This window comes from Cricetulus griseus, chromosome 2 (assembly GCF_003668045.3).
Source record: "Cricetulus griseus strain 17A/GY chromosome 2, alternate assembly CriGri-PICRH-1.0, whole genome shotgun sequence".
Taxonomy (NCBI): Eukaryota; Metazoa; Chordata; class Mammalia; order Rodentia; family Cricetidae; genus Cricetulus; species Cricetulus griseus.
The window spans coordinates 244,465,997-244,754,354 of NC_048595.1; the positions used below are offsets into that span (position 1 = coordinate 244,465,997).

The window sequence follows — 288,358 nt, forward strand, 5'->3', positions numbered from 1 at the left end:
AGGCGTGTGCCACCAACGCCCGGCAACATTCCCATGTTTAATTTACTACTTAGGCATGTGCTCATATCGTAGTTCACCCACCCCATTCCTTTCTTCACTGGCAAGGCTGGTATCTCCAGCGCCGTGTGACCGTGGTGCTCATCTCAGACCTCTAGTATGGTTCTCCCACTGTGTCATTGGCTGTTGCTTTATCCAACCTTTATGACTCATCTTGAATTTCAACTTGGCATCAGAAAAGCACCAGCAAGTTTGGTTTTTAACTTCTGGGTTTCATTTCTTTTTCCTGGTAGTGAATAGCTCTAATTCTGCCCGTTCCCAAGGTAACCGCACAAGAGAAAGGCTGTTTACCTGGCTAGATTTTCCTCTTAGTCTCAAAGCCTGGATTTTTTTTCCACCCATTTCTATCCTTATTTGGACTCTATCTTGCGAGTTTCTTTTTATTTTTCATTCTTTGATTATCTCAATTCATTTTTTTAAAAGAAGAAAAAAAATGTCTCAAGTGAAACTTCCAAAGAGGACCAGTTTCTGGCTATGGGCTTATCTGATGTCTCATCCCCAGGCCTATCACCATGTCTGAGGGTTTTCAGCCTCTCTTCGCTCCCTGAAGATGGTGTAGTCATTTTTGCTTTGTGGATTTCCATGGCAGATAGCCACAAGAAAGCACTGCTTCCTTTCCTGCCCCTAGGATCCTTGCCACATATATTATAAGTACAGCGAGCAACTATCCTGGTGTGCCTTGGACCACTGAGTAGCTGTAATTACATGGCTGTGCCACAGACCTCTGACTAAGCTTTTTGCTAGAGATGTCAGTTTCAGTGTTTTTTACTTGCTTGCTTGCTTGCTTGAAACAGGGTCTCCAGTGTCCCAGACTGGTTTTGGATGCCCTAAATAGTCAAGGATAACCTTGAACTGACTTTCCTGCCTCTTCTTCCTAAAAGCTAGGATTACAGGTGTGTTCCACCACATGCAAGTTTAGTGATGGTAGGGATTGAACCAAAGGCCTTGGGCATGGTAGGCAATCACTCTACCAACTGAGCTACATCTCCAACCCTGAAGTATCAATTTTCTTAATGGAAATAGGTAGTGAATTTATGTTAGGGTAAAGGAGACACTGAAGGAGGGCTCTTTCCAATATGGAAGTAATAGGTGTACATACAGCTATTGAAACAATTTGTGTGTTTAGGAACACCCATGGTTTTAGATTTAGGAAATGGGTCTATAGAACTAAAATGACAATATGAATGTTGTCTATGTATACTTTGATTGTCTGGAAAGTTACTTTTTTTCCTTACTTTGTATATTTCTATTTTTTAGGTGAAAGTGAGAAAGCCATGGTAAGAATTTGTATCAAGAATATTGACTCTTGGTTGTGCAAGATGGCATTTTCTTTTTTTTTTCTTGAATGTTTTCTTTTATTTAAATTCTTTAGTTACTACTCATATTTACATATGCATCCCCCCCATCCCCTCCCCTCCCATCCTCCCATGTTCCCCACCAACCCCCCAAGCCATCCCCCAGCTCCTCCCCAGGGATAGTGAGGCCCTCCATCAGGGACCTTCAAAGTCTGCCATATCGTTTGGGGGAGGGCCTAGGCCCTCCTTGCTGTATCTGGACTGCAATAGTATCCCTAAGATGGCATGCTCTTATGCTAGTAGTTTTTGCTACTCAGAAGATAATGACATGTTATATTACTTTTAAAGCAATATAACTATTTTTATTTTATGTATTTTTATTATATATTGTTATTATATAAATACTGTATTTTTATTCACTTATATATTTATTTATATTTCCATGCATGCATTCACTCATTTATTTCTGTGGTACAAGAAATTGAACCCCAGGCTGTGTACATGCTAGGCAAATGTTCTACCCATCAACTATACCTCTCTTTTTACTTTTTATTTTGAGACAGAATCTCACTAAACTGCCTCAGACTCACTATGTAGCCCAGGCTAGTCTTCAACTCTCATCATCATCCAGGTCCAGCCTCCCAAAAAACAGAGGGCAAGAGGCCTCCATGATGAGACCTGGTTTGCAATCTTTATTTTTGTTCTCCAGAGTAGTTCATTTTCTTGACCACATTCAGAACAAATGCCAGGTTTGAAGATTAGGCTTAGCAGCTCTAATTAGGTTTCTTGTGTGTGCTTAATGCTGGGGATTAGTTCCTCATTTAACAGTTCATCTTACAAGATTGCTTAGCCCGATGTTATGTTTTGTGGCTATTTTAGTGTTATGAACATCATTAACTTACTTTCCAATAGATAATTTTTCTTTTATGATTTTTTTTAAATTATTGTTTGCTAAGATTTTTTGTTGCTAATGCTTTTATTTTCAGCCAATGGACCTGCTTGTACATTGGCTGAAACAGCTTTATTCATCAACCAATAAGAGAAACATATATTCACAGCATATAGAAGGACGTCCCAATCAAAAAAGAACAGTTTTAGAAGCTGAACCAACTATGTGTGTGTGTGTGTATCACTGGGCTTATATACTGTGTAGTTTTCATCAAATATGCCAGAAAGTGATGCAATTTGTGTTTAAACCTCTCGTTGCCCATTTTTTTTTTTCCAAGACAGGGTTTCTCTGTGTAGCTTTGGAGCCTGTCCTGGCGCTCACTCTGGAGACCAGGCTGGCCTCAAACTCACAGAAATCTGCCTGCCTCTGCCTCCCGAGTGCTGGGATTCTTTAATCCACCAACGCTCGGCTCGTTGCCCATTTTCAAAGGGCATGATAGTTCCTTATTCAAGGAGATGTTAACGGGCTAGTATAAGGTTAGTGTCTGTGCTAACACACTTTGTTTCTTTATACAGCTCGTCATCTCACTGTACATTTGGCAAAAGTATTCCTTGTTTTTTATTTGCATGACCAATAGCTAAAGCAAAGGTGGTGTAGGATTGGCAAGATGAATCTCCTTTGCATTCTCTGAAGAGAATTGACAATTCTCTTCAGAATTGACAATTATACTATTGACAATTATACTATGAAATTTTCTTTGAATATTGTAAGAATTAGAAGGTACTAGAAATGAGAAAGAGAGGGGAAGTTTAAGAGTAGAAGATTTGGATAGAATGACAGAGGGAGGACACTCGAGTCTATTTTCTCTTAACTAGAAAATGGCTTCCTTTGAGATCATGGGCTGTTTTGGAGACCTTGAGTATTTTACAATTATTTTACCTTTATTTTTCCTGAGTATGACAAGGTTTCAAATCAAAGAATAGCTTTCTTTCATTGTCTTTTAATCCAGTTGTGTAATAAGCACCAAAGTAACTATAAACAAACTAAAGCAGTCCCTTCAGGAAACATATTTACCCAAGATCCTCTGATCTCTTTCAATCTTTATCACATCCTAGCAGATTGTATAGGTATCACTTGAATATATATAATACAGAATAGTATTTACATCAGTTTTATTGAGTAGTTTTCAAGTAGCTGTTTCAATTGTTTTGTTTTGTTTTTGTTTTTTTACCTGCAGTGTTATTTATACTAAATTATAATGATTTTGTTTGTCACTTTCTGTTTCTCTTCTTCTTCTACTTCTCCTCCTCCTCCTTTTTCTCCTCCTCCTCCTCCTCCTTCTGTAAAACTCATAGCCTTCAGCATGCCAGGAAAGCATTCTGCCACTGACTCAGGTCCCCAAATTATGTTTTGTCACCATCATTTGTTTAACCAGTCCCCAAATCATTAAGATTTGGGGATGACTAGTTTTCTGGTAGAATACTTTGCAAATCTGGATAGTCCCTCCTTTCTTTGTATCACTTTCTTGAAACATGATTCAAAAGTAAGGTTCATAAAGCTAAGAGAAAGTTCCATTCTTATATCTTTTTTAGGATGGAAAAAATTACTATAAGTAGGGCATCTAGTAAGCTCCTGTAACCCCAGCACTTGGAAGGCTGAGGCAGGAGGATTGCTGCAAGTTTGAGGTCAATCTGGGCTACATGATAAGCTTCAGGTTAGTCTAAGCCAAAATGGAAGACTTTGTCTCATCCTGTTTTGAAAGAGAGAGAGAGAGAGAGAGAGAGAGAGAGAGAGAGAGAGAGACAGGGAGAAAGAAAAAAGAAAGGAAGGAAGGAAGGAAGGAAGGAAGGAAGGAAGGAAGGAAGGAAGAGGGAGGGGAGCTAGTTTTCCAAAACCTTTTACTACCTTAGGTTTATTACTCTAACCTCATAATTCTTTACCTCATAATTCTTTCATAATTTTTTGAGTCAGAGTCTGGCCTTGAACTCTTGAACTTCCTGTCTCTGCCTCTTAATACTAGGATTGTAGATGTGCTCTTCCATATCTGCCTCAATCAAACTTAAGTCACCAGCAATGCTCAGTTTTGTTTTTGTTTTTTTTGTTTGTTTGTTTGTTTTCTGTTAGTCAAAAGTTTAGCGAGTACTCAACCAAGTGTCTCTAGTTTAGTGATGTAGTAAGTAGACACCACTGACTATTGGCAACACAGTGAATCTGATAGCTCATCGCTCAAGAGCTGGATTCTGTGAAAAGGTGATATGGGCTTCCAGCACAACTAGTTTGCTATGAAATCAGGAATTCTTTAGCTCTGTCTTGGAAACAGTTCTTCTCTACAAACCTTATCTTGTCACTATCATTCTCCAAAACCTTCAGCATGCCAAAGAAATTAATTATTTTCTATTCTTTAAGTGCCATTGAAGACATCCAACAACTATTTGTCCAGCGGATGCTGTTCACCTGCAAGGTCCTCCTTATTTGAAGAACCTCCAGTGCTTCCTTTATGCTCATTTCTTCAGCTGTCTTCATCTGATCTTTTCAATCAAAGGGGAATATTCCCTACTTTGAAATCCCTATGTCTATTTTCACCTGCTTTGAGATAGCCAAAGTCCCATTACAGCAAATTTTGTCATTGCAAATTTAGGACGGTAAGGAACCCTAACAGTCTGTTTAACACATCACATTTCACTTCATTTCATTTCATTTATTTTTGAGATGAGGTTTTACTATGTAGCCCTTACTGACCTGTTGATTTTTTTTTCAAAGAAACAATACATTTATTTACTAAGGCCTCATCAAACCTATGTTACAATTTTCCAAAGTAAAGGAAATTTCTAGATAAATGAAAACATCTTAAAGTTAATATTTTAGCAATTTCCTGACCAAAATCCGAATGGCTACATTTTTGTTGTTGTTGTTTTGTTTTGTTTTGTTTGTTTGTTTTTGGTCAATTTTTGCCTTCTTTTATTTTCTTTTTTGTTTCTGTCTTGAGACAGTGAATTTTGTAGTCTATGCTAACCTTGAAGTCACTAAGTAGCTAAGGACAACCTTGAACCTTCTGATTCCCCTTCCTCCAGTTCCCAAGTACTGGGAAAATTTCTTAGAACAAAGCCATTCTAAGGCTGCCATTAGCATCACCGGTTTGTCTCCTGACTCAGGCCAAAGGAATCCCTAGCCAGGTGTGTTTTAATAGGAGTTTGTGGAGCCACACCTGTGACTCCTCCCTGTAGGATTAGCTCTGGATTAGTTTTATTGCAGCTTGAAGAAAGGCTGGCTTTCAATTTAAGGAAGACTGGTTTGCAAAGTGGGGTTAGAGTCCCCTAGAAATTTGGCCTTTGTGGGACACTCCTTTCTCCTCCCTCCCAATCCCATTGTCAGTTTTAGCTTGTGTTCCTTCTAGGCTCCCTCAGCACTGCCCACCTTCAGCAACAGTAGCTGTACTGTGAACTAGACCATCGTTTAAAGCTTTAAGGATTTGGAGAACTGGCTATTAACACTGATTACTACTAAAAAAATCAAATTATATAAATGTACAATTGGTTCTAATGAAACCACCAGTGCCTATAAAACCTTCAGAAAATAAGCCCAAGAATCAGTCTTTATTACTTGTGGAACTGGGTGTGGTAGTTCAGGCCTGTCATCCCAGCACTCAGGATGCTGAGGTAGGAGAAGCCAGTGAGTTAGAAGCCAGTCCTCTATACACAGAGAGATTCTGTCCCCAAACACAAAGTTAAATAAATAAAATAAATTGTACTTTGTCTCAGCAATGACTTAAATACAACAACTATGTTGTACAATAATAGTAATATATCATCTCTGTGAGTTTGAGATCAGCCTGGTCTACAGAGGGAGTTCCAGGACAGCCTCCAAAGCCACAGAGAAACCCTGTCTGGAAAATCCAAAATAAAAAAAAAATAGTAATATATCTATTGTAGTACTAATACTAAACCTAAGCAAATGGATACATTATATAAGCCTAAGTAAACTCCCAAAACAAAAAGTAAATAAATAGTTGCCTAGGTCTGGGAGAAGGATGTGCCTGCTTATGGCTGTAGGTTCTTTTTGAAACGACAAAAATGTTCTGTAATTTGATTTTTACAGCAGCCACACAACCATATAGATATATGGAAAAACAGTAGAATTGTATATGATCTTCATGGGTGAATTCATGGCATACGAATTATATCTCAATAAGCTAATAATTTCCAAAAAAGATCATGAATATGTAAAATGTCATCATATGATTACTTCACAGCATTTTATCTTTATATGTTCTCTTGAGTTACATAGTAAGAACATAGGATCAAATTTTGTAAATTATTAAAACCATAGGGATTGTTTGCTACAACTAATATCTTGTTTATATCTTCATGCCAGACAGCCAGATGGCAGGGAGTGATAATGCGATGCCCTAATCCTTTAGGAAGACTAGTTTTCTTACACGTATTATCTGGACTGTTATAAGGAATGCCATATGTATCAAATGTTATATGATAAATGTAATTTTAAAAGAGAAAGAAAAAATATAAACAATAAAGTAGAAACACCATGATTCAAAGAAGAGCTTCATCTAAATAAAATTATTATAATATGCTATACAAAAATATTAGTTACTCATCCTATTGAATTCTGCTCATAAATACCTGCTAGGTACTATAGGAAATGAAAACTTGGATTAGATTTTCCTGCACCTAGTTTCATCTCAGCCAAGGAAATGGAGATCCAATTAGCATTTAGAGATAAGAGCATTTAAAGTTTCTTGAGGCAGGTTCTCACTACGTAGCCCAGTCAGGACTGAAACTTATTGTAGCTCAGGCTGGCTTCAAATTTGATTTTTCTGCTTCTATTTCTTGAGTGCTGGGATCACAAAAACATGAAGCCATGCCCAGAAGGGCACTTAACTTATAGAGAATACAGGACTTAAAATTTTTGCAGTGTCATAGAGCAGTGGTGGCATGTGCTTTTATTCCCAGCACTCAGGAGGCAGAGGCAGGTGGATATCTGTGAGTTCAAGGTCAGCCTGGTCTACAGATCGAGTTTCTAGGACAGCCAAGTCTGCTACACGGAAAAACCCTGTCTTGAAAAACAAAACAGAAAAACAAAAACAAAAATCTTTTTGGAGTATCTTAAGGGAATGAAGTCATAGAAGCTGCATCCAGCTTTCATATGTATTACAGTGCAAAGAATTTGAACCAAATTAATAACAACCTCAAAGCCCTGGGGTCCTTCCTTCCTGCCTGCCTTCCTTTCTTTCTTTTCCTCCTTTCTCATGCCTCATCCCACCCTTCCTGCCTCCCTCATTTCTTTCAAAATTCTCTTTCTATATTTTCCTTCCTTCCTTCCTTCCTTCCTTCCTTCCTTCCTTCCTTCCTTCCTTCCTTTCTGTGTAAGTATTTGTGGTGTACTTGACTGTGTGGACAGGTTTACATTCACATGTATGCACAGGCATGTGGAGCCTAGAAGTTGATGTCAAGTGTCTTTCTCCATTGGGCTCCACCATACACATTAAGGCAGGGTCTTTCACTTAAACTCAGAGCTTGGCAATATGATTAATCTAGCCAGCTAGTTTGTCCTGGGGTTTCCATCTCCACTTCTCTAGGGCTGGGATTGCAGACGGGCTGCCGAATCTGCCCAGAATTTTTATGGGTTGTGGGAATCTGAACTCTGGTCCTCACACTTATACATAAAGCACTTTACCCACAGAGCCATGTCCTCAGTGTGCCTTCTCTTTTAACAGGGTTTTGCTGAGTAACTCATGATGGCCTTGAACTCAAGATTCTCCTTACTCAGCCTTCCTCTGTGCTAGAGTTACAGGAATACCATCATAAGCAACTAGAAGTTCCCCTCTTAAGTTCACAAATATACCACTATGGATAGAAAAAGAGGAACAGCTTCTGCCCCTCCTCTGCCTTCACATTCAAGCATGTGACACTTAGGGGGCAGAATCTAAGCTATATTTAGAACCCTGCTGGTAAGGGACTATGGCGAATATACTTCTCATTTATCAGCCCCTGGCAAGAAGGGAAGAATATTGGGTGGGGGGACCAGAAATGATGCTGTCAACAAATGTCGTATTACTCATTATCATAAATCAGATTATTTTCTGATTTACTGAAATACAGGTAATTTTGAGACTATACAAGGTCCAATTTGGGTTTGTCCCTCGACTGTAGGGGATACAAGCTTCAGAAACGAAGCTTTTCCCTCAGCTACCATCTTGGCACGGCTTGACTCATAGACATTTCATCATGATGCCAGGCCCTGAAGTTTATTGGAATATTATTTTCCACTGTCTATGACATGTCTTTAGAAACATGAAGACTATTTCCATATTCCTGTCACTTGCTCTAATCACCATGATGTCACCAGTGCAGTGGGACACTATGAAATTCTATGGAATGGAACGACGATCAAATTACAATGACAGAAAGCTGAGGAATTAGCCAGCCCTGACCAGGGAGTGATGTGCAAGATTTATTCTTTTGAAGGAACTAAGGAGCTTCTTGTGGGTTTTACTTATTAGTAGAAGACAACAGTCAGAAAACTCAGTCCTGCAGACTGACAGTTTGCGTTGTAAGTAAATAAAAGACCTGGAGCACAGCCATGCCCGTCCATTGCATGTGATTTGCCTGTGTGGCACAGGAGCAGATGGGGTGGGCAGCTCAGCAGGTAAGAAGGCTTGCTGCTCAAGCATAAAAACAACTGGAGCTCAAATCCCCAAGACCCACATAAAAAGTCAGGTGTGGCCATGCTCATCACTATCACCCCAGTGCTGGGGAGGATCAGTGCAGCTTGCTGGTTGCCAGCAGGTCTCCAGGTTCAGTGAGAGACCCCATCTCAAAGGAATAAGACAGAAAGTGACAGAGCAGGGTGCCTGACAACCTTTTCTAGCTCCCATATGCGCCCCCCAAACTTATAAAGGATTAAACCAAAGAGCAGGGGGACATTTGAAGAGTTTAGCTGTGATGTTCAGAGTTTAGCTGTGATGTTCCAAGTCAGCTAACCACAGGAAATTGTAAGGTGTCTCTGGATAATTGTTGCTATTAAATAATAAACTTACCTTTTGGTTATGGCTCAAGGGTAATTCTGCTTCATATGAGGCTTCCCTTCTGAGTGTATTGTTCATTACGATATGGTCTCTGCAAAAGGGGGCCCTTCCCCTCCCCATTGCATAAACTCCTCATGAGAAAGTGTGTCATCTCAGACACAGGCACACTTCTTCAAATGTGTCACTAAGCTCTTTCGTGAAGCAAGAATGAATGTGTTCTTTCTTGGCTACTGACGGAGGTCACACACTACCCAACCTACCAGAGTCAGTCATTTACCTGATAAACACGTATTATTTACATACCATGATGTACTAGACTTGTGATAAAATAAAATAATTTACTAAAATCATTTCCTATCACAGATCTTGAGTGGCCTAGTGAAAAAACAATTCTAGTAAGACATGTAAATTCTTTTTTTTTTTCTTTTAGGTTTTCAAGACAAGATTTCTCTTCTATTCTGGAACTAGCTCTGTAGACCAGGATGACCTCAAACTCACAGAGATCTATCTGCCTCTGCCTCTGCCTCTGCCTCCCAAGTGCTGGGATTAAAGGTGTGCACTACCACTCAGTACTGGGAACATGCAAATTCTTATTGCTACTGTTTTTGAGCTAGAATCTCACCAGGCTGGCCTTAAACTCCTTACTTAGTGAGGATGACCTTGGGTTCTGGATCTTCCTGTGTTCACTTCCCCGGGGTTGAGATTACAGGCATCTACCATTACCTCAAGTTTATATGGTACTGATAATTGGACCTGGGCCTTCCACATGCTAAGCAAACACTCTACTAAATGAGCTACAGCCCCAACACACACATAGAAATTATTATCTTCATTACAAAGTAGTTTAAAATTTCTGGGTACCTAAAGCTAGATAATATATGATTATCCTGCTGTCAGCTAGTCCAGGGTCAGGAAAGAAAACAGTTCTGCACAGGGCCACATGTAACTGTTTTAGTATCTGAAGGGCCAGGAGTCTTTATGGCATTTTAAAAATAACTAAATAGTTTTAGAGTCAGGGTCTCATACAGTCCATGCTGACTTGGGATTCACTACATAATTATAGATGACTTTGAATTTCTGATCCTCCTATCTCCCTTCAAGACTGCTGGGATTACATACATGTGCCACTGTGTCCAGATTTAGGTAGTGCTGGGGGGTCAAACCCACGGCTTAATGCATGGTAAGCAGGCACTCATCCAACAGAGTCACATCCTCAATGCTTTACCACAGTTTTAACTCTTCCTTCCTGAACAAAAGCAGCCAGTGACAATATGCAAATGAATGTGTGTGACTGCGTCCTAATAAGACTTTATATATGAACATAAATTAGAATTGCATGTGATTTTCAGGCAATGAAAACATTACTCTTTTTATTCCATAGAAACCACTTACAATGTAAAAACTATTCTTATCTTGAAAGCCATGCAGAAATAGGCAATAGGGTTAAGGGTATAACTTGCCCATTGAGTGCCTGCCTATCCTATAACATGCAAAGCTGTAGTTCAAAGCAGGAAGGAAGGGAGGCAGGCAGACAGCAGAGTACAAATTGCTAATCCCTGGTCTAAGAGATGTATCATCTATATGAAGGAGAAAACAGTGGTCGATGGATATGAACAACATATAGGTAACATAGTAAAATGTCGAAGTAAAGAAATATCAAGTATGTAATATATTTGCATGATAAAATTCTGAAAAATGGTAATGTGTTTTTTGTGGTCCATTTCTGGATTAAACCAACCTAGCACTCCTTGGATGAGCAATTTCAGCTACTGATAGAGAAGGGTACAAAATATCTGCAGGCAAAAAGATGGAAAAATAAACAAAGCCGGGCACAGTGGAGCATGCCTGTAATCCTGGCACTCAAGAGGTGGAGACAGCAGGACCAGTAATTCAATGCCAGCGCTGCTTCATGACAAATTTGAGGCCAGTCTGGACTGCATGAAACCCTGCCATAGGGCAAAACAATAAAATGATAATTAAAGTAAGTAAATAAAAGCTAACATTTAAAATTGTCATGCTGATTGGAAGTTGAATTGTTTTCCACACAACTTTCTGTACTTGGCTATATATTTTTTTTCTATTCTGTTTCTAAAATAACTGACCTTGTTTTTCTAAAACAATGTATCCCTTGCAGACAGCATAAGAGATAAGAGGTGAATGACTTATTATAAGTTATCTGTCAGCTCTTTTAATACAGCCAACTCTAGCCATCAAAGACTTGAAATGGAGGGAGGATCTTAGAGTGGGGGCTGCCACTGGTGCTAGGATTGGGGACTGGAATTCTTTTTTTTTTTTTTTTTTTTTTTTTTGGTTTTCGAAACAGGGTTTCACTATGTATGTAGCTTTGGAGCCTCTCCTGGCATTCACTTTGTAGACCAGGCTTGCCTTGAAATCATAGAGATCTGCCTGCCTCTGCCTCCCAAGTGCTGGGATTACAGGCCTGTGCCACTACCACCTGGCTAGCGATTGGAATTCATAGGCCTGACGAGTCTCCACAAACCTCCTGCACTCAACATTTCTGATGCCTTGTCTCACACCCCCTTAGCATCTTTTACTGCAGTCATCGTAGTCAACAGCTCATGCAATTGCCACCTCATAGCCCTTTGCCTCAGGTACATTGTTTTGGTCTCTCTTTTAAATCATAGGCTTCTCTGACTGAACAGGTAGGAACTCTTCAGGGTCCTGTTCAACATTCAAATAAAGGCACACTAGATGCTTCAGCAAGTGTAAAGGGATTGAGACCCCATGGTGTATCTGTGGTTGCCTGAAAAAAGAGCCAGTGTGGCAAAAGCTCTCCTCTGCCTTTTTTCCTGCGTGTGTGTGTGTGTGTGTGTGTGTGTGTGTGTGTGTGTGTGTGTGTGTGTGTCTGTAGTTGTGTTTTAACTAGTCTGTTTTTGGGGTGGGGGTTGTTTGTTTTTATTTTTGATACAGGGTTTCACATAGCCCAAGTTTACTTCCAACTCCCTAGGTGTCAAAGGATAACCTTGAATTCTGATCCTCTAGCCAACACATCCCATCCCCAGATTCTGTCTTTTGGAATGGATATCCTGAGGCTCCTTGGAAGGTGCTGGCAAGAAGGCATCCCTTTATCTACTTTCTCTCCTTCAGACTTTTCTTGGGCTTTGCTTGCAGGTTAAATATAATATTCTGAATAGCTTTTACTCACATTAGTTTTAATACCAAAAGGAGACTGGGGTTATCCATACTACCAAGAAGTTCTCCAAATCCCTTGACCCAAACTTGGTATTCTATAATTCAGTTCAATTCCCACACTATGTCAGTGTCATATTCTGTGGGGTTAAAGCACTCACTCTCAAAAGACAGTCCTCATCTCACAGGGCGGTTGATGTGTATTAGGTTACTGGCTATATAACAACCAGTTGACTATCAGGCAAGGTTCCCAACTTCCTTCCTCAGCTTCACTCACTTGCTAGAAAGTGTCCCAGAACCCAGAAAACCACTTTACTCCCTTCGCTAGTTGGTCTACTATAGGAGCTATGTATCTAGAACTTCTAGATCTAGAAGTTTCCCATGCACAGGAGTTTCTGTTTCTGTCAAGTTGGATGCACCAGTCTCCTGGCATGAGGGACGTTCACCCAGTACTGTTATTTAGGGCTTTGTATAGAAGCTCATATGTAGGCATCGTTTTATTTTTTAACATTGCAGGGGTTGTTTTTAAGGTTTATTTATGTTTTTTATGTATCTGAATGTTTTGCCTGCATGCATGTATGTTCACAACATACCTACCTGTTGGAGCTCTTGGAACTGGGGTTATGGATCCCCAGGCTGGCCTTGAACTCTGGCAATCCTCCTGTCCCAGCCAACCCAGTGCTGAGATTACAGACATGAGTCACAATACCCAGTTTATATAGGCATGATTGAGTTAAATCATTTGGCCCCTTCTCTTTCCCAGAGCTCCAGAACGGGTCAAACAGTTCTAACCCTCTGATCATATGGTTCATTCCTCTGGCAATCAGCCCCATCCTGGGGCTTACTAGATGTCACCAATTGGCAAGAGACTTTGAGGATTAGAGAAGCTCTGTGGGGGACACCGATCCTTCCTTCCTTCCTTTCTTCCTCCCTCCCGTCCTTCTTTTCTTGGGTGTCCTGTCTCTCAGTCTGACTTCCAATTCAGTCTGTAGCTAAGAAGGGCCCTGATCTCTTGTTTGGAGCTCCAGGTGCGCATTCCCTTGCATGGTTTATTCTGTGTTGGAGATGAATCAGGGTGCTATGCATGCTATGCGCACTCTACCAATTGAGCTATGTCCCCAGTCTCCCAAATATGTACTGGGCTGGTTAGTTTGTTTGGTGTGTGTGTGTGTGTGTGTGTGTGACTGACAAAAGCTTGAATTGTCTGAGAAGAGGGAATCTCAATTGAGAAAACAGTTACATCAGGTTGGTCTGTAGGCAACTCTTTGGAGGCATTTTCTTGATTACTGACTGATGATTGGATGTGGGATGACCCAGTGCACTGTGGGTATTGCCACCCCTGGGCAGATGGTCCTGAATTACATAAAAAGGCAACATGAGAAAGTCACAAGGAACAAGGTAGTGAGAGTGAGCAGTATTCCTCCCTGGCTTCTGTTTTAGCACCTGCCTCCAGGTTCCTGCCTTGAATTCCCGCCCTGACTTCCCTTTGTAATGGACTACAGCTGTAGTCTCTCTGTAGACTGAGCTCCAACTGCCTGCCTCTGTCTCCCGAGTGCTGGGATTAAAGGAGTGCAACATCACAGGCTGGCTTCATTCTTTATTTTATTGGTGATTATTTTCTCTTGTTTCTGTTATTTGATTTTTTTTAAACTACAGGATACAATTTAAGATTTGTTTATTTTCTATTTATGTATATGAGTGCGCTGGCTTTGTATGTCTGAGCCATATGCATGCAGTTCCCTCAGAGACCAGAAGAGGGAGTCCACTGGCACTGGAGTTACAGGTGGTAGGAATTATACCTGGGTCCTCTGCAAAATCACCTAATGTTCTTAACCACTAAGCCATCTCTCCAGCTGCTGTGGTCTTGAACTCCTGATTCTCCTGCCACCACCTGTCACATGCTGGGCTTGAAGGTGTGCACCACTGCAGGTAGCTCACTCACTGCCTTTGATTGGCACAACTATCCTAGCCTCAGGGACCACTATGCATGTTTTAGTGCACTGATCCATACCTGACGTTCCATAATTCATGGAATTAGTTCCTCTATGACAGTTTCAGGAGATCTAAGTTATCCGTAGATTTGCCACAATAATAGCATAGGTGTAATGGAACCTGGAAAACACCCCTCACCCCCATTTGGTTCTCCGAGGGCTCCAGTAGGAGTTAAGTTACTTGCACTTGTGATGATACCAGATTCCCTTGAATCAGGGATTCTCAATCCAGCCTACATAATATAATCAGCCAGGGAGGTTTTGGAAAAGAAATACCCATGTCTGGGCCCATGTCCAAAGGCTGATTGAGTTGTTGTGTTTTTTCTGTTTTTTTTTTTTTTTTTTTCTGTGCCAGGGATGGAACCCTGGGACCCATGCATGCTAAGCACTGAGCTTCTGATTGAGTTGTTTTATGATTGAGTTGTTTTATTTACTTTATAATGGGCGGTCCCAGAGGCTCAGGCTTCTTCTTCATGTAAGCCTCTTTGTAACTGCCCGCTGCCCAGTCTGAGTTTCCTACTTGATAAGCAGAAACTTTTTAGAACTAATTAACAAATACTTTTAACTATGGGTTTTTTTTAAAGATTTTATTTATTTATTATGTATACAACATTCTGCTTCCATGTATATCTGCACACCAATAGAAGGCACCAAATCTCATAACGGATGGTTATGAGCCACCATGTGGTTGCTGGGAATTGAACTCAGGACCTCTGGAAGAGCAGTCAGTGCTCTTAACCTCTGAGCCATCTCTCCAGCCCCCTGTTTTTTGTTTTTTTAAAGAGATCTATTTTTATGTGTGTGATCCCTCAGAGACTAGAAGAGGGTATCAGATCCTCTGAAGCTAGAGTTACAGGTAATTATGAGCTGCTTGACCTGTGTGCTTGGAATCAAACTTGGGTCCTCTGGAAGAGCAACAAGCACTTAACCACTGAGCAATCTTTCCAGTTTTTACCCGTGGTTTGAAATAAACTTACTAAGAGGCCACATGACTGATAATTTGAAAAGATCTGAGCCATTGGAATAGCTCAGTGGGTGAAGCACTTGCTGCCAAACCTGCTGACCTGAGTTCAATCCCTGAAACCCAAATGGTGAAAAAGAAAGATGAATCTTGCAAGTTTTCATCTGACCTCTATATAGGAGACACAAGTGAGCAACACACACATGCACAAATGCACAAATGCACAAATGCACATACACACACACACAAACACACACCATAATAAAAGGTCATTGAACCACTACTTAAGAAGTAAACACTATTTTATTTGTGATGGTTTGAATGAGAAATGTCCCTCATAGGCCCATGTACTTGAACCCTTGATAACCAGCTGGTGGTGCTCTTTGGGGAGCTAATGGGGCCTTTAGGAGGTACACCCTGCTTGGAGGAAGTATGCCACTTCCGGCAAGCTTTGAGGGTTTACACCCTTGCCCCACTACCTGGTCTCTCTGCTTTCTCTGTGTGTAAATGTGATCAACTCCTGATCCTGCCTCTATGCCATGCCTTTCCTGCCATGAGGATGCTATCCCTCTGGAATAGTAAGACAAAAATAAAGACTTTGTTCCTTAAGTCACTTCTGGTCATGGTATTTTACCACAGCAACAGATAAATAACAAATACATTATCTAAAAACACAATATTCCCTGAAAACATACTTGAGAGTAATATTATACCAACTGAACAGGTTCTATTTATATATTTAGAGTGTGTGTGTGTGTGTGTGTGTGTGTGTGTGTGTGTGTGCGTGCGTGCGTGCCTGCGTGCGTGCGTGCGTGCGTGCGTGCGTGCGTGCGTGTGTGTGTGTGTGTGTGTGTGTGTGTGTGTGTGTGTGTGATAATTAAAAAGAGGCCATGGAGTTGAGAGAGAGCAAGGGAGGGCACATGAAAGGGGTTGGAGGAAGAAAAGGGAAAGAGGAAACTATTAAAAAATAAAATTTTTACACCAGTATTCACCAGTATTCACTCTCAGGTCTTAGTGCTTTCCTATGAGCAAATTTCCTTCTAATCCCATTCCACATAAACGCAGCTCACCTCAAAACAAAGAGGCTTTTTTTTTTCAGATTTTTTAATTTGAATTAGAAAGAAGATTGTTTTACATGACAATCCCAGTTCCCTTCTCCCTCCCTCCCTACCCCCCCCACTAAAACCCTACCTATCACATATCCTTTCTTCTAATCTTCCCCTGACTCAACCTTTCTGCTCCCTCATGACCTCTGCATCCTTCCTCTTCTTCCCTTCTCATTCTCGAAGCTCCCTCCCCCCTCTTCCCATGCTTTCAATTTGCTCAGGGGATGGTGACCCTTTCCCCTTCTCCAGAGGACCAAATATGTCTCTCTAAGGGTCGGTCCTCCTTGTTTACTAGCTTCCAAAGAGTCTTTTTAAAGGACATCTTCCCTTCATCTTCATCCCTAAACAAACTGGCTCAACTGATGCCAAGATTCTCCTCTTCCTCGCTTTATGCCACCGTGTGTGTGTGTGTGTGTGTGTGTGTGTGTGAGTGTGTGAGTGTGTGTGTGTGTGTGCGCGTGTGTGAGTGTGTGTGTGCGTGCGTGTGCGCGTGCGTGTGAGTGTGTGTGTGTGTGCGTGTGTGTGTGTGTGTGTGTGTGAGTGTGAGTGTGTGTGTGTGAGTGTGTGTGTGTGAGTGTGGTGTGTGCGTGTGTGAGTGTGTGTGTGGTGTGTGCGTGTGTGTGTGTGTGTGTGTGTGGTGAGTGTGTGTGAGTGTGTGTGTGTGTGTGTGAGTGTGTGTGCGTGCGTGTGCGTGTGTGTGTGTGTGTGTGGTGTGTGTGCGTGTGTGTGGTGCGTGTGTGCGGTGTGCGCGTGTGTGCGAGTGTGCACGTGCGTGCGTGCGGGTGCGTGTGCGTGTGCGTGTGTGTGGGTGTGGTGTGCGTGTGTGTGTGTGTGTGTGTGTGTGTGGTGTGTGTGCGTGTGAGTGTGTGTGCGTGTGTGCGTGTGTGCGTGTGCGCGTGTGTGCGAGTGTGCGAGTGTGCACGTGCGTGCATGCGTGCGTGTGTGTGTGTGTGTGTGTGTGTGTGTGTGTGTGTGTGTGTGTGTGTGTGTTGTGGTTAGGCTGGGGGCTTGGTGCCCGCTTTTACCCCATTCCTCTAATTTGAATGAGGACTTCTAAGAGCTTCTCTTTCTTTTTCTTCTTCCTTGGGTCTTGGAGAATCATTATCCCTAACAGCCAAGCCTACATTTCAGAGTTTTCTTATTGGCCACAGTTGACCACCAGGATGAGTTTTCACAAAGAAGAAACATCATCTAAGATGATGTATCTTACAGATTTAGGATATCACCATGGATACACATACTACTGAGCAACTTTATGGTTTCCTCAACACTCTTCTTTTGCTTGCACAGTCATTTATTTATTTATGCTAGACAGACAAATTGAAGGGTTACCAATTCAGTTACGACTATATTGTGCCATATACTTTATTATAGGCTAGGTATAAAACAAACTAGAATCTCTGCTGTTAAAGAGCCTGTACTAATGGGGACAGTTTAAACAATCAAGAATGAGAATATATAGGATGTTCGGTGGCAATAAAAGCAAAGAAAAATAGTAAAGGAGAGAATGGGTTAAGGAGAGAGGGAGAAAGGGAGGGAATGCACATAGAGAGGGGTGGGGGAGAGAGAGAGTTGCAGAGTCTTAGAAGTTCTTCTAAGGACATGTTTTAATAAAGACCTGAAGGAGGAGAGAAGCTGAAGGAACCAGCTTCCCTTTTGGCAGCCATAACAGCCAAACACATGCTTGCCACAAACCTGCCTTGGTCACTTAGAGGTCAGATGCCTGTCTCGTGACAAGGAACCAATCAGAAGTTAGCTGGTGGCGCTATGCTTTACGACCCTGGGTGTGCTTTATGGTCAAGTGCACAGCAATGACATAGAGAGCATAGCAACCACCCTGGGAGGGCCTATGGGCCATAACAACCAGTTGACCAATCAACACAGGGCAAGCCCTCCAAGGCTGGAGGCACACCAATCGTAAGCCTGTGTGTACCCTTAGACACTCCCCTTACACTGTCCTATAAGATCCTTGGGAGGCCCTAGGAGCCTTCTTTTTCTGGCCATCCGCCATGGCGGGTGGGTGAAAGACCCGAGTTAAAATGGGGTTAGCTCGTTAAATTACAATAAAGCCTCGTGCAGTTTGCAGCAAGCTCTCGAATCCGCCTGGTGATTGGGGTGACTAAGAACCTGGCCTGGGACCCCGGATACTTGAGTTTTCGGGGGTCTAACAAAGCTAGGCCTTAGACATGTTTGAGAGAAAAGAATGTTCTAGGCAGCAGCAGGTTCTTTCTACCCATGGAAAGGTCCAGTCAAGTTAATTGTGCATGTGCTCTAGGAGGAAGAGCAGTGTGGGTGGAATACAGAGGGCGGGAGAACATCGGCACGTGAGGACAGGAAGTGCAGGTGGGCCACATCCCTTTAATGTGATTTGATGTTCCTTTGATAGCTTGTGCTGGTTTACAGTACTGATGAAATTGTGATCGTTTCAAAACTGCTGGAACTGCTTGGGAGGATATTGCAATAATCCAGGTAAGAGATGATGGTGGTTTAGGCTGTGACCAAAGCACAGCTGAGGTGATGAAAGGAAATATACCTTGAAATACTGGATAAGTATAATCAGTCAGCCAATGCCTAATGAGGTGTTGAGGTGATCTGGCTTGACTGTAATAATGTTCAACAACACTGCTGTCTCAACTATTCAGTCTGTCCAGTTAGAATAGATGTTAGCCGTAATGCCTACATTTTCAGAAGAGGAAATCTAAGCTCAGACAAGCTGGGTAATTTGCTTAAATTCACATTGTGTATATATAGAAGTAAGGAGCAAGGTTTATTTCTAAACACAGCTAGTCAGAATCAAACAGAATCAAAACTTGAATTATCATTAATTAATAACAAACTTTCAAGACAAATGCAAAAAATAGTTTTAACTTTGTTTTTAAAAAGACTTAAAAAAAAAAACCACCAGAAGTTATTGTAAAGGTATATCCAAGTAAGAGAGAAGGCTACATCCACAGGATAATAAAATCTGTCCCTTCAGTCAAGGGTGGTACATGCCTATAGTCTGAGCAGTCTGGAGGCTGAGGCAGGAGGATTGACACAAGTTCAAGACCAGTGTAGCATACACAATGAGTGCCAGGCCAATAACAGCTAAAGCATGAAACCTTAAAGAAAAGAAAAGAAAAGAAAAGAACAGAAAAGAAAAGAAAAGAAAGAAGAAAAAGGAAACTATTCCTTTGGCGTCTTCCCCATCACTGGCTAAAATAATGTGCTATCCCAAGTGGGAATGGCAGACAGCTACACCTCCTGAGAGCAGGACAACTCCTTGCAGAAAATAAGCATGCTGGGGCTGACAATGACCTCGAGGGAGCCTGCTTTCTGGGCTATTTTGTACAGCCAGACTAATGGTTTTTAGGGAGCTGCCCACATCTGGGAGGTTTGTTATATTCTTAGGGTGTAACTCATGAGTCACCTGGTTTTATTCATTCTGGATGCTATTCGTTGATATATTTTCAGCCTCCTTTCAATGCACCCTCCATTTACAGCTCAGCGTAAGCTCACCCAGTTTGCCTTGTGTTTTTGTACGCTTTGGCCTCAGGCCTTGCTCTGCTTCTCAGCTATTGTGTTCATCTCTTTTCCACAGTTCAGGGGATCTGGGAACAGTTTCTCAGGCAACACTGCTGTTGATCTATTTATATGCCTAGGTCCTTCCCTTTCACTTTTTGTTTTTAAATAGCCACCACCACCACCCGAATCTGTCCTGGATTTCTGGATCCATTTTGGGCTCAATAGTTTAAAACTCTGACATGCACTTTCCCACTATCACAGCTGTGTACATGACAGAAGCCAGTGACAGAATTTTCCCTAAGCAGTAAGGATAGAAATGAGTGAATATTATAAATCTGATGCTGACTCAGAGCTGGGCTTAAGACAGAAGCGTTTTCTTCCTTTGTCTCTGAATAGCAGGTGAACAAAATGTATTGACAACTTTTCTCCTGCATCCTGTCCCAGAAATGCACACATAGCCTTCTTGAGGATGTTGAGCATTTCACACTATTTGCAAGGATAGGGAATATACAGGAAGTTATCACAGACTTTCATGTGACATCCCTTAGGCCCTAAAGTGAAAGGCCAGGGTAACATTATTGTTTTGTTTAAAAAGAAGGAAAGAGAAATGCTGAGACAGACATATTGACTATAAGTTTATTATAAGGCCCAGCAGAATGGGGAGACTAAGAAGAGGAACAGGGTAAATGGCTGACCGCCACAGCCGGTGGCCATAGAGAGACAGAGCAAGAGCATATGTGGGAGACAGAGTAGAGCAGGGGAACAGAGCACACAGAGAGTGGGAACAGAGAGCGTAAATGGGCAGGGACCTGTCTTTTAAAGGGGTCCTCTGCACCTGCGTGCAGACTTAGTTCCCATGGAACCTTGGGCTGACCAGGGTATTGCCTGTTCCACCAGGTAACAGGGGCAGGCCAGCATAATGCCTAAACCTTTCAAACATGTTTGACACCAGTGTTAAAAGGCAGGAGGATATCCTCCTGCCTCAGCCACCGCAAGTCACTTCATGGCATTAAGCTTTCTCCCCTCTAATCTGAAAAATCACTCATAATCCCAGCTACTCAGGTGGCCGAGGCAGGAGAATATCACAATGCTTGTCTGGGCAGCTTCTTCTCCTTCTCCTCCTCCTTATCTTTCTCTTCCTCCTCTTTCTCCTCCTCCTCCTTCTTCTTTGGTTTTTTGAGACAGAATTTCTCTGTAGCTTTGGAACCCCTGTCCTGGAACTAGCTCTTGTAGACCAGGCTGGTCTCAAACTCACAGAGATCTGCCTGCCTCTGCCTCCCGTGAGCTGGGATTAAAGGCATGTACCACTCCCACCAGGCTGTCTGAGCTTCTTAGAGAGATCTTGTCTCAAAATAAAACAAAAGAGGTCTAGAGTCATAGGTTAATGTAGAGCACATGCCTAGCATGTGAAAGGCCCCTGGATTAATCTTTAACATCAAAAATAAATGAGTAAGTAAATAAATTAAGTTCTGAAATCCAAAAGGTATTTTGTACCAACACAATGGGAAGTGTAGAAAATTCCACATGTAATCTTGTGTGATGAAGACACAATAAGAATACCATATAAAGTAAGCTGGGCATTGGTGGCACACACCTTTAATCCCAGCCCTCGGGAGGCAGAGGCAGGTGGATCTCTGTGAGTTCAAGACCAGCCTGGTCTACAAGAGCTAGTTCCAGGACAGCCTCCAAAGCCACAGAGAAACCCTGTCTCGAAAAACCAAAAAAAAAAAAAAAAAAAAAAAAAAAAAAAAAAAGAATATCATATAAAGTTACTTTCAGGGGCGGTGAGATGGTCCACTTGGTAAAGGAACTTGCTGCCAAGTCTGAGGACCCAAATTCAAATCCCAGAACCTGCATGGTAGAAAAAGTGTATGGGCTCCCATAAGTTGCCTTCTGACCTCCATATGAGCATGGTAAAATCAACACAAAGAAAATCAACAAATGAAAAATATTGAATTACCTTTCATGTATAGAAGGAATATGTGCAATATAGAAGAATTTCATGTTAGGACTCAGATCCCATCCCAAAGCTACTCAACATGCATAAGATCCAACCTCTGGGCATTACAACATAATGTTGTCATGTACACATGTGTAGAGATGTCCCAGGAAATATTTGGCCAATGGCCACAGGGTGGATACACTTAATACATGCAAATATCCGCACATTTTTAAAACTCCCAAATCTGGAACACCTTTTGGTCACAAGCATGTGACCTGGTCACAAGCCTACTCTTACTTTTCCCATGTTGCATTGTAAAGGTATCTCTGTTCTACGAAAAGAACACCAACGTTCTGAACTGATGACTCTTCTCAGTCGAATGCCTTCTGCAAAGTGGGACTGGAAGCTCTGACTGACTTGGAAGCCAATCATATTTTAATATATCTAATGCAAATAGAAATGTAGTTAAGTGATATACCAGTCAGCAACTATACATGCAATATCTCATAATCCTAAGTGTCCAGATAGGCACTCAGCCATGGTTCTACCCCAAAGTAGTCTTAAATTTTGATCACAATATGTCTAATTAGTGAGAGAAACATGAGTAAAAGGGTAATGGCAATTTAGTTTTACTTTCCAGAGATCTGCTTTGAAGGACTTTATAATAAAAATGCCTTTCCAAGCATAACTGTAGTGTCACCTCCTTAGTTCTTTAATAGATTCCAGATGTTAAGATAATTTTGTTTTGAGAGTTTGAAAACTATTGGAGTTCTTTGCTGATTAAACAGGACTTATGATAAAATAAGTCTTCTCTCCATGTTAGACCTCGAAATGTTGAAAACTTTTTGAAGTCATAACTTCAAAGTAGTTTGCATGTTTATAGTCTCATAATAAATATGGGATTATAGACATTTGTGTAAGATTATAAAAGAAATGAAAAGGAAATAATGACAAAATTACTTCCCATGTTCATATCTCTTCATTTCAGTGTTTACCAACTGACTCGTAAACTTGGTAGGCTGAAAAGATTGAATGACATCAAAGGATGTTTACTCTAGTAAAGAGGTCAAGGGCAGTGCCTTAGCTGTCAATTCACAGAGCATTGCTAACAGAGTTAAACAATTTGCTAGGACTTGAGATGTCAAAGTGAACAACATCTGCCTAGGGGAGGAGAAAGCTTTGTGTAACCCTCTCTCTCTCTCTCTCTCTCTCTCTCTCTCTCTCTCTCTCTCTCTCTCTCTCTCTCTCTCTCTCTCTCTCTCTCTCTCCCCTCAATTTCCATGTTATAGCAGTTGCATGGATTCCACAGCTTTTATTTTTGTGTTCTTTATTTATCCATTTTTACATCCATGTGTGTGAATGTGGGGGGCGGGGCATGTCCGTGGGTGTTGTGCACAAGCACACTAGTCTACCTCATGTGGAAGCTAGAGGATGCCCTCCACTGTTGTTCCTCAGGTGCCAACCCCCTTGTTTTTGAGACAGGGTTTCTCAGTGGCCTGAGTATTCCCAAGTAGGCTAGGCAAGCTGGCCAGAGAGTTCTTAGTGTCCTGTGTTTGCTCCCTAACCCTGAGACTTCATGTGCCACTATCCCAACTGAACTCCTTGTTCTTGCAAAGAAAGCATTTTTCCCACTGAGCCATCTTCTCTGGCCAAAGATCCACTTCTCAGTCTCCAAAACATGTGGGCTGGACAGATGGCTCAACAGTTAAGAGCACTGGTTGCTCTTCCAGAAGCCCCGAGTTCAGTTGCAGCACACATGGAGTCTGTAACTCCAGGCCCCTGGGATATGATGGCTTCTTCTGCACTCTGTAGATACTGCATATCCTTGCTGCACAGACATACATGCAAGTAAAACACTCAAACACATAAAATAAAATTTAAAAATGAGATAAAATTTCAAGAGAAATGAGTGGCCTAATTCCCAAGCACCCTTTCTCCAAGGTAGGTTCACAGCTAAATTTACTTTTATAAGTTTAAGCAAAAATCAGATATTGAGAAAAAGTTCTATATGATCTGTAAGTGGTGCTCTTTGCTTCTATAAGGCCTTCCTATCAGAAAGAATTACAATCTGATTTTCTATGTTTCAGATTATGTCAAAATATTACTACCCATTTAAAGATGGCACAAATGTGGCTTTTAATATTTGTTTTTGTCTAATTGACTTAGATCCTACCCTGCGGCCTGTTAATAGCTGCTGTCTAAGTTACAAACTCTTACTGTCATTTCTAAAAATTTTGCATGTTTTTGTTTTGATTCATATGTAGCTCAGGGTTACCTAGAACTCTCTTGTAGCCCAGGCTGGCCTTGACCCCAGTCTTCCTTCTTCATCCTCCCAAGTGCTGGAATTACAGGCAAGTTGTCACAACAACTTGAAAGAAGTTTCTTTTTTTAAAGAAAGCTTAGTTGCAATAATTAAATATTGTAGAGATTTTTAATTGCTTACATGAGCAACTGTATTTAATATTTGTCAACAACTCTTACTTTATGTTTAGGAATAACTGCTGACTTTAAAATGAACCTGTAGGAAATGTCCACCTTTCTCTGACTTCCTTTGCACTGTACATTTTCTTTATTTTTGAACAGCATAACCATGTGAATTGGATGGGATGATTTTTTTTCTTTTGGTAATAGGATTATTCTTATAAGTAGCTGAGGAATAAGAACAATGTCACAATTACGTTTGTGGATATGTGTTTGTGTAAAGGAAAATACAAATTTATCACCCAAAGAAGCAAACATTTTTAAGAACTCACTCAGGGTATAGGAGATGTAGCCTGTGGGAAAACTTCCTAGAGGGAGGCAAAAATAATAGGCCTAGGAAAGTAAACAGGTTAATTTTTTTTCCAGTTTGGTGACACAAACCTTTCATTGGATCACGGAACAATTCTAATAAGGAGACTTTCCCAGAGGACAGGTTGAAAAACAAGACCCTGGAAACAATGCAATAAAAGCAACTGAAAACCACTTCTAAATAAGTATTTAACCAATTGTTTGGACTATAATGGGGTTAAGTCTAACTAAGCAGGTGGAATTTTCTACTCCAGTAATATTTACAATGCATGCACCGTTTAAATTTCCTTACGCTAAATCATAAAAAGCCAACTTGCTGCAAGAGAGCTGAAGTTTCTTCCTTGCCACTCATCTTACTAGTGAAGTGCTTTTATCTGCGTTGGGTAAAAGGAATGTGGGCAGCCAGGTGTTAAGATGCAGACTGAGCTTCTTGATACAGTGAGATGGAGGCAGCAATGTTACTTGAGATGTATCTCTCCTAAAATGTGCTAATCCCGGTGTTGGTCATCACAAATGGCTTCTTTTTAACTTTTTATTTTATGTTTTATATGTATGGGGTTTTGCCTGCATGTATGTCTGGTGTCCTTGGAGGCCAGGAAAGGGCATTGAATCTCCTGGGATTGGAGTTACTGATGGCTAGAAATTGCCATATGGGTGCTGAGAATCAAACCTAGGTCCTCTGAAGAGCAGTGAGTGCTGAGCCATCTATCCAGACCCTTTATTGTATTTATTTGACTTTTTTTGTTTGTTTGTTTTTCAAGACAGGGTTTCTCTGTGGCTTTGGAGGCTGTCCTGGAACTAGCTCTTGTAGACCAGGCTGGTCTTGAACTCACAGAGATCCACCTGCCTCTGCCTCCCGAGTGCTGGGATTAAAGGCGTGCGCCACCACCGCCTGGCACCTTATTTGACAATTTCATGCATACATACATACATACGTACATACACACATACACGATTCCTTGATCTTATCCATGCCCAATGCTTCTCCACTCCCCCTGAACCCAACACATGCCCTTCCACCTGGATGCCCTTTCCTAGGTATAACAGGCAGGTCTTGAACTTGCAGTGAACCTCCTACCTCTGCACCTGGAGCACCGGGTTTGCAGGCATGCATTACTATACCTGGACTTCTCTGTATTTTGGCTGGAGAATCCATGCTAGGAATTAACGTAGCATCTTTCCATAGGGAAGACTTCCTCCTAACGCTACTCATAAAGGTGTTGTTTTTCATAACCAAACTGTCTTCTACCAGTGTGGCTTATGGAAAACAAAGTCTAAAACTGTCAGAAGTATGCAGATGACTGGAGGCCAAAGTCCTCTCCATGGTTTTGATAGCACAATAATAGGAGTGATACCCATTAAGATTGCTGTATTTCAAAAGGGTGCATTTTTCTCTGAGCTGCTTCAAGCTCTGAGGAACTGTGTGTTGGTACAATTTATTTCACTTCAACTGGGTGCTTCCTGGCAGTGCACAGCTGTGTCCATGTGTGAGGCTCGAGCCAGCTTTAACATTTGTTCATCTTTGGAGACTTGTCCTTCTTCTGGAGACTGGCCACTTAACAATTACCTTTTCTGTCAGGCTCAGTTATGTATTTATGATATGTTTCCAAATATTAAATCTGGGAGCTAGGAGGAGCACAGTCAAGTGCTACGAAAGCTTGAGGACCAGGATTCTATTTTTAGAACCCACACAAAATTTGGTAGTGTGTACCTGCAATCTCAGTTCTGGGGAGGCAGAGACTGAAGGGTCCCAGGGAATGATGGCAATTTGGTCTAATTGAATTGGCAAGTTTCAGATTCAGCAAGAATCCCGGACTCAAAAGGTAAAGTGGAGAGTGATTGAGGAAGACAAGTGACATTGACTGGTGACCTTGACACACACCTTCTCACATGTGAAATATCCATCATTTTTAGATCATTCAACATTTCTTTTTGAATACCTCATCTGTCAAACTAGGAAATAGAAGTTTCTTCATCTGTTTTTAGTTATGGATATTCTTTTATTCTTTGGACAAATATTTAATGAAGATGGTGTGTTTGAACCATTGTACTTAGAACTAAAATGCCCTGGTATACAAGGCAGAAGAAATCGCTGCTGTTATAGAGCCTATAGTAGTATGGCCTTTTATCATTTTCTGGGTGTGGTTTTCTTCACAGCAATCTCACTTTCCAGGAAAATTTTCCTCTGGAGAGGGTTGAGTCACAGGCAGTAATAGCATCTTATAACCTTAAAATCCATTGTAAGTCTTTCTCAAGGAGCAGAGCACATTTCCGTGCTGTGAGGACCCACACGGAACACAAAGGAAGGATGGATGTTGGCTAATACCGACCTTCTTTCTACCCCACATCTGTTATGAATAAGCAGAGGATCACTCCCTAGGAGAATGCATTTTCCAAGTGGAAGTATTTGTTTGCTTAGAAATGGCTACATTCCAATTTCCTTGGCTCTGTCACTACTGTTTCTATAGGCTGTTGGGAAGAAACTAGCTCATCAGGACTGGGCTACACACTATCCAAAGCCAACTCTATACATTTCAGGGGATAGCTCTTTAAATTTTTTTCTCTTGAGTCAAAAGTCTCATTGCTGCTCTCATTACCACTGCTGCCAGGCTTTATATCACCAGGTGCCATTCACAAATTATACTCCACAGGCAAGATTCCTCATAGTATGTTCAAAAATTTTGGCTTTCACTGCCATGCTCATCAGAAGTTGTCCGTGGTAGGCTCTGTACATGTCACCCTGAATGCACCCAATCTCCAAAGCTAAGCAGGGTCAGGTCTGATTGGTACTTGTGAGAAAACTTGTCCATGGTATTGTGGGGTGGTTCTTGTGATAAGTGAAGTTCGATGCCAAGGCTTGCTGATCATTTAGCCTCCCAACTGCCATATTCAATTAAATGGCTATTAAAAGCACATTGTTTCCCTATAAGCTATTCAAACCCTCTTCTCAGGACTGGCTGGAAAAGAGCTCAGAATGGCAGAGGTGGGCTGGCAGTCAAGGAGAGTGGGGAGGTACAATCAGAGGATATGCTGATCTTAAAATACAGGGTTCTGTCTCAGCCTTCCCCATAGCAAGACATCTATCTGTGTAATCATAGCAAAACTGCTACCCATGTTCATAAGGCACCTTCTATAGACTCCTTGCCTTGGGGTCTTTAGGTCTTTGAATGAGTCTAAAATATTTTCCTTTGACATCTCTGAACTCCTTTCTTGAGCTATTTAGACCCATCTTAATGCCCTATAGCCCTTGTTTACTCATCAGTCTAAACCAATGTACAGTGTAACTGTTGCTGATCTTACCCTGGGGTTATTTTCGGAGTTGAATAGGCACCAAATGGAAAGCAATGAAGTTTGTCATTCACATAAAGTATCATTTTGCCTTCATGGTTTACATGTACTTTAGATGTTAATGATGAAATGCAGTCCCTCTTAGGGAGTGAAGGACACCTGCAGGGCCAGAGATAGGAATTAGATTTCCTAAATCCCTATTTTTCCCCAGATTTATTGTCTATCAGGCTCTGGACTTGACAGTAGGCACAATGTTTCACTTGCTTTTAAATGATGTTCAGATTATCAAGCTGAAATTATACCTTTGCTGTATCCTTCTCAAATGTAGCTTTTCTAGTAACCTTTTTCAGGGTTGGGATTTGAACCCAGGGCCTCTTGTAAATGCTCTACCACTGAACTACATCCTCCAAGTATCCTATTTCCACTTTGAGTTCTTAGGAGCAATTGACCATGAGAACCCATGTGCAACCCTGGAGTTCTCTGGCTTAGAGGAAGCAGCATGCTGATGCCTCTTCCTCTTGAGAGTCAAGTCAAGTGCGGCACATTAGTGGAAAAACTCCAGCTACAGTGGAGGGAATACTACCCTTTGGTAGACTCAAGACGACTATAGCTGTCGTTAGCCACAGTGGCTTTTCAAAAGAAGATAGCATCATTTACTATAACTTCTATGAAAAGGGGGCTTTGTGATGGAAATCATGTGGAGAATGTCACTGCAGATAAAAAAGAAATGGGCTGTTTGAGGGAGGAGTCTGCTATTGTATTGGAAAAGTATGGCAAAGGCAGGTGGGTCTCTGTGAGTTCAAGGCTAGCCTGCTCTACATAGAGAGTTCTAGGACAGTCATAACTACATAGTGAGACCCTATTTATTTTCTTCATCCTTTTTAAAATTTGTTTTACATATCAACCGCAGTTTCCCCTCCCTTCTCTCTTCTCCTCCCCACATCCACTCCTTCTCAGTCTCCACTTAGACGGTGTAACCCCTCCCAAGGGAATCAACAAAGCATGGCTCATTAAGCTGAGGCAGGACCAAGCTCCTCCCCCCTGTATCCAGGCTGAACAAGGCATCCCACTACAGGGAATAGGTTCCAAAGAGCCAGCTCATGCATCAGGAATAGGTCCTGGTCCCATTGCTAGGGCCCCACAAAAGACCAAGCTATATAATTGTCACCCAGATGCAAAGGGCCTAGGTTGGTCTCATTCTGGCTTCCTAGCTGTCCGCCCAGAGTTGTGAGCTCCCACAAGCTCAGATCACCTGGTGAGACCCTACTTAAGAAGGAAGAAAGGAAGGAAGGAAGGAAGGAAGGAAAAAAGGAAGGAATGAAGGAAAAGTGTGGTATTTGTGACTTGTTTACCAATATAACTCGAGATAACTGTCAACAACTTTTCTTTTCTCTATTAGACCTACTCCTCTTACCAAGAGGTGAAGTCAGTGAACCCTCTTTTTAAATTGGGGCTGTCTTCTGTATTTCTTTGATAAGACAACAGGATGTGATACTTTATTACAGCCAGACTCAGATTTTGTTTGTATTTTCATGGAAACCAGGTGCCATTTAAGAAATGTTGGTTTTCCTACTAGAGAGGCCACATAGGATGAAGGGGGGTGGTTACAGGAGTGAAAGAGAGAGAAAGAAATAGGGGGGAATAACATGCAGTGAAGATCCATGTGGAAGAGAAACTAGGTGTCCCGACTAACAGGCAGGACAAACTGGCAGATGTTAGTGGAGCTATCTTAGATCTTCACCTACAGTTAAGCTTACCAGCTGATACAACATGGAGTGGAAATGAGAAATTCTTTTGAGTCTTGCCTTAATTTCTGCCCCAAAGACTCATGGGTAATAAATGGTTGTTTTTCAGTTTTGAAGATGAACAAAACCATACCAGCGATTGGTCACAACTGTATCTTCTTTTTTTTATATTTAATATCCGATTTATTTGATTAGATAAAAATAATATATTAATTGCATTTTTATTTCCATGAAAATGACTAAAATCTTTAAATAAATAAGACTTATTTTCCTGATTTACTGCTGTGAGCATTTCTTTCTTTCTTTCTTTTTATTTATTTTTTTGAATTACAAACAAGATTGAATTACATGACAATCCCAGTTCCCTTTTCCCTCTCTTCCGCCCCTACAACCTCCCCAACTAAATCCTACCTATCACATATCCTTTTTTTCTAATCTACACCAGACTCAATCTTTCTGCTCCCTCATGGCCTCTGCATTCTTCCTCTTCTTCCCTTCTCACTCTCCTAGCTCCCTCCCCCCCTCTTCCCATGATCTCCATTTGCTCAGGGGATGGTGACCCTTTCACCTTCTCCAGGGGACAAAGTTTGTCTCTTTTAGGGTCCTCCTTGTTTACTAGTTTCTCTGGCAGTGTGGGTTGTAGGCTGGTAATCCTTTACTCTATGTCTAAAATCCACATATGAGTGAGTACATACCATGTTTGTCATTTTGTGATTGGGTTACCTCCCTCAGAATGGTTTCTTCAAGTTCCATCCATTTTCCTGCAAATTTCAAGATTCCATTGTTTTTTGCTGCTGAGTAGTACTCCATTGTGTAAATGTACCACATTTTTTCTATCCATTCTTCAGTTGAGGGGCATCCAGGCTGCTTCCAGTTTCTGGCTATTACAAATAGTGCTGCTATGAACATCGTTGAACAGATGTCCTTGTTGTATGAATGTGCTTCTTTTGGGTATATGTCTAGGAGTGGAATTGCTGGATCTTGTGGTAGACTGATTCCCATTTTCTTGAGGAGTCACCATACTGATTTCCAAAGTGGCTGTACAAGTTGGCACTCCCACCAGCAGTGGAGGAGTGTTCCTCTTTCTCCACATCCTCTCCAGCATAAACTGTCATTGGTGTTTTTGATTTTGGCCATTCTGACAGGAGTAAGATGGTATCTCAGAGTTGTTTTGATTTGCATTTCCCTGATGGCTAAGGATGTTGAACACTTTCTTATGTGTCTTTCAGCCATTTTAGATTCCTCTATTGAGAATTGGCTATTTAGTTCTGTACCCCACTTTTTAATTGGATTGTTTGGTGTTTTGGAGACTAGCTTCTTGAGTTCTTTGTATATTTTGGAAATAAGCTCTCTGTCAGATGTGGGGTTGGTGAAGATCTTATCCCAGTCTGTGGGCTGCCATTTTATCTTGCCAACTGTGTCCTTTGTTTTACAGAAGCTACTCAGTTTCAGGAGGTTCCATTTATTAATTGTTGATCTCAGTGTCTGTGCTACTGGTGCTATGTTCAGGAAGCAGTCTCCTGTACCAATTAATTCAAGGGTATTTCCCACTTTATCTTCTAATAGGTTCAGTGTGGCTGGGTTTATGTTGAGGTCTTTGATCCATTTGACAGCACCATTTGTTGAAGATATTCTCTTTGTTCCAGCATATATATTTGGATTGTTTGTCAAAAATCAGGTGTTCAAAGGTGTGTAGGTTAATATCAGGGTTTTCAAATCTATTCCATTGATCAACCTGTCTATTTCTGTCAATACCAAGCTGTTTTCAGGACTATAGCTCTGTAATAGAGCTTGAAGTCAGGGATGGTAATGCCTCCAGAAGTTCCTCTATCATACAAGGTTGTTTCGGCTATCCTGGGTCTTTTGTTTCTCCATATAAAGTTGAGAATTGTTCTTTCAAGGTCAGTGAAGAATTGTGTTGGGATTTTGATGGGGATTGCATTGAATCTGTAGATTGCTTTTGGCAAGATTGCCATTTTTACTATGTTGATCCTGCCTATCCAAGAGCATGGGAGATCTTTCCATTTTCTGGTATCTTCTTTAATTTCTTTCTTTAGAGACTCAAAATTCTTATGGTACAGGTCTTTCACTTTTTTGGTTAGTGTTACCCAAGGTATTTTATGTTGTTTGTGGCAATTGTAAAGGGTGATGTTTCTCTGATTTCTTTCTCCACCAATGTGTCATCCGTATATAGTAGGGCTACAGATTTTTTTGAGTTAATCTTGTATCCTGCCACTTTGCTGAAGGTGTTTATCAGCTGTAGGAGTTCCCTGGTAGAGTTTTTTGGTCACTTATGTAGACTATCATATCATCTGCAAATAGTGAGAGTTTGACTTCTTCCTTTCCGATTTGTATTCCCTTGATCTCCTTTTGTTGTCTTATTGCTCTAGCTAGGACTTCAAGGACAATATTGAAGAGGTATGGAGAGAGTGGACAGCCTTGTCTTGTTCCTGATTTTAGAGGTATTGCATTGAGTTTCTCACCATTTAATTTGATGTTGGCTGTCAGCTTGCTGTATATTGCTTTTATTATGTTGAGGTATGTTCCTATTATCCCTGATTTTTCTAAGACCTTTATCATGAAGGGGTGTTGGATTTTGTCAAAGGCTTTTTCGGCATCTAGTGAGATGATCATGTGTTTTTATTCTCAGTCTGTTTATATGGTGGATTACATTGATAGATTTTCATATGTTGAACCATCCTTGCATCCATGGGATAAAGCCTACTTGATCGTGATGGATGATTTTTCTGATGTGTTCTTGGATTCAATTTGACAGTATTTTATTGAGAATTTTTGCATCAATGTTTATGAGGGATATTGGTTTGTAGTTCTCTTTCTTAGTTGTGTCTTTATGTGGCTTGGGTATCAAGGTTATTGAAGCCTCATAAAAAATGTTTGCTAATGACCCTTCTGTTTCTTTTGTGTAGAATACTTTGAGTATACTTTGAATTTCTGGTAGAATTCTGCACTGAGCCATCTGGCCCTGGGCTTTTTTTGGTTGGGAGACTTCTGATGACTGCTTCAATTTCATTAGGTGTTATAAGTCTATTTAAGTTGCTTATCTGTTCTTGATTTAATTTTGGTAAGTGAAATCTGTCCAGAAAATTGTCCATTTCTTTTAGATTTTCAAATTTTGAGAAATATTAGGTTTTCAAAGTATGACATGATGATTCCCTGGATTTCCTCTGTGTCTGTTGTTATGTCCCCCTTTTCATTCCTGATTTTATTAATTTGCATGTTCACTCTTTGTTGTTTGGTAAGTTTGGATAAAGGTTTGTCTATCTTCTTGATTTTCTTGAAGAACCAACTTTTTGTTATATTGATTCTTGGTATTGTTCTCCTAGTTTCCAATTTATTGATTTCAGCCCTCAATTTGATTATTTCCTGGCGTCTGCTCCTCCGGGGTGTGTTGGCTTCTTTGTTTTCTAAAGCTTTCAGTTGTGCTATTAATTCTCTAGTGTGATTATTCTCCTGTTTCTTCATGTGGGCATTTAGCGCTATGAACTTTCCTCTTAACATTGCTTTCAAAGTATCCCATAGGTTGTGTCCGCATTCTCATTGAATTCTAGGAAATCTTTAATTTCTTTTTTTATTTCTTCCCGGACCCATGAATTGTGCAATTGGGTGTTACTTAATTTCCATGAGTTTGTGGGTTTTCTGTAGTTCGTGTTGTTGTTGAATTCTAATTTTAAAGCATGGTGGTCTGATGAGACACAGGGGGTTGTTTCAATTTTTTTGTACCAGTTGAAGTTTGCTATGTTGCCAAGTATGTGGTGGATTTTAGAGAAGGTTCCATGTGGCGCTGAGAAAAGGTAAATTGTTTTGTATTTGGGTGTAATGTTCTATAGATATCTGTTAAGTCCAATTGTGCCATAACTTCTATTAGTTCTTTTGTTTCTTTGTTAAGTTTCTGTCTGGTGTTCCTGTTCAGTGGTGAGAGTGGGGTGTTGAAATCTCCCACTATAAGTGTGTGCGGTTTTATGTGTGATTTGAGTTTTAGTAATGTTTCTTTTACAAACGTGGATGCCTTTATATTTGGGGCATAAATGTTAAGAATTGAGATTTCATCCTGATGGATTTCTCCTGTGATGAGTAGGAAATGACCTTCTCCATCTCTTTTGACTGATTTTAGTTTAAAGTCCAATTTGTTGGATATTAGGATTGCTATCCCTGCTTGTTTCTTGGGTCCATTTGATTGGAAGATCTTTCCCCAACCTTTAATTCTTAGGTACCATCTGTCTTTGAGGTTGAGGTGAGTTTCTTGTATGCAGAAGAAGGAAGGATTCTGTCTTCTTATCCATTCTGCTAATCTGTATCTTTTTATAGGGGAGTTAAGACCATTAATATTGATGGATATTAATGACCATTGATTGTTTATTCTTGTTTGTTTTTGATTTGGTGATGATGGTGAGATTATGTGTGGGATTCTATCTCCTTTTCCTTTTGGCTGTTGGTAAAGTGGGATTATCTATTGCCTATATTTTTCTGGTTGTAGTTAACTTCCTTGGGTTGCAGTTTTCCTTCCAGAACTTTCTGTAGGGCTGGATTGGTGGATATGTATTGTTTGAATCTGGTTTTGTCATGGAATATCTTGTTTTCTCCATCTATAATGATTGAAAGCTTTGCTGGGTTTAGTAGTCTGGGCTGGCATCCATAGTCTCTTAGTGTAGGTAGAATATCTATCCAGGACCTTCTGGCTTTCAGAGTTTCCATGGAAAAGTCAGGTGTGATTCTGATAGGTTTGCCTTTATAGGTTACTTGACCTTTTTCCTTTGCTGCTCTTAATATTTTCTCTTTGTTCTGTATGTTTGGTGTTTTGATTATTATGTGGCGAGGAGACCTTTTTTTGGTTCAGTCTTTTGGTGTTCTATAGGCTTCTTGTATTTTCATTGGCATGTCTTTCTTTAGGTTGGGAAAGTTTTCTTCTATGATTTAGTTGAATATGTTTTCTGTGCCTTTTAGTTGGATTTCTTCACCTTCTTCTATACCTTTTATTCTTAGGTTTGGTCTTTTCATGGTATCCCATATTTCCTGGATATTTTGTATTAGGGATTTGTTGGAGTTAAGATTTTCTTTGGTTGATGAGTCTATTTCTGCTAGTGTGTCTTCAACTCCTGCGGTTCTCTCTTCCATCTATTGTATTCTGTTGGTTATGCTTGTGTCTGTAGTTCCTGATCATTTACCCAGCTTTTCTATTTCCAGCATTCCCTCAGATTGTGCTTTCTTCATTGTCTCTATTTCAGTTTTTAGGTCTTGAACTGTTTCCTTGAGAGATTTGTCAATATCTTGTATTTTTTGGTTTGTTTTTTCTTCCATTTCTTTAAGGGATTTTCTCATGTCTCTTTGAGGTCCTGTATCATTTTCCTGAAGGTGTTTTTAAGGCCATTCTCTTCTGGTTCATCTGCATCATGATGTTCAGGTCTTGCTGGTGTATGGTTCCTAGTCTCTGGTGGTGTCATATTATGGTTTTCTGTTGTTGGATGTGCTTTTACCTTGTCCTCTTCTCATCCTTTCTTCTGGTGGGTGTAGCAGGAGTTTCTTGCTCTCCTGTTGGGTATGGGACCAAGGTTCTCTTCTGGTAGATGCAAACAGATCAAATATTCTGATGTCTGTCCTCTTCTCGTGGATGGAGGTGACATGTTACCTGGGCGTTGGCAGTGTTCCGGTGTGCCCGGTCCTGCCCGCCGGCAGATGTAGGCAGAACCACCACCAGGCCTCCTTGTGGTCGCATCCCACCACCGAATTTGGTCTGGCGCGCAGATCGCTGTTGTCAGATGTCTCTGAGCAGAGATGACAAATGGGAACTGGAAATAGCCCCCGGCCTACCTGGACCAGTGGATGGAGGCAGGATTTCCTCTGGGTGTTCGGTGTGTCGGGTCCTGCTGCAGAACTCGGTCTGGCGCGCAGATCAGATTGCAACTGTATCTCCTACTGTAATATTTGAATGATGTCTTGGTTGCTTGTGGTGGTGGAATTGGAACTCACGGTGAGGCTTGAGAACATGAGTCAGTCATAAAAGAAGACTGTATTGTCAGGCCTTCCTGTCTCTGTACTGTGTATAGGAAGGGCTGATTTTCAACCCAGAGCTGTTGTAACGTATCTCTCTGGTTTGAGCCAGGCACACAGAGGCACACGTATAGATCACTACTATAGTAAGAGCAGCTTTCTCCACAACCTGTGGAGTTAGTAAGGGCATTAGGGAGACCACGTGCATGTTTCCTGTCCACACTGCTCATTGAGTTTGCCTCTCACAAGTAACACTGCACAACCTATGCCTCGACCCCAGTTCCTAGCACCTGAGGACAGTGCAGAACCATGCAATTCCCACAGGCAGGACTGTTCCCTTCTCTTCCTCCCCCCCACCCTGAGCTGCTGTTGCTTGAGGATCGCACAGGCCCATGCACACTTTTCACAGATTTCAGAACATCTGCAAAGAGAAACTGAAGAAGACACCAGAAGATGGGGAGACCTCCCATGATTATAGATTGGTGGTCTTAATATTTCGGAAATGTTAATCTTCTGAAAAGCAGGCTACAGATCTGAGGCAATCTTCATTAAAATTTCCACACAGCTCTTCACAAAAATTGAAAAAAAAGTTCAAATTCATCTCATTTTGGGTTTCTATTGCTCTGATGAAACACTATGACTAAAGAGCAAGTTGAGGAGGAAAGGGTTTATTAGGCTTTCACTTCAGCATTGCTGGTCATTACTGAAGGAATTCTGGACAAGAACTCAAAACAGGACAGGATCCTGGAAGCAGGAGCAGATGCAGAGACCATGGAGGGATGTTACTTACTGACTTGCTTCCCCTGACTTGACCAGCTCACTTTCTTTCTTTTTTTTTTATTATTTTTTTTATTTGAATTACAAACAAGATTGAATTACATGACAATCCCAGTTCCCTTCTCCCCCCAGCTCACCTTCTTATAGAACCCAGGACCACCGGCCCAGGCCTGGCACCACCCACCATGGGCTGAGCCTTTCCCTATTGATCACTAATTGAGAAATTGCCTTACAGCTGGATCTCATGGAGGCATTTGCTCAGCCGAGGCTCCTTCCTCTGATGACTTTGGCTTGTGTCAGGTTGACACACAAAACCAGCCAGTACACATGGAAATACAAAGGACCCAGGATAGTTAAAAAAAAAAAATCCTGAACAACAAAAATGCTGCTCAAAGCATCACTGCTCCTGATATTATCATACTACAGAGGTATAGTAACAAAACAACATGGTTCTAGCATTATAAAACCATGACACATAAAACAAAAAAAAATATTTAAAAATCAATGGAATAAACTGAAAACCCAGATATAAGACCATGGTCCCACAGCCCCCTGAATTTTGAGAGAGAGAGAGAAGAAAAGCAAAAAAATACACATTAGAGAAAAAGACACCACCTTCAACAATAGGAACTGGACAAACTGGATGTCTACGTATAGAAGAACAAAACTAGGGACTTATCTCTCACCGTATACAAATTCCAAATGGTTTAAGGATCTTAGTAGTATAAGACTTGATACCTTGTTACAGGAGGAAAGTAGGGAACATGCTTCAACTTACATGAACATACAAGTGGGGTCTCATGAAACTAAAAAAAAAAAATCTGTACAGCAAAAGACACTATGAATTAAGTGATAAGGCAGCCTATAGAATAGGGGGAAAGTTTTCAGCAATACATCTCATAAAGAGTTAAGATTTAGAGCATACAAAGAACTAAAAACAACTTTACCAAGACAACAAATAATCCAATTAAAAATAATTGGGCATGGAACATAACAGAGAATTTTTTTTTAAAAAGAAAGCACAAATGACTAAGAAATATTTACAAAAATTTTCAACATTGTTAGCCACAAGGGAAATACAAATTAAAACTACTTTGAGATTTTGTCTTACCCTAGTCAGAATGGCTAAGATCAAAACAAATAAAACAAAACACATTGAATTCTGGCATGGGTTGGGGAAATGGAACACCTATTCACTATTGGTAGGAGTACAAAGTGTTAGAGTTACTGTGGGAATCAATGTAGAATTTATTTAAAAAATGTAGCTCTACCATGTGACCAAGCTAACCAATCCTGGGCACACAGGACTCTATATTCTACTACAGAGACACTTGTTCATCCATGCTCATTGCTGTTCTATTCACAATAGCCAGGAAATGAAAATAGCCTAGATGTTAGTAAACTGTTGAGTAAATAGTGAAAATGTGGTCCATTTACCTAATGGAATATTACTCATCTGTTAAGAAAAATAAAATGAAATTTTCAGGCAAATGGATGAAAGCTGAAAATGACTATTCTCAATGAGGTAACACAGACCTTCAAAGACAAATGCCATGTTTTCTTTTGAGTAAGTGGGTGTTAGCTTTGAGCCTTTAGAGATCTGTGTTTAAATTGGAGCACTCACAGAAGTCAGGAAGCTAGTCAGGGCCAAATTGGAGGGGGGGTGCTTCAACAAGGGGGAGAGAACACAGGTGGCATGAAGGATGCATGAGGTTGGTGTAGGAGGGCAGGATAGAGGAGAGAATACAGGGCGGAGTAACTAACATTAAAGACCTTTGAGACAGTCATATGAAAACCTACCACGATTGAAAGAGTTCTAAAATATATACGTACACAAATACCAAAAAAAGCGTTTAAGTATAGTTACCCTACAATAGGGGACAACACCTCTCCCAGACATCATAGGCTGTTAAATAAAACAGTGCTGCCTATTATCTGGATCACCTCTTTTTGAGTTATTTGTCAGTGTAGTCCCATAGACCCTCAAACACTCCACAGAGCTAAGAGAGCCTTAGCTCTCTGTTGCCGTTTTAGTTTGCTTTTCTGTTGCTGTAATAAACACTTATGACAGAAAATAATGATAGAAGAAAGGGTTTATCTCAAATTATACTTCCACTTAATGGTTCAACACTGAGAGAAGTCAGGACAGGAGCTCAAGTTAGGAACTTGAAAGCAGGGACTGAAGCAGAGGCCTCGGAGGAATGCTGCTTACTGGCTAGCTCTCAGATTCATGATCAACTAGCTCAGGGTCACTTGGCTAAGGCTGTAGTCTCCCACAGTGGGCTAAGCTCTCCCACATCTGGCACGAGTCAAGACAATCTCTCACAGATGTCGTCATAGGACAATGTGATCTGGTCAGTTCCTCAAATGAGGTTCCCTTTTCTCAGGTTCCTGGGTTATGTCAAGTTCATAATAGAATCTATCCAGGGCAGTCCCCCTTCAGAATTTGATGATGAGACCATATTGCTGAAGTCACCATATACTTGATTCATAGGATACGAAGGAATCAAACTGGATCCAGCCTAAAAGCTTCATTCCCATTGACTAGTAGATGTGCCCATGCACATACACTGGCGGGACCAAATGCACTCAGTGGCTTTAAGATTAAAAAAAAAGAAAGCTCATGAGACTAGAGAGATAGATGGCTGGGTGCTTAAAAGTATCAGCTACTCTTGCAGAGGACCTGAGTTTAATACCCAGCACCTACACCAGCTTACAACCACTTGTAACTCCAGTCTCAGGGGACTCAATGCCTTTTCTGACCTCTGTGGGCATTGCAGGCACATGGTACACAGGCATCCTTGCAGGCAAAGCAGCCATACACATAACATTGAAAGTAGGAAACTTTTTTTTTGGAAAGCAGCCATGACACTGGAGAGAAAGTGGTGGCAGGAGATTAGTGGAGGAGTTTGAGGGACGGAATGGGTGTGCTTTTAATGAAATGATTTTATATGCATGTATGAAAGTCCTCCTAAGTAAAGGATAGAAATAATGCTGGGGTGGGCGGATCATTTTCTACCAGGTAGAGGCCAGCCTGGTGCACTCTTTCCCCTATCTCCCTTCCTTTCTCTTTCTCTCGCACATACATATCATTACTTATTTGGTAATAACTTTTTTTTTTTTTGGTTTTTCGAGACAGGGTTTCTCTGTGTAGCTTTGTAGCCTATCCTGGCACTCGCTCTGGAGACCAGGCTGGCCTCGAACTCACAGAGATCTGCCTGCCTCTGCCTCCTGAGTGCTGGGATTAAAGGCGTGCACCACCAACGCCTGGCGGTAATAACTTTTTAATATCCTTAAATCATTTCTTTAAGTTAAGTCCATTTATATATATAATTATTTTATTAATATTCTTTAAACATGGCATAGTGCTGGGTACGTTGCCACTTGCCTATACTTCCAACTTGTGGAAAAATGCAGGCAGCCTTTGCTACATAGCAAACTCAAGGCCAGCATGGGCTACTGTCTTAGTTAGCATTTTATTGCTGTGATTAAAAACACACCAAGACCAAAGGTAACTCAGGAAATAACTTATTCAATTTACTTTCCCATCACAGTCTATCACTGAAGAAAGTCAAGGCAAGAACCCGGAAGCAGGAACTGAAGTAGAACTGTGGAGGATGCTTCTTTCTGGCTTGGTCCTCATGGCTTGTTCAGCCTGCTTTCTTACAGCACCCAGGACCATCTGCTGAGGGGTGGCACTGCTCACAGTGAGCTGGGCCCTCCTATATCAGCCATCAATCAACAAAATGCATCATAGGCTTGCACACAGGCTAATCTGACGGGCGCATTTTCTCAATTGAGTTGTCTTCTTCTAAAAAAAATGACTCTAGCTCTTGTCATGTTGACATAAAACTATGCAGAATAGCTACCTAAGAGCTATGATACCTTGTCTCAACTTCTCTCCCTGTTTGTGTGGGGAACACATAGAAATGATTCATTCAGTGCAGTAGAGAATGTCATAGTAGTGTCTTTTTTATAATAACAATATTAATATTTTATTATTTATATGTATGTTCACTTTACTATTTAGCTTTGGTGTTTGAAAAATTATTCACCTGCAGTTGACACTTCTATCATCTTCAGTCTTATTCTTTGACACAGGGTTTCTGTCTGAACTTGGTCCTTTTGTGTTTTGGCCTAGGCTGGTAGTCTGCAAGGCTCTGTGATCCCTCAGTGTCTGTCTCCACAGTGCTAGGGCTCTAAGCATCTGTGATCCTATGCCTGCCTGGTTACCTGGATGTTAGGATGGAATTCAGGTTCCTGTGGTTACCCAGCAGTACTCTTCACTATGAAGCCACCTCTACAGCTGTGTGCATCAAGCTCTGTGGGCCCCCAAACTTCCAAGATTAAGTTCAGTGCTATGTATGAACCTGTAGTCTTAGCTACATGTGGGAGGAAGATCACTCAAACCCAGGAACTCTAGGCCAGCTTTGTCAACACATGTGTCGCCACAAACAAAAATGACTTTATCTTAACATGGAATCAAAATGTTTGCAAATGTTTAGTTCCAAGGTCTGTGAAAATAACGGGAGTCCTGAAGCTTGTTTTTAGCAATTTTATGTTAGCTGCCTCAAGGTGCATAAATGCATGCAATTCATGACCGAGGTCTTAAATGTTCCCCTGAAGCTAGTGTGCTGAAAGGTGTGGTCCCCAGGTCATGGTGTTGTGGGGAGGTGGAAACTTTTGCATGTGGGCCCTACCTGGCGGAAGTTGGGGGGCACATCAGTGGAGGGTATATTAAGGCCTCAGTCTCTCAATAATTTTGACTTCTCAGATTCCATGACGGAGGTTAGAAGCTTTGCTCCATATGCTCCCTATCTGGATGGCTCGACATCCACCCACAGCAAACCTACGGCACCAAAAGCCAAAATAACTCTTCTAGGTTATTTATCTCAGGTCTTTCCTCAAAGCATCAGAAAGTGAACACAAACATCCAGCGCTTCTTCATTAGAAATGCATGTAATCAGGATTCCAGCGTGTGTTACACATCTTATCAAACTTACTTGGCGTGTACTCAGTGTCTGGGACTGCAATCAAGGAAATCAACTCAGGTTTCTGACAGCACAACACATGCTAGTCATTACTGCAACAATTTTATTATTTATTAGGAATGATTTTAGTAAGCAACTTTATTTCCCCCCTACTCTTTTCTTTTTGATTTAGTAAAGATAATACCCTCTCTGGCTTTTTTATAGTTATTGTGAGGACCAACTGATAAAATACATGAATGCGTGTAAAATACCATGCACATGCTCCCGAGGGTTAATTTGATATTGCTAATTTTACGACGTTTAGGAAAGAAAAGGTGACTTTGGCAAAGGTGAATCACTCAATATTTTATTAGAGGTGGGAGGAAGCAAATGACTAGAGGAACATGGTTGGGGGCGGAAGCTGGAGGCAGAGAGTTGACACTGACAGCTTGACATGCAATGCTAAGATGAAATAAGGAGACTAAGAGATCGAGGTCTAATTGTACAAAAGACCCGGGGGACATTCTATGAATGTGTGTGTGTGTGTGTGTGTGTGTGTGTGTGTGTGTGTGTGAAACTTTCCACGATTTGACCCGTTAGATTTTTTTTTTTAAAGACACTGCCTCATGCGCGTTATACTTAGCAACCTAGGCTCCCAAGCCTCTGCCTGGAGAAATCCTGACTCTTAAGGCTGAGCATCAAAGCTCGTCTCCTCCACCGGGTTTGCCCACTCTCTCCTGCCTCTCCCACAGGAAGGATAAATGGTTTCTTTTCAAGCCTTTCCTGTGAAAGCGCTTCTTTCACTGGAGACTGAGTGGGACCCGGCTCTCCTTATTCGGTTTCCTGGACTTGCTCTCCTGTCTACCACGAAACAGGCACCCGGCGAAGGTTTAGTCAGGGAAAGCACTTTGGAGAAAGAACTTTCAGAAGTGGAGAGGGCATTTAAGGCCAGGATTCTCAGAAAGAACGCCTCGCACACACGCCTTGGCAATCATCATCTCCAGGGTCGCTCTGAGGGCGCCAGCGGCCCCTGCGGCGGGGCACTGGGCCTGGGAGCCGCGAGAATCCCTCGGGAAGGGCCCCCCTCCCACGCCAGCCGGCGCCGGGGGCGTGGCCCGCCCGCGGGGGCGTGCCCGTCCGCCCGCCGCGCGCCCGCGGGGGTTTCCGTGCCGGGGCGGGCCGGGCGGGGGGTGCGGGGCGGGGCTTCCCGCCAGGAGGGGGCGGGGCCTGCGTGTTGAGTTCTCTGACGGCCCCAGCCAGGGAATTTCAATTTGAAACCCGGCGGAGGGTGGAGGCGGCGGACGCGGAGGGCCGGCGGCCGGGGCTGAAGCGGGACGTGTCCCGGGGCGAGCAAGCTCGAGAGGAGCGGTGTCCGGGTAAGGAGGCCAGCGGGCTCCGGGGTGGCGGGCGGCGTCCCCTCGAGCTGCAGGCGGGAAGCCGACCCCGGCAGGAAGCCCGCGGGGCACGGCTGGTCCCAGGCGGGGGAGGGGGCGGCGGTGGGCCCCTCTCCCTCCCCGCCGGACGCGGCGCCGTCCCTGGGGTCACGCCCGGGGCCCCGCCGAGCGCAGCCGAGGCGTGCGACTCGGTCGTGGCGCGGGGCTCGGCGCGCGCCGGCGCCCTCCCGAGCGTGGCTCGGGGGGCCGCGGACGGACGGGCCCGTGGGGGGCGCGTGGGCTCTGCGGGAGTCGGGGAGGCGCTGCGCCAGCCCCACGCGCGCCGCAGGTGGGGCCCACGCGGGGCGCCCCTCAGCCCCCCCGCCGCCGCCCGCGCCGCCGCCCCGCCGCCCCCGCCGCCTGCGCGGTCTGGGAGCTGCGGGCTAGCTAGCACGGCGCGTTTTCTGCGGCGAGCCAGCCTTGGAGCTCCGACCCCAGGCCCTCCAGCCACTGATGGCTTCCTTTTCCCCTGCGCCCTGGCAGCCGAGGGATGGGAGCAGTTTAGGTGCGCTGCAGGGGAAGGACGAGGTGCACGACATAACGAAGCCCGGTGGTGTGGAAGTTGGCGTCCGGGGACCCCCATCCTCGATCCCAGACGTCTGCGGGGGACGTCAGTCATTAAGTGTCCCCAGAGGCTAGCCTCTGGCGGGGCCAAGTTGTTTCTCTTTTCTTCTGATTTTTAAAAATTTTTATTTTGGTTTTGGTGAAGTTAGAAGAGCTCTCGCCCGCGGTGTTATTTTGGGGAGTGGTCTCAGAATGGAGCCTGCGGTACAAACCGAGGAAGCCCCTCACTAAATCTCTTCCTTTCAGTCAATCCCTGTCACCTTAACAGCTGTCCCTGTTTTTTAAGGTCCCTGGGTGGGCGGTAGGGAAAGTAGAACCTGGGAGACTTGTGCATGTATTTTCTCCATTCCGAATCAAGGTTTTCTCTGTTACTTGAACTTTCTAGCATGTGAAATGTCGGGCGTGCAGGGCAGTATGTTCTTATTACTGTGATTAGCTAAAAACAACAAACTACTGTCACAGGTTTCTCCATCTTTCTTCAGTTTTCCCTGTTTTGTAGTTATTTTGTGGGGGTGTGTTATCTCCTTATAACACTGCATTGATAGCATTTTAGCCTACCCTGTCAGACATCCCCGTGGATTTGAGGGAAACTCGATCGTTTCTTGGCTGTGGAAGATGGGTTGAGAATTCTCAATATTTATACAGGTTTTCCTGGGGAGCATGAGTAGCGTGTAGTACGTTAGTTTGCAGGCTCCTACTGTGAGGAATCTCTGATTTGCTCTCGCAGCCACTGATAGGGGCTGCATTGCAGTGTAATCCTAGCTATTGGTAAGGGCCAGCAACTCTCTCAATTAGGCTGCTAGTTTGACATAAACGTTAAAGAGAGAAGCTGTGTTACCTGTCAGGGATAGCATGATCATTTCTACAATTCAGTTTTGGGAGCCACCGTTGCATGTCACATGTTGCTCTTCGGAGGCTATTAGAGAACTGGAGGAGGAGCAGCGGCTTAGAGCAACGGTGTGAATTTTTGCTCATTTAATCCTATTATGTCTTCCTCACTTCTCAGGCAGAATTCCCACTGAAGTCAGTAGTGGTCTTGCGTGCAAACTGACTGCTGAGAACAAGAAAGAGGTTGCTCATTAATAGGAGAGGACAGTTTCTTTCCTTTTAAAACACCCCTCCCCCTTTAAGAAAGACCTAGTCATAACAGTTCTTTAATCGTTTACCTCTAGTAGGACACTGTGTGCAAGGAAAAAAAAATGTGGACAGATTGAGCTACCAACCCTCAAAGCTCTTGAAGTCTAAATTAGATGGGGATTGTTTAAAAGAATCAAAAGCAATGCCATTATTTAACATAATTCATCTTCATAGTTTTTTTTCAGCGACATGTTTGGTATTTCTGTAAAAAAATGTAAATTGCTGTGGTCTCCCAGCACAGAATATTGATTATGGGTATTAGAAGCCTTCGTTTTTAGATCCAATTTGAAAGAAGCCCATTTGGAGCCTTAGGGGAAGAATTTGAATGAATGCCCACCACCCACCCAAAAAATAACTACAGATAGAAAAGTAAGGAAACTCCAGCCAGGTGGTGGTGCTACAGGCGATCTCTTGAGTTCGAGACCAGCCTGGTCTACAGAGGGAGTTCCAGGACAGGTTCCAAAGCTATAAAGAAACCCTGTCTCAAAGCAAAACAAAACAAAACAAAACAAAAACCAACTAAACACAAAAAAGAAAGTGAGGAAGTCTTGCTATACCTTGAGGAATGGCTTTAGGACATTTTGTTAATGTGTGTTTCTTGTTAATTGAGTCTAGGCCAGGGAGGCCCATCTTTAGATTTGTGAGAATGCTGAGCCTTCTGGCTTGGCTCTGCTGACCTGAGTTGGTGAGCTCGATGTCTTCTGCTTTTTAATGTAATGTTCTGTGGTTTACCCTTTCCAAATTACCAGTTCTAAAGATTTGAGCTTAGAAACCTAACCAGTGACCAGAATGTAAAAAATAGATATTTAAAAATCAGAATCATGTCCACGTGGGCTACCAGAACACATGCTTTCAACTAAAAATACTTACGAAGATGACAAAGCAGTCCTCAGCCAAAATATTTATTGGTAAATTTTCTCTGTAACTAGTAATTCTGTATAGTTATGCTTAACATTTAGTCTGCTCTGAATCACTGCCTCATGTTGCTGTGGCTAGTAACCTACAAAGGTTGTATCTTTGCCATTTTATTTAGGAATGTAGGGTTCATATTTTATGTAGTGGAGGTCTGATTTTTGTTTCTGTTTCCCCAGTAAAGCCTGGGCTTTTTCTTTATTTGAATGGAGGTAGCTGTGGGTAGACATTTTTGAAGATATAAATTGCTAGTTTTTTTTTTTTTTTTTTAAAGGCAGCAAAAGTTTTTTTAGAGATCAATACCACCAACTGGCTTGTTGCCTTTCTGAAGTCTGGATTGTTGATCAGAGAAAACAAAGGAAATGTGCCTATCTCCTCCACCCCACCTTTATTTAGAAACAGTTCCAGTGGACTTTTTGTTTTTTTCTTCCAGACTGGAGTTGCTGTACCTAACCACTGGGTAGTCTTACAGATTTAAATTCCTCAAGTAAATGTTTATTCTGGCTTCCATAGTCAGCAAATACTAGCCAAACACCAACTTACTGCTCTTTTAGAGAAGCTTGGGATCAATCTCAGGGCTGAACTTTTAGCAGTCAGCAAATGTGCTCTTAGCCCTGTCCCTTCCACCCTCCACACACAGACCTTTCTAGCGTCTTTGGAAGGCACCAGTAAATAGGAGATTTGTATGTGATTCCTTCACAGATTGCAGACAGAGCATCCTTTGGGGAGGCCATGTTTTGGCATGAATCAGTAACTTGATATTTATAAGATTTTTATCATTTGTCTGTCTGGGCAGTGTCCCAAACTAAAATCTAAGATGGAATGACTGCTTTGTGTTATTAACTGTAGGGTTATGGCCACCACAGTACCTATTAATAGTGCAGTTGCTTAGAAGTCATAAGGAAGCCAGAAAGGAAATTAAAAAAACCCATCTCTAATATATCTAGAAACAATTGACAGTTACAACTTTTTAAGGGTAGTTTTTCTATAAAGTATGTGTATTTGTATATTTTGTATGAGGTAGAAGGGAATATACACATACACAATGCACATACATTTTACATATGTTTGATAGATGGGGAACCTTTATATTATACTCACTAGTGGAAAAATTAATTCACTGGACCTTTTTGCTTATTTTTTAAAGGTTTATTTTATTTCATGTATGTGATTATTTTGCCTGCGTCTATGTGTGTGCACCATGTGGGTGCCTGATGCTCACACAGGCCAAAAGAGGGTCTAGTTCCATTGGAACTGGAGTTAACAGGTGGTTGTAATCCCCAGGGAGCTGGAAATCAGCCTGGGTCCTTGGCAAGAGCAGCAGCAAGGGCTCCTAACTGCTGAGCATCCTCGACAGCCTTCTTGAGTGTATTTAAAAACAAACAAAAAAACAACAAAAAACAGGATCTCCACTAGTGTGGTGATACATGCCTTCAATCCCAGCATTTGGGAGGCAGATACAGGCAGATTTCTGTATGTTCAAGGCCAGCCTGGGCTACATTGTGAATTCCAGGACAGCCAGGGCTTTGTACAAAGGCTCTACCTCAAAAAACAAAACAAAAAGAGATTAAACAACAACTCTCATACAATTCAGCATGATATTGAATCTACTATGTGACTAAGGTTGGCTTTGAACTCCTGATCCTCTTGTCTTTGTCTCTTAAGTATTGGCATTTCAGTTGGATACCTTGAAAGCTTTCGTTAACTTTATAGAAATTGGTCATAGCTTATGAAGAAACATCATATAAATAATAAAGTGGACTTGATTTTAAAAAATCTCTGGATATAGTTTCTCTTTGTTCTTTTGATTGGTTTGGGATCTGTCTAGGTTTTTTAGATGGGTGTTTTCTATGTCTAGAATGGTAAATCATCTATGTCTGATTTCCCTGGTTTGAGAAATAACATTTATTTTAATAAGAATTTTTCTGGACATCTAGAGATTTTCTGCATTTTCCTTTTTTAAGTAAACTCAGATACCAAATCAGACCTTTATAGTCTACCAGGACATTCATTTTCTTGTTTTTTTTCCCCCTCAAGATGGAAATTCAGTTAACTTAATATTTTCCATACTGTTAAGTATGTTTCATTCAGATAACTGATTTATTTTTTATTTTAGCACCGTTAGGTGGCTTAAAACATGACCTATAAGAAGAGGCAGAGTAAGAGAAAAAAGGCATATAGCATATAGGTCCAATTATCAACTGTCTAGTTATCTTTTTCAAACCCTAAATTCAGGTTTCCAGGTCTGGATCTCTGGATGAACTTTGAGGCTGACCCCATCAGAATTGTAACAACAGTGCTGAGTTTAACTCTTATTATTACTATTTTTTTCTTTTTAGAATCCACAGTCTTCAACCACTATACATCTTAGTAATTTGAACACATTCAAATGCAGTTTTGTTTTTTTGCCACTGTTCTTTGTTTTTTCACCTCTTTTACCCAAAGAGGCTACTTAAGAACACACGAATTCGCGCGCGCGCGCGCGCGCGCACACACACACACACACACACACACACACACACACATACACACACACACACACACACACACGAACGACCCACCCTAAACTTGGTCAGAAGGAAGCTTAGATATAATTTAATTCATACTCTTGCCCTGAGGAAGGTTAGTGAGAATGTATTGTTTGGGGTATGCCTCAGAAGGGCGTAGCAGGTCAAGAAGTTAGGTTGTGTTTGGGTGAATGAGTACATGAAAGAGGTTACCATGAAAGTCAAGGGGGACGAGGAGAAAGATACAATATGGATATGAGGTTATTTGGGGATCAGAAAAGTTTTCAAATTGCTGATCTGCTTCAGTTCTTATTTTCTAAGTAATTATTATTGTATGAGACAAAGTTTCTTGTAGGCAAGGCGGCCCTTGCTCCTGGTACGGATCTGTGGAGGACTTTGAGCGGCCATCTATGAGATGCCGGGGATTGAACCCATGGCATGCACAGTAGCATCGGAGCTACATCCCCAGACCTAGTTCTTAAATGTGCTAGATTAGGAAACTAAAGTCTTCAGAGACATCTTGTTCTGTCTCAGCTACGATACCGTACTTTTGTCTCCTCCCCTGCTTGATTGCGCCTATTTCCTTTCCATTGAATTCTTTAGGTGATCTCTTTTGTGCTGTTGTCAAGGTGAAACTGAATTCGGATAGACAATCTTAGCTGCTTACCTTTCTTACCTGTGAGCTTACAGACTGCTGTGTTTCCTTACAATCTTTCTGTGGTAGAACGGTTGATTAGAGAGGGGCACTAACCAGTTTGTGCTATTTGGTGTTGGTTAGGGTGCCACTCTACCAGGGGATTTGAGCAAAGTATTTCACAAAGCCATTTCTTTAATTGTGTGTGTGTGTGTAAAAATCACACTTATAGAGTGATATGAGATTAGATGAGCCAGTTTTTATAAAATGCCTCACATAGTGCCTGGCATCTGTGAGAATTGTTAGGTTATGAAAAGACCCAGTGGGTTGCTTGTGACTATGTGGTAAGCACATTTTTTTGCAGTAGTCAGGAACCAGTTATCTGTGTGGAAATGCAGTCTGATAAGAGGCTAGAATTTCTTATGGCTAAAATGCCTTTAGATATTTTGAACTTTTTACAAAACTGTTGACTTAATCTTGTCCATCTTTTAAAATAATGCACAAAGTAGTGTGTATGTGGTAAAGCTCTTGGGATCTGGTTTCAACAATGCAGGGAGAATGTTGTCTTTTTGTAGTGTTGCCAGAGGCAACGGATCCTGAGTATAAAATGTTTGCATATGCTGTGTTACAGCTCCTTTTCTCTGTAGTTGGAGTAAACTTGTATTAAGACTCATAGTAAGTAGATGTCTTACAGATTGTTTAAACTCTGGCAAACAGCACACTAAAATGTAACCTTTATAAATTCAGTACATTGTTTTATGTGTGAAATACAATTGCAGTTATATATTCCCCTATATAGTGTTTAATTTTCATCTAACATGAATACTTTTATTTTGGGTAGGAAACTTGGAGGATGGTGGCAGCACTGGGGTTCATACTGCTCTACTGGAGGGACGGTCTACCTACAGAGGTTGCACTATTTTTTATGCTAATTCTTTCTTCTCTCAGTTCCCCCCATTTCTTTTTCATTACCTTTAAATCAGTGGTTCTCAACCTTCCTAATGCTGTGACCTTTTGATAGAGTTCCTCATGTTGTGATTCCCAACCATAAAATTATTTCCTTGCTATTTCATAACAGTAAATTTGCTAGTTATTAATTGTAAGTATCTCACATACATGATATGGGGGGTGCAGGACCCACAGGTTGGGAACCCCTATTCTAGACCATTTCATTCACTTGCACTGGTTGAACTGACTACTAAATTTATATCCATTTATTAAATAGCAGTTGAGTGTAAACCACCTGGGTCAGTGTGAACTTAAAGTGGCTGTTGCTTGCAGTAGGGCTTTCCTCCTCCTCAGGCCAGCAGTCATTCTTGCCTTTCCCTTTGTGACCATTACTTTTGGGTCACCATCAGGGTCATAATGGGCATGTTCCCCCTTTGGTGTGGTGGGATATTATTTTAAGGCGTGTTATTTTTGTTTATGCTGTATTTGTTAAACTATTTGAGGCTGTGGTTCTTTACCTGTCTAAAACACCTGATGGTCTAATAAAGAGCTGAACAACCAATACCGAAGCAGGAGAAGGGATAGATGGGGCTGGCAGGCAGAGAATATAAATAGAAGGAGAAACTAGGAAGAGGATGATGTCAGGGGCCAGCCACTTAGCCACCCAGCCAGCCACGGAGTAAGAAGGAAAGTAAGATATACAGAAATAAGAATGATAAAAGCCCAGAGGGAGAAGGTAGATGGGATAATTCAAGATAAGAAAAGCTGGCTAGCAACAAGCCAAGCCGGGTATTCATAAATAATATTAAGAGTATGTGTGTGATTTATTTGGGAGCTTGGGTGGTAGCCCCCTCCCCCCACAAAAGTAAAAGAGTAAAACATCACACAATACTCTCGTTTGGTTCTAGACTTCCTTATTTACTCTTAAGTAATCTGCTTCATTGTCTAAAGCCTAGTTTCAGATTCGCATAGCCCACAGCTGTGCCTGATTTCTCTATTATTTGGCTTTTGAAGGTGCTGTTTTTTCAACTCATCCTTTCTGTTTGCTTATGCACCATCCTATCAGTTCAGACTCAGAAGCTGTAAAGCAGTTGTAGTTGAGGTCTTAGGAATTGCAGTGTTTTGAAGAAAGGAAAGGAGAGTGGAAGTTTTGTGGGCTAGCAGTACTGATAAGCCTTTTAAATGTTAAGAACAGGCTTCATGACTTAGAGGGTAGAGAAGTGTGTATACCACGTAGAAATGTCCACAGAACAAGTCTGACCACCTCTGTGTCTCCAGGCACAGTGAGCTAATCCTGGTTGTTTGGTCATTTTGATCATTACCAGATGTTATAGTCAGAGAATGGAGAAACCACAGTTCTCATTTTGAGGCAGCAGCTTGATATTCGAGTCAAGTCCTATTTTCTGTATCTTCTACATTTTGAAAACTTTTTTTTTTTTTTTTTTTGAGACAAAGTGCTCATGTATCCCAGGCTCACTATGTAAGTTCAACTAAGATGAAGTTGAACTTCTGATTCTCCTGTCTTTACCTTACAAGCGTTGAGAACACAAGGATTTATTAGCCACACATCTGATTTATGCATGTGATACTGGGGGTGGACTCCACCTGTTGAGCTTCACTTCCAGCCCTTGAAAAACTTCAATGTTGTTTTAGTTGTATGTTTTCCTTTCATTTTCAATTTTAGGTGGTAAACACTATTCTATAACCTTAACTGGATGCTGTCATCATGCTATACATTTTTCAAAGTCACGGAGTATTGTCCATTTGTCAACATTAAGGTCTTAGTTCCCATTTTTTTCTTCTTTAAATTTATTTTTATTTATGTTCATGCTTGATGTGTACCAGTCTGAATGTTAGCATGTGTACAGTGCTTGTGGTTGTCTTTGGAGGTCAGAAGAGGTTATCAGAGTCCCCTGGAGCTGGAGTTCCAGGCAGGTTTGAGCTGTTTCATGTAGGCACTTGTGATCCAAACTGAGGTGCTGTGCAAGAGCAGTACGTTTTCTTAACTGCTGAGTCCTTTCAATTGTTTGTTGAAGAAACCCAATTGATTGTCCTGTGTGTTAACCACAGCTTGAATTTTGCTGTTTTCACTGTAGTGTAGTTAACCCATTCCTGTGCCTCATATTTCCTTTTGATTTGAAATTAGATCTAGAAAAACAATCTAATTCCCTCTCTCTTTCCCATTTCTGCAAGATTATTCCTTAGGTGTAGGCTTTTATTAGATACCTGTTGCTTAAAATTTGTTTTTACATGTATTTATTTTGTGTGTTGGTTTATGTCTGTGTATGTAGGCTTGGCACGTACCATGGCGCACCTGTGGAGTTTAGAGGACACCTTATGAGACTTCATTCTCTGTGGGTATCAGGTGTTGACTTCAGGTCTTCAGACTTGGTTGCAAGCACCTTTACCCCCTAAGCCATCTTCCTGGTCTACAGCCTACAAGCTTCTGGTGCTGTCACAGCATAGACAGGCTTGTTTAGTCTTATGGGCTCTTTTCTTTTCTTTTCTTTTCTTTTCTTTTCTTTTCTTTTCTTTTCTTTTCTTTTCTTTTCTTTGGTCTGTTGTAAGTAACTAAGGGCAGAATCATCCATAATCAATTGCATGTTAGAAAAGAAAGAAGGAAGTTTCAGAAAACCAAGTCAGAAAATAAGAAGGCTGTTTTGGACTATATTTATACATGTTTGTAATCCTAATCCTTTGGAATAGCTGGTATGCAGTTCATTTCACAGAGGTCTGGCTTGAGAATTGAATGAGTTACTCACTGCACTCTGTACGTGTTGGCTGAATGTTAGCTTTGTACAACAGGACCAGTAAGTTATTTGATGCTGTTCTTAAAAACTGGACTTGAGCCGGGTGGTGGCTGCGCACGCCTTTAATCCCAGCAGAGGAGGCAGAGGCAGAGGCAGGCGGTTCTCTGTTGAATTCAAGACCAGCCTGGTCTATGAAAGCTAGTTTCCAGGACAGCCTCCATAGCCACAGAGAAACCCTGTCTCGACCCCCCCTCCCCCCCCCCAAAAAAGAACTGGAGTCTATCTTGGAGTTTGTTGGCATCTTCAGCATCTGGCTTTTGGAGGAGGTAGGCTTGCTTTCATGGCTGGTTTTGTGCCCCTCATTTCTTCTCTAAGGTGTCACCTTAGAGAGTAACAAGCATAGCATGACTGAGCACTACTTTAGGTTGTGTAATTTTTTTTCTTTTTCCTTTTTTACTTCTGTTGTGAGTGAACCCAGGGCAGCATGCTTGCCAGTCACACCACAGAGCTACACCTCTGTACTCAAGTAGGAAATGACCTTCATCTTGCCTTCCATTTAATGCTCCTCATCTGTTTCTCCAGCAGTAGCAAAATGTGCCAGAGTTTAAAACTTAAAATAAAGTGTGGCTTTCTCCCCTTCTCAACCAGTTCTTTCTTTCATGTGGTTTTATACTTTTTGCTATTTAATTTACAGTGGAAATGGCACTCTCTAGAGTACTTTCACATGATTTAGAAAGTCAGGCATGCTTCGGGAACACAAGGGAAACAGGCGGACCAGGGCCCTAACTCTTCCTGACAGCTTTCAGGTCCCCAGAGGCCACTACTTTCAGTACTTCTTATTTTGTTTTCTGGTGTGTTTGGTCTCCAAGTAACACAATTTTCTTGTTTTTTGAGTTTTGAAAAACTGATGAAATACTTTTCATTTTATTATTTGTTAAATTCTTGTGTATTTTTTAAGGAACAGGACATGCTGGAAGTCAAGAATTTGGTTTTCCAGGCATGTAATAGCCACTGTCTGGTTTCCTCAGCTCAGATAGAGGAATTTCCCTGCATGAATAGTTGTTTCATTGCGGGAACAACACTTGAGAAGCCTCTGCAATCTTGCTGGTGTCTCTCCACTTCCGTTTCTTGTACATATAAATGATATACCTATTGTTTACATCTTGTTTAGTTTGTTTTAATCTCTTTTCATACAGACCCACACTCTTCTTCAGCTTAGAAAGATGAGCCATGTAAAGTGCTTTGGTCATACACTAAAAACACTTTTTAAAACAGTTTTTTATGTTTTATCCTATAGATTGTTTTTGCCTCATTTGCTTAGTTTTCTTGATATCAGTCCTTACTCAATTCAGCTATGTTGGAAGCTATAAAATTACTTAAGTTGGGCCTGGAGAGATGGCTCATCGGTTAAGAGGACTGACTGCTCTTCCAGAGGTCCTGAGTTCAATTCCCAGCAACCACATGGTGGGTCACAGCCTTCTATAATGAGATCTGGTACCCTCCTCTGGCCTGCAGGCAGAACACTTTACATAATAAATAAATCTGAAAAAAAAAGTTAAACAATTTTTCAGTTCCATTTTAGATCTCTCTCTCTCTCTCTCTCTCTCTCTCTCTCTCTCTCTCTCTCTCTCTACATATGTGTATGTGGAAGCTAGAGGTCAGCCTCAGGTGGTGTTCCTTGGAAGTTGTCTGCTCTGTGGATGGGGTCTCTCTCTTGGCCGTGAGCTCCAGGGACCCACCTGTCTCCCAGTGCTGGGATTATAAGGAGGTGTCACCAAGCTGGGTTTTTGTGTGGGTGCTCGGGATTGAATTTACATCCTCAGGCTTGTACAGCAAGCACTTTACTGGTGATCTCCTTAGTCCCTCCACCCACCATTCTTTCTGGTCACTCTGTCATCCCAGACTTTTTATTTCTGGAACTTCTGTATAGCTAACTATACTTTGGGAATTTCTAAGCATCTTTCTTCCTGGGTTCTGTGTCTCCTGTGCTCTGTGTCTGTTTTCTGATTTCACAGGAATTTAACTAGCAGTTGTTGAAGAAGGTGTAAGCAGGAGGGAGGTCTTAAAGCCTGGGTGTGTCATAAAATACCCCTCCATTTTCAATTGACAGCTTTTACAGTTTGGCTTGGAAAGGTTTCTAGGTTAGTGATTACTTTCCCACAGTGTGAAGACATCTTTTGCTCCCTTAGAAATCTGTATTAAGTGTGTTAGACTTCAGGCCCTCAGAGGTACCTAGTATTCTCAGAACTTCGGCCCCCAGTTCCTTTTGGGTCCCACCAAAACAGTAATTCAGGGTGCAAGTTCTGCTGCTAATTACATCTGCTTTCCATTTTCTATAATTCTGCTTGCATGTCTCTTCTGGCCTGCTCCCACCCCCCCCCCCAATTGTTTTATTTTTGAGACCACAGGCTGGCCTTGAACTCTCAGTGGTTCTCCTGCTCCAGGCTCCTGACTAAAGGTGTGTATTGCCCAACCCCTAGGTTCCCTTCTTGTTTTAACATTAGTTTTATTTTCTGAGGAAGTAGAAATTAACCTACCTTCACTTGTCTGGATTTAGGGTTTGTGTTGATTTAAAATAAAATTCAGAGAATTATTGTGGTACATAGTGCAAATTTATTGCAGCCACAATAAAACTATTTTTTTCTATCCATTCGCTGACTTCAGTTATGTGTAAAAGCACATAGAAAAAGGTAAATGAGCCATGTTTAGAGTGAAGGATTGATGATTGAACAGAACAACACTTCCTTGGAAGAAGCCAGGAAACTCATTGTTTGCATTACACAGATACGTTTGTTTCCTGTGGTAGTTCAAGGGTTAGTTTGGTATTAAATATTATATATCTGAGGTAAATTTAGCAAAACAGGGGCAACAGATTTGGTAAATATGTACCTTTCAGAAATGAGAGTCTTATTTTAGAACAGTAAATTCTCCATTTGCCTGCCTTTAAATGGACACATAGTGCCATATATAAATCTGAATATTTTCTGGACATTAGAACAGGTGTACTGTAAAGTGAAAATCTTCATTGCTAGGTAAGGTGTAAGTAGGAGGAAGTTTTACAGTAATAGGAATGTGGATGTTGAGGATGTTTATGAATGGATTTTGGAGATATTGAGATGCAAAAGGGATTTTGAGTAAAGTTGTAGAGTAGGAGTGACTGCATGGCCCACGGTCTAGAAAGAGCTGATGGCTGTAAGTGTGTGGTTCGTATTAAGTTGCCCATTGGTTTTCAGAGGTTTATAAATTTAGAGCCTGTATTCTGTATGGGAGAAGATACTGTAGGGGCCTCCGTGAAGTGTACGGGCATGGTAAATGAGGTGTTACACAGAAGACTCTTTTTTAACCTTTGATTGTATATGCAGATGTGCACCAGAAAAATGTACAACTCTCTTGCAGCTCCTTTTTCATTACTATTACTTAAGCTTAATGAGGAAGTGGATGCACATTTTAAAGTGACTTAAAGACAAACATTAATTGTTAATACAGGATTTGGGAAAATTATGAAAAGTATACAAATTACTGAAGTTAGAAATATATTACAGGGCTGGTAATATAGCCCAGTGGTAGAGCACTTGCCTAGTGAAGCCCTTGGTTCTGTTGTGCAAAAGGAAAAAGTAAAAAAATAAAAAGACGGGTCATGGTGGTGCACACCTATAATTCCTCACTCAGGAATGAGAAGAAGGAGGTAGAGTTCTAGTTCAGCTTTTGCTTCTTAGTGTGTTCTAGGTTAGCTTTGGCTATTTGAGACCCTGCTTCAAGTAAAAACAGACCCCTTCAAAAAAGTCACACTGGGTAGGTTCCAAGAAAGATTTATTTGGTCAGGCTTCCATACAGTCCCTTTTTCTCTTGGTAGCAGTGTATAGTTACATGCTGACTGTGACAGACTTCTAAGTGTTTCCCTTTCCTCCTGCCCACAGGGTCTCCCTATGCAGCCCAAATCTCTGGCTTGGTCTTCTTAGTGCTGGATTGCTTCTCTTATTCTTTCATTTGGTGTCTATTAATTTTAAAGTTATTTTTCCAACAGAAGTCTTTAGAACATTTTGTCATTTCACTTTTAAGATTTTTTTTTTTTTAAAGTTTTGTTTAGTAGATCTGACAGGTGAGAAAAGCAAGCCAGGAAGAGGTTAAATGGAAGTCACTCAGCAGTTCAGAAATGGACTGGCAGGCATGGCCAGTCTTCCTGTGTTTAGAGTTGTCCCTTCTTCATTGTACTCTTGCTGCTCATAAAGTAGCTAATTGGAATTTTCTTGGAGACCCAGGAAGCCTGCCAAGTCTTGTAGCTAAAGGGATGTCCTGTAGCTTTTATATATTTGCATCATGAGCCCTGAAGGTAGACAGTCCGAGGTCTTCCAAAAATAGCTCAATAAATGTGTCAGGGTTTTGAAATACTACTGAAAAAACAAGGAAGTCTAGTGCTCTGGGGTTATTGGAAAATGATGCCCAATGCTTTCAGAAGTGTTTGAAAAGCAAACGTTGCCCTGGATGTATCTAGACAGTGTCCTTTGTCAGCTGAGGCTTTGGGAACCTGCATTTATCCTGATACTCCGAGCTTCTTCCTGGTCCTCTCTGCTTAATCACTTCCTCAGTAGAAAGAAAAGCCGCTTAGTGACCGTCTTCCTGGGAAAGTCTCCTTTAATTCACTTCCCTTAATGAAGAAAAGGAAAAATTTGCTCCCCTCCATAAAGTGGATGCAAATTATGTGAAAAGTTAAGAGTGTCAAGTAATGACTTGAGCCTTATGTCTAAAGAAGAAATCAAGGTTTCCCTATGCACTGTTTTTGGATCATGGCCATTAAAATCAACCCCAGTCAAGCTCATGTCTTTATTTTCCTAATGCCAAGCATGTCTGTTTTAAATTAGGCACACACGGGAATGTGAAAACACTGGCTTCTCCCTAAGTGCCCCCACCTTGAAACAGGAAGCAAAATGAGGTCTATGGAGGGCATCTGTAACTACTGCAGCCCTGAAAAGAGACGTTGATCTGGTGCATGTGCAGTGCAGATGTGGCTTCTGCCTGCATGATGCCAGGTCACTTTCATTCCTGGCGCTGTGGGCTTGAGTTAATTCTAGGCCATTCCATGCATCTGTGACCTGTGTGTTACTTGCTCTGTGCAGCACGCAGGACAGCAGTGGAAGATGGATCTTTTAAAGGATCCATCCATCTTTTTCTTTGTGTGTGTAATGTAATTTTTGAAGCCTTTGTGTGTGTGTGTGTGTGTGTGTGTCTGTCTGTCTGTCTGTCTGTCTGTCTGTCTGTCGGACTTTATTTTGTAAGTAGTACTCGCCATAGAATTACCAGTTTTGGAAAAGTGAGGCTTTTTTTCTGAGACGTTCTCATGTTGGCTGATCTCTGGCTGAGGCTGGCTTTGATCCCTTGTTCTCCTGTATCCACTTCTCCAGTGCTGGGATTTTAGACATTGCTGACATGCCCTTCTCTGCTTCCTTTTTGCATTGTGTTTAAAAAGTTTACAGTATGTTCATGAGCAGAGAGAGCCCCTGTGCCCTCATGACTTTAGTTAGCAGTGCTAGCCTGGAAGTGTTTCATGTGTATTTCCTCTCTACTCCCTGACTCTTACCACTGCACACCCATAATATTTTGAGACAAATCCTAAACATATATAATTTCTTATGTAAATAATATAGGGGCCCTGTTAGTACTACATGGTGTATAAGGCTTGTGTTCATAACTGATTCTTTTTTGAGTATCTAAGTAGTTCATTTATAACATATTTAGTAGTCACTGTGTTTGAAATACCTTAGTATTGTCCTTGTCACTGAAAGCAGATTTGTCTGACTATAGCATTGTGTATGCTTTAGCCAGTACTGGCAATGGAACAGACTACAGTATATAAGTAAACTGTGACAGAGAAATTCTGAATGATCTCAAAGACAGAACAGAAGAGATCTAATTGTAATGTATTTTTATCTTTGAGACAGGGTCTTGATGTAACTCTGACTGCCCTGAAACAGTAGACCAGGCTAGCCTCAAGCTCACAGATCCTCTTGTTTCTGTCTCTCAAGCGCTGGGATCAAAAGTGTATACCACCATACCTGTATTCTTTATTTTGTTTTAATTATTCGCACATGTATTGCATCCTGACCAAAAGGGCCCCTTCCGAGATAGTGCATTCTTAAGGTTATGTTTATGTATATACATACTCTCCTTGGCTCCAACTTGTGTTTATTTTAGAGTTTTCCTCCTTTTTCTTCCTTTCTTCCCTTCTAATTTGATGTTCTGTGGTTTGGGTGAGAACTAAAAGAGGTAAAATACTTTTCTTTCTGTTGGCAGAGTTGTTATGCTTGTTTGACTAGCCCTTTGGGGAGCAGTACACAAATGAAAACACTGGCCATGTTCTGGGCTTAGAGAACAGGCAGTCATTGGCGGCGTAGCTACAGCTGATAGCCTTTGACACTGCATTGCTTTCCTTACCTAGTAAGTGGGCTTTTCATGTTGGAAGCCCCTTACTTTATATTAGCGTGCACTTTAAGTTACACGTAATCTCAGTCTTTTAGTAAAGGCATTGGATCACAAGCACTGATAACAGATGGCCTTCCTTGATCCTTTCTGTGTGCCTGGCATGGTGCTTTGATTTGTGTTTGCTATTGAGTACTATAGTAGCACAGTTGGATAGAAATTGATTATTGTTGGAGGAATCCTGTGAGAAAACTGAGGCCCTCCAAATCTCAGGAACTTAACAGAATTAAGAATGTTTGGGGTCGTTCTGTTAACTAAAGACAGAGCAGGCCTTTGAACCTAGGCTGTTTAGTTTGAGAGCCTCTGTTCTACGTACTGTCCTGTATTTTCCTGAAGACTATGTAAGTTCCTTCAGACTGTTTGTATGTGTACCCGCCCACCCTCAGCCAGTCCTGCTCTGTTGCAGTAGGGAATCATTTGATCCCTGGAGGAGAGTTTCATTCAGCAGCTTGAGAACAGTCGATGAGATCCCCCCTCATAGTAGGTGACTGGTTTGAATTATGCCTGGGAACGGGAACTACGGAAGCATGGGGAGAGCTGTTGGAGACCAGTAGTGTCTACTGTTGCTTCTATCCTTCTGAGACAGGTCTCAGTGTGTAGTTTATGCTGGTCTTGCACTCATAATTCTCCTGCCTCAGCCTCATGAATGCTGCGATTACATGCACCCAACTTCTACCTTTAAAATAGAATTTTTTTTTTTAGTTTACATACAAGGTAATAGATTTCATTGTGACCTTTCATACGAGTGTATTATCCTACTTTGTTCTTTGTCCCACTCCCCTTCATCTTCACCATAGAAAATAATTTCTGTATTCATTGTACAGTGTCTTGGGTTTTGTAGACATTTTTTATTCAAGCACCTTGACCATATATGGTCTTCATTCAATAATATATCATGTACTTGGACTTCCCACTACCTTCTGTGTCCCTTCCTCACTCCAACCTGGACCATTCTCTTTCTCAGATATTCTCTTTCTACCTTTATGGTGTGTGTGTGTGTGTGTGTGTGTGTGTGTGTGTGTGTGTGTGTGTGTGTGTGTAATCATAACTGTTTACATATAGTTTCAAATACTTTTCAAATGAAAATTCTGATTCCAAGAGAAAAAATGTTATACTTCTTTGTCCCTCCCCCCCCCCCCTTTGCTCTCTCTGGTCCCCAGCCCTGCCTCCAAAATGGAATGTGGAGTCCACCTGGAATGTTGACAAGTCACAAAGATCCTAAAGGCAGTAGTCCAACGTACCAGAAGATGGTGAGATTTTGTCTCCAGTTGAGCACCTTGGAGCCGCCAAGTGTGTTATGGGAACATTGGCTATGGTTGGCCAGTGCTGCACACTCGGGCAGGAGTTTGTCCTGAGTCTTAGAATTTTCACAGAGCAGGTAATTGGACAATGTCTCCTATGAAAGTAGAAGTGACTGCAGCCCCACGTTCCTGTCTCAGTGTATGATTACTGAGGACAGTGCTGGGTTAGGGCATTGCTTCTAGTGTCTGGTTGGTCATCAGTGGCTCAGATGAGGTGAGAATAGCCCTAATTCATGACCTTCCTTATAAAAACAGGTGAAAGATTTTGGTAAAAATACTTGATAAAGTTTTCATGGTATCATTCTAGCAACTTTGGAAAAATAGTTTAGCAGAAAGCAATTTGGTGGTATTAACTGGAATCTTAACATTGACTATCTCTTTTTCACTACAAAGGTTTTTCTTCTTTTGGTTTTTCCGGATAGGGTTTCGCCGGTGAGCCCTGGCTACATAGGAACTCACTCTGTAGACCAGGCAGGCCTCAAACTCAGAGACATTTGTCTTCCTCTGTTTCCCTAGTACTGGGATTAAAGGTGTGCACCCCCCAACTCCTACTGAAGTTTCTATTTTAAAATTTATTATTATAATCACTTTTGAAATTAAACTCTCACCATGTACAATGAAACTTGCCATGTAGACCATGCTGGGCTTGAACTGACAGATCCTCTTGTGTCTTCTTCCCTCAGTGCTGAGATTAAAAGTATGTACCACCATGCCTAGCATTAAAGTTTATTAATTTTTAAGATTTATTTTATGTATATGAGGGCTCTGTGTGCATGTGCATGCCTTTATGCAAGGAAGAGGGCTTCCCACTGTGGATGGTTGTGAGCCACCATATGGGTGCTGGGAATTGAACTTAGGACCTCTGGAAGAGCAGCCAATGCTCTTTAACTGCTGAGCCATCTTTCCAACCCTAAAGTTTATTTCTAAATGGACACATAAAAACAAAAACTGGTCTGTGTATGTAGCTCTGTTGATGGTGTTTGCCTAGTGTGTATGTTCTGGGGTCAGTCCTCAGCTATGCATAAAACAAGTGTGCTGTACATCTGCCATCCCACTACTCAGGTGGAGGCAGGAGGATCATGAATTCTAGGCATGAGATTCTGTCTCAAAACAAAGCCAATCTCAGAAAGCTCTATAACAACTGTACATGTTTGTGAGTTTCATGTGCTATTTTGATACATGTGTACATTGTAGTAATATTTGAGTTGTGTTCACTATGTCTGTCTCAGACAATTTATTTTGAAACATTTAAATTCTATTCTTTAAGCTTTTGAAAACAATACAACATATTATCATTACCTTAGTGTTTCTTGGTTGCCGTGAATAGTGATTTTGTTTTCTGTATGTGTGTGTGCGCTACAGCATGCATGTGAAGGTCAGTTTCCCCCTTTTACCACTGGCGTTACAGGGATTGAATTCAGTTTGTTAGGCTTGGCAGCAGGTGCCTTTGCCTGCTGAGCCATCTTCCTACTGGTCCACCGATGTCAACTTGAAATACTGATTTAATCTCCTTTGGGTATGTAGATTTTGTACAAGTCTATAGGTAAACCTCATAAATTGTGTACATTGCCATGCTTCAAAGTAGATGAACAAGACAAATGGTTAGAAATGAGTTGTTGAATTTCTCCAATTATAAATTCCTTGAAAACACTAGTATAAAGTGTACACTAGCCTGGAAAGACTTCCACAGAAGTTTGTAAGTCTGTACCTTATTTCCCCCCTCCCCATTTCTCTTCTGGTTTAAAAATTATTATTGCCATTGTTATTATTGTGTGTGTGTGTGTGAGAGAGAGAGAGAGAGAGAGAGAGAGAGAGAGAGAGAGAGAGAGAGAGAGAGAGAGAAAGACTCTCATGTGTCACAACATGCATTTGAAGAAGATCTGAGGACAACTTTCAGGAGTCCTCTCCTTCCACCCTTGGGTTCTGAGGCTTGAGTGAGGATTGTCAGGGTTATATGGAAAGGGCTTTTACCCGGGTCCCCTCCCCCTCCCCTCCCCTCCCCTCCCCTCCCCTCTCCCCTCCTCTCCCCTCCCCTCCCTGTAACACATCCATGGTTGGTGCCTGTGGGGGCCAGCAGAGCGTGTCAGGTGCTGTGGACTGTAGTCACAGCAGGCTGTGAGCTGCCATGCTCGCGCCGGGGCTGGGACCCAGGTCCTCCGGAAGAGCAGTCTCTTACCTGTTGAGCTCTCTCTCCAGCCCCAGTTTTTTCTTCTCTTGTTTTTTTAACCCTCATTTTTTTATTTTATGCGTATGGGTTTTTTGGCTGCATGTATGTCTGTAATGTCTGTGGGAGCAAAAAGATGGCGTAGAAACCCCCAGGACTGAAGCTAAAGACAGTTGTGAGCTGCTTTGTGGGTGTGGTGACTCCAATCTCGGTCCTCTGGAAGAGCAGCCAGCCCTCTAAATTGTGAGCCTTCTCTCCAGCCCTCTGTTTATGTTATTTCTTAATATCACTTGGAGTTTACTACAATCAATTGTAAGGATGCTGAGATTTTCTGAAGTCAGCCTAACTGAAACTTCCCTTAACGACAGATGGAACCACTTACAGATTTGAGAAGGTAATCTCCTGAAAGACCACATCCAAACACAAATTACATAAGAGTTTCTAGCTTCGATTTCAGGAAACAAAGGGAGAAAACACAGCTGTCTTAATAGTCCTGTGGACCACATGCCTGGCTTGCAGTTGCTCTGAGATGCTTTACAGTCACAGCAGTCAGTGACAGAAGCAGTTCAGTTTGGTTGCCTAAATTTCCCATCCACTAAGGAGGTATCCTTAATTACTTTTTCCCTCTTTTCTTGGCAGTTGGAAGTAAAAGGATTAAAGTGGGAAGATGACAAGTTAGAGAGCAACCATGATGTGTTAGGAAATCAAAGAAATGTCCTTGGCAGTGAGCCTCTGAAGGGCAGTGTAAGCTCCCTCTTTCCCTCCTCTTTCTTTTATCAATGCTGATATTGCTGGTATTTTTTGCTACTTCTGTTATGTATTTTGGTTGTCTCATTTTAGGTAGCAGGTGAAGGGAATTATATGATAGCTGAAGATTATGTAATTATGCTTTCTTTCTGTGTGCCTTTTTTATATATAATTTATTTAAATTGATTATTTATTGTGTATTGATGTGAAGGTGTCAGGTCCCCTGGAGCTGGAGTTATACATAGCTGTGAGCTGCCATGTGGGTGCTGGGAATTGAACCCTGGTCCTCCGGAAGAGCAGCCAGTGCTCTTAACTGCTAAGCCATCTCTCTAGCCCCTGCATTTCTTTTTAAAACAAGTACTTTTTCTTTTTTATAATGGAAGCATATACAAGCATAGAAGAATGAATCTCACATACCATTTTCCATCTGATTATCAACATACAACTAATCTAGTTTCTTTTGTGTAGCATCTAAACCATGTGTCTTCCCCTAATTCTGTACCAGATTATTTTAAGCAGGCGCGCGCGCGCACGCACGCACGCACGCACGCACGCACGCACGCACGCACGCACGCACCAAAACAAAAAATGAAAAAATCCAATATTTTCATTTACTTATGTGTTTATGCTATATGTGTATGGATATTTTCAGATAGTAGGAGGTGTCTTCTGGAGTTAGAGGCAATTATGAGCTACCTGATGTGGGTGCTGGGAATCAAACTCTAATCCTCTGAAGGAGCAGCAAGGGGTTTTAACTTTGGAGTCATTTCTGCAGCCTGTGCTGGATTACCTTAAAGCAAATACCAGACATGATTTTTTTTTTTTTCCTGTGATGGATAAGCACCTAAAGAATCAAAGCCACAATTCCTCAATTACATCTAAAAAGCTCAGCATTAATCCCAACACTTAGGGGGAGGGCAGAGGCAGGCCGATGTCTGTGGGTGTTAGGCAAGTGTGTTCCAATGTAGCAGAGCTACAAAGAGATGAGAGCCTGGCTCAGAAAGCAAAGCAAACCAAAACAGCAACAGCAACACAGAACCCCAGACCACTCAAACTCAAATAACAATAATCCCCCGATGCAAAGAGCTGCTTTTAATGTCATCAGATATTCAGGGTCCATATTTGTCCAGTTGTTTTCTTAAGTCTTCTTTGTTGCTAATCATATTGGTTTCTGAGTAATATTGATATTAACTTGATTGCTGTGGCCCTTTAATTTTTTCCCTTTGTGTTTTTGAGATAGGGTTTCTCTGTGTATTCCTGGCTGTCCTGGAACTCACTATGTAGACTAGGCTGGCCTCAAACCCAGAGTTCCACCTGCTTTTGTTTCCCAAGTGCTTGATTTAAAGGCATAAGTCACCACTGCCTGGCTAGCTCTTGAATATTTTAATACGTAGTTTATTTCTTTTTTCTTTAGTTTGTTAGTTAGAACTTCTTTGTTCTATGGGAATTTCTGTGTCTTCTATTTTCTTGATTGCATCAGTGTTTGTGGTAATGTTAAATATGTTTGTGTCTTTTGCTTTCCTGTAAGAGACTTAGTAAGATTCAAGGTTAGTTTGTGGGGAGAGGTATGTGTGTGTGTGTGTGTGTGTGTGTATGTATATATGTATGTATGTATGTATGTATGTATGTATGTATGTATGTATGTATGTTAAGAGGCTTTCTGTCTTGCATTTATTTTTATTGCATCTCATCAGGAGATACTGTAGTAGGGCTAGTGAAATGGTTTGTCCCCAAGGCTGATGACCTGGATTCAATCCCTGGAATCTATTTGGCAGGAGATAAGTGGCTCCTGAGTTGTCCTCTGACCCTCACACCTTCACTGTGGTATATATAGCCATAACTGCACACGTACTCAAAGCATTGTAAAAACAAAAGATATTCTTGTGACTGACTGTCTTTGGGATGAAGATGGATGGGGATTCAGCTGGTATATAAGGATTTCCACCAGGCTTTTACCTAATAGTTTTTAGCAGCCATTGATAGATAACTAATTGCCTGGCTACATTATGTGATTACATTACTTCCATATGTATTTTTCACTCACTCAAGTAATTTAAATTACGGAACTGAGAACCTTTCATGTCCACATCTTTATTATGTATTTGTGAAAAGGGCAATTTCACATTTCATCAGAGCACTGCTATTTTTATAACAGTTAATTGGCAGAAATTCTCTAATGTTACCAAATTTGTGGTATATTTAAATATCTCCAGTCAGTCCCAGTGATATCTTTTGTGGTGTTCTTATTAAACCAGGATTTTGCAAAGGAGCACTTGTCTCATTTAGTCATGCCTTTGCTGTTTAGTATCTTTTAGTTTGAAATAGTTCTGAATATCTTCTGATTTCATTACCTTCTCATGATGGGAGCTTATTAGAAAGTTGTGATGTCATCCAATCTCTCCTAAAACTTTCTTTTTCTGAATTGGTTTTATTGTTTCTATGTTGTATTTAGCTGCTGCTGCTGCTTCTTCTTCTTCTTCTTCTTCTTCTTCTTCTTCTTCTTCTTCTTCTTCTTCTTCTTCTTCTTCTTTTTTTTTTTGGTTTTTCGAGACAGGGTTTCTCTGTGGCTTTGGAGGCTGTCCTGGAACTAGCTCTTGTAGACCAGGCCGGTCTTGAACTCACAGAGATCCACCTACCTCTGCCTTCCGAGTGCTGGGATTAAAGGCGTGCGCCACCAACACCCGGCTGGTCATTCTTCTATATCCTATATTTTTGTCAAGTCTATCTGAAGAATTGATTGAATTCAGAATAAACATTTTAGTAGAGTGTTTAACAACCAGACACAATGCATCATATCAGGAGCCTGCGAATCTTTATTAATACAGCTAAGATTGATTAAGGTGATGATAGATTCTTCCATTGTGAAATCGTGTTTTTCCCTGTGATATCAGTGTGCCATCTGGGAAGAGTGAAATTTGGGCAATACATACGGGTCTAGTTCTTTATCCAACTTCTAACTAATATAGTATCCGTTGGTAGTTTTATTTTTCCAGAATCATTCATCTTACTTATTTTACTAGAATTAGCAAAAGGTTATAAAACAGAATTTTTTAAGGAATCTAAGTCAAAATACACAAGCTTACTAGTTTGATCATTTTTAAGTATATAGTTCAGTAGTAAATTTTTTGTGATCTTCACAGCACTGAAACTGTGTATCCTGAAATGGTATTTAAGTGCTTTTAAACAAAGATTTATGTGTGAGTATTTTGCCTGTATGTATGTATGTGCACTCACCATGTATATGTAGTGAGTGGAGGTCAGAAGAAGGTGTCAGATCCCCTGGAACTTGAGTTACAGGTGGTTGTGAGCTGCTATTTTGGCACTGGGAACTGAACCTCAGTCCTGTGCAAGAGCCCCAAATGCTATTCAGCTGGGCCAACTCTAGAATTTTTAATTCATTTAATCTTATTTGCTTGCTCTTTGTAAGTAGCTTTCCTTTATCAATGTGGGTTCTTTGGTTATCATAAAATAGTTTTAAAATTTGAAATGCAGGGTAAATGTTTGCTTTACGATAGTTCAGAAGGAAACTTAATAGTTATGCCTTTTTCTTTCTTTTTCTCTTTTCCTTTGTTAACAGGAAAAAGCTTTGGTTCTTAAATGTTCCCAACTGCCCATGTATAAAGATTTGGTCTACAGCTCGTGGAATGTGGGGAGGAGAGTGAGTGGTCAGGATATGGGACCTGGGGGAAGTGAGTTAGGTCATGGGAGGGCTTGCACTTGTAGGTATTTTGGGAGGTAGCCGACTCTCTGCTTCCTGGCTGCCAGGAGGCCAGCAGCTCTGCTCTCCTTTGTTCTTCCTCCAGTGGTGTGTTATACTGCCATGGGCCTCAGAATGATGGAACCAACTCATGTGGACTGAAATTTTTGAGACGGTGAGCTGAAATAAACCTTTATAAGTAGATTTGCCTCAGGTTATTTGTCACAGTAGTGGAAGGCTAACAGAACCAGTTCGTTTGCCTTTTTAGTATCTTCATTGATTTAAGAATTTTTGTATTTTTGGTGGATTTCAAGCAGTTACACTCGGACTATATATTTATTTTAAACATGAACTAGGGGCTTGCTACTTGATGGATCATAGGTTGCACCGCCATGCTTGGCCAGTCATTCTTTGTGTTTGATGTTCTCATTTCTTCAGTCCTTTCAAACTGGCTCTGTCTTTTTGACTTAATCCTATCAAGTTTTGAAAACAAGGAATATATTAAGTTCTTTATTTTTTTGAGACTAGCATCAACTTCCCGTTAGCTATAACATGTACTGATCTATAATGTAAAGTGCTAGGAAGCAGAATGAGAGCTGAATACCATGGTACTCATTCATCAGCATCTAAGAACTAGAGTGACATAGATGTTGTCATAATTTGTTCACTGCCCTGTTAGCTTTCCCGGCCACAGATTCAGTTTGGAGACTCGAGAGTTGCAGCATACTCCAGAGTTAAAAACTCTGTCCTCAGAGGAAACGAGGAGAGTTTGCATGCTAACCTTTGCCTTCCATTTCATTTTAAAGCATAGCTAAGCATTCCGCCTGGCGCTAGCCTCGTCATGCTGGATTAATAGACTGCTAAGAGTTTCCTGTAGACAGCTGCTTCCTCCGATTTGAGTAAACAGGTCACATTAGGAGTTGAAATGTATAAGTGAGTTTGTGAAGGACTGATCAGTGATTGAATAAAGTCTTCATGAGTGCATCATGTTTCTAACCCTCTGGGAAAACAGGATCTGACATTTTAAAACACACGTTTGCTTGTAAATTTCCTTTTCTTTTCCTACAATAGAGTTTAATGCACATTGCATTCATTGTGTAAGCGATAGTTCTTTTTAGTTTTGTAAGCTTTCTTTTCCAGAGTAAATGTCATATAGTTTGTTCTTGTTCTCATCATAATTGCCATCATGGCTCTCTTATTAAGTAATAAATAGGAGCCTCCAGCTTCTAAATACTTTGAACACATACTGTATACTGGGCAGCAGTACAAATAATACAGCTGCATACCATACTAATACAAACCAAATGCTGTGTTTTGAAAAGCCATTTTTCTCCAAGAATAGAAAGTAGTATAGTGGAATCCTGTGTTTATTCTCCAGTGAGTTTAGTTTTAGTACAAATTAAAAATCCCATACTATATTCTAACTTTTAGTTAGAAATATTCCTCTTTATGCCTTTAAGTCATGGCAGCTTTGTAAAGTATAACATTAGTTTTGTAACTATAAGAAATTTGCTTTGTAAAGAGCCAGCACTTAAAAGGCAATCTAAATTTGCACAAACTGCAGAAACTGAATACTGTCATTTCTAGCAGATAAAGCTCTTCTATGACTATTCCAGATGTGACAGTAACCAGAATAATCTGAATACTTGGATATTTCTTTCACATTAATAATAATAATGAATTGTGAATAAGTGCAATTCAAATTTGTGCATGATTGCCTTTATAAGAATACTTTCTTACATGAAAATACAAGTGTTTGTAATTTGAATGGCAGTTATTTTGTATATTACCATACAGTTGATTTATGCCATCTTACAGGGAATATTTATGATAAAATTCTTTGGTAAAAAAAACCCAATTTCAGTCAGGTAAGTTAAGAGAAAGTATTGAAATGAAGATCTACATATAGCTATAAGATGACCCAAAATGTATCTACAAGATACATTTTGTAGATATTCTGCTTATATGTGTATTTATTTTGTTATTTTTACATAAAAATACTTTTTCAGAATATCTGACTATTCTTTTTTGGTTTTTCGAGACAGGCTTTCTCTGTGGCTTTGGAGGCTGTCCTGGAACTAGACCAGGCTGGTCTTGAACTCAGAGATCCACCTGCCTCTGCCTCCGGAGTGCTGGGATTAAAGGTGTGCACCACCACCACCCGGCTCTGATTGTTCTTGATGTAACCAATGTTCTTTGGAAATGTTTGGTAAAAGTTATTAAAGACATCTTTCCTCTTAAACCCTAGTTTTCTTATGTGTATAGGTGTGCATGTGTGTATACAGGTATGTGTACGTGCGTATGCATGTGTCTTTGGAGGCCTTGGGTGTTGTTTAAGTATTGTCTACTTTTTTATTTTTTTGAAATGAGACATGCTCTCTTACTGTCCTGGAAATTAGACTGGCTGACCAGCAAGTTTCAGAAATCAAGTGTTTTCACCTCCTCAGTGCTGAGAGTATAAGTGAACACTATAGCTGACCTTTTCCCTTTTAAGATGTAGGCTCTGGGGCTTGAACTCAGTTCATTCCTTATGCTTTCAGTGCAAGTATTTTGCTAATGAGCTTCCCAATCCTTTGAAGTTTTTTTTTTTTTTTTTTTGGTTTTTTTGGTTTTTTCAAGACAGGGTTTCTCTGTGTAGCTTTGGAGCCTATCCTGGCACTCACTCTGGAGACCAGGCTGGCCTCGAACTCACAGAGATCCACCTGCCTCTGCCTCCCAAGTGCTGGGATTAAAGGCGTGCACCACCAATGCCCATCAAGTTTTTTAAGTATAAGGACAATTAACATTTTGTAAAAAGGAAATTATTATTATTAAGGCTGAAGGCTCGTTAGTCTTGGCACTCAGGATACTAAGGCCTGAGGCTTGCTGCAAGTTTGAAGCCTGCCTGAACTATAGTGTGAGACCTGTATTAAAAAAAGATTAGTGGTTGAGACTCCTAAATTCTGTTTCTTTAATCATTGTATGCTTACAGCCAATTCTTTCCCAATTCGGTTCCAGTGAAATTAAATTCCAATTCCCACAAGTAGGTTTAATACTGCTGTCACTTTTATCACTCCTGGATTTTAACAGCATCTATCAGGCTTGATTTTAAAATGCCAAGTGTGTGCAGGTTTTCCCAGTTATTGGCTTTCCCAGAGCAGTAACTATACTTTGCATGTTTCCAGTGATTGGCATGTGTTGACGCACTCTCTAGGTCTTTATGGAAAGACTGAAAACTAGTAAACGAAACAAGTTTTAATGAAGTTCAGATTATGTTATGGCTCGAATGTAAAATTTCCCTACACATTTATGAGCTGAGTACTTGGCCTGCAGCTGGAGGTGCTGCTTTGAGAGGCCGTGGAAACTTAGGAGTGGGGCCTAGTTGGAGGAGTAGGTCACCGTGGCTATGCTTTTGAAGCCTATTCCCCAGTCCCATTCCTTCTCTGCTTCCTGGCTACCATGATGTGAGCTCCTTGCCGTGTGTGCTTTCCTGACCGTAGTGAGTCAGACTCTGAAGCTGAGATAGAGTATGTTTTGTTAGTATGTGGTGTTTTTTCACAATGATGGGAAGTCCAACCTGTACTGTTTATTTTGTTTCCTGGCTAGGAATAAGTGAACATATGAAGTTACTTGGATGCTCCATTTACCGTGTAGAAACTTGAATGCATGCTGGTGGCAGTGTGGATTGCCATGTCATTGACTGGGAGATAGGTTGGAGAGTGGGGAAGTGGAGCTGAGTAGGTACTTCTTGACTTAGCCATACCTACCTCTTTCCTGTCCCTCCCCATGAATTCTGTAGCTCATCTCAGTGGCACTCTGGAGTCCCAGCTTATCATTCTGGCCTAATCATTGCATTTATTTGGTGTTTCCTGTCTGCTTTGTGTAGGCAGTGGTCCTCAGTCCTGGCGATGTCAGATTCGCCTGGGGATTTTAAAGGGAAAAGGTATCAGAATCTAGAATTATAGGTTAGTAGAATGGCAAGAGAGGAAAGCTGTATGAAGAAAATGAGATCTGGAGGCTTTCCCAAGACAATGAATCTATTTCCTCTAAAAGCTTGGGGCAAGCACTTGGATAATTAGAAATCTTCTCCATTCGACTCTTCCCATTCCACATTCTGTACGATTGAGTCCCATGTCTTAGTCCTTTGTTAACCCCACTCCTTAATTTCCATTTTCTAGTTTATTCTGGCCTCTTTGATGTTCTCTTATAGTCTCATGTTTGTTGAGATGCTCTTCCTGTTTGATTATGTCACTTTCCTACTGCAGAGCTGTTCAGAGCTCCCTTTGAAATATGAGAGAATTCAAAGCAACACTTGTCCTCTCTCCTTACTCACTGGATGCCCTGCTCTAGCCATAGGACTTCCCGAGGCCTCTGGACAGCTATGTTTTTTAGTTTTGAACACATTCTACAAGCTGTATCTTTATTTTACTTTTGTTTTTGTTTTTGTTTTTTTTGAGACAGGGTTTCTCTTTGTAACCACCCTGGCTGTTCTGGAACTCTCTCTCTCTCTCTCTGTAGACCATGCTGGCCTCAAACTCTCAGAGATCCGCCTGCCTCTGCTCTAAAGTATTGGGATTAAAGGCGTGTGCTACAACCACCCAGATTTTTAATTTTATTTTTAAAGAGTTTTTTTTTTTAATTTTTAATTACTTGTACATGTGTGGGTGGTATGTTTTGTGTGGGTATGTGTTCTGTGTGGGTAGATGCATATACCTCAGAATCCAGATGAGGTTATTAGATCCCCTGGAGCTGGAGTTGCAGGTGACTGTGAGCTACCTGATTGGGAGCTGGGAATTAAACTTGGGTTCTCTGGAAGATCAGCAAATGCTCTTAGCTGCTGAGCTATTTGTCCAGCCTCATCTGTATTCTGTTTCTCAATTTCTCTCTCTTTTTTTTATAGTTCTCACACCAATTACAGAATTTTCGAGCTGTAGAAAATTATGGGAGCCTAGTTGAAGAGAGGGAGGATCGATAAAATGAGCAAAGGGGTCAAGACCGTGATGGGGAAACCCACAGAAACAGCTGACCTGAACTAGTGAGAGCTCAGTGACTCCAGACGGACAGCTGGGGAACCTACGTAGGATCCAACTAGGCCCCCTGAATGCAGGTGATGGTGGGAGTCTTGGGCAGTTTGTGGGGCAACTGACAGTGGGACCAGGAGCTATCTCTAATGAATGAACTGGCTTTTTGGAGCCTCTTTCCTATGGAGAGATGCATTGCTCAGCCTAGACACAGTGTGGGAGAGGGCCCTGGTTCTGCCTCAGTGTGGTGATGGGACAGAATTTGTGACTCCCCATGGGAGGCTTTGCCCTCTCTGAGGAGCAGATGGGAGGTGGGGGGGAGGGAGGGGGGAGATGGCGGGAGTGGGAAGAGGAGAGGGAGGGGGAATTGGAATTAGTATGTTAAAAAAAGCTTACTTTGTGGCTGATCACCTCATTGATCCCTCTAGCCACACTGTAGGGCACAGTTACCCCCATTTAGAAATAAGGAAACAAAGATATGAATGAAGGTCTATAGAGATAAAGTCTTAAAATAACCAGGTTTAGGTTTGAATGCAGATCTCCAGAGGCAGGTGCATTTAGCATTTATAACTGCTTACATGTTAGGTGTCTTGGCTTTTGATAACTGTACCCAGATTACTGATGTGTTTCTTTCAGTATCTTTCATTGAAGAGCTCAGTACATGTTTTCTTCCTTAATTGGAAGGATGTCTGACTTGATCACATTCTGAATGTCAAAAGCCTTGGTATAGTGTTGGAGGAAGCAGGGTGAAAGATGGAGTACTAGCCTAGGACCACATTAGATACGACATTGTTGGGTCCAGCTGATAAGTTTGAATGTACCTGAAGGGGGGGAGTGAAGATTGAGAAAAAGAGACACGAGACAAAAATTAGAGTCAGTAGGGCATTCAATGAATACTGTAGTAGGCAGACACCCCAAGTTTATTACTCAATGCCCTTATATACCCCAAGCAAAAGGGGAGGGCAAAAGACTACCATGATACAAAGAACAAACAAATGTGATTACTTTCCCAATAGCCAAAACATTTGGTCACCACGCCCTAAGTCAAACATCCTGTAATTTGGTCTTGAGGGTCAAGACATCCAGTAGCCACACCTTAGGCCAAATATCCTGTTGATTAACCTTGAGGAGCAAGAATAGGTTTGAACTCTGACCTCAAGTCAAAATGGAACAGAGCTAATAACAATGGGCCCCAACACTACGTCTAGGAGACATAACATTTCACTGCATGAGATGAGCAGCAAGGTTCTTGTTCTTGAAACAAGTTAGAGTTACCTGGAGAGTTTGTGCTAGCATTCTAGATGCACATTGCCATGTCTGACGTTGTTCATTGTTGCATATGATGTTGCCTTAGTTAAGTGGTGCTACACTAATGAGTAGCTTCCATGGAAGGAAGGATGCTTTCTTCAGACAGGGTCTTCATCTTGTCTCCGAGACTGAGGGGCTTCCGACTTGAAGCAGTGCTTAAGCGGGCAGGTGCCTTCTGCAGACAGTGTGTGTGTGTTGTAGACATGCAGTTAGGTGTGAAGATTCTTTTGCCTCTTTTGCTTGTTGGAAGGTGAAACTGAAGCCCTTAATCTGTTTAAGCATATTGTTTTTCTGATTTTTTTTCTTTTAAGGATTTGTGTTTAGTATTCTTTGTTCTGAAATAACTCATAGAATATTGTCCAGTCTAAGCCTTTAATGATTAGAAGTATGAGAATGCACCTAGTAGATTCAAGAGCACACTTGGAGGGTGGACTTTGAAGTATAGTTTTCAAGATATTTGAGTAGCCATTTTGAAATAAATGCTGCGTATAGCTTAAGAGTGAGGGTAAATGATATGTTCCGGCTAAATGAAGTATATGGAGAACAGAGACTTGGGTTATTCTTGCCTTTTACTTCATCGTTAACTAGTTGATGGCTTTGGAAAAATGAGGTGAACTCTCTTTATTCTCAACTTTTAATGAGTTGTATTTTGTTATTCTTGCTTACCTTCCAGTGTGGTTACTGGTATTTGATACCACAGTCACAATTCATTTGTGATGGAAACAAAACTATTTCCTGCTGTTGGGAAGACAGGTCTCTATTTTGTAAAGGTATACCATGCATTGTTCCTGGAAGTTTATTAGGGGTTTCTCCCCCAACCCCCACAGGGTTTCTCTGTAGCTGTTCTTGATTGTACTGGAACTTGCTCTTTTGACCAGGCTGGCCTTGGACTCACCGAGATCCACCTGCCTCTGCCTCCTGAGTGCTGGGATTAAAGGCGTGTGTCACCACCAGGCGTGTTAAAACATTAAGGAATGCTTTAAACATATTAACACTTTCTTTGCTGTCTTCAGAAAGACAGCTGTTGGTTTTAGACCTTAAATTATATTATCTTTATTTTGATAAAATATATGAAAGATACATTAAAACTAAATAAAAATATACATAGGATTTCCCATTTTGACTGAGCACGGTATAATTCCAGCTCTGAAGAGGATGAAGTATGAGGAGGACTGCAAATTGAGGTCAGCTTGGGGTATATGGCCAGCCTGGATTACTTAGTGAGATTCTGCCATAAAACACAGTGTGTTACCATTTTAACCGTTATTCACTCATATTAAATATGTTACCAGTGTTGTGCAGCTGTACCACTATTTCCAGAACTTAAAAAAATTATTTTTTCTGGTTATGTGTTTCTCTGTGTGTATTTGCATGTGTGTATCCATGGATTTATGTGGATGCATATAAGAGTGTGCATGTGTGTATGGAGGCCAGAGGTCATTCATTAGTCAGGTGACCTCTTTTATCCATGCTTCTTAGTTTTTGAAGTAGGGTCTCTCACTGAATCTGAAATGAACTGATTGGCTAGAGTGGCTTAGGCAGCATATTCCAGAGATTCTGTCATCTCCTTCCCTAGCTCTAGACTATAGTTCTTTTACATGGGTCCTGGGAATAGAGCTCATGTCTTTGTGTTTCTAACGTGAGCACTTTACCAACTGAGGCATCTCCCTGCATTCTCAATATAGACTCTCAATATATAACCAGTAGATAGCCATTCCTTCTGACTTACTCTCCATTAGTCCTGAGTAATCTTACTTTCCTTTGCACCTATGAATTTGCCTCTTCTCCATATGTCATACAGGTAGAATTATATGCTTGTTCTTCATCTGACTAACTGAACTTAACCAATGATTGTTTTCCAGGTTCATCTGCATTGAAGCATGTGTCCGAATTTCCTCCTTATTTGAGACAAAATATTTTGTTGTATTAATTTCATTGTATTTTGTTTACCCATGCACCTGTTGGGCATTGTATTGTGTCTGTGCTTCTTGTATTGTGGATAATGCTGGGTGAAGGGTGAAAGTAGGTGAACAAGTTTTACAGTCTTTGTTTTTAGCCTTGGGCAGAAGCTAGAAGTGTAATTGCTGATTCACAATAACTCTTAGGTTTGTGAGGAACCACTAGACTACAGACCATACCACATTATACTGTGTTTCTATGTACATTTTACCAGGAATCCATTTCTTTGACATCAGTGTCTACACTTGTTTTATTCACCACGCACGCCTCAAGTAATAGTCATCCTATTGGGTAGGAAGTAGTATCTTAACTGCGGCTTTGACTTACATTTCCCTAATAATTTGATGATGTTGACCAGCTTTAAAATTTTTTTTAGATTTATTATTTTATGTGTATAAGTGTTTTGTCTGCATGCATGTGTATGTACCACGTTTATGCCTGGTACCTGCAAAGATCAGGAGTGAGGGTCCCCTGGAACGGTCTGTGAACCACTGTGTAGGTGCTGGAAATGGAACTCGGAACTCAGGTTCTCTGCAGGCATGACAATTACCCTTAACCACCGAGCCACCTCTCCACATGTCAACTTTTCTTTTGAGACAGGGTCTTACTGTGTAGTTCTGGCTCACCTTGATCACTTAAATAGATTCTATTATTGTTTAAAAAGAATCATTGTATATTTTCTCATTCTTACCTCTTCTTTTCTACTCATTATCCAAATGAACATTTAGGGACTTAAGGATGCTAGCTTGCTTGCTTCCTTTTTTTTTTTTTTTTTTTTTTTGCAAAGAGTTCCGCCATTATGCCTTTTTGAAGGGTACCTACTGCAGTTTCTTTTTATCCATTCATTTTTTGTAGTACTGAGGGTTGAATGTAGGGCCTTGTACAGGGTAGGTAAGTGTTTTCAGTACTGAACTACATGTCCAGCCCTGTTTTTCTTTTTCATTTTGAAACTGTCATCTCAGTAATTGTCTAAGCTGGCCTTGAACTCACTCTGTAGCTCAGGCTGGTCTTGAACTTGAAACCTTTATGCCTCAATTGTCAAAAGAGTATTTGGAGTATAGGCTTCTGCCTCTGGTGCCAACCTGAACTGTATTTTAATATTCTTTACTATGTTCTATAAATTTTATTTTTAATTTATTTTTTGAGACAGGCCTCCTGCTTCAGCTTTGTATGTGCCTGGAAATTTTTTGTATGCGTTTATAAGTTAGAGCCTTTCGAATCCCTGGGCAGAGAATCTCAGTTTATTGATAATTAGAATACTGTGCAGTTTTGTTTGAGTACAAGTAGATTTTTTTATATAGTGACATTGGTGGGGTTGTTAAATGATTGAGTTAAGTGCTGGAGAAATTGCCTATTTAGAAATGGAATGTGTGAACCCGGCGTTGGTGGCACACACCTTTAACCCCAGCACTCAGGAAGCAGAGACAGGTGGATCTCTGTGAGTTCGAGGCCAGCCTGGTCTCCAGAGCGAGTGCCAGGATAGGCTCCAAAGCTACACAGAGAAACCCTGTCTCGGGGAAAAAAAAAAAAAAGAAATGGAGTGTGTGCTGGCAACTTTCTATCACTTGCACACAAACTAGAGTTACTTGGGAAGAGGGAACGGCCTCTAAGGAATTTCCTCCATCAAGCTGGCCCATAGGCATACCTGTGGGCATTTTCTTGATTAATGCTTGGTGTGGGAGGGTCCAGCCCACTGTGAGTGATGGCACCCCTGTGTTTATGACAAAGCAAGCTGAGCAAACTGTGAAGACCAAGCCAGTAAGCAGCATTCCTCCATAGTCTGCTTCAGTTCCTGACTCCAGGTTCCTGTCTTGAGTTCCTATCTTAGCTTTCTTTGATGATGGCCTATAAAATGTAAGATGAAATGAACTCTTTCCTCCTCAGGTTAGTATTGGTCATGGTGTTTATCACAACAGAAAGGAGACTAAGACAGTGTATATTAAAGATATACATTTTGAGGATTTGAAATATGTAAGGAAGGCTGCACAACTAAGGAAAGCGTATGTAAACGTGGTTATCACTAACTTACTGCTTCCTGAAGATGTAGTGGACTATTAGCCGTGTCCTAGCCATTTAGTCACTTGAGAAGTAGCTTTCAGAAGCCTGTTGAAAAATTGAGGTAGTTTATGGAGTGCCCGAATAAGCTATTCCTCTAAATTATTTTAGAGTTGAAGGGTAGAGAGGTTGTTGTGAGAACAGGAGGTAGACTCCTGGGAGGGCCACAGCACACATGGCTGGGGGACTGTACTGCCGTCTGGTTTATTGGGGTGGTGGGTGGGGTGGAGGAGTCGGGTGAGGGAGGGGGCAGGCCCTGCAGGTTGTATGCAGGTTGTATAGCTGTTGTTTCTTGCCTTGCTTTTGAGTTGGACTCCACTTCATTGGACCTCTGGTTTCCCGTAATGGCTGTAAGCATAAGAGACCTGAAGTCTTGGAAGGAAGCAGCTAGTATAATAGGTCACTCTTACTTAGCAAAGCCCTGATTTTTTTCATTAATGTAGTCAACAGGAAGCAAGAAGGGCTCCGAACGGTTTATAACTGTGAGTGTGTGCATCTTTGTGGGTGATTGCAGTGCTCTTGACATCTTCATCACAGCATGGACTGTGTGTTTTTTGAAAAACACAGCAGCCCTTAAAACCCAGAGTCCAACCTTTGGATTTTATTGATGGATAAATCATTCAGTACAATCAGATCTTGGCTCAGACTTTTGAGATGTTGTGGCACCGATGACTGTCATTTTTCTGCTGTTTGGTAGCAGTTAACTGTCACTGGAATGTTTAGGCAGTTGCTTTAATTTGCAGGCATCTCTAAATTTCCAAAGTAAATGAAGAGTCTAAGACATTCTGTGGCATTTGAATGCTGTTTAGTGGACTTTAGTTTCTATAGTTAACTTGGCAGTTTTTAAAAAGTGGAGCAGTAAGAGCTCAATCGTTTATACATGTTTTAAAGACTCACTTCCATAGGATGGCATTACAAAATGTACATGTAACCTTTGATAGACCGTGACTGATGTATTATTTGCCCATATGATTAATCAGCATTTGGCCAGCAGGAGTTACTGTAGGTGATTGTTCATAATGCTCAAGCCAAATTTTTATGTGTAGACTTAAGCTGAATAAAGTCTTATTTTGTTAGATGATGAAGGAGGAAATTAATGAAAATGTCTTGTGTTTCCAGAAGTTTGGAAACAAGGAAGAGGTATGAGGGAGGAAAATACTGTGTGAGGATGTAAAATTTTTTTTTTTTGGTTTTTTTCAAGTTCCATGCTTTAATAAAGCATTGGATCTCTATTGGGATCATCAATGTGTTAGACTGATTGGGAGATGAGAGGTTGAAATGTTTGCTAGCCAAGCCCTAAATCCAGACATTACATACTGAAAAACATTGCTTTAAGTAGTTATTTGTAGCATTTGAGTCATAAGTATAATTGGAGGAGGTCAGTGATGAAAAAAATATATAATGTATAGTTATTTATAGTAACTGGTGTGCCCTAAGTGGAATTCCATAGAACTGCTGGTATATATTAGCATACATGTTAGTAATTTGTTATATGTAATTTGGTGTCTGATTTAAAGATCTGGGAGATTTTCTTATAAATGTGAGATGAAGATTTGTGAGGGCTGTATGTCTGAGCATTATAGCATGTTACTGCGTAAAGTCTGAGCTAGTTTAATGGTTTGATTATTTGTATCAGCATTTTCCTCTTTAAAATATTGAGCCAGTTAGCATCAGCTTTTCATGAAGTGTGCTATGTCGTGAGCATGCTGATACCTTCTTCTGTATGTCAGATCTTTTGAAATGATCTTGCAACTGTCAAACAAGTATACTGTATGTTTGTTAAGTGAATTTTGAGTAGGCACTTACATTGAAGTTATGAAGAAAAAAGTTCACTTTGTTTTTCTTAGAAGTGTTTTTATTTAATTTTGGTTTTTCGAGCAGGGTTTTTCTGTGGCTTTGGAGGCTGTCCTGGAACTCACTCAGTAGACCAGGCTGGCCTTGAACTCGTAGAGATCTGCCTGCCTCTGCCTCCTGAGTGATGGGATTAAAGGCGTACTCCACCACCGCCCGACAATAAGTGTTTTTATTCAAGGAACTAGTTATCAGAAAAAAGTTAATTGATTTTGGAATATTGTAAGAAAGACTCTTGACAACTTGAGTCAGTTTTAAATGATTTATAAACTTTTTGGAGAGGTTAAATTCATAGAAACTTTTAATGTTTAGAATAAGAGGTCAATGCACTTTTTTTGAATGAACAAATCATTTCTTTCTATTGGTAAATTTTTTCCAATTTTGGAATTATCTTAAGGGATTACTAGTTTTTAGCATACTTATCTAAGGAATTGCATATTATATAGTGTTTGTAAACTGCTATAATAGTATAGTCATAATTGATTTTGAATGTTTTTCTGATGTGACATGGGAAGGTTTGGTCACTGTTGGGCCTTTGAGTAAAGATGATGCTCCTTTTGACTATACTTCATTTATTCCAGAGAGGTAGGTAGGCTGCTATCCTTAAATATTAGACTGTAGTAATGTCCACATAACTCTTTAAAGTTGATGCTAGTCCTGTTGCTGTTTGGCTCATGGAGTCTTTAGTAATCATTGGCTATATTCAATATTGGCCTTGCATCTTTTTGGCAAACAATTGAATCACTTGCAGGCTTGTGAAGTAATGGGTAGTTGTTTGGCTTCCTAGGCAACGAGCCTGCTGAGACCCAGTGAGCTGTGTTCCAGGGGGAACTGAACAGGTATATAGGGACATAGCCCTGTGGATAGAAAGCTTGTGGCCTTACCATTTGTCTTTTGTTGTATTAAAATACATGCTTTCATATGAGTGATGAACCTTGAATGTGAGACTAAATTATAGCCTTACTATCATGACTAAGTATATTTCAGATTGAAGTCAATGATTATATCTAATGTTTCTGACCTGCAGGTACTGAAGCAACTGGAAATTGAACCTTGAAATAGAAAACTGTATTACTGAGTTTTTACCTGCCTAGCCCCTTATGTAGTATGTGGTTGTCACAACGGATATAGAAGAATTCTTATAACTAAGCTATTTATAGAGTACCAAGTATAACATTAAAATATGATAGTAACTTTATGGCCTGTGATGGGCATTATTGAGGTTCTAAAGGAATACAAGGGAAGAAGACAGGGAAGAGTCAGTGAGGAGAGTTGAAAAGGGTAGGAAAGAAGGGGGTGAAATGAGTATATTGGGTGGGGTGGGTGCTGAGGATCAGCTATATTTGGAGGGCTGACTGGCTGGAAAGGAACTTGTGCACCAACCAGAACAGTTAACATTTTATCAGAATAGGGATCCCGTGTAGCTGCCGAGTGTAGGAAGGTGAACACATTTGGGCCAGACACACAAAAGGTAGAACTGGAAAGCCAAGGGTTAGAGCTCATGGAGCGTTCTAGTCAGTGGAAAATGCAGATTAAACCAGCAACTTACGAATAACCATCATGCATCTAAACATACCAAATGGGTTACTGCAGGAGACCTAGAAAAATGGTTACAGCCATACGCCAATGCTGAGAAGATAAGTTGGCACAACCATACAGCCCTGTTGGAGAGCAGTCTGGGACTATGAAGTTAAGCCAGCCTTGCCATTCTAGAAGCATGCTTTTGATGTAGTCCTGGGTATTAGGGAGACATTGAAGAAATGGTCACTGAGCCATTTATAGTAGCAAAGTGATAAGAACAACCCATCTTTCAATGAAACAGAAAGGATGCTGTATTTATGATGGAGTACTTACTAGGTAGGAGTTAAAAAAAAAGGACATGGACCTGATTAAAGCTACATACATGAACATAGAAAACCCCAATATTGAACTAAGATCAAGGACTGTGAATATCGTGGTAATTAAGAAAAAAAAAACTATGAAAGCAAGTTGACCTATGAAAAATACTATCTCTAGTTGCACTGCTGAGACATGTGCTAACTCAGGAGATAGATCTCTTCTGCTCAGTGACTTTTTCCTAGAGCCTAACACCGAGTTAGAACACAGCCAGCTTGACTTAGTGCCTGTTTTATGCCCAGCTTGGCTTTGTCTGCTTATTAAAACAGCTCAGCTATTCCAGGTCCACATTAAAGTTATATAGCATTTTGTAAAACATGTTTTCATCTGTGATGAGTCCTCATTTGTGTGAATTAAGCAGTCCCGTTCTGATTCTCAGTTTATTTCTTTTTATAGTAACTTGTTTTTCCTCACAAACAGTAGTAAGATATACTTTGTTTATGTGGCAGATTTATTCCTTAACACACAATGTGAGTTTTAGAAGCAGTGGTATGCTAGGTGTCACTGCAGTGGATTTGTATTGAGACGACCCAGGAATGAGTCTTCTTACCAGTGACAGCTTCCTGGTACAGTGCCACTTCACTCCTGACTCAGTGTGCTTTTGCAAACCATGGGCTGAGTCTTTCCTCCTGTGTTTTTTTTTTTTTTTTTCTGTGACTTGATGTGTGTCTTTAATAGTTTTGTTTCCCCTTCTGCTTTCTTCAGACAGTTTAGTTTCACTCTGTAGCCCAGAGTGACTTGACTAAATAGACCAAATAGGCATTGTTATTCTCATGAGTGAATAACCTGGTGTGGTGTGCATATTTATACTTGGTTTCAGTTTTTTTCTTCTCTCTCTAGCCAAGTGCTTTCTTTAATAGCATTCTCAGGATGAGTTTAGGAAGAACTTGTCAGAAGTCTGGGAGTATACCCAGATGACTTGGCTGTACCCTGTATTAATTGTTGTGGACAACACTAGACAGAATCAAATGCTCAGAATCAGCTTCCAGTGATTCATTATCATCAGTCCTTTGGAGTCATTTCTAAACATAATTATAAAACTACATGGAGTTTACAGGAAAATTATAACAGAAAAGATGAGTAAATGAATAGGAGGAGAAGAAAAAGAAGAGAGGAGGAGAAGAAAGACAACGATGACACCCACATTCTGTACCAGCTACAGCAGAGCAAATTGGGAACTGCAGTTTTCTTCTCAGGGAACTTCTTCAGCACAGGCTACTACAAATTGTTCAGCCATTGGCAGCAACACAGAAAACTGCCCCCTTTATTCTTTCCATTATACAAATGTAGACATTCATATGGAAACCCATCTTCAAGAAAGTGCTGTCTCTGTGGAAGCCACATGTTCACAGTTTGCTTTCTAGGTACATAACGGGTGCTCAGTGCTTTTGCTGTAAATAAAGTAAACAGGACAGAGGTTCTGAATAAAACAGAAAGAAACATGCACAGTACCTTCAACTTAGGTGTGTAAATCTGTGTAAATACAATGCGTTTGGAACTAAAATATATTTCTGTGTTTCACTGTATTGCTTGTCAGTGTTAGCTGTGGACTTTTTAATGTAACTACAAGAAATGTTAACTGAATTTAGGGTCAAAGTAGGATGAGATTTTACCAAAAAGTGACTTACTGTACTGTTCAGAAAACATCTTTAATGTCAGAAATTTAAAATGTAGCAGTGGAAAAGAGTTTCTAATTGTCCATTTAGTTCAAATCTGAAGTACATTTTTCCCAGGCTGAAGCTTTCCAACATGGGCCAGAAAACACATGTGTTTTTGAAAATTGAACTTAGTGCTCTGTTTTCTTCTGCCAGACCTCTGCCTGACTTGGGGCAGTTGCTCTTTAGTTGAAAAGTAGATGTGGAAGAATATGGACAGTCAGGTGAATTGTGGTATTTTTGGCTTTCTTTTAGTGGTTTTCTTGAATTGTGTTGGTGTTGAACAGCACACAAAACGATTTAGAGTCAGTAGGGTAACTCTCCAGTGCAGAGTAATTCTTTTCCACACAGACTTCTCATAAATACCAACAACATAGAAGGTGATCGATAGGATAGTAAACAGTATTGTAAAATCATCTGCTGGGCATGGAGAGGATAGTCTGATTTAGTAACAGTCGGCAAGTAGTGAATTAACATAGAATCATCCTTTGTTCCACTGTCAAGTGTATCTATTATAATTAGAAAAATTACCTATCACACCAGGTAACTCTCTTCACTTGCTTGCTGTCTATTTTCCTTGGAGTTTCTAGTTGGAATTTTAGGATATACTTTCAAGATCTTTTCCTTATGTCATCTAAAGTGCTTGTTTGTTTCCCTATGCCATCTTTAGTACTTGTTTATTTTCTTTCTTTTTTGTTTTGAAAGTTCCTTTGACAAGGAGTTTTGAATGGCAGCCTAACTTAAATTCACACACCTATATTGAACTCTGACTGAAAGTATTCTTCTGATTATCCTTTATTAGACCAAGAGGGCTATGTGTTGGGCTAGGGATGTAGCTCAGTTAGCAGAGTCTCTGCCTAGTATACTTGAAAACCTGGCTGCTCTATCCAGCATTGCTTAAAACTAGGCATGGCAGTGCTTGTCTTGTAAGCCCACTGCCTATAAGGTGGAGGCAGGAGGAGGATCTTGTATAACCAAATCAGTTATTTATCTCGTGTGTGTGTGTGTGTGAGTGTGTGTGTGTGTGTGTGTGTGTGTGTGTGTGTGCGCGCGAGCACTTTTGGAGAAGCTGCCTTTGTGTTGTTGTTGGAACTGGTTTGCAGTTCTCAGTCATCTTTGGGCACAGAAGACATTGCTTGGAAGATACTGGCCAGATACTTGTTTTTCTTTAAGAGTCATTAATTTTGTTCATAGATTGGATTATGGGCCTTGATTCAGTCCTATTGAACTTTATTTTTTTAGCTATTTTGGCTTTTTTCTTTTTGATAAATGATCAGTCTGTGAAATGGTAAGGCAATTGGGGAACAAAGGAATTCCTGGTTTCCAAAGGGGGTGTCTTTCACTTTCTATTAAAGCGGCAACACTGGCTTTATTTTTGGAAATAAATATTTTATAGCTATTGAGTAATTGACCACTTCCTGCTTTCACCTCTCTTTAAAGGAATGGCGGGATCTGTGGCTGTTTGTGCCCTTGGATAAAAAGCTGACAAGGACCTTGAGTTTCATGTTGTGATGTGTCCAAATGCCTTTATGTGATATTGTAGCAAAACTTGAGATCAAAACAGAAGATACAGTGTGTGGGTTGCTTAACTTAAAAAAAAAAAAAAAAACTGTCTACTCCACTTATTTTGCTAATATAAAACATGACAGATTGAGACTAGTGGGGCTCTCAGGATAATTAAGTGCAGGAAGTGGCTTCACATACTGCCTATCACATCCTTGATTATTTGTAGAAAATAGAAACAGCTGTGCTTCCAAATTCCCCATAAATCTCAAATGTTGGCATAGCACACTTTATGAGCTGATTCAATAAAGAACTTTGCCCATATGTCTTTCAATTTTCTTCACAAAAATGCAAACTATTTGGGGCACTCATTGCCAAATGAAAAGTTGTGTACATTTGGCTTCACAATGCATAGTAGCCCTGGGAGAAGGGTTCTCTTGGAAATTGACTGCATGTTTGTGGGAGAATGGATGGAAAGGGCAGTTTGTTGTGTTGCTGCCAAAGGGTCTGAACAATTTGTAGAAGCTTGTGGATAGAAAACAACTGTGAGGCAAACCAGCAACTCCAAACTGCCTTTGGGTATGTGAGAAATGCTTTCCTGACACCATTATTAGACCTTTTACAAGATTTATAAAGTGAATTTTTAATCTCAATGGCTAGAAATAATGCCTTGGCTGATTGAGACAGAAATCTGGAGAAATATTTGTTTTAGCCAAAGTGAAAAGTGATGCAGTATTAAAAGTGACATTTCTGTTTTGCTTTTACTCCTATGTAAAGACAAATTTTCCTTTGCCTTGGATATATGAAGGTAAATCTTGGCATGCATTTTACAGGAATAGGTTTTGTTCCCCCACTCCCTGTTAACTAATTAGAACTACCTGTTCCACAAATTCGCTTATTAGGTGTGTTTCATGCTGCATTAGAATCATGTATCAAACATGTATATAACTACTGGGACTTGCAGCCGAGTACAGTGCTGATGTCTTTATGGTGGTTATGTCGCCTGAATGGCTCCTGATGAGGGAAGCAGATTAAAGAGGGTGTCCTGTAGTTAACAGTGGTTGGAGCTGGGATGTGGAACCCATCTAGTGGTTCTAATTATTTGAGGAAGTAACTATTACAGATACTCATCTTTTAGAATAAAAATCTTGTAAGGATTATTCTTGCAGGATGTGCATGGACATGTGGAGTGGTAGTCTTGGGTTGGTTAGTGTTTCACCAAACTTTGACTTAGGTTAGCTCTCACCATACCTGTGCATTGAGTCATTTTGTAAATTGTTCTGGTCTGAAGGCGCAGGCACATCGGTCACAGTGATACTTAAAAGCTCTGGATGTTGCTATACTTTCTTGACCTTACTTTCAGTATTATTCTTTGTTGAGGGCATCTGCCTAGGCTTTTAACTAAAGTACAGAAGCAGTTGGTTAAGGCAAAATCTTTTTCTTAATGTTTTGTGATACTCTACAGTATTGTTTTTCATAATTGTATTTCTGCTTCTTTTGCTCCTAATCTAGTGGTTTTCAATCCCATTGGAGGGCAATCTATTATTCGTCTGCAGGGCAGAGAGGCTGTATCCTATAACATGCAGGGCTGCTCCTCATAGCAAAATGTTAAAATGGTAGCAGTTGAGCAACCTAGCTGTAGCAAGCAGAGGCCCCAGGCCACATCGGATTCTTCAGAAACCCTGACTTTATGACGTTTTCTCGTAACAAAATGGTCCAGTTCTGGGCTCATTTTTTTTCTTATTTTGGAGATGGAGGAAGAGGCTATCTATCCATTTTCTCACCCAGCTTTAAGCTAAATGACACAGGTTGACTTTGCATTGGATTCTCTAATGACACAGGTTGACTTGCATTGGATTCTCTTATCTGTTTCCTACTTTCACTCAATACCTATCATACATCTATTCTGTTAATAAAAATTGATCTTTTTTGTGTGTTTTATTATCACTTATGGATTTGCAGCACAGCATTCATGATTTTTGTCATGTTTAAAAAGATGAAAGGGATAGTCTATAGTTGATTGTGAAAATTTCTTTTATTTTTGAGATTTTAATATGATTATAACCTTTCCCTTTCCCCCACCCCTTCTATATAACCCTTCTTGTTCTTTTTGAGATTGATCATCTTTTTTCATTAATTGTTGTTAAATGCATGTATTACAGGTATATGCCTGCATATTCCTAAGTATAACCTGCTCTCATATATATATGTGTGTGTGTGCGCGTGCGCGCGTGCGAGAGAAGAGAAAGAGAGAGAGAGAGAGAGAGAGAGAGAGAGAGAGAGAGAGAGAGAGTATATTGCCTTGGAGAGGCAGTTTCTGCCACCTCACTCAGCATTCCTTCCTTGTCTTAGTTCTTTGTGTAGGGTCAAGGCCTCCTGGGCTTTCCCTTGTCCATTTTGGCTTGTTTGTTGTTGTCCTTGTTCAGCTCATGTTTAGGCAGCCATGTTGGTGAGACTTCATGGATATAGCTTCTGACGTTACCAGGAGACACAATCTCACTGCAAACTCCCTGATCCTCTGGCTCTTACAGTTTTTCTGATCCTCATCTGCAGGGTTTCCTGAACCTTAGGTGTGGAAGTTGTATTGTAGATATATCCATGAAGATGGAAGTTTCTGTTTCTCCTGGTCCTGCATCTGTTTGTTCCCAAGTAAACACACAGAGGCTGATATTATAAACTGTTTGGCTGATGACTCAGGCTTCTTACTGGCTAGCTCTCTCTTAATTATTAACCCATTTCTATTAATCTTGGATTACTGGAGAATACCTGGCATCCTGTATTCCCTGTAGCTACATGGCATTGTCCTCTGGCTCTCTCTCTCTGTTCTCCTCTTCCCAGAATTCTCCTAGTCTGATAGCCCCGCCTATACTTCCTGCCTGTCTACTGGCCAATCAGCGTTTTACTAAACCAATAAGAGAAACATGTATTCACAGCAAACAGAAGGACCTCCCCCATTATATCCATCATGACTGGGCTCCATAATGCTGCATTTTGATTGGTTGTGGCTTTTGAAACGTTCTCTGTTGCAGTGTGAACTTTCTGTGATGACTACTTTTTCTTCTGGTTTTCCTTGCTCCCTTCCTGCTGCAGTCACAGCCTGTTTTGTCCTGCTCTTGTTTCTACTCTAGCTCTTTTGTTGCTTTTCATGTTTCTTTTTTTAGTAGATACTTTTCAAAATGAGTTGAAATCCTGAGCCCCTCCCTCTCCCCTCCTCTCCCCCTCCCCTCCCCTCCCTTCCATCTTTGTCTTTACCTCTGTCAGGAGGAACTGGATCTCACCGTGACAGAAATAGCCCTTGAGGTCCTGTAGAGATTCACCCATGGAGCTCGTGTAGCCTTTAATTCTGAGCTGGTTGGTTTCTTGTCAATTTGGGCAGCTATACTTCCCTTAGCCTTCACTTGTATTGTCTTGAATTTCGGAGAGACAACCTCATGTTTCTTCAGGGTTTAGTCTCTTATGTGTTAGAGTTTACATGTTAGAGTATATAGTATGTAAGCCTGTATGTTCTTTTGATTGTGTTTTGAATTCTATGAAAGCATTTATTAGACATTTGATTCCAATGAGAGATAATTATGGGAAAGTTGTTCTTTCATTGAAAGGCCCACTAGTAGGGCATTGTCCTTATCACTGTGGCCATGCTTATTGGTCTTGACTTTTACAAATCGACCATGCCTGATTGCACAAGTGTTTGCATGGTTAGATAAATTGTATTTGGACAATAAGCTGTTATGCCTGGGAGTGATTGGAGAAGCAAGGCATGGTTGTACATGGGCTACTTTGGAAGAGAATTATAATAAATATTAAAAATGTTTTTACTGTAGGGGAGAAAATAGAACCACTTTTGCTGGTAAAAGATTCCCTTTATGCTAAGCAGCATAAAGCAGCACCTTGAACTTGATGATAGTAGAATTTAGCCTTCCACTGATGGGCAAGTTTTCCTTTTCCCCTTACTTTCTAACTCCCTTCCTTTCCTCAAGTGTCTGGCTTTGTTTTGGGTAATAGAATTTGATAAATAGAATATTAGATTTTCTACATTGAAGGGCAACTGCAGTTTGATTTATGGCTGAGAACAGAAGAACATCTAGTTTTCAGTTCCAAATTGTATGTATTTGGAGGGCCTAATGTTTTTTTCTTTTTTCTTTTAATTTTTTTCTTTTTATTTTTTAGCTTATATATATATGTATATATGTATATGTATATATATTTATATAAAAAGAGCAACAATGGCAGTATGTTTTGCATCAATAGCAGCAACAGCTTTTCCAGGTTCTGCAGTCATTTGAACAAAATTGTAGAGACATCCAGCACACTCCATTTTAAAAAAGCAAAAAACAAAAAAAACAAAAACAAAAAAACAAACAACAAAAAAGTAAAAAACAAAATCCCAGAAAACAGCACAGTTCTGTTACTCTTGTGGTACTTGGCACCATTTTTTTTAAATTAGCTTCTCAGTCATCATCTGGGAGGAAACCATTCTGAGCAACATCATTAAAAACAGCTCTGATAAAGCATGGTCACTACTATGTATCATAAAGCAGGTCCACATATGAGTGAGTTCATATCATGTTTGTCTTTTTGTGATTGGGTTACCTTGCTCAGAATGGTTTCTTCGAGTTCCATCCATTTTCCTGCAAATTTCAAGATTCCATTGTTTTTTTTTTTCTGCTGAGCAGTACTCCATTGTGTAAATGAACCACAATTTCTCTATCCATTCTTCAGTTGAGGGGCATCTAGGCTGCTTCCAGTTTCTGGCTATTACAAATAGTGCTGCTATGAACATGGTTGAACAGATGTCCTTGTTTTGGGTATGTGCCTAGGAGTGGAATTGCTGGATCTTGTGGTAGACTGATTCCCATTTTCTTGAGGAGTCATCATACTGATTTCCACAGTGGCTGTACAAGGTGGCACTCCCACCAGCAGTGGAGGAGTGTTCCTCTTTCTCCACATCCTCTCCAGCATAAACTCTCATTGGTATTTTTGATTTTAGCCATTCTGACAGGAGTAAGATGGTATCTCAGAGTTGTTTTGATTTGCATTTCCCTGATGACTAAGGATGTTGAACACTTTCTTATGTGTATTTCAGCTATTTTAGATGCCTCTATTGAGAATTGTCTATTTAGTTCTGTACCCCCACTTTTTAATTGGGTTGTTTGGTGTTTGGGGGACTAGCTTCTTGAGTTCTTTGTGTATTTGGAGATCAGCCCTCTGTCAGATTTTTTTTCGTTTATGCATGTACAGATGGAAAACTGGTGTCTATGATTGTGGAAATATGTATTGGCTAAAAACTTGGTAGGATTTTTGGGATCATAAAGATCCTCTTAAGGTTCGTAACTGTTGGATAGTTTATTTTTATTTATCTTTGAGAGAGGGTTTGAACTTGTAACAGTCCAGTTTCAGCCTCCTAAGTGCTGAGACTAATGTATGAATTATCATGCCTGAAAACTGAGTTTGAGAAATGTTACCATGATAGTTTTAAAAAATGAGTTAAATAACACAGTTTTCATTATTTGAGAATTTCATACATGAATTCAAGTGGGTTTTGTTAGAGCAGTTGGGTGTGAGCATCCCTAAAGTAGAATTCTGGAAGAGTAGGCAAAGGAGCTAAGGTGTTAATGCTGGTGACTTAGGGATCCAAGCTGCTTCAGGTAGGAACATAGGCTCTTGATGGTCAAGTTAACTGTTGGAATTGGTGTTTAAGAGGTTTTGAGTTTGAAAAGATAGATGATAATTAGAAGTTGAGGTTATGGTAAGGTTGTGTCAGACTGGGCTTCCAAGAGAGTTTTGTAGAGGGTCATGACAAGCATTCAAGAGTGAAACAATAAATAACTAGGTCAACCTCACATTGTGTGTAAGAATTTCCATGAATGAGGGAGAGGAGGGAAAGGGAGGCCTTTGTGGCAGAGTTTGTTAGATGGCAGTGAAATTTGTTGAATGGCAAGTTGGGGGCTGGACTTGCTAGACTGTCTAGGTTTAGGCTTTGGGCTTGATCAGAGTTACACAAGGTCATTCATTTGAAATCATAGTTTCCATTAAAACTGGGGTTGTCTGCTATGTTTTTGTAAGTTGTTTAGGCAGTCAATACTCCTGAGTCACAGTTGGAAAAACTTGGAAGGTGGAGTGTGACTATGGGAATGGAAAATGGAGATGGTAAGAACATGCTCTCTGGAGGCTTGATTTCTAAGTAGGAACACATGGCTGTCCTGAGCTCTAGAGAAAGCACAAGGTGTGGGTAGTGAATAAAGGGTGTTTGCATTTAGAATGCCTTATGCATGGTGAGGTTTGGGGTTCAGTTCAGCCTCTCTGGAAACACCCTCACAGACATACCCAGAGGTGTCTTGGGTAATTCTAAATCCAGTTGAATTGGTGGCTTAGCTAAACCATTAGAGATAGACTGATATGTATTTCCTTAGTCCATTTGTACAGATTGAGGTTCATATCCTATGCGTGTGTTCCCATGATGCTACCTAACAACCCCTTATTGTCTGGTTTTGGTGAGACGAGGATCAAGGATATGCATATATATTTTTTTTAACCTCAAAGGTCCCCAAATTAGTTTTTAATGTCAGGAACTGCCTGTAGACAGGAATGCAAAAACTAGTCCCCCTCTCAATAAAAAGATCTGTGAATGGTTGGTTCTCCAAAGATTTATCTTGACAGGAGTTGATGCCATGTTCTACAAAAAAATTAAAACTGAAAAGTTGAAGCACAGGGCTTCCCCACAGAGAGACCAGTAACCACGAGGTCCTATGGCTTGGATAGGAGCCCACTTACCTTGTAGGCAGCATTGGGTGGGCCAAGATTCAAGCAGCAGCTGGACTTAGGAGATGGTTCAGAGCCATGGCGGATAGTGACATCATCTCCATAGGTGCCAAATCCGTTCTCTACCTTTTGTGGTCTGTCTTTGTTTCAAAGAAGAAGAAAGAGAGCAGTGTGTTTAAGAACTACTGTGAGATGTTATGTGGAATCCAGTTCGGGGTGTGTGCAGGGTAGTGAAATGACAATACAAGTGGTCTTTGGAAACTGCAAAGTGCCAGAGACTCCAATTTTAGGTACTTGCAAGAGAGTTTTGGAGGAGAGGTGGATGACTTCTAGGTATTTCAGACTCTTAAGAAAAGAAACTGGAAAAACAAAAGTTGAAGGTCCCCCCCCCCCCAACACACCTGATGACTGGATTTTCAGTTTTTTTCCTGAGAGCTTTTGATTTCCAGCCTGTTGAAGAATTTCGTTAAATGTCAAGCTTGGATTAAAGAGATTGGATCTGTTTAATAGAGAATCCACATGTGTACAGACAGACTTTGTAATGCAAGAATTGTAAATAAGAGGCTACTCTTATTCTTACCTTTTTTTTTTTTTAGATGTAATTGCTATTAATATTATGTTGTGCTCTACAGTCATAGCTTATGGAGTAAATACTCTGTAGTACAGATTTGTGTTCATTTAATGAAGTGGGCCACAAACTGTATGCTTGGTTTTGATGTCTTTGTTTACTCTCTCTTACTTTCTGTATAGCTTGCCATGCCAGATTCTTCAAAAACTATATGCTTTTGGAATTAAGGCATACTTTAGGTCATGAGTAACTCTCTTCCCTCTATAGATTAAGAAAGTCGACTAAAGTTAAATAACTTACTGATGACCAGAGCTGGGCTTAGAATAGTCAGAATGCTTTTTATGACATACTGCATTCTGTTTTGCTTCATTGTACATGAGAATTTGTGGAGTATTTGTGTGTTCTAGAATAAATTAGAGATCATTGACCTCAGAGAGTTAACTCCATCTGACTAGAAATTTGAGTATGAGAAACTGAAAAATTGAGACCACCCAAACACAACTATTCAGGAATTTGGCCCAAGTGATTGGGGCAAGTTTGTGAAACATTGTGATATGCTTGGTTTGTTGCTCTTTTGAGTTATTTGATACGGGCTTGAATGGGATGGAGATAAAATGTGGATCACCTTTAGCAGTGAGTATTGGAAGTTTTTCTCTTTAACCCTCTTAAAAACCTTAAGTCCCTTGAAAGCCCTGTGTGCAGCTGGGATTACAGGCGAGAGTTCTACACTGCGTATTTCCCTCCCTGTTACTTTCCCTCCCTCCTGCCATTCCTCCTCTTTCCTCTTCTCCTCCCTTCCTTCTTCCTCCTCTCTCCACCCCCATGGTACTGAGGATCAAACTCAGGCCCTGGCACATCAAGCACTTTACTGACAGCCATCTCCCCAGCATACTTCAGAGCTTTTAAAATATTTGATGACATAATTTACATCTCACTTACGTTTTACTATGGAATATATTTGCCCTTATTTTGCTGAATTCCTGAAAGAATTTGTAGCTTTTTAATTCCTTTGGCAGTTGTTCACACATAGTTTTATGACATTTGTTCTGTTCTTTCCCTTGAAATTTGACTTATAACTGTTACCCACACAAAGGTTTTGTTCTCAAGAAAAGGATGTTCTCTTGTTCCCTTTTCTGTTTATTCCTCTTTCTTCTTCCTAGCAGAGGCCCTCACAGGCCCACAGTTGCCTTTCCATGGTATTTAAAGATGTTCTGAGCGCTTTGGGAGCACATGAGGAAACACGGTCTCTTGGGTTACAGTCATGGCGGCCTTGCTGATCTGAGGAGTATCTGTGGAATAAACACGTCTGGCATGTTTGGCACACCTTATGGTTGTAAACGCTCTGATGTCTCTGAACTCAGTGTAAATCTGAAGGAACTGAGTATATGAGCTGAGTGACCTAGTGAGATGTGGAGGAATGTCTGAAGACAGATGGGGAAGCATACAGTTTCTTGCTTTGTTTCGGAGCCAGTGTCACTGTGGCCTGGAACTCATGTGGTGCAGGCTAGCTTGCACCCGGGCAGTCAGCGTGCCTCAGCCTCCCTGAGTAACTGGTTCTGTATGAAGGAGCCATCAAATCAAGCATGGCTGACATTCTCTGAGAGCTATTGAAGAGAGGTGGGAAGGCTGGAGGTACTCCATTTTGAAACTCTGCAGCAGTAAGGAGTGAGGAAGGGAACTTGCTGCAGCCATTTGTAGGTAGGCAGAGAAAGGAAGAGTGGGAAGAAACAGAAAAATAGTAAGACATCCAGCTATCTGGGTGGAGTCTAAGTCCAAATGTCAATTGGCAAAGTTGAGATTTTTTTCCACAAGATTTAAAAAGTGATTGGGATGGGTGGTGAAGCTCCACTAGAGATGACAGCTTATGTACTAGAGAAATATAACAGAAATTGGCCAAGTGGTGAGATATGATAGGAGAAAAACAGCTAAAAAGAATTATTTTTCCCCTCTTTGGCAGCACTCTGTGCTTCTTATAATGTACTTCTCTTGTTTCACTTGAGAAATGAGTTTTTGCTTATTAATTATTTTTAGGTGATAATCTATGTATGTGTCCTCTAAGCCAACAGTTTTTAGTTTTTTTCCAGTGTAATATAAAAGAATCTTCCTTTTGATTGACTGTGACACCCCCACATTGCTTCTTGTTAGAGTCGATATTGGAGCCGTCCATACCCCACTTGTTCACCATGAGGTGTCAGGATGTGTAGAAGTTGTGACAGGTACCATAAGCAGACCTGTCACTTCATAGACTTCATGGCTAGGGACATGTATGATATGTATCTATATCTATATATCTGTCTATCTCTCTCTCTATAAACATACATGTATGTTCTCTTCCTTTAAAAAGGAAAGGATAGTTATGTTTTGTGTGTGTGTGTGTGTGCGCAAAATGCTTATTCTGTTGCTAGGGTGATCTCCTGTCTTGACTAGCTCTTGCTTATTAGTTTGTTACATTTATTATTTTATATGCATTGGTATTTTGCCTGCATGCATATCTGTATGAGGATGTTGGATTTCCTGCAACTGGAGTTAGAAACAACTGTGAGTTGCCATGTGGGTGCTGGGAATTGGACCCTGGACCTCTGGAAGAGCAGTCAGTACTCTTAACCACAGAGCAATCTCTCTCCAGCCACCAATTCATTATATTTAGTAGTTGTGCATACACTCTAAGACATTTGGGATTATTTTCTGACTGGCTGGATAAAAAGGTAAGGTAATCCAGGAGTTAATTTTATGACTGGGAAGAAACACTGCCTCTTAGAGATGTTTGCATTTACCTTTGGGTTCTAGTGTCAGTAGCATTATTTCCTGACCTGGAGCTGTGCCACCTCTGACTTAAGCGCTAGGACTGAATTGTGTCAGCACCACTACTTAAGGGGTTTATCCTAATCCAGGTGTCCTTGGCTTTTGCAGTACTAGTGAGCAAGGTGGTAGCAGTGAATGCAGACCTGGCCTGCAGGTGTGGGTCCCGAGAGCTCCTCGTACTCCATTACTGATAACTGTGAGTTGTGTTTTTCCTGGGGTGCTGTGTTTTGATGGCTTGGTGGGCAGTAGCATTTGTTTCTGATGCTATTCTTCTAGAACAGAATGCATATCTGAATTTGGTCTCAAAGGGTTCTATTGTGTTGCAGCATCAATGAAGGTGTCTAACTAGTGAAGAGCCAGCTGCACAGCTGGTTGAGGCACAGTGCCAGTTTGGTTTTCTGGTTGTTAGACTGACTGGGTTTCCCAGAAGACTAGTGGTATTTTATTTAGCATTATCCTAAGGGGTGTATGCTGCCATTGCACATTATATTTGAGGGGTTCCAGAAGAATCACATGATGGCTCAGTTGTCACAGCTGTAACAAGTACCCCAGCCTTCCTAGGTACTTTATGACCTTTGATAAGACTTCATTATCAGGGAAATTGTGAGTCCCTTCTGTGGGCTCTTAGTCATGTTAATCAAGTAGTTTAAGAACCGAGTGTCCAGTTTGAGGACAACTTTAATAGGGTTTAAAAGAAAAACCCCAGGGCAGCAAATTTTAAACATTGGCAGCTTCTGGGAGGAGAAGATGGAGAAGAGGAAGCTGAGCCGTGCTGTTTGAGTTTGACTGGCATGGAGGTCAATCACATGGCAGACAAAGAGCCACACTGGGGAGGGGAGCCTAGAGAAGGACTGAAGGCCAGTGTTAGGGAAGCATGCTTAGAAAAGAGATCTAGAAGAACAGTGAAAGGTTGGCTTTTCTGAGGAAGCTTATGGCTATGGCTGTGTAACACCCTGGGAGTGCTGGGGTGGGGGTGGGGTGGGGGAAGTGCTTCCTCTTAGAGAAAGGCTGATTGTTCCTCCATCTCTTTAACATGGCTTAAGGTGAACCTGCTTTCCTTGAAGTTGTCCCATGTCTAGGTGATTGGTGGGCCCAAAATGATCCACTTTTATATTTGGGGTAGTTTACAATGTTTGGTCTCCACTAGCCAGAAGGACAGCTGGGAAGTACTTGCGCACAGTCCCATCAGGGCCCTGTAGCAGTCAAGTACTAAACTGAATCTGCAAGGAATCGGCCTCCCTTTCCTTCTCCCATAAATGATGCTACATGTTGGTGAGAGATTGTCATCATTCCTGTAGTTTTGCAAAGCACCCACTACCCTATATTTATTTATTTAATAAAAAACAGCCATACTATGTAGCTCCTGTTGGCCAGTCATGCCCCCAGTTTTCTGAGTGACCAGACACTGCCCCACATTTTCATTTTTGTTGACTTTTCTAAGAAATTGGAAGCTCAGCAATGAAGTGTACTACAGAAGTAGGCTGGCTGTGAGCTTCATTTGAGGTGAGAGAGTGAGGGTGAGGGGTAAGTTTATTCAGAAACACAGTTTAGTATCACCATTTAACATGGTTCATGCAAAGGAGAGATTCTGGTAGATATCAGTTGGCTGGGCTGGGCTGGGGTGGAGGGAGATGCTGCCTTTCTCAGAACATTTGAAAAAGTTGACCTCTCATGTATTCAGGTTAGTTTAAAGTTTCTCAGATTCTTTAATAGTTACAAAGTACAGGTTAAGGTATTTGGTTTGTCACTGAGAAGGCTTCTGTACTCCTGGTCTATTCTAGGGTTCATTTCATATCCCACCTTTTCTCTGCTTCTCTTAGAGAGTACCCTTCCCCACTGCTGTTTCTTCATGAAAGGGTCTCACCATAGCCCAGGCTGGTCTTGAACTTTGCTGTATAACTGAGGCTGACTTTGAACTCTCCTTCCTCCATCTCTATAGTGCCTGGATTACAGATGCAAGTTGGCATACCTGCCATTCCTCATATCTTCTAATGTGCATTGTAAAACATGACCAAAATCTCTCATTAAAATGTGCCAAAATAGATGTTTCATTGGAGTGTTGCTTAATTTAGTATTATAGCCATGGGATCATTATATGACTGTCTTAGATAATAGAAAAACAAGATCGATTCCCAGGATTGCTTGAAAATGTAGGGATACTGAATTTCCTCCTTTTGCCCCCTCTTCTTTTTATTCAACTTAAACTAAATATAACTTTGTTCAAAAGAAATTCTGAGAAAAGTAGAGAGGGCAGTGGGACCCAGAGGAAGGGAGGGAAGGATGGGTGACAATGCAGTCTTCAGATCATGAAGTCTAGGAGCCCAGCCGTGAGGTGATGACTGGCACTCTGCTGGCTGCTTTTGAGTAAGGCCTAGGGTATGACCTGGAGGCTAAGTGGCTTTCCCCTGCAACACTGTAGCTTTAAGCCTGGGAGAGATGAGATCAGAAGGCATTCTGGGTGGAAGAACTTAAGCTGCTGTCTGCAACATTGGAGTCACTGAGGTTTTCTAGACTCATAAATGATTCCATCAGAACTGGAATTGAGGAAGATTGGTAGAGAAGCAGTGTTCTGGAAAGATTGGAAGTAAGGCTAATCAGTAAATTATGAGAAACAGTTGGAGAACAGACTACTTGTTGGTAACTAATTTACTTACATCAGCCTATTTATAGTTATGAAAGTACTTTTTAGGACAGTGTCTCCCGAAGATCTCTTAGCACATACAGGTGTACATGGAGTATTCACACATCTCGACACTGGTGTCTTCATACAGTACAGGTAAAGCGTGGAGTAATCACACATCTCATCACTGGTCTCCTCTGTGCAGTGTGCACAGATGTTTTGTTCCCTGGTTCCTGTCCTGGCACTCGTACTTTTTCCAGTGCATTTCTTATTTTGCTTTTCTTTGTGTTGGGGAGGGAACCAAGGCTTTATGCTTGGTGTGTCAGGCAAATGCTTTCCATGGAGGCTCTCTCCAGCCCTCTTGGTTCATTTCTAAAGCCATTCTTTTAGTAGGGTTTTGAAAACCCGATACTTGGTTCGCTGAGTTGAGGATGTCCTGATTTCTTTTTCACCCCCAAAGTCATTAATCTAGCTCCATTTTTATGTGCCGTGTTAGGAAAGCTTTTGTGCCAGTTTTGAAAATGGATTGTGTTTAATCCATGTGATGATTACTTGTCATTCATAGTCTTGGAAAGTCAGTGTCCTGACTGTAAGAGAAGGATTTTGGAATTAAAGCCTGGTCTTTTTGCTGGCTGACTTGTTTGGTATCTCTGAGCCTCAGTTTCCTTATCTGTAAAAAGGCTTTGTTGGAGCTCTGCTCAAGTGGGCACTAGGAAGTAATATTCATTCAGGGGGTCTAGCGGAGTAGCTGCCGGAGCAAGCTTCCATAGCTAACTTCCTCAGCAGTGAGACTCTTCACACACTGCTCATCAGTAAAACAATTTCCACTGATAACTTTTTTTTTTTTTTTTTTTTTTTGTTTTTTGAGACAGGGTTTCTCTGTGTAGCTTTGGAGCCTATTCTGGCACTCAGTCTGGAGACCAGGCTGGCCTCACTTCGATCTGCCTGCCTCTGCCTCCTGAGTGCGGGATTAAAGGCGTGCGCCATCAATGCCCAGCCACGGATAACTTTTGTTTTGAAGGTTTTGATAATAGTTTTTCTTTTTAGTTTCATATTTTCAGTTACTGTTTTTTTTTTTAAATTTTCTTAGTTACTGTTATTTAAAATTAAACTCTGTTCCATGTTGTAATGAGGGAAATTTGTGCTCTAGTAGTTTTAATTTTTCTCTATAGACGGTTGTGCATTTTTAGTTCTGCTTTGTAAATTTTTACTGTTTCTCCCTCCTAAAAGAAACAGCCCTGTTGTATGTTAGTGGAAACATTGTTCTCTGTTGGGATAAAGGAATGCCTTTGTGACTCCTTCGAGACATTCTACAGATGCCATTTTGTAGTTCTTAAGGGCAAGTGGTCCGTCTGTGTGTGTTAAATTGTGCATGTACTGTGGTTGGTATTGCAATAAAGTTATAGAGAAAAGTAGATAATAACACTTGTCATAGGCTAACAAAGCAAAGAACGGCTCTCTTGATCTTAGGGAGATGTCTGTTTCGTGTTCCTGTGTGGTCCCAAAGCAGAAGATCCCTCCTGCACTTAAAGTGACCACAGATGATGGCTGATGTTTTGCGGCCAGCTTCATAGTTAAGATGACTTCTGAGGAGGACTCTAAGCCTCATGGTGATATGTGGTGCTCTTTAAACATCTCTGCCTTATGTGATCTTTACAGAATTTTAGTGGGAAATACACTCTAATTTGCTAAGTGGCCCTAACTCTGGTATTCAAAAGAATTGGAAGCAGAAATCTGTTGGGAAATTTCCTTGATAAAATGCAGGAAATTCCTTTCATTCTTTTGAATCCAGTTGAAATCAGACTTTGAAAGTCCCCTGTTGTAGCAGAGTCTGAAATCCCTGGGTCTTCAGAGTCCTACAGATTACTTGCCTGCCAGCTCACGCAGCACACTGTGAATACAGCTCTGTGTTCAGGTAACTGCACACAGTGCAGTGCCAGTTTAATATAACTTGCTGGGACTTTAATCTTTACTTTTACTGCCCCTAAAACTCTTAGGATGAGGATAATAAAGGGAGAAAACCCCATATATCTGTAAGGACTTTATATTTTTATTACATTTATTTATTTTTGTATGTGTCTGTAAGTCAGAGGACAGTTTGTGGGAGTTGGATCTCTTCCACCACGTTGGAACTGGGTATTGAACTTGGGTCATCAGATTTAGTGACAGGCACTCTTACCTGTGGATCCATCTTGATGGCCCTACATTTTTTGTTATTTCAGTAACAACACATACTATGTACAGAAAACTTGAATAGAAAATTACAAATAAAATACGATTCCCTGGTACCCATATTTCTGGAATTCTCAGCATTTTGATTAAGCATTTCTTTCTTTTGTTTGTAGGCATGCATATGTGGATAAACATAACAGCATTTTATTTTTAAGCTTATTTTCTTCAACAGAACAGGGCAATTAAAAAAAAAACAATCTGTGTGTTACAGATTGTTACAGTGGTAGAACTTGTATTTAGAAATGTTAACCTCACTTGAAAGCTTGTATTTAGTAGCCAGTATGTTAATTGATTGCAAATGTGGCCAGAAAGGGATAGACTCTCATTCTGGATGTTTTCTGAGATCATAGAAGTATATAGCAAGAGCCTTTGTAATAGAGATCATCACGCAGCTTTAATTTAGCATGGAATACTGATTTGCTGATTTCCAAGGGCTGATTGTATTGTGACCTGATTCTCTCTATCAGGGCAGAGGTACTTGGGGGTTAACAGTGTTTGTGTCTGTCTGGGCAGCAACTATGCAGGTTTGATGTCATTTCAAGCCCTGTGTCTTGATGTTCCATCTGTTTCTGTTAAGGTAAATATATAGTTGATATGGGCAGATCCTGTTAGAGTCAACTCCATGACAAAACCAAGTTTTCTTTGGATAGGTCTTTTTCTATAGTCTAAGTGAAAGTCAGTCAGTCACTTAAGGAAACTTACAGATTCTGGGGCCAGTGGTCCATGGGAGAGAAAAAGTGACCTGGACTTCCTTATTTACCTTAGGCTACAGCAAAAATACTTGCTTTAGATAGAAACAGAACTGAAAACACATGTTTCCTTTTCCAGTTAAAACTGTGTGATTTAGTATATTCTAGTATGGTTAAATTGAAATTACCAAGGAGAATAGAAGGAAATAGAAAGGGATTGGTTAGAGAGAGATGAGATGGTTCCGAATTATTACTGTATCCATACTACTGGAATATGTAATCATCAGATTAGGGTTGATCATAGAGGGAGGAAAGGGTTAGGCAAGTAGTACAAAGGGGAAGTTAGGTGAAGTTGCTAAGTTTATTATTGTGAGTGCTCCCCACCGTGTGCGTGCGTGTGTGTGTGTGTGTGTGTGTGTGTGTGTGTGTGTGTGGTGTGTGTGTGTGTGTACATACACCTGTGTACACACGGACCAGCTCTTGTTTCTCTGGTCAATTCTTGCAGCTCCATGTATCTGGAAGGAATTTCTTGCCTCACAGAACACAGGCCTGTGTGTTTTTTCTTGTTCTTTCGCCTTCTTTCCCAGGGCAGTGGAGAGCACCGTTGTTAGGTCTGCCAGTCTGCCCTGCCCCTCTGCATGGCCCATCACATTATGTAGGTCATTGGTTGTGGGATTCAGGGGATGGATGGCGAGACAAATGAGAGCAGTGCTTGCCTTGGGTGATTCCTGACTATCTGCTTCCATCTGAGGCTTTGCTTCAAGTGCCATGCTATATCTCAGGGTCCCTGTGGAAATGAGTCATGATATACTTAGCCCATTTTAGATCACATTCTGACATCCTGATTTTATTGTGTTATTGGCTGATTTGGATGGTGTGCCTTGTCATTTAGATCTCTTTTTTCATGGCTTTTGTTATTTGTCTATGTACCATAAACACACAATTAACTGTTAGGTTCCCCTCAGGCCCATGTGTCATTGTGGGTATTCTGTGACTTAAAAATCAATAATATAAGTATTGCTGGATTTAGCCATAATACTGCCTGTTTTGAAAATTAGACCTGGAAGGTCATGTTGGATTTATGTTGGTAGTTTGCTTTTAAGTATAGATATGGGAAGTGGACAGTTTAGGTCTAAAATGAAGGTCTGCATTAATAAGCATGGAAGCATGAAGAGCATTTCGTGTTGAAGGAGTTGGTATGACTGGAGTGGGGGGTTGTGAGGGCTGCAAAGAGGAAGACAACAGGGAGGGAGTATTAATTGCTTCATTCCTTGGCAGCTTGCAAAGCTAAATTAACTTTTTAGTGCCATGGTAGCCAGACTTCCGGAAGGAGGCTTTTAGGTCAGATCTAGTTTGAATCACCCTTGTCTTGTGGCCTAACTGTGTGGTGTTTTCAGCAATAGGGCCTACCCTCAGTCCCTGGGAGGCAACCAAGGGCTACACCTACAGTCTCTGTGCTGTGGGTGTCACCTGGACTACCCTGCCAACCTCTGAAAGTTGGTTTCTCATGCTGGGGTTTTTATTAGGTTCTGGTTCTTATGGGGTGCATTATCAGTTCTAGTGACTTAATTTCCTCTAAGACACATGTGCACATGTAGTCAGCCACATGCATGCCAGTACGTAAATGCCTTTTGTGTAATTTTAGGTAAATATAAAAATAATATTCCTTGAAGTTTATTTTATCAAGTAGCCTTGGTGTTGTTTGAATTTTCATTTATTCATTCATTATTTTTAATGTTGCTTACTTTAAAGATGACAATAGTGAAACCCTCGTAGTAAATTCCTACGGAGAAGTGATAGGAAGTTTGGGAATGCTAAACTGGGGAGCTGACTTTGGTACTTGTTGCTCGTTGTTATGAAACACATTTGTGTCCAGTTTTACCATGTGCCAGACTGAGACACTTACAATCAAGGAAGAAGACTGAGCTGCTTGGTTAGAATGTAGATAGTTTAGAAGTCAGGGGAAGGAAATAATGTGCTGTTAGAATTAAGGTTTATAAAGGCAGGCAAAAGATTCACAGGTGCTCGGTAAGACGTGCCTCCTACTGTGTGAAACACGAACTAGGCATATTTAAAGGCTTTACCTTAAATCATTGAATTAGAATATAATTATGAAAGCCGAGACCTTGTGACTGTCCATTTCATAACCAATCTAGGTAACCGTAGCCCTCCCCATGACTCCCATTACATTTTGTGTCTATGTTGAAGATAGCTGTGATAGAACCATGTTGCTAATGTAGTAGATGAGGGAGGTGGAAATAAGGGTGGAAAAGGCACAATATAGTCACGGCTGTCCTGTTCATATACTGGCCCCTCTGTACGTCCTTTTCATCCTTCCAACCGCTCCCATGTACCTCCTATTTTAAATTCCTAACTTCTTTTTCCTGAATTACTGATGTATTATATACATGCATATATTTACAAATATATAAGTACAACCTACTTAGTTCATAAAATGTTATTTGTATGCATGTTTTCAGGGCTGACCATTTGGTATTGGATAATTAGTTGGCGTGCTCTTCTCTGGAGAAGGCAATTTATTTTTTCTACTTTCAGTATTCCTTAGTTGGCAGTAGTTATTAGTCAAGGGTTGAGGCCTCCTAGGCTTTTCTATTTCATCAGCATGTCTCTTGGTGTTGTCCCTGTTTGGGTCATGTTTAGCAGCCATATTGGTGAAACTTCATGAGTGTAGCATCTCTGACACAGTCTAACAGCAAACTTCCTGTTCCCTTGACTTTTACAATCTTTCCTCTTCTCTTCTTCAGTGATCCCTGAGCCTTAGGTGCAGGAGTTATGCTGTCGATGTATCACTTGGGACTGGACTCCCCAATTCTGTTTTTCTGTAATGTTCTCAATCTCTTGTCTATTACAAAGACAATTTTCTTGATTAAGGGTGCAGATTACACATATCTTCAGATTTCATTTTCTTTATAGGTAAATAGATCTCCATAACCCAATACTACTCCATAACCATATCCCCATCTTTAATCATTTTCCAGTTGAAGGACAGTGAGGTTATTTCCATTTTCTAGCTATTGTGAATAGAGCTGTATTGAACATAGGTGAACAAGTATCTGTGGAGTAATAGTGTTAGGAGCTGTGCAGCCTAGTCTCAGATCAGCATATGACTGTCTTACCGGTTTCCTTGGGGCAAGGCACTTGTGGAAACAGATTCTCACTTGGCAAGGACCAGTACACCATGGGACAGTGTAGGAATTTGCAAAATTCATGCAGCTTGCATGCTCTTTCTCTCTCTCATTATATTGATTCTTTGGGTGGTTTTTAGTTTTATTTTGTCGTCATACATGCAACAGCTGTAATTTCCCTGGGAAATTCTGTTCTTTCTCAAATATTTTCCCCTAAGAAAATAAGGGGGCTAATGTTTCTCAAATCTCTTAAGTGAATTACTAACTACAACTCCTAATCCTGGGAACTTTTCTGACCCAATAGAGACAATTAGGTACATACTCATTCTGGATATTAACTCCCTGTTAGATGAGTAGCTGGCAAAGATTCCCATTCTGTGGGTTTCGTCATTGTTTCTTTAGTTGTTCAGAAATGAAGTCCCACTTATCAGTTGTTGGCCTTAATACTTGGGCAAATGGACTCTTCCTTCCCACACCTACATCATGGAAGATACGGTCTTATTTTTTTCTAGCACTTCCAATGTTTCACATTTAGGTCTTTGATCCCTTTGGATTAGTTTTTGTAAAAGCAAGGTGATAGGTGGGGGTCTAATTTCACTGTTATACATTTGGACATCCTTTTTATCCAGAGCCATTTGTTAAGATGCTTTGTTTTCTTTAACATGTTTTTTGGCATCTTTGTCAAATAGTAATGGCTGTAGTTACATGTACTGATGTTAGGGTCTTCAGTTTTGTTCCATTGGTCTATGTGTCTGTTTTTGTTCTGCTGCCATGTTGTTTTTCATTATTATGTTCCTGTAATATATCTTGAAATCTGGAATGGTAAGCCTTCCAGCATTGTTCTTTTTGTTTAGGATTATTTGGCTATCTAGGGTCTTTTGTGATTCCATAGGGATTTTAGTGTGTTTTTTCTCTTCTGTCGAGTGTTTTTACATACCATTCAGGGATATTCTAATAGTGAAACCCTGTCCACTCTCTGCCCCACATAATCCCAACTCACCACTTTCGAAGCTCTGACATCTTTCTGGATTGTCCCCTGGTCCTGGTCTAAGGTCTGGGTCCCCAGGGTCTGTTAGTCATTCCTGGCATCTCACGGTTCTCTGATAAACCCAGGAGTGCTCCTCCTATGTACTTTAACCAGCTTCCCTTTTCTCTTCTAGGTCATCCTATTCCATAAGCAACTTTCAAACTTGAAATTACAAAGGCACAATTCTCTTTGAGGGTGAGGGAAGATAAGTTGTAGCTACTCGTGTTAATATTTTTTAAAAATTGTAAACACACAGTTTTGCAGAGTTGGAACTCCATGGAGGGAATGCATGGCAGAGTCAGTTGAAGAGAGTAAGTGGTAGTTCAGAAGAGAGAGAGAGTCAATCTTAGCTTCATGCAAGTTACTACATCTGGGTTCACAGTTTTCCAAAGTGAACTGAGCTCACAGTCAGTATTTGGTGAATAAATAAATGCTTAATGGATGCTCTGATATTGGACCTCCAACTTGTCATTTTTTGTTCTTAACCTGTTGTGTTGTTTGTAGTCAGTATTCTTTGTTGTATTAACTCTGCTTTGAGATTTCTTTTGATATTTTCTCATTAGACACCTGTAGCTAACTCTGTGACTGCTTGAGAAAGTAGACTCTATGTGTGATGTTTAGTTCTTAGAGCACTCTGAACTCTATAACTCTATTGTTATGTGCACTCAGATCTTTTTGGCTTCACCCCTACTCAAGGAACATCCTCCCAAAGCCTGCTTGAAAGATGTATTTTTGAATAGTCATCTGCTTGGGTATCAGGTAGAAAGTTAATAATAAGCACAGATATAAGAAATAGTTTTTACATTCGAGGCGATAAAATTGCCATTTATATCCTTGGTTATCCATTTATATCCTCTTCACTAGAAGAAACCTTATACATTTTAAACCACCATTCCACTCTTCCTAATGCCCCTGAGCTTGTCTTACAGTTTGACATTTCCATCAGCAGAGAATTCAGACTCAAATTTCTCCATGTCCTTGTGAACACTTTATGTGTGTGTTCTCGTTTGCACACATGCATGCCACATACTTTGCTTTTCAGATACAGTTTTACTATATACTCCAGGCTGGGTACTTCAACTCCTGGCCCAGCCTTTCAACTTCTGTGGGATTCCACGCATGTGTGATCATACTTATACACTATTTTTCATTCTTATTTTTTTCTTAAAATAGTCATCCCAACCGGGCGTTGATGGCGCACACCTTTAATCCCAGCACTTGGGAGGCAGAGGCAGGCAGATCTCTGTGAGTTTGAGGCCAGCCTGGTCTACAGAGAGAGCTCCAGAACAGGCTCCAAAGCAATACAGAAAAACCCTATCTCAAAAAACAAAAAAACAAAACAAACAAACAAACAAAAGTCATCCCAGTGGGTGTGAAGAACTATCCCAATATGATTTGTGTTCTTATTTTTTTAATTTATTTTTATTTTATGTGCATTGGTGTTTTGCCTGTCTGTGAGGGTTTCAGATCTTGGAGCTATAAATAGTTGTAAGCTGCCATGTGGATGCTAGAAATTGAACCCAGGTTCTCTGGGAGAGCAGCCAGTACTCTCAACCACTGAACCATCTCTGCAGCCCCTGTGATTTTGGTTTTATAATGAGTAATGTTAAACCTTTTTTCACGTCATGATTGGTCATTTGTAAATGTTTTCAGAAATGTCTGATTAAGCCTTGCCCAGCTTTTGAGTTTATTTTCAAATTGTTTTATATGTTCTCTGTAGAAATCCTTTATCATATACATGGCTTGCAAATATTTCTGATTATTGAGTCTTTTAGTTTATTTCATTCCTAGTGGTTTCCCTTAGTTACAGTTACTGATATATTTTGATGAGGTCCAATTCATCTGTTTGCTTTTCCTTTTCCCTTATATGTTGCCTTTGGAAAAGGCAAGGTTTCATATTTAAGCCAGAAAATAATGAAAGTTTACACTTGTATCCTTCTAAAAAGCTTTATAGATTTCACTCCTACATTTAATCGTTTATATATTTTGGATTTAATTTTGTTCGTAGTATAAGAGTTCAAATTTTTTTTCCATGTAGATACTCCGTTCCCATTATCATGTGTTTAAAGAATTTGTTCCTCATTAACAGACTTGGCATTCTTGCTTCTGAATTATCAGTTCTCTTCCGTTGTTCTTTATGCCTTTTTTATTTCAGTGCTATAATTAATATTTTGATTAACATAGTGTTATAATTTTAAAATAGGACTCACTTTTATCTTCTGTTTCAGTATTAATTTAGTTATTTGTGTTCTTTTACAATTCTACACAAATTTTAGATTACCTTTTTGATGCATTACTGTCTCTGTAGATCAGTGTGGAGGGTGCCAGCGGCCATTTCAGCACCATTGAGCCTTTCAATCCATCCACTACCAGGTCTTCTTTCAATGTATTCTAGTTTTTATTGTTTGAACCTTTGCTTCCTCAGTTAAGGTTATTCCTCTACATTTTATTCTTTTTGAAGCTGAGTGGAAACATTTTCATTTTTGGTCATTAATTGTGTAGAAATACACCTGATACTACTGATATTGTATATTAGTCATTGCTGAACAAGCTGGTTCATTATCTTAAAAATGTTCTTTAGAGTTTTTCTAAAGTATAAGATTGTATCATCTGTCAATAGAGATAATTTACTTCTTTCCTATTCTTTTTAATTTTTAATTAAGTGATTTTATTTTTCTTAAAAGCATAGAGCCCTTCTTTTTTTTCCCTTGCCTAATTACTCTGGCTTGATCTTTGGATACAATGTTGAGTAGAAGTGCAAAGGCACCCCCCCCACACACACACAAAGGAAGGCTTTCCATCCGTTTTTCCATTGAGTACATGTGGAAGTTAGACGCAGGTAGCTGCTCCTCACTGTGCTGAGGTGTCTCAATGTGCCTGTTTTGTTCTCTGTTTATGATGGAAAGACCCACCCTCTCCTCCCCTCCCCTCCTCCCGTCTTTCTTTTCCTCTTCTTCATCTTCCTCCTCCCCTCTTTCTATTTTCTTTTTTTCAGCCAGGGTCTGTCTGTCTATTGTCCTGGCCGTCCTTTTCCTGGTACTCACTCTGTAGACCAGGTTGCCCTCAGACTCACAGAGATCTTCTGCCTGCCTCTGCCTCCCGAGTGCTGGAATTAAAGACATGGTCCACTATGCCTGGCTCAAGGTGTTGGGCTTTTCAAGTGTATGTCGTTTCCTGTTTTGAAATGATCCTACATGTTTCCCCCTTCATTTCTATTAATATTATTCATATGTCAGTTGTTCTTTATTGAACCAGCCTTGTGTACAGTGTTACTGCTAACTTATCTTTGCATGTAGCTCAGATCTAGTGACTGTTCACGTCACTGTTCTCCACTCCCCAACTCTCCCAGAACGTCTTGTGCATCTTGATTTTCACTTTTCAAGGCTGTTCCCATAGTTCTTGGATGCTGCTGTGACAATCCAACCTTTGTTTCTTCCATTCACAACTCTAATCTGCAATACCTTTTCTCCTCAAACTCTTAAAATCTGGTGATTATATCCATTGGAAAATGTGATCTGGACTGTGAGTTCTCCCCAGGAGACAGTAGATAGAACAGTGGAACTCAGAATTGTTGGTGTCTGTAGACAAACCTTGTTTGTTCTTCCTAAGCAGAGGATTTCAGTGTCTTTCCTTTGGGGCAGGTGAGGTCATCTTTTATAATGCCCCACTTTTGTATAGAAGAATATGTTCCAATCTTGTGCTGGCCTAGGATACAAAAAGACATGAAGTTGGGGGCTTAAATTCACTTGGCTGAGCATGGGGGAAAAGGTGGTGTGGGTGATGGGAAGGGTGTGTGGGCTTGTGTTCTTGTTGACAAAGGTAGTTTGTCCTGGGTGGACACTGCAGTTCAAGCCCTGGGGCTGGGGAGCAGCTCGTGTGCTTCCCACCGATTGCCTATTTCACCATCTTGCTGCTTTAGAACCACAGCTGGGTCTTCTGGCTCTTTCCACTATCTATAATGGATGATGTAAGCACTGAAGTCTTCCTCATTCCATCACCCCCACCCCAGGTTGTCTCAGTTGAGTCAGTGTGTGCTATCGTGGCTGTAGAGATGTGGACTACTGTGTATCCTTCCCAGATGATGGCCATAACAGGTCTAGAGCTCATACAGTCCATAAAGCTGAGTAGAAAGGCTTTCTTTGTAGGTCCCAGTAGTGCTTAGTAAGAATGTTCTATAGTGTCTGCAGTATCTTCCTCCCCACCTATTTCAGAGCCATACCTTGCAAAACACTGGATCCAGGATCCACTCCTGGGGCTAGGAGGGTTCTCTCAGACTGTGGTGCAGGATCAGGCATGGACCAGCATAGCCCAAACAGCAGTACCTGCAGTTCCTGAAGAGGCCATCTGTGGCTCAGGCGGTCAAGCATGGAAAGCAGCTATCACAAGGGTAGTTATATACAGACTCACTGTATATAACAAACTATCTCACCAGTATCATGGGTTATACTTTATCCCCATACCCCACCCCACCCCACCCCACCTCCCTTAGACAATGTCTAACTGTATAGCCCTGGCTGGCCTGGAATGTGTTATGTACACCAGACTGGCCTGAAAATCACAGAGATCTGTGTGCTTCTGTGACCCCAGTGTTGGGATTCAAAATGCATGCTACCATGCCTGGTATGTGAACATACATTCTTTAAACGGCTTTATAGTTTTTGTACAGGTGTACAGGGAAAGCCTTTTGTTTAACTTTTGGTATTACCAAGTCATTGTCATGCTTTAACATGAAATGCCTGCAGTGTGCATTATGTATGTGTGTATCTGGAAGATAGAAAGATCTAGGCAGTGGGTTTTTTTCTCAGTATTTTACCATTTATTGTATATATTTAAAATGTTTTTTATAAAATTTATTGGATTAGAAATAATTCAGCCAGTCCTGTGTGTGGACATGTCCGTTTGCAAATGTGAATGGTAGGGATGTGGGCTGTGTGTGATTAGGCTGTTGGAGTTGAAGGTCTGCTGGGTTATGCAGGGGTCACAGTGCAGCGTTAAAGTGCCTTAGTGAAGTAGACTAAGATTCGGCTTCTCATACTGTTGTCAGGATGCTGAACTAGAAGCCAGAAGCCGAGATGTGGAAATCCAGGACTGACGAGGGATTTGTGTTCTGTGCTGTTAAGGGGAATTACTTAATTTCTCTGAGCCTCATTTTATTGTAATATAAATTGAATTTTATAATACTTTGCAGAGATTTTTGAAGTAGAAATGAGGATGCCTGTAATTTGGAGGCATTTGCTTCCAAAGTTGACAGGGATACTACAATGAGAAAAAATGTTTTATTTACTTTAAAACAATAGTACCAGCACAGATTTGCAAGTGCTTCTGAAACTGAGGCTAAGATTCACTTATCTTTTGGCTTTAGAACCAGATTTTTTTTTTTTTTGTGTGTGTGTGTGTGTGTGTGTGTGTGTGTGTGTGTGTGTGTGTGTGTGTGTGTTTTGGCACGGGCTTTAGTTCAGTGTTTTGATAGTTGTAGGTAACGTAACATTCCCAGCTCGTTTGTTGATAATTGCTTATTTCCTTCTATTGTGGTTTTTGTTGTTGTTCAGGATGACTATTGTCAGAGAAGTTAGACAGTTTTGTGTTCTCTGTCTCTAACTTCCTGAAGCAGAAGACTCTCACACCTGGTGTGTTATCAAATCGTAGGTTTTGAAGTTTGTGCATTGAAATTTGGAAAGATTGATTTCTTTGTATTTTTGTTTTTATTTATTGTTGGCTGTTGAGAAATGGGTGTTCGCTTTCATTCCAGTAGGAGAAAAGCTGTTGGTGTGTGTGTGCGTGTGTATGTGTTTAGGCATCCACTGGGCTGTTTGAGCTCTCTCTCCAGCATTGGGGTTACTACAGTGACTTGAAGATGCCTTTTCTTGCCGGGTGTTGGTGTTGCACACCTTTAATCCTAGCACTCGGGAGGCAGAGGCAGACGGATCTCTGAGTTCCAGGCTAGCCTGGTCTACAGAGTGAGTTCCAGGACAGGCTACAAAGCAATACAGAGAAACCCTGTCTCAACCGCCCCCCCCCCCAGCACCTTTTTCTTATTCTGTCTGTCAAGAAGTAGCCACATACCATAAATATGAAGTTAAAATAAATATTCTTAATATGAATATAAATTATCTAGTTATTTATTATTACTACTTAGAAGTTTGAAAAAGTTCTGTCACTGTAGATCCAAATTTCCCGTTTGTCATGGTGGTAGCGTAGTGGTGGTTTCGTCTTTGGTGGTGGTGGACTGTAATCTGCAAAGGTATTTTTATGTATTTAAGCTTAGCCTTGTTTCATATGGGAAATTTTTTCCTCAAGTTTTCACATTTTTCCATTATAGGTTAAAATAAATGTACAGTGTATGTCCTTTTATTCAGTAAAGTTTGGATGAGGAGAGCACAGTTCCACTAAACAGTTTGGAGGGGAAAATAGCTCTGCTTCTGGCTTTTATAGACTCTGTTCTAAAAGGCAGAGCTGCAATTGAGTCGTTACAACAGTAGTGGAAGATGTCTTGCAGCTGTGCTGTTTGGTTCCGTTCCAGAGATAGTATTTGTGAGCACTGTCAGAATGTCTTCAAGCCCACCCTGGACAGGCTTCAGCTCTATAAAAGGAGTGTTGTTTTATAATCTCACATGTTCTTAAGGGGTGCTGGTGGTGCTGGTGGTCTTCATTGGTTTGTCTTTTGAACTGTTCTTTTATTAGACATAGGTCTCACAGTTTCTGAATAGGAATTACAATTGTAGTTTTTCTGTCTAGTAAAAAAAATAAATATATAGTCAGGCCTTTGGCACATACTTAGGATGAAAACAAGTCTCCCTTCCTCAAACTTTACAGTTTCAGTTCAAGTCCTCTGTCTTTATGCAGATAAGCACATTGACACTCATTCAGTTGTATTCTTCTTTGTAGTTTTGTAAGTACTGATTTACAAATCAAGTTCTGAATCAGAAGATAGATGATTACACAGGAAATTCCAAACATTAAAAATTTCAAAAACAGAACAAACAGTGCCTTCTCATTGGAAATTGTTTAACTTAGGTGGTTTGGAGCCTCCTCCTTATTTAAATACATTCTGAGAGAATTGTCATTAATTAGAAGACATTGACAATATTTTCCCTCAAATTCCTCCTTTTCTAAAACTTGAAACTTTCCTTTTCTTTAAGTACTTTATAGTTACTGGAGTGGCGTATGCCATCATTGTCCCCAGCAATGAAGTATTCAGTAGCTGCTCTTTCCCTGTCTTTTCTTCATTGCTAGCCTTTAGAGATTCCATGGCCAGCTTACTTCTCTCTCCCAACCACAGTCTCCTAGCACTTGTTAAGCCTGTGGGTCCCTGTGTGTGTTTAGACCTTTCACCTCAGCCATTTGGACCTTTCACCTCAGCCGTTTGGACCTTTCACCTCAGCCAGACGCTTCCCTCTTGCCATCACTCTCATGCCGTTTCCTTGAGGTTCCTTGTTGCTGCCTGGAAATTTATTATGAGTGTTTTCCTGGCCTCCTTTTTCCCAGGGTCTCCATCCATCTACATCAGCTGACCTGGCGATTCCAGATCTTCATATGGAAACCCAGCCTCCACCATTCCGTCACCAACCAGTCTTCATTTTCTGGTTTGGTATCATGTAGACACTTCAGTCCAAATGCCATCCAAGTGGCTTTTGAGTTCTTCGTTCTTATTTCCTGGTTTTCATGGAAGTCTCCCCAGGACAGTGGTGCTCTTGTTTGGCTTTTGATTTCCAGCAACCTAGGACTCTTTTCCTTGCTCCTACAGTCTGGCTAACTGTTAAGTCCTGTGCATTTTGCTCTCTAAACAGTTAGGGACTTCGCCTCTTTGTACTTTTGTTGCCCTGTCTTAGTCTCTTAGGTCATTGGAGAGTCATTTATCCAGCTTCCTTTCATTGTATCACTTGTTCTCAAATGGCTGCCAAAGTAGTCTTCCAGAAATATGAAGTTAATATTATTTTCCATTGCCTACAGGGTTGAGTGAAAACATCTGAGTTCTATACTGATCGTGCATTGTTTGGCTGTTGCTTCCGTTTTTCCATCTCTACTCCCCACCCTGTATTCCTGGCAGATGAGGTACTCAGCATTCTACAGCACATTTATCTCTAATGGTCCTGTGCCCTTCCCTCCTGTTCCCACAGTCTAGGATGTACTTATGCCCATTTATCATCTGCCCAGGAAGCTCCTTCTTATCCTCCGAGGTCACTTTGGGAATCATTCTTCCCTTACAAGTCAGTTATTGTTAAAATGCTTATGCCCCCATTATAGCTCTTATTCTCTCCGTAGTGCAGGTACATATTCAAGCCCCTCCTCTCACTCTGCTGGCAGCCATTTTCCTACAGGTCTGTAGCCTCAGAAGCTTTCAGCAGACAGAACAGTTCCTCCTGGAATGAACAGATGCTAGTCAGCCTCCATATACAAAACTAAAGTCAAGATCTCCTAGGAAGTAATGAACTGTGTGCAGGCGTGACAGTGCATAGGTGTTGTGTTGTGTTGGACAGGAAGGCATTTGGGTTTAGTGCTTTAGGACTCGTGGTTGGGATTATCTTCCTCAATTTAAGTTTGGGTGCTGAAGTTACAGAAGCACATGACCAGACTGCATTCCCCAGTGAGGATGCTAGGAAAGCCATGATTGGGAACAGGCCAAGTTTGCAGAGCAGATGCCAACAGAAGTACCAGGGAGGGAGACTGAGCCCCATAGGCTTGTACTCCCCAGGCTGTGCTGGACTGAAGGCTGGGTGCTGCACCTTCCTAGTTACTCAACCGAAGCAGTCAATGCTCGGCGGTTTTTCTTTTTTAACTGTTATTGATTCTTTGTGGATTTTACATCACGTGTTCTGATTCCACTTATATCTGTCTCGTTTGTTGCATCTGCCCTCTGTCCTTGCAACCTCCCACCCCCAATTCAAATCCTAATTTAAAAGAATAACTTGCTTTTTATTTTATAACTTGGTATGGTGTGTGTCTGTCTGTGTGTGTGTGTGTGTGTGTGTGTGTGTGTGTTTGTTTGTGAATTTGAAGGTCAGAGGACAACTTTTGGGAGCTAGTTTTCTCCCCCTCCCCCAAGTGAGTCCCAGGCATTGAATTTAGGCTGTCAGGCTTGGGAGCAAGCACCCATTGAGCCACATGGCTCCTTTATTAGCTATTTTTGTTGTTTTATGTGTAAGGAATAATTTTTGTGCTTTGTGTGTATGGGTGTCTGCATGTGTATGCCTGTTGAGGCTAAGGTTGGCATTGAGTGTCTTTCTCAGTAGCTCTCTACCTGGTTTTCCAAGACAGGGACTCTCTGAACCTGGAGCTCATTGATTGGGTAGGCTGGTTTGTCAGTGAGCTCCAGGGAGCTTCCCATCTTCCCTTTGCCCCTTCCCCACACTGCAGGCTTACAGATGTACTTCACTGCTGCACATTCAAACTCAGGTCCTCCTGCTTGCAAGGCAGGCACTTTACTGACTTCATCATCTCCCTAGCCTCCAGTAATGACTAATTTTAAAAGGTGGGTGAGAAAAGATTGCAGAGAGATTTCAAGATGGTTGTTAGGTTGTAGAAATAGTTTTCATTTTGCATATTGAGAAAAGTAGATAAATCAGATTAGTAGGGAGATTATTGTATTTTAGTATCCTTTCTTTAAAAATGAAGCTAATGTAGGATTCATTTAACCATTTTAGAGAAAAAAAAAAAAGGCTAGCCAAAGATTCTGATCATTGAAATTTTTTAATAGTATTCATCATTCCTTTAGTATTTGTACTTTACTGGCAGCTATCGTGATTCTCTGTTAATCTCAACCCCAATCCTGTTAAATATTTTAGTGACTGTTACTTTCATTTTATAGTTAGGTAAATGACAGCATGAAGATATTAAACTGCTTGAGTGTAAGTTTAACGTTCTTTCAGGTTGAAAGAGTAGATAATTAAAAATACATTTTTTTATCTTATGGTTTGCCTGCATGTATGTCAGTGCACCAGAGAAGGTTGCTGGGTCCTGGGAATAGAAACCCAGTTTTCTGCAAGAGTGGTGGTGCTCTTAACCATTCAGCCCTCTCTCCAGCCTGAGTGGAGAATGTTTTAGCAGTGGGATGTCCTTGGGAAGGTATTGGCTTAGGTACAGAAGTTGGGGCAGATCGGAAGTGCTTTAGCTTTGTACTTCTCATATTGGAGCTGATTTTGTTTCGTTTTTGGCACTAGGATCCAGTAAAGAGACCCATTTCCATATTCTTTCCTTAGTTGTAGCTTCCTTTTCTTCCTCAGCCAGGCAGGACATTAGGAGTAGGGCAAGGAATTAGGAGTCTAAATCAGAATCTAACCTAGCTTGGTTAGATCTGCTGTTAATTGACTGTTTAATCCAGACAATTGCTCTAGTGTGAGGACTTTAGCTTTCCATCTATTAAAGGCCATGTAACGTGAAAAAACGTAAACCCGGAGACTGGTATTGGGGTTCAAGCTTCAAGCTGAAGATCAGAAAAGCAGAGCAGTCATCCACTAGCTCTTACCTCTACCTCAGACTGAAATGGCTGTCCTTTCCTCAGTGTGGCAGGAGACTAATTCTCCCAAGGCCTTTTTGCTTTCACTTTGATTCTATAAAAATCCCATTTTGCTGCCAAGTATCATACAGTAGTTAGGAGGGTTTTTGTTTTTGCTCTTTGTGGTAATCTTAATGATAGGTAGTTTAATTTTATTTCGTCAGTTCTTCTTTAGTTCAACATTGGTATTATTACTGCCCCACAGTAACACCTGTTTGCCACAGTGTGAAAAATGCACTTTGACTTGACATTGTAAGCTTAGAACTCCTTTCTTGACTTCCCAAGTAAGTTGGCCACTCCTGCTTATCACTTCTAGCCTAATGATTTGTTTATGTGTCTGTCTTCCCTGCTGTACTCTGAATTCCCTGTGTAAGACTGTTGTCTGACAGCCAGGAGGAATGCAGCAAGTGTTCCTTAGGCACAGTTGGTTTGGAGAACTTACCACTGGACTGCCACAGACCCCAGAGCAAAGCCAGTGAGCTTTACTAGGTGCTGTGTAATCAAATTGAATTCTCAGAAGGGCCAGACTTCAAAGCCAAAGCAAACAGAAAGCCACAATCCCCCAGGAGATTTACAGTATAACTAATAGGTTAACCTGAGGCAGCCCTTCTGCTTTATCCAGCTTTGAGAGCATTGGTTGCTGTGCTTTTAGTTTCTGCTTTCACCATTCTCCTCTCTCAGCTCATCATCACCTCCATTCTGTAGATGAGGTGTTCTATTCTAGATTCTTCTCACATTGCCCTCAACAAAGCAGATTAAGATCATTGACGGTTGTTCTTTTGGTTCTGATAATCACACAATAGAATGGGAACAGACACCTTTCCTGCATTACTGCATCAGTCCAATTGCATACTTCATTTATACTCCAGTTTTTTACAGGTTTTTTTTTTTTTTTTTTTCTGAGACAGGGTTTTTCTATGTAACAACTCTGGATGTCCTGGAGCTCACTTTGTGGTACAGGCTGTCCTGGAACTCACAGAGTGCCTCCTGAGTGCTGGGATTAAAGGTGTGCACTGCCACAACCACCCGACTACAGCTAATTTTTAAGTGTTAAGAGCTTTATCAGAATACTTTTTCATGTTTTAAAAATAGTAACTTCTTAATTAGAAATTTTGAACCACCATCATTTTATTGTGTGTGTGTGTGTGTGTGTGTGTGTGTGTGTGTGTGTGTGTGTGTGTGTGTCTGTCTGTCTGTCTGTCTGTCTGTCTAGTCAGTGCTTGGGAATTGAATGTAGCTCCCTATACAGGTTAAGAAAGCTTTCTTCCACAGAATTATATCTCCAGCCCCTTTATTGTTTTCTTCTTTCCCTGTGCTCATTCTCCCTGTGCTTGCTTTCACTTCATCTCCATATTCCTTGTGTCTCAGGGTTTCTGTTGCTGTGAAGAGACTCCATGACCATGGCAGCTCTTATAAAGGAAAACATTTAATTGGGGTGGCTTACAGTTTCAGAGGTTTATTTAGTTCATTGTCATCATGGTGGGATATGACAGCATGTAGGCAGACATGGTGCTGGAGAAGGAGTTGAAAGTTTTCCATTTTCATCTACTGGCAGCAGAAGGACTCTGTGTCCACACTGAGCATAACCTGAGATAGGAGCCCTCAAAGTCTGCTTGCCTCCAGCAAGGCCACATGCACTCCAACAAGGTGTCCACACCTCCTAAGGACCACTCCCTATGAGCTTATGTAGGCCAATTACATCCAAACTACCACACCTTGTAAAAAAGATGTTAGTCATGCTGTGTATTTTCCAGAGTCCTACAAATCTGTAAAATGCTACATTTTAAGATTTGAGCATGTGAGTATAATATTACCAAGATGTCTGGTTAAGGGAGAAATTTTGCAGACGACTCATCTACAGATTATTCTGCATTTAGAGCCTGAAAGAAATTAAATGATGGTGTGTGGTCCAAAGACAACTTGTATATTGGAGCCCAGGTCTCATGAAACAGCAGTCCTCTCCCTTCGCTGTGTCTAACTTCTGTTGACCCCAGATGTATGTACCAGTAGCAAATACTCTAAGGCACAAAGGGTTTTGGAAAAAGAACATCTATTTCAAGAGTCAGGAGGCTTCTCCACGGTGGTGGTGATGGGGTGCAGTCCTGTATGATGATTGGTGGATGTCGGACACCACTTAGGTCAATTATATTAGAAAAGAGAAAGAGCCTTATTTCTGAGAACTTTCCATGTGGCTTTCGGGCTCTGCTAGGAAATTGTGTCCTGGTTTGGCAGGTTATGATCACTTCGTAGAGGTGAGACACTGTGACACTGAGAACTGTTCTTACACAGAGTTTGTGCTCTTCATGGTTTGGAGCCATGAGCTGATTGTCATTGTCAGGTTCTTGTGTCCTCTCTCTGCCCCTGCCCCCCCCCCCTTTTTTTTTCCTTTTGGAGACAGTCTTGCTACAGCCCTGGGTAGTCTCAGATGCACAGCAGTCTTATGCACCCTATCAACTGCTGGAATTGTAGGCATCACCACAGTGCTTGACCTCTGTATCTACATCTTACTTGATTTCTTTTCCTTTTCCCCTTCCTTCCTTCCTTCCTTCCTTCCTTCCTTCCTTCCTTCCTTCCTTTCTTCCTTCTTTCCCCTCTCTCTCTCTCTCTCTTCTTTTTTTGGTGGGAGACACAAAAGTAAGTTACCCTGGGTTTAAGATTAAAATCTACTTAAATTCTTGTACACAAATAAGTGAAAATGTTTTCCACTCTAACTCTCCTGACTATACAGACCACATTTCAAGGATAAACTTTTCCTATTTTCAGTTTTATGATAATGATGGTACAACATAAAAATAGAGTTTAAAAATACTTTCCCCAAGATGCACGTAACATATACAAGTCCCTGTTAACAAAATACAAGCCATGTTTCAGCTTAGCTGCTTTGAATTGTTTAAAATCTTTTTGGAGATGAGAAATTTAAATGCAGCTGGACACATCTGTAGACTTCTCTGCCGATAACCTGTTGGGTCAGCTTCTAGGGCTTCACTTCTGGATTTGATTTACTAATACCCAAAGCAATGGTGTTAAAGTGGAGGTACAGAAATAGAAAATTGACTGCTTTGAAGCAGACTGAAGTGTAAATTTTGACCTTAGTGCCCTACTTCATGTTTGAGTTTAGGAACAAATTTAATATTTTGGGGTAGAATCTCCAAATCATAATGCCACAACAATTGCTGTGCTACTATGTTCTCTGTCCTTCCAAACAATGAGATTCATGTGGCTGATAGGTGTGGTCTTTAGTTTTGAAGCCAGCAAGAGCTGAGTAGTGGCACTGAGGCCCATGGCTATGAGGAGTCAGGCTGCCATGAGCAGCATAGCCTGGGTGGCTGAAACAACAGAAATTTATTTTTCTCACAGTTCTGGAGGTTAGAAGTCTAAACTGGAATTGCCACAATCGTTTCCGGTAAGGCCTCCTCTTGGATTTAGTTAGATGGCTGTGGTATAAGTTATCTGGTGTTTTTTTTTTTTTTTTCCCTCCTCAGAGGGGCATTTATTTTTATCATCAGGACCTCCCCTCCCCAGCCTCATTCTAAATTTGTTGTCTCCTAAACCCTCCACCCCTACCTCCACAGTGCAGATTTTAGGGGGACACATTTCTATCCCTACAGGTAGGATATGGGTGAAGAATAGAAAGACACATGCTTGGTAGGAGATGTCTGAGCTAGAGCTTGGAGACCTGCCTGATAAAGCTGATTAGTCCTGTGGGTCAGTGGCTGCTGGATTTCTGCATCTGAAACCAATACATATATGATAAATTTGTAACCGTAACACCATTATTTAGTAAAAATAGGTTTTAAGGGCATGTGAGAGGCTCACTGGGTAAGGTGCATTTTGGCAGGTCTGACGACCTGAGTTCTGTATGCAGAATTCATACAGTGGAGAGAGAGAATTAACTTGTGTAAGTTGTTTCTGATCTTCACGTAGTCACCATGGTGTGCACATGGTGCATGCTTCTCATTTACAAAATAAATGTGAAAATGTTTAAGACAGGTTTATAATTAAAAATGGCACAGTGTGAATAAAGGATGATAAGTAAAGTGAAAAATCTCACCAAATTACTCTCTTTCCAACCTCTTGAGACCTTGCTATATCCAGCCTAAGTCTTCTGGGCCCTGTGACTGAAGTGTATGGCATCTTAATTAATATAGATTTACCTTCCACTTTTGGGGGTCAACCAACGCTAATAGCAGTAACCTATAATGTTTTGGGAATTTTGTGGATAGCCCTAATTAACAGCTCAAAAGAGAGCTTCTCATGCCTGTTGTTAGAGTCTTTAATCTTGAGGGGAACAAAAGTTATTGCCATGAGAACTGATAGGACCTATGAGATGACTAAGTGTGTAAAGATGCCTGTTGTCAAGCCTGATGACCTGAGTTTGATCTCCAGAAGATGTTCTCTGTGGCAGAGAGAAAACACACACACACACACACACACACACACACACACACACACACACACACACACACACACACACACGAGAGAGAGAGAGAGAGAGAGAGAGAGAGAGAGAGAGAGAGAGAGAGAGAGAGAGAGAGAGAGAGAGAGAGAGAGGAGAGAGAGAGAGAATAAATCACCAAACTAAATGAGAAAGGCATTCTTAATAATGGTTGAATCATAGAAATTGCAGGTACGGATTTGGAGCTTTGTCACCCAAAAGTTCCTTATGTAGTTACTGCATTGAATAGATAGCAGGAAGCTCTTCTTTGATCATATGAATTTTCTAGCTGAGGAGTGAAGTGAGTTGGAAGCAAGCTGGACTTTTCTACTGAGCATGCCCTTCTCCAGCAGGGTACAGATTGGGTGGGGCCCAGTGTGCTCATTAAGCTTTTGGAGCTGGATTTCCATCAGCTTTCCACAGTCTCCCAATGACAGGAAACAGGAGACAGCTGGCTGGATGTGCCTAGATGCTGGCTGTGCACTTACGTCCAGGAGGGAGCTGTCGCAGCAGTTGGCTTTTGTGGTACATGCTTGCTTGTTGCTGCTTGTGAAAGAAGTTTGTTGTTAAGAGTGTGAGTAAGATTCAAGGGGCTGAAAATGTGGAATATACTAGTGTACTGAGTAGATGGAATCTGGGTATGTATACTCCTCAGGAAAGGAATGTTGTGTTGTATTTACTGTAAGTCCTATTTCAAAATGTGTGAATAGGTATATGTATATGTGTGTGACTGCACGCATATGTGTGTGCATTTTAGTGGCCAGAGTTTTGTTTTAGACTAGTTATTTGCATTTTTCTAGGCAGATGTTGAATTTGTATGGGCTAACTTTAACACAAATAGCCTTTTCATATATGGCCTGTAAGAGCAATGGAGCTAATTTATTTTATACACTTGTCCTGCCTCACAATTGACTTTTACACTTTCCAGTTTGAAAAAAAACATATGAGTGTAAATAATTTTCTTTTTTAAAACTTAATTTATTCACTTTTGTTTCATTATTTACTTTCATGTTTTGCCTGCATGTATGTCTGCGAAGTTGTCCGATCACTAGAAACTGCCATGTGGTTGCTGGGAATTGAACCCAGGTACTCTGGAAGAGTAGCCAGTGCTTTCAACCACTGAGCTATCTCTCCAGCCCATGTAAATTATTTTCTAATGCATTGCAAAGACAATGTCTTTTGTGTAGTTTCTTTTTAGCACATTAAAGGGTGAAAATCTCAATGTAGTTATTAATAGCCTTTCCCCCCCCCATAATATATCTGATTAATAGGAGTTGTTCTATAGCTCTATTACATAGAGATGCAAATTCCCACTGTTTTAGCATCTACAGAGTCCTAGGTATACAGTTGTCAAGAACTGTGTGTGTTTTTATTTCTAAATATCTAATCTTGTCATACTGAGGAAATGGGAAAATTCTGTTGCTTATATTTTGTCATTCATATGGGATTTAAGAATCCCATGGTTTTTCTTTATACAATTTACTATTCTAGTAATCTTCCTTTAAAAACGAAGGAGAAAAACCAAAACTGGTTTTATTGCTACTTAAAATAAAAAGTAGTACCACTGACTTTGATGATTTCTGTGACTCCAGTTAACACGACAGGACTACCTTGCTGTGATGAGGGTATTTGGGGGCAGAGCGCATGTGTGTTTACGCTGCAGCATTCCCTAGCTTACAGAGAAGAGGATTTGAAAGCAGGCCCCAGCTTGGTGGACTTGTCATAGTCTGAGGCATTGATTGACTTTGACAAGCTTTTGTCTTACGACCCATTAAAATGCAGCGTCTGCAGCCTGTGTGTTTATCCCATGCAGTTAACCTTGATGGATTTGTCTTTAGCTTATTATTTGGGAAGAGCCTCTGGAAATACTGTTGTCATTTTGTAGCCACAGGATTTAGAGTTTGTTTGCACAGAAATAGGTAACTGGTTGTTGATTCCCACTCATATCATGTAGGTATGCCTGTTAGGGTTGGGTGAGCATCCCCTAAGTAGAGAGTAGCTGGGATGAGCTCAGAAAAAGTACATTTCATGATAGCTGTTAGGATCAATCGAGGTTATGGTTTTGGTCTGTTCTGCTTGAGCCTGCTTTTGATGTCACTCTGAGAAACTGTTGGTATATTTTTCTTTTCTCTAGAGTATTACGTGATGATCTAATAAATGCTCCTTAGATACCAGGAACAACATAAAAGTATTATTGACAAGCAACCCGGATATATGACATTGCACTGGGAACATGAGGTTTTACTCATCTTACAAAAATGTCCCTCTTTATGGGAGCATAGTAGCAGATATGGGCCAGGGAGGAGGAGTGGACAGGAAGCGCATGACATCTCATGCTAGTTTGTTGCTGCTTTTCCCTGCAAATGAAGCGGAAGCTGCGGAAAGCGATTGGAGTATTATATGTGGCCATCTTACACACTTATCTTCCCTTTCACTTTATCTTCCCTTTCAAAAATGTTGTCAACTTTCAGAGAACTGCTAAGTGCTACATTTTCCTTTCTTCAGTAGATAATAGCAGCAATCTTGTGTTGCTTCCCTGCCTGGAACCAGTGTACTGTTTAAAGGATGTTCAGCTCTGCACTGAGGTGGGGAGGGCAAAGGAACACGCAGCTCTTTCTGAGGAGCTCCAGCTTTCATTTTTATTGCATTGTGTGTGTGTGTGTGTGTGTGTGTGTGTGTGTGTGTGTGTGTGTGTGTGTGTGTGTGTGTGTGTGTGTGTATTTGCGTGCGTGTGGGCTAAATTGACTTCTGTGCTGCCTGTACCAGATACTCTCCAGTAACAGCTGTATGGGAATGCTTCTTTATCAATAACCTTGATTGATGATCGTGTGGTTAACATGCGGTGTCTCCATTCGAAATTTGTAGTTGTATTTCCCTTTTATTTTTGAATACTGTAGCCTAGATGAAAGTTGAACTGACCTCCTGCCTTAGCTTCCTGACTGCTGAGGTCACACACACCTGTCTGGCCTTTGGGTGCATTAAAAAAAAAAAAAAAAAAAGCTAGGAATGCAAATGACTTCCCTTTTCATTTCAGCTCTATGATCATCATTTAGCCATGCCACCTTTTCCTGTTATGTTAGCTTGATTTAAATTAGCCTAGCCAATTTAGAAATGTAATTTGGATTTTTGATGTTGAGTCCGTTGTTTTATTGGGCTTATTACTCAAAACTATTTCATTTCAACTAAGTAGCAAAGATTATGCCTTTATTCATATATCCCACTGCAACATCTAAGAGGAATATCATACAGTTGTTTGTTTCCTTCTTATTTAGAGTTGTTCAACAACTAGTGTGGCATATTTCACCTCTATTAGACTAAAACAATCAAACACAGAAAAAGCCCTAGCATTTTACCACTTGGCTCTAAAAGTCATCAAACTCACTGGATGATCATCACCTTCATCACCACCACCACCATTATCATCATCATCATTGAAGTCTATATGTGTTCTCAGTTTCTTTTCTTTATTGTATTTTTGAGACGTTCTTATGTAGTCCAGGCTTGAGCTCACTGTGAGCCAAAGATGAACACCTTCCCAATCCTCCTGTCTCCATCTCCCAAACTGGCCTTTTTCTGTTTATTAAGGCTTTTTCCTTTGTTTTCTTTAGACTTCAGAAGCTATTTGAATGCCCTTGGCAATCATTTCAGCCTTGGGTGAGCATGCTATTTTATATCACAGAAAATGGGACGACTTGGTCTGGTCTGATCAGGGGATGGTCCTCTTTCCTATAACATGTGCCAGTGCTCTGTATCCTGTGTCAAGTAGTCTTTAAGCTTTGTGCTTCAGTGGATTCAGAATGATTATAACCGTTCTATAGTGTCCAGAGGCAGGAAAGGCAAGTACCCTTGTAGAGGTAAATCTTGTTCTGGAAACTCATCAGCTGGTAAATTCATGTCTTCTTGATGAGGAAAGGGAAACCTCAAGATTGCTCTAAACCAACAGAACCTACATTGGGACCCATCCTGGAGGTATTCTCTCTGCATACTAGAGTAAGGGGGAGAAAAACTGGGTTTTATTTACAAAGAGAAAGAACAGAGCAAATACATGCTCTGAATGAAATGTGATCTTGCCTATCCTGGAACTAGCAAAGGGCTGCTTTGTAGTTCACATCTTTTGATGTGTGGGCTTAATTTCAAGCAGATGTTAGTTTAAATCTTTATAGAAATAGTATGTCATGTGTTTTGAAATTGCCCTTTAAAAATAAACAAGCAAGGTCTGATGTGCCACAGGTAGGGTAGGCAGCACTGATTATTTAAAAAAATCACTTGATTGTCTTCACCGAATACATGCCATACACTGACCAATTCGTTCTTTGAAATGTATTTGCACTTAGTGAACAGAGAACATAGCATTTCTAGACCATCTCATCTTTAAGAGGAACAAACCTACTTTCTCTCCTCCCCCCTTGCATGCTCTCTGCGCTGAACTATATATACATCAGTTCTTGCAGTCCATTTTGTTGGCTTGTTTTTATTACTCCTTCTTCAGGCTCTTTATCTTTCCCTTCCCTGTCCCTCCCATCTATTTTCCTCTTTAATTTTTTTTTTTTTGTATACTTGAGAATCATGGCCCTGTAGTTCCCTAGTATAATTAGGTAGCTGCTGACTCATTCCTGTATTTGGTTTTCCATATTTGATGCTTTAATGGAGGATAGTGGGTATTCAAAGAATCTTCGCTTTGGCTGTGGACTGTTTGGGGAGATGAAGAAAGTGAGCAGTTGTGGGTATCAACAAGATCCTCTGCTTACATCTCTTACCCTCTTCTTGTGAACATGGCAAATGAACACTAATTTTGTTACATCTAGAAAGCAGCTGAATTAGAACTGTCCACACATTATCAATGTATTTTTATGTTCATGGTTATTTATAGGACAGTTTTGTTTCTGTGTTTTACATAATTGGAACAAAAATCTCTTATCCTTCTACCACCAGTTTTGAAGTTTAAAATGTATATATTTTCCCCCTTTGTTAATCTTGGCTCCTTAAATAATTCTCATGTTCTGCTAGGAGAAATCGGAGCATGATTGCTTGCAATCTCAGCACAGGAAGGGATCCACTCAGCTGGCAGTTCCCATCTAGTTTCTTGCTTAAGGGTTGCATGAACCAGATGGGCTACTGCCCAGACCCTTAAGATTGTAAGGAAACACCTGGATCTACCATTAGCACAGACCCTTTACTTGAAGTTCTTAAAGAGTGTGTAAAGTTATGTGACACTCTCTCTCTCTCTCTCTCTCTCTCTCTCTCTCTCTCTCTCTCTCTCTCTCTGTGTGTGTGTGTGTGTGTGTGTGTGTGTGTGTGTGTGTGTGTGTAGTGTTTAAGCAGCAGAATGTATGGTAGGTGGTTTAAGCCACTGTAGTGACAGCACCTTGGCATTTACCTCCTTTTTTTTTTTTTCCTCCTTTAAACACAAGGACATAAAGAGTGGTTTTCTTTAATATTATATTCTGCTAAACATTACTGGTCCTCTTGATAGTTAGTTTTGATAGTCCTCTTGATAGTCCTCTTGATTGATAGTTTTCTGCTTGATTGCTTGTTCAATGATGCATGCTTTTTCTCCTGGAGCTGTCATAATAACAAACACTTTCATCAGTCCCAATTGGAGAATGCCAACATGATAATTGTGTCAGAATCACATGCTTATCTAATAGGCTGGTTGTTAACAGCATTGTTTTGTTTTTTTTTTTGATAAGCAGAAAAAAATCTTTACTTAGTATATTATATAACTATGCTACTAATGATGGAATTGGGTAATTCTAATTAAAGATTAATGAGCACTGCTATAGTTTGAGAAACATTAGTTTTGGTTTTGGCTTTGCCCATTTAAGTTTGTTACTTTAGGCAAATCTAGCTTGCTGAATCTTTTCCCTTGCTGATACAGTAAGTATGTTAGAGTAGATAATTTAACAATATCCAGAAAATAGTATTTATTGAATAGTGTTTACCACCTATTTAAGACAAGTCTAGATGCTGCTGCTATAAATGAAAGAAAGATCCATGCCTCCGTGGATTTTTGTTTTAGTGGGAAATGCAACCCTGAATTTTTGGAACTACACCCCACACAGCACTGAGTTTCCATTTTTCCCGGTGGTTCAGTAAAGGCCTACCCACATCTGAGATCCTGAGAATTACATGCATGGTAATTGTGTGTGTGTGTTGCAATCATGTTCTCTTGATGGCAGTGATTTAAGAAATCATCTTACAAATAAAGGAGGTAGTGTTAGGTTTGAGCTCTTGGAGTTATTTCAAGAATATAGTTATTTACATAGAGTTACGCCTACCTTTATTGTTGACTATTCACAGCTGAATAAGCTATTTCCATTGTTTTCTGTCATGTAACATCGGTTTGAATAGTCACACTTGTCAGCTCCAGGGTTGTAAATACAGTGGTCACTGATACAGTTTGTGAGGCTCACCCTATGCTTGGTTCATCTGTGCTCTTTATTTCCCTATTAGCAGTTTGTCTCCAACTTCTGTTTTAGGTTGTGATCACATGGTTAAATAATGACTTTCAAATACTATATGATAATATGTTTGGGTAGGGGAAAGCTACTTATGGTGAATTCCAGAATAGTTTGTAATATATTCTGTAATTGTTTTCACAAACTGACTGAATCTTTTCTAGTAGTGGACAAAGAGTTTTGTGATTCATCAGGTAATTCATGGATGTTTTGTAGAACAGAAATTGCATGCCACGTAACACATACCATCTGACACAGTGGTGTCTCCTATGATTAAAATATGAACAGCTATTAATTTGTTGAACCTGACAGTGGAAACTTCAGTTTTATGTTTCATTGCTTTCTGAATATTTTGGCCAAAAATCAGCTTCAGTTGATTGTCCCCCTGTTTCTCACAGCCAGAGTAATTAGAGAGCTGCCAGTTTATTTTGGTTGGCTTATATAAATGTGGGACATTTTTCTTTTAACTTTTCCTAGGTAGTTATTCAGCTCTCAGGATGTAATTACAAAGTATATGCTAGAAACCAACTTTGGATTTTACATGACTAATGTATACAATATTCTTCCTCTTTTTTGGGGGGGAGGGTTTCCAGACAGGGTTTCTCTGTGGCTTTGGAGGCTATCCTAGAACTAGCTCTTCTAGACCAGGCTGTTCTCAAACTCACAGAGATCCGCCTGCCTCTGCCTCCTGAGTTCTGGGATTAAAGGCATGCACCACCACCACCACCGCCTGACTTGTACATAATATTCTTAAATGGGTTTGTGGAAAAAGACATGGGAAAGAAAAAACATGTTTCTGTGCAGTATAGATCCAGCTGTGTTCTTGTTGATAAGCATTTTGAATTGTAAATACCTAAGAATAGGAAGTCATGTGTGGGTCTGATAGTTAACTATTCCCTTTTTCGTAGTACTGGTTTCAAACATATTACTGTCCTTTGATCTTGCCATATGTGTTTCTTCTGGCTGACATGCCTTTTCCTGTCTCTTCCTTGTATGAGGTGGTAGTAAGGATTCTTTGCAGAATCCTCTAATACTGAACAAAACTGCTTTCCAAGGTAATACTGTTATCACTCTTGCTTGCAGCTATCTGTCCATGTGACCACAGCTCACAGATAGCATCTCTAGAGCACATCTAGTCTCTTTTAAAGCCTGTTTTCTCTATTGGCCAGCTAGATACCTCCACAAACCTGTCAATCACAGCAAATTTAAAACCAAGTTATGTGTTTTGGCTAGGCCCATCTTTCCTGAATACCCTATTTCCATGGATAACCTTCCCCAGTATCCCATGAAGTCCCGAGATTGTTTTCTCTTTCCATGTTCAGGATGGCCTCTGCCTTTCTCACAAGATTCAGTTCTTACACGCTCCCTTGATTGCTTTGGCCTTAGTAAAGAATTATGCCTGGATTACTGCAGCCATCCCCCAGATAGCTTCCTGCTGCTGGCTTTCATTTTATACATTATAGTCAGGTTGGGCTGTTGAAACAATTATCTTATCAGAATATTAGTTAAAGTTCTTGACCTCAAGAACCCCCCAATTTCAGGCTTTCTTCTTAAGACTAAACAGCAGCATTCTACTGTATTGACATAGTGTGCTTTAAAAGCGCCACTTATATTGTAGTTTTTCTTTTAAAACTATGTTAATGTTTGTACCATTTAAAAGTTAGCTGTGACATTACCCATTGGCTAGGGTGCCAGCATTGGGAACATACTCTGGGAGAGCTGTGCTGGGAAAGGGAGGGAGCAGAGGAGCATGAGCTGGTCCCATCCCTACCCGAGTCTTTGTGGACTAGGTTTGCTGTACTTGAGAAGTTCCTCTTTGCTTGTATAAAATTTAGACTCGTAGTTATCTTTAGATTTAATTTAAATTTTCTTTCATTAGTTGTGATAGAATAAATCGTTAGGTGTTATTTTCTGTTCTATAATATATTTAGTTCTGATTAGGACCTTTATTTTAGACACACACACACACACACACACACACAGCGTTTGAGATTGGGTAGGGTGGAGACTTGGAGTCTTGTTTTTGGCTTTAAGCATTTTCTGAGAAGCTTAGCTTTTAGAATAGTGCTGGTGAATCACAGGATTATCACTGGACAGCCAAGCAACAATACAATTCTGTTTCAGTATGCTGTTTATTGTTGCTGAGCATCCAGCATTTAAAATTGGATCTTATACTATCTTAACATTTCTACAGATTTTGGTTTCAATGTGTGAAATTGTAGTGCAGTGTGTCTCAATACTTGCTAATACTGCTGACATTTTCTTAATACAGACTAAAAGCTGAGAGTAAAAAGAATCCTTAAACATTAATCTTTGTGTTAGCTGTTGCATAACTAGTTCAAGTAGAAGTACTCACTATGGCTTGAGCCTGGGGGATTTTGAGTTCCGACTGTACAGTTACTCCATTGTGATGTGTGATTTGAGAGTTCTAACAGAGCAACCTTCAGTTTGTCTTCTGCTTCTGAGCTTTCCTCCTTAACACCGCCTTCTTCCTCTTCTCTGTCATTGCACTTCCCACCCTGTCTCACTCCTTTTGTCTCTTTGCCACTACATTGAAAGTGTGAAAGTTTCTAAGATACTATTTTTTGTGGTTTTTATTTTGTTGCAGTATAAGCTGTAACCATGACTACTGAAGTCGGCTCTGCATCTGAAGTGAAGAAGGGCTCTGACCAGGCAGGAGCAGATACACCTAAGGAGAAAGCTAAAGAAGTAACAGAAAATGAGCAGAATCAGTTATCTGAGCCTGAGGAGGGAAAAGGTTCCCAGCCGGGTCCTGCAGTTGAAAGCCAAAGTAGTCCCCGCCGTCGGAAAAGAGTGAAGGACCCGTCTGAGAGTAGGGGCATCTCTCGGTTCATACCCCCATGGCTTAAGAAGCAGAAGTCTTACACCTTAGTAGTAGCCAAAGATGGAGGAGATAAAAAAGAGCCTACCCAAGCCGATGTGGAAGAACAGATCTTGGATAAAGAGGATTCCATTCCTGAAGAAGAGAGTCGGGCCAAGGGCGATGCAGAAGAAATGGCTCAGAGGAAACACCTTGAGGTTAAGGTGGAGGTCAGGGAAGAACAGCCTTCCTTGAAAACTACTGCTGATACCCAGGTGCGTTTGAGAAGACTGGGAATGGGAACAGAGCCAGCCACCCAGGGAAAGGGGTTGACTTCTTTTAAATCCCTTCCCGATTCTGTGTCCAGATACTGCCTCAACCTAATGTATCTGGAATATAGAACTTGGACTGTTGTACATTAGTCTTCCCTTTGATTCTTTTTAAAATTATTCCCCAAACAACAAAGCAAAAGAACACCACCACAGCAACAGAACACACACACACTCTTAAGTTCCCATGTTTCTGATGAGGTTGAGCAGTCTGCCAGACCCTCCCACCTTTCTGTTAAATTCTTACACTTTTATTTATCTTTGCTTTTATTATGTATTGAGTTGAAAGTAGTGGATTGTGTATGTTTTGTTTGCCTGTGGAAACCTAGGTTTTGCTGTGGTTTAAGGTTTTAGAGATTTTGTTATCTGAATGCTATTTTTAGTATAGTCTCTTTTATTCATTTATTGCTCAGATCACGAACCTGGCAAAATGAAGGATAGAAAATACCTTTTCTTTCATAATTTTTGAGTCTTAAAAGGCTTAAATTTGGGGCTGGAGAGATGGCTCAGAGGTTAAGAGCAGTGGCTATTCTTCCAGAGGTCCTGAGTTCAATTCCCAGCAACCACATGGTGGCTAACAACCATCTGTTAAGAAATCTGGTGACCTCTTCTGGTGTGCAGATATACATGGAAGCAGAATGTTGTATGCATAATAAATAAACAAAATCTTTTTTTAAAAAGGCTTAAATTTAAAGTCCATCATAATTCTCATTAAAGATTCTCTTTGAGGCTGAGGATGTGGCTGCAGAGCTTGCCTACCACATTTAGAACCCTGGAAGACAGGGTTTCTCTGGGGCTTTGGAGCCTGTCCTAGAACTCACTCTGTAGGCCAGGCTGGCCTTGAACTTACAGATCTGCCTGCATCTGCCTCCTGAGTGCTGGGATTAAAGGCATGCGCTACCGCCTCCTGGCCTGATTTCTTTTTTCTATGTTGTCTTCTACAAGTCAGTTACCTTTAATGTGAGCTTAAGTTTTTCCTTGGTAGCCTGCTGAAGGAGTGAGGAAGGACAGAGAGGAGGAAAAGATAAAGGAAGTACAGGAAGACAAACTGGAAGGAGAGACGGCCAAGAGGGAGACCAAGGAAGTGCAGACCAGTGAGCTGAAAGCAGAGGTGGCCTCTCAGAAAGCTACCAAGAAGACCAAGACTGTCCTGGCCAAAGTGACCCTCCTGGATGGCACTGAATATAGCTGTGACCTTGAGGTGAGTTGGGGCTGAGCAGAGAGTGCTCTCAATGGGTGGAAAGTGATCTGTTGGTGTGTGGCACATGGGACATGTTTCTTATTACACCAAGTTCCTATTGGCCGGCTTATTTACTTGGTTTTAAACACAGTGGCAACCATGTAGAAGAGTCGTCATTTCCATTTGGAACAGCATTTGTTCATCAGTGTTGGGCAGGGATGATGGTGTGCTGTGTCACTCACTGCTGTGTGGTATGCGTCTGTTGTGAACAGTCTGTTCTGACTGCCACCTCTGTAGGACGTCTTACTTGAGAAATGGTAGTTGTAAGGTGATTTTTAGAATAATAAAATTGTAGCAGTGCACATCCTGAGAAAGGATGATACAAACCTAGATCATCCATTTTGTTTCATTTACCTATGATTTGTAAAATAGGTAACTTATTGGCACTAGCTCCTTAGGGTTTCTGTTTGCCTATTTCTTTTCACAGTGACATTTGCTCACATGCCACTCACTAATAGTTAATGTCCACTGAACTGTGTTTCATGTAAGACTCCATTCTCAACATTACAGTGGAAATATAAAGGCTTAGACTCAGTAGCTGCCAGGCGGTGGAGGTGCCAGCTTGCAGCTTTAGTTAGTACCTTAGTGCTAGAATTTGTGAACTTAAAATGTGGACTAAGCTTTCCTTTAGTTTTCTGTTAAAACTGTTAAAAGAATTACACCAAATTCCTGGCATTCATATTTTAGCAGCTTGACAAAAGCGTGTTGCTATCTACTTGAACAACAGATTTATTGTATTTGAATAGATTATATTGCCAGGCGAGGACACCGGTAAGCATTTATAGTTCTTTATCTTTGTATATACTGTCTTGATCTTCTACTCACTGTGTGTGTAATTGTTTCAGTACTTGAGGCATTTCAAAAATAGAGTAGTAAAGAATTAAAAGTCCTTGTCTTAATTGGTTCTTGGTGTTATAACAAAATACTTTAGGAAAGGTAATTTTTAAAGAATAGATTCCAGTGGTTCTCAACTTGGCGGTTGTGACCCCTTTGAGGGTCACATACCAGATATCCTGCATATCAGATATTTATGGTATGATTCATAACAGTAAAAAAAATTACAGTTATGAAGTAGCAGTGAGATAATTTTATGGTTGGGGATCAGCACAACTTGAGGGACTGTATTACAGGGTCACAGCATTAGGAAGGTTGAGAACCACTGGCTTAGCCTGAGAAATATATGGTCACGGTGTCAGTAGATCAGCATCTGAGGAGGAGCTGCCTTCTTTTTCCAAGATGGCACCTTTCTGCAATGAGTGAAGCTGCTCCTGCATGGTCGAAGGATCCCAGTATCTCCTTCACCTTTTGTATGAAGGCACTAAGGTCATTCATGAAGGTGGAACCCTCATGACTTAATAGGCTCCACCTCTTTGACATGTTTAGAGACAGACTCAGGCTGCCAACATCAACTTAAACAGAGAGAAAATGAGAGCATATCCGCTAAAACCAGGAATAAGACAGGGATGTCTACTCTCTCCTTCCTCTTTAGTCTCATGCTTTAAGTTTTAGCTAGAGCAATATGGCAACTGAAGGAGATCAAGGTGCAAATAGGAAAGGAAGAAGTTAAAGTATCTTTGTTTTTATAGATGATAAGTTTTTATACATAAACGACCCTAAAACCTCCACCAGGATACTTCTGTAGCAGACAAGCACCTTCAGCAAAGTGTTAGGATACAGAACCAACACAAAGAATGTTCTTTTTTTATTTTTTCTTGATTATATTTTTGTTGTAAATTGACTGCTTTAATTTTTTTCTCCAAACCAACAGCCAAGTTTTATTTATTGTTTCTTTTATTTCTTTTCTGTTTTGTAGCATTTTACTTCCCTTTGGAATTTTTCATAGGTATGATTTAAAATTTTAAATGTGTGCATGAGTATACACATGGATGTGTTGTGGGAAGAGAATTTTTTCAGATTCCCAGTTTTTTGTTACATTGTGCTTAGAATGTGGTCTACAGTAGAGGTTCTCTTGTAGTTAGGACTTTCTTGGAAGCGAGTCAGCAAAGCTCTCTGAGTTTGGTAAGCATGGCATTCTTTTCTTTATATAACGTTTTGGATCTGTCCTTGATCAGATTAAGTCTGTTCTGTACTGTTTAACTGCTTTGACTCTGTAAATGGTCACTTTGATAATTTGCCTTAGTATTCCTGTAGATTTTTATTTTCTAAAATCTTAGGCTACATTATTAGGCTGTAAAGAATATAAAGAATATATTCTTTGCATAGTTTTTCTTATTGCTGTGTTGTACTTTAAATTCATTTTATTTGATACTAGTATTACTATAGTGGCTTTATTTTGGTTAGGAATTGCCTTCTCCACCTTCTGCTATTTTTTTAAAGACTGAAATGACTTGTTCTAAAATTATAGTCTGTCTTTTAACTGGTGAATTTGCACACATTATTTTCATAGTGCCAATGCATGTGACTGTATTCTACCTCCTAAGTTTGGGTTATCTGTTTGTTTACTTGCTACTCTTTCTTTGCTCCTCTTTTGGAATTGTCTGTATTACAGGCACACTGATTTGAAGTTTGCTCCTATGTGCTTACCTCCTGCACACCACTATCTTAATTTTTAGTGTATATTTATTAGCTCTGTGGTCTCATTTTACAATTTACAAAGTAAAAGTGTAACTGGTAGTCTTCTATGGTTGATTCTGTTGCTGACAGGGAATCAGTTTGTTGTGTTGCCCAAAACAGAGCTGAGGTAGTTACCCAGGCTTAAAAGCGGAATCATAGTCCTTTAGTTTACCAAGAATGAAATTTCTTGGGTAACCATTAAGAGTCTTGTAATTCTATGAGAGTATTAGTTTGTGTTCTTCTTTAATAAGGGATTGTTTAATGTGCTATTTCAAGGACAACTTTTGAGGACAGTGAATCATAAATCGGCATTCTAGCAGTGGAGTAGAGCTCCTGATGGTACTTTGCAGTAGATGTTCTGTACCAATGGCTCACTGGGTGTAATTCATAACATCCTAGTAGATGGTGAGCAGTGGAAGTTAGGAGTAGGATTTCTTCATAATGACTGTCTCTTTCATCTACATTTTCTTGTTGTTGTGGTTCTCTGGTTGCTTGGTAACATTAATTTGAGTCTACTTCTCTTCAGACCTGCTCTATTTCCTCTTCAGGAGTGGAGTCCAGAGGTTGGTGAGCCAGTCGGGTGTTCTCATGCTTTCCTGTCTAGTGTTGGCCTAGACACTTGAATGATGTGCTGATGGTGCTTATCTCTTTCTGGAGATCCACACCGGAAACTAGTGTCTGACTGCTCTTTCAGGAAGTATGTGTGGGAAACTGTAGCTATTAATGAATTTTTGAGCATTTGAGAAACACACATGCTTGTTTTTGGTTCCTTCCTTCCTTCCTTCCTTCCTTCCTTCCTTCCTTTCTTCCTTCCTTCCTTCCTTCCTTCCTTCTTCCCTCCCTCCCTTCCCCCTCCCTCCCTCTTTCTCTCTCTCTCTCTTTCTCTCTTTCTTTCTTTCTTTCTTTCTTTCTTTCTTTCTTTCTTTCTTTCTTTCTTTCTTTTTCTTTCCTTCCCCCCCCCCCTCTCTCTTTGCCTTGGGAGAACAGTCAGTGAAAGTTGTATTTCTCTTATGGCTTTCTAGATGAATGTAGTTACTCTTTTATCCTGTATGTACTTGTGTTAATTTCAGTCACCCTTAGGTTATATGACATGCCCAAATAAAGAGGACCTAATGATTTTTTTACTCAGGGCAGCCATAATGGTAGAGGGGAGTCATTAGAAAACTGACCACTAGCCAGGTGTGAGGGGGTGCACCATTTAATACCAGCACTCTGGAAGTCAGAGGCAGGTGGATCTCTGAGTTTGAGGCCAGCCTGGCTTACAGAGTGATTCCAAGGCAACCAGGACTGCACAGAGAAACTCTGTCTCAAAAAAACAGAACAAAACAAAACAAAAATAAATAAGAAAACTGGGCACTGAGTCATGAGGAGATGGAATATCTGGATTCACAGGTTCGTTGTGGAATAGAGTGAAATTTTGGAAGACCTCAAATACCATTATAAGTTTAAAACTGACCCCTAGAGCAAAGGCCAAGATGCTGTTTAAGATTTAGAACACGTTAGCTATGGTGTTGCAGTAGCAGTGTGTTGGGGTGTTAAAAATCCCCTGCATTGCTTAGCATATGGAATGTAGGTGACAGTGTTTAAAACATAGTCTGTTTGGCAAGTTCCTGTTTGTAATACCTATCAATGCTTTTGTCAGCAAAGATCCCCCTTTAGCTATGTGATGTGAGTGTTGCTATATAATATCAAATGTGTAAGTGTTGCTGTATGATATCGAATGTTTTTTAATGCTAGGAAACATAATTCTTCAAGATATTTTTTGTCTGATCTAAGTGTCATTTCTGCTACTAAGATCACTCTATATATACATAGAATTAACATGTAGGATATATGTATAGTGTGTTCATCTCTATTATGTATTTTTTTACTGGTTTGTGAATATATATAATATGTATATTTCTATATACCATCAATATCCCACCCTTCTCCTGCATGTACACATAGACATTTTTTTTTTTTTTTTTTTTTTTTTTGTGGGCTTAGCTTACTAAGGATGGCCTCAAACTCCTCCCTCAGCCTTTCAGAGTAGCTGGAACTATAGACATACATGTGACTTCCCTTTATTTTTTGGCTTTCTGTTTCAAAATTCTTTTTTTTTTTTTTTTTTTCCCCCCTCAGGGATGCCCTAAACCCATTTCTTCTCCTGAGCCTTAGGAACTAGACAAAGACAACTGCCAAGTAAACTTGTTTTCAAAACCTTTTTGTCGTTGCTGAAGTTGGTGTTCTTCTGAGGAAGGAGAGTGCAGGCTAAGGTTAAGAGGAGAGAAGATTGTCTCAGACATTTGCCAGCTGCCCAGAGGTGGAGGTGGCAAGTAGATTGGGTAGCAGTACATTCTTAGAGACTGGTTGTAGTTAAGCTAAAAAATTCCTATGGAAATGGCTTGATTTTTGTGTGCTCTCTGGCTTATGAAGCAATAATTTATTGCCATGTCTTGCATTTTCTTTTCTTCAAAGCCTAGTATATTTTCATAATTTTGTTTCAGGTTGAGTACTTTTTCATTACTGTCCATGAAAGTTGCTATTTATGTTTTATTTTAATTAATTATCTGTTGATAAAATTGAGTCTCATAAACACATTTTATATCTTACTTTTGAGGATTAATATTATTTCTATTATTTTTGAGAGTCTGAAAATGTGTGTAGACCTGGTTGGCCTTGAACTCTCTATGAGAACCATGGTACAGTGCCTTTGCCTCCTGAGTGTTGAGGTTAAAGGTGTGTACCATCATATCCAATGAGGATTATTATATTTTATAATTAAGGTTATATCAACTTTTATCTCATTAAGTTATTTAAATGATGTATATAATACCCTGGTTTGGTACCAGAGCTTAAGTTGTGAGGAATTTTAGTGCCCTCTGGATTCTGCATGCTGGCTCCAGACCCTTGGATGTAGGACTCTGTGTGATGCTGCTGTAGAAGTCATTTACACATTTGGTGTGCTAAAGCAGCAGGGCTCTTTCCTCTAAGGAAAAGTACAGTGAGTTTATTTCAAGTCATGGGTCTAGCCAGGAGATTTGTGTTTACTTTTCTGGTGACTGTATGTCTTGGACAAGTGGTTTCCTGCCTTTTTCTTCTATTCTCAGATTGCAAAGTAACAATGAAAACATTTGCTTCCTTTATTTCTAGGATTGAAGTGGGTTTTCTAGAGTTTGCAAATCTGTATATATTTTTTAAAGTGGCAAAGCAAGTGTGGAAGTTGAGACTTTAGAAGCGTGCATACATGTGCATTCTGAGTAAAGGCTCATACTTTCCTCTGGCATCTGCGAGTTTTTCCCACATGTCAATTTTATCTGAGAATTGAAGGCATTGTTGTAGCCCACACAGGAATGTCACAACCATTTTTCCTTAGTAATGAATAAGGCAACCAGAATGCAAGTTCTCATTGGTGTTCTGGCGACAGAAGTATTCATCAGAAAGCAGAGGATGTGTCATGGTCCCCAGGCCTTCTTTGTACTGCTTTTGAGTCGCAGAAACCCTATTTGGTATCCTTGCTTTCTGCAGTGCCATGTGTTAGTGTCTACTTTTGTCTCCCTGGGTTTGTTTTCAGACTACAGTCATGACCTTTATAGGTGAAACAGTTAAATAATTTTGCCTATATACTTTTGCAGGATCTAGAAGTTGTGATACTCCATAAAATCCCATATAGGGACTGGGTGATGGTAGCACAGGCCTTTAATCCTAGCACTCCGGAGCAGAGGCAGGCGGTTCTCTGTGAGCTTGAGGCCAGCCTGGTCTTCAGAATGAGTTTCAGGACAGGCTCCAAAGCTACAGAGAAACCCTGTCTTGAAAACAAAAGAAAAGAAAAGAAAAAAGAAAAAAAAAATCCACATATAAAGTGGGGAGAGGTAGAGAGAATGTATGTATGTATTTGGAACTGGGAATAATTGTCATGTCTCTGACTGACTCTCCATTCCTTTAGGTTAACCAAAGGGGTTAAGATGATAATTCTGTCCAAGGACTTGGTTTTTAAAGTCCCACTTAAAAAAGACAAAGAATTTAGAGTTGTGGCATCTGTCCTGGCCTCTTAAGTGAGCCACTTTGTAGCTGGTCACTCAGAGCTGTTAGGTGTGACCCAGGGTATCTGTTCCTTCCCTGGCCATACGAGATGATCTCATCTTACACTACCTGCATTGTCTGTTCGGTAAAGCTTCTGGTCATATAATCTGTTTCTTTTCTTTTCTTTTCTTTTCTTTTCTTTTCTTTTCTTTTCTTTCTTTTCTGTGTGTGTGTGTGTGTGTGTGTGTGTGTGTGTGTGTGTGTGTGTGTGTGTGTGTGTATGTGTGTGTGTTCCTCATCTACACAATTCCTTTGTGGCTTACAATGTCTAATTCAGATCCAGAATGTTTTGTCTTCCTGTGGATCTGTTTATGCTGTTAGTTTGTTCTAATCCAGCGCTGTCCTGTGAAAGATTCTCCTTTGCTGTTGAAAAACTGCTAAGCTCTTGTTGGGTTCTTAAATGCTTTTATTGCTTCGTTTTCCCCCTTTAGAAGGTTAATGTAAGCCTTTGCCTAAGTCACACTTCTCCTAGAAAGCAATTCCTTCTATTTACTTTCTTGTACATTTATATATTGAAAAAAATTTTGTGACATGGTTTCTCTGTCTTAGAACTTGCTCTGGCTCTGTGGCCCAGGCTGGCCGAGAACTCCGAGGTCTGCTTTCCTCTGCCTCTAGAGTGCTGGATTAAAGGTGTTTGTCACCCCGTCTGGTTACATCTGCAGTTTTTATCTTTCTTACCTAAGGTATCTTGATAGCATTTGCTTATTTGTGTTCAGGCCTTAATGAATAAAAAGAGTTCATTATATTTCTGAAAAAGGATGGCCAAGTCCAGGAGTAAGAGCATGCTACAGAGATGAGCCCCCAGGAGTTGGCAGCTTGGACAGAAATGTAGACTCCAGTAGCTGGCTGTTCTTTACTTTTCTTGAAGTAGTAAATTGCTGACTGGATTGTGCTTGAAAAGATGAACATCAATAATACCTTATTCTGACTTCCTTTCTTATTTTTCTTCAGAACCAGCCCAAGGCCTTGCACTTGCTAGTCAACCATTCTACCGCTGAGCTAAATCCCCAACCCCATGGCATTCTTTCTTTGATAATGTTTCCTCTTGAAAGGATGGTTTTGAATTTTGAGTAGTCATGAAGTTCTTTATTTTTTTCCACCTTTGCTTTCAAAATACCAGGATTTTTTTTTTTCCCCTCTCAATCAGTGATATTTTGAAAGAAAAGCCATTTGAAAGTAACTTGTAGCTGTAACCATTTTCATCCCTTCTCTTACGGATCTTTTCTCCCGACCTTGGTAGTAGCTTTTGACTGTATCCACCTGTAGTGAATGAAAAAAAGGAATAAAAAAGGAGGACTTGACTGCTTCCAGGTATGGTGGAGGAGAAGGTTCCTTGTAGATAAGAGGGAGAGCGTAGCCAGAGGCAAGGACATCTGGAAGAGTCCAGAGTGAACATGACCCTGAGCCTGGCCTTGTGAGGAGACAGGGGAGGGGATAGAGGCAAGCCAGGAGAGTAAAGGGTAGACAAAAGGACCGAGTAACCAAAATGTCTGGATTATATAGGGAAGAGGCACGGGGGTGGGGGTGGGGCGGTTAGGATATGACAGCCATACCCTGTTAAGGACTGAGAGATTCTGGGAGAACCTGAGTGTTGGCCAGGTCCACTTTGATATGTTAAGTAGGCACCTCAGTTAGTCTTTTGTTTGAGGCCTAACAGGCTGCAGAACAGGAACTAGTCTTTGAGTTGTTTTCTCTTTAGAAAATGAACAATTATTTAAGTTACAGTGGGCAAGCTGAGGTTCACAATACAGTTGGTAATGTCTGCATTGGGCTTGTTTTTCTCATCTCTAATACAGAGGAATTTAAAAAAAAAATGGTTGAGGCCTTCTTTCAGTTCCAGCACCATAAACAAACAAACCGAACACAGCTTAAACCCCCAGCTTTTTATTCATGTTTTTCAGATGAAGTGGTGTGATACAAACTTCCATGAAACAACAAAATGTGTTAGGGAAGATATGCTTCCTTTATTTATATAAAGAGAAGGTAATATTAAGATCTCTAGTATAAGGCTGTACTAAAAGACAACCAGTACCATGCATACACTGTCAGCATCTGTCTGCTGGCTTTATGGGGCCAGTGTTACCAGTTTTGAGCTACGCTTGCTTCTCTTGGCTAGCCTTAACTAGGGCTAGTTCTATCGTTCAAAGTCAATGAATATATTACTACTGAATAAGTGTATCATTAATTAGCTTATTTCTCCACTATGCTAATTTTACTGAAAGGTGCATTACTATCTATCTATGAGAGAGGTTGCAAAGAGAGAGAGAGAAGTGCAGATCCCCACCTCCTACCCTTTGAGTCTCTTTTCTGAAGTTTTGCTGGTGTGAATACTATTCTCCTGGCCAGTTTAGTGGTTGTGGCAGCCCTGGTGGTGGTCGGGTAAGAGGATGTGTGTGTACATTTGCACACATTCATAGCTACACATACTATATATAATAGTTTCTATAGGGATCAGAGCTAAATGTGTATTTTCAGTTCCAAGTCTTAGTTTATGTAACAGACTTTCTATAATGAGTATGTTTTATCATAGGATTAAAATAAACTTGTGGATCCTTACCTTGAATGTAACACATACTAAAGTTAGTATAATAGATATCTTTTAAGACCTTTAATTAGTTCTGTCAGCTTTGTGATTTCTATTTTGACACTGTTGATAGTATTCTTAAAGATGCTTTTATAAGAGATGATGCTTTTTCATTATTCTTGAAGGGTGTCTGGATAATAATTTTATTTTGCATGTATGTTTGAATAGAATGGAGGCTTGTCATAGGAGATAAAAGGATGGAAATGCTATTCTGTTTAAAATAAATGTTTTTGTTTTTGTTTTTCTTGCAAACCTGGTTGTTCTTGGGCATCGAATGGGGGGTGTGTGTGGCTCCTGGAACTTTCACAGATCTACAGAGCCACACAACATATCAAATCTTTTCTGTAAAATGGCTAGCATTTATATGCAGCTTGTGTATATCCTCCTGTATACTTTAACTCACTTCCAGATTACTTAGAATTATAGTACAGTGAAGATACTGTCTAAATAGTTGTTGCATTGTGTTGCTTTGAAATTGATGACAAGGGAAAAAGTATGTGTATAGTCAGTCAGTTGTAATTTTTTTCTCCAATTAGGACATTACTGGAGGCATCTCAACTTGGAGGAGTATTTTGAGTACTTAGAATAACCTTTTCAAACTTAGTTTTTATCAATGGTCAGGGAAACATAAATGACTCATTTACTTGTAAAATTAAGTTCTGATCATATACAAAGAAGTCGTTGGCTCCAGTTTCTTTTTTTTCAGAACTTGAATGAACTTTGGAAACAGATTTGCAGGCAGGTGACTCAGATTGGTAGGAAAAGAATTCTGACAAACATGCCCTTAGGTTGACATGCTTTTTCCTCCTGCATATGGCTTTAGTGATGTTCTCTGCCCCACAGTGTCTGTGTTCTGTTTGCTCTGTGCATACCTTTGTTCCTTGGCGTTTGATATTTGCACAGTGTAGTTTAGAGTGAGTGCAAAATGCATAGCTCTGGGCCAGTAATGTATGGATTGCATTGTGTACTTCCCATCACTGGCTTCTTGGCACACAATGAGGGCACTGTGGAGGGGCCTACAAGGAGACAGTGATGGTGTTTTATAAAACGCCAGTGGTGTGTGGTATCCTCTGCAATCTGCAGGGTAAGCAATTGCACAAATTCCTCCACATTGAGAGACCTCCAGAAATGTCATATTTTGGCTTCAGTAATGAATGCCACAAATAACAGCACAGACACAGGAGACTTTGCTCAATGTCTCAGATTTCAGTCTGCTTTTCTTTAGCTTGGGTCTGCTAGTTTTTTTTTTTTTTTTTCTTCTTCTTTTTAAGAGAAACTTCCCATAAGCTAGTCTGCTGGATTTTAGGTAAAATATTTTTGAAGACAAATCTGAATTATCTTGCTTATTCCATTTCCTTTGCTTGTCTCTGATATGCTATGTAGCATCTTCCAAAACAAACAAAACCAAAAAAAGACACGGGCTGGTGAGATGGCTCAGCTAGTATAGTCCAAGGCTGAGGACCTGGAGTTGAAGCATTCACTTATACAGCCTTGTGTCTCAGGTAGCACATTTGACTCTTGGTCCTGGGGAAGCAGAGACAGGATCCCTTGGACTTACTGGCCAACAGTGTAGCTGAACCAGTGAGCTTCAGATTCAGTCAGAGACTCACCTCAAAAAACACGGTGGATAATGATGAAGACACCCAGAGTTGACCTCTGACACATACATGCATGTCTACCCCTCCCACCAAGATACATTCTGTTGCCATGTGCATACACACATGAACTTAAGCAGATACATAAAGTGTCTGATTAACACCTGGAAAGTAGACCAGTTCTCCCCAACTGCACGGTTCCTTTCCCTGGTTCTGTATTGCTTAGGTATAAGTTGGGTTAATGAGAGGCATATGGGGGAAATAGATTGTTAAGCTTGTTGGAATCTGATATAAAAACTAAAATTTCCTTTTCAAAATGTGCCTAATAGGTTTTACAAACCTTTTTTGTGACAGTACTTAAAATTGAACCAAGGACCTCATAGGTGCTTGACAAGGTTCTACTACTGAGGTAGTGCCCCATCCCTAATTATGTGGTTTTATTGATTGGTAGACTTGTATTAATACAAGTTTTAACCTATGTACGGTTATAAAGCAAAGAAATGCTTCAGCTGGCAATATGAAACAGTGACGAAGCTTATGTCTTAGTGAAGAATGAGGAAAGCCTGGAAAACCCAATTGACTTGTCTGTATAAATGGGGCATAGCCTGCTCTTAGGACAGATGTGGAGTGGTTCTCTGTTTGTGTAGTTCTCCAAAGGTATCTGAAAATGCTTTTGTTTACTAAGGTTTGTGGCTGGTCTCCCAAATTCTTACTGGCAGTGTGTGTTTGCTTGTAGGCCGATGGTCATGAATGAGGACCCAGGAGATTGTGTATGACTGCCAGCCAGAAAGCCTGAATTCTAGACTCAACTCTGTCAGACTTTGGCCTGCATTAATGATGTGAGCCATTCTGTCCAGTATTGTCCTACTGGGTTGTAATTAGTGAAGTGCTGCCAATAGGACGAATTTATGCTAGATACACTTTTTCTTAAAGAACCCAGTCACTGAAATTTGTAAGTGTGGAAGGGAATAGAAGAGTGAGTGCCAGAGGTATGAAATAAAATTCTTGTCTATAGAGTTAGTCAGGGACACCTGGAGAAATACTGTCTTCTTCTTCTTCTTCTTCTTTTTTTTTTTTTTTTTATTTAAGTTCTTAAGAAAGTTGAAATATTGGGAGTCTGGTATAGATTTTATAGGAGATGAAAATTTAGAGATTTGCTTAGAAGCAGAGGCAGAGTTTTGACATTTGAAACTAAGTTAAAAAGGCTGGTGAAATGGCTCAGTGGGTTAGGGAACCTGCTGCCAACCCTTACCTCATTGCAGCCTGCAGAACCCACTCGTGCAAATCGTTCTCTGGCCCTTGTGTGCCACAGGGGACATGTAAAAACCTTTTTCTCTTGTTTTTTAACATGAAGATAAAGGATTTGAGGGTCTTCCTTATGTGAGATAATACCCCCAAACTAATTTTAGCTCATGAACCAACTATAGTTTTTTTTTTTTTAATTTTGAAAAAAAAAAAACTTTAAAATGCAGCTACATCATTTTCTCATTTCCATTTCCTTCCTGCAATGCTTCTCATGTTCTTTCTCCAACCTTTCACCCTAACCCATAGTCCCTTTTAAATTCGGGGCCTCTTTTTCTTTGATTATTACTAATTTATGTGTGGAGGGAATAATTAGTCTTCTTAAGGATGGGCCCCTCATTGGTTACCCAGTACCAAGTGGTCAGCCATGAAAAATCATGTATGTGCAAGAAACTCAGAAACATGTATCTATATGTGTGTGCTCTCTCTCTCTCTCTCTCTCTCTCTCTCTCTCTCTCTCTCTCTCTCTCTCTCTCTCTCTCTCTCCTATTTGGGATAGTTGTAAAGGAAAATGTCTTTTATTTTGCTTGGTTGGCAGATGGCCGGGCATAGTTTTGCATGACTATAATCCAGCACTCAGGAAGCTGAGGCAAGAGGATTTCAAAAAAATTGAGGCCAGCCTGGACTACATTCTAATAAAAGAACATAAGTTGCCTCCCTAGACAGAAGTGTAAGTGTTAAACTTTACAGATACCATTAATTCTAAGCAGACAGGAAAACTGGATCATTTCAACTTCTGTAACTTCAAAGGAGATTGAATTAAATAACTGAAGCTTTTCAATCATATTTAATACCAGCTTTTTAAAAAATAACAGTTCACAAAGCCCTATACAGGCCTTCTGTGAATCCATGAAATACCTCAAACATTTTCTTAAATGTGTGACAAACCTAATTTAATTTTCTCATTACCATCTTCAAATACTGATCAATAAGGCAGTATTTTTTTCTCCTAGTTATTTTCTGTCCTTGAAAGTTGAATAAAATTTCTTGAGATCATATTTAATTTATTCATCGTTGTTTCTCCACTGTCTATAGGAGTTGACATCTAGTATTGCCGGATTAGTATATGTTAGCTTTCTAGCTTGGCAGTCATTTGTCAGTGGGGCAGTACCTAGCATTCATAGTGAACAGCCTGTTCATTGTGAGATGGTTTTCCTTTTTCATCTTACTGTATCCTGCAGTATCTTTGAGCAGAAATTCATTCCGTCACACTTTAATAAACACCCGAAGTGAAGAATAATACCCCTTAAATATCTGTATTCTCTGCTTCTAAAAGTCATTCCCTCCTTTTAAGATTCACTTGAGATGTCATAGTCTTGATAAAGCTGTGTGTTTTCTTAGGTATGGTTATTGGTTCATAGTGTTTGCAAAACACTTGGAGAGGAGAGATTCTGAATGGGATTTTGAATTACAAATGGGCACAGTCAACCAGCCTCTTAGCCGCTGCTAAAATATGTGCATCTTAGGGCTGGAAGTCTAATAGTAGGAACAGTCTGCACATCAGACAGTATTTTGATAATTGTGAGGTGTGGGCTAAGTCAAAGAGCAGCTGGAAGTAGAATTTATCTGTGGTTGATCCAGGCAATTTGGTGTATCCTGTCTCATTAACTTGATTCTTGGAGAGCTGTTAGGAAGTTACTATCTCCATGTTACAGATAGGAGACTCCATGGTTTTCCCATTGTCACACTGTCTAGTAACAGAAAAGATGTTCACTGGGTCTGACTCCAGTACCCGCCCGCGTACTAACTCCAGACTGTGGAGTACTCCACAGTTAGTACTCCATCCGGCTTTGTGGATGTGCTCCTCTTAGTCTTTTAGGATAATACTGTAGAGTAGTGCACATCTCTGAGATAGAAACTAGTGAAAGGCTGGGTGGTGGTGATGCACGCCTTTAATCCCAGCACCAGGGAGACAGAGGCAGGCTGTGTTCTGAGAGTTTGAGACTGGCCTGGTCTACAAGAGCTAGTTCCAGGACAGCCTCCAAAAGCCACAGAGAAACGCTGTCTCGAAAAATCAAAAAAAAAAAAAAAAGAGTTTATAAAAAATAACTTTAAGCCCATCTTGGAGTGTGTTTTCTCTGTGATGTATGTATTTGTAGACATTGTCTTAGATATCCCTTTCAAATATTCCTAGTTTCAAGAACATAACCAGTAACTACACATTTTAATTTATTTCATGCTTACCAAATAGCTTGTGCTGTGTTCTATTATCCATACTCACAACTGTGAAAACTGGTGTTGTCATATATCTTGTTAGAAGTAGTGATGTATTTAGACATCAGTGTTTCTATATACTATTAATATGTAAATAATAGAAGCACATGTCTTGCTTAGTAAAATTAAATATCAACTACTGATTGTGAATCCACAATGATGGATATTTCACATTGCCTATGGTAATGATGGATATTTCACATTGCCTATGGTAATATAGTTTGTGTGAATTTGTCCTTCATTAACTACTGACATAACAACTATATTTTAGAAATGTTAATGAAATATTTAGGAGTAGAAGTATTTAGTAGTAGAAATAACCCGATTCTACTCTCCAAGATTGGTTTGTCTCTGTCTGTCTCTCTGTGAATGCGTTTGTGTGTGTGTAATTTCCATGTACTGCATGAATGGAAAGGTGCATATTTTGATATTGGGGTGTTCACTGTTCCCTTTACTTTTATTGGCCCTGTTGTAATTTCACTGGCCATCTAGTTGTGGCATGTGTACTTGCCCATGGGGAGGAGATACATGTCTGACTGAACTCTTAGTTGGGGCATTCCAAGGTTAAGTGTATAAATTGAAAATGGGTATGCCCTGTACTGATAAAATGACCATCACTTTTTCCATGGCTTCCAGGGCTTTTAAATTTCTAAAGAATTAATATTCTCTAAAAGATTAGAAATAAAAGTGTAATTTAAGTGGAAAATACTGGTGTTTTACAAATACCTTGGGAAAACAGTAACAGCAATAAATACATAAAATAAATAAAACCTCAGTGCTGATAGGATATGTTGTGTGAAGTTACATCAGACAGTTTTCATAGGACAGTATTCTTTTAGGACTTGTCATGAGTCATCAGGTTTTGAGGGAAGCACTTTGAACGTACATATGTCTTTTCTGTTGTTCATATGAGTAGATGAGTAGTCAGTATTAATCTTTCTAGTAATTAATGAGACTAGCAATAAAGCAGAATACATTTATATGCCTTCATTTTAAAATAATATTTTGCATTGTTAGAACATTTAAAAATACTTTTTATCAATTTGTAAGAAGAGTGGTGTATTTAAAATAATCTTTTAATATTTATTAGTGTACAAAATAGATTATATTATGGCATTTTTCATGCAGAATTTAATTTTGTTGTCTTCTCTTGAATGCTTCTAACCCCAATATCTTCCTTTCTTTTTTCATGTCACATAGGTCCTTTGCCCCTCTCCTAGTCAAATCTCTTGTTTCCCTTTTGTGATCTCCTTTAAAGTGAATATTTGCTTTGTTTTTCTGCAGAAACGCTCTAAGGGACAAGTGTTATTTGACAAAGTGTGTGAACACCTCAATCTCCTGGAGAAGGATTACTTTGGGCTTCTGTTTCAGGAAAATGCTGAGCAGAAAGTAAGTGACTTCACCTTAGTGCTTTAGAAAGTACTCTAATTTTCTAATCAGTTAATTTCAGAATAAATTTAACTAATTTACATGCTTATTAGATTTTGGCAAATATTTAAAAATGATTGTGTGAAAAATTCTTGCTTTTTGGCATTTGGGGTATATAATGATTTCTCGTATTATAAGCAGATGGAATGGAATGTTTTCCTATCTTAATTGAGATTGAAAAACCTGGGTGTAAAATTATATGAAAGCTTCAGCTCTTCAGTTCACAGTAGAATCAACTTGTGCAATGAGTTGTTGAGGAGAAAGCACTTCAAATTAAAAGATTCAATAGTGGGAAAATTGATCTAACATGAGGACTATCTTTTAAATAATATTATTTAAGTCATGTCCCAGTTTTGCTTCATAGTGCTAAATACAGAGGCCAGCCATGTCGGCTCATTGCAATCACCTATGTAGTAGCTACCGAATAAGCCTGAGTAGTAGGGAAGTGGGTGCACAGAACTGTCGGGAGTAAGACTACCCATGAGTGCTTGTTTAGATACTTGGGAGGAAGTGTTTGTCTTGCTTAGTGGGCCTTAGTGACTTTGTGTGGCAAAGGTAGTCCTGTCTCTGTTGTTGGGCTGTTGGGGACAAACAGGTGGTTGGGCCAGCTCTCTCAGGTGGTATGTTTGACCAACCTGTGCTGGATTGACCCTGGATTTAACCTGATGTCAGAGTTTGCTCGGAACATGTCTAAGAGTTTTTCCAAGACATTAAGCAAGAGCATAGGGTGGTCTGTGATCTAAAGCTCATGCTAATTTTATTGCACTTAAGAGATTGTCAGTTTCACAAGTAAATTATGGATGGAAATATTAACCCTTCTTGACAGGACTAGGGCCACCATGTAGCTGTCAGCATTACTAGGAAAGGGCTTTCCTCTTCTGCTTCACTTTGTGAGTGTCTAGAATTGGTGTGGGTGAGAAGATGCTGACGGGAGGAGTGAAGAATGTAAGTTTGTCTCGAGTTGTACCCTACAGAGGAAGCCTGTTTAGTCTGTTGGGTTGTTGCTGTGGAGCATTCTGCATTAGGATGTATAGAGCACTCAGTTGCAGTGAAAGAGGTTTCTGTCTAACGTCAGGCATTCATATCTCAGTCAATAGAACACAGCAGTCATTAGAGGAAGCATAGTGTGCATCTTGTTATTTGCCTGCACAGTATCATTGTTTGTATTTACATATCCCAGTAATGAAATAAAAGGGTTTTAGTTTTAAGCATGATAATTATATGCAAATTAAATTTTCTCAACTTGCTCAGCTTTAAATCCCTGATATGTAATTTGTGGTTTAATTCTACCTTTAGACTAAAGACAAATTGCATGCTTGATTGTTGAATAGTATATATTTTTATTAGAATTGTTTAGGATACTCTCCTCAGAAGTAATAACACACTTCACTAAATAAATGCAGTGCCTTATAAGGCAGTAAATTACAAGTTGGTCGTGGTAATGGTTCCAGTCATGTGCTTGTCTGTTGCTCTTCAAAGCTCCAAAAGAGGAAGTGCTGGGAACTTGGCAATTGTATCTTTTTCTGAGATTGTCTATTAGTAGATTCATAAGAATGTTTAATTTTTGTAAAATATAAAGACAAGTTAGTAAGTTGTGAATGCTTTGTTTAGTAAAGCAAGATAAACAGTTTAGAAAATTATTTCTGAACCATTCCTTTTGAATAAGATAGTATTTAGATAGTAGGATTTACTATTTTTTTAATTTAAACTTTTAATACACATGTCTAGTTCATATCTTTCACCTGAACCTTTGATCTGTTACTCGGTTGTCTATACTCCTGATCTAGAAGCAAACTTTATCTTTCCCTTAAGTGGCACCTATCCCTGAAGGTAGTTCTCGACTCTTGTTTCTCCTTGCCTCTGTGAACAGCCAGGTGTCTGAGATTTCCCTTAGTTAGAAACATGAATGTTTACAGTTTAATTCCTTGCAGTTGGCTTGAGCTTTACTTCTCAGTACTGTCTCACAGCAGCTGATTTCAGTGCATGCCAGAATCTGCTTCCCAAGTGAGCCTTGTGTCTGTCTATCTTCCCATGCAAGTTATATCTGTCTGCTCATACATACTATGCTGAGTTGATTGGCAGTTTCTTTCTCATACTTGCCCTTTCTAAAGAGCTACCTAAATATCCTACTGAGAGAGTTCCCCCTGCCCCCCCTGCAGGGTGGGGGGAATGCCTTCTACCATTTTCTCCACAGCTCAAGGGCAGTGAGGTAACACTTTCCTCTTATCAACATATGTGGCACGAACCTTATTTGTGCGCCGTTTTTTTTCTATTTATTACTCTGTATCTGAAAGAATGATGATGAAGTCTAGTGAGATATGGAGAGTTTTGTGATGACAGGATCCAACATTTGGCTGTGGAAGGGGATGGCCAATGTCTGGGAGGGTAACATAGTTACTGCAGATAATAAGATAAGAAGGGGATGGGAATATACCTCAGAGGTCGACAGTTGGGCCTCTTCCCTCTAAGAATATGTAAGGCTAGAATCTGATGGGGCTTATGTAGCATTCTCATTGAGAGAAAGATGACAGTGCTGAAGGAGTCCAACATTCCTCGTTTAGCTTTGTGGTTAGTGTTTTCCAATGAAATGTCAGATGAAAATGTTTGTAAAATTAGACGAACACTTTTTAAATACGAAAGCTTTAAGAGTGTATACATTTTCAGGAAGTGAATGCTCAAATACAGTTGAGTATATTAAATTACTTATATGACTAGAGTTCATATTGCATAGCCTTTTAGATATCTTTTTATATATAATAAATATCTATAGGCAAAATCCAGTCCTCAAATTAATTTAGGTGAAAGAACTTTCCTTCTTCCCAGGATAAATGTGTGTAGTTTCTCTCTTATTTTTCTGCAGAAATTATTATTGTCATACCAATTTAGCTTCAGCGGTCCTACTTTGAAGTTCTTGAGGTTTCCATTGTAAGAGCTATGGGGTGTCTTTCTTTGTTGTATGTGCCAGCCAAGCCCATGCTCAGCCACCTTGCTGCACTCCCAGCTCTTTTTGTTTCTCTTTATAAGTCTTACATGTTTTTAAAGAAACTTCAGGTACTTACTTCAGTCTTTTGTGAAGTGGCAGTTGGACAGAGCTATAAATATTTTATATAACAATTTGTCATGAGAGGAATCTAAACTGTCTGTGGTTTTAGTCTAATATTGTATCTCTCAGTTGTGACACTGAGTGAGAAGCCTTTCAGTACATTTTGATTAAGAAAATGTGACATGGTTAGTGTTCAGACTTTTCAGTCTCTGTTGAAAAGTCTTGTAAACTTTGCTATAGAAAATGTTAAAAGTATACAGAATCAAGTAGCTTGTTATTCTTTTATACAAAATTACAAGTCTGTGTAGTTTTGGTATTCATGTCTAAGTGAATTCATCATTAAGGATACTGAAGTTTCTTTAAAGAGAAAAATGGTCTTGAATTTTTGTTGTTAATAGAGTTTGGCATTTGGCCCAGGCATTATAGAAGTCATTTTATTGCTAGAAGTGTTTGTTAGAAGTATAGCTGATATCCAAGATTACTTTTTTCAGATTAAAGCAGTTGTCTAATAGCCAGAGCACATCTCCCCAGAAAGCAGAACTAAAAGCTCATAGTAAACTCTTTGCACATACAAACTAAGCAAGAGTCTATGTTCATTTCAACTTTATAATCCTCATTCTCCAGATGTGTAGTAAGTTGCACTGTGACTCGGAAAGCCTATAACTTTCCTCTTTACACCAGCATTTCTGTAGACTTATGTTGGACCCAATATGGTTAAATGTATATAGTACAGGGGATTTCCTTCAGCACTGTATATTCTTAGAGAAGAATGGAGATTTACTCTCATCTTTTCAGCATTTGCTGTACAGGGTGGATTTCTTTGAAATTGTTAAATTCTCATACCTGGCCAACCTTAGGCTTCCTGAAAATAAATGAAGACACAGGCAAATTTGGTTGGGAGTGAGGAACTCAAATTCTGAAACCTTAATATCCAGCCTGGAGAGTAATGTGAGACTGTAAACATCAGGTAGATGTTGTGATTTCTATTTGTTGTTGAGGAAATTGAGGCTTCATGGGGACAAGAAATGTTTTTAAGACACAGAATTGGTGGTAAATGGAAGTTTGACTCCACATATTTCTAAGCTCAGTCTGTATTTGTGGTTACCTGTGCCAATTCTTTCACATAGGAAGCATTGATCCTAATGCATGTTTATACTTATGTACATTAGTGTCTACTTGCCACCATCTTTCATCTTACCATCTCTTTTATTTGCTGAGGCTATTTTTCATTTTTTGGTATGTCTTATGTGTCACTCAACCTTTCCTTAACTGTCAACCCAGAGAAGTTGATTTTTGTTATTTTTCTTTTTTGTTTGCTAAGTATGGTGGTACACATGTAATTTTCCAGCACTTGGGAAAGTGAAGTAGGAGGGGTTGGGAGCTGAATGATCAACCTGGACTATATAGTGAAACCCCATCTTCAGAGTCAAAACACAACAGCAAAAGTAGTTTTTGATTGTTATGTGTAATCTAGAGAAATACTTAGATTTCATTATGATATTGTACTAAAATTTTTAATTTTTGCTTGAGAATTTATACTAGACAAGAAATCATATACCAATCATAGTCTAAGTCCTGAAAGATAAAAATACATTTAATAAAATAATGTGTAATCATTTAAGATGACTACATCACGGAGAGGAAGGAAGCGGAAATGGACAGATAACAGTAAACAGGTATTGACTTTTAATACTTAATATTAAGTTCCCTAAAAATGCCAAATAACCTAGAGAATATGAATTATATAGTCTGTCCATGCCTTTACACTACTGGAGTCTCAGAGAGTGGGCAAGACCTCCTGTCTCCTTGGGAAGAATGGAGCTCTCTGAGTGGAAGTCAGTGTGGTTAGGGAAGGGAACCAGGTAGGCACATGGATAGAGTGCCTTCTGCTGTTTTGTCGTATCATGGAAACAGCTTTGTGGTCTCTGGGTAAGGATCTTTCTTGTGCTGGGTAGCTTTTATTGCCAACGTGACACAACCTAGAGTCACTTGGAAAGATGGAGCCTCAGTTGAACTGCCAAGATCAGAAAGGCCCAAGGCCATTAGTCTTGTGTTTTAGTCTTGATTGATGGTTGATATGGGAAGGCCCAATCCACTGTGGGCAGCACCATCTGTAGGCAAGAGGGTGTGAGCTCTTTAAGAAAGCTAGCTGAGAATGAGAGAGCCGGAGAGCAAGTCATAGCAGTATTGCTCGATGGTCTCTGCTTTGGGTTTTGCTTGAGTTCCTGCACTGATTCCCTCAGTGATGGATTATTACACTTATCAGTGTAAGCCATATAAACACTCGCCTTCCCCAAGTTGCTTTTGTCACTGTTTCTAACATAGCAAGTGAAAAGGAATCCAGAATCCAGATCCAGATCCAGATCTGGCATAAGAAGCCACAGCAGCCTTCACTATGTCTTGGCAGTCAGTGTTGTGGGAAGTGGCCTAAGGGTGACAGTGTCAATTTGGCTTGGCAGTCATGAACATCTAGATCTGTAAACTGCTCCCTCTGCTCAGTGTTATGAAGCAATTTGGAGGGATTGGTGTTTCATGTAAGGAGAGGGTGTGATAGCTGGGACCCAGGGTCAGTCTGTGGGTTACAGAAGATGATGTTGCTTTCCATCATTGTTTCCTGGAACACAGGCACCTTTTGCTTCTCCTTAGCCAGGTGTCTATGAGGAAACTGGAAGTTTGGGAGGTCTATCTGTGAGACCAGCAATGTTCCCTTACTGTCTTCTTTCTGTGTTGGTGATATAAGGGATCTTGTCATTTGAGTTTGCACTAGTGGTCCCTGATGCCATTTTCCTTTGTGTGATTGTTACTACCTTGTTTTCAGTACCACACATTTAACCTTCCTTCCCCTCTCCCCAGCCTCAGTCCAGCCTGGGTTAGAAGCTCAATGATGTGTTTTTCTTGGTCTTGTGCACTTAACATAGTTGCTATTTGTGAGCCAACTGTGTGCAGGACAGCAGCTGCAGGGTAAGGAAATTGAATGCTGTACTCTTTTATAAGTGGAAAAATAGAGCTTCTTCCTAAATGGCACTAGAGGTACCATTACAGGGTCCCACTGGCTCCTCAATACACCATGCAGCTGGGACACCAATAATAGTGAAACTGGACTGTGCTCTGGTGGCTCTTTAATGAGAGCTTTGAATATGTCTAGTGTTAGGAAAGAGGAACATACACCTTGGATCCTTGCTGCCAGAGGTCAGGCTGTGAATGGTGCAGTAACATCTGAGGACTACTTTCAAAAGATGCTGTTGTTAGTACTTTTTAATAGTGTGTCATGCACTATTGCATCATTTCCATAGATTGACGGATAATTATTTCCTATGTACAACAAATATTTTATTCTTGCTGTATGGGAATAAAATTATGTTTTAATACAGGTTTTATAATACAGTATTTGGGATATTTGTAAAAACCAGATTTACTTGCTGTAAAGTCAGTTGTTTGAGTCTGTGTTGTATATCAAAAAATGTATGTGTTCTGAAGGTGAATGAATTTCTTATGGCTTAATAGTAGGGTTGGAAAAATACAAGTACAAATTTTTAAAAATTTGTGGGAACTGGTTGCTTTACAGTTTGAACATTTATTATCCTTAGGTGGTTTGGAATTTTTTTAAACCCCCAATTAAATTTTTTTTTGTGTATGTGTATGTGTATGTGTTAGCTTTCTCAAAAAGTATAAATGAGAGGTGAATGAAATAATTTTTCCTACTTAGAATTCTGTTTTCTAGCTTCAAATGAGAAAGAAGAAAGGAGAAAAGAAAGAAAGACGTTAAGACCAGAAAGGAAAATATTGTCTGTAATCTGTCATCCTCTCTCCCTAGCATGGAAGAGCTGTTGTGACAGGAGGCTGAGGAGGCTGAGAAGGCTGAGGGATGTGACGACATTGGCTTCAGAGGTTGAAATTATTGGCTTAGGACATGTATACTCTGAGGCAACAGTTTCCAGCTCACATTTTATCCTTCTAAGTAAGATTTACTGTGAACAGCTTATTATCTCAGTGTCTGAGGGATGATTTGTGAGCAGGTCTATGTTGTAAAGATTATATATAGTTAAATTCCACCTTATCATTAAATACTTGGATTAAATTCCAAGGGAATGAAATGTGTGAAATTCACCTTAAAGAAATTTTGCATTCTCTTTTTTCTCCCTTTTCCCTCCCCTCTCTCCCTCCCTCCCTTCCTCCCCCTGCCACTATTGCAGTAGAATGCTAATAGGTGAAAGCTACTTAAAAATGAACTTTGAGATGTGAGTTATGAACTGTAAACTGTTCCATTTGATTTGGGGGATAGTTCTTATGGATAACTAATTTTTCTTCCTTCCTGTAGAACTGGCTAGATCCTGCAAAAGAAGTAAAGAGACAGCTGAGAAGTGAGTATTGAAAGAATCATACTCAAATGTGTAACATGTCTATCTTTAATGAAAACCTATAGGGATGAGTACTATAGTGACAGCACAGAATATGGCGATGCTTTGTTCTGCACGCTGAAATCAATACACCTGTGGAGTTGTGACTGTTTGGCTGATACGGTACCAGATGTTTGCAATCCTGACACTTGAGAGGTTGAGGCAGGGGATCATGGGCACCAGGCCATTGTAGGCTGAACAGTGCAATCATACCTCAGAAAGACAACAACAAAACCAAAAGTACTGTGACTGTATATGGCTTAGAGACTCTCCTCTTTCTGGAGGCTATAAACTTATCCTTACATGTTTGTGAAATCTACTGTTATGAAGTAACAGCCTGACTTTTAAAAAACACATTGGACTTTTGGGGGTGAAATTTATGTGTATGTATCTGAATGTGTATGTGCCAGAGGTCTGCTTTTGGTGTCTTTCTTGATCCCTTTTCCACCTTGCTTTTTGAGATAACATTTCTCACTGAACCTGGAGCCCATCAGTTTGACTAGATGGTCAAGCCATTGAATGTACCTTTTTGCCTGGCATCCAGTGTTGCCATCCCCAAGCTGGGGTTCATATGCATGCCACTGCTGTGCCCTGTTCTCACATGGATGCTGGAGATTGAGTTCTGTCTTCCTGCTTGTGCAGCACGCTGTGACTGACTGAATTGTCTCCTCACCCTCAACTTTCACTTTTTGTTTGAGACAGTTTGCTCTGTGTAGACCTGATACAAAAATGTACTGTAGACTTTAATTGTTAAAGCATATTCCAAGCCCTAGAGGCACATGAACACATTGTTCGTATTTACTGGAGTGAATACTCCGGGATCAGAGCTGAGCAGAAGTCCGTCCTTCCTTCCTTCCTTCCTTCCTTCCTTCCTTCCTTCCTTCCTTCCTTCCTTCCTTCCTTCCTTCCTTCCTTCCTTCCTTCCTTCCTTCCTTCCTTCCTTCCTTCCTTCCTTCCCAGAGCTGCCTGTCTTCTCTGTGACCCATTCCAAAGTTCCAGATCGCTTTACCCGTCTTTGACTCTGGGTTTATGTTAGCATTGATCATTCCTTTCCATTTTTACCATTCATTTTCATTGTAGTAATTCCCATGCTTCCTGCGTAGCCAGCCTCAGTCCCTGTGTAGAGTGCTTCTGCCCATCGCCTTGCCTTGGATAGAAGTGCCAAAATAGGTTAGAATTGCTGAGGAGTCTCTGATGGGGGATCCAGTACTTCAGAGTTTGTGAATACCTCAAACAGGTAGGGAGCAAGAGCAGCCTGGAGCACTTAGACCAGTGGGAAAAATCTGAAGAATAGATAAATCCCTTACAGCTCTCTGAGACTGGCCTGAGGGCTGTCTAGTGACAAGCCAGTTTCCTGAGAACTAACCAGTATGGTTCCCTGTATTATTGATAACATTTGTACATTTCCTACTCATTTATTATTCTGCTGTCAAAACAGTGAAACAATTTTGTTTGTGCTTTCTATCTTCTGTCTTCCATTTTAGTGCCCATTCTTCTCTGTTATATTATTTTTCTCTCTCCTTAATAGCAAAGCTTAGTCTTACTATCATTTCCCCCTTCTATACATTTATTTATTTATTGGCAGGATTTCACTATTGCTAGTGCTGACTGTGAATTCATAATGCTGAGTGCTGGGATTATAGGAATCTTATAACCATGCCTGATTTTCTGTTCTGTATTTGGGCTTATCTTTTTGTAGATTTATTTATTTTACCTTACAAGAACTTTTTATTGGCCAATCTTTCTGCCTTGTCCAGAGCTGAGGCACATTCTAGAATTTTAGACACTGAGCATGAAACTAGAATAGTGCATGCATCCTCTCTTTGAACTGTTTTCACTTTCAGCATCCACTGCCTTCTCTGCTTTCTCTTTTGCATTTTATTACTTGCTGTTTTATCCACAAAGATAAGTAGGGAGGAAGTAGTGAGAAGGCAGAACTGATTATGCTGGCATTGTTGAAGAAACTGTCGCAGACAGTTTTCCTTTGTCCCTTCTGTAACCGATACATGCTCTGAAGGGTGTGCTGTAGAATGATAGGGTGCTTATACTTTCTCTGAACCCAGATCTGCAAGGTGACCCAAATCGACAGAACAGGACAATGTCCAAAATGTAATTGATGGCCCATAGAGTTCTTTCCTGGGTTTGCTTTATGCCACTTATTCAGAGTCGCAGATATTTCCTGTTGGAAATTGCCCTTCAGAAGAAAGCTTAAAAAGAAAATTTGAAAACTTGACAGGAAACTTTGCAAGTAAAAGTATTTGAAAAACTTGGAAAGCAAGACTCCCGTTGATTATGAATCATGTTCTTATGTCTTGGTTATTTTTGAAGTGTTTTTTAGAGTTATTTTGGGACGTTTGCCCTCGTGGTTTGGTAAAGGACTAGCAGTAACAATTTAGCATGGCTTTTCTAAACCACTGGAGTTCTTTAAATGATACCCAGCATTGTCTCCTCATGGAATGCAGCATAAAAAGTGCAGTTTTCTTGTTGCAGTAGATAAACAACGTCTCCTTTGGTTTGTCCTATTAGATTTTTATAGTTACTAGCCAGTTAAAAAACAGATCATCTGAGTTACCTAGGTGTTGGCAAGCCTAATGGTTCCCACTCACAATTTACCTTACGTTTTGTTTATTTTCTCAGTAGTATATCTATTAGGCTGTATGTCTAAAACCTGCCTGTCGTTATTATATAAATAACCCACAATTAGTTGAACTGTTTTTTTTTTTTATGTAGCAAGGTAAAATTAGGGATAACAATTAAAAACCACTAGTAGATTTTAAGTGTACTTAACACAAAAATAAGTTTATGAAGTAATTTCTTTGTTAACTTACTCCTTTTATTCATTCCATGATGTATACATATTTCATGTATCTTCTGTACCATAAATGGATACAATTTTTGTCAGCTGAAAATGTTTATTTAGCATTCTTGGGTTTTTGGAAATACATTCTAAAATACAGAAGTTCTAGTAAAAATATATGCATATAGTCATGCCCAGGTAGCTCTGTGCTACTGTGGTAACATCTGGAAAGCTGAGGTGTTATTGGGAAAAGATAAAGTCTTATTGTGATTTACTTGGTTATGGATTGGTGGTCACCCCACAGAAGGATGTGTACGAAGTGTGGTTCTATAGGTCTAAAACCTGAGAAATTGTTTTCTCTTAAAAGTATGTCAGGGTATTTCTTTATTCCCACTTTCCCATCTTTAGGATTTTTTTTTTCTTTTTGAGACAGGGTTTCTCTGTGTAGCTTTGGAGCCTATCCTGGCACTCACTCTGGAGACCAGGCTGGCCTTGAACTCACAGAGATCTGGCTGCCTCTGCCTCCTGAGTGCTGGGATTAAAGGCGTGCGCCACCAACGCCCGGCTTAGGATCTTTTTGAATGCTTTCATTATACTGACAAATATTTCCTGAATATCTGCTGTGACCACTTGATCATTTTCATGTTTTGCCAACATTGTAGAACTCCCAAGATTGTTTATTTTATTTTTTTTAGGAACGGGGAATATTTAGTGGCTAGGAATCACATGGGTAAAACAAGTTTATCTCAGAACTATTGGATGGAGATTATTCAATTTATTGTATAAGAAATCACCAATAAAATATTTATTTATAAAAAGTAAACCTATTATTCTCTAGTGGCTTACTTATGTTAATTTCTAGTTTTTAAAATTTTATTATTAATGTCTAGGTGATACTAAATTACTGTAAATAAAAAACAAATTGTTATTTGGTGAATAATTGAAGTTTTGTAATTACAGATCTTCCTTGGCTATTCACTTTTAATGTGAAGTTTTATCCTCCGGATCCTTCTCAGTTGACTGAAGATATCACCAGGTACCTTGCATTCACATTTTGAAATGCATCTTTGCTTGTGACTGTTGTAACTTTGTTGTGACTTTGCTTTGGTTGTAACTTTAGGACTGAAAAGTGCAATAAAAATGTATGATATAAATTTTGCCTGCATAGCTGTCGGTGCATCATATGCATACCTAGCATGCACAGGGCAGATGAGGAAGGTGAGTTACAGGCAGTTCTGAGCCAGTGTGTGGGTACATACGTACACACACACAGTACACACAGTACACACAATACATACATACATACATACATACATACATACATACATACATACACACACACTACACACAATACATACATACATACATACATACACACACACAGTACACACAATACATACATACATACATACATACATACATACATACATACATACACACACACAGTACACACAATACATACATACATACATACATACACACACACTACACACAATACATACATACATACATACACACACACTACACACAATACATACATACATACATACATACACACACTACACACAATACATACATACATACACACATACACACACACAATACATGCATACATACATGCATGCATACATACATACATACATACATACATACATACATACATACATACATGTTTCCTTGCTTGCTTATTTTTGTGTACATGGGAGTGCATGCCAGGGTACACATGCACTTTGTGGAGCAACAAGACAACTTTGTGGAGTCCATTCTCTTCTCCCACCTCGATATGGGTTCTAGGGATTGAACTCAGGTCATTAGGCATGTATCTTTGGGCTGCGAGTGCCTGTAGCTACTGAGTCATCAACACTAGCCTTACAGCAGCTTTGAAAACAAAACAAAACAAACTTAGATGTTTACTTCAAAATGGATCTTGTTCCAAATAGCTGAAGTATTGCCAGTTTCAAAACTTTTATATACTTTTTTTTGTTTTCCCTATTATATTCAAGTCATAAAACACTTAAGGAAAATATTGCTGGCAGCTTTGTTCCCTGTTTGCCTGTGTTAGTTTCATTGTACAGGTATCATACATTTATTGTCAAGATTGGAAAAACGGCGGGTGTTTTGTTTATTTTTACCTTTCCACTTGTTGCTGAATGCCAACACACCACTGTGCTAATTAATTACTACTTATATCTTAATGATGCCTGTATTCAATTAGCTCCAACTAGTAAATAATAAATAGTGGCTTTTGTAACTACACAGTGAGTTGCTTAGGCTATAATTTCTAGTGTGTTGGCATGTAGTAGTTTCTCTGCAAGAGTGAGTGCCTTTTAGCCATGAATATAATGGATTTGTGATGCAAGGCTTTCTGTCATACATGTTCTTCCTTGCAGTAATCTGGGGAATAATAATCCTCTATTGATTGCAACTTTATTACATAGGCATATGCTTAATTTTCCATAAAGTAAAGCAGTGCTTGAAAAGTTTTCCATTCTGTGATGGGAAGAATGATAGCGTCTGTTCTGCTACTGAAGACCTCTGTGTAGTATGACTAGCCATCTACTTGAGACCCGTAGATGTCCCGATTGCAATCTTCACTGTAAGTTGACATTTAGAAGGTCCAGCAGGCTTTTGAAGAGGCTGGGAACACTATTCAGAACGAAGTCTCATACCATGGAAAGAAAATAGAGCTGGGACATTCAGAAAGTTCTTGCCAGGTTTTGTTTGAAAACCTTAGGATTTGGCTCTGAAGATGGGAGGACTAGCACAGCATGCAAGGTTGAGGGACATGAGAAAGAGCAGCAAGTGCCGTGGGTTTCAGTGCTGTAAAGTAGAGCCCTACTGGTAGGAGTTAAGGGGCAGCCTGGAATCCAGCTTTAAAATTCAGTTTTCTAGAGAAGTTCACTTATGTTTGTGTGGTTCTAGAGGTCAAGGGAGCAAAAACTCCCTTAAAAAGAGAACTTCTGACATGCATGAAAATACTCAGATTATAGTATCAATGAGAAGACTAATTTACCTAGAAAATTATAGAGCAATTGCCAGTGGTTGCATGAACTCTTTGTAAGTATGTGACTGTGATGATCCTAGAGTTCCTGTCTTTTGGGAGATAGACCCCATGGAAAGTTGGGTATAACTAAATTGAACTGAAATCTGGTGTGGGGAGCCTGAGTGCTCTCTGATTCACAGCCTTGAGCCCTGGCCTGGAACTTGTGCTTTACTCACCTGTGGGGTAGAGAGCAAGGAAAGGGAGAAAAGTGGGTCTCACAGCCATGGGGAGACCAGGTGTCCACACTGAGAAAATGGTCAGCCTTTACTAGGAATGACAACCTGAAAAGATCTTTTAGACGAGATCACCGAATTTTACTTCAAGGTCATATAATGGTGTAGTGAGACAGTTGAGTTATTGACTGCAGGTAGCTGTTGTTGTTATACCTACCAGTTAGAATCCTCAGGCTCCATGCCAGGTGTTTATTTATGAACCTAACTTTTACTGTCACCTTCAAAGACTTCTCATTACTCAGGCGGCACAGCAGCCTCAGGCAGTACATTAAGTTGCTTAGGACTACAGATGAGCTCTCTTGGCTTCAAAGTGCTAGTTCATTCTTTGAAACAAGGCAGTCGGCAAGCAAGGGCTTCAGCATAGATTTAGCATGAGTGTTCTTACAGGCGTTTCAGGAAAAGAAGAAATTAGTATGAAAATGATAGAGACGAGCAAGAGTGAGTGACTACCATTTTTTCTTACAGTCATTCTTGATGGCTGTCAAGAGGTCTGTTCTCCTTTAACCCTATCCCTTGGAAGATAGAACCAGGTGGATCTCTGAGTTAGAGACCAGTCTGGCCTACAGAGTGAGTTCTAGGACAGCCAGGGCTACACAGAGAAACCCCGCCTTGAAAAACAACAAATTAGTTAAACATTAGACTTATTGTTTATGAATAAGCCACAGTGTAGAAGCTCAGGGAGTAGAGTAGAACTTCAGGTTATAAAAAGACTAGTTTTGCTGTGAATGTAAGTAGTTCCAACATATATGTTTGCAATGAAATATTAAATTTAAAGAATTGAGGGTGTTATAATGTTAACTAGTGTTTCTTCTCCGCCCTTTTCTCTCCCTGTTCCTCACAGATACTTCTTGTGCCTTCAACTGCGACAGGACATTGCCTCTGGCCGCCTGCCCTGTTCCTTTGTGACTCATGCCCTCTTGGGATCCTACACGCTGCAGGCTGAACATGGAGACTATGACCCAGAAGAGTATGACAGTATTAATCTTAGTGACTTCCAGTTTGCCCCGGCCCAGACTAAGGAGCTGGAAGAAAAGGTGGCAGAACTGCATAAAACTCACAGGTCTGTTGATTTGCTGGGTGGAGATACCAGTGCCATGACAGGTAGACAGAGTTTGCTCGATGTTTGAGAACCAGATTTTATCTTATCTACTTTCTCCTGTGGGCTCTTGTCCAGCACTGACGGAGACAACTGCCAACCTGCAGCTCTTGAGATGGTCTTCATTGTTCTTCTTACTGATATTGGGGATTGTGTTCTTGAAGCTAGACTCTCTTATCAGAGTAATGTACATATGCATATGACACTTCCTCCTCCATCCCGTCCTGTCCTTAACAGATACGCAGGAAGCAGACTTGTGAATATACTGGATTGGCACTTACTTTGCATTTCTTCTGTTTCTTAGTATTGTTGTTACTGTATTTTATAAGAAAGCCAGGAAGGAGTGTCAGTAGATGATACCAAAACACACTGTATATGTGGCTGAGATTTTCAAAGAATAACATTATTATTATTATTATTATTGAAAAGCTGGGGAGGTATTGAAGCATCTGGATTTGAATTAGAGGTATAGATGGTGATGGGTATGGGATGCTGAAATGTGCAGCTGTCCCTACAAGCCACAGAAAACGTCCCTTTTGTTTTGGTGAGGATTGCTTAAATTACTTGAATGCCATGTATACCTCGAATACTTTCATATTTCTGTCAAAATGGAGTTTTACCTGAGCTTTTAAAATCTCTTTAAGATTCAAAATGTTTTATGTTTTCAAGCCATAATTTTATGAAATATTGACTAAAATCATTTGAATAACTTTCAGAGATTTAAAATGCTCAAGGGGCCTTATACATAGACTTTTATTTTAAAAAGTTAAAAAGGTCAGTATTTGACTTTTAATTCTGTATTTAAATTCTGCTCAACAGACATTTATTCTGCCACTCAGATTTGAATTGCTAGGTGTGAAATGCCGTGTTGGAAATGAAGACTGCTGGGTCAGAGACTTGTTAGCTTATGTTGCTCCTGATGCTGCCCAGGCTTTTTCCTCAGTGAGAATAATGGAAAGCGAAGATTAAGTGACCATAATGGAGGTGGTAGAGGTGGAGTGGCAGCTTGTTTCTTACTCTCTACTTTTCTATAGACCTTGCTCTCCAACCCGCACTCCATTATCTATTTTGAGCATATTTGCATCTCCCGTTAGGTAACACAGTTTCTTTTGATCCTCAGGGGCTTATCTCCAGCACAAGCTGATTCTCAGTTCTTAGAAAATGCCAAGAGGCTTTCCATGTACGGTGTTGACCTGCATCATGCTAAGGTATTGTCAATTCAGTGGGAATAACGAACGTTATTCCAGCTCTGTGACTGAAATGGTAGGAAATCTCCAGTTTGACAGCACCTGTTTCATTTTGGAAAAGGCTGTTTGTCTCCACTTGAGGGTCTTTAATATTTCTTGGTGACTACTTATAAAATTCCTGGGTGTGGGAATACTGGTCCTCTCCCTACTTTTTTTCTTCTTTTGTCAGTGTTTTAGTTAATGCCTCTTTGAGAGTTCTTACCATAAAACTGCCTTTGGCAGCCTTTACTTCTTTACCTGCAGTCCTGGTTCATGCTGTGTCCCAGCTTCTGCTAGACCAGACAAGTTGTTCTCAACTTGTGGGTTTTGACTCTTTTGGCGGGGGTCAAACAACTCTTTTCAGGGGTCACCAAAGACCAATTACAATTTATAACAGGAGCAACATTATAGTTAGAAAGTAGCAACGAAAACAATTTCTTGGTTCGGGGTCAAAACGACATGAAGAATTGTATTAAAGGGTTGCAGCCTTAGGAAGGATAAACACCACTGAGCTAGACCAAGTGCCAGATTATTTTTCTTTTATGTATTCCTCTCTCTCTCTCTCTCTCTCTCTCTCTCTCTCTCTCTCTCTCTCTCTCTCTCTCTCTCTCCTCCCTTTCCCCCTCTCCCCTCTGCCCCCCCCCCGGCCTTTTTCAGGACAGGGTTTCTATGTGTAGCCTTGGCTGTTCTGGAACTAGCTCTTTAGACAGGCTGGTCTTGAACACACAGAGATCCACCTGCCTCTGCCTCCTGAGTGCTGGGATTAAAGGCGTGCGCCACCACCTGGTGATCTTAGGCTTCTTTAAATGAGATCTACTCTGAGTGTCATTTTGTTTTATTTTGAAGCCGGGTCTCACTGTGTAGCTCTGGCAGGCTTGAAACTTGCCATATAAAACAGGCTGGACAGAGATCCACTGCCTCTGCTTGCCAAATTGCTGGGATTAATGACGTGTGTCACCACATCTGGCTTTAGTAGTTGTTTTGCAGTTGTAGTTACATTTGCAATCCTCCCTTTTCCGATCAGTGAGTAGTCTCTGGTAACATCATGTCTAAACTGCTGGATGATACAGGACTTTTAAACTTTAAAAAAATACTTCCACATACACTATCTTTTTGAAATTTGCATGTATTTGTTTTTTATAAATACATGAAATAGTAAAGAGAAGGACTTGTCTGATGTCATTTATTGCTGGCCATCATCTCTGCCTAATACTCTTTTTATAAATGTTACTCAATAGCAAATTTGATCTTTCTGAGGGTGGAATGTTGTTTTTTTTTTTTTTGTTTTGTTTTGCTTTTGTTTTCAGTTTTTTTTTTTTTTTTTTTTTTTGTTAATGAAGGAAAAAAAAGGATGAGAGAGGACAGGTCTAGAAAGATTCCCCCATCTTTACTTCTTTAATTTCTGTTAATACATAGGATTCTTTGGAGAGGGTGGGAGCAGTAAGGATTGAACCCATGCCCCCAGCCCTGCTAGGCAAATACTCTACCAATGAGCTACACCTTGCTGTCTTTGCAGGATGCAGCTGTTCTATCTCCTTACTTTGTAAATAAATAAGTAAAAGCCAGGTCTTAGGGAACTACTGCAAGGTGTCAGGATTCTTTTCTCTTAATATACTGGAGTATTAAAAGGTAAGGTTGATCGTGAATGTAATGTCAGGGTTTGCTATAAAGTTAAGAACAGAACACTAAAAACACCCAATGCCATTATTTATTCTGTTTGTCATATTAGAATGAGTTAATAATAAGTATATTTGTGGCTCGTGGAAAAGAAGTCCTGTAGCAGTTTTAAAGAACATGTCATGTAAAATTTTATTTTTATAAAACATTTTTCATTGCCTTGAACTCACATTCTTCTCCTTTTTGAAACATTAAGATAGCAAACTCAAGTTAGGACAAGTTCAGGAGTGTTGAAAGTCATGGCGAAGGGGCATGAAAGCACAGAGTATCAGGTACCCAGAGATGGTGCCAATGGCCCTCCTGCACTCTCTAGTTCTGAAGGGTGAAGGGCAGAGCAGCTGCCACAACCTAGGAAGAAAGCTGGTGTGGGGAGGGTTGTTTTCAGAGGAGCCAGCTGATAGAACCACATAGGAAGGGAGCCTGTGTCCTGAACCACAGACCTCCTTCCCTTTCTCTCCTTGATCTTGGGCAAGAGCTCTTCAGCACCTCAAACTGCTCAGCAGGCATCCACACTGGGCAGCTTCCTGAAGGGCAGAACACAGGGTGATTTTTGTAGTCAGCTATTTTTTGTTGTTGCTGAATAGCATAGCTCAGACATGGGAGATTAAGAAATGGTTTTCCTCCTTTGACTTCATACCCTTTTATCAGTAATTCTATTCTCACAAATTTAAAACAATTTAAATTTAAAACAATTATGTGAGCCAGCCAAACCTCCACTGATTTGCTTGAATACAGATGGAATTTCTTTTTCATTAAAATTAAAATACTCCTTTGTCCTGTCTAAAGATTGCTTCAGATTAGATGGAGCTGGCTTTGTCAGTGTTTACACCGAGTGTCACCTCCTCAGCCATGGTGAGAACATGCCATTTTCTACCATTTGCCCTTTCTCTTTGGGCAAGGGTAGTGATGCTTTTGGCAAACAGCTTTTTTTTTGTTTGGTGCCAACTAGTTTGAGCACCTGTGCCTAACTCACCCAGCTTTATCTGCTATTCCTAGAGAGAACTGAGACTGCCAGGATACCAGAGAATAGAATATTGGCTACTTTAAGTTCTTACTTTTTTTTTTTTGTACTGTGTATTTGATATGTAAGTGGGCATGCCAGTGCTGTGGTGCACACTGCATGGTGCATGTGGAGGTCAGAGACAGTTTTGTGGAGATGGATTTTTCTGTCTACCTTTACATTGGTTCTGGGGATTGAACTCTGGTCATCAGGCGTTTGCAGCAAGTGTTTTATTGGCTAAGCTATCTTGGCATCCCAGTGTTTCAAAACTGCTTGGTGTGGTGTAATGTAATTTTATTTGTGTATTTGTATTTGAATTACTTAGATATCACATCAGATAATGAAATTTTATACATATATACACACATATGTACATACATATATATTGTACTGTACTTTTACTTTGAAAACAAAAAAATATAAATTGTGTTAGATCATTCTTAGTAAGGGTGTAGTCAAAACATTATGTTGTTACTGAATTGGGACTTAAGACTTATGTGCTGTTTGTCTTTGCTTTGTGCATGTGAAAATTTTTCCCATGTTGTTAACAGTTTCTTACACTGTGTACAATTCTGAGTAGCAGTGATGAGTTTGTCTTTCTTGACTGAGATTATCTGCCCCCTGGAGGGTAACTGCTTGTGTGCTTTGACTATTATGCAGCTCTTGTCTTCAGCACCATGAGGGGAAAGTTGTTCCTTTCTTCTTTTGTAAGCGTACTTTAGCTGTCACGTTTCTGCTTTTAGTCTGTACATTTATGTGGCTAAATAAAACCTTTTCGGGCTTGTGATTATCTATATTACCATCTATTCCAAATTAAATCTCTGGGAAAAGAAAACTACTAATATCTTCAGAAATTGTCTTCAGTCCTTTGCAGTATGTCAGCTGAAGGGCTGCTTAATGAGAACTGCATGTCAGCACGTAAGTTATTGAAAATGTTTGAAAGAATTCAGAGGTTTCAACATTGGTAACTTAGAAGAGAAATTTTCTGTGGATTGGTGTTTTGCAAAATGCAGGTATAATTTGAACAGCTGTCAGCTAGCATAGCAGTAGGCCAGCAGATGGTTCATGAGGGCTGGATTTGCTCCAGGGAAACATTCTGTCTTCTGTATCTTTAAGATGCCTAACTCTGGCTCATTTTTTCAGTCTTCCCTATTAAGTCTTGGAGTATTTTTCAGATTGTTATATCCTTTAAATGTTATTTCTATAGTTCTTTGCAAATTCAACCCAATTCCTGAAGATGAATCATTTAATATGAGTATGTGTTCTACTCTTGGAATTAACTTAGGTACTGTCACTAAGATTTAAATATGAACATGTTGACATTTTCAATTATTTGAGGTTTGCTTTGCCTCAGTCTGTTTGATTTTTGTCCTTCTAACCGTCACATGGTTATATTTGGCAGGACTCTGAAGGTGTGGACATCAAGCTGGGTGTATGTGCTAATGGCCTTCTCATTTACAAAGACAAACTGAGAATCAATCGTTTTGCTTGGCCGAAGATCCTGAAAATTTCCTATAAGCGCAGTAATTTCTACATTAAAGTTAGACCAGCAGAGGTAAGCAGTATCTTGTACTCTTGGTCTAGCTAACACACTATTAGTGTTTCCTTTACTAGTGGGAGAAACTAATGAATTCTTGCCACTATAAAAGGAAACTCTTGTTTGTTCTTTTATGGTATACAAGCCAGGTTTCTTGATGATAACCTACATACAAGCATTCTTATTGCTAATATACATAACCATGAGATGTTTCACAAAAAGGAATCTTTTTGTGACCCCCCACTTCTACCCCCTACACAGTGGGAGCTCATTGTTTTCTGGTGACTCAGTTCCATGATGGAATGTGTTTTAGTGGCACTTAATAGTCAGTTTACGTGGGCAATTAACACTTGCTTTTCATAGAAACAGTGTCACAGTCTGAAAGTTTTTACTTTGTCTGACTATGGATAGACTAAATGTTAATCTAACAGAAATGCCTAAATCTTCTTACAGTAAGTAGCATGTAGCCATTGCTTAAGGAACAGACTGATTTGTTTAATGGGTTTATTCCAGCTGGAACAGTTTGAGAGCACCATTGGATTCAAATTGCCAAACCATCGGGCAGCTAAGAGGCTATGGAAAGTCTGTGTGGAGCATCACACTTTCTACAGGTAACTAATCAGTCTCTGGAATTGCCATGGGATGTATCTGGACCCCGCTTCAGGGCTTCTTGCTCTCCTGGAGGCTGTATTTCATGCTGGTTGTTTCTGTTGCCTGAGGCCATGCTTCTGTCTGCCTTCTGCTTGTCACTCTGTCTTCTTCCACCACCCTCATGCTACCCCACCTGAGCATAGGTGGGACCTGATGGCCTCTGTCTTCTATGCCTACTTTCTCTCCCATGTTCCTTCCAGGGTTTTCTGTGATGTGCTAGTTCTACAGAGCTCACTTAAAAGTACACCATTTTGTTCCTGAAGACTTGTGATAATGCTTAACAAACCAATGGTCAGCCTTATGTGACACTTCCAGAGCTATTCTAAAACAATGTGTTTAGCATGGAAAGGGAACATCCTAATGTATTTGTAGCTGGCTGACTGTTACCTTAACAGAAAATAAATGAGAAGAAATTTGATTGTGTGGAGTTCCTCTCATTGGACATGGGTATGAAATGTCTTCTCAGACTATGTTAGTGAGAAAAGTTACCTTTCGAATTGGGTGGGGGGACAGAGTAAAACTACATTGATTCTGGAGTGCATTCTAAAGATTGTATTATTATATGGTTTACTAAGGCCCAGCTCTTCAGTAGTCGCTCTAGCAATGAACCAGAGATCACAGGGCTTGCATCAGTTTCCCTGTGCTAAATCTTCACCATGGCTGCACCAATAAGTTTGTCAGTTACCTTCTCTCATTTCTGTAGGTGACTGAGTTTTGCAGTATCGCTAGCTAGAGAAATTCTGCCATGTTCTGCCCATCAGAAGACAGTTCAAAGGAAATAAGCAGTCGTCAGTGTGTGTGTTTCCAGCACCATTGTGATACACCATTGTGTGGATCTCTTGAAAATTTATAGGCAGAAAATGGGATGTGTTTTATATATAGTTACACTTTACCACATGAATAGGCTTGGGCCAAGAAGGCATGATGTATATTAGTTCATTTATCATTTAATTCTGACGCAGTGTTTTCTAGATGAATAGTATTTAGAGACTTTTCAGTTAAAGGAGGATTGCCTCTCACAGTTATCACGTCTACTTTGCCTTGACTTAGAACTCACCGTTCACTAACAGTGACTGTAAAAACTTATACAGAAGATCTAGAAATACTTGGAATGACTTTAGAAAAAATCTTCCTTGGAAAATGAATGAAATCTCCATATTCTTGACCTGTCAACTAAAGTCTTAATAATAAATCCTAAGATCTCTGAGATTGTATTTCTGTTAAGATTTGTTCTCAATTCCTAATTAAACAATGGCATTAATTTCAGTTGCATCAAAAAAGATTGGTTTCCTTATTCAAAGCATGCTGTTACATAAATCTGAAAGTTATTTGTGATCAATGTTTGAATTTCATGCATTATGAACCCAAGGTTTATACAGTAGAATTAATGTTGGCAAAAAAAAAGAATATTAGTCATCCCTTTGTAAGTTCTGTTCTTCAGGGAAGAATTACTTAATGGAACAGATTCTTGAGTTAGATTTTTTTTTCTCCTACCAGAAAGAGGCATAAATATTAACAATTGCTAATGGTAATGGGCTTTTTACTTGGCACTTACAACTAGCAGCACAAATTCAGACATATGTGTTTATATAAATGATTTACACTAACTCAAATAAATACTCTTGATACACATTCAGAACAGCTGCTCTTTTGGTTGGGCTGGGGAAAAAAAAAATCTGTGAACACATCCCTATTACAAAACTACACATGACCTGGTGTTGATATTGCTCTATAATCCAGCACTTAGGATCAGGGACGTGGAGGAATTGAGAGCCAGCCTGGTTTGCCCAGGAGTTTGAGACCAGCTAGGGCTATATATTCAGACCTTGTCTCAAAACAGAACACAACAACAAAACAAAAATGAAACCAGATAGGTAGGAAGAATGTTTTTTATTAAAGCATGTGTAGCACCATTGTTGTTACTATTGCAGAGTTTCTCCATTTAGCTTTTGTAGCCTGTCCTGGAACTTGCTCAGCAGACCAGGCTAGCCTCAAACTTACAGAGATCCACCTACCTCTGCCTCACGAGTGCTGGGATTAAAGGAGTGTATCACCACGGCCCAGCTATCACACTGTTTTTGACTAATCATATTTAAAATAATATATAAAAATACATACCTTTTTCCCCATGTACCTGAAGTCTTTTTTTTTTTTTCCCCCTTGTAGGCTTGTTTCTCCAGAGCAGCCACCAAAGGCCAAGTTCTTGACTTTGGGGTCCAAATTCCGCTACAGTGGACGCACCCAGGCACAGACCCGCCAAGCAAGCACCCTCATAGATAGGCCAGCACCACACTTTGAGCGTGCCTCTAGTAAACGTGTCTCTAGGAGCCTAGATGGAGGTAAACATATTTGTAATTTTGGATTCTACTCATCTTTTCTAGTCCATTGGGGTCAGAAAGTGATATCTAGTTAATAAGACTACCAGACATCCTCTAGAGGGACAGACAGTTAACTCTCAAATCAGTAAAATGTTATTCTCTGAGTAAACTAATTTTATATTCAGGTTTTCACTTTCACCACATATCTTCTTTCTGTTAACAGCATATATAGCATGTATTTTTGTTGATGATTATATGCTATTGGATAAACATCTTTCTCTTGATTTTATTTGATTATGATCTCTAGTGTGGCTTAATTTCTTATACATATTAGTTGCTAACATTTCTAAGGGATTTGGGGGTAAATTTGCATATGAGTCTTTTTTTGGGGTGGTGGGGGAGGTGGTGTTTCCAGACAGTATTACTCTGTGTAGCCTTGGCTGTATTGAAACTTAGCTCTATAGACCAGGCTGACCTGAAACTCACAGAGAACTGCCTACATCTGTCTCCCAAGTGCTGGGATTAAAGGTATGCACTACCACTGCATAGCTGCATATGAATCTTAATTCAAATAATTGAAAAACAGTTCTCTCAGATTTGAAGGTATGCTTTCCAAAGTTTATCAAACTTCCAGCATACAAGAAATTGTACTAGGATTCAAAGAATTAATTTTTAATACAGTTTTAAACAATAATGAAAGAAATATATACTCATTTGTCTGGGGAGAGAGTATAAATATTAGTGTTTTTCTATTAAGAGTTCAGATGAGCTACGTATTTGTAGTTTTATGTAATATATGCATGGAAATGAGGTGATGTTGCTCTTTTCCTATTATTTGTCATACTGATTATTAGTAAATTAGGAATTAATAATGTTTCGTATAAGAGAGATAATGTTACATTTTTATTAAAATGCTTTTCTTTTTGTGTAACAAAAATTATTGTTGTGATTAGAATATTGGTTATATTTAATAATAATAGTTTGAAAAATTATAATTCTATATTGCATTATTAGCAAATATAATTTTGATTTTTTTTGTTTCTTTGTATAGTTCTGAATTATGAACTTGAACAAGTTAGATGTTACATAGTTAGATAAGACAGACTATTCCTATGCTGACTCAGTCTCCCACTAGTGGGGGACTGACACAGGTTGAGTATGCTCTACCTTTCCTAGTAAAAGAAGCTACAAAATAGGTACAGGCACACATGGCTGTTTCCCAGGGTTTGTTGGTGGCTATTGGTGTATGTGGTTGTTAACTCTGGAGAGTCTTCCATACAGTTTTAAGGAACCACCAGGAAAATATGTGCTTCAAGCAAACAGATGTCCCTGTTTCCCGATGTGACTGTTTTAAGTTTAGCGAATTAGTGGTGTCAGTTAGCAGCTGAGCTGGGCTGAAAAACACGCCCATCCGAGTAAGTACATATCAAGTCTGCTCTTGCAGTCCCTGTTGTTTCGCTCCAAGAGGAGCCACTGCCCATCTGGGCACTGTCTTCAGCCTTGGCTCTAAGGGGGGAGGCTGTAGGTAGAGCTCATGTCGTGAGCATTCATGAAGAACATTCAGCCAGGGAATCTTCTTTGTGGCCTTCTTTGGGAAACCCACCATCTTGATTTGCTTAGTTGTTGCAGAGATTCTCCAGAATTGTATCTGAAAACTCTTTCACAGGGAAAAGGCACCAGCATGGCACCAGGATTTCACCTTTGTGTTTTGGACACTGTCACTCATCAGATGGGCAGGTCATCAGAAGGACGACTGTGAAAAATAGGAGGCTTTCATGCCAGTGTATGACTGCATGGCCAGTGAATTGTTTGGTTAGGCTTATATACTTTTCCCCAAGCAAAGCAAAACTACTCTGTAACCCAGTACGGAGCTCTATTTCTTTCACCATTTTTATCAGCATCCCTTTAGCATTGCTGACAAGTGTTGTATTTCCTTATTTTTTAAATTTACTTTTAAAAGTTACCTTGAAAAGTTTAGATAGGTAAATAATCTTCCCTTTAAAGTTTAGAAAAATTGTTTAGTGATTGCATAAAAGGCACCATTTAATGTGACATGGAAGACTTAAAAATAAAAACTACCTAGAACAGTAGTTGTAGAACAGTGAGACTCTTCTGAGGTTAGGGAATGGTCACTTTGGAGAACTGACAGTCATCAGTCGCTGGGAAGTGGGGGTGACAGTGATTTTTCTGAATGTGAAAATAAGAGTAGACAGGGGTGCTATGTTTCTTAAGTACGGTCATCAGGGATGGAAGGCCTCCCTAATGAAGAACCCCAGAGACCTAGAAGGATGAAAGGGAAGCAGCCATAGAAGAGAGAACATAGACCATCCCCAGCAGTTGAAGCCACAGAGCAGCTCAGAACAGAAAAAAAAGAGTGAACTCTCAAGCTTAGAAGAGCCAGGCTGCTGTCGGGTTCTGCAGGGTCCGTCATGTGTGGACCGTTGACGGCTTAGTGCGCTGTAAGGGCACACAAGAGCATAGTGTTAGCAAACATTCTAAGAGAATGGGTAGAACGAAGACAGACAGGAAACTAGCTTGGAGTGGTTTACATAACGGTGGGTGCAGTGGTCTTCACCTTAGTTTGGGAGTAGACTAGTTGGTTACTTCACATTAGACTGAGGGATGTGTTTAAAAGTATCCAGTCAACATTTTTTCAACTTGGTTTTGTGAGCTTTTAAAAATTTTATATTGACTCCTATTTCAGCATCAGTATATTTGAAACTATTTTTAGGTCACATTTTCTCACTTTGTAGTAATTTGTGTTTGTAATAGATGCCTAAAATTGTATAATAAGCCAAAGGGGTATGCACAGTTATATACTTCTATACAAGACAATTAGTAAAATCTTACCAAAATTAAAAAAAAAAAATCCTGGGGAAATAAGCAGGTATAATGCAAGATTGAACTCATTTTAATGTGAATTTTGAAAGTAAGTTTTTATAGATTAGAAAAGCTTTAAAGGGTGAAGTATAGAAAACTTACCATGTTTAGAAGAAACACAGCTGTTTGACTTGCTGGTTTTAAGAGGTGATGTTCTATAATTAGAGGTTCCTGGCTGAAGCAAATAGGGCCAAGTTAGAGTATCATTTGGTAAAGCAAATAGGCCTGGGGAGGGTGTAGATTATTGGGTACCTTGTAGGACAAAGATTCAAAGTACCCATACCTCAACTGATGGGTTACATGTTCTTCTCTCTAAGGGCTTCAGGCTCTATGGCTTTTTGTTTACTGGAGTTTGTCTTGGTTTATGGAATAAAAGCAAACCACTGCAAGGTATCTGTCTATAAAGCACTTTTATTAGGAGGAAAAGACCTGGGGGAATTCCATTGTTCCGGAGGAGCTTCTGTTAGAGAGACCTGTAACTAACCCAGCTGACTCTGGAGTTGATCCAACACTGTGACAAAACCTTAGAATAGTAGATTTCTACCTCCTTGAGGCCAATCTTTGGGCAGTAGCTGGGGTCCTGGACACTGGAGTCAGGCTGAGATACTCCGAAGTGTCAGAAAAATGAAAAATAATTAGATAAGTAAACCTTTTAGTATACAAATAAAGGTTAATTTTCAGGGGATTTCCTAAAGCCCCTTGGAAAAAGTCATTTTAGTAAATAGTTAATTATTTGTTTTGAAAGGTAGATTTAGGACTGATTAGTCACCTCAGATTATGGTTATATTTTAAGTCTGCTGGACTGTTGAAGTTGGGCTAAGAGCTCCTCCTACTGGTCAGTTCCATGAGCCACATGCTTAAAAATCTAATTTGCTGGATAGATACTCAGAGTATTAGTAGAGTGTCATATTAGTTTAAAAACAAGTTTGGTTTTAAACAGTTTGTTGATACCAAAAATGTTGATATTTTCAAAGTTCGAACTATGTTCTAGCTACTTATACGTGACCTGTTTGTTTAAGGGGTTGTGTTCTTTAAAGCTTCACCGTTCACAGGTCAAGGTACTCACAAGTACTTCAACTTACTTTCTGATTAGCTCCAATTGGTGTTGTGGACCAAAGTCTTATGAAGGATTTTCCTGGCCCTCCTGGAGAGGGTTTGGCCCATGGCCCTGCAGCTTTCAGCTATACTGCCATACAAGATGGTGACAGCCGGAGGGATGTCAGGAGCCCAACCAAATTGGCACCCCTGCTCGCTGAAGGAAAGGTATGGCACGTTAGCACTAGTGCTCTTGGGAAGGTGTGTTTAGATGGAGGCTCTCTGCTATATTTTGTGTATCAGACTCAGAAATTTATTATCCTTGTCTAACCTATGCTGGTTTAATTTCCCAGGTTTCAAGTATGTGTAGGCTGCTGATGATTTGGACTGTGATTTCTAACCTTGCTTTGATTATTTTTTAGAGCAAAATATTTCAGTGTAAATTATACTAATATAAGAAAGCAGTGCACTGGCTTTTCCTTTTTTCTTAGTTTATTATCAGTTGAATCACCAGTGATAAGAGTTATTGATTTGAAATTTGCATAGTTTGTTACTAGTCAATTTTAAATGTAGTCCCTGTCTTGAGTTTTTTTATGTTTTCTTAATGTTTATATGAATTAAGTAATTTTTATGAAAAATATATTAATTTGTAGCTGTGGACAGTGAGTACAGAATTGGTGTGATGTCATAGTCTATTTTGTACATACACTATCATGAATGAAGCAGCAACAGATATTAAGATATTCTCAAATCTGTCACTGTTACTAAAGTCTGTTTAATAGATTGATAAAGTCACTTGCGTAAAGAGCTTTTGAGCTCCTCATGTCTCATTTCCAGACCTGCACAAAGCAATTTTTTATATGCAACATTGGAAATAAGTGCACATGTGCACATATGTGCACACAGATACACAATCATCTTGTTGACTTGCAGTGTCTGTTTAATTCAGGCTTTGAAAAATATAAAGATACACAGAATGACTTAGAAAGGAATGGTAGCTGAATTATCTGCAAGAACAATAGGAGTTCTTGCACTGACATCCTCTGCTGCCAGCATAGAGGTCTCAGACACATGGCCACAGCAGTGATGGGAAATCATTTGCATGTAAGAATTTGTGATTGTCATGTTGAAATTATTTGGCTAAAAGGTATTTAAAAATATACAATTTATGTCCTACATGATGTCCTTCAAGTGCTAAGTTGTCAGAATCTTTTAAATTATGTTTAGAGTACCTCCCCGCCCCCCAAAAAAATGACTACTGAAGAGAAGTAGGTTTAGTATTTCAAAATAGTTCTGTTCTGCTTTTCCTGCTTAATTTGACATACATAATTATGAAATAATTTTTTTGGACAGCGAAAGTTCTTATATGAAATTGTAAAAGAAATCTTTCTTGTTTAACTAATGACTAGTTATGTGAGCTTTTTGCTAGTATTTTTATTATATGTGTCAGCCACTAGGTTTCAGTAACATCTGTTAGAAACTCACAGTGATTAATATGTATAAAAGAAATCCAGATTTCCTCCTTAAAAATGGATGGTTCAGTTAATTTTTTAGCCTCTGATTTATGAGACTTCCTTGGGAGTAAAGTTTTCACTAACGTATCTTCTTCTCTCCTGTGTTGTTGTTGTTCCTTTGAACATGGCCATCGTGTGACTCATCCTCACTGTGGGCCACTGTGAAGCAGACTGTGTGCATGTGCCCTCCATCACCTCTCATCTGCTGTACTTCCTCTTTTCCCCCACACCTCCTGCCCCTCCCCGAAGTGGACTTGCTATCAGACATTTCAGAGGAAGACCCTTTTGGGGAGGCTGAGCAGACCACACTAGATAGCTTTGAGTTGCTTTCCACAGGTGGAACATCAGAGCAGGGGGACCCTGAGGTGGCCACATTGGATTCTGTCTTGGATCCTGGTGTAGTCCCTCCTCAACCTGACTGTTCTTCCATCCATGAGAAGACTCTCAGACTGGCTGACCATACGGGTTCTGAATGTGGTTACTTTTCCTTTCACTTGTACAAATACTTGGCCTCTGGCTTTGCTTCCCTTCTTGATGAAGATGGGTATCTTGCTTTCCCTAGCCTCCCCAAGGTCTGCCTTTCCTTTCTCCCCCCTGATGTGCAGCATTACATCCCCATCTCATCACCTTCATTCATTCCTTCACTTATCCTCATCTTTGGGCTGCTTCTCTCAGCTTCTCAGTCAGTTTCTTTTTCTCTTACCTTTTCACTTCCTCTGGCACTAGTCCTCTGCTATCTGGAGGGGAAAGCCACTGCCTTTCATGTTTCTTATGATGGTGATTTGAATGACAAGCCAGAGGAAGAGGAAGCAGTGGGCAACATGTCTCCATAAAGTACATTTTTTGAAGTCCACCAACTATTCTTTGTTATATCCCCTTTCTAATAGAGTCTAAACCTGTGCGTTAATTTTACTGACTACCCTCAAAATAGTATGCACACATTTACACACACACACACACACACACACACACACACACACACACACACACACACACGCATGAGTGATAAGTGTAGATACTTTTCTGCTTTTACACACATTTTAACTTGAGAGCAAACTGGTGAGATTATTGTGTAACTATCTTAGATCATATGAGATTGTTAAAGGACTGTGTGAGCAGGAAATCTGTGCTGTCCTTAAGCATGTATCTTGGCTCTGTTCTGAAGATAAATGTTAGTCCTGTTCCTTAAGCATGGGAACTTACTGTTTTGAAACAAAACATAGAATGTTTTGGACATAAGTGTAATTGACATGTATCAGTAGAACTTAGTATTACTAATCTTGAACAAAATCCAGGCTTGTACTTGGATTTAGGAGCCCGAGGGAGTCTGTAAATGACACTCCTGATGTTTCTAAGCCTAACATCAGAAACTCCATGATGTACTTTCAGCATTTGGGGACCAGGGAGATGAACGTCGTCTTCTTTCTACTGCCCTGAATCATGCAATTATATAAGTCATTATCAGGTATTTTATAAGAAAGATGATGTTCCATATCTAACAAATATGTATGAAAAAGGGAACATTTGACTTTGCGAAATTGGACTATATATGAAAGGTTGGCCTTTTTGCTTTTTTATTTAAAATGAGGTGTCTGAGACTTTTTACATGTGTGTAAGATGGCTGTTTTAAGTGTTCTACCTCTGCACTACAAGGAAGTCCGTCTTAAGATGTGCAGTATAGTTTTAATTATTTTGCTCAAGGTGGTTTGGTGATTAAGTGTCTTGTATCTTAGGGATTCTGTCAACACAGATTAAATCACAGAGCAAACAAAAAGAAAAACGTAAATGGATCGAGTGTACATTGTAGGAGAAATTGTAATTCTTTACATTTGCTTGAGAAATACCAAAGATCAACCTTTTAGTGAATTAAGTATTGACCATGAAATTGGAGCCTAATTCTTCACAGAGCTATGTCACATTTTTCACCTCTGATACAAAGATGTGGGGGTGGTGACTCTCAGTGTCCATTTACCTCTCACACACACCACTGAATGGTTACAAACAGACCCTTTGAACTCTGCTTGGCGCTGTCATGCAAGCACAGGAGAGAGACATGTGGGCAGGTTATCCTTTCCTGCCAGTATTTTTGTTTTTGCCATTAGTTTCCTGGTATTAACATTTACTCAGTATTTCTTAGTCTTAAGCCTTGGAATTAATTCTTTGGGGTCATTAATATTGGGTCATGTCCAACTGCAGAATACTGTTATATAAAAATTTCATGGAAAATGGCTATATTTTAAACATTATTTGCAAATACCCATTTTAATATGAAAAAAGCTCATCTGCTAATTTTGCCCCAAGAAAACCTATATTTAAAGACTGATGGGACAGTGTACAATGATGTAAAATGTGTAACGTACTTAAAGCTGAAGACAAATTTGGCATCTCTGTACATTGTTGTCCCATTGCTTCTTGACCTAAAAGTAGAGCATAATCTAGGGACTGAGAAAGAGTGAAGCTTCCATTCTCCATTCCACCCTTGCGAAAGATCATTTCCATCATTTGTGCAACACTGTAGGTGAAGACAGAGCAGAGTGACTTAGTAGCGTCTTCTGAGGGCCAGGAGTAAAGGTTGGTACCCCTGCTGCACCACTGAGTTTGAATACAGCATCTCTCTGCCTTGCTGGTGGAGCCCTACCAACGAGTCCCTTCTTTCTGCCTGTGTGCTGTGTGACTTTGCAGGGGAAGATGGAAGACATGGAAACGTACTTGGAGGAGGTGTCTGTTTTTCCTTATGTTAATAATAAGTGCCTGTTGCCCGACTTTCCTGTTGTTGCGGCGCTGGGCTCGGGGTTGGAGAGGATGGTGGAATGCACTTTCAGGGTTTATCTGAATTTTGCTTATTGTGGCTTTTAAGATTTTTATTCTCTTTTATTTTAAAGTCTTAGATTATAGAACTCTGGGTTGTTTATGGTGTTGGTGATTGACACACTTATGTTTATTTGCCTTTCCCCCCTGTGTGTGATTTAATTTCACAGAAAAATACCTTGAGAGTAGAAGGGGATAATATTTATGTCAGACATAGCAATTTAATGTTGGAGGTTTGTATGAGAACCGTTGTACTCTGTCCTCTGGCTGCCGTGCTGCTGTGGACGGGAGGTCACGCACAGGCTGGCTGGCCATTCTCTTTAAGCACAGTGCATGCAATGCATGGGGCTATTGAACTTGGGAGTGCATGCTACAAGATCAGCTTGGTTCTTAGGTGCTATAGGTAGGGATATATCTGTTGCAAGTTCTCAAAGTGACAACCGGAGAGAAAAGCTCTCATTATTTAAATAAGGTTTATTCATTACCTGTTTCCCCAATAGGTCACCTTTAAGCTATAGAATCTGAAGTAATATGATCCCATTTTTTAATATACATTAAACAGAATAGGTAAAGTTTTTATTTGACATTTTCTCATACAATTGACTCAATCTATAGCTTCACCCTCCTTTTTTTGACCTCTCAGTACAATCCATATAATAAGGTGTGTGGCCCATTTAAATACTTGAGAATATGCTAATTAATAAAATTGTTCTGACTAGAAGGAAAGAGCAGAGGAGAGAGAGGGTGGAAAGGAAGGGGGAAGAGATAGGTAGGTAGGTAGATAGACAGAAATAGATAGATAGACAGACAGACAGACAGACAGACAGATAGATGAGACTTTGGGAGTTGTAAAGTATGTTCCCATGTAAGAGGAGGACAGTTTTCGAAGGTACTATGTGCAGTGTGTTCAGAGGAGACCTGCAGCTCTGGGGAGTCTGACTAATCTGTTAAGTTGCTTTTGGCAGCTTTGATAATTGCTAAAGTGTATTTTTGCTTAACTTACTAAAATGCTGTGACGTGTAATAAGTTAACATTGCTGTGAACAAATGCAAGAAATGTGCCTGATCTCAAGCCAGTCATTTCCCCATGCCATGCAAAAGTTTCAGGTTTCCGTTAGGTTTTTGCAAATGGCTATAGAAGCTCATGGTGAGCTACTATGCTTGTGCATGACTGTGGATTAGCTAATTTTACCAGATGCATGACCTGCCTTAGGGAGTGGGACTAGGATCTACAGGCAGCCTGTGATTTTTGAAATGTAAGAAAACATTTAAAATTCTGTTAATTCCAATTTCTGAACATTGATTACACATGTACTTTTTACCAGAGCCAGGTTTTTGTTTGCTTGTTTGTTTCTTCTAAATGTGCCATATATCATTTGTCAGGGCCTAGACCAGTGAAAATAGAACTAGTACTTTTTTCTTCCTTTCTTTTTTTTTTTCATCTTTGTAAAGGGACCACATGTTACATGAGGTGGCTGGGTTTCTCCTTTGCTCTTGGCATTGCACAAGACCAGTATGTGGTTCGTTTAGAGAGAGACCAAGCATAAAGAGCCTCTGAAAGCAGCTATTACTATTCTTTAAGAATTAGAAGCCACCACTGGGGTTTTCTGACAAAGATACCCCTGGCTTTTCTACTTCTGTTGATGGTCCTAGATAGGCCAGGTGTTTGCTTCTACATTTACCCTTCTTTGTTTTGCTATATTCACAGAATACAGTTTAGTAAGAGCCTTTATAACAAAGATAAATTTGCAGGAACAAAGTCATAGCCTTTACAACAAAGATAAATTTGCAGGAACAAAGTCATAGGCTGCTATTTAAATCCAAGTATATAAAAAAGTATGGTTAGCTATTACGGTCAGTTCCATGACTCCCTTCTAATATGGATAACTTCAAATCCCAAAAAGAGAAGAAATTAAAATCATTCAAATCTGAGTAAAATAATTCAGTGGCTTCATTTTCAAATTTTTATGAACTCAGGGCTATCCACGGGTGATAATATGGCTTTTGAGACTTGGCATTTTTCTTGCTGTATTATGTTTTTGAATAATAAGTTTACTTTATCTTATTTTTTGGTTCTATTTTGCCCTGCTGGTTTTTTTTTTTTTTTTCCTTTTGGATTCCCTTTGTCATGTTACATGTTGCTAGGACCTGGATAAGGCCCAGGAGGACATACTGAAACATCAGGCTAGCATTAGTGAGCTCAAGCGCAATTTTATGGAGTCCACACCTGAGCCGCGCCCCAATGAATGGGAAAAACGACGTATCACACCTCTGTCCCTACAGACACAAGGGGTATGTCACTAGCTGTTTGTTGGCTTTGTGTCTCACTGCAGTTGTTCATTTTGTTTGTTGATTCTCAGAAATTAGAAAATGTCCCCACATAAATTCTTTTGTATTGCTAACAATTTTTTAAAATCACTAAGTATTAACAATGTAATATCATTGACCTAAACCTTAGTTAAATTTTATGAATTTCAGAGTACTTTTGGAATATTTTTAGAATAATTTTATTGTTGTATTTGAGTAAATTAGTATTATTGAATTGTTACTTAGGACAGTTGAGAACTAATGTAATACTGTATCTAACAAGTTTCTTAGTTATTGACTTCTCAAATAAGGACATTTAGTTGATAAAGGAATGTAGAGCATATGTAGAATGGTTTGAGGTCATTATTATGAAGATAATGAGTTAAGATTTACCTTTAAAGATTGATGGGCTCTGTTGAAAAGTTGCAAAACATTGTATGTTATGAATATTCTATATCAATGCACTTATGAAACTTTCTGGCAACAGTAAATAGAGTCAAAAACGTTATAAACAGGAGTGGGCCTCAGGCCTGCTCTTTTTTCTTTTCATGTCTGCTTCTTACCTTCACCAAGTATTGCCTTTATAATATACTCTGAGACTATCTCTGCGTTCATTCCATCCTCTTCCTCCCCTCTGAGGATGCTCGAAGATCTCTCGTGTGAGTGAACAGGTAGTTCATGGGCACGTCCCTCCTGAGGAGACTGATGCAGTTTACTTGGCACTTTTGAAAGCTGTACAAAGATGTTGCATTAAAACTTTATTTCCCTTTGATGAAGTAGTGAATGTTGCTCAATTGTAGACACTTGATTTAGACACTCCAGTGCTGGCTTTACTCACCCTTCCTCAGAGCAAAGCTCCTGGTAGTATTAAGTTTCCAAGTTTGTGGCACTGAACATGAGGCAGTGCTTCAAGAAGGAGTGAGCAAAACTAATTGCTGACCCGGAAAATGTAACCTGTCAAGTGGAGAGATTAGATGCTCTGCATGCTGGGTGTTGTGAAGGAGGAAACCAGCAGTTACAGATTTTCTGAAAAACCAGTGCTTTTAACAGTCTAGTCTAGAATTTCCAGAGAAATGGTGGTTGCTGACCTAGGAAGGGACAACTTTCCTCTTTGTACTATTCCATCTGGTTTGCTTCACTGACCCACACGGTCCTTTTGCGTTTGTGTTGCTATAGGTGTGATGTATGTGTCTTTTTGTTGATTATGTCATTGTTTAAAACAATAGAGAAAAGGAGACCATCTTTTCAAGGATATTCTGTCCATGAAGGAGAAGTACCTGATGGCGGCTGCGCGGACAGTTGAAGAGGAAGCTCAGGCGGACAAGGTGTTCACCTTGCGTCATTGGGTCTGCTTTTGCTCCTCCGTCCCATGCATTTCTGTTCACAGCCAGAGATACTTTTTTAACATGACAACCTAATTTTCAAATAGTTTTTAAATGTTTAAAAAAAGTTAGGCTCCTATGTATTAGGGGCACAGGAACATTGGGGAGAAAAATTCTGTTTCAGTCAACACTTTACATGCAGTTTGAGAATAAGGAAGTACAGGAATATCAGCCATGTTAGGTGATACACGCTCCATCATTTGATGTATGTGGCTTCTGGTTGGGAAACTAGTCTCATGAAAATGCACTGTACGTCCCTTAGGCACATGGTGGTGCTGTTAAGACACAGTGTGTGTGCTTTGGTTCATAACTTACTAATCACGCATGGGAAGCTTCTGAATTTTCATTTTCAAGATTTAACAAAAGAGATACAGAGGTACCGTAGCAGCTTCTTTCTCCTTGTGCCCTTGAGTATGTGAAATGCCTGTCATGGGTGAGGGAAAGCTTTCTGTTTCTTTTCCACTGTACTCTGCTGTTGAGGTTGCTTAGCCGGCCAGTTAGACTGGAGAGTAACCTTAAAGAGGTGTGGGACATAGCACTGTGTTAGCAGGGACAGGAGGAGATGGCATTTAAAGTAAATTCTTAATGATAAAGTAGATCAAAGAGAGTTCCAGGACAGCCAAGGCTACACAGAGAAACCCTGTAGACCAGAAGATGTATCCATACTAAATAAAGGAAGAACACGTGGCAGCTGCTAAACTAGGAACTGGTTTAGGAACAGAAATGGCTAAATGGTAGGAGCTTAATAGAAAGGGAAGCAATCATGAGAATGCATAGAATGCAAGTCAACTGCCATCATTTGGTAAGGGCTTTTGAAGATAATAACTAGAATTTTGGTGAAGATGTTTAAGATTCTTGTTTTTGTGGATTTTATGTTTTAAGAATATACAGCATAAATAACTTAGAGGTTAAAGTGAAGTTATGTGACCTTTAGTCAGGGAAAGCTCCTAGCGGGACTTATATGTATTTGAAATGACTGCGTTTTCTGATATGTGACAAACACATATACACATATACATACATACATACATACATACATACATACATACATACATACATACATATCTGGTGTTCTCTAGCTATTGTTAATCCAGTTGTCTTTTCACCCATGAAGCATTTATTGGCCATCTGTCAGTGAGCTTTCCTCTTGCATACCATATCACTATATGAAGCACGTGCTCAGCCTGCTTAAACTTTGACTCCAGTTGAATACCAATTCAGTTTCCATCTTTATTATGTCTTCCTTTCACTTTTGATTTTTCAGGGTTTCTTATTTGACTTTGGATAATAATCATTATTGAAAAGTGGAAAAAACATGCAAGTATTTGCTTAAAATTTCCAAATTCCTATAGTGTGAGTCTTACAAAAGTTTTTAAAAAGATTTGCTAATTTTTATGTGTGAGTGCTTTTTCTGCATATATGTGTGTGTGTACCTCATGTGTGCTTGGTGCCCACAAAGGTCAGAAGAGGGCATCAAATTCCCTAGAACTGGAGTTATAAAGGCCTGTGAACCACTGTATGGGTGCTGGGAATCGAACCTGGATCCTCTGCAAGATCAAGTGTTCTTAACCTCTGAGCCATCTCATCTCACCCCCTTTGTGTGTGTGTGTGTGTGTGTGTGTGTGTGAGTGAGAGAGAGAGAGAGAGAGAGGGGGGGGGAGAGGAGAAGAGAGGAGAGGGAGGGAGGGAGAGAGGGAGGGAGGGGAGAGAGAAAGTTTAAAAATTAAATAGATTAACTGTTCAAAATGGCTTTGGTTTGATCATGGATAATTTGGGGGATAGAACAGAAATTGGAAGCCAAAGGATTTTTAGTTTTTGTTGGTAAGTAACTATTGTGCATCCTCTTGTGGATCATGAGACTTATCATGACTTGTATAGGTCTTTTGGGGGGGGGTAGTATTGAGGGTTGATTCCAGGGTATTGAACATGCAGGACAGACACTACATGGGTAACATACCCAGTCCGTAAGATACTTTTGAAAAGGTTTGATTAATTCACTTCCCAACACTTAAATTCCAAAATCCCTTCACTCCCCCCAATTTTGTTTTTGAGACAGGGTTTCTCTGAATAACAGTTCTAACTGTCCTGGAACTCAGAGAGATCCCTGGCCTCTGCCCCCAAGTGCTGAGATTAAAGATATGCGCCAGCACTGCTGAAATTCCACAACTTTTATTGTTGAAGATCAGAAACCTTTTTCTCTGCTGTAACTTTTAAGAACTTGCCTACCCTCCCACGCCATCCTTTGTAGGTCATTGTCTGAAGAACACTGCACACGTGCCGTGCATTTGCCTATTTTTTTAAGGTCTCTGGAATATGAGGTTTATCAAGAATTCTCACAGTGTTCCACATGGTGGGTGGGAGGGGCATCCTTTGTGGCATCCCAAGTTCTGAGGATTGTCACAACTTGTCCATTGTCCTCGCAGGCTGCCTAGGAAGCGTTGTGTAAGGGATAGAAATGTGAAAGTTAATATATATGCCTTATTAGATTTTCAGAGGATGAGCTCACTGAGTACTGAGTTTTCAGTTCTGGGATTGTCTTAATTTTTTTAACTGTTTGTTTTTGCTCCACTCCCCCAAATGGTGGAGGACCCCACCATTGTGTCAAGAATGCTTGTTGCATTTGTGTGCAGTAGAGATCATAGGAGGTAGGGTGGTTACAGAAGGCATTGCACAAAATATGCTCTATTAAGTGGGCAGACTCAGAAACCCAGAGTGGATCCAGCACAGGGAAGAAGCACCTCCCTGAAAATTCTCTGCCAGAAAAAGAGAGGCCAAGGAGCTACCTCAGAAGTCAGTGTTGGAGAGGCTGGGAGTGTGCCGTGTGTTCCAGCATTTCAGTGAGGAATGGCGTTGGAGCTGGCTTCTGTAGGTTACAGCTTCCAGAGGTTCTCAGGCAAGGTGCAGAAGCTGGCAGTCAGGCAAACCACATAAGCCTGCTTCCATCTCCAAAATTCTCACTTTTCCTTTCATTGTGTGCTGTTCTGTTTTCCTTTCTTGTGTAACTGTTCCTTTCTCTTAGTAGGTCACTGCCATCTGTCCTGCTGTATTGCTAACTCTTTGCTCTTCCTTTTCTGACTTCTAGAGCCTAGAAGAGGAGATAACATCAATTTTGTTTAGTGGAAAGGGCTTTTCTCATAGTATGAAAGCCTCCTTCCCTTCAGCCACCACTTGGACAGCAGAGAGCGCTGTTGTGAACTCTAATGCACCTAGAGAAAAGCTTTCTTCTTCGCCCTTCCCACACTTGCTTGAGGTGCTTTTCCCTTTGTATCCCCTGCTACTAAAAGCCACATATGAGACAGATTTTCTTTAGTTGTTTTCCTTTTTGAGTGTTTAGGTTCCATTCCCTCCACTTGTAAGCTAGTGAAATCACTGCCATTCAAGAAGCAGTGGATTTGAACATAAAGAAGTAGATTGGATAATTTTTCCTATTTGTTTTTGTTAAGACAAACAAAAACCCTGTCTAAACTTAGGAAATGGTTTAAACCACTGAGGCCCAGAGCTGGAGTTACCAAGCAGCAGGAAAGTGTCGACCAAGCGGAAGCTAGCTAAGTGCTTGCAGAACTCGAGTTTCCAAAACCCACACTGCAGACATCTTATGGTGGCCTATCATTTGAAATAGCACTCACATGCCCGCCAGAGTTCCTGAGCTAATTGAGTTGGGATGACATGCTGGAGTTCCCTGAACTTGAGTCAAACGGGTCTAGCCATTTGAGGCTAAGTAGTAATAGCTATATTACTGGCCTGTAATAACCCTGAAACATCTGCCTTAGAAATGCTCTGAGCACGAGGTATCTTCATTTGGGAAGCAGTTTGTAGTTAGATGTTAGTTGACTATAAAAATAGACTCATGACTTTCAGTTTAATATCTGAAACTTGTTGGTTCTCAGTAAAACTGGAAAGGTGACTCTCTTATTTTGCTAATCACATGGTCACATGGTACGAATTTTGAGCACCTCAAACAAAATGATGATGCATTTCAGAGTGACATGTTAGTGCGCCTGTGGCATGTGTTTGTAGGTGCCAGAGACTTGTAGCATTTAGCTGTGGGTGTCCTTGTTGCTGGGACCTACGAAGTACCTGGTGTCTAGCAAGAAAGCCTCTGAGTACAGTTAGTGTCCAGAAGGGTCAGAGGACAGTGCCCTTCTGCATCAGTGTGGGTGCTACACACCGTGAGTAAATAGCGCTGCTGCTTGGAACTGAATTATTTTTCAGTTAGATCACTAATAGGAGTGTCACGAGGATGTAAGCCTCTTGCTCTGCTTTATTAGTATAAATGTAGGTAGTGTGACGTTTTGAAAACTGGTCTACAAGGCATCACTCCCCTAGTTAACACTGGACCATAGTAATGTATGTCACTCCGGTATTTAGTGCACAGGTATTAGATAGAATGGTTAGCCACTGTTTCAATCAAATAGAAGTAATGTACTCCCAAGAAATAGGTATCCACAGGGGTTTGAGATGATCGTCTTCAGTAGTAAACTTGACCATTTCAGTGGTGACAGTGAATAGCCAAAATCTAAGAGGAAACGTGAGCAAATGTTGACACCCACCCAAATATCTGTATTATAAATTGAGATGTTAGTACTTGTCTGGACTGAAGGTTTTAATGTGAATAGCCATTTGAAACCAAACGTGATTTTGCCTGGTCAGGTGTCCCCCACCTCCTCCCAGAACGTTTCTTTGTGTAACATCCCTGGCTGTCCTGCAGCAGGACTCTGTAGACCAGGCTGCTCAAGCTCACAGAGATCAGCCTCTCCATTGCTGGGATTAAAGATGTGTGCTGCCACTGCCCAGCTCCAAGCTATTTTTTAAAAAGCATTATCCCCACCCCCCCAAAGAAAGAAATCCTTGATGCTGCACTTATTTAGGACTTAGAGCCCTTGCCAGTGTTCTAGATCAGACTAAAGTGTTTGAGGAACAGATTTAAAGTTTATCATTTAAGCAGAATAGGAAGCCTAGGTATAATTACATATATTTTTTTTAACATTTTCAACTCCATAAATAGGGCTTATAGTTGTAGTAATTTTTAAATTTCTTTTCAAGAATATTGGCTGTTTTGTCTTTTGTTTGTTTTGTAAGTGTTGTGGCATGTGTCTCCTTGTCCTCTGTGACCCTGAGCTTGGGTTTCAGTAGGGTTGGTTCTTGCTGTTCTGTGTTTGCACTGTCACATGTCTGTTTCAGTGGTTGTTGAGGTAAACCGTATTGATTTTGTGTCCTCGGTTGCTTTTTGTTCCGCAGACTCGCACTCCTGCATCAGAAGGGCCTTGCACTGGAGCCAGGGACGATGTTAAGGTTCCCCCTTTTCCGTGTTAATGCCATGCCTAACGCCTCTCATCGCCTCATGTTTCCCTGCTTCCCTTCCAGTCAGCCATCATAATCATCTTTTTCTTCATGACATGAATCTGCCATCACTTAATTTGAGTTCCCACTGTTTTTATTTATTCATATATTTTTGTTTTCCCTCATCCATCTTTCTTTTTTGTACAGAGTTCACATGAGACTCTGAATGTAGTGGAGGAGAAGAAGCAGGCAGAGGTTGGGAAAGACGAAAGAATAATCACAGAAGAAATGAATGGTAAAGAGCTATCAGCTGGGAGTGGCCCTGGGGAGACTCGTAAGGTGGAGCCGGTGGCACAAAAAGACTCCACCTCCCTGTCTTCTGAGAGCAGCAGCAGCAGTGACAGTGAGGAGGAAGACGTGGGGGAGTACCAGCCCCACCACCGAGTGACCGAGGGCACCATAAGGGAAGAGCAGGAGGAGTATGATGACGAGATGGAGGAAGAGCCCGGCCAAGCAGCCAAGGTAGTAGAGAGGGAGGCAGCAATGCCTGAAGCCATGCCAGACAGACAAGCAGAGGCCAGTATACTCACAGTAGAAACAGAGGCCCAGGAAAATGTAGTTGCCCAAAAGATACCCGGAGAGAAGAGTGCACACGGAGGCACTGTTAAGCAAGACATGACAGAAGAAACAGAGGAAGAGCAACACAGAGTTAACGGAGAGGTGCCCCATGTTGACATTGATGTTTTACCAGAAATTATTTGTTGTTCAGAGGTAAATGGGAGTCTCAAGCATGAGCTAAACTATAGCGCTGTTTCTCAGGTGGAAACATCTGCCTTTCTTCACCTTTCCCCTGGTTCTCCTTCAGCCTTTTCAGCAAGAATCTGATTGTTGTTTCTGGGAAGAAGAGGGAAGCCCTGTTTTGTAAATCTTGTGCAGCTCAGGTCATAGTTTGTAGCTTCTTCGCTGCACTGGATTATCTGTAGGGTAAACGCCAACAACCACACTCCTTTTCCTCATTTCCCATTTCACTTGCTCTTTGCATGTTTTGGGTGCTTTTTTTGTCTTTCTTTGCACTACTTCCTCAGTTACATGCCCTTTTTCATCAGCTTATGTAGTAAAATGTGTGTGTACTGTTCAAAGATGGTGGGTTTAAGTGTGTGTGCGCCTGCTGTAATGACTGGATTTGACTTTCTGGATCATTCTCTTACTTTTCCTTCGAGCTCACAGCAGGGCTTCTGGCAGTGGTAAGGACATTATTTCTTAAATGCCACTTGTGGTTCCTGTCTTCAGAGTCCAGGGAGAGTGTGGTTTGGTTAAGCGCCTTTTCCTTCTTCACATCCAAGGACTAAACATTCAGTAGACTACACTCTTCATGTTCTTACATCAGTCCTGGATTGTTTGCAAACATTATCTTGTAGACTGTCCAATGTTAGATATGTCTTTTATTTTCAAGAAAGAGAACCTTGCATATTCCTCTCAGATTCAGTCTTGATCAGTAGGGACAATGTCTTTCATGGGATAATTTACTTACACAGGAATATCTCTTGATATTGTGGCTTTGTTTTTGGAGTAAATATGTTACCTTAAAGTTTATATTTCACTTCAGAGAAAACATCTCAAGAATCTTTTGAACACTTTTTCATTTAAATAATTATACCCGTTGGGATCTTTCTCTCAAAGGAAGCGTTATAATATTTGGTAGTGCTGTAGTCTGGTATATGTACTCATGTATGCTCAGCAGTGTTAACAGACATCAAATCTCTCTGCATGTTTAAAATCTTTCAGAGCACTTAATGCAACACTGATGGACTAATTTTAGGTAGAACATTTTATTGTACTTAATGCAAAAGAAAGCACACTTTCAGATGAGTATAACTGAAAATAATCATACTTGAAAATGTCCTTTCTGATAATGGCATGTTTTTTTGGGGAGAGTAAATCTTGGCCTACATAGCTTACAATCCAATTAAAAATAATAAGCCTTCACATTGTGGTTCTTTAAGCTTCAGTGAAAATAGAGATAGTTACCTTTAGTGCATTCTGTTAGTTTTCAATGTTAACATTTTTTTTCCCCAAAGTAAAGTATACCTATGTCGGTATTAATGGTTTAGGACCATCACAATTTGAAAAGTAATACAATTTAGGAAGTCATTATTTTAGCTTATTTTCCATGTGCATGCTCATGTGTGTGTATTTGTGTGTGTGTGCCCCCCCACACACATATATACTTATATTTGTGTAAGATATATCTAAGGGGAATTTGTCTTTTATATCTTTTAGATTATTTGCTTTTTCTCTTCCTTTTCGTGCATGACTGTGTGTTTGGATATTTTAAACAACTCATTTTGAAGGTTCCTTTAAACACTTCTACTTTATGACCACTAGAATTTACCTTTCCCTTCCTTTTCCACCTCAGCCACCAGTGGTAAAAACAGAGATGGTAACAATTTCTGATGCCTCACAAAGGACAGAAATCTCCACCAAGGAAGTCCCCATTGTTCAAACGGAGACCAAAACCATCACATATGAGTCTCCACAGGTACAAACGCTCAAGATTTGGATTCTTTGGATTCCCTTTTCTGTTTAGAATGCATATTTCTGTTTACAGTATCTTCCCCCATTTCTGACTTTGACATGGCTTTTCACACTTTGTACCTGCTCTGTTGCTGTCTTAGATTTAGACAGAGCTACAGTCAAATGGGTGATCTCCAAAGGACTGGAGAGATAGGGCAGTTCTAGTAGTGTGAGGCTCTGAGTTCTGTCCCTGGTACCTAGGGAAAGAATAACCTCAGTTAGAGACAAGGTCTAAGTACATATTGTGCATGTAGTGCTTACATAGGAGAGCTGTCTGTATGATTAGTTAAGACAAGCAGCACAAGACCTATCCTATTACTATTGGGCCTTTTCTGGCTTTTTGTATCTAAAACTATGTGTATGTTTTTGGGAAGCAGATGACCTTGCAATGTTTACTGGATGTGATGTGTTTTATAGATTTGTAGTATTATGAGTTTCTCCTGCTCTGACTCCCCAAAAGCAGACCAAATAAACTCATACTTTATTCCAATATTAGAGGCACCCACATAACTTGCTCCCCTTTATGCTGGGTTATCTTTCTTAGGCATATGTAGTCATTTCCATGCAGTCTGTGTCAAAATGACTAGAAGAACTGTGTGCTTGATTTTAGGTCTGCAGACTCTGGTTCTGCGAAAGATTTTTAAATCAGAAGGCTGGAGAGTTTGCTTAGTTGATGGTACAGCGATTGCCACACAAGCATGAGGACCTGAGTTCAGATACCTGTTCAAAGCTGGGGGTGGTTCTTGCCTGCAGTCCCAGTATTAGGGAGGAGGAGCCTCGGGCTTGCTTGCCAACCAGTGCTGCTAAATTTGATGGAGTTGGTCATCTTCATGTCTCAGAAATAAGGTGGCCAGCAATTGAGAAAGACACCTGACACTATCCTCTGAGCTCCACAAACTCATGTGTATGCACGCACACATAAAAAAAAACAGATGGGTTCATCATTTCAAAATGGACCTGTTTAAAAATGTGTATGATAAATAGTTTACCTTTCTCTGGCAGGATTGCACTGAGGTGAAGGATGTCAGATCTCAAAATATTTTTTAAGAGACTGTATGTGTACATGTATACAACATAGCTCAAAACAGTTTCAAGCATGTTATCCATGTGTGTGCATAGATCCCACATTAGACAAACAGGTGTCTTTACCATTGGCAAGTTTGTGAGAATATTGCTCTTACCCTTAGAAAGAAGCTCAGGTGCCTGCGGCAAGTTTGGGAGGGATTTCCTTGTTTTAGTGTCAGGAAATAGGCAGATATGTTTGCAATTGTAACATAAGCAACCTAGGTATTAATTTACTTTATTATTTTGCCTGGGAAACTCTAGAATCTTCTGCCTCTTCCAGTGTTGCTACAGCAAACAAATTAAAGTAGCTCCTTTTAAAATATACACAATAGGATATATATATGAGACATACATGGAGTATATCCACATATATAATATTAGTATATGCACTCATACACATGTATATACTCATGAGTTACCAACCATTTTAAGAACTATGTAAATTTTACAAAATATATTAGAGATAAGCAAATTACCAATTCATTCAAGTTCAGTTTGTCCTCATCAGGTTCTGTTACTAGTAAGCTGAGAAAATGTTTACCTATTTTTACCCACCTGTGCTTAAAAAAAACAATAGCAAAGTCAGTACTTCTGGTCACTGTGGAAACTTCTTCACCTGGCTCTCTGGTTTCTTTTTCTGGCTTCAACAAATGTCCTCAGACAAATCCTCTTTACTCTTATATGGCTTACAGTCCCAGCTTCTACTTTGTTCTACTTCCTCTTTCTGCCACAGGGTTTGTTTCTGTACATTCACTGTTTTTCACAGCTCTCTGTTTTCAATGCCAGCTGCTTTCTGGACCATGAACCACTACTACCAACATGCAAAGGACAGGCAGATAGCATCTCCTCTGGAATTTTAGAAGATGCATACTCAGTGGGCGGGGTCTTTTCTGACATGATGGAAGTTAAGCATTACTTTGTATTTTTCCTCCAACTATCCAAAGATTGATGGCGGGGCTGGTGGTGATTCGGGCACGTTACTGACCGCACAAACCATCACATCTGAGTCCGTGTCAACAACGACAACCACACACATCACCAAGGTAAAGCAACCTAGGGGGACCCTAGGGAGAGGATGGTACATGGCAAACAGATCTTTTCTGTATTATTCCTTTGTTCCTGTACACACTTCTAAGTAATACACAGACAGTGCCAGTGGACGAAAATGTCTTTCTTTAAAGTATCCAAGAAATTAGGCTGCAACAACAAATGTGTTTTGAACCAAATTACAGTTTTGTAAAGTACAAGGGGGTAAAAATACGACCAGCTGTATTTAAGACATGGATAGAAGAACTATTTTAATAAAATTGTGAAGCTTCTCTCATTTATTTAAGATTCTAGTATGTTGATTTGAGACATTTTACCAGAGTATTTTCTAAACATTTAAGAGTAAGTATATAACCAACCCATATAGTCTTGGCTTGAGACCATCCGTGGCTTCTGGGGCTTGGAGGTCTAAAGGTCATGACTCACTCCAGACCTATTGAAACCCTGCGGGGAAGCTTCCAGCTGATTCTGATTCACTCTAATGCAATTCCAGGCTGATGTTCCAGGGTTTCATTTTGCTTATAGTGTCACATTGGATTAGTGCTTTTAATGTTTCAGGACTGTAATTTAAACAGCAAGCAAAAGTAGCAGGAAATTTTATGTTGTAAATTAAAAATGCAAGGTACGATAGAGCTAGGGATAAGCTTTATTTCTTAGTTCAATGCCACTGCGTGTAATTGGTGTGTGAATTGTGAAGGTGGTAGAGATTGCCTGTGTGTTTTCTTGGAAATTTGGTTTTGCCAGTGCTCTTTTCAAAGGTCTCGGATGGTCTCTCAGGCCTTCTACTTCTCCAGCCTGCCCCAGGCACTCTCAGCTTGCACCTGACCAGTGCCTCCATGAGGCTGTTTGTTAAAGGCCTCCTTCACCCCAGTCTTTCTCTACAGCCAGTGCACAGCGTGTTCTATGTCCATGCGCACAAACACATATGGAAGCAATCACAACTTTAATCAGATCAAACTTTAAATGAAAATCTCATTTGTTTTCCTGAAATCAAAGGAAAGGTTTTTTTTTTTTTTTTAATTGCACTAAATCAAATGAATGAACTCAATAAATGAATTTGTATAACTAGGATCAAACATCAAAACTATAGTTATCATGTAGTGGCCTAAATGGAAAATATACCTACAATGTTTATAAGTCTACAAACAGTTATTTGTTCTTTCTATTCTCCTTTTCAAAAGTTGGCCAACTGATAGGGAAGAAAGTCAGGGAATGTAATAGATTATCCCAGTGGAATTACTTAGATTTTTTAAAAAGTGGCATCTGTTCCATTTTAATCTCACTAGAATCTTGGTATCTTAAGGACTGCTTTCAAGTAAAGAACATGTATGGATATTGCAACTTTAACAATAGGACTCTGTGGAACTGAGAAGTACATCACAGAAAACACCTAGAGCCTGAGTCTTGCGCTCCTCTGTATTCTGGTCTTAAAATGGTCAGAAGTTGGAAGTCGGGCTTTGCTTTTCTACTCTGCTTGCAAGCTCTAGTTACTATTTTTTTCTTCTATTTATGACCTTTAGACTGTAAAGGGTGGAATATCAGAAACAAGAATTGAGAAACGTATTGTGATCACAGGAGATGCTGCTCTTGATCACGATCAGGTAAGGCCTTCCTGTCACATCTGTGTGTAATCACCTGGTGCATCCTGGATGGATCCAACTCCTAAGTTTGGTGGCAAGACACCAAACAGCCTGTGCTGTGACTGCCTGTCCTGTGAGCTTTCCTAAGCACATGAGCACAAAACATGTTTATCCTCCACTGGATTAACATGCAAGATAATGGGGACGTCAGTGACAAGTAAGAATTGACATTGGCTTGGTTTAAAGACAAGTCATCACATATTTTAAAACAAATGGCAGTTATTGACAATGCCCTAAAAAACAAACAAGCAAAAAGTCACCAAGGTTTCTTATGCCTATTTTGTTGGCCATTTTCAAGTGATTTTGTGGCATAAGAAAAGTTGGGCTATCGAAGTATTTTTCTATATTATAATTTGGGGTGTAGAGTGAAGGGAAGATTATCTCGTTTCTTTCAAAATGAAAATTTATATTCTACTAACCAAATACTCATCTCATGATTGTTGTTCTTCTGACCCTGGTAGGCGCTGGCTCAGGCAATTAGGGAAGCCAGAGAGCAGCACCCTGATATGTCGGTCACGAGGGTAGTAGTACACAAAGAAACAGAGCTGGCGGAGGAAGGAGAAGAATAAGGTAAGTGAGCCTGGCCATCCACAGCATTCCCTGTGGTCCTGTGCTGTGCAATTTTTATATCAGGGCCTTTGCTTTAGTTTTGCATGATTTTCTTCGGGTTATTGTTATTTCCAAGCACACCTGCTCAAATGTGTATCATGAGAATCTCTATGGTCTGCTGGTTATCAGGTGCACATGACTGTGCAGTGTATGTATAGAGGCTGCTAGCAATCGACATTCCTTCTATCAAGTGTGTTAGTAATTGATGTTCACAGTGGCCTTGGAGGATGGGGCTGTTACCTTTATATTAAAGAGAGATTTGTCTTTTTTAAGAGATAATGAGCTAAGCCTTTAAAATATATGTGTTAAAAATTATGTATTAAACAGTCATCTATAAAGAAAGTAAAACTCTTATATTACCTAAAAGTTGAAAGTTTAGTTGGACCACAGAGGGAATGTAATGATAGATGGTGTTTAACCAACAGAAAAGGATTAATATTCTCAAAAAAGCTAAAGCATTATTAAGAAAGTGTAAACACTTGTGGAGAAAAACGGCTGAAGATTATACAGGTAAACCATGTAAAAACTAAGTGAACTATAAACAAGAATCTTTGACCTGACTATATTGCTTAAATCAGTAAACATTTAAAGTCTGTGGAACATTTTTCACTCATATGACAGAAATTTATGTTTAAACCAGTGTTGGAAGGTTATGGGAAGAAATATGGATTCACATACTTAGTATATTATTTCTTAGAATACAATTTGACAAAAACCTATCTCAAAGTATTTACATTAAACTGGCCTATCTTTAAATTCCCTTTAAGAACTTAGTGGGGGCTCAGCAAGTAAATGCTCTTGCTGCTGCTTAGACAACCTCAATTCAATCCCGGGGAGAGAGACAACTCCTTCAAGTTGTCCTCTGACCTTGACATGTGAGCTATGGCGGAAACACCCTCAAAAACATAGATGTGTGCAGACAAATATAGTAAAAATTAAAAGCAGTAAATACTAAGGAATGTTTGCTGACATCCCTCTTCAGAGTCTATTATATTGTGTTCTTTAAAAAGCCAGTCAAACTTATCAGTGAGGGGCCTATATGTACTATAGCGGCACTAGAGTTAATACCAATAACACGTTAACATCAGACCAACCCACACTTGTTTGTGTACTAGTAGTAAGGCCTGAGATAATTTAAATGACACTAGTAGCTTCCATGCGATGATTAAAGAATTCTTGATGAAATGTATAAATATGACATCAATCTGTTAGGATTTTATAAATAGTCCTTATCACATATAGTACACAGGAAGATTACTTTAAAAGTCTACTTTGAGCAGTCAGGGCAGATAACTCACGGGAATGGTGAGGCCAGGGAGTGTTAATCTTCTGCCTCACACAGTAAAACTGTTGGCTTGTCCATCTGCAGAGAGTGAAGACCTTACTAGTTCACAGCATCCATGCTGAGGTTTTTATTTTGCTAATTTAGTGGATGTGAAATGATATATAACTGTGATTGTAATTTTGGTTTCTTCCATGCAAAAAGATAAATTAGCCACTCATTTTTTTCTGTGAAAATGGGAATAGCCAGGAAACTCATAACATTTCTGTGAAATACTTATCTACTTTTGTAAAAATCTTTTTTCTTTCTTCCATTTTTTTTTCTTCAAATTATTTACTTTATTATGGGTCTGGTTGTTTGCTTGTATGTTGTACCACATTCATTCCTGTTGCCATCAGAGGCTAGAAGGGAGCATCGGATCCCCTAAATTGGACTTCAGATTGGTGATTATAAACCACTACATGGGTGCTGGGGTCCTCTGCCACAGCTGTGATCGGTTTTAACCACTCAGCCATCACTCCAGCCCCCATTTATTGATTCTTAATACTAAGTCTTTATGATGTTTTATGTTACAAATATTGTGAGGCTCGTGGTGTTTCTTTCATTATTAATGTAATTGATTTATAAGCTTTCTGGTTTATGCCCTTTTCATACTCTTGAGTATTAAAGATACTTTCCTTCTGAGTATGTCAGTATTGCAATTCACATAGCAAGTATTAAGCTTTCTTCACTTGTTTTTCCTGGGTGCTGAAAAGCACTGGCTGCTTTCAGCACTGCTTATTAAATAGCTGGTCCTTCCCCTGTAAGCTGCAATGTCAAGGCTCAGCTGCTTTTGTGGAAGGTATGTTTTTTTGGCGGTCAGTTTCCATTGGTCCTTATGTGTTTTCTGCCTCATTGCCATACTGTTTTCATCATGTATTGTCATACTGGGTCTTGATAGTTATGCCCCCACTTTGGTTCTTTTTGTTCTTTCTTGATTCTTTCTTGCCATATGGATAGCCTAGATAAAGACAGTTAATAGTGAAGACTTCCTGTGTAGAGCACTGGGATGATCAGATAGAGATGGGGAAAAAGGAAAGAGATAAAACCAATGGAGAGGATGTTGGAGATCTCAAATTCTACTCTAAGGTTGTCTTCAGGTTCCAAAAGAGCAGGAAAGATTTGCTGAAAGCAAGTATGCCTTTCTTTCCATGTTACTTGTTACTTGGTAGGTCTTTGCATGGGATATTTGAGTGCAGCAATAGCATTTTTACCACTGTATGTTAGTATTTATCAGTAGTGTATATGGTTGGTTGGTTTGTTGGTTCACTGACTGAAAGTGTGCTAGATTAGATGATGAGCCATATAACAGGGATTCAGGCATTTCTTAATACAGAAACTGTACTGGACACCTGTATTTAAGAGTAGGATTGAATTTAATTTTGAAGCAAAATCAGGAGTGAAATACCACATGGAAAAATTTGTAAAAATATGACATTATTAGCTAATACTACTAGGGACTTATTCCATGTTTGGCTTTGTATTGAGGCCTCTATTATTGGTTCCTAGAGTCAACTGTGACTTGTGAGGACATTGAGGCTAGAGAAGTTACATTGCTTTGTGTGGCCCAAGCCAGTTAGTTGGTGACTGGCTGAGCTAGAAGGATCATTCACCAGCTGGATACCATACCCCACCAGGCTTTGCTGAAGGACCCATCACAGGAATCTTTCAAATAAATTCCCACACGCCATACTTGGATCCATTCCAGAAAAATTCATTTTGGGCAAAAGTCTCTTGAGTTTTTGGCTTTGTTATAAAGCCAAATGACCAAATAAAGCTAATGCTTTTTTTCCCCCCAACTTTTTTTATTTGAATTAGAAACAGGATTGTTTTACATGACAATCCCATTTCCCTTCTCCCACCCATCCTCCCCTACCTGCCCCCCCCAACTAAAACCTTATCTGTCACATATCTTTTCTGCTCCCCCTGGATGGTGAGGCCTTCCATAGGGTGTCATCAGAGTCTTTCGTATCCTTTGGGGTAGGGCCTAGGCCCACCCCCGTGTGTCTTGGCTCAGGGAGTATTCCTCTATATGGACTGGGCTCCCAAAGTCCACGCCTATGCTAGGGATAAATACTGGGCTTCTACAAGAGGTCCCATAGATTTCTGAGGTTTCCTCACAGAAACCCATGTTCCTGGGGTCTGGATCAGTCCCATGCTGGTATTCTGATAAACACCTTCAGCAAAGTGGCTGGATACAAGATTGAAATTTTTTTAATTTGAAGAACTTTGCATTACTTTGCATTGTTTTCCTTCATTCTTTTGTATAAAAGCAAAAAAAAAAAAAGTGTTTTCATTTTTTATTCAGACTTCTCCCTGGATAAGTGCTTTACTGTTTAAAGACAGTGTTAAATGCTTTTAAAAACCAATTTACTGCCGGGTGGTGGTGGCACACGCCTTTAATTCCAGCATACTAGAGGCAGGCAGGTGGATCTTTGTGAGTGTGAGGCCAGCCTGGTATACAAAGCGAGTTCCACACACGGAGGGCCAGGGCCACACACAGAGAAACCCTATCTTGAAAAACAAGCAAAAAACAAACAAATGAATGAATGAATGTACTGACTCACTTTTCTGAGGTCTTGGCTTTTAAAGTGAGATTGGAACACTTCTGCACATGAACCTCACTGTTTTCAATTGCTCCACAGGGTGCACTGGAGAAAGGAAAGTGGATCTCTCAGAACTTGTGAGAGAGCTTCAGGCCAAGGGTGGGGACAGCATGTGCTCTTAAAGAATTTGAACATGGAATTAGACCTGTAGTAATGTATGGAGTCATACTAGCCCATTTTCACATTGGCCAACAGAGGGGGACACAAGCTCAGGAATGACTGCAATAGTTAGAAATGTTTACTAATATTGCATAATCCAGGGTGGTTTTTGTTTTCTTGGTCACAGTTCTAATACATAAAATATAAGCTTAATAGCATTGACCTTATAACAAAATCTATGATGTTGTGAAAGTGAAGATGTCAATGCCTGTCAATTTGTACTAACAGTATGAAAAATGTGTCCAGTCTTCTGAAAACATGAAATAGAATCCTGTCCTAAAGTAAAAAGGTTAGGCATAGTGGTGCACACATTTAATCACAGCACTTGGGAGGTAGAGACAGAGATCTCTGTGAGTTTAGGCTAGCCTGGACTATAGTAAGTTCCAGACCTGCCAGGGCTACACAGTGAAACACTTTTAAAAAAGATAAAGGGCTGTGTGCTGGATATGTGGCTTACCAGCAGGCTCAGTCCTTCTCGACCCTGCATAGGCAGGGGAAGGGGGAGGCTCTTGAAGTGCTTTGACTTTTACCTAAAGGTGTGATGCTTCATTTTTAGTTGGGAAAAGTGTCAACCATTTAAACCTAGAATAAAAAACTTATCCCATATTAAGTTTAATTCTTAGAGATACAAAAAGAAAAAAAAAAAGAAACAAACAATGATGTAATATGTGTATGCCAGTGACATTAGTGGTTCCATGCTTATCTCTGGTCTTTCCTAGTTCAGAACCTAAATGTTAGGGAATATATCCTGTGTTTAAATGCAGGAAGAGCCAAGATACATGGATGTATAAATAAGGAACTATACAAAGGAAGTTACTGCTCAGCCATCTAAAACAATAAGGAGTTCTGACTCTCACAGGTTATACTATTTCTGTTATTTTGCTGTGGGAGTAAGGGACATTTTAAAGTGTGTGTCTTCGTGTTAAGTGCAGTAGGTCTTGAAGATTTTTCTTCAATATCTACTGTCTTCCATTTCCTACACATTCCTAGTCTTCCTGTAATGTCATTGAAATAAATAATTTTTGCTCTCTTTTCTAATTTTATGACATTTTTGATGGAAACAAATTTAAAGAAATAAAGTGACACAAACCAACCCTAGATAGAGAAAATGTCATAAGGAATGGAAAATTACTGTAGATTTTCAGAGATAGCTAACATTGACCCTTGTTTTTTAATCTCCAATTTTAATAATATATCTAACCTGTATATCTAAAGCATTATTTCAGCAGACGAAGGAGTTTGTTTTCTGATATAAACTGGATAGATCAGGGTAGCTGTTTTCCCAACAAATGACACACATTCACCAGGCAGAGCAGAGACACTAGATGTCAAAGTGCAAGAATAGGTAGGGTGACCTAAGGTCACTGATAACCCTCGGTTTTCCCTCACCGTCTCATGTTTCTCTTAGGGATTGCTACCCTGAAAGACTTTGCTTCCGTTGATTTCCCTGCCTAGACTAATGAGTAATGAAATAGCCTAAGGAAGACAGCAGAGTGGGAAGCAATGGAGTTGATTAGTCATTCTGCCCCAAATAATCTAGAGCTTTTACTATTATCTGTGCTGTTTCTAAATAATGGGAAGCATTTTCCCCCTATCAAAATAAGAATTTTATCTCACCAATACCATGTACATTCTGATTTATTTTGGGACTGGTGTCTTCTGGAAGGAACATTAATGTCCACTATCCTCTATAATTAATACATTTGCCAGAATTTTTGCCAAGTTGAAATGCAAAATGAAGCAGATGCATCTAAAAATCTTTTGGTAGCTCAGGCATGGTTAATCACTTTTTAGTCCTGTGTGCTGTCTGTCTGCCTTTGACTATGGGCTTGTGAGCTTCCCTGAGACACAGTATTTTCTTTTTTTTCCCTGATACATTTGATTTCCTTGTACCTGTTAGTCTTGCTTGGATCCCTGTGTGCTAATTCATAGATCTATCCTATGTCCTGAGTGGATGGCTCACACAGGATCTATGCCTACCCTTTTTCATTATTTTAGGTCTCAGACTTTGTAATCATACAGGAACACTCTCTTAGTTGCTTTTGATTTGTTTTGTGACAAGGTGTCACTATCGTAGCCTTGGCTGACCTGGAATTTACTGTGTAGACCAGGGTGGCCTCTAAATCATAGAGTTCCACCTGCCTCTGCCTCTTGGGAGGCCGGTTGTTCGTGCTCAGTTACCACAGCCAGCTACCTTTGCCCCCTTATTCCGTGGCAATAACTGAAGTCTGAGTCTTCCCCTTTTACAGTAACATCTGATCCTCACAATTTTCATCTCGCCCTCCCCTGTGGGGGCTTCTGACCAGAGTTCTAGCCTCTGCTCCCCTTCCCCTTCAGCATGCTCACCATGCTGAAATCACAGTAGTGCTTTCAAACTGTGAGTGTCCTCGGCGCCAGAGAAGGAGCAATTGCATCTTCCCTGGTGTATGCTGTGCATAGCTGATGGCCCCCTGCTCATGACTCATTTCCTCATTTCCTCATTTTCCCAAGCTCTGTATTCTCTTCTCTCTCACTGTAGCTGATCTTTTGTCAACCCCCCCATACACCAGTTTTTATTCGCTCAGCTTTGCCCTTCTCATGCCAGTGTTGTAGAACAGACCTGATGTCCTTACCCCATCCATCACTTTTGTACCCACCCATACTTTCCTGCTGTGTGTTGCTTCAGACTCTGGTGTTCCATTCACTTCCGGCTCCTCTCCTACATAAGTCCTTAAGTCCATCTTAGTATCATAATGCTCTCTCTATACCTTCTGTCCTCCTCACTTGTTCTTAGCACCCGAAGTAATCTTCCAGTTCATCTCAATGAAATAAAAACAGACTGACTTTCCTCAAGTCTAGATACAAATCTGCTTTGGGGGCTGGAGAGATGGCTCAGGAGTTAAGAGCACTGACTGCTCTTCCAGAGGTCCTGAATTCAATTCCCAGCAACCACATGGTGGCTCACAACCATCTGTAATGAAGTCTGGTGCCCTCTTCTGGCCTGTAGGGACACATGCAGGCAGAACACTGTATACATAATAAATCTTAAAAAAAAAAAAACCCAAAAAACAAAAAACAAAAAAAACAAAAAAAACCTGCATTGGTTAACTTTTTTTTTTTACAGAAGTCCTCATCACCCAAAGGGGGTCTGTTTTACTGCTAATGTTGCATGCCTGAAACCAAATAGTATTGAATCCTCCATGTACTGGCCCCCTTTATTCAGTTAAGGGAAGCCCTTTGTGACTTCCTTTTAGCATATCTGAATTGCATATATCTCTGCTCAGGCACCTTGAAACCATTAGTAAGAAAAGTAGGAGCTACTTGAATGCAGGAATAAGAGGCCATGACATTTGACCTAATAACCAGCATGGCTGCTAACTGATGAATGGGCAAGTGGCATATCCATATTAACTCAGAAACTAGGTGGGTCTGGGTGAGAGAGCATTGTGCTACTCAGAACAGCCTTCGGTTTCAGACTTCACTTTTGAATTGTCCCTGTCATGTCTTTGGACCACAGCTGACTATAGGTACCTGCAGCTGCAGAAGGGAAAACTAGCTAAAGGACTGGGGGCAGGGGGTTGTATTACACTGTGTGTCGTCTCTTTTATGGTGATTGAATCATGTTTTGTGGTCTTTGTTGCCAGCTCTTCTGTACTTGGCAATTTTCCTGAAGTAAAGTTTCTAGGCTTGGAATAAGCTCTCATGTTTGCTTTAAGTAAAGATATTATTTCCTTTTAAGTAGGCAGATAATTATTGATTACTTGATTGAAAAGTTTGATTACTTAACTTTCTTTTTATAGCCTGATTTTGGAATACTTAAGCTTTATGTCTTTTTTTTTCTTTCATAGAAAGTCATTTTTTAAACAACATTCAACTTCATGAATCTGAAGAACTTTGACCATTCCAAGTCTTAACGCCACACCACTACTCCAGCAAATTTGTGCTACAACTGGTAACATTGACCAGAAGCCTGAAGAATTAAAATGCCAACACCAAACCTTACATTAACAGCTCTGGTCCATACTACTCCCATGCATTTCTAATATATTATTTGTTTTATAACCACTTCTAAATATTCCTGCTTCCTCCCTCTCTCTCTCTCTCTCTCTCTCTCTCTCTCTCTCTCTCTCTCTCTCTCTCTCTAAATTCTTTGTTTTTTGTTAAGGGTTTTGTATTTGTTTCCTTTTCCTACCTGCTTTTTATGACTCATTTGCTCACATGACAGTGAACAAAGCCAGCCCTCGGCTGGTACGGTGCTGTTCACTTGAACAGGTGCTGTTGTGTGGAGAGGAAACTCTGTGACTAATTTAGACAGTGATTTTCATTCTTACAGTAAATATTTACAGTGTTCAAATTGCAGTAAATGTACTGCATGAGAACATATTACTACCAATTAAAAGCATTTCTTATATCTTGAAACTTTTCTAATATTTGGGAACTTCACTATGGATGGTTTTTATATTGAACCCATTGACTTTCCAGTCCTGTGTCTTTGTACTTTAGAGTCAGAGACTCTCTAGACTGGAGAATTATGAAGCTCACTGACCAAGCACTGTGTTGAGAGACCATCGCCCACAGTGCAGCACTTCTCAGACATATGCTTTGCCACAGCATTCCAGAACAAGAGAATCACAAAACGTGCCCTTCCCTTTTCCTACTAAAAGAGAATCAGGCAGCTTAAAGCCTTAGTGCTTTCTTTCTTAACCTTTCCAATTTCAATACTTCCCATTATTTGAACACTTGAGTAGTGCACTTGCTTTGTATTAAACTTCTTTGTCTACATGTAAAACTGACATTTGTTATTGAGCAGGTATATCTCTTAAGATAGTTTGATGACTCAAAGGTTTGAAGATGCTGGGGAGAAGAGGGTTGGGGACAGTGGTGGGTTTTGTTGGTTATATGAAAGCTATACCATTTAAAGCTGATGCCAGCCAGAGACCTGATAGGGACTTATTAACTGTATTGAACATGTTTTCCATTTGCTTTTGACTCTGTATAGTTACGATGCCAGATTAGATTTATAGCAGCTTCAAGTTGTATTAAATGGTATTTTGCTTTATGTAATACTGTTATAAAATAAAAGTTTGTTTATTCTAAAAACTTGTCACTTCTCTTTTTATGAGCTTAAAAGAAATAAACCAGAATGCTATTTTTCCATCATAAAATCGAATATTTTGTGTAAAAAAAAAATACTCAGTAGCATTTTAAGAGTGGCTAAGCTCTGGGTTTTGTTTGTTTTAGTTTGTTGCTGCTGCCAGAATCAGTGATCTGAAATGGTGAAAGCACTGGGGAAAGATTCCTTGCACCTGGTTAAATGGTGCTCCTAGCTTGTTTGAATTCTGCAAGGGAGATCTGTCCTTCTTTTATTGGTGTGTTTTCAGGAAATTTTTGGCTGCACCATTTGAGCCTTGCTGTATGCTTCGTGTCCTACTTTATGTCCACTGTGTCTTCATGTAGCGGATGGAGCAGGCTTGCTCAGGGACTTCATCCAAGTGTAATTGAAGTGGCTTCCTGGGAAGCTCTCTCCAAGGCATACCACATTATGGGCTTAGTTGTCCTTTAAACATTATACAGAAAAATGGTCAACAGAGTACAATCTTTTTGAAATGTTACATAGAGTTTCTTTATGTAGTCATTTAAAATGAGCACAGGAAATATAATTTGCAAAGCTGTCTTCTTCGAGATCTGTTCCCACTAAATTATGTCTCAACTTGTGAAAGGCCTTTCTCACGTTCTCTATAATTGTTACAAAAACAACTCTCTGGAGAAGGCTCTCTCAGCTAGCCAAGCCTTGGGAATATTATGAAACCAAATGTGCTTCTTCTGTACATATACTTTCCATCATGAAGTTAGTATTATAGGGTTCATATTTAAAAATCATCTACTGATCTTCCTGTGATGGGGGTAAGAACTCTTTTCTTATGTACATGTATCTAATAATAGTACAGATAATGGAAAGCACTTCTACAGCACCTGTGGGCTGGGGAATGCAGTCAATGTGTGGGATCCGTTTTATTTTGTGGAGGAAGCATGAACAGGAGTCCGGGAGCAATCAGGAGCATGTTTGAGACATAGTGCCCAAAGAGCCACTTGGAACAGTGTTGATAATTACGCCTTGTAGTCAGTTAAGGCTATATTTTTAAATACTTTGTACTTCTGACAAAGGGATTCTCAGAATGTTTTCATCTCACCTATAAACTGGGCCAAATGGCAGAATTAAGTACAAAAGTAGATCCAAGAGTTTCAAGAAACAGATTTGAAGTTTTTATGTAGAAAGAATATCTTAAGGTCCTTAATCTTATTATAAATAAAAACCTTTAGTGTGTGTGCTAACTGCCACATTCACTTTTGGATCATTCATGCTAAGATATGCACAGGTAACTCAGAATCTGAAGGGGAAGGTTAATTTTGTCTTACTGGTTCGAGGGTTACAGTCCATCACAGTGAGGGAGGCGTGGGGAGCAGGTTGCAAGCAGGAATGTGTGGCAGTTATCTCATAATGCACAAATAAGCAGGGCATGCAGGGCAGGACCATGGACAGGTGTAACTTTCAAAACCCCACCCATAATGTTGCACTTCTGCCAACCAGGACCCACCTCCTCAAGGCTCTACCCATAGCTTCAGAATAGGGAGGGCTGAGTGCTCAACACATGATCCATAACATGGTAGAGCATGCTTTGAAATTTTTAATCTGGAATATGTCGAACATTTCCAAATCCTGACAGTTACAAGGTATGAATTCTGATTTCTAAGATTTATTTTGGCCAGAAATCATGAGATATAAAGGAAACTCTGTTCTTGACATTCCTGTTGCTTCTAGAAAGCACTGAAGTCCCTGGAAAGATTAACTTTTATCTTATGGTTAAGAGATTGCAAATAATGTTGTAGAGGATATGAATTGTCTAGTTTTCTGTCTTACCAACTAGGTTCAGGATGTGGAGTGGCCATGAACTTGTAGTCCATTTCTGGAAGCCTTTGAAGGATCATCTTGAGCAACCCCAAACTGCCAAGTTACAAATTAAATTAAAAACAAAGATGAAAAACTAGCATAGCTGAGTGTGGTGAATTGTGTCTATAATCCTGGCACTTTCTGGGGCTGAGACAGGAAGATGAATTCGAAGCCATCCTGTCTAATTAGTGAGTCCTAAACCATCCCCCAAAAGCCTTCATACCTCTGTAAGAATCCTTAGTTATTTTCCTTGACTAATAAGAGCCATGTGAAGGTGCTTAAAATACCCACTGAAGTGTTTTATTGAAGGACTGGAGTTGGAGAAATGTTATCCCTACTGGATACTTCTTTTAGATAGTAGAAAGGAATATTAGCAATAGGTTAGAGGGGAACAGAAAAGAGATTGGGAGCTGCTTGGGGTTAGAACATTTGGGGGTGTGGGATAGATGTGGCTCCCTGGGGAAAATTCAGAGCATAAGTTGGGACTCACTTTGGAGGGTATAGGGAGACTATGGCCTGGGCTAGAACCTGGCAGAGGCAAGGATGACTGAATGAGATCTAAGCTTACATTTGAGCGTGCAGAGAGCAAATGTGGAGCCCTCCAGCTATTGACTATGCTCAGTAGGAGATTTGGTGAAGTTAGCAGGGCCTTTGAGTTGGTAATAAAACCCTTGGGACTTTCCTTGATAGACAGCTAATATGTCAGTGTTCTTAATAAAAACGTACACACATCTGGCTTTGTTAATTCTTTGGTCTTGTTTTCAGGAACACAAAGTCATCCTTTGGCAATGTGGTTATGCTTACTGTATACAATGTGTGTTCCAAGCTCATCTGTTACCACAGTAGTCAAGCTAGTGGTCAGGCATCCACCAAAGCCAAAGCTCAGATTCGGATGCTCCTGTTTCTGAAGAAAGAGGGAGCAAACTGTGACGACTGAGCCACAGATTTGGCTGGCAGCTGGCCAAGATGAGACTCTGCAGTGTCCTTTCACACCTCCTGTTGAAGATAGCATTTTTACACAAACTGCTTCCATCAGGGGCTAAAAAGAGATCCTTCCCAGAACCAAAAGAATAGTGTTATTTCTTCCATATGGCATTAACACTTAGGAATTACCCAACTCTGAAAGACCCAACAGACATTCTCAATATACTTGAGTGCTATTAAAATAGAGAGATGAATGTCTTCAGTTGAAGTGAGAGTTAAATTTCTCAAGAAGTGCCACCAAAAAGCCCACTGGATGCCTGTGAAGAATTCCAGGATGGGGCTGAAAGGAAGAGTCAAAAAATAACAGGCCACAGTGAGACATTCTGACATTTGATCACTACAGTCTTATATGCTTATGTGACTGCAGCTGTTTCTTAAGTAACTCACTCAAAGCCCAATGGAGTCATGTGCAAAGGTTGGAATATAGCCAGGGTTAGGGTGTACTGAACCTTTTGTTGTTATTAGCTAGAAAAGTATGTCAGGCACAGTAGTGTCACCTTGAATTAAATGATTTCTCAATTATTAAATGCTTCTTTTTCAATCATCTGTGTTCTTTAGAGCCCACTGAATGATAAGAATTCTGCTAATAAAATGTTGACTTTATTTAGAAGTAGCTCCCTGATGTTTGGGTTTTACTAAAAAATCTTGAATTATTCTCCTGGGGGATTAGGTGAACATTTGCTTTCTCTTCCCTTCCCAGATACCACCTCTGGGAGAGAGCTATGCTGGTGAGTGACCCATACCTAATACTGAGACTCCACTTGTTTGTCACAGCCTGCCACTGAGATGATGTAAAGCAGTTGGGAAGAGGAGAGTCACAAAGGTCTTGAATGATGTCTGACACTGCCATGTATCAGAACGATTAGAGGTCCAAATGGAAGGACTCTTGTGTAGAGCATCCATGGGGCTTCCTTCAGGCACCATCTTTTGCTGCTTGTTTAATTTCTCTCAGGGTTTCGTTGCCCTTAAAGGGAAAATTATGTGAGTTTCTACAGAGTGATATGATGAGGTGTAGGAATTTTATTTTAAAAACATCTGCCCCTCCCCCCCAAGTCAGTAAAGTCACAATAAAAGATGATGTGCCTCATGCACTGAGCATATTAAAGAAATCTGAAGTCTTTGGTACTTTGTGAAGAACTGCCATTAACCAGATCACACACAAGTCCTCTGGTGGGAGCTGATGCATCCACGGTTCTTGGTCATTTCCCCATGGTTCTGTTGACCACTGCGCTATGGCTTTTGGAAATTCACGGTGCTTTGGCCACTGAGTCATCCCAACAGTCACCTTCGTCTCATTCGCCTATATGGGGAAGAACCATACTTGTTTTGGCGATCAGAAATTTGAAAAAGTTCTTCATCAACTGAAAGGAAAAATATTGGTTAATTTGTAGACACTTGAGTGCCTTGGACCCTTCTTAGCCCGTTAGAAGCTACTGGCCAGGATTTCTGACTGGCAGCTCCGTGGGCTACAGAAGACTGGGTCTCTACTGTGGGACCTCACCTTTTCATCTTCCTTTTTAAAAAATTCCATTAATATTCTGAGTGTATTCGTGTGTAGTCATGAACATGGCATAGCACGTGTGGAGGTCAGAGAGCTTGGGTCTGTTCTCACCCTCCACCAGCTGGGTTCCAGGAATCGATCTTAGATCATCAGGTTTGGTGGCAAGTACCTTTACTGGCTGAGCCATATCTCTGGCCCTCCTCAGCCACTTCAAAAGAATGTTCCTGGTTAGGACAGATAGTCACTGTATTAGAGATCATTAACATGCAAGAATTCTATTTAGCAGATGTTTAGATTCTCATATTCAGGAAACCTTCATTAGGCATATGTGTAGGCCAAGAGTTGGGACGTATAGGAATTAGAAAAACAAGGTTTCTGTCCTGATGAGGGAAGTGCTTCTGTGTATGTGTTTGTCTTACTAGATGATAAAGTACTGTTTGGCCAATGAGGCAGCAAGTTAGGCAGGACTAGGAGTCGAGGATTCTGGGAAATGTAGTAAGAAGTGGTGATCCAGGCAGGAAGTGACATAGCAGGGAGACTCATATTTAAGGAAGGACAACCAGGAAGTGGCCCCTTTTTCCCCTCCGCTCTTCCTCCAGTGTGATGTGATCCACCTAGCGGGCAGAACTCAGGCAGCTGGTGGAGACCGCCCACGTGGCAGTAGGGCTCGGGTGACTTTTGGCGGAAAAGATTTATCCTAACACTGTCCTTCCTCCTTTCCCAAAATATACTTGAGTATATGTGTCATCCTTAGACAAGTCAACTTATTCTCTACGTTCCCTTTGGGCATTAAGCTTTTGGCATCTTTTACTGGCAGTGCTTTCAACTTTTCAGAGCCAATGAATTCCCTAATGTCTTAAAAATACTTAAATAAAAATTGTTCTGCTAAAATATTAAAAGTCTTCAGTGGCATCCCACTTACTCCAATTTACCAAACCTAGTGGTATCTCCCAGTCCCCAGGTTCCTCTCTCTGTAGCATCAGCATAGCCCCTTACCTACCACTCACTCCTACCTGCTTGCCTTGCATACGGCCTTCTCACTGCTTGTGTGTCTTCATCTAGTATGTCTGTCCATAACCAAATTTGATTTTAACCTTGAGATCTCTGTTAAGATCTCAATATATATTCCTTATGTGTTCCTGGTACACCAAACAATCCCCCCCACACACACACATACACACAGCCACCGACATCACTTATTAATGCCATGCTTATGGAATTGATCTTGACAACATTCTTGGTATCCACATCAAGCTATGCCATCCAGTCCTTTACCATGCACCTAGGAAACACTTCCTACCTGCTTAAATACTTAGGGAATGCTTTGTATTCTCAAATGAGGACATGCCTTGTGATATGTGAGCCACAAGATTGAATAGGCAATGTTCGTTCAGCAGTTATGTGCCAGACACACTGTGCTAACTTTGCCTGGGTCTACCAGTTCTTGTAGTGACTTAAGTTGCATACTGTCTCATTCTTGTTCTGAAATAAGTTGATCTCTTCTTGATTTATGTGTGAGCAGCCTGGGACACATGATGATAAAGCAGTCCTTCCCAAGACTACAGAAACGGATGGATTCGGGATCTGACACCAGGCAGCCTGCCTTTAGACTCTGTACTTTCAGCGGCTGGGTTCCATTGCTTTTCCATGTACATGATTTGCTCTTTCAAAGATGCTGCTTTGAGATGACCTCTGTTTCAGACTGTGAACTCACTGAAGCAGTAGTAATTTCTTCCCCACCTGTGTAAGAAGTGCTTTCAATGACGGACAAGGATATACATCGCTGAGCTGAAAGTTCGTGGCCCAAATAAGAGACTGAAGGGAGAGAACTAAAAAAACAAAAACCAGAGACCTAGGATGAGAGAACAAGCTTGGCGAGCTGTAGTGATTCATCTAGCCAGTGACTAAATGTCTGCCATAGGCACTCTACAGAAATAAGAGAAGTGAAATAATTTACCTCTCTCCAAAAGCAGTTTGCAATTAGGCTGTCATATTAATCACAGGCGTCTATTAGGGAGGATGTGCAGAGACGAGTTAAGCAGGTGGCTTTAAGAAATACTTGAGTTTGTTATGAACAATTCTGTAAGCAGTAAGGATTTCTCTCTGTTGGGCCATGGGTGAAAACTCTCCCTGGCTTGGGGTAGATATTTATGTGAAAGAGCTGCCATCATTAGGAATAGTTTGTATTTCTTTTATATTAAAAGATCAACCTGCCCAAAGCTCTTGTAAACATTCTTCCCTTGTTTACAGATTTCCCTCAGTTGCTTTTCAACTTGGTAGTGAATTTATTTTCCTGGGCCTGTAAGCTGAAGATAAACCTGCCTGGTGTTGGGTGGGCCAAGAAAACTATCTCTGGAGCCAAATAACCAGGTTTCATATCTTGTCTGGGCCTTCCAAGTAAGTCACCTAGGGTGGCTTAATTATTCTAAGTCAATTTTAGTGACACCTATAATGACACAAATGGGGATTTCTCAGGATTTATAAGCCAGCAGGAATAATAGTGGTTTACCATTTTTCAGGATGGGGATGGTTTTTAACACCTCTGTTGTGGAATATTAGTTGGAGATGTGTTACATTCATTTTCACTGTGGAATAGTTGTTTAATGATGCAAAGATACGTTGCATTTGCTTAACTCTGTGAAGCTGTGCCTACGTAAAGCACCTGACTGGTCTAGTAAAAGCTGAACGGCCAATACTTAGGCAATAGAGAGAAATCGGCAGGGCTAGCATGCAGAAAGAATAAATAGGAGGAGAAATCTGGGGAAGAGGGAAGATTGAGAGGAGGACATCAGGGGCCAGACAGCCAGCCACACAGGCAGTCACAGGAAAGAATGATAATGTAGAATAAAGAAAGGTAAAAAAGCCCAGAGGCAAAAGGTAGTTAAAGAGAAATGAAATAAGTTAGAAAAGCTGGCTAGAAACAAGCCAAACTAAAGCCAGGCAAATTCATAAGTAAGTCTCCGAACATTTATTTGGGAGCTGAGTGGTAGGTGCCTAAAGAGTTAAAAACAACAACAAAAATAAAAATAAAAACAACAACAAAAAAAAACCATCCTACACTCTGTAGCCGCTCATTTTCCACACTGACCCTGTAGCTGAACCCTGCTGTTCTTATTTCTATCTTACAGATGAGGATGCTGAAGTTTTAAATTAAGTCGAGAAGCCACGTTCCAGACTCAAATGCTAATAGTAATCCCCTGTAGTCAGGGATTTTAGCAACCTCACTGTCCTGACTCATTACTTTGCTCTTTCCAAAGAACTAAAATCTAGGCATGATATTCAGTAAAAGATGCTTTAGCCACATGTGTTTCTCAAGATATTACTTATCCATTCGGCAGATAGAGTTTAGTAAAGTGACTGGTTTTGATACTTTGGGTTCTAGAGCAGTTTGTTCTTGGTCAGGGTTATGATACCTGGGAAGGTGGGTGGCGCTAGAGGTTGAGATTTTGGAATACTGGAGAGAAATGAAGATCACAGCTACCCTAGGGGATGAAAAAATGTTCATGGCAGTGATGATGGAGGGTTTGGCTATTTCTAGAAAGTTTTAAGACTCATTCCTCTGCCCCAAGAGCTGTTTCTCAAGGCAAATGACAGACTAACGTGTGCAGGATGTTAGAGAATTTTCTTTCTTCCTTTGTGAGAAAATAGATGTTCTCTCCATACTAATTAAATTTCCATGCACCATCACCTCAAAGCTTGAAAAGTAGGGATTAATCTTGAATGATGACATTACCTCCACTCACTTCCCAACGTATCTAAAAGTGATGCTCTGCCTGACTTTAGGATACATGAAGCACACAAGTTGGTGTTCTGTTTTGGAATGTAGGACTTGGGGGTTCTGTGAACACACCGGCTCATCTATCAATGTCCTTCTCTTTACAGAAACAAAATAGAAATGATTACACTTGCTGTAGCCCTGAGTAGAAGATTAGCTATGTGACATTTGCCCATATGTTTACAATTTTTAGGTGGATGCTATTAAATGGATAAAACTGGCGATGTTTTAATTTGGGGCCAAGGGATCTCATTTATCCTCCAACTGGAGAGGTAATAATACTACACACCCTTAGGAAATGAGCACAGAAAGAACTACGGTTTTTAAGTAACAGGCTGTAGATGACCTCCGTTGTGTTAAGTAACTGATGCACAGAGTTGTTCCACTGAAGTAAATCGTGCTTCCCCTACCCACAGCCTACAGTCTGCAGATACTTACTTCACTGAGAGCCAGCAAAAGAGGGTGACAGTGGAGAAGGTGGCTTAGACCACCACTGGGGGTGTCCCTTAGGTGTTTAGAAGATCCTGTCCCGTGAGAGGTCTCAGCTTTGACATTTTTGAAAAGACTTAAAGTGAAAAGCCAGGATTCATCCTTGGCTAGGTTCAAGGAGAGAGTTTAGTGTAGTGATACCTTTCTTGCACGAATAAAGCCTGTCTGGGGGTCAGAGAATGGAGCTTGCCACTAGTCTGGAAGAAATCCACAGCATTTTAGCCTTAACTTGGTCTGAGGCCAAGATCAGAAACATACAGATTTACATATCTGATGTTGGATTAATTTTTTTCTGATGCAGTTTGTAGATTTCCAAATGGAAGACTGTTTCCTCTTGGTCCCAAAAGTCTATAGTGAAAGTCTGCCCCACTGCCTAGGACAAGCTGTAGTACATAGTAGTACTGGAATTTGGTTTGCCAGCAAAGCTCACACTGAAATTTCACACCTATTGTGAGGTTCTAAAGCTCTAGGCCCAGATGGGGCCTTTAAGAGCAGAACTGTGAGCCAGGTGGTGGTGGTGCACGCTTTTAATCCCAGGGGCAGGTGAATCTCTGTGAGTTCAAGGCTAGCCTGGTCTACAGAGTCAGTTCCAGGACAGCCAAGGCTACACAGAGAAACTCTGTCTCAGTCTTTTAGGTACCTCTTGCTATGTGCTGCCTTAGACCACAGAGTTTCTACTAGCAAGTAGGACCTCTCTGGAAGGCACCACTTGACCTTGGATTTCCCAGTCTTCAGAACTATAAGAAATAGTCTGTGGTGTTCAGTCATAAGAGCAGAAAACTGCCTTGAGTAGATTCACAAGTACTTGTTGAAAGAGTGACAGCCAGTTGCTATCTAGAGGTAGGATATACATCTGGAGCAAGCTTTAAAGTTGTTGAAAGGATGTCATTCACAGCCCCATTATGTGAGGCTTCCAGTTTTACAGCCCCCTGGGTTCAATCTTTCGAAGCCAAGGGTAAAATGTTTTGAGAGGGAAGGAGCAGACCCAAGAGAAAATCTAGGCATTAGGACAAGCTCATTAGCATAGCATATCACTTGGAGGGGTGAATGGAGAAAGAAGGAAGATTTAGTTATTGTGTTTCCATCGCTCACATGCTTCACCAACACTTCCCAGTGCTGTTGAGTTACAAATGTTGTGCTTTTATTGTGACTTGATCTCCAGACAGATTAACTAGGTAGGGATGTTCTGAGGACAGGTGGAGGCCACTATACAATAGTCATAGTGATATGTACACATCTGTCAGTTCTAGACCAAGCAGTGTGATCAACAGCAGTGTCCTGGCTATTTTTTTAAAGTCAGTTTGACACAAGCTAGTGTCATCTGAGAGAAGGGAATCTCAATTGACAAAATGCTTCTAGGATTAGACTTATAGGAAACCTGTAGGGCATTTTTTAAATTAGTGATTGATGTGGGAGGGCCCAGCCCTTTGTTGATAGTGCCACTCCTGGGCTGGGGGCCCTGGCTTTTATAAGAATGTAGGAGGAAGCCAGTAAGCAACACCCCTCCATGGCCTCTGCATCAGCTTAGGCCTCCAGATTCCTACCCAGTTTTAGTGCCTGCTTTCCCTTCCCTTAATGGACCGTGATTCGGGATGTGTGAAAGGTTCGGGCAGATACCTAGACAGCTTAAAGGGCCCTGTGTTGTGTGGCCACATCATGGCTACTCACTCGGGCTGCGTAGGGACTCAGAGCGCATTCAAGAGCCTCTTTCAAGCCCACAACCTCATCCCTTCTCTCTCTCTCTCTCTCTCTCTCTCTCTCTCTCTCTCTCTGTCTCTCTCTCTCTCCCCTTCTTCCTCTTCTGTGTCTCTCTCGTCTTTTCCACTCCCACTCCTGCTCTCCCTTCCCCACCCTGGAATAAACTATGGTTAATGTATTCTAGTTTGTGTTCCACCGCATTGGTTTTCATCTCCTCGGCTTCTTTATTTTTCTAATTTTTGAACTTTTACAAAATAACAACAATGTGCATCACTGTCTCCACATTGCTTTTGGTCTTGATGTTTCATCACAGCAGTAAAACTCCTAACGAAGCAAACACTTTGTCTGCGCTGCCCCCCGCACCAATCCTCAGGTAATACTTCCAACTGCAGTTTGGCTTTTCCAGGGTGTTCTGAAGGAGTTTGACTGATTTGTTTAGATCATAGAATTATCTAAATACTTAAATAAAACACTGGGTACCAATTTATGTTTTTCATGTAATAGATATTTTCCCAGGGATAAGAAAAGCGGTAAAACTGAGCTGTTTACTTTTTATAGACTCTCCCAGATAACCAAATACCCCACAGAATAATCCAATCATTTATAACTATTGAGCAGAGGCCACTGAGAGACTGAAATCCAAGAAACTCTTCTGATCTTTTTGCCTTATTTCGTACCTGATGCATTTTTGAGACACTAGATTTTATCTTGCTAAAGAAACAGCCAGAGATTAACCTTAAGTATGTGAAGAACTTAAGTGCTTGGCTGACACCTACTCCTACTTCCCAGTGTTAGTGGGAACCCAGGACATCTGTGATTGGTAGTGGGTCTTCCACCAGGAAATGTTTGTAACCCTGGGCAGTGAGCCAATGTGCAAGGCTAAAGCAACCCTGCTGTGAAGGTTTGGGAGTCTTGATTTTCAATTCTTTCCTTGTTTTGGAGTTTTTCCAAAGCTTGGGAATCTTAACTATCTAGGTGCAGAATTTCTAGAAGACTGATCTTGGGAACAGCAAAGGGTGTGACTCACTCCATAAAGAAAAGGACTTGTCACATGGGTCCATGCAGAGCATAGGGAAGTATCCCTTAATCGCCCTGCATGAGAGCTGTTTGTAAAAATGAGACATGAAATGAAAGGCTACAGCAGTGGTTCTCAACCTGTGTGTCACCACCCTTTCATGGGGGCCACCTAAGACCATCAGAAGAGCACAGATATTTATGTTACAATTCTTAACAGTGGCAAAATTACAGTTATGAGTAGCGATGAAAATAATTTAATGGTTGGGGTCACCACAACATGAAGAATTGTATTAAAGGGTTGCAGCATTAGGAAGGTTAAGAAACACTGGGCTGCAGAGTTCTCCTGTAGGCTCTGACAGGAAGCAGGATTCTGTACTGCAATCTATGTTTTCTGTATTCTAAGTATCATCTTAGACGTAAGTGTCCCTAATTGTTCTGCTGCTGGCACCAGTTGTGATTACTTAATAGTATACAGGAAAGCATTGCTTGAACTTGGCAAGTTTTTGTAGAAGAGCAGGGACTTTCCATTTGTTTGTTTTTCAAGACAGGGTTTCCCTATGTAACTTTGGCTGTCCTGTAACATACTCTGTAGACCAGACTAGCCTCAAACTCAAGAGGTCAGCCTGCCTCTGCCTCCTGAGTACTGGGATTAAAGGCTTGTGCTTTAAAACAGGGTCTCACACTGTAGCCCAAATTTAAGGAAACCTCCTGCCTCAGTTTCCTGAGGGCTAGAATTACAGCTGTGCACAACCAAGGCCAGCTTCCATTTTTTTTCAGGACTTTAATACGAACCATCCAAATTAAGAAGCTGGTTGATTTTTAGCGATGTTACTAAAATGAGTATTAACCTAATATTTGCTGAAAAACAAATCAACATGTAACCTCTGGAAACACAGTCCAGCTCCTTTAAATTCTGTTACACAAGCACAATCCAGGAGTTACGTGCCCATAACAGATCACCTTTAGCTTCTGATTATGGGAAGTTTCTGCTCTAGTCCAGGATGTAGTGTTTTGCATTGCCTAAACACTGGTAGTAAAATGCTTGGAACATGTCTTAAGCAGAAGTTCAGTGGCTGAGGATGTTGTGTGCATATGTAAATGATCGTGTGTGTGTGTGTGTGTGTGTGTGTGTGTGTGTGTGTGTAGTGTGTACATAAATATATATATATATATATGTATATATATACATACACATACATATGCACACATATATAGTGTGTGCACATATGCATATACATATACACACGTGTATACACGTATATATTATGTATATGCATATGTATATACATATATATATCATATATGTATATATGCATACACACACACACATACACACACGTGCACACACACATGCAGAGCCATGCAGATGAGTGTGTATGTACTGTGAGACTGTGTTGACCTGCTCTGTGCCTCATTTCATGGTTGATACATTTCTGAGGTTGTGAAAGTTTATCTTGTCAATGAAGCAGCAGAGGTAAGAGGCAAGAATGGAACTCCAGTTCCCAGCTGTGGCACCCAAATCCTTTAGCTTCTCCCAGTAGCACTAAATATCAGTGAGAACCCAGCATATATGTGACTGACAGGAGTCCTTACAAGGACTATGACATACATACACATCTGTCGCATAGGAGAGGCAGAGCATGAACAGCATAATGCTTATGAATCTGTTGCCTCTGGACAGACAAGCAGCTCTATGTCCAATTTGCTGATTCACCGTTGTCTGTTTACCGGGAACTACAGAGAAGTCCCTATAGCAAGTGGTCAAACCCTATATGCCTCATCACCCATGGAGTTGAAAGTGTCAAACTTTGCCCAGTTCATCAAGGCTCTTAAGGGAGGGTTAGGGGAGAAATATCTGTCAATCAAAAAGTTATGTTTCTCTGGCTTCTTGGAGCTTTGATGTGTTTTAGGAATGAGTCCTTCCTTGTGGGGCTTCACACTTACCTGCCATCAGTTTGATCCTGAAGTAGGCAATCAGGAGGAAAAGCAGCAAAGTCACGGGCAGGAAGATCCCCAGGACTAAGAATGGGCCTGGGAGTTCTTGCAAGAAGATTGACAGCACGGAGCTCATGGCCCCCCACAGCTGGGGCTGGCACAGGGACCCTGGCTCAGGACAGGCCACTGTCTCTGGTCTGTGGTAGTCCTCTCCTGGAGTTCTGGCCTTTGCTCCGCACTTCTCCATGGAATTTGTCGTGGACTTTGCTCTGGTTTATTAGTGGGGTGAATTCTGGAGCATTGTTTTCAGGTTACTCTGTAACTCAGCTCCAAGGGTGTAGGAGAACTGAAGAGTCAGTCTCCTATGGTGTCTCTGAGATGAATATTTCTCAGCAGGAGTTGGGGTGCCCCTGGTGAGTGAGATTAAGTATCTGACTTCAGTAAATCTTCTTACTATGTGTTCCTCCTATATAATCCCAGACCCAGAAAGAACTTTTACTCCATCTCCTAAATTTTAGAGCTAAAAATTACTTAATAGTCATGCTAATGCACACAGTGAATGTAACAAAGACTGAGAAAGGAAAAACATACTTCCCACATGTGAAAACTGCCTGGTTGGTTCCACTCTCAGTACCTCTCTGGAAGGTGCATTGATTTATTCATTTATTTAACAATCATTAATTCTACTAGAACCCAACCTTTGATCTGGAAGTTAGGTGTACAAAGCAGAGGTCACAGCCCTTCCCCTTTATAGACCAGGAAGACCCGATAATAGCCAGAAGTGAGTGGTGGGGGGATGGTGGCAAGGCCTTTTCCTGGCTGCCAGCTCACACTCAGGTGTGCTGTCCACTCATACCTGCCTTGGCCCTGAAGGCAGGACATATGGGAGTTATGACAACTCCAGACTTCTGGAATAAGAAAGGACAATAAACTGGCAAATGTCAAGGTTCACACTGACCTGTTGACTACCATGGAGTTGCTTTGTGCAAGTTGAATGGCGAATTTCCAAAGATGCTGAACTGGAAAGACTGATTAAAAGACTTGTTTCTTGATTCAAAAGATCTCTAGGGAGATGGGCAGTCTTGTTCAGGGCATCATTCCTGGCTTGTGTTCTCTCTGTGTCCCACCCCTTAGGTCACTGCGGTTGGGCAGCAGATGGAATCTACCATAAAGTGCTTTTCCACTACCTACATTCTCCTATATGAGGCCTTCAAAGGCCACACAGTCAGTCTCAGCTTTGAAATCTGCACCCTCAGTAAAAAATTCAGCTGGAGGGTCAGTTGGGGGTTTGCCCAGCACCCCTGAGTAGATGACTAGCAGTTGCTTCTCTTTCCAAAACAGACAAAGGCGGCTGTAGAACACCAGTATCGAGCCTGCATTCATTTCCTTCTCTTCTGACACTCCACAAAGTGATGCTGCGGTTATGATTCTTGTGTGCTTTCTGTTGAGGATCTTCGGGGCTCTTTCAGCTGGGCCAGGAGAATACTTTGTAAAGTATCGATCTTCAAAGAGCATCCATGAGCTGGAGAAACACAGGGGTGACCTAGGCAGCTGCTAGGAAGACTGTTGTGTTTCACTTCATTCAGCAAGGCTTACCTGAATGCTGAGACCGGGTTGAATGTGAGCTCTGGGGTGGGACTGGCTAATTCCATTGAGGGACTTGGCTAAGTTTGTAAAAAAGCGTTGTCTGGAGCCTGAAGCTGTCTACCTCAGACAAACACACAAGTCAGAAGATGGAGGTAGTGGGGTTGAAGGAGGAAGGGAAAGAATTGACAATGGCAAAAAAAGACAGAGCCTGTTAGGAGCTGAAGCTGAAAAAGAAAAAGAAAGGTATCAGAGCTTCCAGACTCTTGAAAGCCCTGCTCAGGATTGGACCAGGGAGATCTACCAAAGGTAGTTGATTGTAGACTTGATCGGACTTAGGAGGTATTTGGTAACTCTTTAAGGAATAGATGAAATGACAATTGCTTAGTATGTCTCAATGTAGAATCAAAGTGCAATGAATACGAGCTAGAAGAGAGCAGAGGAGAAGCAGGGGAGGGAAAGCGATACAAGAACAGTCCTCAGTAGACAGAAGTAAATTTTATTAGTTCTGCTAACAATAATGGTACCTACTATATGTCTGGCTGAACATTTTGTTTATGATCTCTTTTCATTTTCATGGTAAACTTATAAAGAAGAACTTCATCTTACAGGCGAAGAAATGAGGGCAAAAGCCTTGCCTATAGCACATTCCACACTTGCCTTTAGTAAATTCTAAACATCCAGAGATCATGCTCTCATCCATAATATCATGTCTGGCTCCCAGGATGGTGGCGGCCAGGAAATGGTGTTGATATAAAGCTAGACCTGATCTCAAGTGGTTGGCAGGTTTGGGTGGGAAGATAGACTTGTGTAGATGTTATACTCTAAGGCCAGTGGGGACCTGATAGAAATATGGGGTTCAAGACAGAGGACTAGACTCAAAATTTGCCACCATGAGAGTAGCACATTCTTTTTTGTTTGTTTTGTTTTTGTTTGTTTTTCAAGACAGGTCTCTCTGTGTTAACAGCTCTGGTTGGCCTGGAACTCATTTGTAGACCAGGTTAGCCTTGAACTCACAGAGAGCCACCTGCCTCTGCCTCCCAAGTGCTGGGAATAAAGATATGTGCCACCACTGCCTGGTGAGTAGCATATTCTTTACCAGGCTTCTTGCCACGGAGGAATAACCATGAATAGAACTGGAAAAAAATCCATGTTGGTGGAGATAGATGAGAAGATCTTATGGGGGATTAAACTGTCCTCTTGGTTTCCTTGGTGACAAATGCTCCCACTGTTGACTTACATGATTTAAGCAATTTACGGAAATTGGTATTTAAGATAAAATTCCTGATTACTACCATGCTGTCTCCTACAGTGTACTCTTAGTAATAGCTGGCCAAGAGTCTCTATCGCTATCTGACCTATGGAGTCAAGTGCCAAAGCCTCCAGAAATCTGATTGGGATTCTCCCAGAGTTTGAGCCATGAAGAGTCACTCACAGGAGTGACATGCTTCAGAGCAAGGAGAGTTCTCTAGCTCTTCAGCAGAAGGTGCCAGAACACCATGGACTGGTTGCTAGATCATCAGATTGCCTACAGCCACACAGCCAATTCCGAAAATCAACAACAGAAATTAAGATCACCAATTTCTGATGAAATTGATTTGGTTTAATTATGTGGGTGGTAGTTTGTTGAAATGAAAATTCTCTCACGATGTCAATGTTAAGTCTGCTTGTATTAGTAGGGGAGCCTGTATTTCTCTGACTCTTGTTAACTGGCCCTCTGAAGTTTGCATATTAGCCTATGCCAATTAAAGTAGTGTCACTCGGCAGCACTTCCAGAGTACACACAAAATTAAGGACTCTGGTTTCAAGTAATAGAGTGACCTCTGGTTTGTGGACACAAGCCCAACAGGCCTTTGTCATCCACACTTGAAGATAACAAGTATTTATTGTGGCTTTGCCACGTGCTTCTGAAGCACTGGTTTGGTCACTGTGTACATTTAAGGACAAGGCAAAGTCCCTGTCCATATTGCACATTCCAGCAGACGAACAGTCAATAAACAACAGGAGATTGCTGAATAATCACATGGTTCCAAAGACTAATCTTGGCTCTGCACATACATGGTAACTTGTTTCATTCTTATTATAGTGCTTTTGAAGTAGAAACTAGATTGTTTTGTGTATGCACACATGGTTGGGGGCATACACATGTGTGCGTGTGCCTGATCATGTGTAGCAGAGTGTGTGGAGGCCAGAGATCAACCACGGGTGTTGCTCCTCAGGCACCATCCACTTCAGCTTTGGTTGTTTGTTTTTTGAGACAGGGTCTTCTGCTGCCTTGGGGCGCACTCATTAAACTAGGCTGGCTGCTCTCTGCCTCCATAGTTTTGGCATTATAAGCATACACTCCCACATCTGGAAATGGGTCCTAGTGATTGAACACAGGTTTTCACACTCACACAGCACACGCGTTACCAACTGAACCAACTCCCCAGTCCCTGAAATAGTATCCATTGCTATCATTACCGAGAAACTCGTGACATTTTCAAAATGAGGATTGAATCATCAGAAACAGCAGAATCTGGATCTGAACTCATAACCCAATAGTAACTCTGCATTCCCTACTGCCCCTTTACCTCCTGGACTAATACATATATAATGTTGAGTAGGGAGTGTGTGTGTGTGTGTGTGTGTGTGTGTGTGTGTGTGTGTGTGTGTGTGTGTTGGTACTTTCTAAGAACACCTGTGCTGTTGGATTATAGCTCTTAGGGCCTCACGGAACATTAATTACCCCATCAAAAGTCCTACCTCCAAATATAGTCACTTGGGGGATTAGGAGCTTAAAATATACATTGGGGATAATAAGTTGGTCAATAACAGAAAGAAATTTAAACAACAGCCCCTTTCTGTAGGGGCCTTTGCAAGACCCAGGGAGTGATCCTAGGATATGTAAACATGATTGTGAATTTTAAAAAATGCTGTAAACAGCTATTTGTGTGTTTATTATTGCTTAAAAGGGGGTGAGCATGCTACTTCGAGTGTGTGAAAGTGGGGTCAAAGGGCAACTTCTTGGAGTTGGTTCTCTCCTTCTACCTTTATGTAGGTTCCAGGGATCCAATTCATGATGGCAGACTTGTGCTAGCAATACCTTCGCTGTCTGCTGTCTTGTTACCCACAAGTCCTTTTAGAAATTAGTCTTAGACTTATTTTATTTAATGTATATGAGTAATTTTGTCTGCGTGTACACATGTGTACCACATGCATGCCTGGTGGCTTGGGACAATGTACAATTGTCCAGTAAACAGGGTAGTCCTGGATGAAGATCCCTTGGGACTAGAGTTTTGGATGGTTGTGAGCCACCACGTGGGTGCTGGGAACCCAGGTCCTCTGCAAAGCGCAACCAATGCTCTTAACCACTGATCTGTCTCTACAGCCTCCACCATCCCATGGATTTTAATGTCTACCAGAAAAAAATGGTTTATCAGCCGCATGTAGTTAACACTTGGTCTCCTTTTGCAGAAATGCCTCCTGTTTGGAGACAGTAATGAGGGAGAAGGTGTGGTAGGGACATTTGAGTCTCTGGTTATTGCAGTCATTTTTGCAATCATTATGTGGTATTTAACTGTCTTGAAGTTGGAATGGCTTCCAGAAACACTCCTGCCTGGGTTGGGACAGAAGATCATATTGCCATGAAGATATCCTGTGCACCTGACTTCTGAAGTATGTGGGAAGCAGGGGAGGAACTTACTCTAAATGGATGGAGCCAGAAGTGACTCTGGAAAATGCCCCCCAAGCACTGCACGTGTAAAACACCAAGTAGACTATTGGATATTGGTATTCAGATCGAAAGTTTTCTCTTACACCAGCCATTATCAACAGTATGTATTTTTGTGCAAGCTGAATAAAATAGAATTTTTTAAAAGTCCTGTATCTGAGAACAGAAAGTGACAGCCACAGTACTGCGACAGTGAGTGCGTCATTGCTGCTGCTGCATGGTTTACACATCACAAACTCTTGGCTCACACGTTAGCATGTACAATGAACAGGGCAGTCTTGGACAAGCTGCGTGAGAAATTTCCCCTGGATAAGATGGGAGCCCAAGAAAATAAGTGCTCCAGTATGTAGAGCTATTGTAAGGTTTTATGGAGCAAATGTTTCCCACTTCTTGGCTTTTTGAAGTAAAAAATTCAGCTGAGATAGATAGTTTAAGCTAATTTTATTTAGCAAAGAGAAGCAGGAACTACAGCATAGTGGTTTTATTTTCTTCTTCCTCCTCCTCCTCCTCCTCCTCCTCCTCCTCCTCCTCCTCCTCCTCCTCTTCTTCTTCTTCTTCTTCTTCTTCTTCTTCTTCTTCTTCTTCTTCTTCTTGTTTCTGTTTTTGTCTTAAAAACAGGTCTCACTGTGTATCCCTGGCTGGGCTTGAACTCACCATATATATTAGGCTGTCCTTGAACACACAGAGATCTACCTGCCCCTTCCTCCTGAGTGGTGGGATTAGAGGTATGCATCACCATGCTGGCTAATATGAATTTTTATTTTTAATTATGTGTATGTCAATATGTGTGTTTATAGAGACATGTATATATGAATTCAGGTACCCAAGGAGGTGGGAAAGGGGCACTGGACCCACTGGAGGTAGAGTCAGAGGGGTGGCAAGATGCCTGATGTGGGTACTGGGAACTGAACTCAGATTTTCTCTAAGAGAGTATGTACTCTTAACCACTGAGCCATCTCTTTTGCTCCTATGCTGTTCATTTTAAGGAATTTTAAAAATGCATCTTTATAAGCTAGGTGGCATATTCATTAGGTTAATATAACCCCTTTTCCTTTCAAGTCACAGTGGACTGGATTTCCCTCTTAGCGTATTTCTTCTGAAGATCTCTGCAAATGTCTAAGGTGGGGTAGAGCACACATCAAAACACAAATGCAAATGACTACGATGAAGCCAAGCCTCTGAGGTACGCAGGTTCTTGGTTAGAACTCACACACGGTAATCTTGGCTTCTGCTATATCGACAAGAACCTATCTACAGCTTCATGGATGTTTAACCATCAAGGGGCATTCCAGGGGTCAGGAGACACAGCCACTGAGATGCAACTGCAGTTTCCTTGGTTCCCTCGTGTCCAATTCCTTGCCAAGCCAATAATAAAAGTCAGTGGATTACTATAAGCATTAACGATAATAGCTATAGAGCGCAATGCAGTACACAACAATTTAAAAATAAATTTAATTCCCCTTTTAGATTAATTTTATGTTTTTTGAGATTATTGGTCCTATAAAACTTGAAATGTAATGAAAAGGCAATTCCCTAGGGAAAGCTTGGAAAATGCTGAAAGATGGAGGCCTCAGGACATAAGAAGAATTACTGGCTTGTTTTTAAAATTGTAATTTGGGGATCTGCAAAGATGACTCAGTGGTTAAGAGCACTAAGATTTGATACCCTGTGCCCACACAGAGCTGCAAAACCATCTGTAATACTAGTTCTAGGGGGATTCAATGTCCTCTTCTGACTTCCAGAGGCATCAGACATGCAAATGATATATAGACTTACATTCAAGCAAAACACCCATGCATACACAGCAACATAAAAACCAATACAACTTTGTAATTTGTACTTAGATGTAGTAACAGATATAACCCAAGATTCCTGAAAGTTGAGGCAGGAAGACCATGAGTTTAAGCTCAACCTGAACTACATAGTGAGTCCCCGTGTCCAGATAACAGAACCTAACTAAATAAAATAATACTTTGTTGTTACTGCTTGGTCTAGGCGAGTATTCACTTTTGCTTTTGCAATCTTGTTTTATAATCTTCTTTCCTTCTTTTTAAAAACAAACAACAAGCAAACAAAAACCCCCTCTGCCTTCAAATGTATAAGCTACAAGCTACCACAAACTGGGTCTGTTACAATTAAAAACGGAATATTGCTAGAAGATTAATTCCCAGCAGAAAAACCAGAGAACCTTGCAACTCATTTTGTGAGCTCTAAGTTTGCTAATTTTGCTTCTTTTTATTATGACTTTGGGAAGATGCTGACCTCCTCTGATTGGTCTCTCTGGCTATTCGGAGCTTCTAGAAATCATTTTAATATAGTACACCTTGCTAGGGAGCTACCCCGCAAAGATGTTCATGTTAAAGGGGAGGGGTGACAACATACCAGAGACCCCCATAGCATATGTCACAGAGAAGGTTCGCCTGAGAAAGAATTAAATCAGATTCAGATACCATCAACTATTTGGTATTTTAGTTTTTAATTCTGGGATATGATGACTCATTTCCACTGTTGACTTGATCTGGAATAGCCTAAGGAATTGCCGAGGCATGGTATGGCTGTGTCTGTCAGGACATTTCTGGAGGGGATTAGTTTGGGGGAGAATAATCCTCTCTGAACGTGGGTGGCACCCTCTCAGAGGCCCTGGGCTTTAACTGAACAAATGGGAAAGGAGGAAGCTGGCAGAGCCTCCCATACTCCACCCCTCTCTGTGTCTACTCCCATGGCTGTGATGGACAGACACAGTCCTAATCTGTGGGCCAAGAGTCCTCATTCCTCTCCTGAATTTGTCCCTGTGAGGCATTTCATCTCAGTAACAAGAAAGGTAACAATACAACGGCCAGTCTTTTCTTCAACACAGTGTTATTCCTAAATACCATCACAGGTAACATAACGCTATTCATTGTGTATAATCAGAAACATACATCAGAATGTAGTTGTGGACAGACAGAATCTATGTCATGTTCCTTTTAGATAAAAACCCTTGCTACCTTTGTGACACTCCTACAGTTTTTCCACAGAGCTCATTGAAGCCCAGGTTTTTGTGAGCAACACACATCTGATTACCAGATTTCTTGAATACTGTTTGGGGGCTGCGGTTTGGAGGCTCCTTGCCTCAGTGCAGGCTTCCTTCTCTCATTAACAGGCAAAATATAATGTGAAATTTTGTATTAATCACTAGGGGTAACTCATCAGGCCATCTCCAGAATTTTGCCAAGGTAATACCAGAAAATAACAGCTGTTTGTCTAAAGAAAGTAGGGGCCCATTTGTACTGCTCCTGGAGGCAATAGGGAGATTAATGCACATTGTCAGTTGTGCAGGTTTAATTTGACTTGCATTAAAATAGCATTGATATACATCCCCTCTTGCCATTCATTTCCCTTGAATGCTGATTAATTTACTCTCATTTCACCCTGAATGCTGCCAGGCAGTAATGAGTTGTGGCCATCTGGCAGTCCTATTTTATCTTCCCCAGTCCCCTAAAAATCACAAGAAACAGAGACATTCTTTTCGCCAGCATCAGCCCAGCTCCTCAGAGTTCCTAGTCCTCCTCCTGGGGAAAGCAAGGCAGATGTCGGTCCAGACACTGGATTCCTGCGCCAGCTCACAGGTTTTGTGTTCTATCTGAGGAGCAAAAGGCTCTTCTGTTTCAGATCTGGAAGTGATGGTTAACAGAGTCTGTATGTCAGAATTAACTGTTCAACTGTATAAAAAGAGTTTGCGAAGTGCAGCCACTTCCATAAAGTGGTATTTATGGATGTACGTTAACACACAACACACAGAAACAGGTCCCTCACAGGCACATAAAACGACATTGCTAACAGCATTGCCTTAACTCTTAAAAACCAGAAAACCATCTTAGTGATTGCACTATTTTTACTTCGTAATATTTTCAGAACAGTTAAACCCATTACCCCACATATAAAAAGATAATAAAAACGGGCATAAAAGCTCATTGTATTTCTGGGATAATGTTTCCTAAAATTCAACTTTATTGAGGTGTAGTTTTTGCACAGTGAAATACTCATTTGTTTATGTCGATTTGAACTTTGGTACATTTATATACTCATAAAATCAAAATGAAGACAGCATGTTTTTTTTTTTTTTTTATCATCCCCCTCATATTATCTCTGTGTCCAGGTCAAGGACAGTCCCTCTTAGCTAATCTTCACTACCACCACCAGCAGGAAAATGACAATAGTCTGTCAATAAATATTAAATTGACCCATTGTAGAAGTTCATAGAAATGGGATCTTTACAGATTGTAAGCTTTTGGCTGACTTTGCTTAACACAATTCATCTCTGTTGTTACATCCAGTAGTTCCATTTTTTTGTGCCTTGTGGGATTTCACTGGTGTAGATTCCGTGTTGCTGTGGAGATGACATATGTCCACACTCCAGGATGCTATTGGATTTGCTGCTATCCTTGACCACTTTGTGGATAGGTGTTTATGTGGTTGTGTATTTTAATTTCTCCTGAGGAAATACTTTATAGTGGAATTGCTAGTAATCTGATGTGTGTATCTTTAGCCTTATGAGAAATGACCAAATGGCTTTTCAAAAATGATTCTTAAATTAAGTCTCACCAGCAATGTATGATGCTTCCTGTTGCTCTGTGACCTGACATTTGATAGCACCATTTTTAAAGATTATATCTGTGCTGATGTGTGTGATGGCATCTCATTGTGTATCTAACTTGAATTCCCCTATATTTTCAAGTAGATTTATTAGCATTTAGACACATTTCAAGGTCAATAGATCAGATGGCGGTCATTAAAAAGATAGTCTGCTATACTCACTGTCCATCTGAGAGCACAGTTCACATGCATAGCAATACATCAGAGTGTGAATCCCAACAACCTCCTGTAATGGGCTCTTATTGTGCTATAATCTTTGGTACTTAACTAACCCAAGGGACAAGTCCTTCTGAAGTCAGCAAGGATCCAACTTGTCAAGCCATCAGCCTGACAGAACAAATTAGACATGACTAATATACTCAACGAGTTAACAGACATCTTTTTGTGTGTGGTCTGGTCATTCATAGAATTCTACATAAAGTATTCAAATATTTTATTCATCACCCCCACTCCATGTTATCGTCTTGAGTTTGGCTAGTTAAAGTCTTACATATTCTAAATACAAATCTTTCATCAGCTATTTGTTTTATACATTGATGGGGGACGTCCTTCTGTGTATGTTTATCTTATTGGTTGTTGAATAAAGCACTGTTCCGCCAATGAGGCAGCAAGTTAGGTGGGACTGGGAGTCAAGGAGGATTCTGGGAAATGTAGTAAAGTCTTGTGATCCAGATGGGAGGTGACATGGCCGACAGACTCAGAGTATTAGAGGGTCAAGTGGGAGGTTTCTCTTTCTCTTCCTCCTGCTCTCTGCTCTGGAGCTGCCGTGTGAGCCCAACAAGAGAGGATGCATTCTGCTGGTGTCCTCAATAAGATAAGTTTATAAAATATATAGATTAATAGTTATGGGTGATACTTAAGACAGAGCTAGCAAATAAAAATCTTAGTCATTGGCCAGCAGCATTTGTACCTAATATTAATCTCTGTGTTATTTTGGGCAACCACATGGCGATGGGCTTTGGGCGGCTTGGCGTAAAGACTTATGGTTACAAAATGGTGTCAGGACATGGGATATGAACTTCCACATAAAAACTTCACAAAAGCTTAAAAAGGGATTTTAGAGGCAAAAGAACAGAGACAAGCATGACTTCTTGGTAGCAGCATTTTCTCTGGTGGTCTCTGTTTCACTAGAGACAAGCGGTTCCTTTAAGAGAGGCTTCCTGACTCAGCAAAAGCAGAAAAAACCACAGGGCTCTTTTTTTTTTTTTCCTGCAGATTTTTTTTTTATTTGAATTAGAAACAAGATTGTTTCACATGACAATCTCAGTTCCCTCTCCCTCCCCTCCTCCCTTACCATCCCCCCCCAACTAAAACTCTACCTATCACATATCCTTTCTGCTCCCCCTGGGTGGTGAGGCCTTCCATAGGGTGTCAATAGAGTCTATCATATCCTTTGGGATAGGGCCTAGCCCCCCTCCCCCTTGTGTCTTGGCTCAGGGAGTATCCCTCTATGTGGAATGGGCTCCCAAAGTCCACACCTACCGCAGGGCTCTTTTTAAGAAGCCCAGCTAGCTCAGTCCGTAGAGCATGAGACTCTTAATCTCAGGTTGTGGGTTCGTGCCCCACACAACTGGCAGCCTACTGCTTGATGGCAGCATAGACCAAGGTAGTGAGCACAGCTCTCAGTCTGGCAGTAAACATACTCCTGCCATCTTTGAAAGACAACGGCTAAAAGAGCCGCCCCTTTAACTTTAACAGTGTTGTTTAGCAGATAAAAGATTTAGTGGCCATAAAAAAGTAAAGATTTACAATAAAAACAGATTCAGATGAAGGAAAACCTCTAAAAGTTTATACTGTGTTTAAAAGAAAGAAAGAAGGAAGGAAGGAAGGAAAGAAAGAAAGAAAGAAAGAAAGAAAGAAAGAAAGAAAGAGAAGCGGTGGTGGTGTCACATGTCAGTAGGATTTGCTGAAGGAAGGAGAGACAGGCAGATTTCCACAGAGAAACCCTGTTTCATAAAAGGAAAAAATAAGAGCTTGTATCTTCGAGTCAATAAAGAAACCTTTGTCCTTGAAAAAAAAAAAGGAAAAACTAAAAGTAAAAGAAATAGAGTAATAAAAAAACCATATAAAGATGGGAAATACACAGAGACTCTGGATACTCTATGCTATATTGTTGTCTTTAAATTGTTTGATTGCCAAGGAAAGAATTACAGCTGCTAAAATACGTTTGAATATAGGTGCTGCTAAATTAATCCAACTTATATATTTTAAAAATGCTTTGACTTCTAAATTTAAAAATAAGGACAGGTTACTTGGAAAAAGAGTTTTTTGCTTGTGTTTCCCCAGAAAATAGAAGTCTATGGATTCCTTCCAGACTAATATGGTTTGATCAAGCAAGACCCCCTGAAGAAGTGGCCCAACTGATCCTACATCCAAAACAGATGAGATGATGCAGTCATAGAAGACTACAGCCAGGTTTCTGTATTTTATCATAATCCCCATGGTATGGACATCACCTCCAACCAGCAGGAAGCAGTTTGGAATGAACAACACCCAAATTCCCAAAATTGTTTATAAATGTTTGTTTTCATTTAAATGGGGTTGTTTATAAATGGTAATGAGCAAGTCAATCTCTTTATAAAGGAAAAAAGGGGAATAGGATATAGATATGAATACTTTACATTGGTATGGATTTTCATTTATTGATACAAATTTAAGGTTAATTTTGTAATATTTATATTTCTCCTCTTGTTTGTTATTGTGTTTATACAGATCTTTTAAAATTTAATGCACAATTAAATACAGATTATATATAGTCAGGTATAATAGTCAAAACTTACAGTTAGGCTAGTTAGGTTTTCTAGATTTACAGAGATGTATTTGAGATGGATAGATATTCTTCAAACCTTTCAAAGACCTTCAGAATATATGGCATTTGAATGGTTTAGGGTTTTTCATGGCACTGAGACACAGCTGCTCCTGGCACACCAATTATGTCTGAGAGGAAGATGGGCATCGAAGAAACTAAACATGGAGTTTGCCTTCAGCATGGCAAGATTAGCCATTTGGGCAAGAAACTGCTCTTGCCTGGACTGGCAGGGTCTCTTATGATTTCTGCCATTATGCTGCATTATGTGCTTCCTGCCAGTTCTCCTGTGTCTGTGCCCTATCTTGTGGTGTGAGTGCTGGAAACACAGAGGTGAACCATGCACCTTGCTGTTTATGAAGGTTCTGGGGACCAAACTCCAGTTGCCAACGTAATGCAGCAAGCACTTTTGCCAACTGAGTCATCTTGCTCGTTCAACATCTACTTTTTAATATGGTGGTATTGTATCTTCTTGAGACCTTTATAAACATGCTTGCTGACTTTTTTTTTTAAAAAATTAATGTTCTGGTTAGCATACAAATAAATGAATTTCATTGTGATACACACACACACACACACACACACACACACACACCACACACACACACACACAGACACACACACGCACACACAGACACATGTGCACACACAAGACACGCACACACATACCACACACACAGACACGCACACACACACACACACACACACACCACACACACACACGCACACACAGACATATGCGCACACACAAGACACGCACACGCACACACATACCACACACACATACATGCGCACACACAGACAGACACACACACACACACACACACACACACACACACGCACACACACACATGCACACACACCTTTGTTCTCATTCAACATTACCCTCACTGCTCTTCACCATTCCCCCTCTCCTTGCTGGTCCCTTACTCCCCACAAATAATTCTTGTTACCACCTACCCCTTTAGACATCTTCGTCTTCTCTCATAGTCTTCTTTATATTTTCATGTTCTCTCTCTATGTCTCTGTCTCTGTCTCTGTCTCTGTCTCTGTCTCTGCCTCTCTCTCTCTCTCTCTCTCTCTCTCTGTTTGTGTGTGTGTGTGTGTGTGTGTGTGTGTGTGTGTGTGTGTGTGTGTGTGTCTGTGTGTATAAATCTTCATTCCAGGGGCTGGAGAGATGGCTCAATGGTTAAGAGTATAAACTGTTCTTCCAGAGGACCTGGGTTCAATTCCCTGCACCCACCTGGTAGTTCACAACTGTTTATAATTCCAGTTCCAGGGGATCCAACACCTATGGCAAAACACCAATGCCCATAAAATAAAAATAACCAAATTAAAAAAATCTACATTCCATAAATAAGAAAAAGTCTATGACATTTGCCTCTGAGTCTGGTTTATTTTATTTAACAATAACCATCAGTTTCTTCTGTCCATGTTTCTGAAAAGGTCATGATTTTACCTTTATTTGTAGCTGAACAAAATTCATTGTGTATATGCACACTGTCATTATTGGCTCACATGGTGTGGACATCTAGGTTAGTTCCTTATGTTGGCTGTTTTGATGAGTGCAGCCAGCAGCAATAGGACTTTCTCTTTCTCTACATCCTTGCTAGCATTTATTGTTGTTAGTTTTCTTGACAGTAGCCAAAATCAGACAGCCTTGTCAGTTTACTCTGTGTCTCCTACTCAGTGCATGTCTTCTGAGGCTCTGATGGTCTGTTTGCAAGGCTCTTCTCCTTGTTGGATGTCCTGCTGTAAAAAGACAATTGTGGGGGGCTAGTTTCTAAACTTATGTAGCTTTGACTGTGAGAACAAAGGTTTCCTTGACTGACTGAATACTTTCATATCAGAGCCCCATGGTGTGGGGGAAGGTTATCCAGTTAACCAGTACAAAAACGAGTTATGCCCACAACTTGATTAATACACTGCTGGGGGTTTGGGGATGAATCTCACTATGGACAAGGGAGCACTATGGCTTCACAAGGGTTTTACAGGAATGACAGTAACCATTCAAAAGGCAGATATCCCCAAAGTTCTGCAAATTGGGTTTCCTCCATCAGAATGTGTGATGATCCTGGTGTGTCAGCCTCACAATTTTGTCAGCTGAGATCTCACTGTGGCCTGTAGCACTGTGTGCTGTGCACATTCCATTTTCTGGATGTGCTGTGATGGGAGAGCCTTGAGATTAGAGGTGTCTATCATTTCTCTCACTTTGGTATCTAGTTCAAATATCTCCAAACCCTTATCTGACCATCTGGGCCTTCCTTTTTTGTGTGTGTGCAATTATTTCAATGCACGGCATGTGCACTTCTATGACAAAAACACCAATTAGAGTTTGAAAACAAGTTTCTATGGAAGGTTTTCATCCTTAAATGACAGAAGTTGGTTTCTTAAATCCCTTTTTGTTCTTCCTATTACCAAACTGGGTACTCCTGATTGTCAGAATTTGTATAGATATGTAATACATTTGGGTAGGCCATATTTGAAGGCAGTACCATTAATACTGGGCAGGCCATTTTGGAATTTAATACTTAAATTCAGAGCTGTCAACTTACAGCACAGATAGCTTTTTAACTTTGTGTCCCAAAGAATGACACAGAGTTCAATATTTAAAACTGATCTGTAGACAAAAAAATGCTTCCTATCACATGGAAAATATATTTTATTAAAGAATGTTTTTAGATTTTTCCATAAGTCAGTTGGGTGGAGGTGATAACACAGACTCTACATTTTGTATTTTATTATTTATGGTATCCCTTGAAAGCATTTCTTACTCCTAATCTTTTTCACACTTGATTTTGTTCTTTAGAGAAAAGATTCAGGCATGTACATTTCAGAAGTATAATGTCTTGGTTTTGTTGGTTATACTATTTCAGCTTTAAAACCCATACATCTTATTAGGTTTCTATTATTTTTCCACACAAACCAATAAACAGATTGGATGGAAAAATGAGTTTCCAGCATGGGGCAGAATTTAAAAGATAATTGATATTATATCTGCATAACAAATTCAGCCACACACTACATAGCTTTATAAATTGTTGATTGTTTTAATATATTAACACAGCTGGATCTGAGTGTATCTAATATCCACACAGAGAACCCTTTGCTAACCTCAGCAGCACTCAGATTCTTCCCAGGTAAAAGAGGAACATTTCTAGGCTGGGTTTTGTGAGATAGTTCTAAGAGAAACTGTAGCCTCTGACCTTAACGGGGTAAAGTTAGAAGGCAATAATAGGAGTAAAACTGGAAAATTCACAACATCATGGAAATTAATAACACATTTTTAAATGCACAGTGAATCTAGAAAGAACCCACAAGGGAAATTAGAAAATAGTGAGAGATAAGTAAAAATGAAAATGCAATATACCAAAACTTAGGGGACTAGGGCAAGCAGGACTTGGGGGATTTGTAGTTTTAAACACATTAAAAAACAAGTAATATCCCAAGACACTAACCTAACAATAATGTAGAAGAATAAGAGAAACTGAAAATGAACAGGAGAAAGAAAATAATGAAGATTAGAACAGTGATAAGCAAAACAGATCAGAGAAACAGTTGAAAAATCAATAAAATGGAAAATTGGTGACTCGGAAAAAAACCAACAAAATTGATAAAAGTTCTAGCTGGATGGACAGAGAAAGAAGAAGGCTTGAGTTATAAAAAATAAAACATGAGCTGGGAGTGGTTGTGGTGGCATACATTATAATCTCAGCACTTGGGTGGCTTAGGCAGAAGGATCTCAAGTTCAAGGCTACCCTGAGCAGCTACATAGAAAGTAGTTTTTCGAGACAGGGTTTCTCTGTAGCTTTGAAGCCTGTCCAGGAACTCACTCTATAGAACAGGCTGGTCTCACAGAGATACAACTTCCTCTGCCTCTGTCTCCTGGGTTCTGGGACTAAAGGCATGTATCACTACCACCGGCTTAAGATTCTGTCTTTTAAAAACAACAACAACAACAAGAGCCACGCAGGGGTGGAGTTAGTTGGGGGAGAATAGAGTACTTGTCTACAATGTGGGAAGCCCTAATTTGATCCACATCGCCACAGCAAAAACAACCCACAACAGTGATAATAATGTAAACAATAAGAGACCAAAATGAGGATGCCACTACTGTAGCTCAGTTTTTTACTCGTTACTCTTTGCTCTTTTGGGGCACCTGACACCCAGCTACTAAATAAATCACATGGAATCTAATTCTTTCTTATAAATGCCCAGCCTTAGCTTGGCTTTTTTTCTAGCCAGCTTTTCTTAAATTAGTGCATCTACCTTTTGCCTCTGGGCTTTTATCTTTCTCTATTCTATGTACCTTTCTTTACTTACTCTGTGGCTTGCTGTGTACCTGGGTGGCTCTGGCCCCTGATGTCCTCTTGACCTCCTTTTCTTAATCCTTGATCCTCTGAGTTCTTCTCCTATTTATTCTCTCTGCCTTCCAGCCCCCATTTCTCTCTCCTGCCTACCTATTGGTCATTCAGCTCTTTCTTTATTAGACCAATCAAGGTGTTTTAGACAGGCAAAGTAACACAGTTTTACAGAGTTAAACATATGCAACACAAAAGAATGCAACATATCTTTGCATCATTAAACAAATATTTTGCAGCATAAACAAATATAACACATCTTAAAATAATATTCCACAACACATTACTGTTTCTATAGAAACAAAAAGACCATATGAAACAATTCTAAACAATTGGATATGAAGATCTCACATAATCTAAATAAAAATGGGAAAATTTTAGACATATCAAGCCCACCCAGAAAAATAATGGAGAAACAGGAACTGTGAGAAAGTTTTTAGGTACCAAGATTGATCAGGAATCTAAAATTTGGAGGAAAAAAAAAAAGAGCCCTGGAATGAAAAGATTCCTGGGTGAATTCTACCAAGTACTTGCATCCCTCTAATCTTTCTCAAACTCACAAATCTCAGGAGGCCTTCTGAGGCTAGCATTATTCTGATACCAAAATCAGAGAAAGGCATTAATTTAAAAAAATAGCCCAGCATCCCTATGAATTTTGTTGCCTAAAATCCTCAACATAACACTAACAACCAAATTCAACTGCATGCTAAATGATTGTAAAACATAACCAAGTAGGGTTTATTTCTGGAGGCGCAAGGCTGACTCAACATACAAACATCAGTCAGTGAATCTCAACGCATTTACAGAGTGAAGAACAACAGTCTTAGGATCATTTTAAGACACAGGAAACATTCAGTATTCAACACTCTACAAAGATACATGGACTCTTCCTAATGTAAGAGCCATATGTGGAAAGCCCACAGCAAACATCTTACTCCACAGTGAATGGCTGAAGGTTTCTCCTCTGACCAGGAACAAATCAAAAACACCTGTTCTCTTTATTTCTCTTCAGTGTAGTGTTGGAAGTATTATAGAACAACTAAGCCTGAAAAAGAAACACAATGCATCTAAACTTGAAAGGAAGAAGCAAAATAATCTCTGTTCACAGATACCATGACAGGACTTGTAGCAAAACCTGGCTGGTCCACAAACACTTCCCACACTACTAAACGAACTTAGTAAGTTACAGGATCTGTTGATCCTGAGATTCGATGGAGAAAAACCAGTTCCACTATTTGAGCCAATTTGCAGCAAGCTTTCAATTAAATACTGACCAAGACAGACTCTAGTGAGGCCTATTCCCTGGAATTCTCAGTTGAGTAGCCAAGAGACATCTTTTTGTGGGAGCTCATAAAAACAAACCCATAAGCCACCATACTTTCCCATGAGGCCTTGTTGTTTACCAAAAACTATAACTCACAGCATCCCAGGAAGTTACCAGGTTCTTGGTTGAATGGGCTTACAGGTTAATTTTGCATCTTAGAGTTTCTGTTTTGATTTTGTGTCTTTTTCTTGAACTATCTAAAAAGGGAATTATGAAAACAATTTTTTATTGGAAGAAAAATAAAATATCTATAAATTTAACCAAGGAGATGAAATTTTTACACAGTAAAAGCTACAAGCCATCAAAGAACAGAATTAAGACACAAATAAGGCACCCACAGCTAAGCACTGAACCATACTCCTGGAATCCAGTTGTGGAGAGGGAGGAGGGATGAGCAAAGGAGCCAAGACCGTAATGGAGAAACCTGCAGAAACAGTTTACTTTACCTAGTGAGAGCATAGAGATCCTAGTTGTAAAGTTGGGGAACCAGCATTGGACCCAACCAAGCCCTCTGAATGTGGGTGCCAGCTAGGAGGCCAAGACAGTCTATGGGACCTCTAACAGTGGAGCCAGTGTTTATCCCTAGAGCACAAATGGACTTTGGGAGCCCATTCCCTATGGAGGAATACTATTGCAGCCCAGATACAAAGAAGGCCTAGGCCCTCCAGCAAATGATATGACAGACTTTGATGGTCCCCTGTGGAGGGCCTCACTATCCATGGGGAGGAGGTGGGGGATGGGTTGGGGGGGTTGGTGGGGAACATTGGAGGATGGGAGGGTGAGGGAATGGGGGGGATGGATATGGAAATATGAGTACCTCTAAAATTAAAAAAGACACAAATAAATAGAGAATAATATGACATTCACAGATTGAAAGAATTTGTATTGTTATAGTGGCCACATTACCCCCAAAAAAATCATCAATAAATTTAATATAATTAAAATCCAAAAGCATTTTTGTCATCAAAATAGTAAAAATATTACTGGCATCCAAATAAAACTAAAAAAGATCCAAAGTATCTAAAGCAATCTTTAGAAAGAGCAAATGAAGTTATCTAATTTCCAAATTTCAAATTACAAAACTATGGCTATCAAAACATAGTGTGGTAGTGAGCCAGTGGCACATGCCTTTAACACGTGCCTCCTAGCACTTGGGAGGCAGAGGCAGGCGGATCTCTGTGAGTTCGAGGCCAGCCTGGTCTCCAGAGCGAGTGCCATGATAGGTTCCAAAGCTACACAGACAAACCCTGTCTGGAAAAAACAAAACAAAACAAAACAAAACAAAACAAAACAAGTGTGGTAGTAATGTAAAAGCAGACAGAACAACTGAATAGAAGAGAGACCCCAGAAATAAACACACACAGGCACACACACATTTAATGAGATAATTTTTATCAAGGCACCAAGACCTTATGGTATAAAGGATTATGTCTTCCAAAGGCTTCATTTCCAAGATAATGAACTCCCAGAATAGAGGAGTAACTAAAAAGTCTTATTTTAAAATGGAAGACTTCAGCAGAAGATTTTTTTTTTCAAAGAAAACATAAGGGTCAACAAGTATATGAAGGAATCCAATCCACTGTTTTAGTTTATCTTATACTCATTACAATGGCATCATTATAAAGAAAACCCACAAAATATAAATGATGGCAAAATGTAAAGGAAACTGAAAATTGTAATTATTCATTATGAAGAAACAATATAGATTTCCCACTTAAAATTAAAAATAGACCACCAATCGCATCTCTATATCCAAAAGAAATGAAGTCAGTCTATAAAAGATATTTGCTTCCTCATGTTATTGCTGAATTATTTGCAACACTGTAGATGTTGAAATAACCTAAATGTCTATTGATGGATTGATGGATAAAGAAAATATGGCATGTGTATAGAATGGAGTATTCGGCTTTTAAAAATGAAGAAAAATGCTATGGTTAACCTTGATTATCAACTTTGTTGGATTGAGAGATGCCTTCAAGATTAGTAAAGTGCACCTAATATGTCTTTAGAGGCCTTTATAAAGATGCTGACAGTGACATCATGAAGACTCTGACCTAGGGAATGGTCCCTTGAGAGATCCACTGATAAGTTCAAAGTCTGAATACACTACTGAAAAGTGGTAGAACTGTGAAAAGTGGGGCCTGGTTTGACAATGTAGGCCACTGAGCTTGCCCTATTGGTCTCAATTGTGCCTTGGCCACTTCCTGTCACTGCTCTGTTCTACTTCTTGTTTGCATGATGGACATTCTGTCCACCACGATGAGCAGAAACCTGTGAAATGATGAGCAAAGAAAATCTTTCATCCTTTAAATTGTTCCTGTCAGGTATATGTTTATAGTAGTGTATGTTAGCATTTGTGACAGAATGGTTGAGCTGGGAGGGACACTATGTTGAATGAAATATGGCAAGAATAGAATGACAATTGTACATACTGTTATTTAAGGCATAAAATCAGAGAGTACATGGTTTCAGGAGCTCTGGGGTTGGAAATATGGAAATGTTGGTTTAAAAAAAAGGGCACAGACTCTCAGTTATAAACTAATGGACTAGACAACAACAATGCATTATAAACTTGAAATTTGCTAAGAGCAGATATTATTTCTTTCTTTCTCTTTCTATCATCTACCTGTCTATCTATCATCTATCTATCTATCTGTCCACACACACACACACACACACACACACACACACACACACACACACATATATCTTTATCTTACACACACACACACACACACACACACACACACACACACATATATATATATATCTTTATCTTACACACACACACACACACACATATATATATATATATCTTTATCTTACACACACACACACACACACACACACATATATATATATATATCTTTATCTTACACACACACACACACACACACACACACACACACACAAGTTAAATGAGGTGATAGGTTCATTAGCTTGATTGTGGTAACCTTGACAATATCTGTAGATATCATATCATCACACTATATTCCTGAAATACATGCTTTTTTAAAAAAAAATTTGTCATTCGTTCCTCAATAAAGCTGGATGAGAAAGACCAGAGTTCATTAGGACCATCTAAATCTCATTGCCCTGTATTCCTGTGGGGAAAAGTTTCATGGAAAATAAAGGCAGAAAGTGAGATAAGTGATGTCCTCCCTTTACAACCTGTAGATGAAGGATATGTAAGAAAGGAGCCAGAGCATTGGAAATGCTCGGGCCATTAACGACATGCATTGGTTGGCCAACAACCAAAGAAGACACCACCTTTTCCAAGTAGATGACTGTATACAAGGTCAGCCTCTGGCCAAAAAAGAAAGGATGAGGCTGGGCACTGTCAGCCAGGAAAATGAGGGCAATGCTAGAAGTTTCCAATGTGACAGCTGGAAGGAGCATGCATAGAGTCTCCAAACTAATTACTCTCGAATCTTGAATTATTTTATCAGCCAGGAAATTTGGTTTTGGTGAGGGAAATATATAGTTTCTCAGTTGGCACCAAACTTAAAGGCTTCAGAGCCATGGTTCACACTGTAGATATGGAAGAGATGGAGTCTTCTCATCTACTGAGCCTCATTTGATTCTGGTATGTGAAGTATTTCCACATATATTGTCTCACTTAAAAGACCCTACACATTCACATTCTTTTTGTTTTGTTGTTGCTTTTGAGCCAGGTTTTCCTCTCTCTCTCTCTCTCTCTCTCTCTCTCTCTCTCTCTTTCTCTCTCTCTCTCTCTGAGACAGGGTTTCTCTGTGTAGCTTTGGAGCCTATCCTAGCACTCGCTCTGGAGACCAGGCTGGCCTCAAACTCACATTGATCCGCCTGCATCTGCCTCCCAAGTACTGGGATTAAAGGCGTGTGCCACCAACACCGGGCTCAGGTTTTCTCTTCTTAGTGCTGGGTAACCTGGAACTCACTTTGTAGACCAAGCTAGCCTCGAACTCAGTGAACTACCTGCCTCTGCCTCGAGAGTTCAGGGACTAAAGTTGTGTTTCACCATGCCTAGCTCTATAAATACATGTTTGTTTGTCTTTGTTTTTTGAGACATGATCTATTTGTGTAGCCTTGGCTTTCCTGGAATTAGCTCTATAGACCAGGCTGGGTTGAACTCACAGAGTCCCACCAGCCTCTGCATCCAGAGTGTGGGATTAATGGTGCTCCCCCAGCCCCCGCGCCCCCCGCCAGGATACTGTAATTGGGAGAAAGGACCAATTGGATGTGTCTGTTATAGGTGTTGCTGACAGAAGCTGATAGATTTTACTTGGGCTTTCCCAGGCTCTGGAGCTGCTAAACAGGCAGTGAATGTTAGTCTTTAAGGGGTGACCACATTCATTAGTGTGTGTTTCTGTCTTTCCCACGTCCTGGGTGTTCTGTTTTCTCTCCCCCTGCTGATTCTCTTGATCCATTCTGCCCTCCGTCCTTTAGTTTTGGTCAGCACAGTCTCAGAAGCCTACTGTCTTCCCAATGCCCTCAGACCTCATTGATCACACCGCTCTGCCCTGTAATCAGGGCCTCTTCTGAAACATTCTGCCGTTCTTACTTAATGGGCTACAATCAAGGACACGAGGAGAGATCCACTATGAAGTATTTTTTTAATCTATATTTTTTTGTTTTTATTTCTTAAAGGGAAAATAGCTCTGTAGGAAAACAAGATGCTTAGTCTTCTTGATTTGTTATTCTTGTTAAAGCTGAGTGTGGCAGTGGTAGGTAATTTAGATTGTCCATTTGGCTGGGTTAGAGCACCTTTGGGGTGTCTGTGAGGTGTTTCCAGAGGAGATCAACAGGGAGAAAGGTTTTTCCCTGAGTGTGGGCAGCTCCATTCCAAATGGCTGGGGTCCCAGATTAAATAAAAAGAGAACAGCATTTGTCCTTTTCTTTTCTCATGTCTTCCTGACTATTGCTGTGCTGTGCTCACCTATGTCACACTCCTCACTCGATGGTTTCCCCTCTTCAATGGACTCTATCCGTTTGAACCATGGGTCAAGATAATTCTTCCTGTGGTGGGTTGTTCATGTTAGTTAGGTACTGTCCCAGCAGTGCGAGTGGTAGAAGGTAGAAAGGATAGAAGGTTGAGTGGGAAATATAAGGAAATATAAGGAAAAGCAGAGTGCTTGCATCTGGATTGGATGGTTTTTCTTTTCTTTGTCAAAAAAGAGTGTTTAATGCATATAAAAGCGAATGAGTATAAAAGACGCTACTCATTTCACACACATGATGTGATGGGCGGTTTGCCTTGTAGGTGTTAGTATTCAGATGTCTGTCCTTCGGGTTCTGACAGGATACACCCTCAGCTGCAGCCACTAAGCACACCACCTGGGCACATCCACTAAGTTCCCCTTTAAAATGGTCTGGCCCACCTTCCATCCTTCTCTCTCTTTCTTTCTCTCCCTCTGTCTGTCTGTTCCTCTCTCTCCCTCTCTCCCCTCTCCTCTCTCCTGCTGTTCCTCTTTCCCTGCTCTCCCTCTCCCCTCTTTATGATCCCTTTCCCTAATATAAAACCCCTCTGCTTGAACCCTGTCCCATGGCATCTCTCTCCCCTGCCGCTTTTCTTAAATTACAACAGTAGGGGTGCAGAAGGGGGAGGGAGGAGCTACAGGCACTTATAGATACAGAAGGGTAATATGTTCAGGGAAGGACCGATTCGCTCAATCACATGAGGCTACCCTCATCGACTGAATGCTTTCTGCGTCCCCATCTGCAGCTGAGTTTCGACTGTCATGACAACCACTTACACCAGTAAAGTAAGCTAGAGAAGCCAGGGTATTAGGACCTGAGCTGGAAAACAAAAAAACAAAAAACAAAAAAAAACCGTCTTGTATTTTCTTTTACCTTACCTCTTAGGTAAGACATCATTTTATCCCCTTCATCTTTATCCCTTTATTTCTCATCCCCCTTTCCCACTTCCTGAAAGTATTGAAATGCCCATGTTTGTTGGTTTCCTTGCAGTTGTGTTACTCTTGAAGGCAAACTGTGTATCTGTGAATGTTTGATGAATAAAACAATACCTTCAAAGCCAAAAACATTTCACAGAAAACAGCAGTGTCTTGGTAGCAGACCTGCTAGGGGACAGCATGGGGGCGGTGACTGGGAAGAAGACTGACAATGATTAAGGACCATGACTGACATTGCAAGAGGGAATAAACACTATAACTTAATCCCTCTGCTTTCAACAAGTCTTAACAAGTTTCCTGGCCAAAGAAGGGCTTATTAGGTGTCTTGTTCCAGAGCAGATAAGATTGGATTGGCATACTGGATTACTCACACTAGTGCTGGCCATTGATTTTAGTGTCCTAGACACTGAATTGCAAACTAATGAGATCTGACTGCTACACAACCGTAACTGTTGTCTGCAGCTTCCCAATGACCAGAGACTGAAGAAACAAGCTCCCACATTGTTCCTTTGTATTCAACATGCCTTTCTTTCCCTTTAGCTTTCCCCAATTATAGTTTTTCCTTTACCAACAACATATAAAGCAGGTCACAAGGGACTTTCCTTATCAATTAGTTTAACAGTGAAGTATTTGGTGTGGATGTTAGTGTCATAGTATAAATGTTTGTCTTCTGAACCATTGAAAGGACCAGTTACTGTTTGAAATCAAACTAACATAGCAGTGCCCTCCCTACAGTTTTTTATAGTGTCCTTTAATATTGTCAAATGCAAAATATGCAATCCTTGCAATAGTGAATGGCTGGGGCGGTAGAATTTTGAGACGACTGGAGCAAACTCTCCTTTGGGAGAACTGATCCCTTGCTATAGCATCTTCGGATAGCCAGCCTGCTCACCAGTTGCTCTACTTGACTGATTTTAATGTGTTCTTCACCTTAGTGCTGGTGTATTTTCTCATTGAGGGCCAAGCTATGTGGGTGCTTTACCTATGTGTTGTCAGGGGCTTGAGGACCATTGGCAAAGCTGCAATTTGACTAAATAAAAGATTCTTCACATGCCATGGAGTCCTCAGAGGCTGGAATGTGTTTCAAGATTCTTCCATGTTCATGTGATGCAAAAATTATGGTCTCTGCAGTTCCTGGGGAAATTAGCGGCCCCTCCTGAGGTTCTCAGTCTCATTAATAAAAGAATTTAAGAACAGCTGCATAGGGAAGCTTGAAGACAATTTTATTAGGTTTCTAAAAGAGAGAAAAAAGCAAGCAAACAAACAACCAAACAACAAAATAGCACAGTCAAGATGCAAATCCTGGCAGCTGCCAGAAGGAAGAGAATGGAAAAGAGGAGGAGAAGAACAAGAAGAAGATGAACAAGAACAGCAACAACAAGAAATCATGTAATATGAGTTAGGTGGGCATGGAAGTCAGCAATATGGTTAGATAATCACAGTAAGGAGGGGAACTTTAGAGAAACGGGAGGAAAGCCCAAAGAACCAGAAGAAGCAGGCTTAGGGTCTGACTAATATCTGAAACAAAGAGACATTAAAGAGAAAATAAGGAAAAGTTGGGCCTTTTAGAATCTGGACTTAGAAAAGCAGGCAGACTCAACAGGACCTCATGGTGGCTTGTAGGGACAGTGCCAGGACGGGAACTTGGAGAAGGAAAAGTGCATTGTCTCATTAAAACACTGATTATTTCACCTGTCTCTAGCACAGCTTAAGGTGAAGCTGCCTTGCTGGGTGTGGTTCCTTCACCAGGTCACTGACCTGCCGAACTGGAGTAAGGGAAGGGACAATAGTGTTTCCCTGGCCAGGAAGTAACAGCTATCCCTTAAGGGCCTTCAGTGCTATGGTGTATATTGGAGATGGGTGAGGTGGGCAGTAAATTAGTAAATTAAACAATATTATAGTGAGAAAAGCCTCTCTCATGGACCTACTTTTATGGTGAGAGTATTATCAGGATTTCTTGGATCCTTAAGCTTTAAGAAGATGAAGATATATTAATATATATTTGATCCAAAGTACTTTAAGGTATTGCTTTTCAGGCTGTTTGGATGTTTATGTACATGCAGGAAAATTAATTTATACTCATGATTTGCAGACACAATGCAGAACAAGATATAGACTATGAATCAAAGGAACACTGTAGCACAAATTCTAATTGGTCTTAATAATAAAAACTCAGAGTCAGATACGGGAAGGGGAGAAGCTGAAAGATCAGAGAAGCAAAGCAGCCAGCCACTAGGCCACTAGCTCTTACCTCTACCTTAGACTGAAAGGACTGTCCTGTCTCCATGAATCCTCAGAATGGCTTCCTACACTGATGCCTCAGACTGACTGCCTAGACTGTACTTAGCTCGTGTCTCTTCCCACCCTGTATTCCTGTCTCTGCCCAGCCATATTCCTTCCTGTTTCCACCTCCTAAGTGCTGGGACTAAAGGTCTGTCACTCCAAGTGTTGGGATCACCTTTGTGTGAACTCTGTTTTATTTTTAGATTGGGTCAGTTTCATGTAGCCCAAAGTAGCCTTGAACTAACAGTTCTGTCTGCCTCTGTTTCCCGAGTGATGGAGTTAAAGGTATGTGCCTGACCTCTACAACTAACTAGTGTGTCTAGCTTTGTACTCTGATTTCCAGGCAATCTTCATTTATTAGATCATAAGTATAACATCACTACAGTACAGAGCCTTGCACATGCCTAGTAGATGGTCCTAAGGGAAATACTGGAAAATGGAAAGAGATTTGAAACATAACAGATACAAAAGTAGAAAAGGATTAGTGTTTTGAATAAATAAATGCTGTCTTTGTTGGCCAACATTTCCACGAGTCTATGCGTATTGCACAAAATTAAACTCTCTGAAGGACACCTACATACAGCACTGTCACCAAGAAGTCCAAGATATAGACATATTGATGGAAGATGGTATGCGACATCCCAAGTGTTCCCAGGAAAATTATAAAAATAGACATCTTAGCCTTTCTGAAAGTATGTTAAAGAAAAATGAGCTGTCAGAATTTCAAGTAAACAAAGCGGATATTTAAGACATCTGGGATATAGCTGGCCCTACTTATAGGGGTGGCCTATTCTTTGCTTTCTTGGAAAATGGAAATGCTCTCTGCGCAGCTCTTCTTATTTTGCTTGTCCAAGTTCAGTGGCATATTTTAAATTTGCATGGGACTTCAGGCTTTCTGTATAACCCAAGACTAGAATCACATCAGCAAAGAGCCACCAAGCACCCTTGTAGAGGCAGCAGGCTGCATGATTCCTGAAGGGGCCATGCTGTGGGCCATGGTCAGAACAAAGGCCCCATATCTGGACAGTGCACTAGCTCCCATTTGCAACTAACTTTCACACTTGTCAGAACAGATTAAAATGGGTTTTGCCTCCAGCATGAATGAAGAGGTGTTGGAGAGGCAGGAAAGACTGAGACATGAAGAGGATTTGGGGGCTGCTTTTTTGTTTTGTTTTATTCTTGTGTTTGTTTGCTTGCTTGCTTGATATGTTTTGGATTGGTTTGATTTTTTAAAATTTTCTTTTGGTAGATGCTGCAGGGGTGAGGAGAGGATATGGGGGGATTGGGATGTGAGCAGAATCCGGGTGCATGATGTGAAATTCCCAAAGAAGCAATAAAGAAACTATGTTTAAAAAAGGCTTTCTAGCATTTTTCACTTCTTACATAGCTTCAGCATTTACTTTTAATAACGATAACTGTTGAACAGAAATAGCCATTCATATCAGCCCAGCTTTTCTCTTATATGACACTCTTCTTTGTTTAGAAGAGTCTAGACGAGTGCTTCTCAACCTTCCTAACGGTAAGACCCTTTAATACATTTCCCCATGTTGTGGTGACCCCTACCCATAAAATCTTTTTTATTGATAGTTTATAACTGTAATTTTGCAACTGATATGAATTATAATTTAACAATATTTATGTTTTCTGATGGGCTTAGGAGACCCTTACGAAAGGATCATTTGACCCCACAGGGTTCACCACCCACAGATTAAAAACCACTGGTTTAGATTATGGGCAAAGATGTGATTTTTTTTGGTTTTTCGAGACAGGGTTTCTCTGTGTAGCTTTGGAGCCTATCCTGGCACTCGCTCTGGAGACCAGGCTGGCCTCGAACTCACAGAGATTCACCTGCCTCTGCCTCCCGAGTGCTGGGATTAAAGGTGTGCGCCACCAACGCCCAGCCAAATATGTGATTTTTATTGCTCATAGTTACAGGACCAGGGTTGGCAAGATGCTTGGTGAGATGGTTTAGACAGTAGACATTTTTGCTGTGGAAGCCCAATGCCCCGAGTTTGATGCCTGGAACCCAGGGTAGAAAGAGACAATAGACTCCTAAAGGTTCCCCCCCACATACACCTCCATAAACTGCTGTGGTGTGTGCCTCCTGCTCCCTAGCCCAATAACAATAGTTTTTAAAAGCACATGTTCACATTCTTCCTGTTACCGCACAAAAATTTATAAGGAGAAACTGAAAGGGTGTGGATTTGTATGGGAGGAGACGTGGGCGTTGGGGGAGGGGAAACCAAAATCAGAATATATTGTATTAAAATATATTTTCAATGAAAGAAAAATAGAGGGGGCACGGAAGATGCTCAGGTCTCCTTTGGACATGTTGCTACATTTCAAATGTGATCTATGCAGCTGGAATGGAAATGTCACAGAAAAGATGCTTGCTTCTATGTGTCCACCGTCCAGTCTTCTGAGGCTGAATGCGGCAGGCTGTGTTCTGGGGTTTCTGGCTTGAATGATCTCACTGTATAGACTGCAGGTTGTATTTTAATTCAGTGTGAAGAAAGAACTTACCTTAAACATTTCTGGTTCCAGGCAGGTGCTTTGCATAAGAGGGTAGAAGTTAAGGAAAGGTTTCTCCTTCCATTGTCCCCACCTAACTGCTGTCCCCTGGGTAAGCAGGACAGAACCATCTCTTGTCTCTCTCTCTCTCTCTCTCTCTCTCTCTCTCTCTCTCTCTCTCTCTCTCTCTCTCTGTAGCCCTGACTATCTCTCTCTCTTCTCTCTCTCTCTCTCTCTCTCTCTCTCTCTCTCTCTCTCTCTCTCTCTCTCACACACACACACACACACACACACACACACACACACACTGGCTGTCACTGGGTCCCTCGGTCTCTGACAGGTCCTGCTTCGATCACATTTTCAAAGCAAGGAGACATTTTTTTCCCTTTTCTTCATCATTCAGTTTCCTTTTTTCCATTGTCTTGTTCAAAGTGAAAAATGTTCTCTCGGCCCAGTTTTCCCTTATATAGCTGGCAGGACGAGAAACACAGTGGCATTTGGCTTTGTGCTCAGACATCTGTGTCAAATGGAAGGCCATTCATCTTTACTCTAACTTCTCCCTAGAGTCCTGGTGGGATGGGTGACAGTTTTCAATGAGCTTATTCTCATTCATGAATGGGCTTTATATTTCTTTTTTACTTGCAATGAATACATTAATGCCTTTTAAAAAATTCTGTCAGAGTTGTGGTAAATGCTTTTGTTCAATGATACACACCTTTTCTAGAGTTTGTGGAGGAAGGCAGAGATGTGTGTGTGGTCTCGTGTGGGGAAATGATACACTTCTGTAGCCAACAGCCAACTTCTGGTTGATAATCAAGCTGGGACTCACACAGATGAGCTATGAAGTAACTGGGACTCTATGTAGATAAAAGAATAGTGCTTTAGTTATGGCTTCCTGTTTATGAGAGAAAAGTCGTTTCATAGTAGCCCATGAGGACCCAAAGGATGGAGCAACACTGGCCTCCTTGTTATCCATAGAGAGGTCACCCGCACCGTATCTGAGGCCTTCCTCCTGTTGCCAGAATTCTCTTTGCCCACTCACCTCCTGGCTATCATTTCCACCTTCAAATCTGTACATAGCACTTATCTTCTTAATGATACTATCCCAAATCCTTTCCCCTTTATTTTCTAGTTTTTTATTTTCTCACAGAAGTCACCAATATAAAACAGTTAAATAATGATACTTAAACAATTTATGTATTGCATTAATTATTGCCAGCCTTCCTTGACAGACTGCGAACCTACTTATATATCCTGGGGGTGGATAGTGTGAGCCCTCAGTAAATATTTGTTAAAGTAGTTGCGTGAGGTATGGAGGTCTTTACTGCCAGTAGTCCCTGTGTGAGCCACTTTCTCCCATTATCTCTTCTCCTTTTATAAAGCATCCTTTCTCACTTGAAATGACTTATCCCATGTGAGTAGTCCCCCCAGAGAACATGCTCTCTCCCGGGACCACATCAAGAACATTTGTTTTTACACCTGCCATTTTACTGCATTGTGAAAGCAGTTGATATTCATCTGTTGTATGAAGAAACACAGCGTGGGCCATGTTGGAGACAATTGAGTTTATCATCAACTTTCTAGGCAAGTGTCTCATTCTGCTTTCTGCCACTAATTATACAACATCACAGTCTAAGCAACCTAGAAAGAAAAGAGGTTAGTTTGGACTTGTGGGTCAGAAATGTGAAGGCTAAAGGCCTTATCTGGGATAACCTTCTTGCTTACAGAATCTCAAAGTAATTGATGCAGGGCAGATGAGTGGCAGGGTGAACTCATATGTGTGTCTTCTGGCCTTTCTCCGTCTTCTAGTAAAGCTCCCTGGTGCTCAGCCAGAGGGGCTTCCTCCTCGTGATGTTAAAACATCTCTGAACACCCCAACTAAATGAGGTTTCCACACTCTTAATACCTAAAGTTGAGGAGTTTTCGAGGAACCAAATAATTGTTGAACCATAGCAATAAGTGACTTATTTCATCCTTCTAGTCTTAATTTTAGTGGAAAGTAGATACCACAGCCACAGTTCAGGGTAATTTGCATTATCCCTCCAGGTCATGGATAGGTGTTAATGATGCCTGGGCAGGTAGCTGGAAAAACTAACACTTAACTTTTATCTTAGTAATCGGAATAACATGGAGAAACTGCTTATTGGACAGTGTAAGACGCCCCTACCCCTTCCCTGAACCTTGACAGATGTAGCCTTCCTCGCCATCACTCTCAGGGAGCTCAGGTTGCTGTTCTTTCACTCTGTGCTGTTTGTTTTCCTATTCCACTTCCAGCTTCTATGGCTTGCAGTTTGTCCCTTCACTGCAGTGTTAAATTCCACAAAAGGCTAAATGACTTTCCTGTGGCTCCCATAACAAATGACCACCCATGTGGCTGCAGAAAATGACAGAGACCGACTTGGGTTCTTAGTTCCATGTCCTCCTTCCAGAAGCTCAGGGAGAGGATTTTCCTTTGCCTCTTCAGGTTTTAGAAGCAGCCTCCTGCCCTGTTGCCAGCTAACTCGTCGACTCACCCGTCCATCTCCATCTGGACTTTCATAAGCCTTTTTTTTCCCCACTCCATCTTCATTTTTGTTTCTTCTCTTATACAGAGCTGGCTTCTTTCTGAGTGTGCTGATTTATACCTGTAATCTCAACTTTCAAAGGGCTGAGGCAGGAGGATTGCTGTGAGTTGGAAACCAGCCTCGGTGAGAGTATGAGACTGTCTCAAAAAGCAAAACACAAAACTTGCATTGAATTTATGGCCCACTCTAATCCAGGAATCTCCTATGTCAAGATACTTTGCGGGATTCTGTCTTTTTTTGGTTGTTGTCGTTCAAATAGGGCCATCCTTATTGGCTCCTGGAAGATGTATCTCTTAGAAGGCCAGTAACCCACTGTAAGCTTTAACTGTAAGTCATATTCCAAGTAGGTGGAAATGTTCCTAGGAAGTAGGGTGGTACTCAGTAAACAAAGGGAAGAGAGAGACTTCCTGAAATAGTAGATAAGATGATATGTGGCTGTGAGAACCTTAGTGGTTGAGGAAGAAAGCAATTTTCAAGGTAGTCAAAGGCAAATATCTGTTTTTAGAAAGGTAAGTCATTTTTTGATGCTTGAATCGTTCAGCTTATCTCTTTCCTTCTCCCTATAGCTTTGGTTCTTAAGGAGGAGACCAATCAAGAATATCAAATAATGGTCAGTTGTCAAGGAAGACTGTTGGTGGGGAGGGCATAATAATTGCACATGGTGAGTTGTAGATAAAGAAAAAAATGGAAACATGTGAAGAGACACCGTGTCAGGGTTGCCCTCTCCCTAGCTGCTGCAAATCTGTGCATGGCTTGTACTAGGTACACAAAATAACCAGAGATGTGGAAGGTTGTCTCTGTCAAGTTGATCATCCTAGTTGTAAGAATGACAAAGGTAAAATGACTTAGAATGTCCCTTCTCTGTACATAACTAAGTGTTTATATTATATGGTAGAGCGCAAGTGCCAAATTCAGAGGAAAGAATGGGGCTTTGACAAGAAGAGGCTCAATCTGGCCCTGGAAGAGTCATTAAGAGAGAGCCCAATGCCTTCTTTGAGAGAGACATTGCTGCCAGGTGGTGGTGGCACACGCCTTTAATCCAGCACTCTAGAGGCAGAGGCAGTTGAATCTCTGTGAGTTCAAAGACCGCCTGGTCTATAAAGCGAGTTCCAGAACAGCCGGCAGTTACACAGAGAAACACACACACACACACACACACACACACACACACACACACAGAGAGAGAGAGAGAGAGAGAGAGAGAGAGAGAGAGAGATTGCTGAAGAAAGACATGAAGATAAGCATGACACACTCACAGGTGTGGTGTGCCCGAGGACAGGTCACTACAGTGGTCATGGAGAGGAAGAGTGTGTAATGGAAGAGTGTGCAATGAATCCAAAAGATGTCTGGATTAATTTTCAAATTCAACTTCTTTTTAGCTAAAGATGGCCAGGATCATTTTTGCCTCAAGTCGTTCCCTCAGCTCTTAATAAGCTGTGACGGACGGTGCAACAGGGGCTGTCTGCACCTGGCCTGAGCAGAGGCCCCCACTATTTTGCCTTTTGTTAAAGCCAGGCCCATTGAGTCTACAACAGCTGTTCATTTCCCAGCGTTTTCTCCACAAGTCACAGCACAGATCACATCCTACTTTTTATTCTGAGTCTGTCTATTTTTCTCAAGATGGTTTTCCTTCTCTCAGACATCTATTATATGGAATGCCTTTGTGAAGCCATTTCTATTTCATGTCATATTAGATTTTGCCCCTTAAAAGTATCTGGCCTCAATTCAAGTCTAGTTCTAGAAATTTCCATAAGGCTTTAATGCTCTTTAAGACACGATTATCCCTGTTTGTGGCTGATTCAGTGGCATCATATTTAAGATGAAAAAAAAAGTATTGTTTTCGTAGCTCTGAAGGTATTGCTGGAATTAGTTTAATGACAGCTCTCTACACAGTGCTTCAGAAGTTGCTGTTCAATTCTGGATTAATTATTTGAGCAGCAGAGTAGAGAACAATTCAAAGGAACATCTCGAACAAGTGGCACATCTTTGGATTTGCTTGTTATTCCCAATGTCCTTGAAATTTCAAAAGAACCTGAAGTAGGACTGTCAGAAGGACTCGAAAACTGAGACCGAAGTAGAAGAGCTAATTAGGACGATGTCTGGGGACTGTGTCTGGCATTTATAGTGTTAAATGTAGTCCAAGCAGCAAACCCAAACAAAATACGGTAAAAGTATGTATCTGAAGTAAGAAGAGCACAGACAAACCTAAGTAAAGCCTTTTACTTGGGACAAATAGGTTTCCAGGCTGACACTAATTTACTGTCTAATTCAAGGAGCACCGGATGATACAGGGGTAATTTTACAAGGGATGCAGAAATATTCATTCAGTCATTTAGCGTATCAGTGATCTGTGAAACCAAGGCTGTCTCATTAAATCCCATGTTGTACGTTTTCATACTGAAAGAGGAGAATAGCATCCAATAAAAGTTATAGTGGAGTGTTAATTACTAACCAAGTATTAATTCTCCAACTAAGAATAGTGTGCCAGATGAAGGGCAGAAGACTCTTCAGTGGATTTGTATGTCTTGCAGTGAGGTATGGTGGTGTGAGTGAGTGATCTGGACCAGCAGGCTCTTCTTCAGTTACTGGTTCCAAGGGGGAGGACCCGGGATGAGAAGACTAATAACGATGGGAAAGTTGGGTCAGGAGGTCTGCATGAGCTGATGCCCAGGCCAGCAAGTTTATTAAGAAGTACAGCATCTTAGACGCTGCATGCAGGGGAAAATGGGACAAAGTCAGCCGAGATAGCCGAGTGCTATCACAAAATGGGACAGAGTTGACTGGCAGCTAATCAAGCAATGCTGTATGAAGGGAACACGGGATGTCTCAAGTGTGTCACAGACCAAGTGTACAGTGGCCTTGGGTCAGATCACAACAGCCCTTTGTGGGTAGAGTCAGGTTCCTAGGAAATCCTCGCTTCTCCTGAGATCCTGTCCCTGGGTTATTGCTGGCTTTATCAAACATGTTCATGGTTTTAGAGAAGGAATTATGACCCTTATGTATACTTCAGGACCTCTGGGAAAGCCCCAGATCAGCCAGGCTTCCAGCGAGTGAGTTCAGATTCGTGACATATTAAGTCAGAGTTACTTCCAGGAAGACTCCCTAGAGATGGGACCCATTCTTCCTCCATTTTGATCAGTAGCTGTTCTAGTCACAAGGTCACTGAGGTCTGAAGACAGGAGTCCTGTGGGTCATAGAAGGCTTCTGGGGTGGTTGGTGTATGATATCATGAATGTGAATTTTTTGTTTGTTTTTTTGTAAGACCTACATCTAACTTCATTTTAAAAAGAATAAAGCTTCATTTATGAGTTGGGTCTTTTTGTTAGTAGCCATATTATATTACTAATTGATACACATACTTAGGGAGTTCCAATAGCGTTTCAAAGGTTTTTTTTCTGAGTTAACTCAACTTCCCTTTGAGTCAAATATTACAGATTTAGAACACTTAAGGACCTTGCAAAGGTCATAAGAAAACTTAAGTGCATTAATGAAACCAACTCATGTCAGAAGAGCTCAAACTCTCAGGTCCTCTATTGCTCTTGTGACCTCATCTCAAGGCTCGATGCAGAGGCTGAGCTTGGATCCCGGGTCTCTGGTGTTTTTATTTTGAACCTCAGTTGTCAGAACACTTCTTGGCAGAGGCAGGAAGAAGAGGTAAAGAAATTAACTGCTATAATCAGGGCATACAGGAGAATGACACATCCTGTGGACCCATGATAATCAAAAGAGAAATTTTCTAAAAGAACGAGTTGCTGAGGGCAACAACACCAGGAGAGATTCACTGGCTCCATCAAGCACTAGAGCAAATCCTTGTAACAGGCCTCCAGACCTTAATTAGCACAACTGACACCATGATGGAAGTACCACTCAGACCTTGGAACCCAGCATGTAGGCAGTGACCTCTGCCAAAATGAGAACAAAGACCTAATCCATCAAAGTCTATCATTCTAGGAGCATCCTTAAATATACTTACCTTGCTTTTTGGGCTTCTGTAGTTCCCACTTCTGGCTAACTGTTCTTGATGACTGAGATGTGTCATCAAAAACCGGGATATGGTCTTTGTGCGTAAAAGCTCACTGTGAGAAAGGCTCAGGACTTGCACTCAGGTCCCTAATATCCTGTGTAGTCACCAGCTGGCTGATAATGACTTTCTGTAGACCTAAACCTGTAGGGAGACATTACAGGTGTGTCTCTACATGAACCTTTGTCCGAGTAGTTTCTGATCGATATCTCATGGCAGCCTGCATCATCTCTGCTTTGGTTTCCTGAATAAGGTGCTTTGCTGATACACATTTGCTGATGTTCTCTGTATGCTGTGACTATCTGTTTCTCTTATTGGTTGATGAAAGAAGCTGTTTTCAGCCAATGGACAGGCAGAATTCAGCGAGGTGGGAATTCTCAACAAAGAGTAAGGGAAAAGAAAAGGGACAGATGCCATGGAGCCCCCAAAGAGCCAGGATGCCAGGACATGACTCCCAGTAAGCCAAGACCATGAGGAGATACACAGCTTAATATAGATGCATTAATAATTAAGAGAGAGCCAGTAAGAAGCCTAAGCCATTGGCTAAACATCTGTAACTGATATAAAGTCTCAGAGTGGTTATTTCATTAAGTAGCTGTAGGAACCGATGGGTAGAGAGAAAACCGGTCCAGGGGGACTGAGACAGGCGGAGAAAAATCTTCTACAGCATGGTCCTCTCAGTCTGGTTAACTGATTATAGAAGTGTATGGAGAGGCATTTGGCTCAGAGGTGCCTGCAAGAGAGCTGCTTTTCAAAGCCCGTGACTCTACTGCAAACACCTTTCTTCCCCACCACCCTGACTTCCCTAGTTCAGGCCTGGCCAGCTCTTGCTCACATGTTGCTCTGACCTCCCGCTGCCTGACTCATGACAGGCGGTGAGCACACCAGTGTGGAGCTCCCTTCCCGCCATGATTTGGAATCTGTTGTTTTCCCTTCCTTAAAACATTTCTGATCACCTTTCATCACCTTCTTGATGGGGCCTAAAGTCCCCATCACCTCCTCCTGTATGCTCCAATTTCCTGTTTGGAGTTTCTCCCCACATCTGCTGTTCATCTGCTGTTTCCCGTAGAAAACACTTTCCTTTTGAAACATTCTTTTGCATTCAGTCAATTCCAGGCCATTCTGCCCAGCCATATCACATCACCCAACCCCAAGGGGCTTTAAGAACATATGGTTTATTTTTTAGAGCCAATTTTTAAAATTAACATACTCATTAACAATTTCACATATGTCTATAATGTGTTCTGGTCACATTCATCCCTCCATTGCCTCTTCTTCTTGTCAACAGCCTGCCTCTGCCCATCAAGCCCCCATCTCACCTTTAGGTTTTTTTTGTTTTGTTTTGTTTTGTTTTTTGTTTTGTTTTTTTACTTTTCTTTGTGAACCAAGGGGTTTAATGAGTGTGGAGCTATCCACTAGAGTTCAAATAATTCACCAGTAGCTAAGTCACTGAAGACAATGACTTCCTTTCCCCCATCAGCCCTGCACTGTCAATAGTCCCCTACCCCTGCTCTGGCAGGGCAGGGCAGGGCCCCATGAGTTCCTCCCCAATTCATGACTGATGTTTTTGTATCAGTCTTATGTAGACCCTATGTAGGCAATCACAGCAGCTGTGAGTTCTTGGGTACCAGGATCACACTGCTCATCTCTAATCTCTGGGCCCCATTTCCCAAAGCCCCTACTACTCCTACAAAGGCACCGGCATATCCTCTAGTTTCTCCATTTCTCTCTTCATCTCTGGGGAGTTTAGCAGAGAACTGTGGCTTCTCTTGACACTGAACAATATTTACCATATAAGGGTGTCACTCAACAACCTTGGGGCTCTGCATCCTATTTGTTTTTCCCCAGCTGAACTGGCAGAATTACTCTTTCTTCAGTCTCTAAAGGATTTGTTTCCTTGATTTATAGATAGCACATGCCGCCACCTTTTGTCTACCTTACAACACCATTATTGGTTATCCCTGTGACAGAGAAAAGAGCAAAAGAACTCATTAATTCTCTAATCTTTGTAATAAAACAACCAGGAGACACACTAAATTTAGTCTGTGTTGTGCTGAGAAAGGCACTAGTTTTAAGGGCATCCAACTGTCCAGATTACCAGCCCCCATGTCCTCTAATACATAAAAGCTTAATCTCTGACTAGATATCACAGCCTGGTGGCTTGCTTGTTCTTCTTGAAGAAGAACAAGGAGCCCCAGGAACTTGTATTCTCTCAGTGATTTTGCTGTTCCTTTTCTGTGTGGATAATCTCCAAATCTGTTGTTCTGACTTGTATATAAAAACTCCTCACCGTCACCGAACTATCTAATGGACATTTTTGCTAAGATACCCTGCTGGGATTTACAATCTCAAGTCAGATATTAAGCTCTCTATATCCACATAAGAAATGGACTGACTTCCAGAGCAATGTGGATCATCATTATCCAGGTAACTTCATCAAGGACTTCCTCATTCACAAGTTAGGGAGTAGAGTGTAACACGAAAAATAAAAGACCCAGAGATGGATATTGGGGTTCAAGTTTCAAGCTGAAGATCAGAGAAGCAAAGCAGCCAAGCCAGCTACCCAGCTGAAATGCCAGTCCTGTCTGCACAAATCCTCAGAGGCAAAAGCTCTGAGTTCCTGTCTCCTCCTGCCTTTTATTCCTTGCTCTGCTCAGCCATATCACTCCTGTCTCCACCTCCCTAGTGCTAGGATTAAAGGCATGTGATCCCAAGTGCTGAGATCACCTTTGCGTGAGCTGTTTCTTTTAGGACTGGATCAACTTCGTGTAGTCACTGTGGTCTCGAACTAATAGAGATCTGTTTACCTCTTAATCCTGGGATTACAGGTGTATGCCACCACTTCCTGACTTGTATAGCTAACTAGTGTGGTTGGCTTTGCATCCTGAACCCTCAGGCAAGCTTTATTAAATCATAAATAATATATAACCAGAGTGGAGATTTAATTCATGAACTTAATATTCAAAGCCCTCTCTAGGTTGGTCTGAGAGTCCTTTCAACGTTATGTTTCATCATCTGCTCCCCCACCCCCATCCCAACTGGATTCTTCACTGTGCTTAGGCATTTGGTAACTGCTACAGAGATGGTGTCTTCAGCAAACTTTTGTAAGCAACATGCCTTCAGACATGGCTTTCTTCCTTTCTTCCTCCAGGGTTCAGCCCCTCCAATCCACTGGGCTGTCCTGATCCAGATCACTCTGGATGCTGGATGTGGACTACTCCTTTTCGTCTATGTAGATTTAATGTGGTTTGTAAAAGCTGATGCAGTATAAAATTAATGATGAAAAAACTGTAGAAAGAGTAGGAATATGTGCCAACATATAATCCAAAGCGTGTTTGCTAAAATGTGTCACAGTGAGGCTCCCTTTTGAGGCTGCAGAGCCTGATGGCAAGGCACATCGAGTTACATAATCTTCATTTTGTGCTTTAATTATTAGAAATAGGAGCATACAAAAATCTCCATAGAGATTAATATTTTTTTCTGGTGCAAAACCTTCCAGTAAGATCACACCATGAGTTATGTTTTCCACAGGCAAGTCTAACTCCCACAGACAAAAGTGACTGGAATGTGAAAGCTTTCAGTGTCAACTCTTCTTATAGAAAGTAGCATGTGACCCGAGAGGATTATAGTTTAGCAGTAGAACGATTGCCTAGCATGCATGACGAGGTCTTCATCTCAACTACAGCCAAATCCAACCAACCAGACAAGCAAAACCCCTAACTGTAGTTAGCCAAAGAGCTGACACAGTTTGGTCCCAACTGTACCAACATGGGGGATGGGGGATTCAAAAGAAAAATTTTGTCTGCCCCATGTGTGCTTGTCTTGGGGAACCCAGGGGAACTTGTGAGCTGTTGTTGATTCCTCTGACAAGTGATTGTTCTGTGAAAGGTCTGGGTTGCCTGTAAAGTGAGAGCCCTGTGCTTTAAGACCAGATGGAGACAGAGGCAGAGTTGTTATTCTGTTGTGAAATTTAAAAGCCAGAGTAATATTCCACCTAGACACTGCAGTCTACTTTATCTTGGCCAACTAGGAAGGAAGCCACCTCTCTCTCTCACACTCTCTCTCTCTCTCAAAAAAATTTTTATAAGCTATTAAGAATTATCTGTAAGAGCTGGGCTGTGGTAGTGCATGCTTTTAATCCCAGCACTCAGGAAGCAGAGGCAGGTGGATCTCTGTGAGTTCGAGGCCAGCCTGGTCTATGGAGAGAGTTCCAGGACAGGCTCCAAAGCTACAGAGAAGCCCTGCCTCAAAACAACAACAACAACAACAAAAAGATATCTCTAAAATTGTCACAACTTTTATGCTAGTGATTCTAGGCTTATATGAAATGGAAGAATCAATACAAAAAGAGCAAAATTTTCATTCAATTAAATTTTATGGGAAAAAGTATAATTCTGAGTTAGTTGCATCTGGACTTAAGATTCCCATGCTTGTTAAGATGATGCTTAGCAACAAATAAAAATATGGGCAGAGATTTCCATCCTCTCTATCTAAATTAGTTGAGTGAGACCCAGAATCAGTTTTAATGTCTTTACCAGTCATGGTCCTAACAACAGTTCCTATTTCACTTCACTCTCTTTTCAACTCCAGTGGAAGAACCAATTGATACACCAAATAAGGAGTAAGCCAGATGGGTTCTTTTGTCCTCTCAATGACCTTTTTCTCCTAAGGAAGGCTCTAAGTCTCTTCTAGAATCTGATACTGGCTACCTGGGAGGAACTTCTCTTTCCCTATACCCCAGGTCTCTCAGATACAGTCTCTGTATTTTCTGGCTCAGTGGTATCAATCAACAGTAACATTTAATTCCCTGATCCCATTGTCTAATGTCCCAGAATGATTCTTGGTCCTTTGTTGTTTCTCCCTGTGATAACATGACTATAGAAGACTCAAGGTGACAGGATGTGTCCTGGAATTGTTTTTATACTGAGAAGCTGGGGTGATAGAGAGCTGCTATAAAGAATTAAGCTTCCAGAAGATTTGGTAATTTGTGAGAGATCTGGGAGTTAGTTACAAGGTTTGAGCAATTGTGCTCTCACAATACCAAAGGTCTTGTGGATCTCTTTCCTGTTCTGTCAGTTCCAACTCTCAAAGATGCTTCCCATTCCTTTGCTTCTGTTCCCTGCTTGGAACCTTCTACCCCACGGTCCTCAAGGGTCCTGATTCCTCTCCTTCATTGTGGCCACATCATCTCAGTGGCATTTTATGAATATGCCCAGTATAAAATAACCATCAAACATCTGGTTTTATTTAAATTTGCCTTATAATACAAGGATAAACATCATGACTTCCTTTCAGGTTTTGTGCCTCCTTAGTTAAAGGAGCTAGTTTCCATCTTATTCAACTATGTTCCAGCTCCATACAATAGCTCCTGGCTAACAGAAGAAGAAAAATGTAATTATTAACACTTACTCAAATATACTATAAAGATTATGAATGGTCTGAGAGTTTACCCTTCTTACATACAAATATACAGCTTATTTCAGTTTCATACATATAGTACAAAGGTGAGTTCAATTCCTGGAGCTCCCATCAGAGGAAAGAATCAACTCTTCGAAGTTGTCCAATGATTTCTATTCAGGTGCCATGGCATGTGCACACTAAATCTAAAGATAATAAAAGCAGTGATCAGAACTTTATGCCTGCTAGTGGCATATAGGGTGTGTACAAGTCAGGGTTCTCTAGAGGAACAGAATGGACAAAATGAATATAAATTTTAAAAGGGGGTATGTCTTACACAACATGGTCTGTAGAGTCCATTGATAGATATCTTCATACTGGAGAGGATGAGAATCCATAAGAACTCAATCCATGAGACTGGATTCCTCTGAGGACCCAATCAGGTACCAGAGGTCTGGGAGGGTTCCTGGAGAGGCACTAGTCTACCATGCTGGGAGGGAGAAGAAGTTGAGTTCTGACATTACTGAAGGATGACAGTTGAGTTCTGACATTACTGAAGGATGACAGCTGCATCAAGAGCAGCAGCCCACTAGCAAGAGGCAAAGCCAAGCAGATGAAAAGCAAAGGCTGCTTCTGGGACCCCCTGTGGATCTGGGCTACTGTCCATGAGAGATGTTGCCCATTCTGGGGAAGGGTCTTCCCCACTCAGTTCATTATTCCAAGAGCTACTTTACTGAGCTGCCCAGAAGCAGCTTTATCTCATTGTTGATGCTGGTCCTGTCAGTTGACAACCAAGATTAACCATCACAGGGTGTTCCAGTAAAGGTGGTCCAGGAAGACCTTGATGGAGAGCTTCTCCTGAGGTGGTCTGCATTAGAATACCAAGACTTGAGAATGGCCCTTTCAGGGGAAGTGTAAATAAGCCTGCCCTTGGTCTCAGGGAAGCTGCTTGTGTGTCTGTCAAGATTGCATAATCAGCCCTGGGAAGTGGTGTGGCAGAGAGTGGTCAAGACCTTGTGTTCTTGATATTCTCTGTGAAAAAATAGAGCTTAGTGATTATAGTGAGGCGCTTTCCCTCAACACAACACATGGGGTGTGAAGAGAGCTGGGTTCTGGTAGACACACATGGCAGAGATAAGACGGAAGAAATGGATAAGTAACACATCCAAGGCTGGCAAATGTTTAAAACTTATTTTTTTAACACCAAGTAGAAAGCTATGCGAGCATTTGGAAACCTGTCATTCTAAATGGTATTTTCCACATTCAGCTTCACAGTGAGATAGATTCTAGAGAAGAATTTAGAAATATCTCATTCCTGAATACCAAACATTTAGATGATGATGGCTTTTTCTCTGACCTTCTGGTTTATGTCTCCATCGGTGTTCTTTCTTGTGGATCTACTAGAAGATTAAGATAAATATATACTCCTTTAAATATTTGAGATGCTGGTCAGGCTCTTAACATTATAATCTCAAAGGTGCTTCACAGTGTGTACTGAAGAAGCAGTTGCAGCCCCTCTAACATGCCTCAGCCTCTACTAACCTTTCACACAATCTCACCTTAACCACCCCCACCCCAAAGAGGTGCTATTTGGTAATACCAATTCACTTCATGAGAGAAATCCTTTTAAGATTTCTTTTTAATTATGCTTATCTGTGCTGAGCGCACACACCTGTGTGAAGGTGTCAGCTTCCCTGGAGATGGAAACATGGAAGGTTGAGAGCTGCCCAGTGTGTGCTGCTGCAACTAAACCCAGGTCTTCTGTGAGAACAGGAAGCACACACAGCTGAGGCATCTCTTCAGCCCCCATAAAAGAAGTTCTAATGACAATATTTTCTCTTTATAGATGATAGAACATAGTTCTGAGAGTTGGAGACAATGCAGAAATCATGTATGGTCCATCCTTCCATCCTGGTGAGGCCTTGAAAACAGACTTTCTTTTTTCTCTAACTGAGAAATGAATTTATTTATTTGTTTGGTTGGCTGTTTTTTGTTTATCATTTTCTGAGACAGACTCTTCCCTCATAGACTAGACTGCTCTTGAGCTTGGGTCTGCCTGCCTCTGCCTCTTGTGCACTGGAATTACATATCTCTACAATCATACCTGTCAAGAAAATGTCCTGACTGAGTCATATACCCAAGTTATTTGTGAAGCTGCAGTATCTTCTCTAATACTGTTTATCCTCGGAGTTGGTGGAGAAGGAAAGAAAGGATCTCTAACTGAAGCAGACAAGTCGAGATGTGGTACCCATGATGCTTCTGGAGGTAGGCAAGAGTCTCATGATGGGGGAGGTCCTTCTGTATGTGTGTTTCTCTTATTGGTTGATGAATAAAACACTGTTTGGCCAGTAGCCAGGCAGGAAGGATAGGCGGGGCTACCAGGCCAGGAGAAGGCTGGGGAGAGGAAGGCTCTGTCACAGAGAGAGGCTGCGATAGATGCCATGCTGCTGAAGAAGTAACATGCTAGCCAGTAAGAAGCCCTAGCCATTAGCCAACATTTTATAATTAATATAGTGTCCTTGTATTTATTTGGGGCCAATTGGCTTCAGGATCAGGCTGGAAAGAAACTCCAGCTACAGTCTCCCTAAACCCTGCACAGTTTTAGAGCACCTAGACATCCCCAAAAGGTTAGGAGACAAGGGTGCTTTTATTATCAAGTCTTAAGCAGATGTAATTGTGGAAGCACCAGGTAGCCTTGTATGCTTCCACTCAAGTCTGCTTCGGGGGAAGGCATCAGCTTCCCTCTTCAGCTGTCTGTAGACTTAAGTCTTGCTGAACAAACATTCAGGGGCCGTGTTGGCCCTGGAGACCTACATTGTCTTTGAATGCCCAGATCATCACCAACCAACCCTGAGACTTCAGTCCTATGATTGGCTGATTCCCTTACTGAAGGCTGTGGATCAGTTAATGTTAGAGTATGGGCTTGAATCTTTAGGCTTAATCCCATGGCTTGGATCAGGTCATAATTCCCTGCAGTATGTCTTCCTGGGACAGAGCATGAGGAAGCAGTCTGTAGGGCTGGAGAGATGGCCTGATGGTTAAGAGCATGTGCTTCTCTTGCAAAGGACCCAAGTTCAATTCCAAGAACCCACATTGGGGGACTTACAGTCACTAATAACTCCAGCATCCATCCTGTGCTTCTGGCCTCTGAGCTCTCTCTCTCTCTCTCTCTCTCTCTCTCTCTCTCTCTCTCTCTCTCTCTCTCTCACACACACACACACACACACAAATAAATAAATAATAAAAAAATAAATAAAAATAAAGGAGGAGGAGGAAGCCGGGAGGAAGCGCAGTCTCTGCTGTGGTAACTCTCAATTTATATTGTCTGACAACTCCATTCTCCCCTTCATCTACACTATGCTGAATTAAACCACATGATATGAAACCTCCCACTATTCCATAAAGGGTTATTTAAAAAAGCCACACTTCCCCTTTGTTTCGGGAATTGGTCTGACACTCCTCAGGGGGACTGCTTGGTGCTCCCTGAAAAGGCTTTCCTATATCCCCTTCTTGGTGGTCTCTCCTTCCCTCTCCCCTTCTCTGTCTGTCTCCCTCCCTCTCTCCCTCTCTCTTTCTCTCTCCTTTCCTCCCTCCTTCCCTTCCTCTCTTTCATTTTCATGTTTTTAAAATTGAAAATAGATTGTTCCTCTATCCAATATGTTGTGATTACAGTTTCCCTTCCACTAACACCTGCCAGATCCCCAACTCCCACCCAAACCCACACCCTTTCTTTCTCCCTCTCATCACAATACACACAGTCATCAATGAAGCTTGTCTCCAGGTTTTTCTGGGAAGAAGCCTCCTCTCCCCTTTAAGTCCCAGTGGTTGGTTAGATAACTTACAATATATTGTGTTGTTTCTGCCTAATGCTCTGTCCACCCAGAGGGTGATCATGGCTTGAGGGTCTTTCACTATAATAAACCTCAATCCTGAAGGAAATTTGTGGGTCAGCTTTCTCCCTCAGATTGACCGCTGTGGCCTTTCTGTCATTTTCTTTATAACACTTTCCTATTGTTAAGTAAGACTCCTTTGGCTCTAATCTGGTTTGGGTGATCAATCAGGTCACTTTACCCCGAGGAAACTCCCACTCTGCACAAATAGCTTTACTGCTAAAACCCAGAGGTTTCTTGAAGGGATTTTCTGGTATAAAGGAAAACTTGTTACAAAGTGGCATTTGCATCAGACTGAGGATACAGCAAGCCTTGCCCTGTGTTGCCTACTAAAACCTGCTACTGCCTTGGGGCTGGGAGGAGATTGGGGGGTGTGGGGTGGCTGGGAGGCATTTAACATCGCAAGGCACCATTCCACCAATAATGGGCACTCCAGTTTCTATAATCACATGAGGTAGGCACTGCAAACAAATCTCTGCTTCTGTGTTTACTCATCTGTATATGCAAGGGGGACAGTAAAGAAACTCCCAAAACGGCAGATCTATATGGGGAAGGGTTTTTTTTTATTGTGGTAAGAGAGAGGACAAATATCCAGAGGCATCTAGAAGAGTCCAGAGCAGAGAGAAAAAGTAGAGTGGACATGACCAGGGCTAGGGAAGCGAGACAACAAGTTCTTCTCCGTCTGTGGGTAGCAACCCTTCTAATGCATTGCCTAAGATCGTCAGAACACAGATATTTACATTATAATTCATAACAGTAGCAACTAAATTGCAATTATGAAGGAAGTCACAACAGAAATGATTTTATGATTGGGGGGTCACAGCATGAAGAACTGTATTAAAGGGTGGATGCATTAGGAAGGTTGAGAACAGGTGAATCGAGAATACCAAGTGCAGCAGGGTATAAAGAGAGCTGAGATGTGAGGTGGGAGGGAAGGGCCAGGAGGCTAGTGTGGGGGCCTTGAAGTGTATAGCAGGTACTTGTGAGTAGAGACCGGGGAGCCCGGAGGCTGGCATGGACTTTGATATGCAATCCTCAGGTCCATAGAACCCCTCTGCCAGATGGAGGCAAGGGAAATGACTCTTTGCAGGAGGAAACCCATTTCACAGGTCCCTGTGGAATTCTGGATTTTTATCTAACAGTCAAGAGTTCTTCTATAGTCCAGCTTGAGCTCATTTCTGGCTATATGGGCACCTGAGGCCTAACATTCTGTTGGCCTTGCTCCTCTGGAGAATCCCAGTGCAGGAGCCAGAGCCCTGTCTTCCTCTCACTGCCTTCAGTCAGCCTGCCTTGCAGGTGAAGTGACATTATTTATTGTCCAAAATGAGTTACCCCTGAGAAAGAGGAAACTATCAGTGATTTTCAGGACAATCAGAAGTTGGGCACTCAAACCATAGAATAGTGCTGGCCCACTCACAGTTCGAAGGCTTTGTGCAGGTGGTGATTTAGACGGCTATGCTGTAGGAATGGAGGGAGAGGCATTCAGCATAGCCTAACTCATCAAGTGCTGGCCCCACTTTGTAGGGAGGTCCTAGTATAGTGCAGATCCATTTCACCTAAGTGCTTACCTGTGAGTACAAGATACCCATACCTCCCACAGACCTTCACCCAACTGAGGATGTACTGACCTGTTCTGGTGGTTTGAATGAGAATGGCCCCTATCAGCTCATATGTTTTAATGTGTGGTTCTAAACTGATGGACTGTTTTGGAAGGATTAGAAGGTGTGGAGATGTGTTAAGGCAGGGGGGGTGGGGGGGTGGGGTGGGGTGGTGGTGGTGGTGGTGGTGTGGTGGTGGTGGTGGTGGTGGTGGTGGTGAGCCAGGCGCAGTTTGCCTGTTGCTTGTGGATAATTGAAAGCTGTCGTCTACTGCTTCAGCACCATGCCTACCAGCCTGCTGCCATGTTCCCTGCCATCATAGTCATGGATTCAACCTCTGAAAACGTAAGCAAGCCCCAAAGACATCGGTCAGGAATAGATAGCCTCTGTAGCGTGGGACTGATACAAGCCGGGCCCCAGCAGGTTGAGAAGGAGTTTCTGCCAAGACTGAGGTCCATGGTACGGTCACTGTTGAGACTGGAGAAAACTGACCAATGGAGGAGGAGCAGAGACTGGGCCAGACTCAGTATAGAAAGTCCTGGAGGAACACTCCACTCTCTACACTGGGAAAGAGTACTTCCTGTTTATATTGAAATGCTCACATTAAAATATATGCTGATGTTGATATTGGGAGGGTGTTCTGCATTATAGATAACATGCTATATTTGTGGTGGTTGTACCTGGAATCTCATCGCTGGGCCTCAGACTATACAGAGGATGAATCTTGGTTGCTTGTTATCAGTAAGGAAGCTGTAGACCCTGATTCACCGAGAGGAGAAAGGATAACAAAATTAGAAAGCAAGTCACATTTCACTGCAGGGCACACAGCACCTTCAGCAGATGGTGTGCTCTTTCACAGGATGGTGTGCACAGAACTGAAGATATTTTTTTTCCTTGAGCCAAACTCTTTGGGGGTAATTAATAGATGGAGCAGGGGTACTCTTGAGTCTGTGTGGATCTCTGTTCATATAGAGGACTGTAAGCATCATTTTGGAGTTATAGGTTGATAGAATTGGGCCAACCACTGCTTACTGGTTAGATAAAATAGAAGATTCATTCGGATTACCAGGAACATGGTGTGTCTGGAGGAGATGCTTGGTGCAAACTCCTACTCTGAAAGGACAGGCTCTGACGCAGACTACTCCAAGCTGCAGACTGAGCCTTGGATATCTACTAAGTTAGGCATTTCCCTAGGTGGAACAGGAACCTGGGCAGTCAGAAATTCTTTCCCCTGCTGTTTCCCTTTCTGGTGAGCAAGCTGATAGAAGGACAATTGTCTGTCTAATGACCTAGGAGACATGTGTGGATCCAATGTGGGTTTGATCATGTCTTGTCTCCTTGTTGTTGCCTGTAGTAGCAATTATTTCACCTTCTCCTCAGAGGCAGCCTCTCCATGGTCTGAAATCATCTGTCCAAGCCAAATTAGCTCTTCAGTGGCTTGTGGCCCTGCTCAGGGTCTGGTTTTGTTTTGAGATGTTCTTGGTTTCCTCAGGAATCAGATAGTACCCAATAATCATGAATTAGCATATGCAAATAGCAGTATTTACATGACAGGATGTGCAGTCTCCTCTCCACACTTGCTAGCTCGATCTTTTTAGAGTGGAATAATATTCCTTTGTCTGAGTGATTATTTATTCATTCATCAACTAAAGGAACACTTGGTGACTTCCAAGTTTTGGTAATTATGAGTAAAGCTGCTACATTCACACATACTTTCTCGTGTAGACAAATTTTCAGTTTATTTTGGGGAAACTACTAAGAAGTGGAATTGATGAATTAAATTGCAAGAGTGTTTCATTTTTGAGGTAACTGGGAATAGTCTTCCAAAATGGCGGTACCATTTGTATCTCTACCAGCAAAGAATGAGAGCTCTGTGTGTTCCACATCCCTACCATGATTTAGTGTTGTTGATTGTCAGGTTTTTGACCTTTCTGGGAGCTGGTTTTGTGGTAATATCTCATTGGTGCTTCAGTTTGTAGCCTCATGAGAAGAACATAGGCTGCTGTCCATGTTTCCCTTCTCAGGTGCGCTGACTCAAGGTCATATATATTATATATATATATATATATATATATATATATATGACCTTTTAGATGTTCTTTGTGTGCTTGTCAACAACAATCCCTTTTATACCATTACTGCTTCGTTATTAATCTTGTCTTCTGGGTTGTATCTTACTACAATTGACTATGATTGGATAATCACAAACCTGATTTTGTCTGCTGTGATATAAATGGGGGGCAAGGCCGAGCTGGCTAAATTTGAACGCGTTTTGTAGAGGAGAGTGTGGGTGTAGAAAATGGAAAATGAGACAAGTTAGCCTTTTAAAAAATGTCGTTTTAAAATCGTGTTAAAATTGCCTTCCTAATGAAGCAAATCACTCAGCCTTTTTCTGCAACTTGGAAATCCAGTTTTCTGTCCTGATTTGGATTGGGGCTGCTTCACTTCTAACAAATGTACTCTTGAGACACTTTAACAAGGAGATTCTTTTTACCAAATAGATTTTTGATCAACTTGCAAAAGTAGTCTGCCTGAGTTTAAGTAGGCCATCTTTTCTTTCCCATCTGGACAGAAACATGCTTTATTAAAAGTTGAAATAAACCAAATGGGACATGTGATTTGAAAAAAGGTGACATGCATGCAGACACAACACCTATGCATATAAAATAAAAATAAATTAAAAAAAGAAAAAAGTTTCCTTTTTGTAGAGTCCCTGTTCTGTGACTTTTTCCGGAAATGCATGAAGAAATGTTTACTCACCCTAGATAAAACACTAATGGCAGATCAGTCTAGCTTGGTGAAGCATGGAGGTTATAGTGGTTAGTTATAGGAATATGACCGAGAAGTTACCTATAAGAATATCTGTTACCCAAGGGCAGCTGCACTGCTGAAAAACCCACCTCATCATGGCTGATGACTCACTCACAAAAGCTGCATACCTAAGAGCCTCCTGTACAATTTACTGGCAGCTTGGCTGTTTAGAAAGGCTCCTGTGCCCACCAATTTCTTACTGCTTTTATGATGTTGTGGAAGAGCCTTGACATTTTTGTAACTTTCTGAACTTAGTAAATTTCATTAGCCTCTCCAGTCTTGTAAGTTTAAGTTTTAGTAGCTTCCTGAGCTTTGTAAATTTCATTAACTTCCTGAGTCTTACCTGTTTCAGTAGCTTCCTGAGTCTTATGAGCTTCTTTGGCCCCTAGGAGGGAATGTGTCAATTTAAAGGAACTACCTGTTTCATTTCTGTTGCTCTGATAATAGCTCTGAGGCCTGTGTAGGCTAGAAATGGGTATTAGATTCCTGTAAGTGGAGGTACAGATAGTTGTGTACTCTCATGCCAGTGTTGGGACTAAAATCCAGGTCTTTTAGAAAGGCAGTATCTTAGTTATGGTTTCTATTGCTTTAAAGAGACACCCTGACCACAGCAATTCTTATAAAGGGAAATGTTTCATTGAGGCTGGCTTACAGTTCAGAGGTGCAGTCCATTATTGTCATCATGGGATGTCCCGCGCGCTGTATTTTCTTGCCAGCAAGAAATACATGCAGGACACTCGGATCCTTCTGCAGACAAGCTTTAATGCATCTTGTGAGGGGAGAGCATAAGCTTTTCCAGAGCGGAGACACTGAACCAAGAAAACCATCCCTTATAAAGGCTGACCAGCCGCCTGGGACGTGTTACCCTATGAATGGCTTCAGCTCCTCAGGCCAAATGAGCCACAGGATAGGCAGAGATCAAAGGAATGGAGATTACCCAGCGCCTGTGAAGTAATTTACATCTTGGTGTCTTTAGGCACCATTATTGTAATGGAGCAATGCAGGAACGGCCCCTACATATCCCCCTTTTTTTATTAATTAATGAAAAGGCTTTATATTTTTACAAGCAAATAGGTCACCCATATGTTGAGGGATAGAGGCAGAGGTTGAACCTTCCCAAAATCAAACATTAAGACTGTGTACAAGAGTCGCCATCAGGCTGTTAGCTTGACCCGAAGCGCTCTTGACCTGTCCTCTGTCGTTTTTCTGGGAAAGGGAGTCTCGGGCAGGTAACCCTTATGTAGGTCAACGTACCTCTCAGAGAAGCCTGCATAATAGGCAACTCTGTGTGATGCCTTTGCTCAGCATCCCTCATTGGGGCTGCCCAAACCAGACATTCTACCCTGTGCAATGAGCCTAGGCTCCGGGTGTGCAAGAGCTGTCTGGCCGGCGGCCTATTGCTTAAGCATAGTTAGCCAAAATATAAGCGCTTGGGCGATCTCTCTTTAGTTTTGAGCCCTGGAGCTTACATGCCAGCCAAAAGTAACATCAATCCGCAAACGGCTGCATCAAGTAATTCCACCCCACCTCTTTTTCATAGATCAGCCAGAGGTAACAGCAATCCGCAAACGGCTGCATCAAACAATCCCACCCCCACCTCTTTCTCACAGACCGGCCAAAAGTAACAGCAATCCGCAAACGGCTGTATCAAACAATCCCACCCCCACCCCTTTAGCGATACAATCTCTCCGCCAAGGACAGGAGTTAATCTGGATAACAATAGCGGCTCTCAACTCCCGGGGAGAGGGTGGAGTTTCGACTTTTGAAGGTCCGAAGGGGCTCTTCGGGTGAGTCTTTCTGGGATCCATAGAGGATTTTCTTCATCCTGTGGAAAAACACATATCGCCCCCCTGGATCTTATGAGAATAGGATCCGGGCCTCTCCAAAGATCAGTTAAGATATCTTTCCATTTTACCATTTCCTTTTGGCCTTTTAGGTTTTGAGGTGAGACGCTTGGCCCGAGCGTCAATGTTTATGAGGCTTTAAAGCCCCAGGCATTCCAGGCCTTTAAGAAGTGTTGAATAGCAGGCATGGCCTTTTCCCCTATCAAAGACTGGGAAAGCCATCTGTAATTTTCTCCGCTCCTCTGATGGTAAAAAGGAGTCGGCACCAAACAATGGGGGTGCTGATGGAAGCACACCCGCTGGATTAATAGGCGATGGCCTCATATTTGCTTTCGCTTTTGGCAGCCGATATCTATCGGGGTGGTATTGTGCTGTCTCCTCCTCTAGCTCTGCTTCCTTGCTAGAGTCTAAAATCTCAGAGTCTGAGCTGCTCAGCTCCAAGGCCTCTAGTTTCGTTGTAGGGCAGAGGCTAGGTTTTGAGTCTTTATTTTTCTTAAATTTACCGGGGTGTGACCGGTTATCTCCTATTTTCTCTCCCTCCATTTTTGTTTCTTTTTTACCTAGTTGAGCTGTTTCCTCTAAAACTTTATCTCTTGAGCCTTTAGAGTCATCAGAGCTATCAAGATTTAAAGCTTTAAACTTATTTACAGAATCATCTAGCAAATTATTTACTCCCTTGTCAGTAGACATCCCAGGAGGTCCTTTTTTCTTATTTGTTGTTGTTTCTCTTAACAAATTATTCACTCCCTTGTCATTAGACATCCCGGGAGGTCCTTTTTTCTTATATTTTATTGTTAGGCGCACCCCATCTCTCACCACATTCGGTTTCTGATATGTAATTCTGGACTTCTTTAAGATTGCTACAACAGTGAGAAAAGTCAAAATAGCTCCTAGTAAAAGCATAGAAGCCTCTATATTAACCTCCCAAAATAGCAACATTCCCAAGCCAAAGTCCAGAAAAAACATACCTCTCCGAATTTACCACCCTGCAGTTCTGAATCCGCCTTGTAGCCAAGGGGTCTCCGCGGTGCCGGAGATGTTAAGCTTCCCGGGTTTCGGCACCATATGTCCCGCGCACTCTGTATTTTCTCGGCCGGCAAGAAATCATACGCAGGACACTCGGATCCTTCTGCAGACAAGCTTTAATGCATAAGCTTACCAGAGCGGAGACACTGAACCAAGAAAACCATCCCTTATAAAGGCTGACCAGCCGCCTGGGACGTGTTACCCTATGAATGGCTTCAGCTCCTCAGGCCAAATGAGCCACGGGATAGGCAGAGATCAAAGGAATGGAGATTACCCAGCGCCTGTGAAGTAATTTACATCTTGGTGTCTTTAGGCACCATTATTGTAATGGAGCAATGCATGGTAGCATGCAGTCAGACACGGTGCTGGAGAAGGAACTAAGAGTTTTATATCTTGATCATCAGGCAACAGGAAGTGGTCTGAGACACTGGGTGTGACTTGAGTATATATGAAACACTGACCAGTGATAACTTGAAGAGGAAAGGGTTTATTTGGCTTACACTTCCAGGTCTCAGTCCTCTACCCAGAGATGGCAAGGCAGGAATTCAAGGCAGGAACCTGAAGCAGAAACTATGGGGGAACACTGGTGTTTTCTCCATGGCTCAGGCACTCACTCATGCTTATCTAGCTTCTCTATTGAGCCCAGGACCACCTGACTAGGAATGGCACTGCCGACAGTGGACTGGACCCTCTTATATAAATTAGCAACCCACCCAACAAGTTCAAAGAGCAATGGGATCTAGGTAATTTGTCAATTGGGATTTCTCCTCTCAGATGATTCTAGGCTGTGTCAAGATGACAATTAAGGCTGACCAGGACAATAATATCCACCTTCCTGACAACCTTTCATTTCCCCCAGTGTCAAGGATGTAGATACTGCCCACAGTCTAAAATGGAGGAATGAATAAAGGTGATCTTACAGCTAAACGTAAAAAGTTTATTTTTCAACAGGCTGACCTGCTTTGTGGGTTTGTCTGATCTTGCTACTGCTGCTATTAGCCAAATTAGCTTTGCCCAGATATTTTAATGTTGCTTGTTATTAAATCCAAACTAATAGATTCTATTACTGCTCTTAGATGCTGTAATAAAAATTTTAGTTTTGTTTGCTGCATATAACCTTTTTCTTCTATAATGACTTCCCATACCCAAGGAGATGGGCACCCCAGTCATGTGTTGATGAGCAGCAGAGCCAGTGTTTACACTCTCTCTTAGCTGTATTTTTCATAGATTTCTACAAAGAAGTACAACTTTTGGTATTATTTCAAGGAAACACGAGGAATTGGAGCCGGGTTTTCAATTTGAGGCAAACCAGAAACGAGTGTCTTGTTATTTTTCTTGGGTAGAAATGGAATTGTATAGAGCTTTTAGTGATAAGATATCAAATTAAATACCCAGAGATGTCTGTAATCAAGGGTCCATTGAGGAGAAGGTGGCTGTGGTTGACTGCATTGTCACCACCATATAAACACTATGAATGATATTAAAAATTGATAGCTGCACGCTTCTGATAACATTGAATGGCTTAAACAGAGGATGATAAGCCCGACATCTCTAACTTCTCAGTTTAAGCCATAGACTGAAATTCAGGGATATCCTGTATCCCTGATGAAAGAATTAATTTTCTCTCAGCATACAGCTGCAATAGCTAAAAACTGAAACTGAGTTTGTACTAAAGTACAACTGAATAACACCATCCCTATCTGTGTCACCTCCATGGAAATGCAGGCATTGATCAGAAGAGATTGGGCTTCAGGGTCATACGACAGAACTTTAGGAAGACTCAGGCATCTGAGCAACTCCCACAGACCGTGTGAAGTCTCTGCTGCCCAAAGGTGATGGACTACCTCTGGTTGACCTGACTAGACAGTTCTTTCCTTTCTGTTCCCAAAGGTGACAGTCTACCTCTTGATGACCTGACTAGACATTTCTCTTCTCTCTTGTTTACCAGAGGTGACAGTCTACCCCTCACTGACCTGACTAGAGAGTACTTTTCTTTTTTTTCTTGAAGACTCCTGATATCTCACCTGAAATCATCTTAAATGAAGAAATTTGTTTTCTACTTGTCTTATACTTCCTTTGCTTAGGGGAAAAACTAGAGTCGAATCCCAACCTGTCCTGGGGATAGATCATGAAGTCACAGCATAGCTGAGAAAACTTCCGGTTGTAACATGGCCAGACTTGGCTGAGTTGTTAGAAAAGTGCAATGCTGGTGTTTGACTGGGGATGCTTTTGTGCTTTTCCAGTAGGGAGAAGCATAACTTTGCATTTGGGCTGACTTTTAAAATTTGATCATTTACCAGATATTTTCATTCAGAGTGGATGCAAGGTTCCAAAAATGTGATTGACTGGTCAATCAAATCTGGTGTCACCACAGGCTCAGATGATTGAGCCAGATAAAAACACTTCTAACATTAGACTACAGGAGTGTATTTAAACTTCAAGCAAGAGGGAGTAGAAAGTGATCCACAGGGAGTGTCTTGCTCGGTTACATCCTAAGTACATGCCCAAAGTAGTATCAAAATGTACTTTTCACCAAGATCTTCAGACATATATTGGTAAAGGAAGTACTGTTTCCAGAAAGAGCTGTTTTATGGGGAATGGGGATTCTGAAAGGTGACCACACAACTGAAGTGAGTAACCTGATTTCATGCTGATGGTAACATCCAGAAGTGGCAGAGGTGGGATTTTCCACTAGCTCGTCACAAACACTAGGCATTTTCCCCATGATGACATAAGTGGTTTGACCCAAAGAGATTTTTTTTTCAATAGAGATGATTGTTGTTATCACTCATTGGGACCAAAATGTCCAAATGACATAGCTGTAGAGACTAAAGGGAATTATTCCTGATAATATGTATGATTATTTTTTTTTTCTGGATCATGCTCTTTAGCTCCAAGAGAGGATCTGTTCTGGCTTGGCTACAGAAATCACTGTAGTGTATTGTGCTACAGTGCCACACGGCCATTTCTAGTTCATCATGCTCCAGGGCTGGCAGGACAAAGAGAGCTGACTATACTATAGAAAAGAGAAATAGGCTTTGGCTTCAGTCAGGGACATCAGGATCTCAACCCCCTCGGTTAATTAGTTTTGGACAACTCCACAAAGCCTGTGCTAAATGCACTAAAGGAACCATCAAATACAAAAAGGAGAAGGAAAGAAAAAAAAAACAAACAGCAATAGTTTTATGTTTATTTACAAAACTGAGTGTTATAGCTCCCATTTCATCCAATCCTAAACTTTACAAAGACACATAACTATTTTAGCTGACTTTTCTTCTCATTTTCTCCCATATTGTATAGGACCTATTATTTGTGGGTTATATTTATAGTGATACTGCTTTATGATTTGAAATGAAATTCCTACTTTCTAATGGAAACCATTGTTCACTTCTTGGTTTCCAAATCAGGTTCTCCAGGCCTGCTTTTATTCAAGGAATCCTAGATTTCTACTGCTTCAACCAAAACTGTGATTTAAATTTAAGGAAAGGTAATTTTAGTTCTTAAACTTAAAAAAAAGATTAGTTGAAGGTAGCTGTCTGCCAGAGTTGGCATTTTTATTTTCTACTAAGAGGTCTTTTAATACTGTGGACAGCAGAGCTATCCAAGTTCAGTTAAACACTAATTTATATTCCCAGGGCTTTGTTTATGTTTCCAAATTTCACATTTTCTTTCTTATGCAATGTCTCACTCATTGAGAATCTGAAGTGGAGAATCGCACATTTCTCTGCCCTCACACCAGTGGGGAAAGCCGTTCCCAGGGGATTTTAAAAGGAAGCCAAGTACTCCCTTTCGGTGCTGGAAGCAGAGGATGTGGCCAGATGGATAATTAGTGCTTGGTAATTTCAAGTGTAACACCATTACTTTGTCAGTTCAGACTGCTCAGTTCATGACACGGAGAGTGTCACATCTTATGCTCTTCCTCCAAAGGTATCCCGAAAAGAGCCCACAGCTATGATAGGACTTCTTAAATATATTCATACTCAAACGTGTTGTACGAATGAGACCCAAAACACTGAGTTTTAGTTTTATTTCTGTTGTTCATTTCAAGTGCCTTTTACTTCTTAACCCACTCAATGTCCTTCTTCTTTCTTCTTTATTTTAGGGATTGAGCAGGTTGGTTTATGTCAACTTCACACAGGCCAGAGAAATCAGAGAGGAGAGAATCTCAGTTGAGAAAATGTCTCCATAAGATTGGGCTGTGGGCTGGCCTACAGGGCATTTTCTTAATTAGTGTTTGGTAGGGGAGGGCTGAACCCATGTGGGTGGTGCCATCCTGGCCTGGTGGTCCTGGGTTCTATAACAAATCAGGATATGCAAGCCATGGGGGGCAAGCCAGTAAGCAGCACTCCTCAATGGCCTCCGCACCAGTTCCTGCCTCCAGGTTCCTGTTCAGTTTGAGTTCCTGCCTTGGCTTCCCTCAATGGACAGTGACTCAGGATAAGTAAGCCAAATAAACCCTTCCCTTCCCAAGTTGCTTTTGGTCATGGTGTTTCATTACAGCAATAGTAACCTTAACTAAGTCCGGGATAAGTGAAAATTTTTTCTTTGCCTTATACTAGAACGTTTCTGAGAATAAAACAATACAGTCATGTACTATTCAGAAGATGACGACTTTTCTTTGCTGAGTGGCTTGCTCACTGAAAGGCTCAGTGGGAAGCCTATGGGCAAATAACACTGACTTCTTGGTTTGCTTGCTGTTTTCCTCTTTTATCCTCATCCATTCTTGACCTTTTAAAAGCTTAAACCCTCTCCCTGTATTTACTAGCTTCAGCTAGATTGTGGTGGTGGGCTCCCCTTAGTACAGCACAATAAAATGGAATTGAGGGTAAGTAGCATGACATTTTAGCTAGTCAGAGCATCAAATAAAAGTCAACATTTGGAGGAGACAATCAGATGCCCACCTGGAGGATCCTTGCCACCATGACCTTTGTGACACACCATTGCCCCATTGCCAAGGTTTTTTTTTTTTTTTTTTTTTTTTTTTTTTTTTTTTGTGGAGAAGCCCTATATAGGCAAGACTGACCTGGGGTTATAGACACTAAGAGACACATGTGGACAGGACTAGAGTCAAGACCTAGAGACAAAGGAGGAAAGCACCGTGGTGTTGGGAAACATGAGAAAAAAAATGATAAGAAATAAAGCAGGTACTTCTCAGAATCAGCAAGAAGGACAAAGAAGGGAAATAAGCCTAGGTCATTCAAGTCATCCTAGGTCATCCCTGGTCACATATATTCCAATATTGGAGCAGCAAGGGCAAGGGCAAGGGCAAGGGCAAGATTCCTGTCGCTGAAAGTCTTGAACTTGAAGGAGATATAAAGATCAGACCCAACAATCAGGTTTGCTGCTGAAAATGACACCTGTCACTTCCTGAAATTCCTCAAGTGTCTACCTGGAAGCAATTACTTAGGTTGAATTTAGGGTCCTAGTTGTCCTGGTTCTCCTGACATGACTTTTCTTTCTTCTACATCATTGATGTCCCAGACACTCCTGAGGACCAGACAGTATGATAACATTATTTTCTACTCCTGCCATTTCCATAGTGTGGCAGATCTTTCCTTTCCATCACTGAATACCTTGCATGTTCCAATATTGGCTGTTCAGTGTATCTTCTCAGTATCTCAGGTCAGAATCACGGCTTCCTCCCTGGGTTATGGCAAGGCCTTTTCTTCCATGTGAGGCCTGGCCCTGATCTGACCTCTCTCCTCCCCAGTGGTGATCTGACTTTTGCCTCCTCAGTCTCAGCTTTATCTTATACTCTAGGACAGCTCCTGACCAGAATTGACTGTTGGTGTGTGTGTGTGTGTGTGTATGTGTGTGTGTGTGTGTGTGGTGTGTGGTGTGTGTGTGTGTGGTGTGTGGTGTGTGTGTGTGTGTGTGTGTCTCTGTGTGTGTGTGAGTGTGTGAGTGTGTGAGTGTGTGTGTGTGAGTGAGTGTGTGTATGTGTGAGTGTGTATGTGTGTGAGTGTGTGAGTGTGTGTGTGTGTGAGTGTGTGTGTGTATGTGTGAGTGTGTGTGTGAGTGTGTGTGTGTGAGTGTGTGTGTGTGTGTGTGTGTGTGTGTGTGTGTGTTTAAATAATCCTTTCTACCTCAGATTTCACACCTCTAATGGGCTAACTTAGCATTCTCATTTTGTTCAGCTTTACAGCCAGGCCTCAAAATATATTCTAAAATTTGTAGCTCAATTGGCTATCTGCCTTAGATCTTCTTGTTACCCTGGATAGTTTTGTAGCTATTCATCTAAGAAGAAATTTGTATTAAAAATAGACAAAGAACTCAATGCTAAAAGAAAGAACAATTCAACCAATTAATGGACAAACAATCCAAAACAGAGTTCAAAAGTTAAAGTCCTGTTTCCAATAAATGGATGTTCTCATGACTCATGATTATAATCACTCTTACTTCTCTAGCCATCAACTATATTCATATTCCCCAAGAATACGGTTGGATCACACCAGGTCCTTAGTATGTGGGAAATACCTTATTGAACCTATAGAACAAAGTCCTAAGTCTGTGGATGGAACTCTGGTCCTTTCACAAGATGCCCACTTACTTGCCATAGTTACTATAATTCTTTCATTTCATGCAACATTCAAAGAGACAAATTGAATAATTGAATCATTCCCTCTTATACACCATAGTTCCTTACTCTTGTCTTTTGTAGACTAATTTAATATTGTGTATGTGTGTATGCATGCAAGTGTGAGTGCCTGCTGAGTCCAGAAGAGGGCATTGGGTCCCCTGGAGCCCGAGTTACAAGCAGCTGTGAGCCTCCCCATGTGGTTGCTGGGAATAAAGTTGGGTCCTCTGGAGGAGCAGTGAAGGCACCTAGCCACTGAGCAATCTCTCCATTTGTGCATATTGTACAGTTGCTTTATTTTTTTTTAGTTTAAATAGAGATTCACACAGAAAGTGTAAGGTGTCATTATCTTGGTTCTTAAACATCACCAATAGATTAATTGATGAGTTCATGGTTAAGGGGCCTTAAGTTAGAAACATTAATTAAGGGCTTGCATGGAGGGTATAGGTCATTGGAAGTATCTTTTGGGCGGTATATCTTGATATCTTGTCTCCAGTCTCTTCTTCGTTCTCTGTTTTTGTTTTGTCTACCAATGAGGGATCAGATTTCCCTTTACTATGCCCTACTGCCATGATGGTCTGCCTCACCACAGTTCAGAAACAGCGGAGCCAGTCATGGGCTAAAACCCCTTCCTGATCAACTGTGGTCCTGAGGATAAGCCACATAAACCCTCTCTTCCTCAAGTTGCTTCTGCTCATGGTGTTTATCACAGCAATAGAAACTAAGCTAGAATAGTAACCTTAGATCTTTGAGACATTACATTTATTATCTGTACAAAGACTGGGAACTTTCAGAGATTTCTCAAGTGGGCTTCTTGCTGCCGTGTTTTGTTTCCTTGTCAGATTAAAAAAGGTATGTTGTATGTTTGATATTATTTCATAGGTAATTCAGGTTTTGTTTCTTTTAAAATATCTTTTCTTTTTCTTTGAGTTTGTATGAATTCTATTCAATTGTTTTCAAATTCCCTAATCTTCTTTTATTCCTTTTTTCTGATTAACAATCTTCTTTTAATGCAAAGCTATCAATTTATTTTGAATATTCTACTTTTGTTCTAGTATTTCTATTTCTTCCTGATTTTTTTATCTTAACTTCTTCTATAAATTGCATATGTATTTCCTAACATCCCCCATCTGCTTCCCTATTCCATTAACCTTTTCCTGTGAATTCCTTAAGCAATTCATTCAATCGTTACAGTTGTTTCAAAGTCTCTTTCTATTAATCCCACCATCTGTACCATCTGTTGGCCTGATTCTATTGACTGGTTATTTTTATTTAAAATGTATTATTATCACACATACATGATACATGTGGGAGAACACATATGTCATGCTCTGTGTGTGGCGGTCAGAAGACAACTTCATGGAGCTGGTCCTTATCTTTCACCTTTATGTGTTCCTAGAATCGATCTTGGGTAATCGAGCACCTTTTCCCACTGGGTCATCTCACTGGCTCATTGAATAACAACAAATAATGTGAGTCTTATCTATTGTCCTTTTTTTCTTGTAAGTCTGCCAAAAGCCTTCCCAGTTCTGCCTCCCCTGGATCAACTCCAGTGTCTTTAGAGTTGCTCTTCATGTTTTCTTCAGAACATGCACAAGAGGGAGCTGTATAACCTAAAGCAAGGTACCACATCCTCAAGCATCGCCAAGGATTTAATGACAAGTGGTTCCCCATCACCATGAAAGATAAGGATTGAGATACATGTTCAAAGCTAGAAATCAGGATGTCATCACTTCAGAATTGGCAATCATTCAGGGAGAAACAAATCCACAATTACTTTACAGAAACAAATATTGTAAATAAGATTATAAGAGCTGTAAGAGGAAATTCTCTATGGTTTTGGTTATTGTATGTTGTTCTTTGTTTGAAATCATTCAAGCCAATTATGGTGGGATACATCTGCAGCCCTGACTACCAGGGATGCAAGGCACTAGGATTGAATTAAGGCCACCTGAACAACATATGCTTTATTTAAAAGGTGTTTGTTGTTGTGTGTGTAACAGATACACGTGATCATTTACTGTCCCTGCTCACAGTTCTGGAGACTAGACAATCATGAGAACAGCTAACATTGATTAAACACTTTTCCTGGAGTAGGTTCTGTTAGAAAAGCTTTTGTGCATTAGCTCTTCTAATGTTTACAAAACAGAGTTAACTTAGCAGTGGCTTCAGGGACCTAAGCTGGGATCTTCTCAAGTGCGTGTTTAACCATTTGCAGTCAGGGCTGGCTGCCTCACAGGGAAGAGACCATGGCAGGATGAGGATGCTGGATGTGGAGAGAAACTGATTAACTCAGTCCTTAACTGGCAAGCCATGCTGCTATTGGCAATTCTGGATTGATCTAAACAGGAATATGTGTCTTGAAAGTCTATGAGAGTAACAACAAGCCAGTCTCTGAGGGACTGACTTCTGAGCACATTAACAGACGGCTGATTTCCTTTGCACATGGGGACAAGAGGATGGAGCTCTTTCTGAGCATCATAGCTTCACAGCTACAGGTTTCTGGTATCCTCTGTGCTCCTCTGGGATGGGAAATTTCACATGTGTCGTCTTCCATGGCTCAGGCAGCAGCTGAGGCAGCTTCTCCAATTATCTCCTGCTGAACATAACCAATTGACCTATGACAGTTGTCAGTTAGGCAGAACTTGCATGCCTAATGAGAAGGCATGGCGAAGCACTGCTGATTTCCAGTAGAAGCATCTTTGTTGCATCCCAGTCTGGCTTCTAATTTACTTGTGATAGAAAAGGAGGAAATAAATAGACTGTTTGATCAGCAGGGATAATTCCAACATGCCTACAAAATGATGTCATCCTGAGTGTGGATGTCCCAGTACTTTAACAGTGTTACTTCTTGGTGACTGACTTATAGGTATTTTTAATTTTATTTGTGCATTTATGTATTTTTCTATATTCTAAAAATCAATGCAAATTATTCCTGGACTCTTATTATTACTATTTGAGATGCGGTCTTGTGTGCAGCTCCAATTTGCCTTGAAATGATTATGAAGCCAAGGATGACATTGAACTCTATGTCCCTCAAGGGTTGGGATTTTAAGCAGGTGCTACCATGCTTGCTTGGAACTCATATTTTTTGTAAAGACTCGATATAGAATAGGTATGTCTCTCAGTACTCAAATTTCTATATGATTTTGAAGTACAAAGTCTTGTCTGAGCAAACTTTAACCCATCTCTAAAACATAAAACAAAAAACTCACACAGGATCAGAATTTTATTCTCTTCTAAAATCTGACCCACTTTTCAGTTTCATATAATATGGAGAAGCTCTTTGAGTTTCCACCAAAACACAGCATACAGCCGACATCTAGCGAACTATTGAAGAAATATATAGAAGAATGAGTGAGTGAGTGGATGGATGAGAGAATAACATATTTGTCTGGGAGTTTGCCAGTTACAAGTTTCTAAACACCAAGAATAAACATGGCAATATGGGTTACTGTACTGGATAAGATTCAGCCTGGACACAGGTATATTTGACTTTATATTAACAAACAGTCCATTAAGCAGCTTCAGGTTCTCTCTGACTGCTTTATAGGCATGTCTTGTGGGTATGAGGACTCTAGACAGCTGTGTGATGTCATCCTGAGAACTTTTGGCTCAAACTAGAAAGACTTTACATCAGTGACTGTAAGGGGGAAATGCTGACCACACCCACTTGGAGCTGCACACAGGTAAGGACGACCACGCCTGCTTGGGTGTGGTCAGAGTGATGTAGCAAGGGTTTAAATCAGAGAGGCACGCACTCCGCTCTCTTTTTTTCTCTCTCCCGCCTGTCTGAGCAGACGAGCAGGCATCTGGTGTAAACCTGGTCACTGACTCTGTTGTGTGAGTACTTTCTTAATAAACTATCTGTTATCAATCTAGTTCTGACTCCACATTGCATTAAGTGACACTCTAGAATTCTAGATAAGTCTCCACCTGGCTCACTACAAGTTGAAGTGCCCATTGTATACAGCACGGTGAGCATGGCAAGGGAGAGAGTCCCTAGCCTCATGGAACTATGAATTCCTCAGATAAAGGGTGTGGAAGAGTAGTTACCAAAATAAGGAGGTGGACTGGGCACCACAGGCAACATCCTTGAGTCTAGAGAAAAGCATTATTGATAACAAAAATATAACATTTAAATCACCTGCAATTTCTTTACCTGGGTGCCATGTATGTCCTTCATTCCCATTATCTGAAAGTCATCCCACGAGCCACAGGTGCTGAGTAAGGAACTGGCATAAGGTGACTGGGTCAGGACCAGGGAAATGACTGACAGAGTTTGAAGAGGAGGCACTCAACAGAATTCCTTAAAGAACCTGATTGGTGTGCTTGCTTTTATTACTTTTTTTCTCCCTCTCCCCAAAAAACAGGGAAGAACCTCGTCTATGAACTAGATTTGGGTCCATGTTTCTGACAGAAATTTTTATTTAAAGATTTATGCTTTCCTTATGACTTTGGCATTCAAGTTAACTAGCTTGCTAGTGGCTTGTTCTTTTCAGGGTAATGCTGTAGAATAATCCTTCTGTACACTGTGAATATATATTACTCTCATTGGTTAATAAATAACCAATAGGCTGATAGGCAGGTAGGAAGTATAGGCAGGACAGACAAACTTAGAATGCTGGAAGGATGAATTGCAGAGTGTGGAGTTGCCAGGAGACACAAAGGGGGCAAGATATGCTGGAGGACAGGTAAAGCCATGAGCCACAGGACAATACATAGATTAATAGAAATGGCTTAATTTAAGTTGTAAGAGCTAGTTAGTAATAAGCCTGAGCTATCGGCTAAGTATTTATAATTTAGAATAAGCCTCAGTGTGTTTGTTTGGGAGCTTCTGGCAGGACAAAAACTTCTGCTAACAGAGTAAGGTGGGCACATCTATCACATACACACACAACTTAATTTTTGTTGCTTTAAAAATATAATTAAACTGATTTTTAGCTAAGCAAATTCATAAGTAAAAAAGATCATTTAGCTAGGCATTTTGGGCTACGAAAACATTGATATATATGTCTTAACTTTTTGTCTTTACAAACTGTGTTGGTATATGATCATTCTAGGCTGTGTGTGTCCCTTGCCACACAGCTTCAGTGGCATCCTGAAAACCTTATTCATCTGTTAGGATGCTAAAGAGGCTGCTGTCTACACAAATACCAGCCACTGATACTTTTACATTCCATTGTTGACCTCTCCAGGAGATGCTGGTGATCAGTGAAGTCCCAACAGTAGGGAAAGGAGAGTCCCACCTTTTTTTACTTCATAAAAACAAAAAGAAAAGCAAAACAAAAACCCGAACAGGTAGCAATGGAATAGCTAGTTATGTTGATTTAGGAACTGAATGTACCCAAGTAGACAAATAGGCCAACAACCCACCCCAATCAAATGAAAGATGCCCTTAAACCTCTCTGAAATTTCAAAGCTGGCAGACTGAGTTTATTTTATTATTTATTTATTGATTGATTGATTGATTTTTGGGTTTTTTTTTTTTTTGAGACAGGGTTTAAAGTTCACCTATTTTGAGTTAATTGTGCAAGAAAATTGATGTCTCAGCATGAAAACTCATGGTTTATTTACATCTGTATTTGACTTTTTGTTTATTTATTCAGAAGATAGAGGCCAGCGTTTTCCTCTGCTTTGATTGTTTGTATTAGTGGAGAGTCCTCTGAGACCATAGGCTCAGAAGAGAAAATGAAAAGATGTGATGAACCAGTGCCTGTCCCTTCCTGTGTGTTGTCAGCTTTTCCAGGCTGTCAGTTTTGAATAATGCAAAGCATATGTAGACAGTTAACTATATCAAGATGTGCCTAGAAACCACAGGGCTGGGGAGACAGTTGGACACACTCCATCAGAGAGCTAGGACTTTATTCCAGGAGGCCTTATGGTATAAAGTTTATTCACCCACTGCTCTGAGTTTTACTTGCTTAATTTTTTAAAAATTATTTATTATTTCTAGTTAGGGAACGAGCTTGTTTCACATGTAAGTCCCTTCTCCCTCTCTCTCCCCTCACCCCCATCCCTCCTCCCCCACCCCCAGCCTACCCCCACTCCATCCACCCACCACTCCCCAGGCAGGGTAGGGCCCTCAACAGGGGCTCTGCAAAGTCCACCAAATCTTCCTGTGCTGGTCCTGGGCCCTTCCCCATGTGTCCAGGGCCAGAGTGTAACCCTTCACGTGGGATGGGCTCTCAAAGTCCCTTCTTGCACCAGGGAAAAATACTAATCCACCACCAGAGGCTCCCTGGAGTGCAGAGGCCTCCTTATTGACATCCATGTTCAGGGGTCTGGATCAGTCTTGTACTGGCCTCCCCGACAGCATCTGGGGTCGAAGTGCTCTCCCTTGTTCAGGCCAACTGTTCCTGTGGGTTTCTCCAACCTGGTACAGACCCCTTCGTTCTTCATTCCTCCCTCTCTTCAACTAAATTCCAAATTTCAGCTCAGTGTATATCTATGGATGTCTGTCTCTGCTTCCATCAGCCACTGGGTGAGGGCTCTAGGATGGCATAAAGAGAGGTCATCAATCTCATTTTAGGGGAAGGGCTTTTAGGTTATCCTCTCCACCATTGCCTGGATTGTCAGATCGTGTCATCCTTGTAGGTCTCTGGAGATCTCCCTGGTTCCAGATCTCTTCTCGGAAGCAACCTAGATGCCCCTCAACTGAAGAATGGATTGAGAAAATGTGGTTCATTTATACAATGGAGTACTACTCAGCAGAAAAAAGTAATGGAATCTTGAAATTCGCAGGCAAATGGATGGAACTAGAAGAAACCATCCTGAGTGAGGTAACCCAGTCACAAAAAGACAAACATGGTATGTACTCACTCATATATGAATTTTAGACATAGAGCAAAGGATTACCAGCCTATAATCGTCTTCAAAGAAACTAGGAAACATGAAGGACTCTAAGGGATAAATGGTCCCCAGGAATGGAAGTGGCATGAACTCCTGAGCTAATTGGGAGCTTGAGGGTAGGGGGAAGGAGCTGCTACATTAAGAGCAAGAGAAGAGGAGTAGAGGAGAGGAAATGCAGGGGCAGAAATATTGAGTTGGGGGAAGAATAGAGGAAAGAGAGCAGGATGAGAGATACCATATCAGAGGGAGCTACTTGCTTAATTTTATGTTCCAAAGACTGAAAGAGAAACACGATCATCCTATCCTAACCACTCTTATCATCCTTTGAAAGTATTGGCTTTTAAAGAAGCCGTGCCATACCAAAACGCAGAGGACCACCTGTGGACACCATATCTATGAAAAAGATTAATTTGTAGTTTGTACAAGAAAAGAGGTTAACGTGTCTTTTGCATCTGCGACTTTATTTTCAAGGAGATAAATATGCACGCTTAATAAATATTCACAAGAGTCATCATGACCTTAGCTTGTGTGAAGATTCCATATTCTGGAAGTTTGAATCCTCTCCTACAAACTGAAAGTCTTCCTGGTTAGTCTCCAAGCAGATGCAACTCTGAATTTATTTCACCATGTGTAGGCCCTTTGAAGTTACCTGAGCTCCAGCTTGGCCTCCAGGGAGGTGGAGTTCAGCAGCATTCCCGGTGTTACCTGGAACCGGGAGCTTAGGTGGAGGCAAAATGAAGCAAAAGAAGCTTCTAGTCTTCGTGGACTTTGCATTGTAAAACCGAGGAAGGCCTGGGGAAGTAGCTCTATTGGTAGAATGCGTGCCTAGCACAGCAACACCAGGTTGTGGTGACACAAGCCTGTGATCCCAGCAGGAGAGAAGGATCGGAGGGTAAGATCATCCTTGACTACACAGAATTTGAGACTGGCTAGCTTGGTCTACGTGATTCCTCCCCAAACAAATGAACAGAAATAAAATTGAGGAGGCTGAGCTTTTACAGGAATGCTGAAACTACTCTCATTAGTTAGGGAATTCGGGGAAGACTTTTGGAAGGGTCCATTATAACTTAGTATTTATCTTACAATATTTTACATTTCTTTTTACTATTAATATTTATATTCAAAAGGTTATAAATATTGATTTGGGGCCATGTCTAAAATTTTATGTTTAGAGTTGATTTTTTGATTGCTTTGCTGCTTTCAAACATTAAAAATCATAAGCTAGGCTTCTGCTGCGTTAAATTGTGTTCTGACTAATGTTCAGCCCCAGCATTCCGTCACATACTTGTATGAATAATGCTGCCTTACCCCAGATCGAAGCAGGGGAGATTTGCAATTCCCACAAAGGATTGGAAATGAGCCGTTGTCAAGCTGCCAAAGTAAATTAACAAGATTTAAATTTCTCCATAATATCTATCAGAAATTCAAATGACTGGTAATTAAAGCAGGCCTTGCACTCTTCTGGCATATGCAGCCTGATTAAACAGCCCTGGTATGTCACCTCACTGCTTCTGGGCATTTTATTATATTGACTTGAGCACCAGATGGCTTATTCTATACAGTCTTATAGTCTATTAAATTCTAGACATGGAATAGTAGTAAAACACAATAAATATTTTATGGTATGGGTGAGGATATGATCCTCAAACTCTGTGCCCTTGGGTTTTGTAGAAATGGTATTTTCTATAAAATAGCTGGTTATCATTATAGGACGTTATAAAGACACAAAGGGGAGAAGCCCCCTGTAATTTATCATCTTATGATAGTCACTGTTAACATTTCTTTGTGTATGCTGAAATGGCTGTCATTCTCTTCCATATGAAACTATATAAATGATTGCAAAACACTGTTTTCCTATTACAAAAGTAATACAGTGATATTTGGAAAGTAAAGAAGATAAAGAAGAAGCCAGAATCTCACCTAGCAATCACCTCTATTCAAATTTCAGCATTTTAAAATGATAACCTTTTCACTTTACACAGTTGTATGTGTTTGGAAGTCACAGTTTTTTGGTTTTTGTTGTTTTTTTTTTATCACACTGAGTGGAGCGATGTGGTGAAACTTGTGGGAGCGTGTGACAGCCTCTGCATTGACTTTTCAGAGTTTGGAAAGGTCAAGGCTTCAGGTCACTAAGGTGAATTTATAAAAAAATGTTTTCAGGTCATTTGACAATTAGAAGAGTTTCCCCTTTCTCTCCAGAAGCTGATGCTGGTGTGTGTGTGTGTGTGTGTGTGTGTGTGTGTGTGTGTGTGTGTGTGTGTGTGTGTGCAAGAGGGAGAGAGAGAGAGAGAGAGAGAGAGAGAGAGATGACAGAACATGAGAGAAGAAACTTCTGGTTTAGGTCCTTTACAGTCGACTTTTGTAAGGGCATCGGGCTGCCACCAGTAAGAGCTGTAATCCATTCCTTCAATTGGAATTTTAAACCAGTATGCCACAGAGTGGATGTCAGCTGAACCCTGGAGTGTAGGACAGGGTTCTAGAAACATACATTTTTGAATGGAGGGAACCCAGACAATAGTTGAAACATCTAAGCCAATGAAGATTTGTCCCTAGCTTGTGGATTTTCTTGACAGTGTATATCCCTCTGTTTGAAAATTAAACTAAATGAGAGTCTTTGTGTGTAGTTGGGCTTCTTCTTCCTTCCCTCTTCCTTCCTTATTTGTAAACAAAGAGTAGTTTCTGTTTTTGTATAGGGTCTCACTTTGTAGACTAAGTGAATTAAAAAAGGGAAAACAGGAAAGGGCATAAGGACATGACTGTTGCTAGGTATGGCAGAGGAGACAGCTTATTGTGGGAGAGCACAGCCGGAGGCAGAGACATCTGGGAAAGTTCAGAGTGGATATGACCACATTGAGCTGGACGGTGTGGGAATAGGGGGAGGAGAAGAGAGAGGGGAGAGAGGGAAACCAGGTGCAGCAGCCAGGAAGGCAAAGGTCCAAAGACAGAAGGGTAACCTAAATGTCTGGATTATACAGGGAAGAGCCTCTAGGGGAAGGGCAGCCCAGCTCCTGGGCTGGAGAGATCTCAGTAAAGGGTGGGGTATGCCAATCATACCCTGTAAGAAGTAGGAACTGAGGGATGCTGGGAGAACCTGGCAGCCACATCCACTTTTATATGTGAGACAGGAACCTCAACTGTTTGTCCCAGGGTTTGAGATTTAACACTAAGCTGGCCCGAGACTCATTCTGTAGCCCAGGCTATCCTTGAACTTTGGGGAACCTTCCTGCTCCAGCCTCCTGGTTACTAGGATTGTTATAGTGTGAGTTGCCATTCCTGACTCCATTTTGCCTTGTTTTTACAGGCTTCCTTGCTTTATTTTCTTTAAAAATGTTTAAAAAGATGATGTTTTTGAAAATTCTTTATACATTCTTTTAAAATTTTATTCAGCCTTTCCTTAATCTCTTTCCAAATGCACCCCAATTCCATTCCCACCAAACTTTGTATCCTCATTCAAAAAATTAAACAAAACAAATCATGGATTCCGATTAGTATTGCCTATATATTCTTGGGTGTGTGGCCATCCACCTAGTGTTCTTTTCCTGGCACATTCCCTCCTTTTTTTGCAGGAAGTGGTTTCAAGACAGAGTTTCACTGTGTGGCCCTAGCTGTCCTGGAACTCATTATGTAGACCAGTCTAGCCTTGAAATCATAGAGATCCTCCTGCCTCTGCCTCCCAAGTGCTGAGATTAAAGGTGTGTGCCAGCACTGCCTGGTTACCTGGCATACCCTTAAAGAAACCACCTCTTCCTCTCCTGACATCTTGATCAGTTACCAGCATCCCCTCAGCTAGGGGTGGACTTAGTGCCTTCCTCCCCTCCCATGCTGAAGGTTTGTCTGGTTTGAGCTTTCACAGGTCTTATGCATGCTGTCACAAGCACTCTGAGTTCACATGTATGCCTGGACCCTCTATGTTTTCAGCCTTAGTCTCTTACCCACCACTTGAATTCCAATAGTTATACAGTTACTACTTTCCTGCCTTTAGCTCCCAAAGTGTTCATTAGGAATGCATATGTCATGAGACAAAACAAAACAACCCCCTCCCCACCAAAAAAAAAAAAAAACACCTAAAGCAAAATAAAACAAAAAACCCACAGAAAACAAGACTGAACATTTACAGCATTAAAAATGATAAATTTTGTCAGCGAAATCCAATATGGTTTTCACTGGCTATTGAGTTTCTGAGTGATCTGTTTCCTTTGCTGTCTCTTCGATGATGAGACTGTGTAAAGAGACCTGTCACAATTGCTCAGTGACCTCGGAGCAGAAGTCGTTACTAATGTGTACATGCTGCATTGCAAGGCATCGTACAATGGCATGATTTTTCATTTGCTAAGGGCATGACTTGATGCTAAAGGTCACAACATAAAATAGTTCACTTCATGGCAATTACAGTTTGTAAAGGGTGTTAAGCCTGGAAGGATTTTTAGCCCATATTTCTCAGGACAATGGACACTGCTGGTAATCATCAACGCATCCTGTACCCAGTGCTTCTCTCAGCACAGCCGAGGAAAATTGAGAGACTAAAGGGCAACATATCAATCGTCCATTTGCTGCCTCTGCTGGCCGTTCTGTTGAGCATGCTGCAGTTTTAATTTAATTGTAGTGACCGTGACAGCAACTATACTAGTAAGTTTTCAACTATATAAGGAAGTTTTCAGTTCCATCCCTAAATACTAATCTCTAAGTTTTTGCATTGACTTTTGACTTCTCAAAAGAATTTTAAAAGAAGACATTCTTGTGTGTGTGTGTGTGTGTGTGTGTGTGTGTGTGTGTGTGTGTGTGTGTGTGTGCGTGCGTGTGTTTTGAGACAGGGTTTCTCTGTGTAACAGTCCTGGCTAATCTGTAACTCACTTTGTAGACCAGGCTGGCCTCGAACTCACTGAGATCTATCTACCTCTGCCTCCCAAAGCGCTGGGATTAAAGACGTGCTCCACCATCTCCTGGCAAAAAGAGACATTCTAAAGGTGGTGGTGGTGGTGGTGGTGGTGGTGGTGGTGGTGGTGGTGGTGGTGGTGTGTGTGTGTGTGTGTGTGTGTGTGTGTGTGTGTGTGTGTGTGTTCATGCCCGCACACTTATGTCTGGTGTGTAGGTGGAAGCTGGAGGACAGCCTCCTTGGGAGTGTCATCCACCTCCTTGTATTGGCTTGGAGCTCACCAGTTAGGTAGACTGGTTGGTGAGCACCAAGGATCCTCCCATCTCCACTGCACCCCCTGTATCAGGATTACATATGCATGCCACACATGCTGGCTTTTTATGTGGGCCTGGGGATCAAAGTCAAGGCCTACCACTTTCAAGGCAAACTCAAGCACTTTGCTAACTGAGCCATCCTCCAGGCCTAAAATAACATTTTCCTGCAGCTATTTAAAACACATTACACAATGAACAAGAACTGGCCATATGTGTACATTAGAATTTGATCAGTATTGATCCACATTATCCTTGGGAATCGTCAGCGTATTTAAATGGACTTTCCAAACAGTGGGATATCCTTTTGGGTATTTTCCATCATGAATACATAATGTTATGGTTTATTTACAGTCTTGAAGGACTTAGATGACAACTTGCTGCCACGCTCGGTTCTGCTGTCATAACCTCAAGGACTCCGCCAATTCTTTTCTGCTTGTGTTCTTCTTCAAGGAACTGGAAGATAGACTTGCAATATGTGCTTTTGCGATTGTGTCTATAGTCATGCTCACCCTTGCTCAGGCCATGTGGAGTCTGTTTGCTTTCGACTTCCCACAGGTGTTCAGTGTGCACTCTTCTCTTACCATTTCTTTTTTCTCTTTTGAGTTCTATTTATTTATTATATATACAATGTTCTGCTTGCATGCTAGAAGAAGGCACCAGATCTCATAATGGATGGTTGTGAGCCACCATGTGGTTGCTGGGAATTGAACTCAGGACCTCTGGAAGAGCAGCCAGTGCTCTTAACCTCCCGAGCCATCTCTCTGGTCCTCTGACCATTACTTTTTATTATTGTTTAACTGCTGTGCATTTTCAAGTTCAGTTTTTCTTTCTTTCTAACTAAAAAGTTTCAGCTCCTTGAGATCAGAGACAGGACATGTAATTCTTATTGTCTCTCTTTAGGCACTCACCACGTTAAGCGACCTGAATGCAAATGGCTTCACATGAAAATGTGTCTGCATGCTCTGGGAATCAGGGTATTCAAATTCATTTTATTTTATGGCTAAATGCACATAAGTCAATAAGTCGTTTCATTTTAGGCCTCATTAACTTTCTTGATTTAATAACATGTATCTGAAAAGTTCTTAATGAAGAGAGAAAACAGACTACAGTGTCAATCAGGGCACGAAGTAGAACTGCTGTAGCAGTCCAACAAGTGCAAGAAAATGTTAAGATATAAATTTCTGATTGTGTTCCTTCTTCTTCATCCCCCTAAGCATTTAACATTTTTGGGGCCCTTACAACATTTACTTTTGTAATTAGAAGAAAATTTAAGAAACACTTTTCCAGACCACTGTGCTCATTTGAGAGCATTTTCTCTTTAAAATAAAACAAAGCAACAATGAAAGCTCCGAGTAAAGTTGGATTGAATTGAGGTTAATTGCTGTTTTACTGAAATGTGTAATATGTTGATATAATAAAAGTCATTTTGTAAATCATTTTATTAAGCAGATCTCTAGCTCCATATCACACCTCCATTCAGTTTCTCCCTGACCCCTTGTATTGTACATAAAGGTCCAATTAACATGCTAGATGAAAAGAATGTGTTGTAATGAGTCAATATCAGAGTTCAAGGAGACAATAGCAATTTCCAGTTCACAAAATGCTACGAACAATAGCTTTTTTTTTTGTTTATATTCACATCAACCATCAATCTCTTAGAATGAAACTTTGGTGCATGAGTGCATGTTACTATATGGCCTCTCTTTCCCCTTTTCTTTAAAAGCCTGTGGGATGCATAGCTATAATTGCCAACTTGACACAAACTGGAATCAGCTGGGGAGAAAAGAGCCTAAATATGGGATCACCTGTATCAGGTTGGCCTGTGGGCCTGTCTGTGGATGATTGCCTTGATTGTTAATTAATGCAGCCCACTGTGGGCAGCACGAATCCCTAGACTGGGGCCATGACTATATTGGAGTGATAAAAATCTAGATGAGCAGAAGCAATGGGTAGAATATGAGTGTTCATTAGCTTTTCTCTGCTCTTGGCTGTGATTGTGATGTGACTGGTTCCTTGAGTTCCTTGTCTTCCCTGAAATGATGGACTGTGACCTGGAATTATAAGCCAAATACCACCCCACACCATCTCGAAAGTTGTTTTGGTTTAGGGTGTGTTTGTCACAGCTTCAGAAACAGAACCATTGAAATTGGTTTAGACACTCAAGGAATTATAAAGTGATAAAGTTGAAAATGAAAGCAACACATGTATATTGAGTACCTAACACCAATGCTGGACATTGTGAGGAGAGAGCTAAATGTGGGTCCAATTTCTTCTCATAAGCAGCTTCAGAGCAGACATGTATAAATAATAACAAATACTCCAACTGCTGTAACTGGTATTCTACCAGTCTTTCTTCAAGCATACAAGGTTGTATTTATGAGAAATTCCTGTAGGTCTTCAGACATTCTCATGAATGAGTGATGCTTGCAATGAACATTTACTCAGCTGTTGTGTTCTCTCTGGTTCTGTACAGAGGTCCAGCTGTCATTGTCTATATCAGAATTCAGTTCTGATCCTGCATCTCACTG

At 40.6% G+C, this 288,358-nt stretch overlaps 2 protein-coding genes across 8 annotated transcripts; one reads left to right on the forward strand and one right to left on the reverse strand.

The window, feature by feature from the left end:
• The first annotated feature begins 42,740 nt into the window (after positions 1–42,740).
• Epb41l2 (erythrocyte membrane protein band 4.1 like 2) lies at positions 42,741–201,207 on the forward strand. 7 transcript variants are annotated; one of them, XM_027402888.2, is made up of 22 exons: positions 42,741–42,889; positions 127,845–128,332; positions 129,372–129,587; positions 145,242–145,346; positions 152,747–152,789; positions 156,583–156,658; positions 159,740–159,958; positions 161,115–161,202; positions 165,300–165,452; positions 165,948–166,045; positions 168,252–168,424; positions 172,377–172,546; positions 176,811–176,873; positions 178,785–178,931; positions 180,173–180,271; positions 185,567–185,620; positions 185,816–186,379; positions 188,025–188,147; positions 190,192–190,290; positions 191,815–191,895; positions 192,396–192,504; positions 200,457–201,207. In XM_027402888.2, exons 2-21 carry the CDS (start codon positions 127,859–127,861, stop codon positions 192,501–192,503), a joined length of 3,153 nt encoding a protein of 1,050 aa, XP_027258689.1. In that variant the 5' UTR covers positions 42,741–42,889; positions 127,845–127,858; the 3' UTR covers position 192,504; positions 200,457–201,207. The 7 variants fall into 7 exon arrangements, with proteins under 7 accessions (XP_027258689.1, XP_027258693.1, XP_027258696.1 ...); XM_035440323.1 differs by lacking the exon at positions 185,567–185,620 and adding an exon at positions 94,246–94,333 and having other exon boundaries at positions 42,767–42,889; XM_027402892.2 differs by lacking the exon at positions 185,567–185,620 and having other exon boundaries at positions 42,742–42,889.
• Positions 201,208–205,822: 4,615 nt separating this feature from the next.
• Positions 205,823–215,098, reverse strand: Smlr1 (small leucine rich protein 1). Its single transcript, XM_027402899.2, has 2 exons — positions 214,966–215,098; positions 205,823–205,902 (listed from the first exon to the last, which is right to left on the reverse strand). The coding sequence occupies exons 1-2, from the start codon at positions 215,090–215,092 to the stop codon at positions 205,823–205,825; spliced, it is 207 nt and encodes a 68-aa protein (XP_027258700.2). The 5' UTR covers positions 215,093–215,098.
• Positions 215,099–288,358: the final 73,260 nt, after the last annotated feature.

Excerpts from the sequence above, each read along its gene's own strand:
- Epb41l2 (XM_027402888.2), top strand. The coding sequence starts at position 127,859 with ATGACTACTGAAGTCGGCTCTGCATCTGAAGTGAAGAAGGGCTCTGAC. Across the intron at positions 176,874-178,784 it reads ATAGCAATTTAATGTTGGAG|GACCTGGATAAGGCCCAGGA; the intron begins GTTTGTATGAGA and ends ACATGTTGCTAG. Across the intron at positions 186,380-188,024 it reads AAATTATTTGTTGTTCAGAG|CCACCAGTGGTAAAAACAGA; the intron begins GTAAATGGGAGT and ends TTTCCACCTCAG.
- Smlr1 (XM_027402899.2), bottom strand. The coding sequence starts at position 215,092 with ATGAGCTCCGTGCTGTCAATCTTCTTGCAAGAACTCCCAGGCCCATTC. Across the intron at positions 205,903-214,965 it reads CAGGATCAAACTGATGGCAG|TTGATGAAGAACTTTTTCAA; the intron begins GTAAGTGTGAAG and ends TTTTCCTTTCAG.